The 288,358-nt window shown below is 39.6% G+C and overlaps 4 protein-coding genes across 7 annotated transcripts; 2 read left to right on the top strand and 2 right to left on the bottom strand.

Annotated features, from left to right (window-relative positions):
• Positions 1 to 94,329: 94,329 nt before the first annotated feature.
• LOC306863115 (suppressor of cytokine signaling 6-like) lies at positions 94,330 to 101,285 on the bottom strand. Its single transcript, XM_079406300.1, has 2 exons — positions 100,923 to 101,285; positions 94,330 to 99,135 (listed from the first exon to the last, which is right to left on the bottom strand). The coding sequence occupies exon 2, from the start codon at positions 99,009 to 99,011 to the stop codon at positions 97,434 to 97,436; it is 1,578 nt and encodes a 525-aa protein (XP_079262426.1). The 5' UTR covers positions 99,012 to 99,135; positions 100,923 to 101,285; the 3' UTR covers positions 94,330 to 97,433.
• A 9,463-nt stretch (positions 101,286 to 110,748) lies between these two features.
• On the top strand, positions 110,749 to 176,296 carry LOC306863353 (rotatin-like; the record flags this gene model as incomplete). Its single annotated transcript, XM_079406629.1, is given in 51 exon segments — positions 110,749 to 110,779; positions 111,909 to 112,096; positions 112,357 to 112,552; positions 112,780 to 112,857; positions 117,936 to 118,026; positions 118,132 to 118,246; positions 119,027 to 119,174; positions 119,594 to 119,759; positions 120,696 to 120,874; positions 121,004 to 121,119; positions 122,369 to 122,539; positions 122,806 to 123,018; positions 125,107 to 125,219; positions 125,337 to 125,463; positions 126,216 to 126,341; positions 126,737 to 126,853; positions 127,310 to 127,449; positions 130,220 to 130,382; positions 130,558 to 130,657; positions 131,203 to 131,291; positions 132,017 to 132,134; positions 135,382 to 135,478; positions 136,484 to 136,549; positions 136,717 to 136,908; positions 137,802 to 138,041; positions 139,439 to 139,565; positions 139,569 to 139,583; positions 141,853 to 142,025; positions 149,265 to 149,484; positions 149,683 to 149,709; positions 149,713 to 149,811; positions 151,520 to 151,630; positions 154,465 to 154,623; positions 158,642 to 158,719; positions 158,944 to 159,121; positions 159,402 to 159,499; positions 159,820 to 159,916; positions 160,015 to 160,210; positions 160,679 to 160,766; positions 162,175 to 162,325; positions 162,441 to 162,578; positions 163,179 to 163,375; positions 164,190 to 164,295; positions 164,820 to 164,917; positions 167,368 to 167,448; positions 168,649 to 168,775; positions 172,897 to 173,105; positions 173,322 to 173,598; positions 175,529 to 175,632; positions 175,874 to 175,943; positions 176,077 to 176,296. Coding segments are annotated over 51 exon segments (6,687 nt in total). The 3' UTR covers positions 176,160 to 176,296.
• LOC306863357 (docking protein 6) lies at positions 166,819 to 269,771 on the bottom strand. 4 transcript variants are annotated; one of them, XM_079406638.1, is made up of 8 exons: positions 269,532 to 269,771; positions 244,043 to 244,150; positions 224,997 to 225,111; positions 216,297 to 216,416; positions 212,950 to 213,139; positions 212,491 to 212,629; positions 205,674 to 205,782; positions 188,087 to 190,075 (listed from the first exon to the last, which is right to left on the bottom strand). In XM_079406638.1, the coding sequence occupies exons 1-8, from the start codon at positions 269,595 to 269,597 to the stop codon at positions 189,933 to 189,935; spliced, it is 990 nt and encodes a 329-aa protein (XP_079262764.1). In that variant the 5' UTR covers positions 269,598 to 269,771; the 3' UTR covers positions 188,087 to 189,932. The 4 variants fall into 4 exon arrangements, with proteins under 4 accessions (XP_079262765.1, XP_079262764.1, XP_079262767.1 ...); XM_079406640.1 differs by lacking the exon at positions 188,087 to 190,075 and adding an exon at positions 194,239 to 194,492; XM_079406639.1 differs by lacking the exons at positions 188,087 to 190,075; positions 205,674 to 205,782 and adding an exon at positions 166,819 to 167,716.
• Positions 176,581 to 188,450, top strand: LOC306863356 (CD226 antigen-like). Its single transcript, XM_079406637.1, has 6 exons — positions 176,581 to 176,732; positions 177,846 to 178,172; positions 178,332 to 178,691; positions 179,637 to 179,733; positions 183,341 to 183,395; positions 184,468 to 188,450. The coding sequence occupies exons 1-6, from the start codon at positions 176,666 to 176,668 to the stop codon at positions 184,597 to 184,599; spliced, it is 1,038 nt and encodes a 345-aa protein (XP_079262763.1). The 5' UTR covers positions 176,581 to 176,665; the 3' UTR covers positions 184,600 to 188,450.
• Positions 269,772 to 288,358: the final 18,587 nt, after the last annotated feature.

The raw sequence follows: 288,358 nt of genomic DNA, 5'->3' as shown, positions 1-288,358 counted from the left end.
AATGCAATTATCTAATCAACCAATCACATGGCAGTTGCTTCAATGCATTTAGGGGTGTGGTCCTGGTCAAGACAATCTCCTGAACTCCAAACTGAATGTCAGAATGGGAAAGAAAGGTGCTTTAAGCAATTTTGAGCGTGGCATGGTTGTTGGTGCCAGACGGGCCGGTCTGAGTATTTCACAATCTGCTCAGTTACTGGGATTTTCATGCACAACCATTTCTAGGGTTTACAAAGAATGGTGTGAAAAGGGAAAAACATCCAGTATGCGGCAGTCTGTCACGGTGCACACAGCAGGGAGGACACAGGAAACACGGAAACGAGGATGTAACTCAAAAACTAGGACATCAGAGAAAGGACAAGGCAAGGCAGACACTGACAGGAACACCGGGGAGTAACGAGTAGACCAGACAAAATGGCACAACACAGACAGGACTATAAATACACAAGTAAATTAACGAACACGGCTGGACACGAATAAACTACTAATTACATGAAACGAGAACAGGAAACAAACCAAATATGGGCACAAGAGGCAGGAACACATGACACACACACAACAGTTCTCTTACATTACTCCCCCCTCCCGAAAGGCTCGTCCCGAGCCTTAACAGTTCCATCGGGGAGGGGGGGTGGGCGCTCTGGAGGCCTCTCAGGACAGACACAGACCGGAACACAGGACAGGGACCTCCAGAGCGGAACAGACAGACGGAGAGCTGGACGAGACCAGTGGAGACACAGGAGAGCTGGACGAGACCAGCGGAGACACAGCGGAGCTGGACGAGACCAGCGGAGACCCAGGAGAGCTGGACGAGACCAGCGGAGACCCAGGAGAGCCCAGGAGGCCATGGTGGAGCCAGGGGCTCAGGTGACCATGGCGGTGCAGGGAGCACTGAAGGCCAAGGCAGATGGTCTACGGAGCCTTGGCCTCGGACCCCTCTCGGCCCGGCCCCTACAGCCGGAACCCTACTACCCCCCCCAAAAATTTCCCTGGGGATGTTGGGGGTATCAGGAGCCCTCCGGGGCTAGACACAAGTTAAAAAGACCTCGGTCACTGGTCAATACGGCGGCAGCCAGCTGCCACTACAACAACGGTGGCAGCTGGCCGGCTGACCATCCCAACGGCAGGGACCGGTGGGCTGGAGGCAGCCCCAACCGGTGTCGGGCCGAGTGACCTCGGACGGCGGGTTGGCCTTCCCCGCGAAACAGCGGGCTAGGTGAGCCGCGAACAGCGGCGTGATCTCCCGCGAACAGCGGGGTCGGTGAACCGCGGACGGTGGCGTGATACCCCGCGAACGGCGGGGTCCTTGAGCCGCGGACGGCGGCGTGATCTCCCACGAAACGGGGGGCTGGAGTCAGCGCCGATCCGGCGGGCATTGAGTCAGCGGCGATCCGGCGGGCATTGACTCAGCGGCGATCCGGCGGGCTTGACTCCCGTGAACGGCAGCCTCCTCTCCAGCGACTGGCGGGCTTGGTGATCCGCGAACGGCGGCCTCATCTCCCGCGAATAGCAGGCTGGAGTGAGCGGCCGGCATGACTTGGGGGAGCCGCGGACAGTGGGTGTGCTTTCCCCACGGACCGCGGCGTGAGACCCGCGAACGGCGGGCAAAAACACCAAACACAGGAACAAAAAAAACACTAGAAAACTGGACAAAACAAAACGCGGTGAAGGGACGACGCTTACTGTACTGGTCTGGTCTTCTGTCACGGTGCACACAGCAGGGAGGACACAGGAAACACGGAAACGAGGATGTAACTCAAAAACTAGGACATCAGAGAAAGGACAAGGCAAGGCAGACACTGACAGGAACACCGGGGAGTAACGAGTAGACCAGACAAAATGGCACAACACAGACAGGACTATAAATACACAAGTAAATTAACGAACACGGCTGGACACGAATAAACTACTAATTACATGAAACGAGAACAGGAAACAAACCAAATATGGGCACAAGAGGCAGGAACACATGACACACACACAACAGTTCTCTTACACAGTCCTGTGGGCGAAAATGCCTTGTTGATGCTAGAGGTCAGAGGAGAATGGGCTGATAGAAGAGCAACTTTGACTGAAATAACCACTCGTTACAACCGAGGTATGCAGCAAAGCATTTGTGAAGCCACAACACGCACAACCTTGAGGCGGATGGGCTACAACAGCAGAAGACCCCACCGGGTACCACTCATCTCCACTACAAATAGGAAAAAGAGGCTACAATTTGCACGAGCTCACCAAAATTGGACTGTTGAAGACTGGAAAAATGTTGCCTGGTCTGATGAGTCTCGATTTCTGTTGAGACATTCAGATGGTAGAGTCAGAATTTGGCGTAAACAGAATGAGAACATGGATCCATCATGCCTTGTTACCACTGTGCAGGCTGGTGGTGGTGGTGTAATGGTGTGGGGGATGTTTTCTTTGCACACTTCAGGCCCCTTAGTGCCAATTGGGCATCGTTTAAATACCACGGCCTACCTGAGCATTGTTTCTGACCATGTCCATCCCTTTATGACCACCATGTACCCATCCTCTGATGGCTACTTCCAGCAGGATAATGCACCATGTCACAAAGCTCGAATCATTTCAAATTGGCTTCTTGAACATGACAATGAGTTCACTGTACTAAAATGGCACCCACAGTCACCAGATCTCAACCCAATAGAGCATCTTTGGGATGTGGTGGAACGGGAGCTTCGTGCCCTGGATGTGCATCCCACAAATCTCCATCAACTGCAAGATGCTATCTTATCAATATGGGCCAACATTTCTAAAGAATGCTTTCAGCACCTTGTTGAATCAATGCCACGTAGAATTAAGGCAGTTCTGAAGGCGAAAGGGGGTCAAACACAGTATTAGTATGGTGTTCCTAATAATCCTTTAGGTGAGTGTATATATACAGTATTTTTTGGGACCTGTGATATTTTTAATAAAAAGTTAAAAAGAACAGCGTTTAGTCAAAATAGAGATTTTGTGTTACAATATAAACTATTCAAAATGTTGGGCTCAGAATTTTTTTCTTTTTTAAAGATACTTTAAAAAAAGTTTAAAGAAAGTTAAATAAGCTTTATTCAGAAAGGATGTGTTAAATGCATAAAATTGATAGTAAAGACTTCTATTGTTAGAAAATATTTCTATTTTGAATAAATGCTATTCTTTTAAACTTTTTATTAATCAAAGAATCAAAGAAAAAAGTAATAGTTTCCAAAAACATATTAAGCAGCACAACAGTTTCAACACTGATAATAAATCAGCATATTAGAATGATTTCTGAAGGATCATGGGACACTGAAGACTGGAGTAATGATGCTGAAAATCAGCTTTGAACACAGGAATAAATGCTATTTTAAAGTATAGGTATTAATATAGGAAACCAATATTAGAAATTGCAATAATATTTCACTATATCACTGTTGTTTCTGTATTTTTTAAATGAATACAGCCTTGATGAGCAAGAGACTCAAAGTCAAACACCTGATAAATAACTGATCTTGTTTTTGAGTCTATAATATAGGCCTAACATATATTATCAAAACAAACTATTTCATCTGATAGAATAGAATAGAATAGAAACTTAAGCAAAACTTAAAAAAAAGAAAAAGAAAACGTGAACATATGAATTCTTCTATAGCTGTCTAAACATATTTATGAAGTACAGTTTGTACAATACTCTTGTGTGTGACTGTACATGTTTCAGAGTTTTGTTTCCGTTCTTTGTCCATCCTCTGCTATTTCCAGCACTTAATCAAGCCACTCTTCTTTAATACATGAGGACGTTTTATTTCACATGTCATTGCGTTGTCTCTCGTGTTGAGTGCACTGCAACCATTTAAGTATTCAGTTTCTACAGCGACTCATTTGGTGCATATCGTTCTCTTTCTATGAAACCGGTTCTAACTCTGTCGTGACATCAGCTCTATAGCGGTTTGCCCGAGCATTGCTATTCTTTCCCTTTTACTGGCGGCATTCAATCAAATGGCTTCCCAACTAATTTTTGTGTACGTGAGGCACATTATTTATTTTGAGCGGCCTTGGTGGAAGAAGAGCGCAGCTTAAAGGGCACATTGCGTGGGAGCCCTGTATTTAAGGTAGCCCATCGGGCAGGGCAGTGATACATTTTGGTAGCCCGACTGGAAAACACAATAGCCCCGGGACGTCGGGCTAGTGATTTTGCGAGCCCTGTTATAGTAATACCTGTATAAAATCTAGTGATCATGAGTGATCTATCTCATAGGCTATTTCATACAGTAATGTGACTGTATTATTTTTATTTATTTATTTATTTTTGGACTGTTACAAGCAGACTAAAAGTTAAACGTGAGAGGATGCCGTTTTACAACCAATTTATTTGCTATGCTCAGTAACGTAAATTAATGCTAGACATAGCATAATTGCTTTTATATTGACTTGAATGAAATAGCCTAACCTAAAAGAATGACTTGATTGATGTGAACGCCAGCAAGCAGGTATTCCAAGAATGCTAGTGGATTAAACATCTCCGATGACGTTCATCGCCAGGGATTGATTTTATCGGGTTACAAGAAAAGGTAGGATATGGATTTAATTGCGAACTGATAGTAGGCTACTGATTTTATGATTGATCTTGCTACGGCATTCGAGTCCACACGCATCCAACTAGAAGTGACAGCCTGGAGAATAATCTGCATTACAAAAAGTACTCTCAAAAAAAAATCTTTAAAGGTTATTCACGATTACGTATTGCTGTTCAAGTAAATTTTGAACCTTTCCCGCGGCATCAGAGAGGCCAAGAGACAGTACTCCAGGAGGATAGCCCATCGTTTCAGCGACAGCAGAGACACTCTGAGCCTGTGGCAGGGGATACAGACCATCACGGACTACAAGCCCCCACCACAGACCTGTGACAGCACCATCCCCCTGCTGAATGAGCTGAATGCCTTCTTTGCTCGCTTTGAGGCACAAAACAGCACCACTGTACAGAAGACTCCACCTCCTCCCGGCGACCAGGTGATGACGCTGTCCCCAGACAGTGTGAGGAGATCCCTCAGCAGGATCAATGCACGCAAAGCTCCGGGTCCTGACAACATTCCTGGGCGTGTACTAAGAGACTGTGCAGTGGAACTCACTGATGTCTTCACAGACATTTTCAACATCTCGCTAAATCAGGCCGTTGTCCCCACATGCTTCAAAGCTACCACCATCATTCCAGTCCCGAAGAAGTCATCTCCATCCTGCGTCAATCACTACCGTCCAATAGCACTCACTCCTATTCTCATGAAGTGCTTCAAACGGCTATTCTCCACATCAAGCCTGCATGGACCCCTTCCAGTTTGCATATAGGTCTAACCGCTCGACCGATGATGCCATCGCCAGTGCCCTCCACCTAGCCCTCACACATCTGGACAAAAGAGACACATATGTCAGGATGCTGTTCATAGACTTCAGTTCAGCATTCAACACAATAATCCCTTAACAGCTCACTCACAAACTGGTCCAGCTGGGGCTCAACACCTCTCTGTGCAACTGGCTGTTGGACTTCCTGACCGGGAGACCTCAGGCAGTACGGATCGGCATTAACACATCCAGCACCATCACACTGAACACTGGGGCCCCCCCAAGGATGTGTGCTGAGCCCCCTCCTCTTCCCTCTGCTGATCCACGACTGCACACCGTCACACAACTCCAACCGTTTCATTAAGTTTATGGATGACACGACTGGTTTGCACTCTGCCATGTGCCACTTTATCTATCTCTTTCTTTATTATTCTACAATGTCCTCATTTGTATATCTGTCGGGTCTCGGGTCTGATCACCTGTTCTTTGCTGTCTCTGTGTTCAGGTGTTGTGTACGTGGCATTGTTTTGACAGCTCGCCACGTGCGCATTGTCAGCGTGATTGTTTCCCCGCCCTCCTTGTTTCTCTGCTCGTTAGCTCATCTTGTGTTCACACCAGGTTCTAGTCATCTCATTGGCTTCCCCTTTATAGCTCCCTTGTTACTCTGTCTTTTGTCAGACTGTTATGGTAGTTCCCATTGCTCTGACTGTCTTTAGTGTGTATCGCTTACCTGTCTTGTCCCGTTCAGGCTCCAGTGCTCCTAGCTGCTAGTGTGTTATCCTGCTTCTATCTGTGCGTTCAAGTTACCCGTGGACTCTCTCCGGCTTACGCCGTACCGGGGTCTCTGCCGACTCAGTTGAGGCATGCTCCAGCCGCCACTATCCACCCTTCTGTGCGGTAGAAATTCCTGATCCACGCAAGCTGTCTCCGGAAGCGCTCCTCGCTTGTTGTTATTTTCTGTTCAATAAAGCCTCTGTTGTACCCGCATCTGAATCCAGCCTATTCCCTGACATATATCTGTATAGTTGTATGTACATATGTTTAAACTGTATTTATCTGTATTTGAACGTCTACTGTCAGTGTTTTAAATGTTAACTGTATGCACCAAGGGTCTGAGAGTAACGCAATTTCAATTATCTGTATGTATGTGCCGTACATGTGGAAGAATTGACAATAAAGCAGACTTGACTTGACTTGAGTTGAGTTGTTAGGCCCAAACTCAAGACAGGCAGGGCTTACAGAGAGAGCCTGCAAGCCACCTACTCGCTTTACCGATGCTAGCGCCAGCAGCAGAGCGGTCTTGAGTGACAGTGTTTTTAAGCTTGCAGATTGTAGTGGCTCAAAGGGGGCGCCTTTGAGGGCTCTCAGGACAGTGGGCAAGTCCCATGCAGGGACTGTGAGGGGTCGGGGCGGATGGAGCCTCCTAGAACCCCTCAGGAAACGGACAACTAGGTTGTTCTGGCCCACCGGCTGTCCGGCTATAGGAGCGTGAGAGCGCTGCGATAGCTGCCACATAGACTCTAAGTATGGAAGGGGCACAGCCCTTATCCATCACTGATATGTCACATGTTGTTGGCTTCTCGCCGTAGGCTCCACACCAGGCGGAGAAAACCGACCACTTAAGGGCGTAGAGGCGTCTCGTGGACAGGGCTCTAGCCTGTGAGATGGTATTTAGGACATTCTCGGGGAGATCTATTGATTCCCATCGAGTGCCCATAGATGCAGGGCCCACAGCTCGGGCTGGGGGTGCCAGATCATTCTGTTTTCCTGAGAGAGGTCTCATCTCAGGGGAATGGGCCACGGAGCTGCTATTAGCAGCTGAGATAGCTTTGAGATCCAATGATGGTTCTTCCAGAGTGGGGCCACCAGAAGCACTTTGTGCTTGTGTTCCCTGATTCGCCTGATTACTTGAGGAATCAGAGCAATCGGGGGAAATGCATACACAAGGAGGTTGGGCCATTTGTGGGCCAACGCGTCCTCGCTCTTCGAAAAGTAAGTTTGGCAGTGAGAGTTGTCTTTGGAGGCGAAGAGGTCGAACTCTGCCCTGCCAAAGATTCGCCAGATTTCCGGAACCGTCTATGGGTGGAGCATCCACTCCTCTGAAGGGACGTTGTTCCGAGAGAGCATATCTGCTCCTTGGTTCAGTACACCGGGCACATGAGCTGCTCTCAATGAACGCAGGTTGAGATGTGCCCACATCAAGAGGCACTTTACCATCTCGAAAAGGCCTTTCGAGGTGAGACTGCCCTGGCGGTTTATGTATGACACCACTGTCATGCTGAACGGACTAGCATGTGGTGTCCCTTCAGGACTGGCAGGAAGATCTGAAGAGCTCGACATACTGCCGTCATTTTGAGGCAGTTGATGTGTGGCTGTCCTTCCGCGTTCGTCCAGGAGCCGAAGGTCAGTCTGCCATCGCACAGAGCGCCCCAACCTGTGTTGGAGGCATCTGCCGTAACAACCTTCCTTCTGTAAACCAAACCCATAGTCACGCCCTGTTCGAACCACTGTAGGTCCTTCCAGGGGGCCAGGGCTAACACACAGGCCTGGTCCACCCTGATGCGGATGTGTCCATGGGGCGGAATTATAGAGGTTATTATTAGAGGTTTCAGCCAGTACTGAAGGGGTCTCATCCTGAGAAGGCCCAACTGAAGAACTGGCGATGCGGAGACCATCAGGCCCAGCATCCTTTGAAATTATTTGAGTGGGTAGGAGGCTCCAATTCTGAAGGAAGCCGCGAGCTGTCGTATGGCCAGAACACAATCTGGTGCAACTTTCGCCGTCATGTGGACTGAGTCGAAAACTGTCCCCAGGAATGAAGTTTGTTGGCTGAGGGACAAGGAGCTCTTGGCCAAATTGATCCTGAGTCCCAGGCACTCCAAATGACTGAGGAGGAGGGACCTGTGGGCTATTAGCTCTGCCTTCGACTGTGCTAGAATGAGCCAATCATCGAGGTAATTCATGACACGGACTCCCATCTGTCTCAGAGGGGAGAGAGCCGCGTCTATGCACTTCGTAAAAGTGCAGGGAGCTAGAGCCAGCCCAAAGGGCAGGACCGTGTATTGATAAGCCACTCCCTCGAAGGCGAATCTCAAGAATCGTCTGTGACAGGGGGCTATCTGGATGTGAAGGTAAGCGTCTTTCAGATTCAGCGAAAAGAACCAGTCCTCTGGGCGAATTTGTGAGAGGATCTGCTTCAGTGTAGTCATTCTGAACGGCCGTCTCATGAGGCCACGGTTCAGATGTCTGAGATCGAGGATGGGCTGGAGGCCACCATCCTTTTTGGGGACGAGGAAATAACGGCTGTAGAAGCCTGACTCTATTTCTATAGCTTTAGCTGGCTGTTGCGCTGGAGCAGGCTTGGGGCAACTAGCGGCCGTTGTAGAGCTGGACCGATTCGGTAGGAAGTGTCGCATAGCCTGGGACGACTTCTGAGCCGCGGTGAAATGCTCTACAAAACCCTCAACGGCAGGTCCAAAAGCCCCGTAGGGGAAACCGGGGAGTCGAGGAAAGGGACCTTGTCAGCCTCCTTCATCTCGGTAAGGTTTAGCCATAAGTGGCGCTCCAACACCACTAGGTTGGCCATTGACCTTCCTATGGCCTGTGCTGTAGCCTTGGTGACCCTCAGAGCCAGGTTGGTAGCGCTGCACAGCTCTCTGAAAGCCACGGCATCAGGTGCTGACTCATCCATGGTCTGGAGGAGTTTGGCCTGAAAGACCTGGAGCACGGCCATAGAATGAAGCGCTGAGGCGGCCTGCCCGGCGGAGGAATAAGCTCGTCCAGCGAGGGCAGAAGTCGTCCTGCAGGGCTTGGAGGGGTGAGCGATCTTCGCTTTCCATCCGATAGCGGAGGGCGGGCAAAGTTGCGCAGCCACTGCCTCGTCGAGAGGGGGCATCCTCTCATAGCCCTTCTCTTCGGCACCGTCCACTGAGGAGAGAGCAGAGGAGAAGAGCCGAGTACGGAGCACGCCACGACTTCGTGAGTTCATCATGGACCTCCGGGAACAATGGAGAGCTCGCTGACGAGGGGCCGTATGGCGCCCTGGCAAGAACCATTCGTCCAGACGACTACGAGTGGGCTCCTCTGAGTGGCCGTCACCATCGTGCTGAGAGATCCTGCACAACGCGCAATGACGGCGCGGCATTTGTATCAAAACCGCAAGCTCTTTTAGATAGAAATTCACTTTTCTAGGCTCGCCGGATGGCAGCAGGGAACGAGTTGGCGTCTGTGCTGATCGCTGTAGCGGCTTCAAATCTGTAGCAGCTTCAAATCCGCAGCGAGACGTGTCAACAGCGAGCGTCTGGAGTCCTGAGACCAGCGAAGAGAAGAAGTTGTAGCTGAAGGAGAATTTATCTGTTTTCCTATAGCGAAACACCCGCTTATATAGCCAGATGCCCCGCCCCTTCTGGCAGGCTCTGGCGGGCTTTGCCACCATAGGCTGGTGCAGCACCGCTGACAAGCCATTGGTTCGTTTTTATATCACTGCACGAACCAATGGCCGTGCAGTCACACTGGTGATTGAAAAAGTCTTCAGTCCTCTGAGAAAAAGGAGTTTTTCCCATAGCGTCTAACGACGCAGTACGAGTGAAGTATCGATAGGGAACTATTCTTTACAGTGCTTTGTTATATGGAGCTGTTTGGGAGATCGCATCTTAATTAAAATGTGGTAGACTTTAATGGACAGTAAAACAAAAGCAGAATACCTATAACTCCAAGCTGTAACCGTGACTTCATTTTGATGCGCGGCTAAACAAAGTCAGAACGCCGGTAACTCACGTGGTAACTGGTGTTATACGGTGTTCTGCCTTGCTTTCTTTGGGGCTTTTCGAAGTTACGGTTGAGACGACCCATTATTTTCTCGGGAAAACAACTAAATTAACTCAAATACTTATGCACATAAAGGATGTCTTGAATGTCCCAAAAATATCAATAACTAATTTTTGACCAAAATCAAAGTTACTTTTGCCTTTGCACGGCAGAATAGGATGGATGGATGGATGGATGGATGGAAGGAAGGAAAGTGGGAAGAAAGCATAGATGGAACCAAAAACAAAGGAAAACAATAGGAGAGATAGGTAGATGGATGGATGGATGGATGGATAGATGGATGGAACAAAAAAAGAAAACATGCAAGGAAAGATGAATGAACGAACAAATGAATGAATGAATGAATGAATGAATGAATGAATGAATGAATGAATGAATGAATGAATGGAACAAAAAAGAAAACAAGGAAGTAAAGATGGATGGATGGATGGATGGATGGATGGATGGATGGAACAAAAAAAGAAAACATGCAAGGAAAGATGAATGAACGAACAAATGAATGAATGAATGGAACAAAAAAGAAAACAAGTAAGTAAAGATGGATGGATGGATGGATGGAAAAGAAAACTGGGAGGAAAGGTGTGTGGCTGGATGGATGGATGGATGGATGGATGGAACAAAAAGGTAGGGAACAAAGGATCAGTGCATGTGTGGGTGGGTGAAAGGGTGGAAAGGGAAGAAAAATGGTTGAGACAAAAACAAAGGAAGAAAGCAAGGAAAGATGGATGGATGGATGGATGGATGGAAGGAAAGAGGGAAGAAAGGATGGATGAAACAAAAAAAGAAAGGATGGATGGATGGATGGATGGATGGATGGATGGATGGATGGATGGATGGATGGATGGATGGAACAAAAAAAGAAAACATGCAAGGAAAGATGAATGAACGAACAAATGAATGAATGAATGGAACAAAAAAGAAAACAAGTAAGTAAAGATGGATGGATGGATGGATGGAAAAGAAAACTGGGAGGAAAGGTGTGTGGCTGGATGGATGGATGGATGGATGGAACAAAAAGGTAGGGAACAAAGGATCAATGCATGTGTGGGTGGGTGAAAGGGTGGAAAGGGAAGAAAAATGGTTGAGACAAAAACAAAGGAAGAAAGCAAGGAAAGATGGATGGATGGATGGATGGATGGATGGATGGAAGGAAAGAGGGAAGAAAGGATGGATGAAACAAAAAAAGAAAGGTAGGAAGGATTGATGGATGGGTGGATGAGTGGATGGATGGATGTAAGAGGGAAGAAGGGATGGATAGAACTAATGAAGGAAGAAGTGCAAGAAGAAAGGAAAGATCGATAGCTGAATGGAAAAAAAGGAGGAAAGTATGGATAAAAAACAATAGAAAAATGGAAGGAAAGATGATAAAATTGGAAAAAGAAAGCATAGATTGAAGCCAAAACAAAGGAAAACAATAGGAAAGATTTGTAGATGGATGGATGGATGGATGGATGGATGGATGGAACAAAAAAATAAAACATGGAAGGAAAGATTGATACAATTAGAAAAAGAAATGATGGAAAAAAGAATGGATAAAGAAAGGAAAGATTAATGAATGAATGGATGGAACTAAGGAACAACAACAAGTGGACAAAGAAAGAAAGAACAAACTGAATGTTTCTTCAGTCACAACAGTACTTTCTGAGAGTGATGCATCTGTCTTAAGCAGCGTTCATGACTTTCAATGACTTCATCAAAGCCCGAAGCATCTGCTGCTAGAATATTCACACACACACACACACACACACCCATTCCTGGACTGCTGTGTGGAAAATTTTATCTGTGTTTTTATCCACCAATTCCCTCGAGAAGATAACTCCACATATTAGTGATGTGTTCCCGGTACCCTCACCACTGGCATCAATAAAGCCATGTGTGCGCAGCTGCCTGTGGGTATATAGTCACTCTGAGCTGTCATGACATGCACCCCTCTGTGCACTTCACGTGTCAAAGTCCTCCAGCACCAGACACATTCCTCACTTAGCCATATCAACTAGAGTATTCCTCCTGAGCGCAAGTCACCAGCAAAAAAAATAATAATGACAGGGTTATAAAAATATGCTATTAAAGGAAAAGTTCACCAGAAAAAAGGAAACTTTTTCTGAAAATTTACTCATCCTCAGGCCAGCCAAGATGTAATTGAGTTTGTTTCTTCGTCGGAACAGATTTGATCACTTGCTCACCAATGGATCCTCTTAGTGAATGGGTGCCATCAAAATGAGAGTCAAAACAGATGATAAAAATATAAAAATATTTGTTTAGAAATATTTTGGACTATTTTTGCTTATAAACAGTGTTTGATTTGTGCATATTGTTCTCCTGATTAAGACAAGATGACTTTTTGATGGACTTGTTTATTACAAACACATAGATTTTCACTTCTCTAGACATTAAATGATGGATTTGATTCATGAGGATTATTGTGATGTTTTTATCAGCTGTTTGGACTCTCACTCTGACGGCACCCATTCACTAAGAGGATCGATCCATTGGTGAGTGAGTGATGTAATGCTAAGTTTCTCAAAATCTGTTCAGACTCATTTACATCTTGGATGGCTTGAGGGTGAGTAAATTTTTTGCAAATTTTCAATCAAATATTATTGCTAGTAACAAACAGTTTGTTCACATAACCATCAACCAAGGGAAAAAAACACAGACAAATTGCTCTTTACCCTCACAAATCATTGTGACCATTTTCTTTGTGCTGTCCAGTGAGTAAATAGTTTTCTTTTTATTTTGACATTTATACGTGCAGGCCTTCCACAAGTTAATCTCCAGTCAGTACTAGAAGCCTTCAGCACACTCATTTTTTCCACCCCCTCAGTGAACATGACCTTGTGACCTTTCTATGCTCCGGCACGCCTCGCCAACAATCTCCTTTTATTGAACTCAATACTGCCATTCTCTAGAAGCACTGGAGACAGGGAGACTAAACCAGACTAAATTGGGCATCAATATTTAATCATAACAGACTAATATCTGGTGCAATATTTTAGGATAATAAAAACATTGGTGTGATGGCAAATGGATAACTTAATAGAATGTTTTACTGGAGCAATTAACCTCAACACTTTATAATATCAAATTCTCAAAATCTACTAAGCTGTATGTTGGAGTTTCGTGTCACGAATCCTGTCCATGCACTTCAGTTTGCTCACCACCAGATGTTGTCTTCTCTTTACATTGCCTCTCACACCACACAGACTTTTACATGTCACTCCAGACTACAGTTCCCATGATCCATTGCACTGATTGCACATACACAGCTGAATCCATTCAGACACGCTTTATAAGCCTTGGACTTCCTCTTTCAGATCGCCAAGTATTGTCTAGCGTTTATCACAGTCTTTGCTGATAGCTACTTTACGGCGCCTTTCTTAGTTTCTTAATCTTAGTCTTGCCAAGCCTGTTTACCTGTGTTTTGATTTATTGCTTTTGTGTTTTTGGATTGCCCTTTCGTCTTGCCTTTTGGACTCTGTTTGCCCCTGTTTGGATTACTGCTCGTGTTCTCGGATTACCCCTATTGTCAAGCCCTTTGGATATTGCTTGCCGATCGACGACCAACGCATGCTCTCGGAATACTCTTGTGTCTTGCCTTCAACATATCTCTCTACTGATGTTTGACCCTGCCTGTGTTTGACCATGTTTTTGAATAAAAGCTTGCAAATGGATCCGTACGCTTCACGTCTCGTTGGCTCCGTTACATTTAGAGAGTAAAGAGTCATCTTCAAACAGACGAAAATGAGGGAAATTAATGAGTGCATAATTCAAATATTAATGAGTCAATGTTATTTTAAATGCACTCTCTGTTGCAGAGTTACATATTTGTGCTTTTCAATTCAGCTAAATAAAATGAGAATATGGCACTTTTTATTAAGATATGAAGGCATTATTAATTGATGTATAATCTAAGTAGATTGGAAGCAGGTCATTTATGTTTATGTTGTACAGTTTCTCAAAAAGACTTTCAGATCTAAAAGCTTACGGTTGAATTCTTGAAAGTAGGTTTGTAAACAAATATAAATTGTGCAGACATGAATTTTTATACAAAACTAAATTCTATTAATATAATATTAATAATTTCATTAATTCATTATTAAATTATATTTATTAATTAATTAAATTTTGAAATTTATTTTTACATGTATTCAATTAAATTAAATTAAATTGATAAATTGGACCAATAATGAAGAAATGTCAAATCTAAAAGATTAGAAAATGGTACACAAAATTGGGAAAGTTGCTTGAAGCTTGAAATACTGAAAAGGTTATAGCTGTCCTATAGTACTTTTTCATTTATTTTCTCTTTACCGAAATTGTATTTTCTAACAATTTGTTCTTCATTTATAAAAGAACTGCTAACTAGCCTGTTCTATGAAAATAAATATCTCACCTTCCATATCTAAGCCATTGATGAATATCAATTATCATTAAAATATAGGCGGTTGTGAAATAATTAGCATGCTGAAAGCTCGAAATGTGTAATGTTGTAAATGAAGACTCTTAACCTACTATCCAACTCTCCACCTTGTACATCTTCTACATATCCCACAATTCTCTGCAGATAAGCCATGCGGGATGTTGAAATTTTCTGACAGGCTCTTGTTTGCAAACTGATACCAACACCATCACAAGCGCAGCACCGCCACTGTTGTGACTAGCCGTGGCAAATATAACATGACATGACACTCTGGATATGATAACATGACATTCCCCTTCTGGTCCCAGTGAAATCACCTGATGTGTGGCCAGTAATGAGGGCATGCCTGTGACACACGGTGTCATGCGAAGAACTCATCAGTTGTCAGGATCTCCAATGTTTGTCAAAATCATTCATCATAATGCGCAGCAGCTTATTGCGTCTCCTCGCAGGTTCTCCGCTCCAAATTTCTGACTCAAAACGCCAGCCCAGTTATATGCACTGGATTGAAATGCAGATCGTTTAAATCACATAAGTGAGTCACATTTAAATCATATAAATAAGTGGGTTTGTGTCAGGGTTTACTTGGAAAAACATGTTGTAAAAAAATAAAAAAAATCCTTTTCTGCATGTAGCTGAGGACAAAGCACGTCAGAGTAATTTACCATCACAGAAGAGAAGACGTCAAGCTTTCATGAGTTATTCCCAGCAGCACCAAGCTTTTGAGTCTTGCATCCATTGTACTTCATATATCAAACTACATCTCAAAGAGAAAACATAATGGCTGCTACTGACAAATCTGTCATATCCGTCATTATGTTCACCAAATGTCGGAACTGCCACCACCAGCAGAGCAACTGTTTGATTTGGGAGCATTTTGGGAGAATGTTTTGAGAATATAAAGAGGGAAGTGTGGGTATCGATGCATATTTTCTGACGCAATACTGATTTGATTCTCTCAGCTATTGCTGTAAGTTCCTTTTTAGCTTGGAACATCAGAGCTCAAACTATACAGTTCATATAACAATCAACACAATCAAAAATTCTAGCTTTTCAAAAACATATTGTAAGTAGGCTATACAATTCAGTAAATAATCAGACTACACTTGTGTTGTATGAGTTTGATTCACTTAAAAAGAAAAAAATGCATAAAAGTAATTTGTTTGTGAAATAAATTACACTTGTTGATATGCAAGATTGTGATTAACTTAAAAAAGAACCTTTTGATAAAAGACATTTAATTGTGAATCTGACAGCACTTGTGTTGTATGATTTTGATTCACTTAAAAAGAACCAGGAGATACGAGTAATTTATAAGTGAATCTGACTACATGTGCTGTGTCGTATAATTATGATTCTCTTAAAAAGCACCAGTTCATAAGAGTCACTTGTTTGTAAATCAGACTACATTGTGAATCAGACTGTGTGTGTGTGTGCATGTTTATGTGGTTTATGAGGACACAAATTTGTATAATGACATGAGTATGACAGAGGTATTACAATATGAAGGTGGTTTATGAGGACACTGCCTATGTCCCCGAAATTTAAAAGACTTAAAAAAACATACTAAATGGTGGTTTTTTGAAAATCTTTTTTGAAAATGCACAAAGTCTCCTGTGAGGGCTACGTTTAAGTGTAGGGCAAGTTTGAAGGGCAGACACAGTTTGTTCAGTATAAAAACCATTACGCCTATGGAGAGTCCCCATAAACCACAAAAGCCAACGTGTGTGTGTGTGTGTGTGTGTGAATTTGACTATACTTGTTGCACTGTTTGGTTTTGATTCACTTAAAAAGAATCAGTTCGTAACAGTAACTTGTGAATTAGACTACAATTGTTGTGCAGTATAATTTTGATTCGCATAGAAATAATGAGTTCATAACAGTCATTTTTTGTGAAGTAAACTACACTTGTTGATCTGCAAGATTCTGATTTGCTTAAAAATAACTTTTTGATAAAAGACATTTAATTGTGAATCAGAAAACACTTGTTGCACTATATGATTTTGATTCATTATAACAGTTCATAAAATACATTTATTTGAGTATCGCACAATACTTGTTGCATTCTATGACTTTCTTTCACTTAAAAAGCACCAGTTCATAAGAGTCATTTGTTTGTGAATCAGAGTACACTTGTTGTGTTGTATGATTTTGATTCACTTAAAACGTGTCCGTTTGTAACAGCAACTTGTGAATTAGACTACACTTGTTGTGCAGTATAATTTTGATCCACTTAAAAATAATAAGTTCATAACAGTCATTAGATCTGGCAACAATTTGTTCTTCTGGTACATCTGGATGCACTGTATGATTTTGATTCACTCTGATAAAAAAAAAAAAAAAACTGTTCAAAAAAGACATTTGTCATTTTAACTACAATGGTAACAATGTACACACCAAAAGTGGTGTGAGAAACGCTAGAGTAAAATATTGCTCTTGGGGTTTTAGGAAATATATTTTATTAGATATCATATAGAAAATTACTGGGGGAAAAAAATCCAGTACAAATTCCTAAAACGATGAAAATTCAGACTACACTCCAAAAGCGAGGCATATTCTTTTAATTACAGCAGTGAGACATGGGTATTTCTCTCTAGGGTATGTGTGTTTTAACCGCCGGATTTGACACAGAGGAGCTAGCTTTCAGCCAAAACAGGGAAGGTCTATTTGAACCAGGATCTGTCTGCGAATTAAGGAGGAGGATGGAGGACAATGCCTGGCATGCTCTCAAACTCTCAGTGGGGACCCCACACTTGTCGGAGAGAGCTGCCGTCTCCCACTGCACCTTGACGTGGGCTGAAATATTGGTTTTCACATTAGCGGCTAATAAGGAGCAGCAGCACTAGCGATGCACCCTACTTGTGTCTTTCATGTGTCCAATTACAGACAGATCCCCCCAAAATCATATTCACCTCTTCCTGTCTTTAATTACCTCTTCATCACTCCACTTTTTCCCACATGTCAGACTCAGGCACACCAGCCCTCATTCACCATGCCTGAGATAGTGTCTTTAATAAAAAATAACAATGCTTACTACAACATCAACCCATGGATCTGTCTGGAGGCTTTTGGCTTAATGTGTGACATGCCTTTGTCAAAGCCGCACAAACATATTTAAATACAGCGGCAGGAATATGTCAAGAGACAAAAGTTATATAGATGAAATCCTGATGGTATAGATACGTACGTATTTCAAGGGAACGAACGTCGAGGTCTGACAGCCATGAAAGATGACAGTGCAGGTGATTTATGAATTATGCAGAATTTGTTAGGCCGAGAAAACCTTGTTCGTAAGCAGACACAGGAATATCAAGTAGATCTGAATATTTGAATGATCAAAAACACTCACCTCAGCGCTTCCGATTACTGTACTATGACGGCAGAATCCGGATGGCCTGCAAAATCAAATATCACATCAACACACTGTTGCACAAAGTTGGACAGTAGCTAATTAAAGGAAACTAAACTACATGTTTCACAGTAGTTTAGCTGTACAAATTCAAAATAACTTTTTTTTTAGAAACAGGCAACATTTTCCCACAAGTAATGAAAAAATATGTTGAAGCGATCAAATATGCTCTCCTAAAAGGTCTTCTCCATGCGTTAAAACGTCTGATTTATACTCTTGAATCCATTTGTTTATAGAGTTTATGTAAATTAATTCACCCAAAAATGAAAATTCTGTCATTAATTACTCACCCTCATGTCGTTCCAAATCCATAAGACCTTCATTCATCTTTGTAGCACAAATTAAGGTATTTCTGATTAACTCCGAGAGCTTTCTGACCCTGCATAGCAATGCAACTACAACATTTAAGGCCCAGAAATGTAGTAAGGACATCATTAAAATAGTCCATGTGACAGAGGTTCAACTGTAATTCTATGAAGCTACATGAATACTTTTTGTGTGCAAAGAAAACAAAAATAACTTTATTCAACAATTTCTTCTCTTCTGTGTCAGTCGACGTGTGTTTACAAGAGTACCTTTAACGCATTTTTGGGTGAACTATCCCTTTAACAGATTCAAAGTCCTCATTTCAAGCAGCAGCTAGCCTATATATTGAGTTTCAAATTAGAAAAAGAACACAATTGTTTGGTACATATGTAATTTAATGTAGAAGCACTAACTGCTTCCTTGATTGTAATTCATTTACTGTAGGTTATGAGCTTCACAAGTACGTGTGCCCATAATCTAAGCATTAGTGGTAAACGGATTTGGCTTGATGTCTGCAATGGAGGTCTCAGAGAGACAATTCTACTCAAGCTCCGATAGCCCCCTATAGACAGAAGGATAAATGAAATAAAAATTAATAAAGGAGGAGATGGGGAGGTGGTGAGATGCCGAAAGAACTAACAACGGAAGTGGTAAGAGGCTGTTTTTATACTCGGATATAAATTGGAAGATTAGATGGGCGTACTTGTCCCGAAATTACATTAATAACTTAATAACCAACCTCCCCAACAGAGGTTTATTTGCTCTATAGCCAATATAAACGTATCTGGCATGAACTGTGCTGTGCTGTGACAATGCATTCTTCAAAAAACAGCATATTTAAGGAATGTATGAAATGTATGAATAGTAAAGAACCCATCATATGTCCGTGACAAGACAGCATCTCATTGAGTTTGAAGAAACTGTCATATGAGTTATATGCTAATTTGTAAATGAATGAATATATGAATGAATGAATCCACTACTAAAAAACTAAAATGAATAAATTTAAAAAAATCTTTTTTTCAGTTTTCTATTTTTCTTACCTCATTGATATTTTTTCCTATTTTAAGCATACACTTTTTGTTGGATTTATGCTTAAGGTAAGAATTACAATTTGCAAGCGGGAAGGAAAAATAAACTTAATTCAAGTTGTACATTTCTGAAAACAATTCTTAATATCTCATGTAATTTCACTTCTCCAAAAAAATTATCTAGTATCATGGATGTTCAGCGATTTTATTTCACTGAAAAAAAAAAGGAATGTCTTAGGCTGCATAAATGGTCAAGAAAATATTTGGTTACCAACATTCTTCATAATATCTTCTTTTGTGTTCTGCAGAAAAAAAAAGAAAGCTTGGAACAACATGAGGATGAGTAAACGATTTGAGACATAGAACAAAAACAAAATAAAACAATACTGAGCTGATGAATCACATGATTTTAACTCTGCATTAACTTCTTCCTGGAAGGAGTAAACAGTGTGGCATTAAAATTCATTATATTGATCTATGAAAGCACAAACTCTTTGGAAAACGACTTTCCCCTCCTTTTCACCTGTCTGCTAATTATTGAAAACGAGATTGGCTTCTGATTAAAGCAAACAATCGTTGCAAAAACACATCGACATCCTGGTAAGCACCTGAGGTTAAGGACAGCCTGTCTTAATTCTGTCCAGGTTCTTTTATTTTTAGAAATAAAACATTAATTGAGACACTTCTCTTTATTTTCTTTCACAATGAACTGGTCATGATGCTGTCTAAATGAGCCAATTACAAGCCATTTCGTACAATGTTAAACTGAATAACAATTTTTTACGCTATTTGTATTCTATTGAGTTAAAGCAGGCTGAAATTATACTTTCGACACTGTGAATAAGGTGAGATTTATCATGCAGAAAGTTGATTCTAGGTCAGAGCAAAAAGGGCACGCACTCCTATGAACATGCCCTGCACGTACTTGGAAGTGTTTGTCAAATTATACAGAAAAAAAGAGTTTCCATCCTGCTTTATAGTGACACAATTGCTTTATGTAAAGTCAAAGGCTATCCAACAACCCTGTCTTGTTCCGGTGAAAATATCATGTCTTTCAATCACCCTATCGGCTGTAAGCTGTGATGAAGGATTGACCTTTTCCTGTTCTTTACCTTCGTTTTGCTCAGGTTTCTGCTGAAATGAAGCTGATGGTGTGATTAAGACACACACGCTCAGAATGAAGAATCCGGATAATTCTGGTAAATGGAAATTGACACGGCAGCCAAAAGTGAAGATGCTCTATTTGGTCAGAGGACAGAGCAGACAAAAGAGAGACTTTAAACATTGTAACTCTTGTATTATTTACAACCACAGTTTAAGCTGAAGTGTGTAATTTTCTGGATGCTGAATTACTTTCTTCTATCACAGTTTAATACGCAGAGACAACTATTAATAAACCATTTTGTGTGAAGATTCCCCTGCAAAGTGTAAATGTATCTTTATGGCATTATGAATACAGTGAACATTTCTGTTTGTTTAAGAATCCTGACCAGTTCAGCCTAGCAACACTGGTTCAACCAATAGTGTGAGCTTAGGCCAGGACTATCTGAATGTCCAACCAATTATAGACAGGGGAGTGTTCAGAAAACTTGTTTGAAAACAGTCACTGTTGTTTTTTACACTGTTTGTTTGTTTGTTTTGTTTTTGGTCTGGTGACTTTTCAGCTTTAAATCCTGACAGTCACGGTCTACGTTTTCATTTTAGTTATTTGTGAAAAATATATATGGTTTTTCAAGTTGTATTCTGCACACATTAAAAAAAAAATTAGCTGAAAACATACTCACCCTCAGACAATCCAATATGTAGATGAGTTTGTTTCTTCATCAGAACAGATTTGGAGTAAGTTAGCATTACATTACTTGCTCACCAATGGATCCTCTGCAGTGCATGGGTGCCGTCAGAATGAGAGTCCAAACAGCTGATAAAAACATCACAATAATCCATACTATTGCTTTCTCCAGTAAAAAAAGTTTTCACGTTTGAATCAGGAGAGAAAAATGCACAGATCATGCACTGTTTACAAGTGAAAACCGTTTAAAACAGTTTTAAATAAATATATCGGTGGATTTTGACATGAGCAGACAACTATAATCTGCTCATAACTATCTTTTTACTATAAATTATGGACTAGTAGTATTTTGTATTTTTGCCAGATGGTTTAAAGTGATTGTGATGTTTTTATTAGTTTGGACAGCACCCATTCACTGCAGAGGATCCATTAGTGAAAAAGTGATGCAATGCTGAATGAAAAAATAAAAAACTATAATCTCAAGCATACTAAAATAACACTGTACACAAGTAAATATTAGTCGGATAAACAGTGCAGCTTCTGCATAGAGGTAGAAGGATGACTGTAGCTAATGTTATTACAGTGTTACTGTTATGCTCCAGTTGCAAAAAAACCAACATCATTACATTTCCACAACTTTCCAAAAAAGGAAAAATTAAGAGGGAGATGGATAACGGCAGCCAGAACTGAGGAACCTGCCAAATGTACTCTCGTGGCAGTACATGTGTTTGTAGCCAGCACTTCAAGCCTGAGGAGTTTTATCTGAAGGAGGGAGGAAAGTGAATCACATTGAAGAAGGGATGGTTTTCATTGTTTTAAATGGAATAATTGTGAGTTTTTGTTCTGTCTTAAAGGATGTAAGAATTTAAACCTTTAATTAACAACTGAATGATTAACCTTCCGATCTAAACACCTGTATCTAAAACTGTATTCAGAAGGTGCTAAAAGGTATGTAACAATTGATATGGTTACTTTTTGTCATCACAATTTAATGTCCAAATTTCTCACAAACCATTAACATAAGACTATACCGATGCATTCATTCAGAAAACTAGCTGAAAAGCTAACAAATAAAACAAAATATTTACTTAAGTGAAGATTTGTTAGTCAAAAATGTCTCTAGGTTACGTATGTAACGTCTCAGTTACGCATGTAACCCTCGTTCCCTGAAGGAGGGAACGGAGATGTCACGTCGGATGACCGATGAAATTGGGATCTCGCCAGAGAGACCAATCCACTTCGAGTGTAACTAAACGAGCCAATGGACATTGGCATGCAATCATTGCATCCAGCTGCCACTGATCATAGCGTGAGCATAAGAGGCAGCAGGTACACCGCATTAATTCATGCATTCGCTGAGGAGCCGAGCCGGTGACCCGGCAGCTCAACGGTGGTACAGTGACTGTGGCGACGGGACGTGACATCTCCGTTCCCTCCTTCAGGGAACGAGGGTTACATTCGTAACCGAGACGTTCCCATTCAGTCGGTCACTCCGAGTCACAACGGATGACCGACGAAATTGGGATCCCTACCAAAGCGCCACAGGAGCCTGCCCCTTCCAGTGCCCTGTGTAGGCCTCCTGATCCTTCCTATAAGGAGGAAGAAGAGGTCAACTACTGTCGTTCCTTGAGCAACCCAAACAGTAGGACTTGGATAACACTGGGAAGCGTGCCCTTCCACTTGGAAGATGCACATTGCGGAGTCATCTCCTCCCAGAGGGGGTTAAGTGACATTTAGACATGTAAAGTAACCCCGTAGGGCCCTATAGCACATGGAAGTCTCTGAGATGGCTTAGGCTGCATCATTAGAGATGGCAGAACGTGGTCTGCCAGGGAAAACACGGCTCTAATAAGCATACCGTGGAATACACATATGGGATCCCGACAGGGTCTCTCATATGGGCACTAGCCTCACACCAGATTTCAAGAATTCATTGGCTGAAGGCCTGGCACCGGACGTTCCACCACGTCTGGACACCGGAGTGCTCGAGCACTCTACAGGGTTTGCCTGGTTAAGGAACTCTCTGGAGAATTAGGCGTAAGGACGCTGCAAGCAGACTCTGAGCCGGGCCTCTCAGTGCCACTACCCGTTTGAGGTGAGAACACAGGAGGAAACCGGTTCGACACGTAGGCTATAAAACCTAGTGAACGTGTTGGGAGTCGCCCAACCCGCAGCTCTACAGATGTCTGCTAGTGAGGCACCACTAGCCAGCACCCAGGACGATGTGACACCCCTAGTGGAGTGAGCACGCAACCTGAGCAGGCAGGGCACACCTTGTGCTTCATAGACCAAGGTGATGGCATCCACTATCCAGTGGGCCATCCTCTGCTTGGAGACAGCCTTCCCCTTCTGCTGTCCTCCGTAACAGACAAAGAGCTGTTCTTAGGTCCTGAAGCTGTGAGTTCTATCCACGTACTGTCGCAGTGCGCGTACAGGACAAAGCAAAGCTAGGGCTGGGTCTGCCTCCTCCAGGGGCAGTGCTTGCAAGTTCACTACCTGGTCCCTGTAGGAACCTTGGGCTCATAGCCGGGCCGGGGCCTCAGTGTTGCACTGGAGTCAGCCGGCCCAAACTCAAGGCACGATTCGTCAACCGAAAATGCCTGCAGGTCCCCCACCCTCTTGATCGAGGCCAACGCAGTCAGGAGTAGGGTTTTCATAGAGAGAAACTTCAACTCGACTGACTGCAAAGGCTCAAAGGGGGCAGTTTGTAGGGCTCTCAGCACCAATGCCAAATCCCAAGAGGTTAGGGAGGGAGGCCTAGGAGGATTTAACCTCCTGGCCCCCCTAAGAAACCTGACAACCAGATCGTGCTTCCCCACCGACCTCCCCTCTACGGGGTCGTGGTGAGCGGAAATAGCAGCAACATAAACCTTAAGGGTAGAGGGGGACAGCCTACGCTCCAACCCTTGCTGCAAAAAGGAAAGCACGGCTCTGATTGAACATCTCCGGAGGTCCTCATGGTGAGAGGAACACCATTCGATGAACACGTTCCACTTCAGAGCATAGGCCCTTCTTGAGGACGGTGCACGTGCTGAAGCGATAGTGAGTGCTACCTCCTGGGGTAGGTCACCTAGAACCCCCGGGTGCCAGAGGGTGCCCCGTCTCTGAGAAAGCAGATCCTTCCTCAGAGGAATCCGCCAGGGAGGGGCTGTCGCAAGGAGCATGAGTTCCAGGTCCTGTTGGGCCAATATGGAGCCACTAACAAGACCTGCTCCTCGTCCTCCCTGATCTTGCACAGTGTCTGTGCTAGTCGGCTCACTGGGGGGAACGCATATTTGCACAGGTCCTGGGGCCAGCTGTGTGCCAGTGCATCCGTGCCGAGCGTTGCCTCGGTTAGGCAGTAGAACCACTGGCAGTGGGTGGTTTCCAGAGATGCAAACAGGTCTACCTGAACAACTCCGAACCAACTCCAAATCAGCTGGACCGCCTGGGGATGGAGTCTCCACTCCCCTGGAAGTGCTGCTCGAGACAGCTCGTCGGCTGCCCAATTGAACACTCCTGGGATGTGGATGGCATGAAGGGACCTCAGATGCTTCTGACTCCAGAGGAGGAGGTGGCGGGTGAGCTGCGACATGCGACGGGAGCGTAAACCGCCTTGCTGGTTGATATAGCAACGGTCGCAGTGTTGTCCGTACGGACCAGAACGTCCTTTCCCTGAAGGCGCCCTCTGAGGCAGCTCAAGGCAAGGCGTACTGCCAGCAGCTCGAGGCAATTGATATGCCAACACAGTTGGGGACCCGTCCATACCCCTGACACTGCGTGCCCCTTGTACGTGGCTCCCCAGCCGGTTGCCGAGGCATCTGTGAATACCACAACATGCCTGGATACCTGCTCCAGGGGCACTCCTGCCCGAAGGAACAAGGGATCTGACCATGGGCTGAAGGTTTTGCGCCAGGCCGGTGTAATCTGAACTCTGTGAGTACCGCATTTCCATACCCACCTCGGGATTCGGCCATGGAGCCAGTGCTGAAGTGGTCTCATATGGAGCAGACCGAGTGGAACTATGGCCGCAGCTGCAGCCATATGCCCCAGAAGCCTCTGAAAGAGTTTCAGTGGGACCGCCGTCCTGCCTGATAAAGTCTTGAGGCAGTTCAGCACCAAATGAGCACGTTCCTGGGTGAGGCGTGCTGTCTGGTTGACCGAATCTAGCTCCATGCCGAGAAAAGAGATCCTCTGCATTGGCACGAGTTTGCTCTTTTCCCAATTGACCCAAAGGCACAACTGGCTGAGGTGCCTGAGCACCAGGTCCCTGTGTGCACACAACTGCTCTCGAGACTGTGCAAGTATGAGCCAGTCATCGAGATAGTTGAGTATGCGCACACCCCGTTCTCTCAGGGGAACAAGGGCCGCCTCTGCGACTTTGGTGAAGATGCGAGGCAAAAGGGACAGCCCAAAGGGCAGGACCTTGTACTGATATGCCGACCCTTGAACGCGAACCGCAGGTATGGCCTGTGTCACGGGACAATCGAGACATGAAAGTACGCGTCCTTCAGGTCGATCGCTGCAAACCAATCTAGGGGACGGACGCACCTGAAAATGCGTTTCTGTGTCAACATCTTGAAATGGCATCTTGTGAAGTGCATGGTTCAAAACTCGCAGATCCAAGATTGGTCGTAACCCACCGCTTTTCTTGGGCACAATTAAGTAAGGGCTGTAAAACCCCGACCTCATATCGGCTGGAGGGACCGGCTCTATCACGTCCTTCGCCAGCAGGACTGCGATTTCCGCACCTAAGACAGGGGCATCGACGGCCTTGACTGAAGTGAACCACATGCCCCTGAACTTGGGGGGAAGCCAGGTGAACTAAATCATGTATCCCAGTCTGATGGTCCGCAGGAGCCACCGAGACGGACTGGGGAGCGCTAGTCAGGCTCCGAGAGACCGTGCCAGCGGGTCCACCAACGTACCCGCGGAGGGGCAGCGAGGTGGAACACAGGGAACACTGGGTGTGTAGTGTAACACGCACCTGATTCCTCCTCGTGTGGGAGGAAACACAGGAACCCAGCTTGAGGCTTGTGACAGCCCGGCGTTTGACGACTTGAAGTGGGGACTCGAGTGCTACCGCCCTTACCTGGTTCCACGAATGGGCAGGAGGGGTGCTCTTGGGCAACCACCCGCTGCCTGGCGAGAGAGGAGGAGGGAAGTGATCCTGTTCACCACTCTCCTCCTCTTGAGACCCAGAGATTGAGGAAATCGCTCTTTTATTGATGTTTTGGGTACCGCTGGCCCAGCGGCAGAACAAAAATAAAATGAAACAAAAGATTATCCACCCGGCCCTCCTCCGAGGGAGGGAGTGGTGCGGTCACCATCTCCCGACGAGCAGTCTCCTCCATCTCTGGGTCACCCGTCTCAGGGCCTCTTGCACTTGCACTTGCCACCAGGTTTGGCGGGGGCCTGGACGGGCTGAGCGTCCTGCCTGCGACCGGCTCCATGACACTGCCTGGTGGAAGGCTGCTGCGGCTGCGCGGGAGCGGGGACAACCGCAGGAGGGCGCTCACAGCGACGAGCAGGCTGAGGGGCTGCAGCCGGGGTGGAAGCAGCAGGTTTCCTCCGGCGCATGATGTGTTTGATCGCCTCAGTCTGCTTCTGTGCTGCCGAGAACTGTTGAGTAAAGCTCTCAACAGCGTCGCCGAAGAGGCCGGTTTGTGACACGGGAGCATTCAGGAACTGTACCTTCTCCTGCTCCTTCATGTCAGCGAGACACAGCCAGAGATGGCGCTCCTGGACCACTAGTGTGGACATCGCACGACCCAGAGACTGTGCGGTCACCTTCATCGCTCGAAGCGCGAGGTCCGTCACAGCACGCATTTCATGTAGAACCGCCAGGTCGTGACCACCCTCGTGCAGGTCTTTCAGGGCTTTGGCCTGGTGGACCTGCAGTAACGCCATGATGTGAAGAAGGTTATCTCCACATGTCTATGGCCAGTAGGCACCGCCACGTGGCCTTGATCATGTGAAGCGGGTTTCCCCTCAGGGAGAACCCCTTGGTCTTGAGCCACCACTGTAGGGGTCTCATGTAAAGCAGGCCAATAGGTGTCACGTTGGACACATCTGACATCAGACCCAGCAGTCTCTGAAACTGCTTGACAGTGAGTGACTGGCCTTCTTTCACTCTCCTGACTGCCGTGAGGATCGACTCGATCCGAGCAGGGGACATACGTGCCTGCATCGTGGTCGAATCCCACACCACACCAAGATAAGTGGTTCTCTGTAATGGAGAAAGCACACTCTTCTTGGCATTCAGTCTTAACCCCAATACTTCCATGTGAGCGAGAACAACATCTCGGTCTTGAGCTGCCCTCCGCTCTGATTGAGCGCCAAATATGACTCACAGAGACACAGAGCGCTAGCTGAATGACAGAAAGCTGACGCCGGTTTCACCACACGTGCTTTTGTACCAACTGGTCGTGGCGTCACCTCGCCCCCGTGATGTCTCGCCCGTCCATTGGACAGATTACACTTGTATTCAGAGCCGGTTACGCTGAAGGTGTTCACCTAGCGTCTTTGGAGGCAGCTCGAGTTCCTGAAGAGGAAACTTAATGTTGGGCAAAGTTTTGACTCTAGAAACACCATCACAGTAGTGTTGTCATTAATCATGCTAAATTAATGTGAAAATACACCATCAAACTTTGTCAAAAAAATTATCTATACACTGAGACATTATTTAACTAAAGTCAGCAGTTTTTCAACAGTCAACAACTGTTGGCACAGCCTATAGAAAAGAATGCCTAGTGCAATTAAAATTCCAATAAATTATGTGTGCTCTTAAAGAACTTTCTCTTAAAGCTTTTTTTTTTGTAAACTCCAAACTTAGTTAATTCAGTGCACTTCTCTATTGACATCCATTCCAAGAAGTCTTTGCATTGACTGTCTCAAATGGTGGTGCTGATAACATTTTCCTGCCAAATGTGGCATCTACATATTACTGTCTATGATTATAACCCTGTACATATTTCTGAAGCCAAAAGTCAATAGAGTCAGAGGTTATTGCGCATTATGCATTCACAATATCCTGGTCAGCCACTCACTCTATCAATACATTCCCCCAGTATTGCTTTCTTGTTTTGTCCTTCTGCTATACTGAATTTAGATACAGTTTATCATTACATTATTTCTCTTTTTTTCTCTTTATACTTTCTTTTATTCCCATACTGCACAATCCATTGTCAACATATATTGAGTGCAAGTACTGTCTGTTCTCAATGTTTCATCAAGCTGAACTAGCTACAGCATTCAGATACTATTGCACAATGCTGGCATCAAAAAAACCCAGAACATTTTCTAATTAAAGTGCCAAGGACCTACTTGCACCTGCAAATGATTAAAATGAAACAGCCATAGTCTGCCTAATTTGCACAGTCACAGATGTATTAAGACCATCTCTCTGGACATCTGCATATTCATAACACGCCGTGACTCAAGGGAAATGATAATGTTCCTTAAATGCAGACGTTGCAAAATTTGCACAATTAACAAATGTGTGTGTAGAATCAAGGTTTAGTAATATCAGAGAGAAAGCTGGGAAACTACCCTTGTGAGCTGTGTGCTGAGATTATTTATAGATACCATGAAAGCTGTCCACTAGGGATGGGCTGCATCACTTATATTCATTTTGATCCCATATCAAGTACTGCGAAGGCCAATATCGATACCAATACTGCTATTAATGGAATAGTTAACTGAAAATGGAAATTTGTTGAAAATCTATTCAAATGCAGGCTATCCACAATGTAGATTAGTTTGTTACTTCATTGGAACAGATTTGGATGAATTTAGAATTACGTCATGGCTCACTAATGGATCCTCTGCAGTGAATGGGTGCCATCAGAACGAAAGTCTAAACAGCTGAAACAAACAGTAATCCACAAATGTCCACATAGCCCCAGTCCATCAATTGATGTCTTGTGAAGTGAACAAATACGCAGTTTGAGCAAAGCATCATGGGGGATGACATCTCTTTGAGCCCGAGATGAAATCGGGTGTTCCTCACATCGGGAACACAATCGACCGGGAGCCACTTTAACACCCTCAGCAGAAACTGAAGAAAATACAAACAAGGCATAATACAAACTCCATTAATAATAATTCAAGATAAATACGCCACTTTATTGGGAAATTAAGACTTTTGGGATTTTTTGCAGTATTGGCAGAATTTCCCAAACTGAATTACGAAGCAATTTGCAATGTCTTTGATGTGGTAAATATAAGGCCTTACTGAAAAATATACAGCCTGCGGGTAAGAGTGATCAAGGCTGCTCCACAGCACAAAACAGAGTTGGAGTTTGCTACCGGGCTTCCTTTCGCACAAAAAACTGCTTAGATCAGAGTCCAAAAGCATCTTCATCTGCGCCGATTATACCACTGTGGATAGAAAATTTGATGACTATTAAGGAGCAAAACTGGGATGCTGACGTGGTAACCTCTAAAAGAGGGACGGTGAATTGTAGGAGGAAGGCCATGGGGGTGATAGATGTTCTAATGAGGGGATATACTGCACACATTCATCTCTGGCTGCATGTCTGTCTCTCTCCTCTGGCACTTTCTGTTATGAGCTGATCAGTGAGCTTGCTTTGACTTCAGGTAGTTAAAATAAAGCACATTTTCAGAGAAAAAAGGATTGATTTGTTGATCAGAAAATCAATTTGTGCTTTTTAATACTTTTATGAATTGTTTTCTCCTTTTTTCTTCATTTTTGGGGGCCGGTGTTGTTGCGTCAGCACTGAGCATGGATGTATCAGGAGAGTTTGTGTTATTACTGTCGATCAATAGGGGCTGCTCCAATGGTGAGACACTTTGGTATGGATGACGGGGCATGGCAGTTGTTGGGAATTAAATTAGGGGGAGGAGAGAGAGAGAGGCTGGGTGATGAAGAGTATCAATCATCCTGTCTCGCATGTGAAGTTATTTGTGGTTTAGACAGAATCGGCAATAATGAAAGTTCACTTGTTTTTACACACAAAGGGTTTGTGGACAAATTTATTTATCTGGGAGAGTGTGTGCGGTTATTTAGCTTTTGCTTGTGAACAAAGGGAAACAAGGGGACATTTGAGGACTTCCACATTTCCACATAACATAATATATATTTTAAAAACTAAAACATATATATACATAAATATATACTGTATGTTATATATATATATATATATATATATATATATATATATATATATATATATATATATACATACATACATGCATACATACAGTATATAAAGCAGTAGGGTCCTATAGGCAATACAAGATAATATTTGACCAAAGGTCCCAAAAAAAGTAAAGTTTTGTTTGGACTTAAGATATTTAGTGAGAGACAGACAGATAAAGTGAGAGAGAAAACAGCCAACTTGCTGCAAAAGTCAAAAAAGCTAATGTCAAGTTTAAGTGTTCTCTTTTATGATCTCTGAGGGAGCTGTCCTTGATTCCCCACAACAAGCATTACTGGCTCTCCTCCTTAGGGTCCTACATGGCATCACCGTTTCCAGTGATAAAGACTGCAGTGTCAAGGGTTTGTTTTATGACACAGGAGAGCAGAAGCTCTGGCAGCATTTATGAGTCTTGAACAGAGCATTTCTATGGCATCTGATCAGCAAAACAGTTTCTTCAACTACGGCCACGTTTGGCCCTGTGGACTCCTTTAAACTCACTTAAAACGCAGGTGTTATACTCTCATTAGTTTACGTAATTTGTCCTCTAGCAATGTCTAGCAATAAGAGAACAATTCTGTCATTTTTGTCATTTTTCTTAAACATCAAGTACATGTTTACCACATTCAAAAATGTCAAACTGAATGACAGTTGTGTAAATACTGCTAGAAATAAATTTTACAAAATAAAAAAATAAATGCATGTTTATTTCAATTTATCGAATCGAATTTCAATACTTAAATGTTAAAATATTTGTAAAAAATTACAGTTAAATATTTATTATTTTATTTTAAAGACTACTGGGACTACATTACAAATCTATATAAGAGGCTTATGAAAACTTTTCAAGACACTTTTGCTCTGACCCTTATACACTACCATTCAAACATTTGAGGTCAGTAAGATTTTTTAAAAATGTTTTTGAACACTGATCACCAAGGCATTTATTTTATCAAAATTAAACTAATAATAAAAACACTAATAATGTAAAATATGTTTATAATTTAAAAAATCATTTCTACTTTAATATATTTTAAAATGCAATTTATTCCTCTGATGCATAAAAAAGTACAAAAGAACAGCATTTATTTGAAATATAAATATTCTGTAGTATTATAAATGTCTTTAGTGTTACTTTTGATCAGTTTATTGCATCTTTGCTGAATAAAATTATTAATATAAATTTTTCTTTTTTTAAATCTGACCCCAAATTTTTGAACAATGCGTATAAAAAGAAAATAACAGTTAGAATCTATTATTTTGATGAAAATCAAGCTCTGGGACATACACGTGCTCATACTTGAAGATCCACTCATATTTTTGACATGCACCTCCCTTTTCCAAACATGGTAATGAATGCTTCTGTTAGGCCCCGCCCCTTCTCCAGCATATTTAAAGACACCAAATCACTCTCTTTTTCTCTCTATAAGCATTACTGTTGAATTGCTGTTGAAGATAAATTATCTGTAAGTGTGCTGTGCAAGTTGCTGAGGTAAGGTTTATCCAAAATAGACTGATCCCAGGCGGCCAGATATCTCAGTTGTCCTGCTGTGGAAGTGTGGATGGAGTCCAGCTAGAAAGAAATGGATCAGTGAGATGCTGTGGGAAGAAGTGAAGCAGAGAAAGAGGAAGAGGAGGTGATGCTGGCTAAAAGCATATGAAAGGAGGGGCCATAAGTTGTGTATCCACCCTTGGGTCAAAGACAGAAGTGATGTGAACATGTGACTGACGTGTGACAACAGAAAAAGTGACAGTCTGAGAAAAGCAGCTGTTCAAAATTGGGATCTCAAAGAACAACTCAAGGAAATGCTGAACCTCTTGGATATTTGTTATTACGTAAGGTCCAAAAGTCTGAGATTTTTCATTTTTAGTTCACAAATGAAATAAGCCAAAAATAAATGTTTGACACTGATCATGTGACACTTTGTACAGACAGTCAGAACAGTTTCCATTGAAGCTCAAGGTGTTCTTTGGATCGTTCTCACATCATGCTGGAGAACATAAAGATCAAGTTTTACATTCAGGTTAAATGTTTAAATTGTACTTTAACTGAAATCAGTATGCTTAAAATTGTACACTTAAAATGTATTAAATTAGACAAACAGCAACTTTTGCAGTAACTGTCTAAGACTTTTGGGCCCTATATCTGATGACACATATGATTGCATAAGTTGTTCATGATATTTCACATACGTACAAGATGTGCTGTTTCACTCAACTAAGTCAGCCTTATACAATGAGGTTAAGTTGAATGCAAAAACTAATTGCAAAATGGAGAATTTATGTGCAGATTCTACTGATATAACTGTAGCACTTCAGCATAAAATTGCCCAAGTGAACTGTGAAGAGAAATATGATTGAGCATTATTCATAATAATGATCATTTCTAAAGAAAGGTTACTCTGTAATTATCTCACTCTGAGAAACTTTAACTTTTGCATCTACAGTACTGTTCAAATGTTTGGGGTTTGACTTCGGATTATAAAATGGTAAGAAAGAGATGGTTCTTTGTGGAACCAAAAATGGTTCTTCTATGGCATCGCTGTGAAGAACCTTTTGAAGCACCTTTATTTTTAAGAGTCAGTGTCACATGATCCTTTAGAAATCATTCTAATATGCCAATTTGGTTCCCAAGAAACATTTCTTACCATCAATGCAGAAACCAGTGCTACTGTGTGGAAATCAGGATCATTTATGAATAGAAAGGTCAAAAGAGCATTTATTTGATAAAGAAACCTTTTGTAACATTATAAATATCTTTACTGTCACTTTGAATCAATTTAATGCATCCTTGCTGAATAAAAGTTTTATTTTCTTTCAAAAGGCCCTCTAATTACTATACAATTATACAGTTACTGTACAATATATATCACAGATTTGTCTATAAACTACCATCATAACCAGGTCCTGATTTCATTTCAAAACTTCAAATCTGCAAAAGCATCGTCAGATTATCCAAAATATTTAATAAACGGATTCTGCAGCTGCTAGAGTCCATGTAGGTCTGCATATGCACATTTCTACTGGCTATACGCATAACATAATCTCCAGCTGGCATCAAAGTCTAAATAATATCAATCACCAAGTATTTCATTCAGGTGCACTCCAAGAAATACAGATGCAATTGTTTACGATACAATTCTCGAGAATTATCCCAATAAGATGCTACAGAAGAGAGGTGAAGAACTTTTCAGTCTCTGTGAAAGGGAGTGTATCAGGACAGAGCTGTGGGAGATGAGTGTAGATCACCTCTACGCCGTAAACAGAACAAATGAACCACTATCCCCGGTAATGCCACCCCGGAGAGGGGCTTAAAATGGCTTATAGAAAACTGGAGGTGGATAGAGGAGAAGAGGAATTATGGGAGTGTTTTATAAGAACTAAAAACGCTCAGTAAAAGAGATCCCATCAGCAGGATCTGTGCCATCAGCAGTCTGCGAAGTTAGAGCACTAAGTGACACCTGAACACACAGAAGATGAATGTTGCAAACAGAACACACAAGCTCAAATAATAAAACGAAAATGTGTTCTGCTACTTCATCCTCTGTGATAAATTGGCGTGTGTTTATGAAACCATCCTTACTGGAAGTAATATTAACAAACAATGCCGCATTTTCAAAGCCATCCGCCTAATAATCTGGGAGTATGCGATGACGAGCAACTTTCTTCCCAAGGGCACTTCAAAAATTGCAGTTGATAAATTAGTCTGACTGCCACATTAATACAGAAGAACAAAAAAATCGTGGCGGTGCAGGAGGAAAAATAACTTCCTTTTTTTCAGGATCTCTTGACACGCCGCCTGGTGCTTTCTGACTTCTACAGAATCAATAATTATGGAAGCTAATCGAATGGAAATAATTGGTAGCAGTGCATATTAAACAGTCCTACACAGGCTCTTGTGCGGATGGATCCAGAGCCAGTGATGCTGAGGGGCCACTCCAGGGCCAGAGGGCGAAAGGGGAGATGGGATGACGCACTTGGCAATGCTGGAGAGTGGGAGGCTCAGCTTGCGAAGTGCGCCTCGCTACACGACTTGAACACTCCTCAAAGCTGAAGAGGGGCTCGTTCTGAGTGTGTATGTTTAATGGGATATGCAAAGCTCTTACAGTCAGAGAGCATGTGAGCATCTGGGTGTGTTCTGTGTTTAATGATCATCATCAGATCAGAAATCACGATAAAGTATAGAGCTAAAGCTGATGTCCACACCCCTCATCTTAGCCATAGCATAGACAACTGTAATTTCTTTTTATGTTTGTTTCAAGGGCAAGCATTCACAATAAAAAAAGAAAAGAAAGGCAAATGTGGCCAATAATAAAAAAAGACAGAGCACAGTCTTACACAAACAAACACAAAATATCATCAGGAAATAAAGACAACAGTAAAATAATGCAATAAACACTAGCCTTCCTAAAAACCATAAAATGCAACAAAACACTTCAGTTTAACTCTATATAGCAGATAAGAACATTGTATCATATATATATATATTGTGGCGGGAGGAGCCAACGACAGACACAGTGGGCGTGGCGTCAAGCCTCGGAGAGGTTTTTATTAAACAATATATCAAAATAAAGTGTCCAGAGGGGGAAAAGTGTCCAAAATAAACAGGGATCTGGTGTCCTCGTCGTGCTGCGGGGCTGTGCAGGAGGGCAGTGTTCAGGAGGGAAGGGTCCAGGGAAGGGGCGGAGTCCGGTGGCCGCACGCGCTCCCCTCTCGGGGCCGGGAGCGAGTGGCGGCGGCGTCTCTGGCGCGGCTTCGTCCATCTTCGGAAATCCCGGCACTTCTGGGGGATTCGGCGGCCCGGCATCCTGGCCCGTCAGCCGCCTAACGGGTGCGGCAGTCCTCCTCGATGCTCCCTTCCTGGACCCACGAGGACACCAGCGTGCATGCACGGGGGAGAGACCGGTCTCCCGAGGAGAGGCGCGCTCGGCGTTTAAACGGCGGCGGTGATGAGGCTCTATTCACGTCAGGTGCGCCTCATCACACGCCGCCAGCCCTGGCTGTTTCAGCGCCCCTCCTCTCTCACACACCCACTCCCGTCGGGAGCCTGGTGAAGGGCGGCGAATACGGGACGGGGTGGTGATGATAGACAGGGGGGAGGCAGCTGACTCGTCACATTCCCCCCCCCAAGCGACATCCCCGTCCTAGGGTCGCCGCCCACGCAGGAGTGCTACCTTCCTCAACCAGGCTCCAGCGGTCGGAGTGGGCGGGGCAGGGATTCCTCTCCGGGCAACGCTCCCTCTCGCACCGCGCCGGAACCGGGACAGAGAAACCGGGTATTAGTTGTCAGCCTCAACCAGCCACAGGGTAAATGACCAATAGAAAGAACGTCACTTACCCCTTCGGTGGCTGGGAGGCTGTCCCCGTCGTTCCTCTGTCCCCGTGCGGGTTCCACAGCTTTTTTTGCGAGCGAGAGGGGATGACGTCATCAGATGTTGCCCAACTGCGCTGTCTAGGCATTCCTGCCCGCATTCTCCACCACTGTGGCGGGAGGAGCCAACGACAGACACAGTGGGCGTGGCGTCAAGCCTCGGAGAGGTTTTTTATTAAACAATATATCAAAATAAAGTGTCCAAAGGGGGAAAATTGTCCAAAATAAACAGGGATCTGGTGTCCTCGTCGTGCTGCGGGGCTGTGTAGGAGGGCAGTGTTCAGGAGGGAAGGGTCCAGGGAAGGGGCGGAGTCCGGTGGCCGCACGCGCTCCCCTCTCGGGGCCGGGAGCGAGTGGCGGCGGCGTCTCTGGCGCGGCTTCGTCCATCTGCGGAAATCCCGGCGCTTCTGGGGGATTCGGCGGCCCGGCATCCTGGCCCGTCAGCCGCCTAACGGGTGCGGCAGTCCTCCTCGACGCTCCCTTCCTGGACCCACGAGGACACCAGCGTGCATGCACGGGGGAGAGACCGGTCTCGCCCGAGGAGAGGCGCGTTCGGCATTTAACGGCGGCGGTGATGAGGCTCTATTCACGTCAGGTGCGCCTCATCACACGCCGCCAGCCCTGGCTGTTTCAGCGCCCCTCCTCTCTCACACACCCACTCCCGTCGGGAGCCTGGTGAAGGGCGGCGAATACGGGACGGGGTGGTGATGATAGACAGGGGGGAGGCAGCCGACTCGTCACAATATATATATATGTTCAAGTCTTGTTTCTAAGTCTTCTATTAACTTCACAATTTTAATTACGTTAAAATAAATACTGAAGTCTACGTCCTTGCCACAAAGTCTTGTCTCTCTCTCTCTCTCTCTCTCTCTCTCTTCTTTTTTTTTCTACCATAAAAGACCCAGACAAAGTTTCCAAAAACACTAAGACTGAATAATCATTTAAATACCATCTGTCCTTTTCCCTACAGCGGATAAACAAAGAACCGCTTAAACGTAATACGTGTTATTTTTCAGTGTTAAAATACTTATATCCCATTTTAGCTATAAGCAAGCAATTTAAGCCACCTTTTCACTACTTACAACAAATGACAACAGGCCGGTGTACCAGCGAAATATGCTACCTATCAGATTGTGCTACCAAAAATATATTTGCAATGTTTTAAGGGTAAGTGTAGGGTAGGGGTAGGTATAGGCATTTAAAAAAGCCTCAAACCACATGAATAAGATGCTGGTAGCACAATCTGATGGGTAGCATTTTTTCCAATCGATTTGTGTTACCTATCTGTTTAATCCAACCCAATCTCATGAAAGTGCTGTAAATTCCACCCATCTGGCCCAAAGAAGGTTTCCGATGGTGGATGAAGGTTTCCTGCGTGTTCGGTCTTTCCAGTGTGCAAAGTTCTTCAATTTAAGTTAAACTCTAATCTGACTCCATTTTATTATTTAATCTGACTCCATGTTATTATGACCTCATATTTAGATTGAAATACAAATTGATTGCTTGTCTATTTCTAATTTGTATTCTTCTGATATTTGATTATTCTAGTTAACCCTTGACTTTATATTTACTCGTTCATTCGGTTGCTCATGTCTTTAATAAGGATGCAACGTAATCTACTAGAGTCAATAATTACAGAGTAAAACAGAATAAGGTCAAATGTAACAATTTATTCTCAGTCAGGTAAATACTGTATGTATTATCTCAATTCCACAGCAATTCAAAGAGATCAAATCATATCAATACAAAACATAGAATTCTCAAAGATAAATCTATGAGTAAAGAATGCAAACCTGACTTTATAGAAATACATAGTGTGAGTATTCAGACATACCACACTACGGGCTTCTGGCTACAGAAATCGCCCCGATCCTTTTGCTACATTCTCCTTAAGTACCTCAGACCAAGACCAACACCCCCCGAGGTGGAGACAGGAACTAACAATTGTAATTTGCAATTTAATCAAGTCGAGTTAGCACCTTTTGGGACAGAAGGTAATTTGCATGAAAACCACTGGGAACTGACCCACCCTCTACAGTATGCAAAATATCTCTGAACTCTTAGGATCTGTATTACCTTTTAGTTTACTTCTTATAAGAATGAGACCATTGTACCAGTCGCCCTGAGACAATTCAAATGATTCCAAACATGACTGTAAATAACACTTGCATTAATGTAGAATATTACATTCTTCTATTGACCATTCTGAGTGAGTTGAGTGAAAGGAAGGGTGGGTGAGGGGAAGAGTGGATGAAAAGGAACTGATGCATATTTCAGAGAGGCGTTTTCCCGCATTTTCTCTCAGTGGGATGTGGAGACAGATGTCTGTATGTTAATGCACTGTGTGTGTGTTGTCCATCTCAGAAGTTCAAAGTGTCTGAGGTTCTGTAATTCTTACAGTGCGTATAAATAGTACACAAAATAAAAACAAAAACTTGTGATGTTGATACACAAAAATGGACTTTGGCGTGGAAAATTGAAAAAATAGAAAATGGTGTGTATTTACTACGCGATGGGTAGGATTATGGTTGTGGGGTGGATGCATATCATAGCCTATGTACACGAAAACAGCATATCATATGCACACCAACAAATTTCGTATCATATGCACACGAAACCTGCATATTATATCCGCACCAAACACGTGCGTATCATATGAACGCCAAAGTCCATTTTTGCGTATTAGTACCACGAGTTTTAGTTTTTATTTGGGGTATGCATTTTCATGAGACTGGGCTTGTTTAATGGGAGGTAGCACAATCTGAACGGGTAGCACAAATCGCCAGAACACCAGATTTGTTTTCGGATCTGAACTTTGGTTGTTATGAATAAATAATTCAGAATAATTGCGTAATATTTTACATTGTTTGCCATTTTAGTCATAGGACATACATAAGCTATTTTCCCTCCTAAACTATTGACGGTCTTTTGTCCTGTAGGAGTAGATTGTCAATTCATTCATGATAATTAATTCATAAGCACTTATTCGTTACGCTTCTTTACTGTAGACGCAAACAGAATATATCAGGTCTATCCACTTTTTCTTCGATGTGGAAGTAAGCCTATAGGCGAGACTTCCGGTTCATTAGCCGCTATAGGTAAATAAGTAGAAGAATAATAACGTGCAGTAAACGGTAAAACTGTTTGCACTACAAACCAGTGTGTTCATAATTAAGATAATACATTAAAATAATATGGTAAGACACACCAATTTTCAATATCAAGCAGCAAAATGAAATGTTTTGTACAGCTGGACATGGATGAGATCGGAAGCTAGAACCATAAAATTTACAAATGGCCGCACCCATTTTTACGGCAAGAAAAAGGTATTTAAATAGAAATACTACCTAGTCAATATGTGACTCTGGGGCCAAATGTTGGTGCTACAGTAATGTTTTTGTTGACGCCACGGACCATATTAAGGGGTGCTGGCAGATCAAGGTTTGTTCTTGGTTTGATCTGCCATAGTTCATGGGAATGTGTTTATGATTTTTTTGAATGGTAACGGGGAGGGTGGGGGGTGGTTTAATGGTAGACTCAACTGGTTTTATTTTCAAACTTAATAATTATGTTTGATACCTTGTCACAGAATGGCCCGTCTCTACCGTCATCACGATCACTTTCACCTGCACCTTGTAATTGATCACACGCACCTGCACCTCATCACCGTCATTAAGAACAACATAAAGGCACTCACCACAGTCACTGTGGTTGTCCGATCTCGTTAATCCCATGTGGACTCAACTTCTACGGACGCCGGTCGATGAGTATAACCTCTGAATACTTACCTTTTGTACTTACCTCCTGTTCTCCACCTCGTTGTCTCCCCTGTACCCAGATCGTCTGCTGCTGTGGTCAGTGTCTCCTGTGTTCCCGTTCAGATCATCGACTCTGCTCCTCACTCCTGGAAAACACGAAGACACAATCAGAATCACTACACAAGATACCACGCACGTCAACTTGAGAATCCTCACCTCTCGCACTCAGCTGCACGAATCCTCTGCACCCAAGCTGTCAATAAAAGTCACTGTGTTAACACTTACCTCTGTGTCCGGTTATCCATAACATACCTATGACTGACCTTAATATTCTGAGTTGTAATATTAATGGGCTAAATGGCCCTCACAAATTTACAGGTTTTCTGGATTTTTTGCGACGAAGAAAGATCGATATAGTGTTAGTTCAAGAATCCCATTTGAAAGAGGAAGATATACACAGTTGTAATAATACTTTTTATGAAGTGGTATCGCACTCATCTTCGGATACTAAAACCAAGGGTGTCCTCTTTTGCATCTTTTCTGTACAACCTTGATTTACCTTGGCTGTCAGATTCAGTTTCGGAATACCTGGCTGAACCGATATCTCTTCGGGAGCTGGAGTCAGCAATTCGATCTATGAACAAGGAAAAATCGCCAGGCATAGATGGCATTCCAATCTAATTGTATACTACTTTTTGTTCGGATTTAGGCCCCCTCATGTTAGATATGATAAATGTTTCAGTTACTCAAGGCTTATTTCACTCACCCATTAATATAGCTGTTAATTCTCTCTTGTTAAAAAAAGATAAAGATCCGACTTCCTGTTCTAGTTACCAGCCACTTTCTTTGATAGGGACTGATGTTAGATCTCGTCGTCTAGAGAAATTTATAAATAGGCTAGTTCATCATGACCAAACAGGATTCATTAAATCTCGCTCAGCTTCGGATAACTTACGCAGGTTATATCATTTTATTAATTCAAAGAATAGTTTGTCCTCTCCTTGCGCAGTATAATCTCTAGATGCGATGAAAGCTTTTGACCAGCTAGAATGGAACTATTTATGGGCGGTTCTTCAGCATCAGCATCTGCGTCTGGGATTGAGTTTCATAAATATGATAAAAGGTCTGTATGCCAATCCAGTCTGTATGCCCTCCTCCTCAGCCACCTATAATGCCTGGGGCTCAGGGTCAATTTCGCCAAGAGAGCGCTGTTTCCCAGCCGACAGGTGTCATTTCTGGGAACAGTTTTGGACTCAGCTCAGATGAGAGCTGTGCAAGCGCCATTCAAAAGCTTGCAGCCTCCTTCCAGAGCGGCACCGCTCGCCCCGTCAAAGCGTTTCAGAGGATGCTGGGCCTTATGGCCGCAGCATCGCTGGTGCTACAGTTGGGCCTGCTTCGCATGCGGCCCCTTCAGCGCTGGTTGAAACCACGGGTTCCGCCCCACACATGGCGACACGGTCGCCTACATATCAGGGTGAGCCAGGCCTGTGTAACAGCCCTGGCTCCCTGGAAGAGCCCACGATGGTTCAGAAAGGGTGTGACCATAGGGATGGTCTGCAGCAGGAAAGTTGTCACGACAGATGCCTCCAACATGGGTTGGGGGGCGCTGTGCGAAGGCAAACCGACCTTTGGCCTTTGGTCGAAGGCGGAGCAGAACCTCCACATCAACTGCTTAGAGATGCTAGCAGTGTGTCGAGTCTGCCAGTTTTTCCTGCCAGAGCTAAAGGGACGACATGTGCTGATCCGCCCAGACAACATGTCAGTGGTGTCCTACGCAAATCACCAGGGAGGTCTCTCCTCGAAGCGCCTCTTCCTTATGGTAGAGCGACTTCTGGAGTGGGCTCAGCTCAACTTGCGCTCGCTGAGAGCAGCACATTTGCCGGGCAGATTGAACTGAGGAGCGGATATGTTATCACGGAGCGACGTCCCCTCAGAAGAGTGGATGCTCCATCCGCAGACGGTTCGAATGATCTGGAGAATCTTTGGCAAGGCCGAAGTAGACCTTTTCGCCTCCAAAGACAACTCTCACTGCCCAGCCTATTATTCAAAGGTCAAGGACGCGTTGGCCCACAACTGGCCCAACCTCCTCCTTTATGCATTCCCTCCAATCGCTCTGATTCCTCAGGTCATCAGGCGAATCAGGGAACAACGACACAAGGTCTTGTTGGTGGCCCCCCTGTGGGAGAACCAGCCTTGGATGTCAGAGCTGACCCAGCTGCTAACCGCAGCCCACTGGCCCGTGCCCCTGAGACGAGACCTCTCTCAGGCGAACGGTTTATTGTGGCACCCTCGTCCCGAACTGTGGGCGCTTCACCTCTGGTTGCTCAACGGGAGCCTACCAGCCTCCCAGAGCGAGTGCTAAATACCATTTCTGAGGCTAGAGCCCCATCTGCCCTTAAATGGGCGGTTTTCTCCGAATGGTGTCTAAACCGCGGTGAGGACCCCCCTACATCTGAGTTGGCAGTGGTTCTGTCCTTCCTGCAGGAACTGCTGGATAAAGGACACTCTCCCTCCACACTCAGGGTGTTCGTATCGGCTATAGCGGCCTTCCACGCCCCTATCGCGGGCCAATCAGTGGGCAGGGACAATGCTATCGTCCGCTTTCTAAGGGGTGCCAAGAGGCTGAATCCGCCTCGGCCCCATACTGTCCCTATGTGGGACTTACCCACTGTGCTGAGGGCCCTGAGGGGCCCTCCTTTTGAGCCGCTCCAGTCCACGAACCTTCGGTCACTGTCGCTGAAGACTGCTCTGCTACTAGCACTAGCGTCAGTTAAGCGAGTAGGAGACCTGCATGCACTCTCTGTGAGCCCTGCCTGCCTGGAATTTGGGCCAAACGACTCCAAGGTCGTCCTAAAACCAAGGCATGGATACTTACCTAAGGTACTTTCCACTCCGTTCAGAGCTCAGGTCATCACACTCTCCGCGCTTCCTCCCTCCGTGGAGGACCGGGAGTTAATTTTGTTATGCCCGGTTAGAGCCCTACGGATCTACTTTGAGCGTTCTGCCTCCTTCAGGCGCACGGAACAGCTCTTTGTTAGCTTCGGTAACCGCGCCAAAGGGCTTCCGGTCACGAAGTAGAGACTCTCTAAGTGGATAGTGGATGCCGTTACGCTGGCTTACTCTTCCTTGGGCCTTCAATGCCCCATTGGAGTACGAGTCCATTCGACTAGAGGCATTGCCTCGTCATGGCCCTGGTCTAGCGGCGTGTCCATTACAGACATTTGTGCGGCGGCTGGGTGGGCCTCGCCGTCCACATTTGCAAGGTTTTATAAGCTGGATGTACCGGCCTTGCAGGCCAGGGCCCTATCTGCTTAGATGAGTATGACTTACGTTATGGGAACAACCCTAACGGAGAGCACTTGACTACACGGGCACTCAAGCTCTCTGATGGGTTCCTTACATATCTCAGCCCTGAAAGTGCTGAGTATGCGAGGAATACATGGAATGACCCGGGCCGAGCGTGACCTCTATGAGCTCAGCTTGCTTTAGCCCGAGTATACTACTTCCCTCTGAGCATGGAATGCTTATGGAGGTATTTTACACAGTCGTTCCTCTACCATAGCACGGCGTGATTGAATTGTGTTCCCATAGCGTCTTTAGCAAGATGCAGTACGAGTGGAGTATCGATAGGGAACGTACTCGGTTACTATCGAAACCTCGGTTCCCTGAGATACGGAACGAGTGCTGCGTACTTTGCCGTGCCAGGTAGCTGCACAACTCAGTCGTCGCTTCAGTCGAAGTAAACCTGAGGATCCTATGGCGAGACGGCCGATTATATAGCCAGATAACCCCACCCATTCTGGCGGGATCTGGCAGGCTCCATCACCATAGGTTCGAACCAATAGTCGTGCAGTTTCACTGCGTGATTGAATAAGGCTTCAGTAAAGGAGAAAAAAGGCTTTTTCCCATAGCGTCTTTAGCAAGACGCAGTACTCGTTCCGTATCTCAGGGAACCGAGGTTACGATTGTAACCGAGTACGTTTATCCGTATAGATTGATGCATCTTGTTTTTTTGACCGTTTAGGCAGTGTAAATCTCGGTTTGGTCCCATTGTAACCCACCTGCTCTCCACATGGAGGGATGTTGAAAGACGTTCACAACTAGCTACAAAATGGCATAGACATTCGCCTGTTTTCCACAATAATAACCTTTTGTCAGGTAAGTACTCCATTTCATTGTCTGCAATGGATTCATAGTAAAGTAAACACTCTAGGTGATATCTATGATGATAGTGGTTTAAAATCCTTCCAGAATCTTAAAACTAAATATAATCTGCCAGGCACCTCCTTTTTTATGTATTTGCGTATTAGATCGGCCTCACGGGCATATGGGGTGCCTTGGTACTCTCAACTGCTTGTTCACCCTGTGCGCAAACTAATCCTTCCTTCTGAGGAATCTCCCTCCTCTGCTTCAGTCATCTATCTCTTTCTTCTTGAGCATTCATGCAAGCTTTATCTATTAATACTGTTTGGGCTAAGGATCTTAATGAGGATGTGCATGTTTTATTTTCCGATCAGGTGTGGGGTATGTTTAAATTGTCTTCTAAAAACCCTAATCACCGAATGATTCATTGGAAATTGCTGCATAGGGTTTACTAGACTCCAATGAAACGTTTTTATATGAATCTGTCATCTTCTCCTAAGTGTAATCTCTGTTCCCAAGGAGTTTTAGGCACGTTTTTGCATTTTTGTTTTTGGGAGCGCCCCTCTCTCGCACCTTTTTGGACTCAGCTCTCACAGGATCATATTTGTTGGGTACTGAGATATATTTGACTTTTGGGACTTCACCTTGTCCGTCCAACAAAGTTCTTTACTCTTAGCTGCTCTCACAGAAGCAAAATAATTGCTGGTCAACCATTGGAATCCTCCTCACACAATGGACAGACGAACCTGGACTGTGTATTTGTTGGATATTATCTCGATGGAACGCTCTACTTCTCGTATACATGGATCTAACGTGAAAACTGTTAATTCATGGCATTCAGCTTTTCTTCGCAAATGGTGCAAGGTGCCCTCGTTAATTAAAAGCTATACACAAACAGCCTTCTGGGATACTATCCCTTTGTATCCTTTGAGTGCAGTGTTCTCTGCATCCCATAAAAAAATCAGATTGTTCAAATAACAACGGGTCCCCTGAAACAGAGACGGGAGACTCCTTGAAATTTTTGTTTGTGACTCGTGAGAAGCGAGAAAGAGAACAGCTTGGCAGCTTCCCTGGGGACAGACATTCATGCTATTTACAGCTGGTGGTTGTTTTTAAATACTCACATATTTAATTAGCAGACGGCACACATTTCTCACAGGCTCAAAGTCAACATTCTGGCCAGGTGTAAGGATAGGAGAGGATGAGGAAGAGGAATCATCTGTACAATAAAGAAACATGATGGTTAGCGAGTGATATTACTGTATTTGTACCAAATACCAAACTAATGCAGTAGAAGAGATTATTAGGGGTTAGTTTAAAACTGTTCAAGAATTAAAATGTTAATTAATTAACCCTTGAGCTGGGTGCAAAATGACCAGGCATTTTAAAAATTGCTAGTAAATCTCTAATGCTTTTTTTGATTCAATCTTTTTGTCAACTTGTTTTCTTTCAGTTAGCACAGGTTTTGTATTTCTTTGGATTGTTTCTGATTGATTGTAGGCCTCATTGCTTATGACCTTAAGAACCTAATTTTTTGAGTAAAAATGGTGTTATTTGTGTATAATTGTCAATATTCACGCAAAAACTGAAAAAGAAAAATAAACTCAAGGTCAAACTGCCCAGATCACAACATGTGGAATTTTTACTCGTAATTAATTGTATATACACATTTTTGAACAAAGAAAAAGGAGAGAAGTCCGCACATTGAAAATAGCTGCTCCAAATGAATTTAATAACAGCAACGTTTCGACCCTCAGGTCTTCATCAGGCTCAATACCCACATGGAATAAAATCTGATTATTCGTTTTTTTGGGGGTTTTTTGTCACATGACTTGTATTACTTGTCACATGTTTTTTTTTTTTTTGTGTGTGTGTGGACCCAATTAAGGTGATTACCTGTTGCTATTTAAAGCTGATTTTATTCCATGTGGGTATTGAGCCTGATGAAGACCTGAGGGTCGAAACGTTGCTGCTATTAAATTCATTTGGAGCAGCTATTTTCAGTGTGTGGACTTCTCTCCTTTTTCTTTGTTCAAGTTCCTCAGTTGTCCTGCACCTGAGCCCGATCTGGGTGGTTGGGATATGCACGCCTGTTTGACTTTTTTGACATATACATTTTTGCTCATAAAACCTACCAGATTGACATATTTAAATGCATTACATTATTGTGGCAGAAATGTAAACCATGAATAAATATAAACATAACAAAGAGCCTATCACTGTTTTACCATCCACAGGAATCCAATCCAAGTATGTCAATCAGTTCACAATAAACATAGAACATTTTCTGCGCTATTTTTGTTCAGACTTTATATGTGCATATCCAGACTGGCTTTCTTGACAATTGTTTTGTTTTTGTTGTTTTTTTCCAAGCCAAGAGCACCATTTTAGGATGGTGTGTCAAGGTAAAATTTAATTAGAAAAAAATCCTTGTGACGAAATTTATAAATAGGGCAAAGGGCATGATTAAATGTATTAATTTTGCGTGAAATATCACAATTGTTTTCTAATATAATTTATAATATTTCTTGTAATTAACCACATAAAAATGTACATGTTAATTCAATTTTAAGAAAATAATTTTCACATTTGTTAAAATCTTATCTTTAATGCAACATGCACTTGAAACCTCAGTGTAAGGCATTAAAGCGCAGTGTCTTTCAATATGATGTTAGAAGAGAAAAATCTCTCCCACTTCAGATCTTTCTCATCTGCATTTCAGTCGATCCCTCAAAAGAGAAAAATCTAAAAAGATTGCATCAGGTTGTCACACCTGTGACGGACAGCAGCTACGACTGAAATATATTTTATTAAGTGAGAAAACGGCTGCAGTGCAATACACGATTTAGCATAAATTTGCAACATAATGTGATAATGAGATTTACATGCCACTGCACAGACCGGGGCTAGTTGTCACACGGGAAAGTTTGGATCTCATTAACTATAAAGTTCTGAATTAAAAGTCTAATTAAACAAATGCATGACGGAAATTTTTGAGTGAACAACTGCGTGACAATTACTCCCTGGTCTCATCTATACAACAAATACTATATTCTACCACATAAAATTCAGCATCTAACTCACAGGGATGCCACCACATCTGATGTGGAAAGAAAAGCATGTAATCACTCAACATAACAATGTGAACAAATGAATTACACAAGGACTGAGTGATTACTCATGACATAGGAAGAGATAGAGGTTTAGCTGGCAACATCGCTATATGCAAGACCTCACTCCAGGGAATAAGATACGCGCATGCTAACGATATGAAACTCACAAAATGTCTGATACGGCAACATGAATCTGAGGCAACGTCAATTAACTGGATTTGCGGGTTTAACCTGTCAACAGGATGTCATAACAGCTTTTATCATTGTGCACACTGTAGAGTGTGAGAGGCATCATATTTAATCATGCTCTCCCTCGCTCTTTCCCCCTGCTTTCTTTCTCTTTCTTTTACTTTTTTTGGAGTAAAAATATGTCCCCACGCAATGCAAACTCCCCAGACACAGTGTTGTTTACTGCAGATTAACAAAGGGGAGGCAAGACGAGTTTCTGACACCAGCTCAAGTGAACAAGAAACCGTAATACCAGCAGAGTGAGAATTTTTAAGCAAAAGTTGGGCTGGGGGAACTGTTTACTTTTGTTTGCTAGTTCTCTACTTGGATTGTATATTTATATATGTTTGTATATTTATGTATGTACAGGTGCATCTCAATAAATTAGAATGTCATGGAAAAGTTAATTTATTTCAGTAATTCAACTCAAATTGTGAAACTCGTATTAAATAAATTCAATGCACACATACTGAAGTAGTTTAAGTCTTTGGTTCTTTTAATTCTTTTAAAAGATGATTTAGGCTCACATTTAACAAAAACCCACCAATCTCAACAAATTAGAATACTTCATAAGACCAATTAAAAAAACTTTTTTAGTGAATTGTTGGCCTTCTGGAAAGTATGCTCATTTACTGTATATGTACTCAATACTTGGTAGGGGCTCCTTTTGCTTTAATTACTGGCTCAATTCGGCGTGGCGTGGAGGTGATCAGTTTGTGGAACTGCTGAGGTGGTATGGAAGCCCAGGTTGCTTTGATAGCGGCCTTCAGGTCATCTGCATTGTTGGGTCTGGTGTCTCTCATCTTCCTCTTGACAATACCCCATAGATTCTCTATGGGGTTCAGATCAGGCGAGTTTGCTGGCCAATCAAGCACAGTAACACCATGGTCATTGAACCAGCTTTTGATACCTTTGGCACTGTGGGCAGGTGCCAAGTCTTGCTGGAAAATGAAATCAGCATCTCCATAAAGCTTATCAGCAGAAGGAAGCATGAAGTGCTTTAAAATTTCCTGGTAGGTGGCTGTGTTGACTGTGGACTTCAGAAAACACAGTGGACCAACACCAGCAGATGACATGGCAGCCCAAATCATCACTGACTGTGGAAACTTCACACTGGACTTCAAGCAACATGGATTCTACGCCTCTCCACTCTTCCTACAGACTCTGGGACCTTGATTTCCAAATGAAATGCAAAATTTACTTTCATCTGAAAAGAGGATTTTGGACCACTGAGCAACAGTCCAGTTCTTTTTCTCCATAGACCAGGTAAGACGCTTCTGACGTTGTCTCTGGTTCAGAAGTGGATTGGTAGCCCTTTTCCTGAAGACGTCTGAGCGTGGTGACTCTTGATGCACTGACTCCAGCTTCAGTCCACTCCTTGTTAAGCTCTCACAAGTGTTTGAATCAGCTTTGCTTGACAGTATTCTCAAGCTTGCAGTCATCCCTGTTGCTTGTGCACCTTTTCCTACCCAAATTCTTCCTTCCAGTCAACTTTGCATTTAATATGCTTTGATACAGCACTCTGTAAACAGCTACACCTTTCAGTAATGACCCTCTGTGACTTACCCTCTTTGTGGAGGGCATCAATGTTCGTCTTCTGGATCATTGCCAAGTCAGCAGTCTTCTCCATTATTGTGGTTTCAAAGAACAAGAGATACACAGAATTTATACTGTAGGGATGGTCATTAATTGAAACTCAAATGTAAATATTCTAATGTTTCTAGATATTGATTTTTGATTTTCATGAGTTGTAAGCTCTAATCATCAAAATTAAAACAAAAAAACTTTTGAAATGTTTTACTTTACATGCAATGAATCTAAAATATATGAAAGTTTCATTTTTTTAAATAAATTACAAGAAAAAAATGAACTTTTTCATGACATTCTAATTTATTGAGATGCATCTGTATGTATGTATGTATGTATGGTAGTGTGATATAAAAAAAGTTCAGTTTTTTGCCCTGGCAGTATGGCAGGAGAGCTGGATTCCTGTGGGGCTGAGTAAAAAAAAAAAAAAGGATTTGTGTAGAAATCTATAGTCAAGTCAAGTCAAGTCAATATTATTTGTATAGCGCTTTTAACAATGCAAATTGTGTCAAAGCAGCTTTACATCGGCTTGATATAAAGTTGGGTGGCTTTATATCAGCTTTACAGTATTTAGATGGGGAAATAGTTTGTCGAAATAGTGTCATTCTCCTCTGGCCAGACAAAATCAGCAGTTTAAATCTAGGCTAAAGCAGAATCAGATTGTGCAAAGGACTCATCTGGTTCCTGTGGTCTTGTCCTGATGGCCATCTTGGAGACAGGGTCTTCACTGGGGATCAGTCTCTGGGGCTCATCTAGGTGTCCTGGCTGTAGGGGTCATCTCTAGGTGCTGATCCACCATCTGATCTGGATACGGACTGGACCTGGGTGGCTACGGTGACCTCGGAATAAGAAAGAAACAGACTAATATTAGCTTAGATGCCATTCTTCTAACAATGTAACAAGTACATCAGGTGTTTTGGGAAGTGTTCCCGGTTCCGGTTGACCTAATTAATGCAGGCTAACAATCCTTTAACGGATTTGAATTATAGAAATGCGATAGTGTATTATGTGTAGGCCAGGTTAAAGAGATGGGTCTTTAATCTAGATTTAAACTGACAGAGTGTGTCTGCTTCCCGAACAGTGTTAGGTAGATTGTTCCAGAGTTTGGGCGCTAAATAGGAAAAGGATCTCCCTCCCGCAGTTGATTTTGATATTCTAAGCATTATCACATGGCCAGAGTTTTGAGATCGCAGCGGATGCGATAAGAACTCACTCAAATACTGAGGTGCCAAACCATTCAGGGCCTTATAGGTAATTAGCAAGATCTTAAAATGTGTATGATGTTTAATAGGGAGGCAGTGCAGTGTTGACAGAACCGGGCTAATGAGGTCATACTTCCTGGTTCTAGTAAGAACTCTAGCTGCTGCATTTTGAACCAGCTGGAGTTTTTATTAAACGTGCAGAGCAACCACCCAATAAAGCATTACAATAATCTAGCCTCGAGGTCATGAATGCATGAATTAATGTTTCTGCATTTGACATTGAGAGCATAGGTCGTAATTTAGATATATTTTTAAGATGGAAAAATGCAGTTTTACAAATGCTAGAAAAATGTTTTTCGAAGGACAGATTCCAGTCAAAATGTACGCCTAGGTTCCTAACAGATGATGAAGAATTTACAGAGCAGCTGTCAAGTGTTAGACAGTGATGTAGATTATTACATGCAAACGTTTTTGGTCCAATAATTAATAGGGGTACTCCGATTGATCGGCTACGGATCACTATCGACCGATAATCGGTTGGGGATGTTTGATCGGTGGTCTCTAAAAAGGCCGATCTCAAGCTGATGACGCGCCTGCTGTCACAAGTCCAGCGCGGTTGAAATAATTATAATACTGAAGGTGAGGTACAATTCATATTTATTCATTGAATAACTTATAAAGTCATTTGAAAACCTTATGTGAGACGTAATTTCACAAACAGGTGAGTGAATCACCGCGCGCGCTCTCTCTTTCTCTCTCAAAATGCGCAAACGGCTTCAAACGCGTCTGCACTGCAAGCTGCACGCTGAACAGTTGACAGGAACTGTCACTTGCACAATTGAGGCAGGGTCGCGTCGTCGCTATAGTTAATAAATTGCATATTTTTCATTCTTGCCAGTGTTTAAACTATTCACCACTCACTCTCAGCGCGCCCGCGCCCGCGCGCACACACAAACACACACACATAACGCAAGGTTCACATCTGTTTGCAGTGCGTATGCGGTACGTATTTTTTCCGTGCTCATCATAACGGATTAGAGCGTTCACACTGCACACGGCTGTGGTCCGGCGGCGGGCGGCGGTGCTTTCCAGGATCCGTGCCTGCAGCAGTGCAGAGATCATTTCCACTGCACGCGCTGAATTAAAGTAACAGCTCATTGTTTGCAGTAAATATGAACATGGATTGACACGAAAATGTAGTAATAACACCATAAATGCATATAATTAAAGTCGACTGTGTTTCACAGTCAACACATCAGGTTTTGTGGCTAGGTTTAAAGGGAAAGAGCACTTTTAGATAAACAAGGTAATAATAAATGGTACTCGTGGAGGTAGAAAAACAAAGTTCTTTATGAACCGCAGGATTGCTTGTAATAAAGATTTAAATGCAAACGGAAAGGCAGAGCAGACTGTTTCTGCCAATGGTAAGTTTGTGATAACATAAGAAAAGTAGTTTAATGCCAGGTTTCACTGACAGGGCTTAGACTAAGCCAGGATTATGCCATAGTTCAATTAGGACATTTAAGTAATTTTTATAAACTTGCTTAGAAAAAAAAAACAAATATTTATTGTGTTTAAACACGTCTATGAAAGACTGTATTACTGTACTGTGTAAAAAAAATAATCACAATGCTGAAAAAGCATTTTCAGTGACAGTGTTTGGATTTGAAAGCAAAATAATGGATAAATGTTGTGTTTGTGGTAAACAGACAGATCAGTTGCAGACTCCTGTGTGAAAGCACAGGCTTGTGCTGTGTGTCAGGCTTGTGCTGTGTGTGTAAGATATTGCACGATTTTAAAAATAAAAATGCACTGCATGATAAAACATTTAGGTGAGATAAATATATTTTTTTGAAAAATGTAAAAAATAAAAGGCCCCCTCCACCCCTCAAATTAAAACATCCCCTCTCACAAAAGTCACATAAGGGGGGAATTCATTCTCAAAAATGAAATTCAGGCCCTGAATAAATGTCTAAAAATCCTGATTGATAAAAAGATGGCTTTAAAAAGATTGGTATCGGTGATCAGATCGGCAGATACTGCTTTCTGTGATCGTCAATCGGTGATCGGCCTCAAAAATCCTGATCAGAGCACCCCTAATAATTAACACCTCTGTTTTTTCAGAATTTAGCAGTAAGATATTGCTAGTCATCCAGTTTTTGATATCAACTATACATTCTGTTAGTTTTGCAAACTGGTAAGTTTCATCAGGTCACGAAGAAGTATAGAGCTGGGTATCATCAGCATAACAGTGAAAGCTAACACCATGTTTCCTAATGATATCTCCCAAGGGTAACATGTAAAGCGTGAAAAGTAAGGGGCCAAGTACTGAGCCTTGAGGTACTCCATACTGCACTTGTGATTGGTATGATACCTCTTCATTTACTGCCACAAATTGATGACGGTCAGATAAGTACGATTTGAACCATGCCAGTGCACTTCCTCTAGTGCCAACATAATTTTCTAATCTATTTAAAAGAATGTTGTGGTCGATAGTGTCAAACGTGGCGCTAAGATCCAGTAGCACTAATAGACAGATACAACCATGATCAGATGATAAAAGCAGGTCGTTTATAACTCTAATGAGAGCAGTCTCAGTACTATGATATGGTCTAAAACCTGACTGGAAATCCTCACATATATAATTTTTCTCTAAGAAGGAACATAGTTGTGACGATACTACCTTTTCTAATATCTTTGACAGAAAAGGGAGATTCGAGATCGGTCTGTAATTAATTAATTCTTTGGGGTCAAGTTTTTTAATGATTTTTAATGGTTTTTTAATGAGAGGCTTAATAACAGCCAATTTTGAAGGTTTTTGGGACATATCCTAATGACAATGATGAGTTAATAATATTCAGAAGAGGATCTATTACTTCTTGAAGCACCTCTTTTAGGAGCTTAGATGGAACAGGGTCTAAAATACTGGTTGTTGGATTAGATGATTTAACAAGTTTATACAATTCTTCATTTCCAATAGAAGAGAATGAGTGGAATTGTTCCTCAGGGGATCTGATGCGATACTGTGGCTGACAGGTGCATGGTTACAATTTTATCTCTAATAGTTTCGATCTTGGAAGTAAAGTAGTTGATAAAGTCATCACTACTGTGCTACTGGGTAATGTCTGCACCTGCTGATGTTTTTGTTAATTTAGCTACTGTATTAAATAAATACTTGGGGTTGTGTTTGTTTTATTCTAAAAGAGACGTAAAGTAAGCAGATCTAGCAGTTGTTAATGCTTTTCTGTAGGATAGGGTACTTTCCCGCAAAGCATTATGAAATACCTCTCATTTTGTTTTTCTCCAGCTGCGCTCCATTTTCTGGGCTGCTCTCTTTAGGGCCCGAGTGTGCTCATTATACTATGGTGTTGGACTCTTTTCCTTAATCTTCCTTAAGCGTAAAGGAGCAACCGTATCTAAAGTGCTAGAAAAGTGAAAGTCAATAGTTTCTGTTACATCATCAAGTTGTTCTGAGCTATTAAGACTTTATCTGCAGCCAGCACTACCTCAGATAGAATCAGCAAAACCTCAGATAGAATCAGCAAATCAGCAAATTCTTTAATAAAGTCTGTATGGTGCCCTGGTGGCCTGTATACAGTAGCCAGTACAAACATCGCAGGGGATTTATCATTAACACTTGTTTCTTTGGATAACGTTATATGAAGCACCATTACTTCGAACGAATTATACCTGTAGCCCGACCTCTGAGAAATACTGAAAATATTGCTATAAATTGTGGCAACGCCTCCCCCTTTACTTTTTGGACGCGGTTCATGTTTATAACTGTAATCTTGGGGGGTAGACTCGTTTAAAGTAATGTAGTCATCTGGTTTTAGCCAGGTTTCTGTCAAACAAAGCACATCTAGTTTATGGTCAGTGATCATATCATTTACAAAAAGTGCTTTTGTAGAAAGGGATCTAATATTCAATAAGCCAAGCTTTATCATTTGTTTATCTGTATTATATCTGTTTTTTATTTGTTGAACATCAATTCAATTGTTACTCTTACTTTGGTTTGGATGTTTTCTGTATTTTCTAGATCGGGGAATCGACACAGTCTCTATAGTGTGATATCTAGGTGAAAGAGTCTCTATGTGCTGAGAATTAACTGACTTCTGTGACGTGAGACGGCTAGCAGACGGTCGGTTTAGCCAATCTGTCTGCTTCCTGACCTGGGCCCCAGTTAGTCAAATACAAACTCTAAGACTATGTGCCATATTTCTAGAGAGAAGAGCGGCACCACCCCAAGAGGGATGAAGACCATCTCTTTTCAACAGGTCAGGTCTGCCCCAAAAATTCTTCCAATTGTCTATGAAACCTATGTTATTCTGTCCGCACCACATTAGCGCCTACGTGAATAACAATCTTACTGAATTTACGTTTAGCATTAGCCAGCACTTTTAAATTTGCCAAGATGTCAGGCGCTCTGGCTCCCGGTAAACATTGACTATGGTGGCTGGTGTCTCTATTTTCACGTTCCATACAATAGAATCGCCAATAACTAGAGCACTTTCATCAGGTTTCTCAGTGGGTGCGTCACTGAGTGGGGAGAACTTGTTTGATATTTTAATCGGAACGGAAGAGTGGTGTTTTGACCCGCGACTAGGCCGTCTCACAGTCACCCAGTTGCCCTGCTGCACGGGCTCTACAGGAACCGAACAATGTACAGGACTCCCTGAGCTAGTCGCATCCAAAGCAGTATCTACAGCCCTCACATTCTTACTGTCCTCAACTAAAGTTTGGATGCGTGTCTCTAATTCTGAAACCTTCTCTCTCAGCCTAACTATTTCCCTGCATTTATCACATGTGAATCTCTCGTCGAAGACAGAGAGGGATAAACTGTTCATGTGGCAAACAGTCCAAACAACAATAGCAGGAGAAGAAGCCATTACTCACCATGATTTGCTTACCATTGTTGTTTGATGAACTCGTGAAAAACGGAGCGAGAAAAAAGAAAACAATAATAGGCGTGAATAGAAAAGCGAATGGAACCGCGAGTGACAAGCTAACTGGCTAACGAATGCTAACGCGCTGCACGCAGGCTGCACTCACGGTTTTAAAAAGCAAACGATCAAATTAGTTTGTTAGATAATACCAGAAATATGGTGGGAATTAAGTTATATATTATCACTTTAAACAACAGAGAGTGAAAGTAAGATAGAGATTCAACAGAAAAGCGAAGCTACACGGAGCTACAATCGCAAACCTCTCAGCAGCACGACAGACAGAAGCAATCGAGCAGCAACTGAAAGACTGAGGGGACTTAATACATTAATAAAGATTCCTGTTTTTTAGGAATGTCAGTGGGTCACTGCTTTTCAGAGAAGAATGCATCTGATATCTTGTACTCCTATGGGAACGTGTAAGAACTCATGGGGACACATGACAGAATGGGGTCGTGTTTGTAAAATAACAACCTGTAACATAACAGCATGTTTAAACTGAATTTTCTCTTACTGAAAAGTTGCTTGCTTTGGGTAAAAGTGTCTTCTAAAAGTAAACTCGTATATTTTAAAGTAGCAGTTAAATACGCTTTGGGGATATTGTATGGCTGCTGATATTTAATAGAATAGTTCACCTGAAAATGAAAATTTGTGTAAAATTTACCCTTATGCCATTCGAGATGTACATGAGTTGTAGATTCTTCATCAGAACAGATTTGGAGAAATGATTCACATGGGTAAGCAATATTATGGATAGAGGACTCATATTTTAGTTGTATGCAACAGTTTGAAGTTAAAAACATCTTAATGATGGATTTGTTTCTTACAAACATGCAGCTTTTCACTTTACAAGATGCACATGTGCATTACTTGTGGATTATTGTGATGTTTTTATCAGCTGTTTGGACTCTCATTCTAATGGCACCCATTCACTGAAGAGGTACCATTGGTGAGCAAATGGTAATGCTAAATTACTCCAAATCTGTTCTGATGAAGAAACAAATTCATCTTCATATTGGATTGTCTTAAGGTGGGTATATTTTCAGCAAATTTTTCTTTAATGTGTGCAGAATGTACAATTTAAAAAAACATATATATTTTCCACAAATAACTTAAAATGAAATTTTAGACTGTGACTGTGTCATCCATTGGTGAGCAAGTGATGTAAATGTCTTCAAATCTGTTCCAATTAAGAAACAAACTGAGATAAAGTACATTTTCTTCAAATTGTCATTTTTGTGTGAACTAATTATACTCAAAGTCCCTGCTGGTAGATGCCATAACTACACTGAATAAATACTACACTGAATAAATACATACATTCATACATAAATATGGTGGAGAAACGTCTCGGTTACGTACGTAACCCTCGTTCCCTGATGGAGGGAACGGAGACGTTATGTCGTGACGACATAGGGGATTTACTTGGAAGCCCCAATCATCTCTGACTTAAGAGAAAACGCCAATGAAATTGGCTAGTGGATTTTGCATACCTGAGCCACTCCCCGTGCATACGGGTATAAAAGGGCGACAGGTGCATCCACTCATCCGGTTTTACCCGCTGAGGAGCCGAGAACGTGTCCCTGGCAACCAGCGATGGTTCAAGATTGTGGCATGGGGACATAACGTCTCCGTTCCCTCCATCAGGGAACGAGGGTTACGTACGTAACCGAGACGTTCCCTATCTGTCGGTCACTACGAGTTATGTCGTGACAACATAGGGGTCATATGGAAAGCGCCACAACCTGAACCCCGTCACGACCTTGTGCATGCAAATGTTGACAAGCTAGTGCGTGACAGACAAATGCCATGCGAAGGTCGCAACCTTCCCATCGCCCCAGCGCAAATTCGCTAACCTTGGTGCCCGCAGGGACCACTGAGTACATTGCTGCTGGAGATAGCCAAGCCGCTGTTCCTTTCCCCAAGAAATCGGAAGGGATTTCGACCTTCTATGAAAGACTGCTTCAAGTCTTTCCTATTTGTTGTTACAGCTTGGCGGTAACGACGGGGAAGCGAGCCTTCCGGAGAAGGGCGCTACGGAGGCCACATCCTGCCCGAAGGGAGGTAACATGTGGAGACACTGATATGGACTGACCCAGGCCTGGGGCAGTACTACATACGACTGGACCCTGGGGCAGATCCTACCTAGGAGTAGGGAGGAGGGCTGCCAGCAGGGCCTGACAGAGCTCTGCCAAAGGGAAGACACGGGTTTACCGTGAGGGAAACCGTACCGTGGATGAATACACGTGTGGGATTACCCGAAGGGAATCAGGCCATACGGACACTTAGCCGAGTACAGGGGCTGACCGGAGACCCGGGCGAGCTAGCACCAGTACTGGGCCTGGCGTCAGACTGCTCCGCCCAGTCTGACTGCCGGGGGTGCTGGAGGTCTCCACCAGGGTTCGCCGTCCGGGGAACTGAACTGGAGGAGGAAAACAGGCGCTCGTATCCCCGGGTGAGGGGGAATGGCGCAGCAAGCGTGACACCGGCCAACTCTTCCCGCCACTTACCTGTTACCCAACACACGGGAAGAGACTGGCTCCACGCGGAGACTGTAAAATCTCGCGAAGGTGTTCGGTGTCGCCCAGCCCGCAGCTCTACAGCTGTCTGCCAAAGAGGCGCCGTGCGCCAACGCATAGGAGGAGGCAACACTCCGTGTGGAGTGAGCCCTCACCCCAAGGGGGCACGGCTCGCCTTGGGATTGGTACGCCAAGGCGATGGCCTCCACTATCCAGTGGGCCAACCTCTGCTTGGAGACAGCCTTCCCTTTCTGCTGACCTCCGTGGCAGACAAAGAGCTGCTCAGAGCTTCTGAAGCTCCGGGTGCGGTCCACGTATATGCGCAATGCTCTTACGGGACACAGCAACGCCAAGACTGGATCTGCCTCCTCCGAAGGCAGTGCTTGCAGGTTCACCACCTGATCACGGAAGGGCGTGGTGGGAACCTTGGGCACGTATCCCGGCCGGGGTCTCAGGACAACGTGAGAGTAGTCCGGCCCGAACACAAGGCACTCTTCGCTCACCGAAAATGCTTGGAGGTCCCCGACCCTCTTGATGGAAGTGAGCGCGGTCAGGAGCGCTGTCTTAGCCGACAGGAATTTCAGCTCGACTGAGTCCAGCGGCTCAAAGGGACCCCTCTGAAGTCCCGCCAGGACGATAGAGAGGTCCCAGGAGGGCATCAGGGGTGGCCTAGGCGGATTCAACCTCCTGGCACCCCTCAGGAACCTCACGATGAGATCATGCTTTCCCACGGACCGGCCGTCCACTGCATCGTGATGGGCCGCGATAGCAGCCACATAAACCTTCAAGGTGGAGGGTGACAGCCTACGCTCCAACCTTTCTTGCAGGAAAGAAAGCACTACTCCAATCGTGCATCTTCGGGGGTCTTCCCGGCGAGAAGAACACCAGTTCGCGAACAGACTCCACTTCAGAGCATAGGCTTGCCTTGTTGAAGGAGCTCTAGCCTGAGTGATGGTGTCTACCACGGCCTGTGGTAGACCACTTAAGTCTGCCGCGTCCCGTCCAGGAGCCACACATGGAGGTTCCACAGATCTGGACGCGGGTGCCATATGGTGCCGAGCCCCTGAGAAAGGAGTTCCTTCCCCAGAGGGATACGCCAGGGAGGGGCTGTCGCGAGGAGAATGAGTTCCGGAAACCAGGTCCGGGTGGGCCAATACGGCGCAACCAGCAGGACCTGCTCCTCGTCCTCCCTGACCTTGCACAGTGTCTGTGCGAGTAGGCTCACTGGGGGAAATGCATACTTGCGTAAAGCCCGAGGCCAGCTGTGTGCCAGTGCGTCCGTGCCGCGGGGCCCCTCGGTCAGGGAGAATATAGCTGGCAGTGGGAGGACTCGCGGGAAGCAAACAGGTCTACCTGAGCTTCCCCGAATCGACTCCAGATCAGCCGGATCGTCTCGGGATGGAGTCGCCACTCTCCGAGAAAGTGAGCTGTCGTGAGAGCGCATCGGCCGCACAATTGAGCTCCCCCGGAATGTGGACAGCGCGCAGCGACCTGAGCTGCGTGTGACTCCAGAGGAGGAGATGGCGGGCGAGCTGTGACATGCGGCGTGATCGTACACCTCCCGGCCGGTTGATGTACGACACAGCCGCAGTGTTGTCCATGCGGACCAACACATGCTTGCCTAGCAGCAGTGGCCGAAACTGCCGCAAGGCCAGATGCACTGCCAACAGCTCCAGGCAATTGATATGCCAAAGCAGTCGAGGCCCTGTCCAGAGCCCCGAGGCTGCCTGCCCGTTGCATGTAGCGCCCTAGCCCGTACTGGAGGCATCTGTTGTGACAACAACATGCCAGGACACTTGTTCTAAGGGCACCCCGGCCCGTAGAAAAGCACGGTCCGTCCAGGGGCTGAAGGAGCGGCAACACTCGCGCGTGATACTCACCCGAAGTGAACCGCGGCGCCATGCCCACCTCAGGACTCGGGAGTGCAACCAGTGCTGAAGTGGTCTCATATGAAGCAATCCGAGCGGCGTGACCGCAGCTGCGGATGCCATATGCCCCAGGAGCCTCTGAAACTGTTTCAGTGGCACCACAGTCCTGCCTCTGAAGGAACTCAGGCAGTTCAGCACTGATTGGGCGCGCTCGTCCATGAGGCGCGCCGTCCTACTCACCGAGTCTAACTCCACACCGAGAAAAGAGATTCTCTGCACAGGGGAGAGCTTGCTCCTTTCCCAGTTGACCCGAAGCCCCAACTGGCTGAGGTGCCGTAACACCAGCTCCCTGTGATCGCACAACTGCTCTCGGGACTGGGCCAGAATGAGCCAGTCGTCGAGGTAGTTGAGGACCCTGACGCCCACTTCCCGTAGCAGGGCAAGGGCGCCTTCAACGCCCTTCGTGAAGACACGGGGAGACAGGGAGAGCCCGAAGGGGAGGACCTTGTACTGCCATGCCCGACCTTCGGACGCAAACCGTAGGAACGGTCTGTGTCGCGGAAGGATCGAAACATGAAAGTAAGCATCCTTCAGGTCAATCGCTGCAAACCAATCCTGGGGATTGCACCCCAGGATTGGTCGAAGACCACCGCCTTTCTTGGGTACGATGAAGTAAGGGCTGTAAAACCCCTGCCTCATCTCGGCTGGAGGGACCGGCTCGATTGCATCCTTTGCCAGGAGGACAGCAATCTCCTCGCGCAAGACAGGAACGTTCCGAGCTACCACTGAGGTCTCGAGAACGCAGCTGAACTTGGGAGGTCGCCTGGCGAACTGAATCGCATAGCCGAGTCGAATTGTGCGCGTGAGCCACCGAGACGGGCTGGGCAGCGCAAGCCACGCTTCCAGACGCCGTGCAAGGGGCTCCAACGGCACAATCGACGTACCTGTGGTGGTGCAGCGCAGAGGAGTAGGGCTGGATAGTACAGAAGGCAGCGCGTTCTGAAGCATCCTTACCGAACTCCCTAGGTCCCAAAGGGGACTGGCTAGAGGTGCGTGGGGAGGCACTGCGTCCCCGAACCGCACTCTCTTGGCCGCTGGCAAGATGGGTCGCGGGCGAGAGTGAGGAGGCAGTGCGTCGCGCACTGTCAACCCGCGAACCTGATAACCCGGGGAAAAAGGAAATTGCTCTTCTTTTGACAAAGTGGGTACCGCTGGCTTTCTTGAGCCAGCGGCGGAACAGAATGAATGATTCTCCCCCCAACCCTCCTTCGGGGGAAGGAGCGGCGCTGATCCCGCCATCTCCTGAGATAGAGCAGCTTCCCACACCTCCGGGTTGCCCGTGTCAGGGCCGTTTTATCGCCTCCTTGGACGATATCGGGGCCAGTTGGAACACGGGGGGGGGGGGGGGGGGGGGGCGCCACGCTCCTGCAAGAGGCTCGACGCCCCAGCACAAGGCGGAGCAGCTCAAAGGGACACAGGAGGGCGCCCACGGTGACCAGCAGACTGGGGCTTGCCCTGTGGCGGAGCAAGGGGCAAGATGTGCTGGACGGCCTCGGTCTGCTGCAGTACTGCCGAGAACTGCTGGGCACAGTCCTCGACAGTGTCGCCGAACAGTCCAGCCTGGGAGACAAGAGCGTCGAGAAAGTGTACTTTGTCGACTTCGCCCCTCTCCACAGGCTGAGCCACAGACGGCACTCTTGGACCACAAGTGTGTGCACATCGCCTTCCCGAGGCACTGCGCTGTGACTTCCCTTGCCCGTAGGGCAAGGCCAGTCGCTGAGCGCAGCTCCTGCGTCAACCTCGGGTTGGTACTACCCTCGTGCATTTAATGCCTTGGCCTGTCTACTCGCAGGATAGCCGTGGCATGCAGGGCAGGGGCGGCCTGGCCCGCAGCACTATAAGCTTTGGCCGAGAACGGCCATCAGCCTATAGGCTTTGGACGGGAGGCGCGAACGACTCCCCTAAGTGGCGGCGTTTCGCGGGCACAAGTGCACCGCGACCGCTCTCTCCACCTGGGGAATGTCAGCGTCACCCTTAGCCGCCCCGCCATCGAGGGTAGCGAGGATGGAGGAGGCAGACGCGCCGCTTCTGGCCGTAAAAAGGGGCCGTCCACGACTTCATCAGCTCCTCGTGCACTTCCGGGAAGAAAGGAACCAGGGCAGGGCGTGGTCGCGAGCCACAGCCTCTGCCGAGGAGCCAATCATCTCACCGCGAGGGCTCAGGACTGAGAGGTGTGCACGCCTCCAGCCCGATCTCGCGGCGGCCCGGGAAAGCACGGCCGTCAACTCTGGGTCCGATTCGGCGGCGGCCGCGAACCCCGCAGCTGCGCCGAACCTTCATCCTCAGAGGACGATTGCCCATCCCCCGATGCCGCGATCGACATCTAATCCTCTATCGGCGCGCCGAATGAAACTGCTGGGCACGCCGTGAGACGGCACAGCAGAATCACCGGGGAGCCGCACAGAACAGCTGCTGCAGGAGGAGTGAAAGGTCCGTGGGGACTGGCCCGGCGGAAGGCTCTCACTGTAACCCTCAGATCGCCCAGAGCACTAGCCGATGGTTCTCTGCTCGTGGCAGAGAAGCCAGCGCGGGTAGTGACAGAGGGGGCCCCTCCCATCCCCGTGAGGAGAGAGAGGCGCGATCGCAGCGCTGCTATGGTTACACGCTCAATGAACGCATAAACCATCCACGAACACAGCTTCAGCGTGCTGGAGCCCCAGACACTGAAGACAACGATCGTGGCTGTTTACGGAGGACAGGAAACGACCGCAACCAAGAGGACACGGCCGGAACAGCGTCTTTAAAAAGACGTGAACCGACCATGATTTGCTCTTTTAGGAAATTTGCTCTTTCAGTTGAAGTGCCCAGGGGAATCCCTGCAGACAGGACACCGCTGTTCGCACCGTAACGCCAACCAGAACAGCTTCCAGACAGATGATGAATGGCTTTGTGGAGATCAACACGTTCATCCACTCGGCTCCGAAGCAAAAATCGGATGAGTGGATGCACCTGTCGCCCTTTTATACCCGTATGCACGGGGAGTGGCTCAGGTATGCAAAATCCACTAGCCAATTTCATTGGCGTTTTCTCTTAAGTCAGAGATGATTGGGGCTTCCAAGTAAATCCCCTATGTCGTCACGACATAACTCGTAGTGACCGACAGATAGGGAACAATTTCCACTCATTGGTACATTGGTATTAAATCTCAAAAACAATTAAGACAAGTAACACGCTGAGTCTAACATTAAATTTTAAAGTTAAAAAACTGCAATAGTATTAGTTTTTATGATCTTCATTGTATTCTATCCAGTCTCATGAAAGTGCGTATAAACAGTACGCCAAATAAAAACGAAAACTCATGGTATTGATACGCAAAAATGGACTTTGGCGTGTATATGCTACGCTGGTTAGTATTAGGGTTGTGGTGTGCGTATCATATGTATCAGATGATGAAGAATTTACAGAGCAGCTGTCAAGTGTTAGACAGTGATGTAGATTATTACATGCAAACGTTTTTGGTCCAATAATTAATAGGGGTACTCCGATTGATCGGCTACGGATCACTATCGACCGATAATCGGTTGGGGATGTTTGATCGGTGGTCTCTAAAAAGGCCGATCTCAAGCTGATGACGCGCCTGCTGTCACAAGTCCAGCGCGGTTGAAATAATTATAATACTGAAGGTGAGGTACAATTCATATTTATTCATTGAATAACTTATAAAGTCATTTGAAAACCTTATGTGAGACGTAATTTCACAAACAGGTGAGTGAATCACCGCGCGCGCTCTCTCTTTCTCTCTCAAAATGCGCAAACGGCTTCAAACGCGTCTGCACTGCAAGCTGCACGCTGAACAGTTGACAGGAACTGTCACTTGCACAATTGAGGCAGGGTCGCGTCGTCGCTATAGTTAATAAATTGCATATTTTTCATTCTTGCCAGTGTTTAAACTATTCACCACTCACTCTCAGCGCGCCCGCGCCCGCGCGCACACACAAACACACACACATAACGCAAGGTTCACATCTGTTTGCAGTGCGTATGCGGTACGTATTTTTTCCGTGCTCATCATAACGGATTAGAGCGTTCACACTGCACACGGCTGTGGTCCGGCGGCGGGCGGCGGTGCTTTCCAGGATCCGTGCCTGCAGCAGTGCAGAGATCATTTCCACTGCACGCGCTGAATTAAAGTAACAGCTCATTGTTTGCAGTAAATATGAACATGGATTGACACGAAAATGTAGTAATAACACCATAAATGCATATAATTAAAGTCGACTGTGTTTCACAGTCAACACATCAGGTTTTGTGGCTAGGTTTAAAGGGAAAGAGCACTTTTAGATAAACAAGGTAATAATAAATGGTACTCGTGGAGGTAGAAAAACAAAGTTCTTTATGAACCGCAGGATTGCTTGTAATAAAGATTTAAATGCAAACGGAAAGGCAGAGCAGACTGTTTCTGCCAATGGTAAGTTTGTGATAACATAAGAAAAGTAGTTTAATGCCAGGTTTCACTGACAGGGCTTAGACTAAGCCAGGATTATGCCATAGTTCAATTAGGACATTTAAGTAATTTTTATAAACTTGCTTAGAAAAAAAAAACAAATATTTATTGTGTTTAAACACGTCTATGAAAGACTGTATTACTGTACTGTGTAAAAAAAATAATCACAATGCTGAAAAAGCATTTTCAGTGACAGTGTTTGGATTTGAAAGCAAAATAATGGATAAATGTTGTGTTTGTGGTAAACAGACAGATCAGTTGCAGACTCCTGTGTGAAAGCACAGGCTTGTGCTGTGTGTCAGGCTTGTGCTGTGTGTGTAAGATATTGCACGATTTTAAAAATAAAAATGCACTGCATGATAAAACATTTAGGTGAGATAAATATATTTTTTTGAAAAATGTAAAAAATAAAAGGCCCCCTCCACCCCTCAAATTAAAACATCCCCTCTCACAAAAGTCACATAAGGGGGGAATTCATTCTCAAAAATGAAATTCAGGCCCTGAATAAATGTCTAAAAATCCTGATTGATAAAAAGATGGCTTTAAAAAGATTGGTATCGGTGATCAGATCGGCAGATACTGCTTTCTGTGATCGTCAATCGGTGATCGGCCTCAAAAATCCTGATCAGAGCACCCCTAATAATTAACACCTCTGTTTTTTCAGAATTTAGCAGTAAGATATTGCTAGTCATCCAGTTTTTGATATCAACTATACATTCTGTTAGTTTTGCAAACTGGTAAGTTTCATCAGGTCACGAAGAAGTATAGAGCTGGGTATCATCAGCATAACAGTGAAAGCTAACACCATGTTTCCTAATGATATCTCCCAAGGGTAACATGTAAAGCGTGAAAAGTAAGGGGCCAAGTACTGAGCCTTGAGGTACTCCATACTGCACTTGTGATTGGTATGATACCTCTTCATTTACTGCCACAAATTGATGACGGTCAGATAAGTACGATTTGAACCATGCCAGTGCACTTCCTCTAGTGCCAACATAATTTTCTAATCTATTTAAAAGAATGTTGTGGTCGATAGTGTCAAACGTGGCGCTAAGATCCAGTAGCACTAATAGACAGATACAACCATGATCAGATGATAAAAGCAGGTCGTTTATAACTCTAATGAGAGCAGTCTCAGTACTATGATATGGTCTAAAACCTGACTGGAAATCCTCACATATATAATTTTTCTCTAAGAAGGAACATAGTTGTGACGATACTACCTTTTCTAATATCTTTGACAGAAAAGGGAGATTCGAGATCGGTCTGTAATTAATTAATTCTTTGGGGTCAAGTTTTTTAATGATTTTTAATGGTTTTTTAATGAGAGGCTTAATAACAGCCAATTTTGAAGGTTTTTGGGACATATCCTAATGACAATGATGAGTTAATAATATTCAGAAGAGGATCTATTACTTCTTGAAGCACCTCTTTTAGGAGCTTAGATGGAACAGGGTCTAAAATACTGGTTGTTGGATTAGATGATTTAACAAGTTTATACAATTCTTCATTTCCAATAGAAGAGAATGAGTGGAATTGTTCCTCAGGGGATCTGATGCGATACTGTGGCTGACAGGTGCATGGTTACAATTTTATCTCTAATAGTTTCGATCTTGGAAGTAAAGTAGTTGATAAAGTCATCACTACTGTGCTACTGGGTAATGTCTGCACCTGCTGATGTTTTTGTTAATTTAGCTACTGTATTAAATAAATACTTGGGGTTGTGTTTGTTTTATTCTAAAAGAGACGTAAAGTAAGCAGATCTAGCAGTTGTTAATGCTTTTCTGTAGGATAGGGTACTTTCCCGCAAAGCATTATGAAATACCTCTCATTTTGTTTTTCTCCAGCTGCGCTCCATTTTCTGGGCTGCTCTCTTTAGGGCCCGAGTGTGCTCATTATACTATGGTGTTGGACTCTTTTCCTTAATCTTCCTTAAGCGTAAAGGAGCAACCGTATCTAAAGTGCTAGAAAAGTGAAAGTCAATAGTTTCTGTTACATCATCAAGTTGTTCTGAGCTATTAAGACTTTATCTGCAGCCAGCACTACCTCAGATAGAATCAGCAAAACCTCAGATAGAATCAGCAAATCAGCAAATTCTTTAATAAAGTCTGTATGGTGCCCTGGTGGCCTGTATACAGTAGCCAGTACAAACATCGCAGGGGATTTATCATTAACACTTGTTTCTTTGGATAACGTTATATGAAGCACCATTACTTCGAACGAATTATACCTGTAGCCCGACCTCTGAGAAATACTGAAAATATTGCTATAAATTGTGGCAACGCCTCCCCCTTTACTTTTTGGACGCGGTTCATGTTTATAACTGTAATCTTGGGGGGTAGACTCGTTTAAAGTAATGTAGTCATCTGGTTTTAGCCAGGTTTCTGTCAAACAAAGCACATCTAGTTTATGGTCAGTGATCATATCATTTACAAAAAGTGCTTTTGTAGAAAGGGATCTAATATTCAATAAGCCAAGCTTTATCATTTGTTTATCTGTATTATATCTGTTTTTTATTTGTTGAACATCAATTCAATTGTTACTCTTACTTTGGTTTGGATGTTTTCTGTATTTTCTAGATCGGGGAATCGACACAGTCTCTATAGTGTGATATCTAGGTGAAAGAGTCTCTATGTGCTGAGAATTAACTGACTTCTGTGACGTGAGACGGCTAGCAGACGGTCGGTTTAGCCAATCTGTCTGCTTCCTGACCTGGGCCCCAGTTAGTCAAATACAAACTCTAAGACTATGTGCCATATTTCTAGAGAGAAGAGCGGCACCACCCCAAGAGGGATGAAGACCATCTCTTTTCAACAGGTCAGGTCTGCCCCAAAAATTCTTCCAATTGTCTATGAAACCTATGTTATTCTGTCCGCACCACATTAGCGCCTACGTGAATAACAATCTTACTGAATTTACGTTTAGCATTAGCCAGCACTTTTAAATTTGCCAAGATGTCAGGCGCTCTGGCTCCCGGTAAACATTGACTATGGTGGCTGGTGTCTCTATTTTCACGTTCCATACAATAGAATCGCCAATAACTAGAGCACTTTCATCAGGTTTCTCAGTGGGTGCGTCACTGAGTGGGGAGAACTTGTTTGATATTTTAATCGGAACGGAAGAGTGGTGTTTTGACCCGCGACTAGGCCGTCTCACAGTCACCCAGTTGCCCTGCTGCACGGGCTCTACAGGAACCGAACAATGTACAGGACTCCCTGAGCTAGTCGCATCCAAAGCAGTATCTACAGCCCTCACATTCTTACTGTCCTCAACTAAAGTTTGGATGCGTGTCTCTAATTCTGAAACCTTCTCTCTCAGCCTAACTATTTCCCTGCATTTATCACATGTGAATCTCTCGTCGAAGACAGAGAGGGATAAACTGTTCATGTGGCAAACAGTCCAAACAACAATAGCAGGAGAAGAAGCCATTACTCACCATGATTTGCTTACCATTGTTGTTTGATGAACTCGTGAAAAACGGAGCGAGAAAAAAGAAAACAATAATAGGCGTGAATAGAAAAGCGAATGGAACCGCGAGTGACAAGCTAACTGGCTAACGAATGCTAACGCGCTGCACGCAGGCTGCACTCACGGTTTTAAAAAGCAAACGATCAAATTAGTTTGTTAGATAATACCAGAAATATGGTGGGAATTAAGTTATATATTATCACTTTAAACAACAGAGAGTGAAAGTAAGATAGAGATTCAACAGAAAAGCGAAGCTACACGGAGCTACAATCGCAAACCTCTCAGCAGCACGACAGACAGAAGCAATCGAGCAGCAACTGAAAGACTGAGGGGACTTAATACATTAATAAAGATTCCTGTTTTTTAGGAATGTCAGTGGGTCACTGCTTTTCAGAGAAGAATGCATCTGATATCTTGTACTCCTATGGGAACGTGTAAGAACTCATGGGGACACATGACAGAATGGGGTCGTGTTTGTAAAATAACAACCTGTAACATAACAGCATGTTTAAACTGAATTTTCTCTTACTGAAAAGTTGCTTGCTTTGGGTAAAAGTGTCTTCTAAAAGTAAACTCGTATATTTTAAAGTAGCAGTTAAATACGCTTTGGGGATATTGTATGGCTGCTGATATTTAATAGAATAGTTCACCTGAAAATGAAAATTTGTGTAAAATTTACCCTTATGCCATTCGAGATGTACATGAGTTGTAGATTCTTCATCAGAACAGATTTGGAGAAATGATTCACATGGGTAAGCAATATTATGGATAGAGGACTCATATTTTAGTTGTATGCAACAGTTTGAAGTTAAAAACATCTTAATGATGGATTTGTTTCTTACAAACATGCAGCTTTTCACTTTACAAGATGCACATGTGCATTACTTGTGGATTATTGTGATGTTTTTATCAGCTGTTTGGACTCTCATTCTAATGGCACCCATTCACTGAAGAGGTACCATTGGTGAGCAAATGGTAATGCTAAATTACTCCAAATCTGTTCTGATGAAGAAACAAATTCATCTTCATATTGGATTGTCTTAAGGTGGGTATATTTTCAGCAAATTTTTCTTTAATGTGTGCAGAATGTACAATTTAAAAAAACATATATATTTTCCACAAATAACTTAAAATGAAATTTTAGACTGTGACTGTGTCATCCATTGGTGAGCAAGTGATGTAAATGTCTTCAAATCTGTTCCAATTAAGAAACAAACTGAGATAAAGTACATTTTCTTCAAATTGTCATTTTTGTGTGAACTAATTATACTCAAAGTCCCTGCTGGTAGATGCCATAACTACACTGAATAAATACTACACTGAATAAATACATACATTCATACATAAATATGGTGGAGAAACGTCTCGGTTACGTACGTAACCCTCGTTCCCTGATGGAGGGAACGGAGACGTTATGTCGTGACGACATAGGGGATTTACTTGGAAGCCCCAATCATCTCTGACTTAAGAGAAAACGCCAATGAAATTGGCTAGTGGATTTTGCATACCTGAGCCACTCCCCGTGCATACGGGTATAAAAGGGCGACAGGTGCATCCACTCATCCGGTTTTACCCGCTGAGGAGCCGAGAACGTGTCCCTGGCAACCAGCGATGGTTCAAGATTGTGGCATGGGGACATAACGTCTCCGTTCCCTCCATCAGGGAACGAGGGTTACGTACGTAACCGAGACGTTCCCTATCTGTCGGTCACTACGAGTTATGTCGTGACAACATAGGGGTCATATGGAAAGCGCCACAACCTGAACCCCGTCACGACCTTGTGCATGCAAATGTTGACAAGCTAGTGCGTGACAGACAAATGCCATGCGAAGGTCGCAACCTTCCCATCGCCCCAGCGCAAATTCGCTAACCTTGGTGCCCGCAGGGACCACTGAGTACATTGCTGCTGGAGATAGCCAAGCCGCTGTTCCTTTCCCCAAGAAATCGGAAGGGATTTCGACCTTCTATGAAAGACTGCTTCAAGTCTTTCCTATTTGTTGTTACAGCTTGGCGGTAACGACGGGGAAGCGAGCCTTCCGGAGAAGGGCGCTACGGAGGCCACATCCTGCCCGAAGGGAGGTAACATGTGGAGACACTGATATGGACTGACCCAGGCCTGGGGCAGTACTACATACGACTGGACCCTGGGGCAGATCCTACCTAGGAGTAGGGAGGAGGGCTGCCAGCAGGGCCTGACAGAGCTCTGCCAAAGGGAAGACACGGGTTTACCGTGAGGGAAACCGTACCGTGGATGAATACACGTGTGGGATTACCCGAAGGGAATCAGGCCATACGGACACTTAGCCGAGTACAGGGGCTGACCGGAGACCCGGGCGAGCTAGCACCAGTACTGGGCCTGGCGTCAGACTGCTCCGCCCAGTCTGACTGCCGGGGGTGCTGGAGGTCTCCACCAGGGTTCGCCGTCCGGGGAACTGAACTGGAGGAGGAAAACAGGCGCTCGTATCCCCGGGTGAGGGGGAATGGCGCAGCAAGCGTGACACCGGCCAACTCTTCCCGCCACTTACCTGTTACCCAACACACGGGAAGAGACTGGCTCCACGCGGAGACTGTAAAATCTCGCGAAGGTGTTCGGTGTCGCCCAGCCCGCAGCTCTACAGCTGTCTGCCAAAGAGGCGCCGTGCGCCAACGCATAGGAGGAGGCAACACTCCGTGTGGAGTGAGCCCTCACCCCAAGGGGGCACGGCTCGCCTTGGGATTGGTACGCCAAGGCGATGGCCTCCACTATCCAGTGGGCCAACCTCTGCTTGGAGACAGCCTTCCCTTTCTGCTGACCTCCGTGGCAGACAAAGAGCTGCTCAGAGCTTCTGAAGCTCCGGGTGCGGTCCACGTATATGCGCAATGCTCTTACGGGACACAGCAACGCCAAGACTGGATCTGCCTCCTCCGAAGGCAGTGCTTGCAGGTTCACCACCTGATCACGGAAGGGCGTGGTGGGAACCTTGGGCACGTATCCCGGCCGGGGTCTCAGGACAACGTGAGAGTAGTCCGGCCCGAACACAAGGCACTCTTCGCTCACCGAAAATGCTTGGAGGTCCCCGACCCTCTTGATGGAAGTGAGCGCGGTCAGGAGCGCTGTCTTAGCCGACAGGAATTTCAGCTCGACTGAGTCCAGCGGCTCAAAGGGACCCCTCTGAAGTCCCGCCAGGACGATAGAGAGGTCCCAGGAGGGCATCAGGGGTGGCCTAGGCGGATTCAACCTCCTGGCACCCCTCAGGAACCTCACGATGAGATCATGCTTTCCCACGGACCGGCCGTCCACTGCATCGTGATGGGCCGCGATAGCAGCCACATAAACCTTCAAGGTGGAGGGTGACAGCCTACGCTCCAACCTTTCTTGCAGGAAAGAAAGCACTACTCCAATCGTGCATCTTCGGGGGTCTTCCCGGCGAGAAGAACACCAGTTCGCGAACAGACTCCACTTCAGAGCATAGGCTTGCCTTGTTGAAGGAGCTCTAGCCTGAGTGATGGTGTCTACCACGGCCTGTGGTAGACCACTTAAGTCTGCCGCGTCCCGTCCAGGAGCCACACATGGAGGTTCCACAGATCTGGACGCGGGTGCCATATGGTGCCGAGCCCCTGAGAAAGGAGTTCCTTCCCCAGAGGGATACGCCAGGGAGGGGCTGTCGCGAGGAGAATGAGTTCCGGAAACCAGGTCCGGGTGGGCCAATACGGCGCAACCAGCAGGACCTGCTCCTCGTCCTCCCTGACCTTGCACAGTGTCTGTGCGAGTAGGCTCACTGGGGGAAATGCATACTTGCGTAAAGCCCGAGGCCAGCTGTGTGCCAGTGCGTCCGTGCCGCGGGGCCCCTCGGTCAGGGAGAATATAGCTGGCAGTGGGAGGACTCGCGGGAAGCAAACAGGTCTACCTGAGCTTCCCCGAATCGACTCCAGATCAGCCGGATCGTCTCGGGATGGAGTCGCCACTCTCCGAGAAAGTGAGCTGTCGTGAGAGCGCATCGGCCGCACAATTGAGCTCCCCCGGAATGTGGACAGCGCGCAGCGACCTGAGCTGCGTGTGACTCCAGAGGAGGAGATGGCGGGCGAGCTGTGACATGCGGCGTGATCGTACACCTCCCGGCCGGTTGATGTACGACACAGCCGCAGTGTTGTCCATGCGGACCAACACATGCTTGCCTAGCAGCAGTGGCCGAAACTGCCGCAAGGCCAGATGCACTGCCAACAGCTCCAGGCAATTGATATGCCAAAGCAGTCGAGGCCCTGTCCAGAGCCCCGAGGCTGCCTGCCCGTTGCATGTAGCGCCCTAGCCCGTACTGGAGGCATCTGTTGTGACAACAACATGCCAGGACACTTGTTCTAAGGGCACCCCGGCCCGTAGAAAAGCACGGTCCGTCCAGGGGCTGAAGGAGCGGCAACACTCGCGCGTGATACTCACCCGAAGTGAACCGCGGCGCCATGCCCACCTCAGGACTCGGGAGTGCAACCAGTGCTGAAGTGGTCTCATATGAAGCAATCCGAGCGGCGTGACCGCAGCTGCGGATGCCATATGCCCCAGGAGCCTCTGAAACTGTTTCAGTGGCACCACAGTCCTGCCTCTGAAGGAACTCAGGCAGTTCAGCACTGATTGGGCGCGCTCGTCCATGAGGCGCGCCGTCCTACTCACCGAGTCTAACTCCACACCGAGAAAAGAGATTCTCTGCACAGGGGAGAGCTTGCTCCTTTCCCAGTTGACCCGAAGCCCCAACTGGCTGAGGTGCCGTAACACCAGCTCCCTGTGATCGCACAACTGCTCTCGGGACTGGGCCAGAATGAGCCAGTCGTCGAGGTAGTTGAGGACCCTGACGCCCACTTCCCGTAGCAGGGCAAGGGCGCCTTCAACGCCCTTCGTGAAGACACGGGGAGACAGGGAGAGCCCGAAGGGGAGGACCTTGTACTGCCATGCCCGACCTTCGGACGCAAACCGTAGGAACGGTCTGTGTCGCGGAAGGATCGAAACATGAAAGTAAGCATCCTTCAGGTCAATCGCTGCAAACCAATCCTGGGGATTGCACCCCAGGATTGGTCGAAGACCACCGCCTTTCTTGGGTACGATGAAGTAAGGGCTGTAAAACCCCTGCCTCATCTCGGCTGGAGGGACCGGCTCGATTGCATCCTTTGCCAGGAGGACAGCAATCTCCTCGCGCAAGACAGGAACGTTCCGAGCTACCACTGAGGTCTCGAGAACGCAGCTGAACTTGGGAGGTCGCCTGGCGAACTGAATCGCATAGCCGAGTCGAATTGTGCGCGTGAGCCACCGAGACGGGCTGGGCAGCGCAAGCCACGCTTCCAGACGCCGTGCAAGGGGCTCCAACGGCACAATCGACGTACCTGTGGTGGTGCAGCGCAGAGGAGTAGGGCTGGATAGTACAGAAGGCAGCGCGTTCTGAAGCATCCTTACCGAACTCCCTAGGTCCCAAAGGGGACTGGCTAGAGGTGCGTGGGGAGGCACTGCGTCCCCGAACCGCACTCTCTTGGCCGCTGGCAAGATGGGTCGCGGGCGAGAGTGAGGAGGCAGTGCGTCGCGCACTGTCAACCCGCGAACCTGATAACCCGGGGAAAAAGGAAATTGCTCTTCTTTTGACAAAGTGGGTACCGCTGGCTTTCTTGAGCCAGCGGCGGAACAGAATGAATGATTCTCCCCCCAACCCTCCTTCGGGGGAAGGAGCGGCGCTGATCCCGCCATCTCCTGAGATAGAGCAGCTTCCCACACCTCCGGGTTGCCCGTGTCAGGGCCGTTTTATCGCCTCCTTGGACGATATCGGGGCCAGTTGGAACACGGGGGGGGGGGGGGGGGGGGGGCGCCACGCTCCTGCAAGAGGCTCGACGCCCCAGCACAAGGCGGAGCAGCTCAAAGGGACACAGGAGGGCGCCCACGGTGACCAGCAGACTGGGGCTTGCCCTGTGGCGGAGCAAGGGGCAAGATGTGCTGGACGGCCTCGGTCTGCTGCAGTACTGCCGAGAACTGCTGGGCACAGTCCTCGACAGTGTCGCCGAACAGTCCAGCCTGGGAGACAAGAGCGTCGAGAAAGTGTACTTTGTCGACTTCGCCCCTCTCCACAGGCTGAGCCACAGACGGCACTCTTGGACCACAAGTGTGTGCACATCGCCTTCCCGAGGCACTGCGCTGTGACTTCCCTTGCCCGTAGGGCAAGGCCAGTCGCTGAGCGCAGCTCCTGCGTCAACCTCGGGTTGGTACTACCCTCGTGCATTTAATGCCTTGGCCTGTCTACTCGCAGGATAGCCGTGGCATGCAGGGCAGGGGCGGCCTGGCCCGCAGCACTATAAGCTTTGGCCGAGAACGGCCATCAGCCTATAGGCTTTGGACGGGAGGCGCGAACGACTCCCCTAAGTGGCGGCGTTTCGCGGGCACAAGTGCACCGCGACCGCTCTCTCCACCTGGGGAATGTCAGCGTCACCCTTAGCCGCCCCGCCATCGAGGGTAGCGAGGATGGAGGAGGCAGACGCGCCGCTTCTGGCCGTAAAAAGGGGCCGTCCACGACTTCATCAGCTCCTCGTGCACTTCCGGGAAGAAAGGAACCAGGGCAGGGCGTGGTCGCGAGCCACAGCCTCTGCCGAGGAGCCAATCATCTCACCGCGAGGGCTCAGGACTGAGAGGTGTGCACGCCTCCAGCCCGATCTCGCGGCGGCCCGGGAAAGCACGGCCGTCAACTCTGGGTCCGATTCGGCGGCGGCCGCGAACCCCGCAGCTGCGCCGAACCTTCATCCTCAGAGGACGATTGCCCATCCCCCGATGCCGCGATCGACATCTAATCCTCTATCGGCGCGCCGAATGAAACTGCTGGGCACGCCGTGAGACGGCACAGCAGAATCACCGGGGAGCCGCACAGAACAGCTGCTGCAGGAGGAGTGAAAGGTCCGTGGGGACTGGCCCGGCGGAAGGCTCTCACTGTAACCCTCAGATCGCCCAGAGCACTAGCCGATGGTTCTCTGCTCGTGGCAGAGAAGCCAGCGCGGGTAGTGACAGAGGGGGCCCCTCCCATCCCCGTGAGGAGAGAGAGGCGCGATCGCAGCGCTGCTATGGTTACACGCTCAATGAACGCATAAACCATCCACGAACACAGCTTCAGCGTGCTGGAGCCCCAGACACTGAAGACAACGATCGTGGCTGTTTACGGAGGACAGGAAACGACCGCAACCAAGAGGACACGGCCGGAACAGCGTCTTTAAAAAGACGTGAACCGACCATGATTTGCTCTTTTAGGAAATTTGCTCTTTCAGTTGAAGTGCCCAGGGGAATCCCTGCAGACAGGACACCGCTGTTCGCACCGTAACGCCAACCAGAACAGCTTCCAGACAGATGATGAATGGCTTTGTGGAGATCAACACGTTCATCCACTCGGCTCCGAAGCAAAAATCGGATGAGTGGATGCACCTGTCGCCCTTTTATACCCGTATGCACGGGGAGTGGCTCAGGTATGCAAAATCCACTAGCCAATTTCATTGGCGTTTTCTCTTAAGTCAGAGATGATTGGGGCTTCCAAGTAAATCCCCTATGTCGTCACGACATAACTCGTAGTGACCGACAGATAGGGAACAATTTCCACTCATTGGTACATTGGTATTAAATCTCAAAAACAATTAAGACAAGTAACACGCTGAGTCTAACATTAAATTTTAAAGTTAAAAAACTGCAATAGTATTAGTTTTTATGATCTTCATTGTATTCTATCCAGTCTCATGAAAGTGCGTATAAACAGTACGCCAAATAAAAACGAAAACTCATGGTATTGATACGCAAAAATGGACTTTGGCGTGTATATGCTACGCTGGTTAGTATTAGGGTTGTGGTGTGCGTATCATATGTACGCGAAAACTGTATATCATATGCATGCCAACAAATTTCGTATAATATGCACGCGACAACTGCGTATTGTATGCACGCCAAACATGTGCGTGTCATATATACGCCAAAGTCCATTTTTGCGTATCCATACCACGAGTTTTTATTTGGCGTACTATTTATACGCATTTTCATGAGACTCTTTTATTTACAACTTTACATTTTTATTTTTATTTATTTATTTATTTTACATGGGCTATACAGCACTTTCTGCATTATAAAGTACAATCTGGACAAATGCAATAGGCTGCAGGGTAGTCGTGAAGTGTCTGTGACTGTGAGCATCCTCATAGTGCCATCAGCCAATCAAAATTGTCATTTTCATGAGGCTTTCAGAGTGATTAGTTACAGCTGCCATTGAGATGAATGGGATTGCTAACGCATCACTTTCTCCAGGTAGACCTTCTTGGTTATTACAGTCAGGAAAGTTCTTAGGTACAATCGTATTAACTGCTGATATTCCCAGCATGCAATAAACCACACATATATCTCCGTCTGCACAGGGCAACCAATAAACAACACTTCAGTTCTGTTTACACGAAATACCAATACCTTTCACCATTGTGCACTACTGTATATAGGCTACTGTATGTGCTCAGTTATACAGATATACAGTTTTGAAAGCATAAAAGTACGGTCGCATTCACTATTGCTTGGTTAAGTTTTCACAGGTTAAAATCGAGTCAATCAATAATAGGTTCAATATATGCTATGCCTGTTATTTTTTTATGTTGTCTGCTTCACTGTTAAAAAAAAAAATTTTCTTCAAAGTTGTAAATAAAGGATTACTAAAGTATGTTGTTATCATGTTACTTTCTGTTTCTCTTTTAATTGTTTGTCAAATAGTTTAACCCGAAAATGAAAATTTTGCCATCATTTACATTTAGTTGTTCCAAGTTTCCTTCTTCTGATCAGAAAAAAAGGAGATATTCTGAGGGTAGCCATGAAAAAACAATACTATGGAAGTCAATGGCTACCATCAACTTTGGTTGCGAACATTCTTCAAAATATCTTCTTTTGTGTTCATACAGATTTGGAACAAGTGAAGGGTGAGTAAATGATGATAGAATTTTCATTTTTGAGTGAAATGTCCCTTTTAATAGCATAAAAAAAGTTTCAACGGCAATTTGTTTCAGTGTTCCTGTTGGATGAAGGCATCGTTTAAAGCTTCATAAATCACTTCATGATAACATTCTGGTTAAAATTCCATTAAAATATTAAAAAATAGAGATATTTTTAGCTATAAAATTGTTTTTAATTAAGTGGTGGCAAATAGCAGCAGGCAGTGCACTTCATGAACAAACGCTACATTGTTATTGAGGTGCCGTGGGCAAAGTACAGTGTAAGATAGCCCTTCACATTGGGTTATAATGTAATCAGCCATTGAACAGATCTAAATGAGTACAATACTTCAAAACTCCCTCCATTGGTATCAGTGCTTTCTGACCTGCCAAGCCACTAAGTGGAAATGAACATTAGCCTGTAGCACTTACCGAGAATAATGCAACCCTTGAATGAAAAGAAAGTGCTGCATAGAAAATGCTTGAACATTTTTTTTTTTTTTGTCAAAAACCATCCAAAGACTGAAATCAATTTTCATAATTTTTTCAAAAGCATGTTTTTGCTTAACGTGAGCATTTTTGAGAAGGTGGACGAGGCACTGGCCATTTTGCATGTGCAACTCATGACTCTATTTTACCTATCAGGTAACTTTATTCATACCATTTTCCTGCCATTCTTCAAAATATCAGCTCTTGTTGGTTCAAACTATAAAGATTTTAATTTACATTGAAACGTTTTCTTCATGAAACCACTGTTCCCTGCTTTCTAAATCCAGTTATATTCTTATAAGAAAATCATTGTTTGTTTCTTATTTCGCTACCTTTTCACTGTAACTGTAGAAATACACCCTCTATCAGCTCAATGGTGAATTATTTATTCCTCTAAACACCACCTACGCCTGCTCCAGATTTCCATTCTCTCTCCTTTTCTTTTTCTATTTCTCTTTGCATCTATTTCTCTCTCTGTCTCTTCCAGGGAGTGGTTGCAGGCGCTCATAGCGTGAGATGACAGTTCTCCTCCGTAGTGATTCATGGATCCAAATGCTGCACATATTGCATATTTTGCATTGTAAAATCAAGTTTGTCAAGCAGAAAAGAAAAAGTATGTCTGACAGGAAGTCTAAGCATTCACTCTTTCCCTTCTCCCTACAGCTTGGTTTGTTTCAGCTGAAAAAAAAATATAGAAATAAACAATTGAAGGAGGCTAAAAAAAATATGACGGTAGACTCCAGAGTAGTTAGACAAAATGCTAATTCTATGAGGCTGCATTCTTGATTCTTGCTCCAGGAAATGTTGCATTTTCTTTTATGTACTGTACCTATATATATGACCATTAAAATGGGTCTCATTTTTATTGATCTAATAAAACTTTTATTTTTAGCCATACATTGTGTTTTTTTTGAGGTCCCTATTTTCTTTTATATACTGAATAAAATCTTTGTTATACAGTATATCTTTTACATTTTTTATATATACTGTACTGTATACACACACACACACACACACACACACACACACACATATATATATATATATATATATATATATATATATATATATATAAAGAAAAGAGGGACCTAAAAAAATAAAGCCAGGGCCCCATTCTGTCATTAATTACTCACCCTCTCTTTGTTCATCTTCGGAACACATATTTTATGATGATATCCGAGAGCTTTCTGACCCACTGAGCAGACACATTAAAAGCCCAAAGGCAGTGAGGACATTAATAAAATAATCCATGTGACATCAGTGATTGAACTTTAATTTTAAAATCATTTATTTTAATTATGATTGGAATTATTTATTTACATAATTAGTTTATTTCAATGAAGTTGAAATAATGTTGAAATAATGAAATTAATTAAAATGCTAAAATAAAAGGTATTGAAAGACTAAAAGGTAAACAAAAAGCAAAAAAAATCAAGGTATAAACTGATTTGTTTTTTTTTTTCATTGTTATTAACAATGATCACTGTTTTATTGATGAACATACAGTTCTTGAAACTTCTGGAATTGTGTATTTTTATGATGGATTTTCCTATATTTCATAAATCATTCTCATAATTAAAGAAACACCCACATGTGTGGCATAAGTGACTCCTGTTTCACAGCTCATAATCACTGTCAATCAAAGCACAAAGGAACTTAAACATCAAAAGTGAGTCTAAAGACTAAGATGTCAGCTCAGCTCAGGTTTGAGTTATAGTCGATAGCAGTCAACATGTTACTTAAGAGTAATGATAGGTCTCTGTTTAGGACAAAGTTTTTTGTTTTTGTATTTTTTGAAGAACAGTGTTGCTATTGCCTCATTTTGACCCTAATTCCCCAAAATTGGTAAGGAAATGTTTTGCATGACTCATAAAGTCACTGTGGAAATTGCAGAGTAAAATGATAAAAATCAGCGATTTTCTCTCTCTCCCTTTCTCTCTCTCTCTCTCTCTCTCTCTCTCGTGCCAGAGAGATTAATGATTCAGATAAATGCTGGTAATGTAACATCAGCACACAAAAATGGTTACATACCCCCCATCATCTTGTTTCCTTTCTTCTCAAAATAAAGTTGAAGCATCAAGAGTATTTCAGAGCAGCTGACAGTTTGTGAAATAAATAAATCACATGCATTCTTTTATCTAACAGCCTCCCTGTAGATGTAATTCGACAGCTGTAGATATTTAACAGTCATCCTCAAACAGAATTATTTCAGTTCTGCACAAGCTGGCTCCCAAAGTTCATTATTATTGCATAGCTTATGGCTACTCCTCTTCATCAAGGCTGCATTACATTATGTACAAACCAAAAACAATTGTGGGAAAAGTATAATACAAGGCCAGAGACGCCAATAAAAAAAAGCAGTGTGCATAATGGATGGAAAAAGTCATTCTTCGTGCATACGTTACATAACGAGCCCCACATGTTGAGGTATTGTATATTTAAGGAAGCAGCACTTCCTAAACTCATCTATTTGTTTTAAGAGGGAAGTAAATGGACAGATCTAGGACAACCTAAGTAGAGTCTCTATGCTGCGGAATGGCGCTTCATAGCACAGTGACAGAAAAATACATAAATACACTTAAACAGCTGATCAAGGGGGAAAAAAACAGTTGAACAAGGAATCTTTTGCTTTTTTTTTTATTTTCTGTTCTGCGACAGAGTTCAGAGAGGTTTGGGACTCGGCAATCTATTACGGGTCGGGGGGAAAGATGAGAGACAAGTAATAATCGACCGTTTTGCTGCAGTTCGCTGTGGTGAAAAGACCCTGAGGTGAGATGTTTAGGAGTAAAACATTTCACACAAAACCAGTCGCATCATGTTTACGTGGGTTCATATTTTCCTAACAGCAAACTGACTGCTTTTTTCACAGGGTGATACTTTTAAAATATGGCCTGCAAAAACACATCTTACTGTAACTGTTTATTTGTCATGTTCTTTATGTTTGTTTGCAAGCAATAGCAACAATCCAGTATGACACAACACTAGCACTGGCACTTTCAGATTACTGTCACTTTTAATTAAATTAATGCAAATAATTAACATATGCATGTGTGTGTGTGTGTGTGTGTGTGTGTTTCCATGTGCATGTGTGTACACATATATTAAATGTTCAAAACAGCATTTATAATGTCTTTACCATCACTTTTCATTAAATGAATATGTATTTATAGGCTTTACATATGTCTATTTAGTTCCTCTTCAGGAACTCGAGCTGCATCAGGAGACACTTTGAGGAACGCATACAGCGTAACCGGCTCTGAATACCAATGAAATCTGTCCAACGGATGGGAGGGACGTCAAGGGCGAGGTGACGTAATGACCAGCTGGAATAAAAGCATGTGCGGTGAAACCGGCGTCAGCTTTTTGTTATTCAGTAAGCGCTCTGTGTTTCTGTCAGTCTTATTTACTGTTGTCTGTCTTTAGCTATGGCTAATAAGAACCAGTTTAAGGCTTGGAATATGGAAGAAGCGCAATACGAGCTGTGTGTTCCTCCCTGCAGATGTTTTGCAGATGTGTATGCGGGGGATACACACAGCTTGTGTGTGTTGGCGCTGAGGCGGAGCGGAGGCGGCGCTCGTGGGGTTCGCGGCGGGATCTGATGGAGGGATCGGAGACGAGTGAGTCTCTATCTCCATCCTCACCTGTCAGATCCCATGACCGCTCCTCGAGTTCGGAAGCCCGCCTCACGGTTACTTCCCCTCGGGCAGCGGCGTCTGCGTTTCTCGTGTCTTCCTCCGAGGAGGTTGACATGGGAAGCGTCGAGCATGTTGCACCCACTCTGTCACCCCAATATGAGGAGCTTGTGGAGTGGCTTGTCGAACCGCAGAGAGGGTTTTCTGCATTTTCTGTGGTTTCAGACTCGCCTCCACATCCGAGCCTGCCTTTTTTTCCCCCGACCTCGACACCTCAGTGTGGTCGTAGGGAAATCAATTCGGCCCGCCTCTTCGTCCCTTCTTGATTACTACGGTATGTGATGGGGACGAATGAGCGCGATCACAGAGCGATGCTGCGTGTGAAACAGACACTTGCGAGCTATCTGTCCCATGACTCTGTGTCGTCTCTGAAGGCAAGGGGTACGCGGCAGCAGGTCGGGTTGGCTTATGTCTGCACGCCATGGTGGTGTTGCGGGCATGCCAGGCTGACCTGCTCAAGGAGTTGGATGAGGGTGGGGGTTTCTCCCTCGCCGCTCTCTAGCTCACAGGGCTGCTGGGCGAGAGCAGCCCCTGCCACGTGCTGGCTCCTCGTATAGGCAAGGTAACAAGGGTGCGCGGTCAAGGACCTCCCAGCCAATCCTTTCCACTCACAGGAAGTTCCTGAGGTTTGCTTTCAGGGGCAAAGCTTACCAATATCGGGTACTTCCCTTCGGCCTAGCACTCTCACCCCACACTTTTACGAGCGTGTGGGCGTGCAGGCCAATAGGTATCCCGTTGGACACAGCTGCCACCAGACCCAGCAGTATCTGAAACTACTTGACAGTGAGTGACTGGCCTTCTTTCACCCTCCTGACTCTCGTGAGGATTGACTCGATCCGAGCAGGAGACATACGTGCCTGCACCGTGGTCGAATCCCCACCACCCCCAGATAAGTGGTTCTCTGTAATGTTAGCTCCGCTGAGGCTACGGGGCGTCCGCATACTCAATTACATCGACTATTGGTTGATTCTCGCTCAATCAGAGCGGAGGGCGGCTCAACATTGAGATGTTGTTCTCGCTCGCTTAAAAGTGAACACCAAGAAATGTGTGCTTTCTCCATTACAGAGAACCACTTATCTGGGGGTGGTGGGGATTCGACCACGGTGCAGGCACGTATGTCTCCTGCTCGGATCGAATCAATCCTCATGAGAGTCAGGAGGGTGAAAGAAGGCCAGTCACTCACTGTCAAGTGTTTCAGATACTGCGTCCAACGGGATACCTATTGGCCTACTGTACATGAGACCCCTACAGTGTTGGCTCAAGACCAAGGGGTTCTCCCCGAGGGGAAACCCGCTTCGCATGATCAAGGTCACGCGGCAATGCCTACGTGCCTTAGACATGTGGAGACAACCTTGGCTCTTAAAAGCCCTCAGGAGATCGTTCTGCCAACCCTGCCAGCTATGGTGCTTCAGAGTGCAGCGGTCTCCAGCGAGCGCACGTCTCAGTCTCTTCCGCCCGGTACCATAGCGGAGCTAAGATGCTCGCCACCCCTTCGGGGGTCTCTAGAGCAGCTGGTTCGGTCATTCCCTGCCGGTTCGCTGCTTCAGGGCACCAAACTAGCCGCTCTGACTACACCAGAGGCCAGTCTCGAGGGACTGGTTCCCCCTTAGTAGACTATTTTGCAGAGTGTAAGCTACTGCCAAATGTGTCTAGATGGGTTCTGCGCACTGTAGAGAGAGGCTACAGAATCCAGTTTGATTGTCGTCCGCCTCAATTCAACGGGGTGAATTCCACGTTAGTGGGCCCCGAGCAGGCTCTGGTAATGGAACAGGAGGTAGGAGGCCATCGAGGTGGTTCCTCCTCGCGAGAGAGTCCGGGTTCTACAGCCGGTACGTCATAGTTCCAAGGAGGATGGAGGATTGCGTGCTCTTTTTAGATCTGCATCAGTATCTCAGATCAAGTCTGAGGACTGGTTTGACACGTAGATCTAAAGGACGCATACTTCCATGTCTCCATCCTTCCCACTCACAGGAAGTTCCTGAGGTTTGCTTTCGGGGGCGAAGCTTACCAGTACCGGGTACTTCCCTTCGGGCAAGTCACTCACTGTCAAGCAGTTTCAGAGACTGCTGGGTCTGATGTCGGCTGCGTCCAACGTGTTACCTATTGGCCTGCTGTACATGAGACCCCTACAGTGGTGGCGCAAGACCAGGGGGTTCTCACCGAGGGGGGAACCCGCTTCGCATGATCAAGGTCACGTGGCGGTGCCTATGTGCCTTGGACATGTGGAGACAACCTTGGTTCTTGTCCCTGGGCCTGGTGTTGGGAGCTCCATGTTGCCGCGTATGCTAGCGACGGACGCATCCTTCACTGGTCGGGGAGCGGTCATGAGTGGCCGCCCTGCCCACGGTCTGTGGAGGGGTCATCATCTCGCTCGGTCAGCGAGATGCTGGCCGTGTTTCAGGCTCTGAAATACTTTCTCCCAGACCGAAGTGGTTGCCATGTGTTAGTTCGCACCGACAACACATCGGTTGTCTCTTATAGCAACCACCAAGGAGGTCTGCGGTTCGCACCCCCTGTACAGGCTGGCGCACCAGCTCCCTGCGTGGGCTATGAGGCTGAGCTCTCCTGGTTGGTCGAGCTGGCATTGCTCCCCTCAACTTTGAGAATCACCTTGAGCATGCCGCTCTCTTCTGAGCGTCTGAGTTCCCTCTCATGCTGAGAGTTAAGTGCTCCGCTCTCCAGAGCTCTGCCTTGGTAGAGCTAGCATTGCTCCCCTCACTTTAGAGGGTCGCCTATGGCCATGCTGCTTCCTCCCGGCTCTCCTGTTGGTCGAGCTGGCATTGTTCCCCTCAACTTAGAGGGTCACCTTGAGCATGCCGCTCCCTTCTGAGCGTCTGGGTTAGCATGTGGGAGCAGACACCCTGTCGAGGCAGGGGCTGTTATCCGGGGAATGGATGCTTCACACCGAGGTGGTGAAGTAGATCTGGAGAGTGTTTGGCCAGGCTCAGGTGGACCTCTTCGCCACTCAGACAGCGCAATGTCCCCTCTGGTACTCTCTACGTCATCCAAGTCCGAGGGGCTGGATGCCATGGTTCAGACGTGGCCGAGGCTTCGTCTGTACGCCTTTCCCCCGATTGATCTGCTCCCCGGAGTTCTGGAGAGAGTGCGCCGGGACGGATTCCGGCTGCTATTAGTAGCCCCGTTCTGGCCAGGCCGAGTATGGTTCATGGTCACTTCATGGTGTGGAGATCACCAGCTCGACCCAGTTAACTGCCCGGTTGGTACAGTGCTGGAGTTCCTGCAGGCTCGACTCTCCGCAAGGTTAGCCCACTCCACCTTGAAGGATATATGTGGCGGCAATCTTGGCTTACCACACCCCTCTTGGTGGACTGACAGTGGGCAGACAACCCCTAGTTACACGTTTCCTCCGTGGTGCACTGAGGCAGTCAGTTCGTGGATGCCACTCAGATGTCCTATGAGTCTTCTGATCTCCCCTCGCCATGGGAGTCAGAGCTCATTACACGAGGAGTGTGGCGGCCTCCAAGGCCTTTCTCGCAGGTGTCCCTATCCAGGACATCTGCAACGCTGCGGGATGGTCTACGCCCCTGACCTTGTCAGGTTTTATGGCCTAGACATACGAGCCAGTCCAGGTTTCCGTTCTCTCGCCCTAGCTGTGCTCCGTTGGATACACACAGGGCAGGGACTTGGAAGTCTGGTGCCGCGGGTATCTCGTTCCCCAAAGCGTCTCCTGACGCAGCTCCAGTTCCTGAAGAGGAACGTCTTAGGTTACGTATGTAACCCCAGTTCCTCGAAGGAACGAGACGCTGCGTTGCGAGGCCACACTTCCGGCATCTCTGCCAGAAGCTTGCTTCATTCTTGAAGCTGACGCCGGTTTCACCGCACGTGCTTTTATACCAGCTGGTCATTACATCACCTCGCCCGTGACGTCCCTCCGTTAGACAGATTTCATTGGTATTCAGAACCGGTTACGCTGTAGGCGTTCCCCAAAGCGTCTCTTGACGCAGCGTCTCGTTCCTTCGAGGAACAGGGGTTACATAGGTAACCTAAGACGATTTCTGCCTATGCATTTTAAAAAAAAATTGTTACAGAATCCCTGACTTAAAAGAAACCCCAAAATGAAAATCATTTACTCATCTTCAACAATGTAATTTTCACTCTTGAATTGACTTGTATTGGGAGTTCAACTCGCTGACTCCGTGATTCAGGGTTCAACATTTCACTGGAAGGACAATCAGTGAATAACTAAAATTTTGACCTTTAAAACTTTCATGGAGTTTTTCGTTAAAGCTTGAAAGCTCAGGTTTGCTACAACATAGGGGTTGAGAATTTTTTTAACTTTCCCTTTTTATATTTAACTCTGCCCTAACTTTAGAAAAAATAAATCTACTAAAATGCATTTGAAATACATTTATTTCATGCTAAAGTATACTACAAAAACATTAACATATTTATGTAATTAATAAAACTGCTCTGCAATTGTACTTTTGGTAATTTTGTACTTTTTTTGTTCAGATGTAGTGCTGAAGTCCAAATAACGATGTACTGCAAAGACGCACTTCATTGTGGAACAATTGCAAGTATACTTTAGGTACACTTTAAATATCTTGCATTCAAAGACATATTATTCAAAGATCATACAATCCTCATTAATAGTGACATTAAAATACATTGTAGGCTCCAAATAATAGTAATACTCCAAATAAAGTTTAATTATATATTTTTTTTATATCAGTAAGTCTCAAGTGATATGTCAGTAAATATGTTAATAGATTTGAACTATACTTAGTATAGAAATAAATGTATTTTAAATATATTACTTTTTTACTAGGGAGTACATTCAACATACACATGACATTGTCATTGTTAGCACCATGCTAGAGCTACAGGAAATATTTACATTCTGCAATCCTTCATCCTAGTCAGCATATTCATGTTGTTCATCATTGTATGACAAAGAACAGTCTCATGCATTTTAATTGGTGCCCTGTCTATATATAATCTCTAAGACATGCACTGAATATTATTTTTGTTCTAAAATATCCATATCAAGGGATTTTCCTTAGCTAGAAAAAAAGGAAGAGTTTAAAAACAAAGCTAGTTCCTCCTCTCCCTCTTTAGATGTATCATCCAAAGCATTCCTTTAAAAAGAAGGATTCCTTTAAAAATTCCTTTTTTCCTTTTTAAGACTCAGCCGCCCTTCCTTTAGGATTCTCAAAACAGCAAACCAAGACATGACATTTACATAGATGTCAATGATGGATGCACACAGAATCAAGCCCCTTCTAAGGGTTAAAATACATGATTTTATATTCAACATAAGCATGGCTTGAATCAAGCAAAATATCTGTCACAATAGTCCACCAACATTTGCTGTACATGAAAGCGCACTGAAAGAAAAAGAGAAAAAGCAAGCCACCTTTAGAACAGTAAACAGGCAAACGTATGGCATGCTAAACAGGGCAACACCCTGCAATGTCTGCTGGTTCAGAGCATCATTAATCAGAGCTGCATTGCTGGTGGCTTGTGTAGATTGAGAGATTTGCAGATCATGTAAACGCCGGTGGAGACAGAGCAGCAACGATGCAGAAAGGTAATATAGAGAAACACTGCCTAGAGGATTCACGCACACTTTGTGGTGTGAAGGCTTTGTTGGTTAAGTACTATGTGACATGCTGACAATGGATTGGTGGAGACACAAAACAGTTTTTGACAAACTGTGAGGGATAAGATAAACAGGCATTGCAATTAAATTGACACCTTAAATCAAAATACTTCTGGTAGTGTTGACAAATTATGCATGAAAGAGATTTTACTTAGTGCTATAATGACAAATTAGAATATAAAAAAAACTTTAAAACACACAGAAATGTTTTATGTAAGTTAGTGAAATATTATGTGAAAAAAAAAACATATTATTAGAAAGTGAAGAATACTAATGAAGTACATGATCTTAAAGGAACAGTTCACCCTATAAATGAAAATTCTGTCAACTTTGTTTTGTGTTGTTTTGGCTTGGCTTGGCAAATAATGTTTTTGGACACAGTGCATGTTAACTGCTATTAAATGAAAATGTGCTATAGTTTAAATTTATATCAAAGGCAATTGGCTGAACTTTCAAGAGCTTTTTTTTTGGTCCACTTAAGTTTGTAATTTATTTATTTATCTTTAAAGTGTGCTGCTGATGCTGACACACATTTAGGATAAACTAAAATAATGTAATTTTTACTAAAACGTGTCATGTATTTAAATATATTTGCAATTACATATTTAATGATGAAATTGATATTTATAAGAAATAAAATATATAAACTTTAAAAGTCAAATTAAATACACTACAATTAAAATGACTGCTACAGTTAGTCAGTACATCTAAATATGTGAAATGTATTTAAAAAAATATTAAAATATTATTAAAACAAAAGTAGTAAAATGTAAAAAAGTAGTAACAAAAGTAAAGTAAAACTTAATATGACATTATTAAAATGTGCCCTTTTTAAGTGTACTTAAGAAACAGTAATGAACGTGCATGCTCTTTAACTACACTTAAGTGGCCTTTTATGTCATCAATATCATATTATCTGAAAATTACAGGGTTTTTTTATATTCTTATATAATACACTTCTTTTTACACATTCTTTTTCCCTAGGGTGACTTCATTTGTGGAACACAAAAGCAAATATTTGGAAAATACTAGTTACCCTTTTTCCATGCAATTAAAAAAGGGCGCACAAAAAAGGACACAAAAACACCACAAAAGTGGACCACATTTGCTTTGTGCTCTTTGTTCCAAACCTTCTGAACAGACTGAGAAAAAAGAGAAAGTCCTTCAATTTGGAACGACACGATGGTGAGAAAATGATGACAGAACTTTCATTCACAGGTGAGCTATCCCTCTAATGCATAATTAATATTAGACATTACTACTAGCTGTTCACATTAATTAACTTTATTACCCATAATATTCTCACAGTTGCTACAATGTAAAGTGTTATTTCATAGATTGAGAGTGAGGCTTCCATCGGTGGTGTAGTGAGGAAGAAACTCTTTGGATTGGAGCAAAGGGAACACATGCCAAAGATACCTGCTCCTGAGACTCTATCAGAGACTAACCTGACAAAGGAACACCTGCTAGGATTTTATCTTTCTCTTCTAACAGCATGGCTCAGATTTTAAAGGACCAATAGTGGGGTGCTCTTCCTTGAAGTACGGCTACAGAGAGTTCTCCCCAACCTCTTCCTGATGGGCACCACCTGTTCTCTCTGCCACATGAGGATCCACGGATCGCTGGGAAAAGAAAATATTGTCACCATAACACTGCTGGAGCCTCTCTCTCTCACTCTCTTTATTTTTTGTCACCTGTTGTCCTTCAGGTACCAGATGTGACGGTTGGTGCAATAAAGGCCATATTCTGCAACTCTATTTGGCAGGGTTCCAGCTTGAATGACAATTGACTTTAGTTTATTAGTGTCTGTTTCTCATACTTAAATGGTTAGTTCACCCAAAAATGAAAATTCTGTCAGCATTACTTGAATGAAGTTCTTTCTTTTGTGGGACACAAAAAAAGGATTTATTTCATCCATACAGTAAAAGTCAGTGGGGTCTAATGTTGTTTTGGACCCCACTGACTTTCATTGCATGTCCAAAAATAGTTGAAACAAAAAAAACTCAAATCTGAATAGATGGAGACTTGTATTTAGGCTCTTTTGATAAGCAATCACCTAGCAACTACCCAGAACATCCTAGCAACCGTATAGCAACATGCTAAAATGAACTCAATTACCCAGCAAAAATGTAGAATGCAAATTCTAACTAAAATATTGTTTTGAGGCATTCAAAATGGGACTTTTTTATGTTGTAAATAAACATTATTGGAGTACATTTAACAAGAAAATACTATTTCATTATTTCTATTACAAAATTGTATGTTTCATAGTGTTACTTGCCATTTATTTGCAATTATTCATGTAATTTACTATCAAATTCAAAGTTAAAATTGTTTCTATGCCAAATGTTTTTCAGTGTGCATCTAAAATATTGTACATTTAATTGATCATGCTTATTTTTTCTATTTTTACATTTAGATTACCTTCATCTCTAATTTGGAAATAAAGCATATTATTACAGTACTGTTTTACAAAACAAATGTTATTATTTCAAAATTTCACATTTAATGTGTATTTGCCATTTCTTTGTCATTATTTATGAAATTCACTAGCGATTTCTGAGTGAAAATGATTAAAAGTAAATTTTACACATTTGTTTCACTATTGTTAAATGTAACAAGCATATATCATAATTAAAAAAAAATCCCCCCCCCCCCAAATCCATTTTAAATATAATGTTACGATGTCTAAATTCACTTCTAGCATTTAAAATCACTTATAGTTCTTAATGTTTTATCTTGAATTTATTTATAAAAATAGCATCGAATTTTAATGTGATTAATTTTTATTGATTAGTGACCAACATAAAATAATTATTCATCTAAAAAGCATCAAACACAATAAAACTGACACAGAAACTAAATTAAACATTAAACAAAAAACAAGCTGGCAGTAACCCAGAACACCCTCAATGCCACCAAAGTAAAAACTGTAAAAAGCCATTAATTGATTAATTAATTATGCTCAGTAAATAAGTCATGAGTGCAGGTTACCCATAGCTTCAGCGGTGATTAGACCTTTGGCATTGGATCACAGACTGCTCTCAAAAGTGAACCTTTAGTACCCCACAAATAAAAACATCTGGTGCCAGCAGGCACGTTGGGTCTCATCATTATGCTGCAGACCCACAAAGTTCCTTCTGCCACACCATTTTATAGCCATAGCTGTGTTCACTGGGTACTTTGAGTTGTCTTCATCATCCGCTGACAAATGGAACTTCATGCAGAGGACCAGATGGCAAGGCTAAGTCATAAATCTAAGAAATAAGACATTTGATTGATGACTTACGAGAGAAAGAAACACTCCCACTAAAAAACAAACCGAACAGCGATTTTTCTCTGATTGAAACTGACGTAACACTAGCTAATCTAGGGAGCTATTCAGATTTAATTTAGGCTTCTCAACAGCATATAGCTAATGACGTCGGTCATGAATACTCTTTAGTTAAATCAATTTTTGAACTCAGGAACTAAAGTGACCTAGCAGTATGGAGGAAATGTATTGAACAACGTGGAAGAAGTTCTTACCTAAACAATGGGTGGATAACAGACGGAGGCTTTAAAAACACAATATGATGGATCCATAACACCAATTATATCCCGAAACAGAACTGAATATTGCTGTATATCAAAACAAACCTACTCTTCTTTTCACACTGAAAGTTTGACTCACTCAGTTCAGCACATTTAAAAGGACGTGCTATTTCATGAGGGTGGCATCCTAGTGTGACAACTTATCACCACCTTACCATGAATAAAACATCTTGCACCCAGAAAAAGAAAAAAAATATCTGTCTGTTCCTTTAGAGTCTAAAGACAAGAACTGTAGTCTATATTTTTGTCATTAGGAACCCAAACAGTACAAATACACCACAAATACTGTATGTCTGACAAAAGTTGTTGGGGGGGGGGGTTCAAGTCCAAAAGCAATTGTCAACCATACATTGAGAATTAAACAAATTAAACAAATGAATAAATCTAAACATCTAAATACTGTAAATGTACATATCTCCATGAATATCTACATAAGTAGCTACATACATATCTTTCTAAATAAAAACCTACATATCTAAAACTCTACACAAGTCTAAATTAATATCTACATATCTGAAATACCTAAAAAAACAAAACAAACTTCTAAATATCTTCAGATCTAAATAACTAAACATCTAAAATCTAAATAAATACCAACATAAGTGAATAAACATCTACATATATGACCCTGGACCTAAGTGTACATTTTGTGAAATTGAGATTTATACATAATCTGAACACTGAATAAATAAGCTTTCCATTGATGTATGATTTGTTAGGATCGGACAATATTTGGCTGAGATACAACTATTTGAAAATCTGGAATCTGAGGGTGCAAAAAAATCTAAATATTGAGAAAATTGCCTTTAAAATTATCCAAAAGAAGTTCTTAGCAATGTATATTACTAATCAAAAATTAAGTTTTGATATATTTACGGTAAGAAATTTACTAAATATCTTCATGGAACATCTCTAATATCCTAATGATTTTTGGCATAAAAGAAAAATCGATAATTTTGACCCATACGGTGTATTTTGGCTATTTCTACAAATATACCCCAGTGACTTAAGACTAGTTTTGTGGTCCAGGGTCACATATGTATCTACATATGTAATAATAAACCTACATATCTAAATATCTACATTTCTAAATAAGTATCTATTATATCTACAAAAATAAAAAACAAAATAAACATCTAAATAAATATCTTCATATCTGAATAAAAATCTAAATAAATACCTAAATATCTACAGATACTTCTAAATAACTATCTATAAATATCTACATATCTAAATCTCTACACAAGTATCTACATATACACATAGCTACATATTTACTGAAATACCTAAAAACAACAAAATAAACATCTAATTAAATATCTTCATATCTGAATAAATATCTAAATACATGTTTAAATGCCAACATATCTAAATATCAACATAAATATCTACATATCTAAAATATCTAAATAAATACATGCATACAGTCGTGGTCAGAATTATTGGCACCCTTGGTAAATATGATCAAGGCTCTGAAAATAAACCTGCATTATTAATCCTTTTGATCTTTTATGTAAAAACAAATCACAAAAATCTAACCTTTCATTGAACTAAAATAATTGAAATTGGGGAAAAATCTCATTATGAAACAAATGTTTTTCTCAAATACACGTTGGACACAGTTATTGGTACTCCTAGAAATTCTTATGAGTAAAATATCTCTGAAGTATATTCCCATTCATATTTATAATTTTGAGCACGCCAGCCATTTTTCAATTATCCAGCCATGGCTTCCTGTTTCACAGGAATATAAATAGGAGGGAAAACAAAGTCCAAATTTCCTTAATCATCCATCACAATGAGAAAAACCAAAGAATATATTTCTGATGTGCAGCAAAAGATAATTGAGCTTCACAAATTAGTGAAGTGGCTTTAAGAAAAGAGCTAGAGCAGTGAAAATTCCCATTTCCACCATCAGGGCAATAATTAAAAAATTCCAATCAGCAGAAAATGTTATGAACCTGCCTGGAAGAGGACGTGTCTATATCGTCCTAATGCACGGTGAGAAGGAGAGTTTGAGTGGCTAAAGACTCTCCAAGGATCACAGCTGGAGAATTGTAGAGAAAGGTTGAGTTTCGGGGTCAGAAAACCTTTAAAAAAAATTGACATCACCACATGTCGTTCGGGAGGGTTTCAATAAAACTTCTCCTCACTCATCCAAAAACAATCTCCAGCATATTCAGTTGTCAGACATGATTGGAACTTCAAATGGGACTGGCTTCTATGGTCAGATGAAACTAAAAAATTAGCTTTTAGCAGCAAACACTCAAGATGGGTTTGGTGAACACAGGGATAAAAAGTACCCCATGTGTACAATGAAATATACTGTTGTATTTTTAATGTTGTGGGCCTATATTTCTACTGGACGTCCTGGACATCTTGTTTAGACACATGGCAACATGGATTCTATTAAATACCAACAGATAAAAAATTAACAAGTGACTGACTCTGTTAGAAATCTTATAATGGGCCATGTTTGGATCTTCCAACCGTACAATAATCCAAACACAAACCTCAAAAACAACACAAAAATGGGTCACTGAGCACAAAACCAAGCTTCTGTTATGGCCATTCCAGTCCTCTGACCTGAACCCTGTAGAAAATGAGTGAGGTGAACTGAAGAGAAGAAGCACCGTCATGGAGCTAGACTGGTAATCTAAAGCGTCTGGGGGGTGTTCCAGAAAGCAGGGTTTACTTACCATCTGCTAAACCCTGAACTCTCAGTTGATCAACCCAAACCTTGCTAACTCGAGGTATGTTGGTTCCAAAAATGAGTCCAGGAGTAAGTTCATTCAACCCAGAGTATGTTCCTGGTTCCTGGCAAGACATTCTCAATAGAGCGATGAATCGATGAGTCACTATGGAAACGGACGGCGGACGCTAACAAAAAGTGCCCATACTGCTGCTTTTTTCTTCTTCTGTTCAAAGGCCATTTGCACACTTAGTGCATATCGCCACCTAATGGGTGGTTGTGCAATCATTTTTCTTTTTTTTACATTTAATCCTTAATCCTTGACAATAAGAATTGTATTGTTTGTTTGATGCGATTTACATAAGTCATATCAGATATGTATTTTTTTTATAGAAAATGCAGATCCATGATGTGTGAGATGATAATAAACTATAACAAACATATATAATAAAACAAACATTACCTTGAGATAAAAGTGTTTTATAATGTAGGCAGATAACTATTATGCCAATACAATAAATATAATAACCATATTATAATAGATTACCTTATATTTTACTTATATTAGTGCTTTATAATTTACATATCATACAACTATATATATATATATATATATACACACAACTTATTGTAATAATATATAATATTGTGCGCTATCTGTCATGCCTACTGGAGTCTCGTTGGTAAGTCACACACACATGCACTAATAGCTCTGAAGTAAGCTAACCCTGAAACAGAACCTACTCCGGAGCAGGTTCTCTTCAGAGAGCAAGTTGCTATGGTTACTTACTTACCCTGAAAGTTACCTCTGTTTTTGGAACCGAAAGTTGAGGTTATCCGCTTACTTACCCTTAAGCATACCCGGGTATGTCACATAACCTGGGGCCTGTACCATGATGGTAGATGAACAAATTCAGAGTTATAGGATAAGTTTTGAGTTGACAAAACCAAACCACTCCAATCTGGCTTTGTTGGTACCATGAAGCTGATCATCAACTTTCTCTGTCAACTCAGGCTTGATCCCGAGTTAATGGAGCGCGTGCACATGAATGTGTGACATCAGCGGTGAACAGCCAATCACAACACAGAGCAAGTGTGATTCACTTCTCGCGAGAGAGCCAGCCAGATTCAAAACTCTTTTGTTAAAGGTTAAGAGATTAAAGAATATGATGAATTTAAACGCATTTCCACTGAAGTACTTGTCCATGAAATAGGACAAATACAGGAAATTATCTTGCTCTATCAGTGTAGTCACAAGTGAAACTTGTTAAGCTATATAGTTGATAATATATAGTGATAGAGACTAAGGTCACATGTAGCCATTTTTAAAGCGTTATCTATTGATTCTACCACTTATTTATATTAAGTATGAACTGTAAATATTAATATTCCTTTCAAATTAATGCTTTATAATAATTGTTAACTAAAAGTGCTTGTATGTAATGGAGTAATAATAATATAAATCATATTATAATTATATAAATCACATGTAAATTGTAATTATCATTAAAGCCAGACAATTTTGTTGTAAGGTACTTCATAGTGACCTCAATTTATAGGAAGAGAAACTGGGGGAGTGACTTTTTTTGTGAGAGACATGTGTCAAATCTGACTGGTCCAATTTCAGTTTGAGATCTCTAACCCAGAACATAACCTGCCCTGGAGCAGGTTAGCTGTGGAGTGTAAGTTACTGTGGCAATGAATGCAGCTAAAAGCCAAGCCACTTTCATGGTACCTAAAACCCAGGATTGGTGCAAACTAAACTGAAACTTACCTGGCTAGCCAGCTAATCCAGCTTCATGGTACAGGCCCCTGTTTTCTGGAACACCCCCCTGGAGTGATTCTGGATGAAGGAATGGTCTCTGATCTCTTGTCAGGTGTTCTCTAACCTCAGTATTAGAGAAAAACATTTATTTCATAATGATATTTCCCCCCATTTTAAATTCTTATTATCCAATGAAAGGTTAGACTTTTGTGAATTTTTTAAATAAAAGATCAAAAGGATTAACAATGCAGATTAATTTTCACAGCCTTCTTTGAACATATTTACCAAGAGTGCCAACAATTCTGTAAGTATCTAAATTCATATCTACAGATCTAAATATCTGAAATACTTAAAAAAAAAAAAAAAAAACTTCTAAACTAATATCTTCATATCTGAATAAAAATCTAAATAAATGTTTAAGTAACTGAATATCAACAAATATCATTTCTAAATAACTAAACATCTAAAATATCTAATTAAATACCTACATAAGTATCTAAATATCTACATAAACATCTAAATGCACAAATATCTAAATTAATATTTAAATATTAATTACCTAAGAATGAATGAACGAAGACAATACAGAACAAAGCTTTGAATAACGTTTTATTCATAATTTATACCAGCAGATACAAAAATGTTTTAACTGTATCCAAATGTGCAAGAAAACACTATTGGTACTTTCATTCATTCAAATGAACAACAAACAAGAACTGACTTTGGACAACTGACCATGTAAACTGGAGTGAGCAGACCCTTTTGGACAAAAAGGACTGAATTCAGAGCATTATCATCACTAACTAAAAACGTTGACTATAATTTTTGCATCTGACTTTTTCTCAAGAGTATACCAAAGTCATTGTGAATACATAGGCCTATATCTAGGTGACATTCTATCTCCCCCGTTTTATAATTAAAAAGGCAATCATAATCGTAAAGCAGCACAAATGTGAATGACACATTAAAGTAATACGTTTGTAAAATTGTACCAAGAGATATAAACAAAGAGAAACTAATCTGAACTAAATTGCATCATGTAAACATTCACCTTCATTCGCAGCACAAGGACAACAGAACATAGATCAGAAAAATAGACATTTCAGTGAAGCTTGTTAAGTGCTCAACTGTCATCGGTTCAAAATACTTCAGCAATCTGAACAAGCCACATCTAACAGCATACATACAAGGTCATGAAAATGATATTGAACATGATGAAGTCCCGGCAACTTTTTCTTTTTTAAACACATGCTCACACACACTGAACATTTTCAGTGTTTATCAAATTACGCCACACATCTGGGAATAAAATAAATGAACAAAAGAAAATTCAATGTACATTGCGGTCACTTCAGTTCACATTTATTTTTTGCATTAGTCGACTTCCACATTCTGGTAAACGCGCTTTTTCAACTAATTGAAAATCTTGTGCCTTATCGAAAACATTCCTCTTTTTGTTGCTTACTAAACCACACTCTCACACTCTCAAACACACACAATTTAGGTGATTCTGACATCCAACAACCCTTCATTTAATTGGAAAACGGCAGCCCGTTCAAATACAGCAAATAAACATGAACATCATATTCTTTACCAAAACACATAGATACAGCATAAGTTTACGGGTGTGTTAAGGAGCAATTTCCGTCTCAAACTGTTCCCTCATATGCATTGCATAAAACAAACACATTTATCACCGAATGAATTAACTCTATGGGCTATGTTTTCACTAATGAATATTAAAGATGGCAAACTGTGTTTATTTGACAGCTAACCTTCAAAGTCTCCCCAAGGTGTCTCACGAATACTTTCCGCGGCACTGTTCACCGGTTTCTGTGAACGCCTGTTGGCACTTTTTAAAAAAGGCCCTTAAAAGCCTTAGACCATGTGTGGTGCGAAACCGCAAATAGAAAGTTCTGGCTCTGATTCACACACATTCAATATGCCAGCTAAAGAGACATTTATAAGCTCCCCTGTTTGCTGATTATCCCAACATAGTCCAAAGCCAAGCAGCGCCAACTGAACCAATTTATGACATATTTATCCCAGCATCATTTAAGTAATGCACAAAAGCCACCAACTCTCACAAAAGACAAGCATCCAATTTTTCCTATCTGAAGCCTTATTAAACAAAAGAAAAGCAACAGATAGTTCTCTTTCAGATGACAGGAAAGAGGATAGGCGGTGTGGGAAAAACAAAACAGTCAACAGTGTATAAATTCTCAAATGTCTGAATGCAACATTTTTGGCTTGAAGCAGAGTTTATGAAATACTAACAGGCTGACATGCTGCTATTATGGAGAACAGAGGGTGAGGAAAGCCTTCTGTCGTTCGGCAAAGGGCAAAAAAAATCTCCCATATTTATGAATGCATAATTCCTTTGGGATACTTGCAGATTAACTGAAATTTTGCTCATGGTTCAAGTATAAACAAGTGAATATAAAACTGTACTTTTAGGTTTTGGGTAGGTTGTCACCAATTCTCTCAACCAGAGCAACAACAACGAGTGATGGCAATCATTCCAGCGCTAGAATATGAAATACTTAAAATGGTGTTTATACAAAACAAATAAGATGTTCATGAACCATAAGAAACCTTTGCTTAATGTCCATGAGCCAAAAATGATTTAGACAGAACAGAATACTGTATGAACCACACTATAAAACATAAATAAAAAACAAAACCTCTTTTGTTCACTACCTGCTCCCTTTTTTTGTATAACATCACAGATCCGTGGCATTCTGCATGTATTCTTCTATAACATTTGTTTTGGATGCGATTCACAGTCCTTTCTTTTATGGCCTTCTCATACCTGACTGAACCAAATTTGTTGTTGCACAGATCTACAAAAGTCTAATGGACGAATAAATGTTTTACTGTTAACCTCTAATAAACGTAGAACATTAATCCTAAATAAATATTTATTCTCTTACAAAAGTTGTCTGTCAAACTTTGACGCATTCGATGTGATAACTGCAATCCACCAAAATTCAGTCATCTAGCATATTCGCAAGTTTCATTAAAAGTACCGATTTGTAGAAGGAAAACTATCAAAACCTGCCAAAAACATGGCTGACATCATATTTCCAGAGAAAAACTAATTCGCTGTAAAGGTGCGATCACATTCATCATTGTTCGGAGAACTTTCATGAGTGAAAACCCAGTCGTTTCAATAGGAATCGACACGATTGGGAATTTCAAGATTTCCTCCCACAGATTTCTAGGTTGAGATTCGCCACATTGACCAACAGAAAGATGCTTGTTTGAAAGTGATTTCTATGTTAGCTGTGCTTGACTATTGAAAATAGAGTCACGAAATTTTGCCAATATGACCACACCTTTACACTACAGCAAAACTATTGATGAATGAAGCACATTAATACAACATCCAATCCTCAAATCCAAGCTTTGATAAGAGCATGAGCATTACTGCAAAACATATTCATATAAACAATGAATGTGTGTATTAGGCATGGCATCCCAATCCTAAATGGTTGCTAGACTTACCATGTTGCTCCGAAAAGACCTGCACAATGTAAAACATTGAATCTGAGCAACAACAAATTAACCGCATATATCTGTGGGAAGATCGGATAGTCAACCTACGCAACCGATCACCTGACCTCCATATATGTAAACTGTTTTAAGAACGCGCCACTCAACAAAAAGTGCAATTTACTACCATATCCCACTACAATCCGTTCAGTAGTGCTTCTCCTGCAAATAATCTTTCATTTTGTTTGGTAAAGGCAGTTTCTGAATCAAATCTATCCGCGTGTACTGTCGAATAACAAAGCGGCAAAGATATTGCAGGGAACGGACTTGCATGAACCGCGAGACGGGATTGGTCAAACGAACGGGGTATGTGGCGGACCCCGGCAGACGGGATCTGGAGTAACAGAATGCGCCATTTTCAGAGTCTTTTATAGAGTGCTCGATGAGATCTACGATGGAAGTGTGACCTTCTACGTCTGGCTGCTCGTAAAAGCTGAATCTGCCGTTCGAATGTTCGATTCTGGTGTGAAGCGTCTTTCCCTGTGACCGAAAGCTTAGGCTGAGGAGATAGCGATCGTCTGAACTGTCCCTCACCAAAAAAGAACCGTCTGGAAGGTTGATGAGCTTCTCCTCAGCCTCCCATCGAGTTATAGGTCCCCAGTACCAACCCTGCTTGGCCAGTTTTTTAAGTTCCTCCGTAAGGCTTGTTACAACCATGGGTCCACTGCTTTGGAAAGAATCGTACACCCTGCTAACACCGGGAGCGGAATTGGGGTCAAAGTTCAGGTGGTGCCTCACTCTCTCGACAACATGAGAGTCTGCACCACTGAACCCAGAGAGGGTCCTTGGAATATCGTTGTTGGAAAGAGGTGACAGGGAGGGAGAAAATAAAGGTGTGTCGGCTCTGGAGTTGGAAAGGACCATCGCCGGAGTACCAGGAAGGTGTCCGTTCACCGCCTGCTCCATGAGAATGTCCGATGGCATGAGATTGTGGTCATCCGGGCCCTGATCCACGTGCAACGAGCTAGATTCGACCTGATCGACCACTTCCATTGGAGAGGGACCATCCAAGCAGAAGGACTGGGACGAATCTGGGTACATTCCCTCATCTAAAGGCATTGTGTACTGGATGTAGTCCTGAGGTGTGAGTCCAATAGGCACGTGATCCTCAATGTTCAAATGCAAGTTGCCACTCTGAGTATCCATGTCCTTGAGAGACTCGCTCTGATCCTGGAACAGACCTTCTAATTGGATGTCATGGAACTCCTTTCTGATGCCATTGAGGGAGGGACTGGGATTGGGGGAGTGGACCATAGCTTTGACTTTCACCTCCATCTTGATGCAAGCCTCTTCAGAGACGACTGGCCGGAAAGGCCACGGAGAAGGGCTGTAATGATGGCTTCGGAGGGACGAGGATCTTAAGGGCCGCTGGGCTTTGACTTCATTAAAGCTTATCGGGACCGACGAGGAAGAGAAGGTGTCGTCATCATCTCCAGAGCCCACCGTGGTGGAGCCTCCTTTGACTTTCGCTTTCTGTTTGGTAGACAGTCTCCTCTTTAGAGTGCCCATAAGACTTTCGCTCTTCGATCGGTTCTTATGTCCCCTCTCATCCTCCCCATTAAGATCACAACCTACCAGCCCCTTGGTGTAACAGCCTCCGAAGAGAGAGTCATCCTTGGTGTACTCGGCCGCTAAAGATGGCTGCTGGAGCATGACAAAATCCCCATCTTCTTTGCCCTTTATGTTAAGTGACTTTCTGATCGTCTTCAGACTGATCTTCTTCATTCTTGTACACCCAGTCAGGTGAGGGCATGGGACGGTCCTATCTGCTGACCGAAGGATGCTAACCGCAGAGTCTGGCCATGTGACTGGGAAATGTCAATAATGTGAACGCCAAAGCCTTCATCATCTGCAAAAGGTGAGAGAAGACATCATGTAAAAAGTGAAATAATCAACAAAAAAACATGCAGAGTTCTTACTCTTTTTGATCTATCATGACTTTTCAAGTCATCCGGCCAGTATTTGGAATTTTTATAGAATATCGGCCAGTATTTGGAATTTTTTTGTGTGTGTGTGGCTGATAAGTGTCAAGAGTAGGACTTGTATTTTGACCACAGCCAAAGTGCAGACGCACAGGATTCCCATTTTCCATCTTCATTAGGTCACAAGCAAATGCTACAAGTTTAAAACAGCTGACATTCAGAAAATCTGCATTTAGATCCATAAACCTGGCAGATTTTGTCAAATCCAGCTAAAGAGTGCATTGCATCCTGTATAAAAATGTATTCGTGTCTGTGTGTGACAGATTGTTTGTGCGAATGATCCATGCTGTGCGAATTAAACATGGACAGGAGGAGTTTTACACTATGCTGAGCTATATCCAGTTTCCTGCAGTCATAAATGTCATATTCTGTGTACTGTATGAAGAATTAACATTGCCTTGTCTTTATTTGAGAAATATGATTCCTGTACCAGATTGCTGAGTGCACTGTTAGTGTCTACTTACTTTTTATTTCACATCTTTATATTTTCAGTTTCTTTCCTTCTTAAAAGACCTGCAAATTTATTTCGGGGGTTCGGTGCCTTGCTCAAGGGCACCTCAGTCGTGGTATTGAGGGTGGAGAGAGCGCTGGACATTCACTCTTCCCACCTACAATCCCTGCCGGCCCGAGACTCGAACCCGCAACCTTTGGATTACGAGGCCGACTCTCTAACTATTAGGCCACGACTTCCCTGAGAACCAAACAAAGCTACAAATACCTACATTTAACTAGATAATCATTACCTAGTTTTTAATATATCCAGTTTGCACTGCCAACTCTACAAATCACGTTTATTAATGATGCTTATATTACTTTGAAAAATATTGGATATCAAGGTTGGCTGTCAGATGAGTCCAAGTTAACATTTCAAACACGTGTAATATATTAGTGACACGGGTTTAAAATATTATATATAGGCCCGGTTTCATAGACAGGGCTTAGCCTAAACCAGGATTAGGCCATAGTTCAATTAGGACATTTAAGTACTTTTTATAAACGTGTCTTAGAAAAAACATTACTGGTGTACATCTTGAGACAAAACAAAGGCACTGATTTATTTTAAGATCAGTCAATGCAAGTTTCTTTCAGTTGAAACAGCTCAGACTTACATTTTAGTCTAGGACTAGGCTTAAGCCTTGTCTGTGAAACCGGGGGTTAATGTTACAAAACTGTCAGATCTGACATTTGATGTTTATTGTTTGAGTTGAACTTTACTATGTTCAAATCAACACAAGGTGCAATCTCGAAGGCTAACCTAGATCAGTTTACAAACACGTCCTTCACAAAATGTAAAAACAAAAAGTATTGCTTTGAATGCATTTACTTATAATCGTTTATGGTGTTCCTCAAAAACAGCAGAACTGACACAGGCCTTTATATCAACACATTTAGCTTGACTATGATACGACTGTCTCTAACTCAATAAACATTAAGCAACACAGAACTAAAAAAAAAAAAAAAAAAGAAAGGAAAGATTAATTATAATATGTTTTTAAGTTTGGCCTGTCACATCAAACTCTGTAACTTTGTCTCGCAAAATGAACAGGCCTGAAATGAGCTGACTTTGCTAACGTTAGCATGCTACAGGAAATTCATCGTGTCCGACACAAACAGAGTGTAAATATTAACGTACATACAACAAATGTCCACTTACCACTTTAAATAGGGTTTGAATCCCCCTTCCAGAAAGATGGATCTGGGTCGAACGTGTCTGTGAATCTGACGACGAGGGTTGCGTTTAGCATTAGCGTGCTAATAATAGACTGCTAGCTACTAAGCTAATAAAGTAACAGCTCCCTCGCACGAACAAGAGCTGCTTAACTACATAAACACCCACTGCTCGTGGTCTGTCATCATGTCGTGCACGTGGAGAGCCGGGGCTGTTTTGTCCTCAGCTGTATTTGCCCGTTTGATGAGAGAAACATTCATTAAAGCCCTATTTCTCTCTTCCTATTTTTAGTGCTAGCTAGCCACTTTGGCTACAGCCCGTTTCTCTCCCTCTTCCTTTGTTGACTGTTGCATTATGGGAAAAGACTCTGAAAGGATAACAAGAGGGAGGAGAACGTCTGGACTGGGATTTATTTATCTATTTATTTATTTATTTATACATACATACATAGCCTACGTGAAATAGCCTATATAAATAAGTAAATTCACAGTTGTTGGAGAGCAAAGCATGATGTATACTATATAGCATTATAATATAGGTTTGACAACTTAAGTAGAATATGTACCATATTATTTATTATATATGCAGTTAATTATTGAACTGTATCATTATGTGGGATATATTATTTATGTAATATCCTCCTGACTACCAGGATAAAACAGTTTTATGAATTTAGTATTTTGTTATGTCATTGTTTAGAGCATAAGAAAAATTGAAAAATAACATTTTTGAAAAATTATATTTTATTTCAATGTTGTGCCATGTCCTCCGTAGAGGACATCAGGACATTTCAAAGACATGAATAGACATGGAAATGCAAAAACAGTGGGATTTTTGTTTTAATCCCAAATCACTTTTCATTTTTTATACCAAACATTATATAAAGATGATTCTCAACTATGTTATGAAATATATTTTTAAAAACCATTTTTCTTTATGCAAAATGTGTGTAAAATGTATAAACTAGTTTTTCCATATACATATACAATGTATAAACTGTATCTAATTTGCATATTAATGTGTTTTTGAGGCAACATAGAATGAACAAATAAGCGCCATAATGCGAGTAATAATTTACGAGAATTTCATAATAATATGTAATATTTAATAGGAATATTGATGCAGAACAATACAGCTTGAGCACTAACCTGATAAGGAAAGTGTTAGCATTATTATATCACCAGAACAGGTTTGAACTTCAGTTAAACCACACAAACATGTATCTAACTCCCACCGCGTGCCAACTCAGCTGCGATCCAAATGCAAGTGGGGAAAAGAAATGGAAAGAAACAAACAAAAAAAGAAATTATGAACAGTTCTCACAACAATATGCTAGGCAACACTACTACAACGAGAAGTCTGATGTTACAAAAGTCCGGAGGAATTCAGCAAGCAGTTTTAACAACACAGACATTCATTTAAGTCCTGGTGTATGATGTATGAAATCATAACAGAGTTTCATAACAGAAGGTCATATTTTGACTTGAAACTCCATAACATTTTCCTGAGATGTTGATTTATTACAAACAATTTGACAATTAGTCAGATTAAAATGATAATTACAAAATATTATCATATTTCCATAAGGGTGTTACACCTGATCACTAAATTGATGTCAGCTATTTTTAAAGACCAAGGAAAGGGACTGGTCATGGTAAAACATAATAATCACATAATATGACTTGACAAGGTTTGAGACTTTGAATGCAAGAGAATATGTCATACCTTATATTAAAGTGTTTATGAAAAAGTGTGTTATCTGAAATGAAAAGTCTATTATTAATGTATTATATGAAATATGCAAGAGTAGGGTGTCAGAGCGTTTTTATTCATTCATTCATATGTTCGTTCGTTCATTCATTCATTCATTCATTGTACACATCTGCTTCAAATCTATAATCACATATGACTTTGTGTCAAACTTTCATCCGTTTTTTCCCTTTATCTATAATTTAAATTCCTGCTCATTTTTCAGTCAAATTTATTTATGCTGAATGCAAAACATTTTCATGAGTATCAGATTTTTCTTGAGTGCATTTTCACGAGTGTCAGATTTGTGTATATATGTGTGTGTGTGTGAATATACAGTAGATAGATAGATAGATAGATAGATAGATAGATAGATAGATAGATAGATAGATAGATAGATAGATAGATAGATAGATAGATAGATAGATAGATAGATAGATAGATAGATAGATAATTTATGTCCTTTAGTTGCAGTTTAACCTGATAATATTTTATTATTATTATTAAAAATTATTAAACTCTCAGATCAGCACAGTTTTGTCATGTGGGTTGAATTATTATTATTTTTTCACATCAGTATCTTTATATTCTGAAATGATAGTGGTTAATAAATATGCTTATGTTATTTTTCTAAACTAATTACATTTTTGAATATTTTGTCAGGTCGCTATCTTCTTTTTTTGCGGTGTTATTTGAGATAAAGCATGAACTTTAAAGTAATTCATCGGTGGCCTAATTAGTGTCAGTATTGTTTTAAAGTGGGTAATTGTGTTTACTGCTGTTGGGCTAATTTGAGCCTTACTCTGAGATGCTGTTTTTTTCCACCCTTAAAGTTAAACTGTCAAGTTAATAAAATGCGGTGGTGAACCTGCCGGAGCTCTTTGTGCAAAGACAGCCTCTATGCAAAGAATCTAATTACATGCCCCTATTACAGCTTATCAAACTGAACTACATTATATCCAGAGAGGAGGAGAAAACCTGATTCGAAAAGAGCACAGTCGTGCTTACAAAGGGGTTTTAGAAGACAACCCAGAATCTTTATATAAAGATAACCAGGGTTTCTTTACATTGCATGCTTTTTCTGTCTTTTAAATCAGGAGATTATAATTTGTCATCTCTCATATGATTCTTCCTATCTTATATGAAAGCTGCATGAGCCAGAAATTATTTGCACAATATGTCTGCAGCATCTCTCACATTGATTTAGTCCTTCAGCTTGACTGTTTTCGCTATGGGGGGTGGTTGTCAGAGGTCCCTCGGTGCCCACCCTAATATCTTCAACACTTGCAGTGGAGCGGAAGACGTGTATTACAGACATGTCAGACAGTGATGGTACCGGTGGGACCACTTGGGTTTTTGTTGTCTGAGATTACTTGGCTAGAGCGGCTCTTGCTCTCTGGTCGGGGGTCATTTATTGGATTGATCATGTTTACCTCTTTAGCGTATGCCCTCTTTTCCTTTCAAGTCAACAAGTGCATGCTCTGGATGCATTAGCATGCAGGAAAGGCGATCCGCAAGCTAGTCCTTCAAAACCTCTGCTCGCTTCACATGGAGAGTCCTTAAAGGGTCTGAGAGAGTTTGCATTAATTACACCTGAAACAGCTGGAGCCGCACTGAATGTAATGAGTCAGCCATATACGACTCGAGCTGAATGCAATTAATGTATGCAAAGAAAACACCAATTATATTTACTTAAGCAAGTAAAACATGGCTTGCTCTGTCTTTAAACTGAGCTTATGCTTGTTGGGTCATTTGGGTGTCAATGTGCTTTGAAGAACTCTGGATGTTGTGCAAACAGTTTGAATTAGTGTCCTTATGTGATGATGATGGCCTGGTTGTGTAATGTTAAAGTATGCGTTGTAAAAGCAGGAGGCTTGTTATGTCACTTTATGTTTTTACTTCAGCCCTTTAGATATTTTTTCAGCTTTTTTGCCACCTTTTATGGATGCCAAACTAGATGTTTGTGGTTTTAAATTAATTTAGAAATGTAAAAAAAATAAATAAATTGTGCTACACTTTATTGATGCCACACTAGAAATGTTTGAGTTTTTAAATTCATATTGTACTGGATATTATTTACGATTATTATTATGCCTCTAATTGCTATGATATAGCCATTTAGGCATTTTATTTTTATTTTATGGAGTACAAAAAAAATGTAATGTGAGTGAAACGAAGCTGTTACATAAATGCATGCTCACATAATAAAATTGCACATTGTTTTTTAATTTTTTTTTAATTTTTTTTAATTATTAATAAAAATTCTTTCCTGAATGTGTTATGCTATTAATTACAAACAAACAAACAAACAAATGAATGCACAAATAAATAAATAGCAATTAAAATATAAAATGACATATAGCTGAGGGAAACGGCTTCTCTAATGAGAAGAAAAATGTATGGGTGAGAAGTGATTTTATCGATCAGGAATTGATTGAATCATTGGACTGTTGTTGTTCGCTAATTGCTGCGATCTCATGTGAGTGACAGGTTGCTGGAGGGAAGAAGATGTTTTCCTGCCTTCGTGCCAGTGAACACGTCATCCGAGAAGAGATGTATTGCAAGTTTTATATATATATATATATATATATATATTCTGATGGCACCCATTCACTGCAGAGGATCTATTGGTAAGCAAGGGATGTATATGCCTCAGGGTGAATACATTTTCAGCAAATTTTCATTTTGGGGTTAAATAGTCTTTACTTATCTATTGTGACGTATATGCCAAAAACACAAATTTCGAAGCAGTCATGTTTATATTTGAAAACATATGTTTCTAATAAGTAGCTAGATAAGTGTGAGTGTGTGTAGTTCATGTTGTAGAACAAATGGTCAAAGTATTTTCAAGCTATGTTTACCACTGGCTTTATTTTACTCATAAATTGAAAAACCCCATTATAAAAGCCCATATATAGGAAAATCTTAAAGGAATAAGCGGTGAATTAGTCTTCAGGGTTCTGACATCACACCTGCACCGCTATATATTGATTATGTCCATCTGGAATTAACTGGATTATTGTTTGCTAATTGCTGTGATCTCATGTGAGTGACAGGATGCTGGAGGGAAGAAATAATTGTCCCACCATTGAGTCATATCATCAAAGAAGAGATGGTGTTGTGAGGGGGAGGGGAAGTTAATGCTTTTGAATAAGAAAAAAAAACAGTGATGTACAGATAAATTATTTATAACAAACCCCATAATATTCCATTAAAAAAAATGAAATGTCTAATTTCACGGTGACTTGAAAAAAGCAAAATCTGCATTTTTCCAGAGACACCCTAGAACCTGCTCAATGTCATATAGAAAGTCTAAAGAGTTTCAAAATAACCAAATAAGAAATCGGAGTGTCTACCTGGTCTTTGCGATATCAAATGTGTTTGGGTTATGTTCCATATTGGACTCTTAGTGCGGAATATTCATGATGAATCCAGGCAGGAGCATGGGTGCAAGCCAGGGCGATAGATTTGGTTCATCGGCCAAGCACTTTATCGCACAGTGGGGGAAAACGCAGAGCGATCCTCTCCGTATCGCAGGTTCACATATCAGAAAGAGACAGCCATGTGGAAAATAAAACAGGGAAATCAGTCCAAAGGTCTTCAGGTCAGGGATGTGCTGAGAGTCATATCAACCGGTCAGACCGATCAGACCGCTCAGGGAGGAGACCACAGCACTGTGGTGTTTTAGACAAATAGAGTGATTTGGACAGTGAGGCTTCGGTGTACCAGAGGAGGTGATGAATCATACAGAACCCAGGACACATTCATCCGAAGGTGCAGTCTGTTTCCTCAGGCTGGAATGCTTTGAATGACTGATCTCAGATCTAGGCTGATTACCAGCCGGGTCTATCACAGTGAGCACATGGTGAACATTTAGGTGTTTAAATCATATTTCATCCGCCACATACAGGCCTTTAGTTCTGATATAAAGACAGATGGAAGAAAGGTGAAAAACTCATCCAATGCTATCCAGAATACCTGCCCTATGAAATCAGCCCAAAATGTTAATCAATCTTTGTGGATTGTAGGCTCATCAGACTCTGCTGTAGAAAGTGTGTGCTGTTATTGATTCAAGATTGTTATTAATAAAGACACACAGATACACAAGACATCCGTTTATTTGATGATGACGATCTTGGGATATTTCTCAAGGACCACAAAATAAAATAATAAACATGTCATAACAAATATACAATGGATTTACATTCAGAGATTAAGTACCAGGAACAGTCCACCCAAAAATGAAAAGTTGCTTAAAGATTTCTGCACCTCAGGCCATTCAAGGTGTGGATGAGTTTGTTTCTTCATCAGAATACTTACATCACTTGTTCACCAATGGATCCTTTGCAGTGAATGGGTGCCGTCAAAGTCCAAACAGCAGAATTAACAATGTGTGAAGTGAAACCAATATATGACTAAGAAGCTTTAACTTCAAATACTTTCTTACTTCTGGCCAAAATAATAACACTTTCTCAAGGAAAAGAAATGTCCATGTTGTCCTCTCACACCAAAATCCATCACCATATTTAAGAAATGTTTTGGACAGTTTTTGCTTGTAAATAGTGCTTGACCTGCATATTTCTCTTCTTATTCAGACAAGAGGACTCTTTCACTGGAGAAAGCAGTATTATTAATAGAGTACTTGTTTAAAGTTAAAAATGTCTTCATGATTTTTTTACAAACGCACAGCTTTTCTCTTTATAAGATGTTAATTGATGGCCTGCAGTCATGTGTATTACTGTAGATTACTTTGATGTTTTTATCAGTTGTTTGAGCTTTCATTCTGACGGCACCCATTGACTGCAGAGGATCAGGTGATGTAGTTATAAATCCAATATAGAAACAAACTCTACATCTACAACCTATATCTTGGATGGCCAGATGGTGAGTAAATTTTCAGCTAATTTTAATTTTGTGGTGAACCGTTCCTTTAACTAATTGCAATGTTCTGTGCTCAAGAACATTCAAATGTCTTTATAATGTTTTTGTTTGTTGTTGTTGTATATAATTTGAATTGTTTATAATGTCTTAAACCTATACTTAAATCAATATCTGTTATGCTCTGCCTGTGATGCAACTGTGTATTTTAATGAAAAAATAAATATATGTACAGTATTAATTTTAATATCTATCACAGCTTTCTGAAATATCACAGCTTTGTCCTCTGTCACCTACCAAGTTGACTTAACTTAAAAAAAATTGAGGAAACCCGTTGCCTTAAAATTATCAAGTAAATAATAATAATAAAAAATAAGTTGTGAACCTGACAATTCACTTAACTTTTTAAATTATTATTTACTTGATAATTTTAAGGCAAGGGGTTTCCACAATTTTTTTTTCAAGTTAAGTCAACTTATCACTTTTTACATAAGGCATAGACTATTTTCAAGTAAAAATGTGTGCCTGCTGAGCCGTTGTCACGGTGCACACACGAGGAAGGAACACGCAGACAAGGATGTAACTCAAAATAACAGTCTTTACTGAAGACATCAAGGCAAATCAAGGCAGGGCAGGGCAGGGCAGGGCAGGGCAGGGCAGGGCAGGGCAGGGCAGGGCAGGGCAGGGCAGGCTGACACAGACAGGAACACTGGGGAGTAACGAGTAGACCAGACCCCATCTAACTGAATAGACCGGACTAATATACAAGGGATAATCATAGACAATTAGACAAACACGGCTGGACAAGAATTAACCCTTTAAAACCTAAGGGTAAAATAGGTCATTTTTACATATTTTGTTTATTTGACTGTAAAATTCTAACAGAATGTGCTATTTTCAAGTGCAAGGTGTCATTTTTTTCAGAAAACAGACGGCTTTCAAAAAAGTACAGTTTTTGACCATTAATGTCGTGTGTTGAGTTTGTAAACAGAATTTAAATAGACAAAAATAAAAAACAACAGTAAAATATTTTCTGTTTTTTATTTATAAAAAAGAGAAAAATCGTGATCGAAATAATCCAACACTTCTTACTTCAAAATTCAACTATATTACATATATACAAGTAGTTTTGGGACACTGGGTTGCACAGTTTTCATTCAGGAGGCTTTTTTGTTCATACACGCATACATTTATACATGCATGTAAATGCGTGCACATGCATACACCCATACATTTACACGCACGGACTCATTATAGCGATGCACACACTACATGTGAAAAAGTCTCACTCAGACTGCTCCCAAAGTCTCATCAAAAATCATCCCAATCGACTCCTGTGCTGTTTACTCCTCCTTCACCATGTTTTTGTTTGTTTCGTTTATTATTTTATGCAATCCAAAACTCCGCGCTCCCTATCGCTCCATTCAAATTCTCCCTCCCCGCTCTCCCGGAAATCAGCCGTCATTTGTCGACGGAGCGCAAGAAATTACCGTAATAAGCAATATATTGCCGAAAAGCGCATATAGTTTTCTGTCAGGAGCAATTTGAATTATTGTGATGGTGCAAACGGTTGAAGAGTTACGGTAACATGAATACAGCTTGGTTTAGTGTGTCGGCGACGACACAGCCGGTCTTAAAGGGTTAACTAATGATTACATTTAACAAGGACAGGAAACAAACCAAATATGGACACAAGAGGCGGGAACACATGACACACACGACAGAGGACTGACAGACGTCTATCAAAATCAACAAGAAGCCTTTTACAGTAATTATCACTTTTGAGGATCCTGTCATATGTCACCGTCCAGCGTGTGAAAATCTTAGTCAGTAAATAAATATAACCTGTAAAATCATATAAAGCTTTAGAGTCTTTGCACATCATTATTATATATCCATATACTAGCTATATAATATTTTTGAGGTTTCTAGAAAGTTGATGGGATTCGCAATGATGCATAAAAAATGTTTAGTACATTGATCATGTTTGGAAAATAAGATCAACATGCACATTCAACAAATATGTTACACTTTGGTGTCTCATGACTTTTTGATAGCATGAATAAAGGCACAAATCCACTGTGTACTGCTGTGAGAATTATTAGAAATATTACACTGTTGTCTAACATAAAATTAAGCTAGATTTAAATGGACAGTTTATCCAAAAATTAAATCATTTACTCACCTTCATGTCTTTTTAAACATCTAAGACTTCTACTTTAAACTGTGGAACACAACGAAGTTGTTCTGTTGAATGTACATTTGGTAACAGGGTTGCCAAAACTGCAAACCACATAAAAAATGAATAGAAAATACAATAGCTCATATAATATTTAGTTTGACTTCCTGAGGCTCACCATGTGAAGGTCATTTCACTGAGCATTATTTATTTGTGTTAGTATTAGTTTTATTTTACAGTGGTAGGCTAAGCAGGCCTATTTCTATATGACATGTATAGTAATTAGCATTGAAAACTTTAGTAGCTTAATAAAAACTGACCCAGTTGTAAAATAATTAAATAAATAAAAAACTTTTGCTACAGAAAAAAAACCAAGAGTAAATCTATAGCATTATTATGCTAAAAATGCACATTTTCTTACATTTTCATAAGAGTGCATTCAGTAATTCTTTTTATTATTTGTGTTAAGTAGGCTATTAGTTTTATTCTACAATGGTAGGCTACTAGAAGACTAGGCCTATTTCTAGACATGTTTAGTAATTAGTATTGAAAATATTAGTAGCCTAATAAAAACGGACACAGTTGTAAATAAAATAATTAAAAACTACAACTTAAAAAAAATAAAAAAAGAGTAAATTAATAGCATTATTATGCTAAAAAGTACTTTTTCATAAGAGTGCATTCAGATTATGCACAGAATACAATGATTGATTTATATTCTTTATATTTTGCAAAATATATGTTTGTTTTAAGCTGTTGTAAAGCCCAAACAAATCTGCACGGCCTCTCTCATATACCTCACATATATTGTAAGTCGCTTTGGATAAAAGCGTCTACAGAATGACTAAATGTAGCTATTACCGGAAGTGCCTGACAGTGGCGCGCGAGTTGAAAACAGCCCGCGACGCTGCCAGTGATGACTAGGATGTTACGTTTAACCGAAAACCGCCGTTGATCTACAGTAAATGTAATCCGTTTTGTTTTCCACCGGTGACATAAACAACTATGGAGTTATCATCACTCATAAAGAAGATCGGTAAGACGCTTTGCAAGAGTGACAGTCGGCTTTTTGAGCGTTAAACAACAAACAGCTGATAGTGAAGTAGCCTGATTAACGTTAGCTAAACAGATGTTTTGATCAGATAACTGTTATTTGGCATAACATGTAACTTATGCATAAGTACCAGTCATGCTAGTATTGTTGTTGTATCTTACAAAAAAGTATTTCTTTAGTTTATTGAAGTCATACAAAGGCTAATATAACGTTGTTGCGCCTGCGTTTTCATAGCAGCTCACTCACAAAAGGATCTGTCAACGTTTTCTTTGTTGTATTTAGTTTATTATATTGATAACAACAATCAATCTGCACGTTTTTTGTTATCTTGTGTAGCTGAACTGCAATCTGTGTTATAGTATCAGGAAAATGCATCAGCCTGCTTCGTATATGCTGCAAAAATCTATTTCTTGCTTAGTAGTTTTGTCTTGTTTTGCTGTACAAATATCTAACGTAAAACATTATTGAATCATACATTTGCTTGTATCACAAAATGACTTAAGATATTAAGTCTTGTTTTCTGAGAAATGTTTCAAAGTTTGTGTGTGAGTTTATGCTTAAAATAAGAAAAAGACAATTAAAAGCGGAAACAAGAATATTATTCTGACCCCACTGGCAGATATTATGTCCTGTTTTAAACAAAAACTCATTCAATTGATACATTTTTCAGAAAACAAGACTTAATATGTGAAGTCATTTTGCTTCTCAAGCTAATTTATCTTTATTTAAAGGGATAGTTCACCAAAAAAGAAAAGACAGTTCTGTTGTTTACTCCCTCAAGTTGTTCCAAACCTGTATGAATCAGTTGCTGAACACAAAATAAGATATTTTAAATAATTTTGGCAACTGAACCAAAGTTAACGGGAAATCAGTGGTTACCATCAACTGATTGGTTACCAACATTCTTCAAAATATCTTTCCTTCTTTTCATCATAAATAAAAGACACCTGTGGAGGGTGAGTAAGAATTTTCATTTTTGGGTGAACTATCCCTTCAAGAAAGTTTCAATATTGAAATGCATTGAAAAAATATGCTTTTGTAGTGTAGAGTGTGTAAATTGTTGCATTGCTTTAAAATACTGTATTCGTACATCATTGTTTTTCTCCATAAGGGCACTCCTTAGTGGAAATCAGAGTTCGGGCTCTTAAAAATATCAGAAGCAAACTGGATCATGGTCTCATTGCCATTCCTGGTCTGGTGCAAGAAAGGATGCTGTTTGTATTCCTTCTGGAATGGTTTAATTTTCCAGAGGTTCCATTGCAGGAGGAAGTTCTGGAGTTGATCAGCACGCTGTCCAAGGTAATTATAATGCACAGAAGGTATGTAAAATGATTTGAGTGTCTTTATATTGCCAGGCTGCATTTAGTGAGATGTTCTCAATGACAGGAAGTGATGTTTTAATGGGCCTCACTGCAGTGGCACTATTCATTACCAATCAGATCATGAAGGGAAACAAGTGCAAGTGGATGTCAGCATCCACAGAAAGAACCAGGCAGATTATTCTACTAGATGGCATGTTTTGAGTAGTATCTAATTTTGGTTTCTGTTCCATGTCAAAGCACCCAACCGGAGCCCAAATGCTACGGGAGGTAGGGGCTGTCGAATTCCTAACACAGCTCTCGCCTAATGTGGATCCTCGCCTCCGAACAGTCGTAGACGGCATCTTCGATCAGCTCTTCCACCTCCCAGAGGCCCTGCCTAGTTATCCACCCACAATCTCCTACGAGCCACACTCTGTTCCTTCGCTGCAGACAGGTATAAAAACATTATATTGATTTTATATCCGTTTGTTCTGCAGATTACTGTAGATATCGATGTCATTATAACCAATGTCAAGGTTGCCACATAGTCCTGTTTTTGAATAGCTGTCTGACAGCAGCTCCGGATTGAACATGAGTAGACTGTCTGATTCAAGGCAGAGGAGAGCATGAAAGTGCTGGGTCTGATTCGCTTTTCAACTGCAGCTGCTTTTGTGTTCTCAGAAGACGACTCGTCGGCTAGGGGATATTTCCAGTGCAGTAAACCCAAGCAGACAGATGCTCCCACCCCTAGAGTATCATGTAGGTGACATGAACATCAAATTACTTTTTGTTAACTAACTTTCATAGAGAACTTAAATCTGGAAAATTGATCACTGTGGAATGTATGTGTTAAATAATCTAATATCAACACTGATAAGAATTGTCAGGACTCGACTGCAAGTATTTTTTTTGGTAACACTTTATTTTAAGGTGTTATAATACAGAGTAATTACCTAATTAAATACTTGGTAGTAGCCGTTGTACTTGCATGAAATAAAATGTACTTATTACGTAATTAAGTTATGGAACAGCCTGTACTTAGAGTTTGTAATTATATAGATGTAATAGGCAGCTACTGTTACACACATGTAAGAGACCGAGTCTGTTACACCACTTCTAGTACAATTAAGTACAGTCTTGATGCACTTTATTTTAAGTAGCTTATGCCTGTGTAATATTATGTAACTGTAATGTAATTAGAAAGGTATTACATGTATTTAAGCTGTGTACTGGTGGGTTAAATCAAACCAAGGCACAGCTGGATAAGGTGTACAGTATAGATACACATGAAGTACACTTAAGTACAATCTTGATACACTTTATTTTAATTAGCTTATGCCTGTGTACATTTGTAATTACATTGTATAATGTCTGCAATACATGTAACAATCTTTTGGTTACATAAGTAGCGGTGTAACAGACTCGGTCTGTTACATGTGTGTAACAGTAGCTGCCTAATACATCTACATAGTTACAAACTGTAAGTACAGGCTGTTCCATAACTTAGTTACATAAGTAAATTTTGTTTCATGTAAGTACAACGGTTACTTCTAAGTACTTAACTAGGTAATTACTGTATTATTGTATTATGGACACCTTAAAATAAAGTGTTATCTTTTTTTCTTCTGGCAAGGTTAGGGCAATTGTGCAGATTTGCATGCTAATATCTTTATTTTTTATAAAAAAAAACATTTTGTTAGCATTTTAGCAAATTTTTTATGTCTGTCAAAAAGATATACATTTATATTATTTATATTAAATCTTTGTATACATAAGCATATTTTTCTCACCAGGACTGCATTTATTTGAGTTAAAAAGGTAGTGTTGTGAAATATTATTGGTATATACACTCACCTAAAGGATTATTAGGAACACCATACTAATACAGTGTTTGACCCCCTTTCGCCTTCAGAACTGCCTTAATTCTACGTGGCATTGATTCAACAAGGTGCTGAAAGCATTCTTTAGAAATGTTGGCCCATATTGTTAGGATAGCATCTTGCAGTTGATGGAGATTTGTGGGATGCACATCCAGGGCACGAAGCTCCCGTTCCACCACATCCCAAAGATGCACTATTGGGTTGAGATCTGGTGACTCTGGGGGCCATTTTAGTACAGTGAACTCATTGTCATGTTCAAGAAACCAATTTGAAATGATTCGAGCTTTGTGACATGGTGCATTATCCTGCTGGAAGTAGCCATCAGAGGATGGGTACATGGTGGTCATAAAGGGATGGACATGGTCAGAAACAATGCTCAGGTAGGTCGTGGCATTTAAACGATGCCCAATTGGCACTAAGGGGCCTAAAGTGTGCCAAGAAAACATCCCCCACACCATTACACCACCACCACCAGCCTGTACCGTGGTAACAAGGCATGATGGATCCATGTTCTCATTCTGTTTACGCCAAATTCTGACTCTACCATCTGAATGACAACAGAAATCGAGACTCATCAGACCAGGCAACATTTTTCCAGTCTTCAACCGTCCAATTTTGGTGAGCTCGTGCAAATTGTAGCCTCTTTTTCCTATTTGTAGTGGAGATGAGTGGTACCCGGTGGGGTCTTCTGCTGTTGTAGCCCATCCGCCTCAAGGTTGTGCGTGTTGTGGCTTCACAAATGCTTTGCTGCATACCTCGGTTGTAACGAGTGGTTATTTCAGTCAAAGTGGCTCTTCTATCAGCTTGAATCAGTCGGCCCATTCTCCTCTGACCTCTAGCATCAACAAGGCATTTTCGCCCACAGGACTGCCGCATACTGGATGTTTTTCCCTTTTCACACCATTCTTTGTAAACCCTAGAAATGGTTGTGCGTGAAAATCCCAGTAACTGAGCAGATTGTGAAATACTCAGACCGGCCCGTCTGGCACCAACAACCATGCCACGCTCAAAATTGCTTAAATCACCTTTCTTTCCCATTCTGACATTCAGTTTGGAGTTCAGGAGATTGTCTTGACCAGGACCACACCCCTAAATGCATTGAAGCAACTGCCATGTGATTGGTTGATTAGATAATTGCATTAATGAGAAAGTGAACAGGTGTTCCTAATAATCCTTTAGGTGAGTGTATTTCTTAAATGTTGTTTATTTAAAAAAAACATATCTTTGGTGAATCACTATAATTTGCTGAGTATTCTCATAATATTAGCATGTACTCCATGTGGCTAGATTATATGTATTTGCTAGTTTTATCCTAAAATCTCAATCCTGTTGCTTTCAGTCCTGTTTCTCATAAATCATATATACTTATACAGGTACATCTCAGAAAATTAGAATATCGTGAAAGTTTTTTAAAAAAAACTTTATAAAGAGAATTTTTTTTCTTGTAACTTATTTAAAAAAGTGAAACTTTCATATATTTTAGATTCATTACATGTAAAACATTTCAAAAGTTTTTTTGTTTTAATTTTGATGATTAGCGCTTAAAGCTCATGAAATGCAATTAAATTAAATGCAACCTTACTGAAGAAAAGTATTATCATCTTTCAAAATAAATCTTATGAAACCCCAAACTTTTAAAGTTTAAACAATAGTATATTTTTAATGAAGCTTTTAATTTTATTTACAAAAAAGGAAGAAGTTAAAGCAATTAATTTGTAATTGTCAACCATTTGAACTGATGCTTGTAATACTGTCCCAAATAATTCTTACGATTCTGTCAAAATCTAATCTGTTATCTAGTTATACAATGTTGCTGACATATTTAGGTATCTTTAAGAACTCTTGTGTTCAACATATTTCAGAAACCAAATGTTTTAGTTTGCATGCATAAAAACACATGTACATTGTACAGCAGACTTGAAGAACAGTATTTCACCCAAAAATGAAAGTTCTGTCAACATTTACTCGCACTCATGTTGTTCCTAAAATATTGACAGAATTTGCATATTAACATATCAACATATTGATGAAAATGTTGCCTTTGTTTAAAGTCTTGAGACTGACTCTTTTATTTCTTTACCCTGCAGCAGGGCTCCAAACTGCGACTAAAATGGTCGCATTTGCGACCAAAAATATTAATTTGCGAGTGAAGTTCTTGCTGAGGTCGCCACTGGCGACTATATATAATTTGCATGAAAGGACTTTTTTCCCGATTGTTTTGCGCTCACATCTTTTGTTATGTTCACGTATTAAACTTGCATAAGACGATGCGCATCAAAGTTTTACTGAAAAGAGTTTCAAACAGTCCTCCTCTCTGCCGCACACAGTCTGCTGAACGCAGTGAGAGAGACCTGAAAGGGCCTGTTTACACCTGCTCACTTCATGCATTTTCTCTGATCGGATATCTATATGATTTGTTAAAACGTTTCCCCATTTACACTTGGCCACATAAATGTGTTTTCGCAAAACGGATATAAATCCGTTCTTCAATTCCCGCTTCATATGCAAATATAACGGAGTTCACGTCAATGAAAGCAATGGATAATTGTATTAATTATCAGCTAATTTCAATATCAAGAGAGCGCGCGGCATCAGCACTGGAAAGATAGGCTAGTCTCGCTACTTTTAATGAAGAAGATTGTGTGTTGAGCGTCTGCGGCTTACTTTCAGATTCATTCAGTTTGCGCGTCTCTTGCTGAAGAAATACTCCGCTACTCATCCGCGGTGATGCGTGTTGCATTGCGCTGTCATATCTGACTATAACATGCCATATAGGCTATAAAACGCTCTCACATGTCTATTATTTTAATATTATGGGAGGAGTAAAATTACCATATGTGGTTTCAACAACCAGATGCATTTACACTTGTCCGGTCGATCTTCTTATCGAGATCTTAGTCTATATGCTGTGTTCTGTTAATGCATGGACTTCCTGTTATTTGAAGCGCACTTGCCATCCAGTAATCGCAAAAAGCTTTGTGCTGTCTTTTTAATAAACAAAGTATCAGCTTTAAAATGCTAGGAAATTCAAATGATGCGGTTTGGGTGCTCTTTAATGCGGACCACAAGCGCACACTTTGGGTAATATAAACACCAGTACCCCGCGTCCACACGGTCCGTGTATGCGTCCGGATCGCGCGAGCGGAGAGTATCGCACTTAATGCTCAGGCGCGATCTCTTTAGCACCTCAGTTAAAGCAGCAAGTGAACCCATTATATATTTCGATTTACTACTATAGTATGAAATGAACATGATCAAAAGGTAGGCAATAAGAAAGCCTATAGTACAACTTACTGAAATGTTTTATGTAAAAGCTCATTGTTTCAAACTGAGGAAATGTATAAAGCTTGTAAACATTGCATTGCAATACATTTACCTCAGAATAACCACTCAGTGTCCATAAACTCATCAGCCAGCTAGAAAAATAACTATAAAGAGGAGCGGTTTGCTATATTCATGCGCTGTTGCATATTAATATTTTTACTTATTCTGTTGTACATGATTCAACTCCTCCTATAAAATTGCATTTTACTAATGAAGAAAAACAGACTGAATGTGTGAAAGACGTGACAACATTTATAGGATGCACTGCACTCAGTTGCCAAGTGATGCTTATGGTCCATGATATTGCTACAGATTCTGTGTAACGAACAATTCTTTGTGACTGTATATTTCAAGTTGTAAAAGACATTTAATTCACACTAAAACCTTAGTCCCCCGGTCGACCTGATCATCTACAAGATGGATTAAAATGCTGATAAAGCCTAGAAAAGATAAGACATAAACACATGACAAAATGATTGAAATGTTAAAATTGGGGGGAAAAATAAAATGATAATAATAAAATAAACCACTTTTATTCTGTGGCACCTAAAAAAATAATTTGGCGCCTAAGTTTTTCTTTTATAGGAGCCAATGGCTCCTTACTCGATTTTTTTGTCTGGAACCCTGCTGCAGTCAGTACGTCTGTAAGATGCTTGAAGTTCTCTGTTTTTCCATGGCTGTCTTTGAACACAACCGATCGACATATATTGTCATCAAATGAAAGGTATTTGTACCCATGCTTAGTGTAATTTTACTACAGTTGCTATCTAATAAATATATATATATATATCTTATTGCCGAAATGACCTGACTCTTGTTCAATCTTTAGTTCCCTCAGAAGCGACAATAACAATTTAGTACGAACCACCTGCGAGCTGCTTCGTGACGTCACCATGCAAGACTTCCCTGCAGAAATATTCCTGCAAAGGCCAAGTACAGTTCAAGTAAGATTTAAATTTCATTTCTGTCAGTTGTTTTAACCCCTGATGGGAGCTTCATCAGTTGAGTGACAGTGATGAAAGTGATATTGTGGGCTCTGTAATCCGCGTTCCATTCTATAATTGAATGCCACAGAATCTGTTTGGCTGCACAATGCATTCAAGTCCAGAAAGTATTGGAATGACAGTGGCAAATCGTGTCTTATGTCTAGGACTGTACCGTGGTGATTATCTGGCAAGCTGGCACTAGCCATTTTAGTACAAGCATTTAAAACTGAGCGACAAGCATTGCTGTATTTCTGTCAAAAATGTGCTGGCAGGGACACATTTGAGATCCTCTTTCTGAGATATGTTGTCTCAATAGCCTCAATGAAAATGATTTATTATTCTGTTGCGCTAGAATAAAGCGTTTGAATTGTTTTGGAAGCATTCTCTTTTTTTCTTAATGCTCTTGATCTTTTGTTTAATTGTTTAAAAGGTGCCACTGATTCTGACTCTGGAGTGATCAGTTCAATTAGGTTTATTGAATCAACCTGATTCATTGGCATTGCTTTGGTATCACTGGAGGGGTAGTGAATTTTAAATTGGTACAAATTACACAAGCTAAAAGTCAGTATCAGGTGGCCTTTTATTTAGTGCCTAATTGAATGTAGAATCACTTCCCTTAAAACACTTGCAGCATTTAGATCAGAGCGGTTGTGCTGTAATGTTATAACAATTCTAAACTTTCAGGTTTACAAGACAACATCAACTTATGTTTTCATATATTGCTGTTTTCCCCTCTAGAGTCTGCTGTCACTTCTCGGTCTGAATGTTGATGGTGATGTCAGCTATCTGATGTTTCAGGCATTGGCCTGTCTGGAACAGCTTTGCAGGAACTTGAGGAGCCGCCTACGTTTCTACAGCGATCCAAGCTTCTGCTCAGCCAAGCAAGGTTCCAAACACCATCTATTATAACTGTTAACTTCCTCTGTGGAGGTTCACTTATATTAGCTCATCTTTTTTTAGATTTTTGTAGCATTCTAAAAGTCAGAAAGTTTTTATTTTTTTATTTTTTTTTACATGCATTGGCTTATTAACTATTAAAGGGATATTTCACCCCAAAATTAGGGTTAGATTAACTATGGCCTGTCTGTGAAACCAGGCCTATAAGTGTCATTACTGTCACTTTTGATCAATTTAATGCATCCTTGCTGAATAAAGCTATTCATTTCTTTAAAAATAAATCTTATTGACCCTAAACTTTTAAATATTTATTGTTTGGCTCCTATTCTAAATGTTATTTTAAAATTGTAAGTTTAAGAGTTTTATAAATGCTGAATTAATATCCATCTTATTATTTCACCCCTTTAGACTCTGTGTCTCAGAACTCGTCTATATCCTACCCTCAGGAGGTGAGGGCTACCCAATGCTCAGGAGTCTCATCCCCAGAGGAAATCTCCCCCAGACCCTCTGTGGTGGGCAGACCTGGTCAGCGGGTATGTGGGGATGGCCAGGACGGAGATGCTGCCTCTTCTAGGTGCTTTATTCTCTACCTTTAAAATAAAATAGAAGACAGGATTTTCCTTGTTCATTTTTTAAATAAAAAAGACATTTAATTGGTTAAACATTTCTCTTTGTACATGCCATTTGTTTTTATTATATTTTTTAAAAATATTTATTTTAATTATTAATTTTCCAGAGGTAATTTGCATATAGAAATCGTAAAGGTACAGATAGTTTTCAAAAAGTACACTACTTTGGGTCAGTAAGATTTTAAAAAATAAATTAATACTTTTATTCAGCAAGGATGCATTAAATTTACTGAAAGTGACAGTAAAGACTTTTACCTTGTTACAAAAATATGAATCAAATGAATTCAAAATAATTGCAAACAAAACTATATCATGGTTTCTACAATTTTTTTTTAGCTGCACTCTTTTCTGTGCAAAACATGTAATATAACATGTTTCTTGAGCACCAAATCAGCATATTAAAATAACTTCTGCAGGATAATGTGACGCTAAAGACTGGAGTAATGGTTACTGAAAATTTTGCTTTGCCCTCACTGGAATAAATGACATTTTTATAAATAAATTATGTATAGAGACTTAAAATGATGAAAAAAAAAACTATAAATTGTGAAGAATAAATTACATTTTAAAATATATTAAAATAAAAAAAAAGTTATTTTGCATTATAATAATATTTCACAATATTACTGTCTTTTTTGGTCAGATAAATGCAATGATAAAAAAAAATCTTAGACTTAGAATGAAAAAAACTACAAAGTGTGAAATATGGCTTTTAAAGGCTATAATTACTAAATTTAGGTGTATGTTGGAAAAGATGAGAACTAAACATGACGAAAGTATTCGTCACCGCCTTTGAAAAATCTTTTCATTTTTTTTAAATGTTGCTCAAAACCATTCTTGTCTTCAGCGATTAAGAATTCTTTTTGATTTGTGCGGTACAGCGGTAGCAGCAGTCAGAGAGGGGCTCCCCCCAGGCCAGCCCAACAGTCTCCCCTCCTGCAGCCCCACACGGAGCTCCCTCTGGAGATGGAAGCGGAGGACTCATCGGAGCTGCAGCAGTGGAGCCTAGCTAGATTCGCCGTGGCGGCCGTGGAGCACGCTCTCCCTCTCATCAGGGCAGGTGAGAGTCCTCTTAAACCCTCTTTCCTGTTTCAAACGCGGCTACAGCTGCTGCCATTCCCCTCACACGTATGCTTCCATCGCTCATCATATTCCACTTTTTTTTTTTTTCTCATCCCCGCCCTTTCAGAGAGCCTGAAGGTTTTCCAACGGGTGCTAGAGCTGCTGGCAGAGGCACAGGGGCTGCTAGGAGACAGTATAGCCCCCGAGGTGTGGGACGAGCACAGCCTGACTGCGACAGAGTTGGCAAGTGTCTTCAATAACCCTCCTCCACGGTGCAGGTCCATAGCCATGAGGCTGATGTCTGCATTAGTGCATACAAACACACACCTGTTGCTGCTCTGTCTAACCCACTCCACTTACTCTGAGGGACAGATGGTCATTGTAGAATGTTAAGCTGTCAGCGCAAATCAGTCATGGCACAACCGTTGTTTTTTAGGCCAGTTTTACCACTTAGAAGTCCCTGTTTGCTCCTGACAACTCAATACATCTGCTATTTCCATCTAAAATATTTGTATTGGTTTAGTAAAATACAGTAAGATTTTACAGCTTATGTTAAGCTATAACTCGTTTCAGTATGGCCCTATTCAATAGTGTTAGTAATGAAATGGCTCATATGAAGTAAGAATGAACTTGCTTTTAGAGCATTTATTAATCTTGCTTAATGTTAGTGCATTAAAACATTTCAGGTTGTATGAATTAACATTAATGTATTATGAATGAGCATTAATAATAAAATTTTAATACATTTTTAAGGTAACATGGATTACTGAATTCTGTTTTATTGCTGTTTATATTAGTTTATGATACCTAATTCATCAACTAATGTTAATGTAACGAGCCTCATTGATAAAATATAACTTTTTAAAATTTTATTTATTTAACCAAGATGGTCCCATTGAGATACAATATCTCTTCTATTATAGAGTCCTGGTCAATGGTAACCAATACGCAGATATGTTAACATTTAGGTATAATTCATGTTAGTTCATAATGCATAAACCAATGTTAACATATAGATATTCACAAAATGTTAACGTTCACAACCTTATTGTAAAGTTTTACCATCATCACTATATTAGTTTACTTTGTTTCATTCAGCTTATCAGTATTTAACATAAAATTACATCAATGCATTGCATCATACTCATACCAAGGATTATGTAGGTCGCATCGCACTGATTTACAAATTTGTCTCATCCAACGATGTTTCTTGCCCATAGAAATCTTTTTAAACAAACCCATTGTGCTTAGTGTGTGTGCACACCTATGAGAACGTTCCCCGCCGCATATGATTATGTATTTTTCACGGAATGCCTCTCTCCCTCATTGATCTTTAATGCACGCTCATGGCGTTTTATCTTGAACAACTGCTGTCATCTGAAAACTTTCTTTGAAATGCACAGGACTCTTGCTGCCCCCTGCTGGCAATAAAATGACATGAGATCAGTGAGTCTCTCAGTACTTATGTTTTTTTTTTTTTGTCTTGTGAAAGAGGGAGAAATTACAGGCATGTATAGAGACATTGGGAGATGTTATATGCTCCCACCATGGCATGACTTCCTCTGAACAACCAGAATCGTCTGTGATCCACCACCGAATGGTCTTCACGGGCACTGCCATTTTCACAATACGTCTCCTGCAAACCTTGTTACCTGTGGAGAAGGTGAGTGAGCATATGGCTGTGCCATTCTTAGACATTAATAAGCCGTGTCACCATCGCTGAATGGACATATGGCCGTGTCCTTCATGGTCATTATTAAAACAAATGAGAGTGTGAAACACACCAGAAGTCGCTGTGAAAGGGTCAATTGTTCAGTTAAGCTGTAGACCTAAGGACAGCATTGTAATTACAGACAAATTCATTAGTGTGTGTTTGTTTAGTGTACATATGTGTGTTTATTACCTTGTGTATGATGTCTTTACAAACAGGCTGGAGATAACCTTCCGGAAAGTACAGTGGCTGCCATTTTCCTCGTGTGTCTCGATTCATCCTTCAGTGTGGCGTACCCCCTCATCCATGAGTCAGCTGTGGCGTACCTAGAACAGGCTTGCTTTGAAAGATACAGCCTGTATCGTAGAGTATCCCGCATTTCTCACTGGATGGAGGCTTCATGCACTTTTTTAAAAGATTCACAGGCTGAGGTAATGATTGGAAACTTTCAAGATGGAATAACTTGCAGGATATCTACTAGAAGAATATGTATCTTCTAGTGGATTCAGTGAATTAAGGCATCCACTGATATTGAAATTCTGGTTGATACCGATAAGCTGATAATTATGATGTAATGTTATAGCCGATATTAAACGATGCTGTTTAAATAAAAAAATTAATTGAGCTTTGAGTCATTTTGAGGTTTCTAATATATGGTAAAATAATATATTCCTTCCAGTGGATTCATTGAATTAAAATGATTAAAATTCTAGTTGATAAGCCAATAGTTATTTTATTTTGTTATAGTTGGTATTCTACACTACTGTCTAAATAAATGAAACTAAACACAAAAAGTCATTTTGACTTTGATTTTATTTTATTTAATAGTGTTACTATTTTTTTTTTTAAAGATTAACAATACATTAAAGAAAAAAATGTAAAAGCAGAGGAAATGAGCTTGAACAATGAAACTATCCATTAATAACTGACACTGATAACATTTTGACAAACATTTCAAATCTTGTAAGGTCTACCCAGTTGGCCCAACAATGGAATTCAGTTGTGGTTTAGTTTAGTTTAGTTTTATTTATTTATATATCACTATAAAAATGCAACTAAGTTGCCCAAAGTGCTTTACAGAATAAACAATCATACCTCAATATAATGAAAATACAACCATTAAAACTAATTCATTCAAAAAAAACATCATCCATTTTAAAGTGCCAAGGACAGTAGGTGATTGTGGTTGTTTCCTTAGTTCCTTACTAAAGTTTCCTTAGTGTTCAGTCTTTTCTGTGTGCTAAATAATTTAAAGGTATAGTTCACCCAATATTTAAAATTCTGTCCTTACTTGCCCTCAGGTCGTTTCAAACCTGTAAGACCTTTGTTCATCTTCGGAACACAAATTAAGATATTTGTGATGAAATCCGTGAGCTTTCTGACCCTGCATAGACAGCAATGTGAGCAACTGACACGTTCAAGGCCCAGAAAGGTAGTAAGGACATCATTAAAATAGTCCGTGTGACATCAATGGTTCAACCTTAATTTTATGAAGCTACGAGAATACTTTTGTGCGCAAATAAAACAAAAATAATGACTATTCAGCAATTTCAGTCTTCGATGCGTGTTCTGACGTAGAACTCGGATACGCTGTACCTTTTTTGCAAGCAGAGGAAGGTACACGCATGTGTCGTTGTACTGTCATGAATGCACATCGGAGGCTGACACGGAAGAGAAGAAATTGCTGAATAAAGTCATTATTTTTGTTTTCTTTGGGCACAAAAAATTATTCTCGTAGCTTCATAAAATTAAGGTTTAACTAAATGTCACATGGACTATTTTAACAATGTCCTTACTACCTTTCTGGGCCTTGAACGTGGTAGTTGCGTTGCTGTCAATGGAGGGTCAGAAAGCTCTCAGATTTCATCAAAAATATCTTAGTTTGTGTTCCGAAGATGAACGAAGGTCTTACAGATTTGGAACGACATGAGGGTGAGTAATTAAACTTTATTCTGACTCCATTATATTATGACCTCGAATTTTGGTTGAAATGCAAATTGGTTTGTTTGTCCATTTCTCACAGCCACAAACTCACTAGTCTATTCATCATCCAGAGGTTATGACTAACACTAATTGGTCGCCCATGCTTGCCATAGTAGTTATGGCTAGTACTATAAAGTATGGCACCCCATGCTATCTAGTACCCCAATAGTATTTTTGTCTAGCCCCTCATAGTTAATGCAACTGCAAAACAACTTAACTAAAGTCAATCAGTTAATCAAAATGTAGAATTCCACCTGATATGCCCCATGCTCCATCTAACCTGAGATCGAGCATGTAACCCTGAACACTCAGCAATCTCAATAACCGATTTGGTACCGATAAATCGGGCAGCCCTAAGTTAAATTTAATCAAGAAGATAGTAATGCAACTTGAATAATGGTTTGTCTTTAGACGACTAGCTCACTTAAGTATGGTTATTTCTTCACCCTCATATCGTTCCAAACCTGTATGTTCTTATTTTCTGTATAACTATTACTTTTAAGTAGAATTGATGCAAGTGAAATGTTTCTTTACAGGGCGATAAGAATTGGCATGAGCTTTTGGAGCTCGCTGACCAAGGAATAGATGCTTTTCCGTATCATCAGCACCTACCGGTGGTGAAGGAATGCGTCCAGATTTGCTCCTATCTGTAAGTTGCTCACAATTATGGAAACTATAAAACCGCCATTGACATCTGCTGTTTTGTCTGGCACTGCGGAAGAGGTGTCGTCGTATAAAAACCTGTAAAAATCATGTCTCTTCGTAGGTGGAAATTTGCACAAGCAAGCCCGCTCCTGCAGTCGCAAAGTCAGAAGATATTTCTGAAACTTTTGTCTCATCCTCTGTCCCCGGTGAAGGCAGACACCTACTCCTGCACTCTGAGCATTTTGAAGGTACAAGATGTGCAGTGGAAATTGGGAGATAGAGCCTATTTTAAGCCACTTCCAGTAGATAAGTGACAGGAAAGTCAGGGAAAAGTTCACCTAGTTTTGGAAATGTGAAAATTCCAGCTAAACCAGCTACATTGTTGGTCAAAGTTGGACATTAACTGATCTAACATGGTTTTAAGTGCTTGACCCAGTAGTCCAGTGTTTCCTGTTCTGCAGTTCAGTTGCGAACCTCAAAGAAGAATGGCCACAATATATTCACAAACAAAGGACTCTATTATTACATTCAATAAAATTAAGTATATTTTGTTTATTTAAGATTTGTGATATTTAAATTCAGTTAAGGAGTGTTAGATTATTAACAAATATTTAATTAGAATATTACATTTACACTACAACGTAGTTTTATAGTTTGGGGCATAAACCATAAGAGACTTTCAAAAACATAAAAGAAAATTGTACCAAAAATATTATATATTGAAATATTACAAAAATCATGTTTACTATATGTTAGCTATTATCCAAAGCACTTTTTAGAGTAGTTGGCAAGCTTGACCACTTTATGACCTGGTATTTCCAGCTAGCAATAGACCTATAACATTTAATAACATAACAACATATAATGGTTGTGTTTAGTATACGTCAAATTTCTATTACATTGCCTAGCAATTCTATTACACTTCACATAGGGTGTTGGTGACACCTGAACTCTGTAAATGGTAATATCCCACCCTAACTTCCTGCTCTCATCCCTACAGGAGTGTTTAGGAGTACAGAACGTGGCCAAACCTGCCTCATCCATCTGCAGCGGAGTGCATTTCTTGCTTTATTCCCGTGTCCTGTATGAGATCAGTATGTTTGGCCTTCAAGACCAAGCAAGAGAGGTGAATTATTCATCTTCCTGTTTCCAGTGAGACCCCAAGTAATGCCTCATCCATCTGCAGCGGAGTGCATTTCTTGCTTTATTCCCTTGTCCTGTATGAGATCAGTATGTTTGGCCTTAAAGACCAAGCAATAGAGGTGAATTATTCATCTTCCTGTTTCCAGCGAGACCCCAAGTAATGCACAAAGAAGAAATATTTTGATATACCAATACACAGCTTGCTGATAAGTAATGTATCCACGCTCCATGTTTAATGAGGTCATGCTAAGCTAATGATTGACATTGGAAATGCCCTCGTTTCACTGCTGTAGGTGGCAGTTGGTAGATTTGGATGAGGTAGCTTGTTTTAAGTGCAGTATCATAGCACCATCAACTAACTTTATATGTGATCCAAAGGTGAGCGCTGCTGCCAAGGATATTCTACTCTATCTGCTGAAGGGACGATTGATGATGACAGCTGCAAGTTGGAGCAGATTTAATGAGGCACTTTACCCGGTCATTCCCATATTACAGGTGCAAACACTTTCCTTTCTCCACATCTCTCGCCATACGCACAAACAATGCACAGCCGCAATATAACCGTCAAATTGGGCTGAAAAAATAATTTCCAATGTAATATTAACGTGTTTGCGAGATGCCCGAGGCTGAATGATAATATCCATGTTATGCCGCATTCTATTTTAAACAAGGTTGTTTTGTACTTTTCAACAACCGAAGCTGTGTTTAATTTTTTTTTTAAACGTCCACTGCGGGTGGGGTGGGGTTGAAATTGAATATTCATAAATCTTGTCAAGGTCATCACATTTGATTCATTTTTAGTTGAAGCCTCTGAGTAATTGGTTTGTGCTGTCAATAAAGCAGTGATGAAATGGCATTGTGTGCTGTTTATTGTTTTTCCAAGATGGATTTAAGCTTGAGTCTATTGTCCACCATGGCTGTGGTAAAACTTGGTGCGTTTTTGTATATTAGAGTTACGCAAGCACTGAGGACGCCCTGGGAAACCGTATCCTGCTGATAAGTGAAGCATCTGCTGAAAAGGGAGATGAGGTGTGCTCACTGACTGCTAGACTGCGGGCGGCCCTCCGGCTTCTGTTCACCAAGCATCATGCGTAAGTTAAACGTGCACATCGGTTTGGATATCTAATAATTATTTATTTTTTGCTTTCTTAAAGGGGTCATCGGATGCAAAATTCACTTTTCAAGTTGTTTGAACATAAATGTGTTTTGGAAGTGTGTGTACACATCCATCCTATAATGATAAAAATCCACCCAGTGTTTTTTTTTTTTTTAAATCCTTGTTATAAAATCCCCTGTCTCAAATCAGGCTGTTCTGAGTTTCCTGTCAGAATGACGTAGTTCTGTACAGACCACTCCCGCGATAGTTGATTGACAAGACCGTCTTACCTTAGACCCGCCCTGAGTGAACTGAGAGCTGTCCGCCATTGTGTTAGCTCCGGTGCAGGGGAAGACAAGATGTCTCCGATTAAGCGATTGAAGTGTTTATTTGTTGGATATAATAATGAATATAGCAGTAGTCATTTACTCCCGACATCTAAGCCGCTGAAGGCAGAGGATTTACGTTACTTTCACTTTGAAGTGAATGCGCCGATCCTCGATCTACATAAATGCATCTATGTCCGCCCGAATCATTCGTGATCCAGCTTTATCTACAGAAGAAGTGAGTATAAGGGTTTTTTTATGAATCTTTGCAAATTGCCTTTCCTAATAATGTGCTATTAAGCCAGCTTCGCGGCTGAAGTTTAGTATGCTCCATAGATATATATACCTAGATGTCTCATTGGAACGGTCTGCAAATCTTTGAGCACATTGACTGTGTGCGTCTACAACAGCAAGTTATACGCTTGTATATATTTGAATATTCATTGATTATTATGGTGAATGCGAGATGGCTGACGTGTCAATGTATCTGGAGCAGTCGAATAGGGAATCTACGCATATCTATGGTCTGCTCGTCACTCCACAGAAGAGAGGGGCGGATTGCTACTTCAATTCTTAAAAAAAAAAAAACTGTACTTACAGATTATGTAATATTAATAATACAATAAAAGGCTACTTAAGTGTATTTAAAAAGAGTGCACTTTCAAAAACCATTGCCTGACACAATTAAGTCATGTACTCAGTGTTAATTTCGTCAATGAAGATGAAGAAAAATACTCGTTAACAAACATTTTTTCTATGACTAAGATGAGACGTTAACGGGCTAAAACTAATATCTTATGAAAAAAACTATGACGAAATTTTATGCTGCGTCTTCGTTAACAAGACGAGACAGGACTAGAATGTTATTTGAGGACTACCGGACATTCAAAATACATCTTATAGGCTAAATTAACTGGGCGCTTGCATATCTAGTCTCAGTATGGCAGCCGTAGTAGATGGATAGGCTACCAAAACGCTAACTAGCGATCTGAAACAATGGCCTCAGCACCTGAAGGGTTAGGGATTGGGTGACCAGACATCTCCTTTTTCCCGGGAGTCACAATTCGTTGTCGATTAACTTAGTGAAGGCGGCATATGCGGAATTGCGCTGATAGAAGAGCTCTCTCTCGCGCACGCTCCACTTCATCAGTTCTCAGACAGCACACGATCAGTTCTCAGTGCTCAAATACACACACAGCTGTCCAAATGTCTATCGTGTAGAGTATCTCACGTAAATACAGTCGGTTATGGCTTAAGTGAGCGTAAACAGGTGGGTGAAAACTGAATGTGTGTCAGTATTACATGCATGCCTTCCATCTTGTTAAGTAAACCTGCTGTGTCTGAAAAATGAGTTTAATTTGTATCTCTACCCAAAAATTGTAATTGTCATCATTTATTCCAGTTTTTTTCAAATTCAATCCTCGATTCAAATTTCTCATAAGCTTAATTGATTTGGTCTAAAGAGAAAATAATTAATGACTCTCTTTGTTTGAAGACTAAAAATAGCTACCAAAATAAATGTCGGTAACTGCAGTTTGACTAAAAGTAATGACTAAAAGTTGACAAAAATGCAATGACTTTTCATCGACTAAAATTATGAAAGACTCAAATGACTAAAGTGTGACTAAGACTATTAAGCATTTTCGTCTCAAGATAAAAACTAAGACTAAATCAAAAATGCCTGTCAAAATTAACACTGCATGTATTGTCAAATTAAACATTTCTCTGTACATTAAATCATTAAAATATATTTTAGTAATATTGTCATTCTTTAGAGAAGTACACTTATTTTGATGTGTTGACTAACATTTGAAATCACATGTAAGTACTTTTGTATAATTTTATTTCAATATTACATTAATTATACTAGTACATATTTAAATGTTCTAAATTGCAACTTCATTATTACAAATTTGTTATTACAAGTGTGTTTGAAATAAATACGACATGAAAGTTAGAATGATGGAATAATTAAATCAAAATCAATAGAAATTACATTATAGTATATTTTAGTTTACCGTAAATGCTTGTCAGTACATTGTGCAATACACTTTAACAATATTTTAACAATAATAGAAGTAATTATGAAATTACATATAAGAAATATACTACTTGAGTGGGTCAAAAAAGCTCTCTAAAGTTCAGCTAATTGCACTTAATGTAAATTTAAACTATAATACATTTGCAGTTAACATGCATTTAAGTGGCTGAAAATGAATACACTTGATTGTAAACTGAATGTAAAATATATTGTTTTACTGTTAAGTCCTTTTTAAAAAAATGCTTTGTTTACTACTTTTTAACAGACTGAAAAGTAATTTGTTATTCACAGACAATAATGATCAGCATTTACTTTTACTGTATAGAAAAGAGCAGCTTGGACTTAATAACTTTCTTCCTAAATGCTGTAAATACTGTGGCTCTGTTTGCAACTTTTAGCGTGAGGAATACAGCAGTCCAACATCTACTACCACACCTGACCAGCGCTGGTGGAGCTAGACCAACCTTGGACAGCTCCACACTGTCATGTTTACCAAATCTCTATGTTCTTAATAAAAGTGTGGACATAAAGTTGAGCAATTCAGACAAGTCATTTGTGAAGGTAAATCACTTTCCTCGCTCAGCTGTGTATTAACAATGCACTCTAGTGTTGTATTGAGTATTTGTTGGTGAAGAACCATTACTGGCATTGACATCATGTGAAAAAAATGCTTTATTCTTGGAGCTGTTGAAACAAGCTTCGGTTAACGCTCATTTTTTTATTAATTTTTTTACAGGTGGAGTCTGTAAATAAGTTATACAGTATTCTCACGTCAGAAACGGTAGATCTAGTTTTGCGGAGATCTGCGGCTGAACAGCTGTCTATTGTTCTGCAAGGTGAGGTATCCATACTTTTATTTTTTGAAATAAAATAAAAATAAAATACTTATTTTATGAAGTAAAATAAACATTAACTGAAGTTTTATTTCAGCTAGTTTCCAATGCAACATTTCTCATTTTTGTTTAGTTTGTTTAAATACTAACATAACTAAAACTAAATAAACATGCTTAAAAAATGAAAATGATGAAAAATGATTAAAGATGTAACTAAAAATGATAACGGAATATAAAAAAATAAAGTCTAATTTAAAATATTAACAAAATCTGTAATGGTATAAATCAATAATGCTAAATTAAAAGTGGTTCATCCAACCATCCGCATTATAACTTAATGTGTGGACTGTTGTCATTTGCATCAACTTAAACATGTTGTCTTTCCTGAGTGAGCTCCATTTTTCTTGAAACACCTCACAAACCAATTTTAAGTGTTTTGAAGCAAGTGTTTGATCTCTGAAACATAAATTGCCAAAGCAGATAACATATTTTAATGTGTGCTAGAAACAAAGCCAGTCTTGATTTATATTTCATTATGTTCTTTATAGATTCATCAATGCATGCTGTGCTGAAGGCCTTGGGTTTATCAGACAAGCTCATATCTTTCATCAAGGAGAGTGTCAACAACGATGTGGCGGTAAACCTCACATTCTCTTTTGTTTCGTTGCCTTTTATCATTAATTAATTTGGTAAACTGGTGCCTGGGCATGATGCTTCAGTTAATGGTGTCAATCAAGAGTGAGTCAGTATTAATTCACATCTATTGCATGATCTGTACATCCCTAGGCTGAAAGCTGCCAGCTTTGTCGAGTATTCCGGCCTGCTAATGGGACTAATTAGCTAAAATTATGCACCGAAATGTCTGGCAATTATACCATGAGCAGAATCCGATACGTCGCCTCCATTTGCCATGCCTAGTTAGTGCTGTTAATGTCAGTTGTGACTTTGCTTTGGCTGTTTGTTTTGACTACTTGCCTTGGCTTTGAGGCTAAGTTTTTGAGATGTTATAGTCTTACTGTGAATGTTATGACTGCGTTTGTGGTTTTGTTGACTGTGTAAACACTTCTAGACTCAATCATGATGACTTGTTATGACTTTTCCACTAGCAAGGCAGCACCAGTGGCATAACACCTTTCTAAACAACTTAGCACTTCAGTAGTTTATCGCGGCTGTGATTTTTCCCTAGGTTTAACAGAGTGTGAAAATTCTTCTGATGATTATTAAAACTTATTTAATTATCTCACTTTATTTTATTCAGTACTTCCAAGAAGCCCAGACCTTTGCAACTCATGTCATGTGCCTTATCTACGGGATGTGTTGACATTAGAAGGTTTTGAATTCAGGTTTTTATTCATTATGTAGAGCATGGATTGCTTGTTGGAGCCCAGCATATGCATGCTGAGGAAGCTGGTGTTTGCAGACCCCTCCCTGCGTCACAGTCTGGCTCAGCAGACGTCTCTTCTCATCATGCTGCTCAGAGGTACGGTCTGCAAAACATCCCTCCAACATTAATTCATTCAGTTTACCGTAGATAATTAGTCCCATGCACCATAGTTTTGCAGGAACCTTTTGTAGTGGCTAGTTCTCTTATTATTTTACATTCTTTTGGAGTTTTTGTCAGCCACTTTGGTACAATGATTGGGAAGGATTTCAATGTTCATAGTGCCAATTTTGGGTCATTCTTTCAGTCCCTCTAGCGCCACCAACAGTTCATAATTCAGTAACATGGTCACTACTGTTCAAATGTTTGACGTTGGTAAGTTAAAAAAATATATATATAAAATTAGACGTCTCTTAGACGCTCACCAAGGCTGCATTTGTTTGATAAAAAAATACAGTAATATTGTAATATTACAGTTTAAAATAGTGTTCTATTTTAATATATTTTAAAATGTAATTTATTATTATAATGGCAAAAATGAATTTTCAGCAGCCATTACTCCAGTCTACACTGTCACATGGTCCTTTAGAAATCATTCTAATGTGCTGATTTGATGCTCAAGAAACATTCACTCTTGTTCAATGCGAGTGCCGTATGCTGGAATATGAGCACTTTGAGCAGTCATTTATTCCGTCATCGTGCTGATAGCGTGCGTGTGCAGGTGAGACCTGGACAGCACACGTTGATATCGGTGTTTAAATTAAACTCATTTAAGCTTTGCAAAAAGCCAAAGGACGTGAGCTCACACGCGCAGTGAGAAGATTTGTGTGAGCTCTCATTCGAAGCGTGCAAACCTACGCCTCAGAACGCACGCAAATATTAAGCTCTCTCTGAAGTTTTGTTTGAGTGGACAAATTCACACAAAAATTGTCAAAATGCCCATCTTGGTAAGTATCCTATAGCGGACATAGACGGCTGAACGTACCATATCAGTGCATTCTCTTAAAGTGACAGCACTAAAGGGGTTATCGGATGCAAAATTCACTTTACAAGTTGTTTGAACATAAATGCGTGTTGGAAGTGTGTACACATCCATCCTATAATGAAAAAAATCCACCCAGTGTTCCCCTTTCTCAAATCAGGCTGTTCTGAGTTTCCTGTCAGAATGACGTAGTTCTGCACAGGCCGCTCCCACGATAGTTGATTGACAAGACCGTCTTACCTTAGACCCGCCCTGAGTGAGCTGAGAGCTGTCCGCCATTGTGTCCACTCCAGTGCAGGGGAAGACAAGATGTCTCTGATTGAGCAATTAAGGTGTTCTGCTGTTGGGTGCAATAATGAACATAGCAGACCCCTTTAATATTCATCATACAGCAATGACAAGGAAATCATTCATTGCTCTTGATTGAATAGCTTTTGTAACTTTAAAGATTAATCTTTAATTTACAGTAAAATATGCAATGCTATTTTTCATTAGATTAGTTTATTCAATTTCTGTACCTAAAAACTAATGTTAGCTACTGAAAAAACCTCTGAAAATCACTCTTTCTTTTATTTGTATCTTTACTCTTTTGTATTTATTTGTACTGTTGCGGGTAGTTAGATAGAATATTCTTATTTTCTTTATTTTTATTTGAGTAAGTTGAACCGTTCCACCCCTAGTTGTGGCGCTTAATATTTTTTGTAATATTTTAACATTAAAAATCTGTGAAACTGTGAGTAACCTTCTAAATGTGTTTACTGTCGCTTTTGATCAATTTAAAGCATACTTGTTGATAAAAAAAACAAAACAAATACTGTTCCCAAACCTTTTTATATAAAATGTTATGTTATTACTAATATTTTTCATTGGATTTATTGGATCATTCTGATTTTTATTTATTTATCTATTTTTTTTCCCCCATTTTTGGGAACTTCAACATTTCAACATTGGAGCTTTAAACATCTTCAGTCCCCGGTGGTGTTTTTAAAAGCTTTTGATTTACCAAATACATTGTGCTCAACACACCGACACATATGATGGCATATATAACTGAAACAGGAAGTGAGAACATGTTTAATTCATTTTCTTATTAAACTGATGCTTGGTAGATGTCATTGCCATTACATCTTACTGGTGACAGCGTTGCCTACTAATCAAACTATTTGAATCTGGAATAATTTTGGAAAATAAAGTCATGATTTTTCTTTCTATATGTTTGTGAAGGCTTGATTGCCATGTTTTCTGCAATCAATGTCTGCAATATTTTACAATATTAACTTAGACCGCTTGCACATCAAAACTCATACATGTGAGTAATTGGATATTTGAATTTCATAACCATTTCAAAACATGCAAACAACTCAATGGCCATTTTTGAAACACAACTTCATTCCCACCATGCCCTAAGGGTTTAAGCAAAGTTTGAAGTCAGCAACACATACTGATCAATAGTTATACGCAACATATCTTCTAGCCTTTCAAACAAACAAACAACTGATTACATGTTGTGACAGCACAGATCTACTGTGTCTACTAAACTCTACTGGTGTGTTTGGCAACTTAAAGGGATAGCTCACCCAAAAATGAAAATTACCCCATTATTTATTCACTCTAAAGCCATCCTCTTTTCTTTCAGATGAATACAGTCAGAGTTAGATAAAGAAATGTCCCCAGAGCTGTGTGGAGTACTTTTTATGATGGATGTTATATATTTTTTTGGCTTCAAAATCACAACCCCCATTCACTGCCACTATAAATCTTGGAAGAGCCAGGACATTTTTTAATAACTCCGACTGCATTCGTCTGAAAGAAGAAAGTAATATACACTTGGGATGGCTTGAGGGTGAGTAAATCATGGGGTAATTAGAATTTTTGGGTGAACTATCCCTTTAATTGCTGCTTGTAATTGCACACTTTGTTTTTTTTTATATATTTACTGCTGAAAATGCAGAGCTTTCCGTCCAGTTCTCTAGAACATTGCACAAATGGCAAATGGACTTTTTATGCATGCCCCACATGTCCAGACATTTCCAAGCATTTCCAAGTGAAGAGCTCCCCTGTTTGCTGTTTGTGAATGTTTGTGATCGCCTAAAGTATGGTGATGTAAAATTAGTTTTTATGGCCCAAGCCCTTTTTGTTTTGTTTTACTTTAACATCTATTATTGATGAGTTGTGTTGCTTTCCCTGTTATAGTTTTGTTTTCATGTTTTCTTTTACCTTGCTCTCAGGATGTAGCTCTTCAAGCTACACAATTAACCATTTATAATGTGTATATATACGGAACGATTCCTGCTTTGACACCTTTGTACATTTTAAATGATTGCTCTCCTGGTCATTTGACTTCTTTTGTTGCATCTTTTTAAGCTTCTCTGTTGATAAAGGAGAAGCAGGGTGATGTGAGCGAGGCTGCCGCATTGATGTGCATTCTGCTGTTTGATGAAATAGCAAGAATGGATGTTTGGTATGTTTTCTTTGTTGTACGGTCTATGTGTCTATATGTAAAATATCTGCAGCCAGTTGCATTCAACCCTGTCAGTTAACAAAACCCTAATTGATGACATGTTTATAATTACGAAGAAGTGTTTTCTTTAACTTAAAAGAATAGTTTACCCCAAAATTTAAGATTTGCTGAAAATGTACTCAACCTTAGGCCATCCAAGATGTAGATGAAGTTGCTTCTTTATCGGAACAGATTTGGAGAAATTTATCATTACATCGCTTGCACACCAATGGATCTTCTGCAGTGAATGGGTGCCGTCAGAATGAGAGTTCAAACAGCTGATTAAAACAACACAATAATTCACAAGTAACACATGACTCCAGTCCATCAATTACTGTCTTGTGAAGTGAAAAGCTGTATGTGTGTAAGAAACAAATCCATCATTAAGGTGTTTTAACTTTAAGCTGTCACTTCTTTCATCCATGATCCAAATCTGACTTATTAGTTTAGTACTGTTTAAAATGGTAAACGGTACTTGATCTGTGCATATTTCTCTCCTGATTCGGACGAGATGACTTTTTCACTAGAGAGGACTAGTATGTTAGCAGGAAGTAACAATTTGAAGTTAAAAATGTCTTGATGGATTTATTTCTTACAAGCATGCAGCTTTTCACTTCACAAGACGTAGTGATTGTGATGTTTTTATCAGCTGTTTGGACTCTCATTCTGACGGCACCCATTCACTGTAGAGGATCCTTTGGTGAGCAATTATTGATGTAATGCTAAATTTTCCAAATCTCTTCTGATGAAGAAGCAACCTCATCTACATCTTAGATGGCCTGAGAGTGAGTAAATGTAAATTTTTGTTGAACTGGTCCCTTAAATGGATACTTCACCCAAAAATTTAATTAAGTGGGGTCCATTGTTGTTTTGGACTCTAACGACTTTCATTGTATAGACAGAATCGCATAAACACCAGAATGCTTTGGCTCACACTACATTTCAACATCTTTGTTTCCTGATCAGGACTGATAAAGCTGGCTCAGACACAGGCCTGTCTTCGTTCTCACTGCCTGCTGCCATTATACGGAGGTAAATCACATACATTACGACATTCTAGCTGTGCATTAAAAGAAATGGCCGTTTAATTTCACCTTAGCCTTACTTTCAGAGGTGTCGTGGGTAAATTAAATGGTGATTTAACTATTATGTGACAGATTAATTGTGTATTAAATGTGTTATCTCATAATTTCTCACAGGTATAATCTGCCGTTTCAAGCTCCTTCACACCATGCAGTGAGTCCGTATTGTTCAGTTCTTCCTCCATACTCAGATTTGCTGAGTCTGAAGCCTGCCTGGGAAGCACTGCAGATCACCTGGAACACAGCATGGCATTCTGGGATTGATGGACTGCTTGAGCATCTGAGGGGTTTTAGGAGTGATGTACCTGAGTAAGTTGGATTTGGGTTTTCAGGGACTTTAAAAATGTAATTAATTTGTAACACTTTACAATAAGGTTTCAATTGTTAATATTAATTAAATGCTAGACTAAGAATGAACAATACTTCTACGGCATATATAAATGTCAGTGTTAATTTCAACATTTATTTTTAAAATGTAAAAGTTGCATTTGTTAACAAATGAATGCACTGTAGACTAATGTGAACAAACAGTGAACAGTTATATTTTACATTTATATTTTACTTACTAACATTAACAAAGACTAATACATGCTTTAAAATATATTGTTAGGTATTAATTAACATTATTTATTTGTTTTTAGGCACTAAAGTTTTATTGAGCATTAGAAGTTTTGGGTAGTAAATCTAGATCATCTTAAAGAGTTAAGATCGCTTGCATTGTTGAATTGTTCAGAAACTTTAGCAGTGTACAATTTATGTTTTAGGATAAGCATCATTTTAATATGCAACAGCTGTTGTTTTGTTACCAAGATTAAAATGATTACAGATCTGCTGGCCTCCTTAAAGAAATAAATGAAAAAAGGAAAATTCTGTCATTATTTACTGTCATCCCAAAGCTGTACGATGTTATTTATCTGTGGAAGGAAACTTTTATTTATTTATTTTAAAGAATCTTTATGTAACACTTGCAATATCAACAGCTCATGGTAACTGTGTAAAACACACACACAAAAAAAGTTGCCATAAGTTCCTTATGATCTTCTGAAGCCATATGACTGCTTTGTGCGAAGAATCAGACAAATGTATTTATATTCCTTTATAATCATCACCAAAGGTCATATCTAATACACGTTTGCATCCAGATATTAAAAACATTTACTTTCTGAATCCTGGAGTTCTGAATGGCTTTTTTTACTTCAAAGGTTTCATGGTGAACTGGTGCTGTCCGAATCTCAGGTGGTGGTCTTAAGAATAAGCAACTTAAGGTCCGGGTTACAGGACTGTGTTCACGCAATACGGGACGCGAGCTCCCACAGCATCGTGACCTTTGCCATGACCAGGTTGCACCTGTACCTCCTCGCAGACCGCCTTGCACTCAAATCCACCGCCCAGAGCAGCAAGATCATCCTGCAAACCCTGAGCTGGCACAACGCTGTAGAGAGGTAAGCTCTCTGTGTGTGATCTATTGATTTATTTTCCTGTATCTCCAGATTTGTGATTTGTGATCATCTGGCATGACTTTGCACAAGCTTGATGAAGTGCGCCAGCATATCACAGCACTAAACAATGAATGAGCTGACACATTCAGACACGAATCGGAACAAAGTTTTATCTTTGGCAAAATAGAGCTTAGAAATGACACTGGTGCTACAACTAATATAGTACTGTTCAAAAGTTTAGAGTCAGATATTATTATTTTTTTTTTTTTCCTGAAAGAAATTCATTCTTTTGTTCAGCAAAGATGCATTAAATTGATCAAAAGTGACAGTAAAGGCATTTATAATGTTACAAAAGACTTCTCTTTTAAATAAATGCTGATATTTTTAACTTTCTATTTATCAAAGAATCCTGAAAAAAGGTATCATGGTTTCCGCACAACTGATAATAATATTTTATGTTTCTTGAGCACCAAAACAGCATAATGTATGATTTTGAAAGGATCATGACATGTGACACTGAAGACTGGAGTAAAGGCAGCTGAAAATTAAGCTTTGCCACCACAGGAATAAATTACATTTTAAATAAATTCAAACAGAAAACAGTTCTTTTAAACTGTAATGATTTTTCACAATATTACTGTTTTACTGCCTTTTTGATCCTATAAAAATAAAATATAAAAAATAGTGCTGTCAAACAATTAATTGCGATTTAATCGCATCCAAAATAAATGTTTTTATTTGCATAATATATGTATGTGTACTGTTTATTTATTATGTAAATATAAATACACACACAAACAGTATATATTTAGAAAATATTTACATGTATATACATTTATATTTATTTATTTATTTATTTATATATATATATATATATATATATATATATATATATATATATATATATATATATATATATATATATATATATATAAACATAACATTTTTATTAAATATTTACATGCATGTGTTTGTATTTATATATACATAATATACACAGTACACACTCATTTATTATGTAAACAAAAACTTTTATTTTGGATACGATTAATCGTTTGACAGCACTAATAAGAAATCTTAGTAGTATAATGGTAGTATAAAACAATGCAGTGCAATAAATTGTGCATGTGTTTAACCAGAGAATGCACGCAGTTTAAAGTATTGTGTAATAACCATTTTAAAAATAATGTACAATTACAAAATATTTTACACGCTTGTAAGGCACATATTTTAACAAAATGATGCATATTGTAGCAATAAATCACAATTTAACTGTTTTGATGTATTTTTTTATGAAATAAATACAGCCTTGGTTGGAGACTTTTCTCAAAAACATTAAACCCCATTACCAACCCCAAACATTCGAATAATAAAGTAAACAGTTTTTATTAATCTGACAGATTTCTGATGGTATGTCCAGCCTGCTGTCAAGATGAGAGGCTGTTGGTGGACATTGTGTCATTCCTCAACACCTTCTTCAAGCAGAACCAGTCTGAACTGGACCACCAGGACCTAAAATGGCTCTTATAATTACTCCTAAACCAGGTATTCCTGAATAAACCATAGCTGTCTTGAATCTGTTATGGATGAGTGCCTGCATTTCTCCTAGATTACTTTGGAGACCTCATAAAACAATAAAGAAACTTATTGTACCTTGGTAATTAAATTAGTTTGCCCTCCTGCTTCAGATGAACACAGTGTGTTGTATTTATTAAGAAGAGCTGAAATAAATCACACTGTGGAGCAATACAAATACATTAATATCGTATTAACACTTGTAACGGAGAGCCGTTCATCAGCTGTCAATGTTTTTGTTTCTCACACTGGGGATGAATGGCTTTATTTCTTAAAAGTCTCTTCCTGCCTTACCTCTCATTAATATGTATATATGCGAACAAACCTGCCTTGACGCCCGACAGAGAACGCTGGGTTTGATGAAACGCCTGGTGGGGGAGGTGGTGAAATGCACAAAGCATCCACAGTCGCTGGAGTGTTTCTCAAACATCTGTGCTGTCTAAATGAAACGCATGCACTACAGTGCTTTTTTATTTTTATGGTGCCTGCTAAAGCAAGCACATGCTTGTTAATATTCTTTTGCACCAAATTTTAAATTGCAACCCATCCTGCATCATTAGAGTTTCGGACATGAATGATTGCTCAAATCGCGTGGCTTAATGAGGAGTACGCTATTTATTTTTTGAAAAAATCCCATAGACTTACATTAAAAGAGGGCCACCAAAATATCTAGGTAGCAGAATATCAAAGAGAATTGGAGATGGGATAAACAGCAATCACTCAAAAAACACACAGAACACCCTAGCAACTGCCTGGCAATGCCTTAGCAACCACTCCCAACAGCCTAGCAAATGAATACCAATGCACAATGAACCTTTCAGAACACCCTAGAAACCACTTTGCTTCCATAAAATACCAAAACACCCAAGCAACCATCTCAACTGCCAAACATTTTCCGGGTGACCACCAAGACCACACTAGCGACCAACCAGAACCACCGAATAACCACACATAACACTTTTGCACCTGCCTAACAACCATTTAAAACACCCTAGCAACCACTTCACAACAACAGCTGCTTTACGGCTCCATTGGATAGTGGAGACGGAGGAAACAGCTTCTTGAAGTTTTGTAGTAACACTGTCTGTATAATGTGTCGAAAACGTATCCGTGAGGAGAAAAAGAAGCGCTGGGGTAAAATCACCTCAGTTTTGGACGTATCGGGTGAGTGCAGAAAGCTGCTAGAACGCTAGCTAACATATGTAAACATTGCTGACAAGCTGCTGCGTGAGATCACATGAGGCGCTCCGTCTGGTATGATAATCTTAATAATATCTTGTAGTGTGTGATGCGACACCATATTAAAATCTTGTAGTGTGTGCATGTTTAAGATTTAAGGGAAGAAAATCTGTGAAGATTGTCCTTGTGTGTGTGCTGCATCCAGATTTCATAATCGGTTAGGATTTTAAAACACCTGTAGTGTGAGCCCGGCTTCACAGAACATCGTACAGTAGTAATTGGCTAACAACTACACCTAAAACTCATCATTTTTGTTAAATGAAATAAAATAAAGCTGAGATTAAATAAAAATATTAGATGTGAAACTTGAAATGTTGCTTTGGCAGCTAATTAAAATCATTTATGTTGAAGTACTAGAATTACAGAAACTGAACTTAAAATAAATGAAAGCTAAATAGAAATATTAAATAATAAACTGACAAAAAGTGGAAAAAAATACTCATTACACATAAAAGTAAAATTAATATATACACTGGAAATATTGAAAATTTAAATAAACACTGATTCAGAAAAATGTAAATACAATGTTTTTTATAAAATCAATTAGAACTCACTTAAGTTTAGTATAATTTGGCAGAAAATGTTTTTGAAATTATCGTTTTTGACGTTAATGTTCAAAATCTTGTGTAATATAACTTGTTTGTTTGTTTGCTGGTTTTTATCGTATCGTATTGTATTTTATTTTATTGTATTGTAAGATGCTGACATGGCATTAAATAAAAAAATACTACTATAAAATCAATTATTTAGAGATGCTTTTGATTATTAAAATTTAATTAAACCATTAAAATGGAATCCAGAAAATTAATGGGGAAAAAAACAAACCGAATTTGTTTAAAATTGTTTGAGAAATCTGTAATAAAGCTGCTGTTTTTATTGTCATTCCTATGGCAGATGAGGATGAGGTTGTTGTCATCAAATTGTGTTCAGCTGAATCTGGAGGTATCCGATAGCCGTAATTGACAGATCGCATTAAGTGCCTGTGTGTTCGTGTGTGTAGGAGTCACACACCCTGCTGAACTTGTTGCTGAGTGGTGAAGCGCAGACCCACACACGGATCCAGTCACAGGGGGAAGCAGACAAGCTCCAGGCCCACCTCAGTCACCGGCTGCAGAGAGAACTGACAAGCCTCTTCAACACTCTGCTGCTTCACATGACACACACTTCTGACAGGTAAGACACACACACACAGCGGTGGGTGACACAAACGCAGGATAATAACTCACAAATTGTGAGTCACTCTCACATACACAAAATGACTCACTTGACTCATTTAGACTCACACTTACTGACTCACTCATATTCTTTAACACATGCAGTGAGCCATCGGACTGCTCTATCTATAGAACAGACCCACACACACTGTGGCACCTGAGTCCTGTTTGAAGAATATAAAAAATTTATTTCTCACCATTTCTCTTGACTAACCGTTAGGCCATAATATACTACAATTCACAAGTTTGGGGTTGGTAAGATTTTTTAAAATGTTATTGAAAGAAAATGTTTTTTGCTTAAGTCTCTTAAGCGGAGTAAAAAGAATAATGTTGTGAAATATTATTCATATATTAATATATTTTAACAATGTGATTTATTCCTATGATGGAAAGCTAAATTTTCAGCAGCCATTACTCCAGTCTTCGGTATTACATGATCCTTCAGTAATCATTCTAATATGCTGATTTGTTGCTCAAAAATATTATCAGGTTTGACAACAGCTGCTTAATATTTTTATGGAACCTTTTTTAGGATTCTTAAATGCTGTTCTTTTAAAATTTCAGTTCAATTTGAAATCTTTTGTAACATTATAAATGTATTTCTTGTCAGTTTTGATCAATCTAATACACACTTGCTGAATAAAAATCCTGCTGACACTAAACTTCAAATGGTAGGCTTATTTACCAGGGTATTCCAGTTATTGTAGCTAAATCATGGCTTGAAATTAATTTAGGATTTTATTTATTTTTCAAATCCTAAATATAACAAAAAACACAACTACTATTCTGCCCTACAAAGGCAAAAGACCTTAACTCGCTAGAGTGTGAAACTGAGAGAAACAACTTTAAAGTTTTTTTATTTTTTTATTTGTCCAGCTAAATTAATTATAGGTAGGACACTGGAAACTTGGCAATTAGATGTTTTATTAAGGAAAATTATATACATTAAAACATTTTGAGCTCAAACTTGATTTTTACCCCTATTTTGAAGTTACTGTACTCTACCTTTGCATTGTCTGCAAAACGTGAGAAGTCACACCAAGGCAAAAGACAGTAAATTCCACATTATCAATATTTGGTTGCTGATCACCATTTACAAAATCATTACAGTACACCTGTATAAATTCTAGTGATCATGAGACTATCTCATATAGGCTATTGCATAGAGAAAATGTGACTGTATTAATTGTTTTTTTGACCGTAACAAGCGGACTAAAAGTCAAACATATGAGTGGATACCATTTTGCAACCAATTTATTTGCTATGCTCAGTAATGTTAAAGAATGCTAGACATTGCGTAATTGTTTTTATTCCATGGTCTGTCTGAATACTCGATTCTGATTGGCTGGCAGGTGTTGATTAAATTCGTTTAACTGCACAGGTAGTTCCAGGTCAGTTTAACCACCGTTCCATATTAATGCGCTGCTTTAATTGATGCACACTAACCAACACACATCACTCGCTCGCCCACACACACACGGAGCGAGAGAGAGAGACGTCGGAGATCGCAGATTGTGCTGCACACACATAAACTTGTCAACGCGTCCCCGCGATTTTTTATTACTAAAATAAAAGATAGATACTAGACCGCTACATTATATTCCCCAGCACCGAGGTGATAAAATAGCTGTTCTTGAAGTAATTGTTTGTAGAGAGAGATGTGCAGACGCAGCAAGCAGATACACACAACTGTCATCTCCCTCTCTCTCTCTCTCTCTCTCTCTCTCTCTCTCTCTCTCTGTCGACAATTAATTGAAATACATGCTATAATTCATTCAAATAAATGTGATCTTACTGCACTATTTCATCTCTGTTTCTGATTTGAAGCTGGCAGAATGCTAGTGCTAAGAAGCCATAATTGACGAAAATAACCATCATTTTTACCCTTCTGGCCAAATATTGCACTACAAAGGGCAATACAAGTTTTAACTTACCTATAACTTGGCAAATGACCATGGAATAAGCGGGACAATCAATGGCTAGCCGTTGTGCGTTTCTTTGCCTCCACGTCGTGCATTATCCCTTACTTATATTGACTTGAATGAAAATAGCCTAACCTAAAAGAACGACTTGTGGATTGATGCCAGCAAGCAGGAATAATGCTCAGAATGCTTGTGGATTAAACATATCCGGCGATGTTCGTCGCAATGGATTGATTTTATTGGGTTACAAGGTAGGATACGGGTTTAATTGCAAACTGTTACTGATTTTATGCTACATGCTACGACATTCTAGTCCACATGCGTCCAACTAGAAGCGACAGGTTTAAAGGTTATTCACAATTTGCTGCCAATTTAATGTATTTGAGAAAAACATTTATTTCATAATGAGATTTCATAATGAGAATTTACTTATTTAAAAAAAAAAAATAAAGATCAAAAAGATTAATAATGCAGGTTTATTTTCACAGCCTTGTTTACCAAGGGTACCAACAATTCTGACCGTGTGTGTGTGTGTGTATATATATATATATATATATATATATATATGTATATGTGTGTGTATGTGTATATATATAATATAATGTATATCAAGAAACTGCTTAACCCGTTTTGCTGTGAGACAGGGGGCATTGTCCTGCATGAAATTTGTTGGCTGATTGGGAAATGTTTGCAGGGCAGGAACCACATGTTGCCGCAGGAGGTTCTGATAAACATTTGCATTTACTCTGCCATGTATCTGTATAACAGACAAAACATCCCCCAAACCATGACTTTTCTTCCTCCACCTTTCACTAACTTCTTTACACACTTTGGATTCGGTCTTTCCCTGTCTTTTTGACGTGGAACATAATGTTTCCCATTAGACCCAATTCAAATAAACTTGTTTTCATCACTAAAGTGAACTTTGGACCAGTTATTTTTCCACACAACATGCTCCTCAGCAAAGGTGAGCTTAGCCTATTGGTTCTTTCTGCTGATGAGAGGCTTCGTCATTGCAAAGTGCACCTTTAGTCCGACTTCTCTTAAACATGCAGATCCTTACCCTGTTCAGCACTGAACTGGCAAGCAATTCCAGCTGCAGTGCTGAACCGATTCCCTATTGAGAGTCTCTGCATTATCATGTCCTCTCGTGCATTTGTCTTTTGTGGACGACTAGCCTTTTTGGGGGACTTAAATGAGTAATACAATAACTTTTCAATTTCAACAATAACTGTCCTTTAAAGAAAATCTAATTTAAGTTTTTTTTTATACTGTGCTTTAGAATGCAATTAATTTATGAAAGATGCTTTTAAAAACTGCCCTTCCTCTCCTGTTAGGATGTTCAAATGGGACTAAGCAGTGACCTTGAAATTTGGAAAATTGTAAGTTATTCTCTAATATTGATCTCCACTGTAAAGATTAAAAGCTATGATTAAAAATTAAAAGCTTCAACAGTCAAACCTGATCCTGAATACTTTGCAATTTGCAAGCACGCTGCATTTCTTGTGCTTGACACGTTCCTGTGTTTAATCAAGCTCTCGCACTTAAAATGTGTGGATTCAGTATAGTGAAAGCAGTGTTACCTGCAACCTCTGTCCCACAGGCTTCACAGTGAATGCAGTGCATTGAGCCTTTTTCATAGCAAACCCTCTCTTTCAGCCACTTTCTTCGAAAACTCTAAGCCTTCTTTTCCGCTGATGGATCCACATTCACCCCATGATCTCCATCACCAACTATATTACCTGTAATTTTAGGCGGCTTAGAAAAGAAAGCCTTCTCTCTTCAGCACTTTATATTTTGCATGCTAGTTAGCTCCCGGTCACATAACAGTGGAGCACAGTGAAAGGGAGTGACAATATTAACCAATCTGGAAAATCTGCATTAAAGCTAAGAATGTTTAATTGGTTATGTAATGTTGGATACAATGGTGGACCAGTCACTGTAGCAGCTCACACTGGGCATATACTGTGCAGTAATTAGTGAATGTTTTGTAGAGAAGTGATACAGGTTGCACCACAACAATTATTTGCATTTGCAAAAATTCTCCCAAATATACAGTATATTTTATCGCACAGATTAAATTCCGGGAGCATATGCGACCAAATGGTCACAAATTCAACCTTGTAAATATCTTTCATTGAAAAGTTATGTAGTACATGTCAGCAAAATACTATGTAGTAAACCTCAAACCTGTGTTACCCATATGCACACCACAGTCCAATGTGACGAAACATGTGCGCAACCCCCGCTTCACGGCCCCAAGAGGCTTGTAAGATATTTTTGAGTAAAAGAATTATATCATTCTTTGATCTGAGTCTTTTATTCTAACAGGATGATTAGTTTGGAGACCGCTGTGCATTTTAATTAAATCTTCAATTGTATTCAAGAGCCGTAGCTGCTATTGAGCTTAGTGTGCACCTGTGGTTAGTGAGGGTGCGAAAACACTCTGTCACATCTGTTTGCTCCCCAAAACACACTCATTGAAACCATTTAGTCCGTCAAGGCAGATTTGTTATTCCAAAAACACTCCTCCTTTTCTCTCTGCCGTACATGCATAAAATGTTTTACTATCCTCATTAGGAGTCTTCTCCTTCTACCTGCCATCTGGGGGGAAATACAAATCTAATGACGCTTTTGATTTAATTTTGTTATTTATGGAATAACTCTTCTGAAAACTTCTTGAGGATCTGTAAATTGGAAACTCCCACTGTTTGTTGTTGATGTGTCAAGGCCCTGTAATGCAAATATTATCTACCAAGACATTTCCCTGCATACATTTTCAATTTATGAGCAGCAATCTAACAGGTATCATTTGTTTGGGGTGCTTATGGCGCTTCTATATTATAATTGTTTGTAATCCTTAATAGAAGAAAAGTATTCTGGAAAAACAGCATGAACGTGTTCCTTAGCAAAAAACACATGGATGGAGTGGTTTGATGCTGCAAGAAGAATAGAAAGCATAAGTCATTTGAATAAATAAAAATTTAGCAAATAGATTCAATTAAATTCACACGATCAGGAATTTTATTTTCTTTATTTTTTTTTACTTTCAAATCTGTAACGTTTCGGTTACCAGCCCTTGTCTTGAAGTACTTGGTCAAAGCAAAACTAACACTACAATAAAATAAAATAAACACATGATCCTTCAGAAATCATTTTAATATGATGATTTGGTGCTCAAAAAAAGTATCTTTATAGAGAATGAGGAGTTACGTCACATTCTTTCCACTCCGCGTTGCATTTCGGGAAGGCACCGCCATATTAGCAGGATACGCTGTCCGTTTCCATGATTACTTCTCATTCTTTATACGGATAACTGCTCATTTGTTTTTGCCTTTGTTAAACAATTCATTCTTCATTGTGTCGTTTGCAGAGAAGAGAAGCTAATTTAGGCAGTGCATGATAATTAGATATTTGTTTTCCTCAGGTTTTGTAAATTAAATTCTACAAAACCTGTGGAAAACAAATATTCTAAACAAAGAATTCTCTTCTCTGCAAACGACACAATGAAGAATGAATTGTTTAACAACTTCTCAATCCGTATAAAGAATGAGAAGTAATCATGGAAACGGACAGCGTATCCTACTAATATGGCGGTGCCTTCCCGAAATGCAAATTAAATTACGTCTGCAAGATGTCTGTTAAAGATCTCTTGATCTGGAAAGCATCTGCTGTCTACAAACGTCTGACAGATGTCTTTAAGATGTCAGTTTTACATACATTCTAAATCATAAACATCTTAAAGACATCTAATAGACATCTATTTGACATCTAAAAGGAAACGTCCTATAGACGTATTGCAGATGAGCAAACACCCTAAATAATACGTCTTGCAGATGTAAATGCAGACATCAAATAGATGTCTCCGAGATGTATGTGTGCTATCAGGTCTGATTTACCGTGAAAACAGTGTCACCCGCTGGACGCTCGCTGCTGCTTCAGCCGTCATATTAAATTATCCAAATAAAAGTGTGTTCAACAAGCTGACAGAAGTCGATCCATTTCTTTGTTGGAAACTTTTAAATGAGAAAGTATAATTGTTGTCATTATAAATATTCATTTTTCCATGGCCACGGAGGAGAATCAGAGATTGTGGATCACATGCAGCGAACAGTCACAAACTCGCTGTATTTTTATATTTATGTCAACAAATGACAAGCGAAATCTAATCCCTAGGAGCTTGTGAACAGTTTTAAAGCATTTTAAAATGCTGGTTTGCTAAAAGACATGCAGGTGAGCCAGAATATTAATGCGACATGTTTAAACAAAGCGTTTTGTAAAGTAGAAAGTGTTTATGGATTAAGACAGTGATTATAATATTCATATTTTGGGCTCATCTGTTTCTCTGCACATATTTTGACTTATTAGTAAGGTGTGTACAGTGGTCTTTTATTATCATTGTTTTTATGAGAGGAAAATGCTTAATGTAAATAAACGCACTGCGGTCATATTTTGAGCTGCGTATCTGCACGCTTTACAATTTTGTCTTTATCACTGTCTTGGTACATTAAGCCACTTTAAACATTTTAGAAAGTCCCCTGTTCAAGTTCTGCTAATTCACAAGCCTAGTGAGAGTCATACTAGCAAAGAAGGTAACGTTAATAATTAAACCAACAAAATCAAATCTTTCAAAAACACACAGAAATGCGATTCTTTTATTGAGTGAGAGGCAATAGGTTTAATCAGGGACTAACAGATTTACTCTTCGCCATCTTCTCCGCGATCTGATTCCTTTGGTGTTTTTACACAGCAAAAAGGTGAAAAAACATACTGTTTTCTCTCAGAACGATGATCTGAGTTACTATTGCAATTCTCGATGAAGCATGAATGACATACAATGGTGACATTTTTCACAATCACGACAAAAATATTAAATACTGCCCTAAACTCAATAGCGGAAAGGCAGCGCTATCCTGCAAATATGGCGGATAAACAAAGCAGTTTCCCAGAACTCAACGCGGCGTTACGTCACATTCTCATTCTCTATTATCAATGTCAAGTTGTGCTGCTATTTCTGCAGAAACCATCATTTTGTTATTCAAGATTCTTTGAAATGAGCATTTATTTTAAAATAGAAACATTTTTGTAACATTATAAATGTTTTTACTGTCATCTTTGATCATTTTAAATAGTCCTTGCTAAGTTTAAGTACCACTGTATCTTATTGACCCCATACTTTTGAAGAGTATTATATATAGTGCTTCATACTAAGGTGAAGATCCCGATTATGATGACTCTGTTTCTCACTCGTTTGCATTTGTCATATTTTTTTAAAGGATGTGTGAGGTTCTGTCTGGACCTTTTGCCTCTGAACTGTCTCTGCGCCTGCTGCAGTGCCTGCGCTTGTCCGATGCTCCATGCTTTTACGGCCTGCCATCTCTAGAGCGCACTCTCAGGACCATGGCCCATGTGACCGCCCTGCCCGGCTGGAGCACACACACACCCAGCATGGAGCCAAACACACTCTGCCTCAAGTACCTCAGTGGCCTCTTGGAAGTATGCATACACACAAATGCTCAAGTGCCTCGGTTACACACTAGAATATATTTTACACAGATTATATAAACTTATCCAAACAGAACACATTAAACAAACACTTAAGCATGAATCACTTCATACCGACCAACCTGTGTTTCATTTCGCATTATAAAATTTCTAATTATGATCTTGTTCCTGTTTGACTGCTCTTCCCAGGTCATCTCTTCATTCTATGTAGATTTGTGAGGAAACTCGATGTCCTTCATGGGCAAAGGAGTGACAAAAAATGCAGTTATCTGCCTGCTTCATCTGTCACATGAGATGATGAAGGAAAGTAAAAATGAGGTGAGAAATGCCATTGCAATTGACACTGATATCACAAGGCTTTAAATCTGACACTAGGGGGTGCTAAAACTTCTTTTAAAGGGGTCCTATTATGCTTTCACTTTTTGAATTTTAGTCTGTGTGTAGTGTGTATGTTTCGGCATAAAAAAGATCTACAAAGTTACAAATCTCAAAGTCCACTCCAAAGGGAGATATTTCGTTTAAAAAAACAAAATCGCTTTTCAAAAACTACAACGAACGGCTCGTTTGGACTACAGCGTTGTTTTCCGGGTTCTGTGATATCACAAAGTGGCACATTAGATTATCATTAAAATAAATCACCCCTACGGAATTTCGAATGGTTGGGGGATGGGGAGGGGCAAGCTCGTGGCTAGAATGCTTGGTTGAGTGCATCAGACAAGACGACGACGACGAAGAAGTGCTGCTGTAGCATCAAATTTTCGCAAGTTATTACACATGCACCTGAATAATTATGTATGTAAATATGTATGTTACAATTATGAAAACGAAAAATTGCTGACCGTACAATACTGGACAATGATGTAATCTGCAGATTTTACACTTCAATTATGAGACTACAGTGTTGACCATACATTGATTTATTTGTGGCGCCCGCCACAATATCTAAACTGACCGCCACAAATAGATTTTCCAAAAGGGTTTGACTTTGTTGAATAAACATGTGCACTGCACGTTTCAAAATCGAAACCCGGTGCGGGTGTTTTTATATCACAGTATTGCTGAAGGAAACCGACTGTCTTCAGAAAATTTTGGATGGTATTTTCATTTCATCTTGCATGTAATGTCTGATAAAGCAGCGTTTGTGAGCGGAGCGCTGCTTTGTGTACAGCGTTACTGTGGACACCTCGATCTCTACCATTCCAACAGCGCTGCTGGCAGAGAATGAATTTGCATATAAATGCCGTCTCAAATAGTGTCTGTGGGAAACACTAGACTATGGTATAAATAAATTAAACTGTATAACAGTTTCACTGCAATTCATGTTATAATGTTAGAATTAAAGAACAATAAACATAATACATGGTACCGTTGCACTTATCTGCACAAAGTAAATGCAGTTATTTTTAAGAGGTTGTTGACATCTTATCTAAAACGTGATTTAGCCAAAAAAGAAAAAAACAATAACGTTACCACTCTAATATGTCTTGCAATATACATGCGTGCAAAGGTTCTGCGCGATCCTCTTGTTCAATATTCTCAGGGTCTGAATCCGGCTCAAATTGATATGGCAATATTGACGCCATCATTAACTATACCGGAGCAGACAGAGCTTGCTGCTTTGGCAAGGGGCGGGGCAGTACTGAAACGCCATCTAAGCTGTTCGCCAATCACAACGCACTGGGACAGCTAACCAATCACAACACATTTTGTTTTTCGGAAGGCGGGCCTTCATCAGACCCGGAACTAATCGAGCCGTTTGTGCCAGGCTGGGGAGAGAGGTTTTGATAATGTAAATTATGTGAAAAATAATGCGTTTTTCGAACCACCAAGCATGAGAGCATGTTGTAGTACACCCCCAAAACAAAATCAAGACTTTGTAAAAGAGCATAATAGGACCCCTTTAATCAATTTAGTGAACATGATGTTGGCCGATTAAATCGGTTTGTCACTAGAAATCTGTATAATATTAAGTTGAATGGTTCAGTACAGCAGTACTCCATATTTAGAGTGTTTGTGTGTTGTTAAGGACTGTATATCCTTGTGGTCTCTGGGCCGTGAGCAAAGTTCTGATGGGCAGAGTGCCGCCCAGCTTGGCTTGGCCTGGTTAATTCCCCTGTGGGTGGACCGAGACCCTGAGGTGAGACCTTCATGTAGAATGCCTATTATGGCTATACAGTAGGTAATTAACATTAAGTGCTGTTTTGAATACTTTTTGGAAGCTCACATGTCCTTTGGTGTGAGGTGCTAAAGTTAATCTAGAACTGTTTTAAAAAGCATTTGCTAATTATTTTATAATTATTATGAATGAAGTTTGCTTTATACATGATAATAGGAGTGTTTTTTATTAGTAATTTTGTGACCATATGACCAATTGAAATTAAATATAGAAGGCAATAGTTGATTACTGTAAAAATGGTGAAAAACAAACTAATGGTCAACAGTTGACTGTTTTGGTATAGTAAATAATTTGATATATAAAAATATATATATAAATATTTTGAATTAACCTTTAGTTTTGTATTTTAATTTTAGTTTAGGCTTTAGTAATTTATAATAAAGATTTTTGTAGTTTGAATGTTTATTTTTGAATATTATAATATTAATTAAATTAAGTATTAAAATGAATATTAATGAATTAAAATGTTATTTTTATTTCTATTTAAGTTTATATAATATAGTACTTAAACTTATTTTCAGTTAGTTGCCAAGGCAAAAATTTGATCAGTTTCATCTAATATTTATATAATTTTCAAGTTTATTTCAATTATTGAAAACATTAGTTAACAACACTGTCAGTTAAAGAACTTGACTTATTTTCCTGAACATTCATAAATGTTAACCTACAATGTTTATTTTGACAAAAGTCCATGGACATCTTATGCATTTTATATTATATATATATATATATATATATATATATATATATATATATATATATATATATATATATATATACACACACACACACATATATACATATATATATACATATACACTCACACTCACTGGCCACTTTACAGGCACATCTCCAAAAAATGTGAATATCATGAAAAAGTTTTTTTTTTTTCTTGTAACTTATTTCAAAAAGTGAAACATATTTTAGATTCATTACATGTAAAGTAAAACATTTCAAAAGTTTTTTTTTTAATTTTGATGATTAGAGCTCATGAAAGTCAAAAATCAGTATCTCAGAATATTAGAATATTTACATTTGAGTTTCAATTAATGACCATCCCTTCAGTATAAATTCAGGGTATCTATTATTCTTTGAAACCACAATAATGGGGAAGACTGCTGACTTGGCAATGATCCAGAAGACGAATATTGACGCCCTCCACAAAGAGGGTAAGTCACAGAGGGTCATTACTGAAAGGTGTGGCTGTTCACAGAGTGCTGTATCAAAGCATATTAAATGCAAAGTTGACTGGAAGGAAGAAATTGGGTAGGAAAAGGTGCACAAGCAACAGGGATGACTGCAAGCTTGAGAATACTGTCAAGCAAAGCTGATTCAAACACTTGGGAGAGCTTCACAAGGAGTGGACTGAAGCTGGAGTCAGTGCATCAAGAGTCGCCACGCTCAGACGTCTTCAGGAAAAGGGCTACCAAGCCACTTCTGAAACAGAAACATCGTCAGAAGCGTCTTACCTGGTCTGTGGAGAAAAAGAACTTGACTGTTGCTCAGTGGTCCAAAGTCCTCTTTTCAGATAAAAGTAAATTTTGCATTTCATTTGGAAATCAAGGAAGACTGGAGAGGCACAGAATTCAATGCTGCTTGAAGTTCAGTGAGAAATTCCTAAAGTCAGCAATGATTTAGGGTGCCGTGACGTCTGTTGGTGTTGGTCCATTGTGTTTTATCAAGTCCAAAGTCAATGCAGCCGTCTACCAGGAGATTTTGGAGCACTTTATGCTTCCATCTGCTGACAAGCTTTATGGAGATGCTGATTTCCTTTTCCAGCAGGACTTTAGCACCTGCCCACAGTGTCAAAACCACTTCCAAGTGTTTTGCTGACCATGATATTACTGTGCTTGATTGGCCAGCCAACATGCCTGACCTGAACCCAATATGGAATCTATGGGATATTTTCAAGAGAAAGATGAGAAACAGTCGATCCAACAATACAGACGAGCTGAAGGCTCAATAGTGCCTCAGCAGTGCCATAGGCTGATTGCTTCCATGCCATTCCTCACTGATGCTGGAGTTTGTGAAGGGAGCCCTGACCAAGTATTGAGTGCATAAATGAGATACTGGATTTTTGACGTCCATGAGCTGTAAGCTCTGATCATCAAAATTAAAACAAAACAACTTTTGAAATGTTTTACTTTACATGCAATGAATCTAAAATATATGAAAGTTCTTTGATTTATAATCTTGATTATAAATTTTGACAGTGTTTCTTAAATGAAGTACATTACTGACACTCTATCCTCCAATTTGATACTGTTAAGTGCTTTGACACAATCTGTATTGTTATAAATAAAGGTGACTTGACTTGACTTGAATTCTGTCCAAAAAGTCATTTAAAAATAACATCCCGACGTGGACTTAATTGGATCAAAAGTACAAGATCTGAAATAATTGAAATTGTTTTAGATTTTCAAAGCTCCACCAAATACTGATTCACCATGTTTTCTTAAATAAACATTCTCTGTACATTGGCACTTAATGCAATCATAGGCAATGTAAATTTATTATATGTACGTGTCCATAATTTTGATGAAAACCTTATTTAGCAATTTGTGTGCCTTGGCCTTCTATTTTGGATAGTTTTCCCAAGTACCCGTGCGTGTCCAGGCCTCCCTCAGCTCAGCAGATGCTGAGCACTGAAAATAATGGGCATGACAAACACGAATTTGTGCCAGTGCTACACGCCAAAGAGCCCATGGCAGTTAGCACTGCCAAGCACATGTGCTGGGTCTGAACACAAGTGTGTGTGTGTGTGTGTGTGTGTGTGTGAATTTGTCTGGCTCTAGGTCCGCTGTGCCAGCCTGGCTGTAGGTGCGGCTCTGAGTTCACTGGAGAGAGGGTGTGTGGCGTTGTCAGAGAGTTGCCAGAACATTTCAGGAGGTCTGTGGGCTACGGTACTCAACATCCTGCTGGAAAGACAGGAGTGCAGTATGGTGCGCCGAGAGGTGAGTCCATCAAGCTTCAACTTGAAAACGACAAAAAACTTCCAGACTGCTTCAGACTGAGAGTCTAGGAACTGCCCTCAGTTCGTTCATGGATCATCTGATGCATGCTGGACTCAGAAAATGGAAAGTGCTGGTTAAAATCATCAGCTCCAAACTGACAGTCTTATTTTTCTTTGTGGTATAATCTATTCCAGATAAACATGCCCCTAATTGACATACATATATAGTACAAGTAAAAAAAAAAAAAAAAAAAATATATATATATATATGTGTGTGTGTGTGTATGATTGTATGACCCTGGAGCACAAAACCAGTCTTAAGTCGCTGGGGTATATTTGTAGCAATAGCCAAAAATACATTGTATGGGTCAAAATTCTAGATTTTTCTTTTATGCCAAAAACCATTAAGGTATTAAAGGGGACCTATTATGCCCCTTTTTACAAGATGTAAAATAAGTCTCTGATGTCCCCAGAGCGTATATGTGAAGTTTTAGCTCAATATACCCCACAGATAAATTTGTACAGCTTGTTAAAGGAAAACGCCACAGTTTTTCCCATATTCCAATATGTTCTTCCCTCAACTTAGTTGAGTTGATACGTACCTCTCCTGTCTCAGTGCGTGCACTTAATTACTCTAGCGCAAGGCGGCACTATGCTAGCTAGCTTTTAGCTTAGCACCATTCATTCCTTAGGATCCAAACAGGGATGAATTTAGAAGCCACCAAACACTTCCATGTTTTCTCTATTTAAAGACTGATTCAATTATAGTGTCCTCGGCTCAGATTGGGGGAGATTATGGCGACTCATATGTTCATTAGTGCATCCCAAAACACAACCCTTGTAAAGCCTCTTTGGTGCTGACATTGTATATAACTCCAGTAATGGCAGACTGCAGCTTCTCACTCAGGGCTGTGTTTATGCTAATAGAACAGAGAGCGTCACAAATGGGCGGGACTTTTTCCCCTCGGTGACGTGAATATAGGGAGAATCTGAAACAGCTCGTTTTGAGAGACTGTTTATGATTGATTAGTTTTATAAAAAAATTAGTTGGTAATTTTATAGGTTGGTTGTTTTCACACACTGCGGCCACACAACTGTGTTCAAACAGCTTATAAAAGTGATTTTTGCATAATAGGTCCCCTTTAAATAAAGATAATGTTCCATGAAGATATTTTGTAAATTTCTTACCGTAAATATATCAAAACTTAATTTTTGATGAAAATATGTTTCTATCAAAATAGTGTTTCTATAAAAAAAGGGGGGGGACTACAAATAATACTGATAAGATAAAACTACTACGAATTCTACTACTAATAAGAACAATATAAAACGCACTAAGGATTATTGAGTTGCTGGGTTCATGAATATTAATCAGGTTGTCTGCGTTCGCTCTAACTGATTCGCTGAAATCAAAACAGGGAGGATAATAGGTGAGCGTCAGCCAATGAGATTTGCCGTTTGCGCATTAGTCCCACCCACTACCGGAAAAAGCTGAAGAATTCCAAAGGAACTCCGTTATTTTGACAGGAAAATACAACAAAGGATATCATTTACATGTAGCGCGTCAATTCTGTATGATATGTAAGACCGCAAACTGCGGACTTGGCAACATAGCATGCCAACTTGATGCTTCCTCTGAAGACTGCTTAGATGTGTTCGACTTGAAGCAGCACAGCTAGACGAGAGCTATAAGAGAGTGGGCATCTCCTTATGCTTTCTCTCGCCGTACTTTGATGCCGTACACCGATCGATGTTCAAGTCGAACACATCTCTTTCCTCTCGCGTGTCACGTGACAGTGTAATCGCAGCCTCTGCGGTTGAAAAATCGTGTTTTTTCATATCGCGATATTATCGAAAATGCAATTAATCGCTCAGCCCTAGTCCAGGGTCACATATATACACTCACCTAAAGGATTATTAGGAACACCTGTTCAATTTCTCATTAATGAAATTATCTAATCAACCAATCACATGGCAGTTGCTTCAATGCATTTAGGGGTGTGGTTCTGGTCAAGACAATCTCCTGAACTCCAAACTGAATGTCAGAATGGGAAAGAAAGGTGATTTAAGCAATTTTGAGCGTGGCATGGTTGTTGGTGCCAGACAGGCCGGTCTGAGTATTTCACAATCTGCTCAGTTACTGGGATTTTCACGCACAACCATTTCTAGGGTTTACAAAGAATGGTGTGAAAAGGGAAAAACATCCAGTATGCGGCAGTCCTGTGGGCGAAAATGCCTTGTTGATGCTAGAGGTCAGAGGAGAATGGGCCGACTGATTCAAGCTGATAGAAGAGCAACTTTGACTGAAATAACCACTCGTTACAACAGAAGTATGCAGCAAAGCATTTGTGAAGCCACAACACGCACAACCTTGAGGCGGATGGGCTACAACAGCAGAAGACCCCACCGGGTACCACTCATCTCCACTACAAATAGGAAAAATAGGCTACAATTTGCACGAGCTCACCAAAATTGGACGGTTGAAGACTGGAAAAATGTTGCCTGGTCTGATGAGTCTCGATTTCTGTTGAGACATTCAGATGGTAGAGTCAGAATTTGGCGTAAACAGAATGATAACATGGATCCATCATGCCTTGTTAACACACGCTTCGTGCCCTGGATGTGCATCCCACAAATCTCCATCAACTGCAAGATGCTATCCTATCAATATGGGCCAACATTTCTAAAGAATGCTTGCAGCACCTTGTTGAATCAATGCCACGTAGAATTAAGGCAGTTCTGAAGGCGAAAGGGGGTCAAACACAGTATTAGTATGGTGTTCCTAATAATCCTTTAGGTGAGTGTATTTGGTCAAAAATAATATAAAAACAGTAATATTATAAAATATTATTACAATTTAAAGAAACAGGTTTCGATTTAAATATATTACAAAATTTTATTTATTCCTGTGATGCAAAGATGAATTTCAGCAGCCATTACTACCAGTCACATGATCCTTTGGAAATCATTCTTTTCTGATTTCATTTGTTATTATGAATGTTACTTCTTAATATTTTTGGAAAACCGTGATACACTACCATACAAATGTATAACTAATAATATAAAGAATACTTTTATTCAGGAAGGTTGCATTCAATTTAATAAAATTGACGGTAATGACTTTTTATAATGTTACAGAAGACAGATATTTCTTCTAATCATTGGCTACCAATAATAATTGAGCACTAGATAAACATATTATAATGATTTCTGAAAGATTAGTGTGACACTGAAGACTGGAGTAATGGCTACTGAATATCTAGCTTATAGTCACAGAAATAAATTACATTTTAAAATATATTCTAATATAAAAAATATTATTTAAAATTGTAATGCAATGTTTCACAATGTTACAGTTTTACTGCATTTTTAATGAAAAAAAATGTGTTGCTGCAACACATGACAAATCCCTCTACAGTAAACTGATGCCTCGTTTTATTTATGAGGTACTGACACAAAGTAATAATGATTTGCAGCAGTCGCTTTATCGCATCCAGTGTAGACAGCCTTTAGCTTCTGCATCTGGTGTAGACACGGCATAAGAGACTTTTCAAAAATATAAAAAAAAAAATTATCAGAAACATTGAAATCTTAATTATTTATTCCAAACTTTTTACAGATAGTGTACAAGAAATAAAAAGTGCTTAGTAGCTTCACAAAGCAGTCAGTCGGCCGCTTCCTGTCTAAGTGGGCGTTCTAGGTTAGAATAAGTTGCAATTATGATTCGATTTTAATGTCGCAAGTCAGAATGCCTCTGCAAGTCATATTCGTTCATATCTGTGATCTAATAAATGATGTTTCATTATTAGTATAGGTTTAGCACAAAGACATATTCAGAAACAGGAAGATAAAAAGAGGTTAAACCAGCATAAACAGTCACACTTTAAAGGGAATGTATTTGCATTTCTCTCTTCAAGGAATTTGCCACTTGCTTTTCCATGAGAATTCAACCAGCATGCATTTCCATTCATTTACAAGTAGGTGGCAGTGTTGCTGACTTTTGTTCCCCTTCCCTATAGGCAGCGTTTATTTTGCAAAACCTCCTTGTGATGCCAATGCCTGCTAATGCAGAAGAGGCCAAAGAGTGTGCCTGGCAGGTATGTTTACATGAGAATAAACTTTAAGAACTGAATATCAATAATATAGCCACTCTTAAAAGCTCTGTAGACATAACATATCTGATATAAATCACCATAGAAATCACCATAGTTTTGATATATCAAAACTATGGTGATTTCTGGTTTCCTCAGTATTATATTTCCTGTATTTTCTTTTTTCTTTCTTTTTTATCTTCTATTCTACTCTTTCTTGTGTCTCCCAGAGCCCCTGTGTGCATGATGAGGATTCAGGCCTGTGTCTGGTCGGGCTTCCTGCCCTGCAGGCTCTGTTGTACCACTGCCAGTTTTTTGAGAGCGTGGGACAGATGGTGAAGAGCTGTTACACGGGCAGACATGCCTTCACCCTCAGCCCCCCTCCACCGCCAGCCAATGTCACCCAGGGTACGGCATCCACGTGCCCAGAGCACTGACAGCTATTAGTGGATGTCTGACTCGGTGGCGTCCATATGCTTACGGACATTATTAATACTGTTCTGTAGTAGAGATCATAGCCGGTGTGCTGCATATTTTAGATGATGGTGTTTACATTTATCATTCGCTTGTTATAACAGAATTTACAGTATTAGTAAGCTGTTAGAGGTAATTATTCCAGTGCATATAATTTAGTAGTACATTTTGCCATTTTGTTTGTAAATGAAGCAGTGTGTGTTTCTTTCTGTAGAGACAGATCTGAATGATTCTCTGAAGCACTGGAGAGAGATGCTTGCTCCTCTAAACCAAACTCAGGGCTCAGGATCCATGCCCACCTCCAGTACTCTGGTCAGTAGACATACATTTGTAGTTGACCAAGGTTTTCTTCTAGCGGGGTTTCTGCAGGTCTTAAAAAGTCTTAATTCACATTCCATAAATTAAGGCCTTAAAAGACCTTAAATCACAGCAGAAAGCCTTACATTCAAATTATGCCTTCCTCAGTATTTTTGTCTTGCGTTCTATTACAAATATCTAAACATCCTTATATCAAGATGGTATAATGATATTATAACGTATAAGAAACGCTTATACATAGCTGCAAGCAACATCAGATTAGCCAAAATGAGCCTGAATCATTTTCAAATTATGTCTGTGTTTGTGTTCTTTAGATTCCATCAGGTAGCTCAAGTGGGACTCATTCTCCAGTTCCAACCTCAGCTGTTCCTGGAATCCAGGACACTCCAGTCAACAGACTCACTGCTCAAGGTATGACTTGAGGAGAAAAAGGCAAGGAATTGACAGTTTGGCCTTGACGAGACTGTTTTTTAGTGATTTGAGGCTGCTGTTATTTCTTTATGCTATAGGTCAGAGTGACACGGACAGCTCAGACTCCGCCCTCACTCAAGAGTCCCACCCAGGGGGGAGGACCGAGCCTGGAGCTATAGTAACCCCTCACCTGTTGCTAGCAGTGTGTGGTTTACTGGACAACCTGCTGGCTGTGCTTCCTGAGTTTAGTCTATCTGCCCTCAAACAGAACCAAATACTTGAGAACATGGCCAGGTTAGAGAGACGTGAAGACAAACAGATGTTGTGCAAAGTTCTGCCATTTATTTCTATTTTTTAAAGCATCATACTGACATTTTATTTGTAAATTACTGAATATGTATTAAGATTTTCTAAGCTGTTAATCACAGACATGCACTACACGTGGAAGTATGACATACTGCAACCCCTATGCATGCCTCTTACCTCATTTTCACACTTGTGCATATATAAATATATTCTTTTGGTTTTCCTGACAACACTTTAACACAACCACATCCTGCCTGCCATCTGCCCACTCTTTCTAAATACCAAATTGTGGTTGTTTTGTCTCTGCTGGTTAACAGCAAGACCCAAGAAACATGTCAAAAAATGACTCAAAACATGTTTAAAGTTAGATTCTATTTATGTGTTTGTTGTATTCATCCGTTAAGACTGTGAACTCACCTGCATGACTTCCTGTTGGTTTTGTGCTGTCTGTTTCAGTGTTGTCGATGTGGCGGCCATATCTCAGTGTGTCAGTGAGTTAAGGACCCCTCTCCTGCCAGCTGCTATGGAAGATGCCAGGAACCAGGTGCATTATGGGAGTTCAGCTATCATTTTCCAACTCCACTTAAACATCAGTCTGTCATAAAGGAATGCCTGCAGAACGGCACAATAAGCTTGGCAGATTTTCGCAAAATCATTCACAAACTTCTATACATTCTTAATCACATGCTTGTTTGCTTATTAAATATTTTGGATAATTTGCTGATGATTTTAGCTGAAGGTACAGTACACATTTTACCAACAATAAATCTATTCCCTTCAAAATCTGCAAATAAATAATGTGACACATTAAATTTAAATAAAATTCAAAATGAGTCAGAAGAGTTTGCGCATGCATACAGCCGCATTACTCACCCTCATGCCATTCAAAGATATTTTTAATGAAACCTGAGAGATTTCTGTTACTCCATTGAAAGTTCAGGTTACCAAAATTTAGATCCCAAAAAGTCACAAAGCCATCAATGAATCAGGTGGTTTAATCCAAGTCTTTTGAAGAGACACTGTTGATTTATATAAACAGATTTAATATAGGCTTTCATTCACATAAAAAGCTACACAGAGCAAATCACATTTAGTAAACAGAAGCGTGTGTGTGTGCGCGTCACACACTAGAACAAAGCTCAATGGTTTGTGCTCATCACACAAGCATATTTGAGCTTCCATGTTTACCATATTTGATGTGCTCTGTGTATGTTGATCATTGTTTAGATGTAAATAAAAGCCTGAATTAAATCTGCTAATCGTAAAAAGCAATCATATCTTAAAGGGATCATTCACCCAAAAATGAAAATTCTGTCATTAATTACTCACCTTCATGGCGTTCCAAATCTGTAAAAATAACGACTTTATTCAGCAATTCTTCTCCTCGTCACCATTCACCGCCATTCATGAGAGTACTGCAATGAAGTTATTTTTGTTTTCTTTGCACACAAAACGTATTCTCGTAGCTTCATAAAATTACAGTTGAACCACTGATGTCACATGGACTATTTTAACAATGTCCTTACTACCTTTCTGGGCCTTGAACGTGTCGGTTGCGATGCAGTCTATGGAGGGGCAGAAAGGTCTCGGATTTCATCCAAAATATCTTAATTTATGTTCTGAAGATGAGCGAAGGTCTTACAGGTTTGGAACGACTTGAGGTTTAGTAATTAATGATAGAATTTAGATTTTTGGGTGAACTGACCCTTTTTTAACCCATAACCTTGCATTGACATACACACAGTCATACTTGACAAAGTGGAATACAAGGGAATCATGGTTTCTGCCTCAGTTCCACTTTCTCTAGAACACAGCCTCAGTTAGTCACCTATTTGTTGTCATTCAGGGTTATGAAACCAAAGTGCTGTATGTGTGTTTTTCGATAGGTAACTCGGCACTCGTTACTACTGACTCTGTCTTTCTCTCCCCTCACCCTCCTGTTTCTCCCTCAGGTGCTGAGTAGTGTGTATTATGTGCAAAGTTTGTGTAAGCTCCTGCAGTCAGCAGCGATACACAGTGAGGATATGCCGTTCCAGCGAGAGATCTTCAAACCCCTGCTGAACAACCTCATTTCCATCCTCACGCTGTCTGTCGCTGACTTGGGTAGTCTTCAGCAAATCTACAACCCCCTCCAAAGTCTTCCAAACAAGACCTTCAAATGAAAGAAAAGTGATTTGAAAGTGTTTTTTGATGAGTGTTTGCTTGTTTTGGTCCTCAGATGCGCAGGCCCAGGGTGCAATGCTCAACACCTGGGCGGATGTGTTGATGCTCCTGGCTACTTTGCTGCGCAGGAACCAAGCTGCGGTCGGCCCATCTGTCGGTGTGGCACTGGGGAAACACTGGCAGCGCTTTTCAGGTGACACACACACACATACCCAAACCAAAGTGTGTTACAAAGGGTGGAGACAAGCAAATGGAAAGGGAAGACAGAATGAAACAGAAGAGTACAAAGAGAAAATGGTGGCAAACATGATGAAAGCGCAAAGGGATGGTGGGCAAAGGAAGATTGAGGAGTTTAGATGGAAGAGGATGTGCTAGATAGATGTTGAGAAGGAAGGAGACAGCTGAGATGGAGACAGATGCAGTGGGAGGCCAGCTCATTATGCCTGTATGTGTGGATGGGTGTCCCTGCTGCATATGACAGACTGGGACAGAGACAGGGAGAACAATCAGCCTGCTTTAGATCTGATGGATGTGGTAGAAAATCCTAAAACAGGTGGGTGGGCAGTAGACTCGCTGACTTGCCTGCAGGTATCCAGGCTTTGGAAGCTGTTTTTAAAAGCCTGTGAGTTTGGAGATACTTTTTCGTCAGATGTTCCCTTGTGGTGAAGATTGTTTGTTGTGAAGTTTTGCATCTTTTGCATCTTCTCGTCTAAGAGTTTGAGTTTAAGAAAAGCTCGGAAAAGTAAATATTAGCATTCTTTATGTTTAGTCTTTGCTCTCTGTCTCACGACAGACACTCTCCGAGTCTGTTTGGACCAATCGGGCGCCGAGTCTTCTCTCTACAAGTCGACCCTGCACTTTCTGTGTGTGCTGTTCACAGAGGAGGCTAAGAGGAGATCAGGAGGCCACATGGAGGATCAGGCCAGCTCCTCGCTAACTGCAGTCCTTTATTCTGAGCCTTGGGAGTTCATTTGTGAAATATTACTAGAGGTAACAGATTCAGTTTTGTGGATGCATATCACACAAAAATTCTCAAAATGGCAATCTCAGATCTGATTGGTTGGCCACCTTACACATCCCTCAATTGGTTACTTCCTTCTACGTATGGGTCAGTGACAAAAAGAATGACTAAAAGTCAGATCTAAAATCTTTTCTAAAATTATGCTTATTTTTTCACACTAGTCTACACTCCATACCCCATAATGACAAAGAAAAATTCTGATTTATAACGTTAAAATTTTAACGTTTTATGGTTTTACTTTTGTAACTTTAATAAGAATAAATATACATTTTTAATTTATGTATTATTTAATTTACACAGTGAAGAATATGCTGTGTTTTTATGCATTTGTTCTACTGTAGTTTTTTGACCTATTGCTTGTAAGTAGTTTCTTATTCTTATTCAATCGCTAATTATTTACTTGTCTTTAGGTAGTTTTTTTAAGTATTAGTTTTTTGTGATATTGACACTGGTGACAAGAATTGTGAAATTTCTATGGTATCAGTAATTTCGATATCATAAAGACCTTAAAGCAAATACAACTTTATTGTGATGTATATTGTTACCATGACATAATATTACTCATATCTTAATATAAGACTTTGGTCATATTGCCCACCCCACCATACTGACTTTGATTTAATTTATTTAGTAGTATTTTAAAACTAAACTGCTTCACTTTGCTTAAATATGCTTTCTTACATTTATTTATATTTTAAGAAATAATCATTAAATTGTTGCAAAAATTATTCTGTCTATTCAGAACAAGATGAAAACATTTTGTGCTTCCTGATCAATTTACAGCAATATGAGAAGATTCCATTCCAGGACCCCTTGAAAAAGATGACGGCCAAAGCGCTCATGTCTCTGTTAGCCTGTAGCTCCAGCGCTCAGAGTTTTGCATGTAAAGGTAAAGATTGTGTCACGGATCTTTAACACAAACACACAATGAGGAGCTAACTTGTGACATACAATGTAGACATTTGCTAGAATTCACAACGTATGGCTTCCTCCCCATTCCACCCAAACCATTTATGGAAATCAAACACTATTGGATTTGATGTCACAACTGAGCACATTTGCATATGATCACCTACAGTACAACTACATATTGAATATTCAGTATCCCATAGGTAAAGCATAAACATCCTGTTTTGTTCTGAGATTGAAACAGGTTGAAGAAACCTCTTGTATAAACAAATGACTTTTTGGTGCAAATAACTTTTGAGTAAACTTCAAGAAAATTCCTAGAAGTATAGAATAAGTCCCTCTTAAAAGGTAGCAGTTAAAAAGCTGCTATTCCCTCAACTAAGAGGAAATCTCACATACAGATTAATTTTAGTCCCAGGTGATGCTATATTTGTGTCTAATGCCTGATGTCACTGTCTGATGGATGAGTACATAGACAGATACATGTCTCTTCTCCCTCTTCAGCTGGTGTGATTGACAGCTGTGTGGAACGCATGAAGCACATTTACGCAGAGCTTCACCTGGAGTCTGTGAAAACGGGCAAGAGTGCTCACAGGAGGAAGGTACGGAGGGTTCCAGCAACGTGACAGACAGCTTCAACATCAGAAACACTGACAGAAAAAATGACAAAACTGAACGATGCTCCAGTTCAGTTGATTTAACCAGTTCATTTCCTGCAGTCTGTAACTTTTTTGGGTTAAAAATGATCTTAAATCAATATTTTAGCATGTACATAACCAGCCAGTGTTCAAAACTATCACCTCACTTTAGCCCGATTCACAACGGTTATCTTATAATAAGGTTTTCTAATTTGAGTGGTACGGGTAGGTTTTCGCGGGAAATTAGAGCATGGCACTGCGTCATTACGTCACGTCTGTAAACAAATAAGTTGTCCTGGCTACTAGGCTACATCGCATGTGAGGATCCCTGTAGATGACGGGACGTTTATAGCCTTTTCTCACAGCAGCTTGAATAATTAAATGTATCATTTTGATGGCGGATTGTAATCCAGAAAGGATTGTGTTTATGAAACACATGTGAAAGAAATTAAATTATATTCCAGTTTTAAATGTGCTTCTGATAACAGAGAGCCTGGGATTACACAAGATTTCACAACCAGTTCGAAGGGAGCACAGTTTGCTTTTTGGGTTAAAATAATTTCTTAATATGAAATTATAATGGTATGACAATTAGAGACTGTACAGAAATTGAAATCTGGCTAATTCACACTATACTCATTGTCACACAATGCTGATGTTTTTAACATTAATAATTTGAGGATAAAGTATAACAATAATAATAATTTGCACGGTTAGATGTGATATGAGCTACCCGATCGTTAGATTTACTTACCATTGGTAGCACAATTTATTGTAATGCTTTTTCCCTCAGTTGGTCAGAACAAACGTGGCAGACTTGTTACTTACTTCTTCAGATGGCAATATATGGTGAAAATTCTTATTTGAGTCATATATTCCAAGACGTAGGCTAGAATCTGTGATTCCCAAGTACAGTATCCACACCGGTGCAGTGACTGACAGACTGACACACATACTCCTCAAAACATTAGATTCATCTGCGCTGGAGCCGTGCCGGAACACAACTCCACGCAAGGAAGATAATTCCGCACAGAGCTGCAATTCCAGATTTTCAAACAGAGATGGCGACAAAGAGGCAAAACTTGCGGGCTGCAGCTTTAACTTTAATAATACAACAATCATTATTACTTATATAATACAGATTATTAGTGAAATTGCTATCAATGTCAAAGATGGTCTTTTTAAAAATCTGAAAGTCATGTTTTTTTTTTTTTTTTTGTGGTTACAATCTAATAGTGCAGTTTAAAACATTTATTTGTATCTTTAATACATGCCAGTGTTCACATCTTAATTATTTGCAAACATTATTATTATTTTTTTTATACCAAAGGAAAACCTGAAGTAATATCATTTGAGGGTAACATGAGAACATGAGGTTCTTCTCTGTCGTAAAATTTCCTGTTTTAAGGTTTTCTTGTCACATCGTGACAAAAATGGCTTCCTACATGCTGGTTAATCATACTGACTTTGATTTGATTCCAATTATTAGTCATATTTAAAAACTAGTGCTGGGCAGCGATTAATCGCATCCAAAATAAAAGTTTTTGAGTACATGGTATGTGTGCGTGTAGTGTGTTATTATGTATATATAAATACACATGCATGTTTATACAGTATTTATGAAAAATGTTATGTTTATGTATTATATATGTTTATATATAATATAAATATATGCATGTAAATACATGTAAATTTATATATGTTATATGAATATAAATATATACATGTAAATATTTTCTAAATATATACTGTATATGTATATATATATATATATATATATATATATATATATATATATATATATATATTTACACATACATACATGCATACATACATACATAATAAATGTACACACACACACAAATATGTACACAAAAACTTTTATTTTGGATGTGATTAATCGTTGCCCAGCACTATTAAAATCTTAAACATATATATATATTTTTAAATGTACTTTATTACAATTAGGATTTTTTTTACATATCGATACAAAAAAATACTATTATCTTACATTTATTTGTTTTTGAAAATATGTAAACTCATCACAGTGATTGAAGAATGTTTCTGGATCAAAATCGTTTATTGGTCCTGGAATGACAAGACTGTTAACTAATTATGCAGTCGTAATTTAGGGGTAGGCCTATGATGGTTGAAATGAATGTATTTCTAGGAATGACAAAGGTTGTTGATCCAGGAACATTCAGTAAATCATGTTGTGCTACGTGCATTTGTTAGGAAACATGTAATTTTTGTTAAGACCTATTAATAAAACTTACCATGAAGTGTTACAATTATAATTAATACAGACAGGGAAATGCAGCACAAATGTATGCATATATACAAAAGACGGTATAAAAATTACCACTATCAGCATGATATCTTGTTCTAACTGCTCCATCTTTGTTCAATGTCAGCAGGTGGAGAACAGCATGAGAGAACTTAAGATGATTCTAGAGATACTGCAAAATTGCCTGTATCAACATAATGAATGCAAAGTACGTCATTTCAAATAATCTTCCCCTTGCTGATTATTTAGTTACATTCATTGTACAGTATCCGCAGACGCTCTCATAGGGGGTCTTGTGGGTGGGAAACACTGCGGGTTTGAAATCTTGCTGGCGTCATGCAGATTTTCTTGTAAGGACTGAAGGTGCAGTTTTTGTCCTCGAGCTGGGACTTGTAACCAATCAGACATCTTTGGAGAAACCTATAAATGGCTGTCCACCGATGGTCCCCAACCAACCTGACAGAGCTTGAGATGATCTAAAGAGAAGAACGGCAAAAAAAATCCCAAATGCAGATGTGCAAAGCTTGTTGCATCATACCCAAAAAGACCTGAGGCTTTAATTGTTGCCAAAGTGCTTTAACTAAGTTTTGAGTTAAGGGTATGAAGACTTGTACAATGTTAATTTTTCAGCGTTTCAGTGTTTCAAAGTTGTGATAAATCCGGATTTTGCTTTGTCATTATGCTGAGTGGGGTGTAGATTTATGTGGGGAAAAAAGTAATTTAAAGCAGTTTAACATAATAACGCAACATAACAAAATGTGGAAAAAAATGAGGGGTATGAAGACTTTCTATAGGTACTGTGTGTATGTAAAGTCATAGCAAAGATTATTCAGACCCCAGATATAATTTTTTAAATTGTTTTACTAGTGGGTGCAGGACACTATAGTCTCATTTATGTAAGTGAGGATAGCAAAATAAAGTAAACTGTGCCACATTATACCCAAAACTTCTTCATACAGTGGACTACCAGTAAAATTGCTAAAAATTTGGGACCAAAAATTTCATTTGACACTTTATCCTGACCATATTTTGTTACATACCTTTCTTTCAAAGTTATCTGACGTTATCAAGATGAATTTCTTCTGACACAGTTTAACTTTTGAGGTCTTGTCATATTTTATTACCATCTTCTAAACTATAGCGAATAAACTGTGACAATGGGACAAATGTTGAAGGTGTCCGAATAAATTTTGGTTTGACTGTATGTATGTGTACTATATATATAGTTAAAAAAAATGTAGCATTAATTTTTGTAGCATGAATTAATTTAGAAACATAATTCATTTTGAGATTTTCTAGATAATATTCAGATGTTGGCAAAGGTAATCTAAATGTAAAAAGAGGAAATATGAGCATGAACACTTAAATATGCAGTATTGACTGACACCGCCAAGTTCTGTCTCAACAGGCTGTGGCTACAGAGCTGCGTCTGGCAGCGGTGCTGATGGCACTGTGGCCCTGGTTCCTGCTCTACGATCTCACCATGACAGCAGCCCTGGAACTGCTCTGTGTCTACACGGCTAACTGCACACTGGGTCAGTCTTCTGAGTAGTGGAGGAACGAGAGCGAGAAAGGAGGAATGACAGAGTAAAAGAGGATTAGAAAGCGAGAGACGGTGCTGAGATAATGTATGAGCTTTGTGCTCACTGTAACCGTCTTATGAGTCATGTTGCGGTACAGTAAGTGCCATTGTGTACTAAATGCAAGGCTGACATGAGCCCGACAGCTACAGAAGGGATTGTGTCATAGTCAAAGCGTGCTGCCAGATTACTGGAAACTGGGATGGAGCATTTGTGTTAAGGGGGGAGGTACTTCAGGTGTAAATGATTACTTTGTCTGAATTGAGCTATTTTGCAGCATATATATATATATATATTAATCAGCCACAACATTGAAGGGATAGTTCACCCCAAAATGAAAATTCTGTCATTAATTACTCACCCTCATGTTGTTTCAAATGCGTAAGATCTTCGTTCATCTTTGGAACACAAATTAAAGGAGAACTATTATGCCCCTTTTTACAGTATACAAGTCTCCCAGTGTCCCCAGAATGTGTCTGCGAAGTTTCAACTCAAAATACTCCACAGATAATAATGTATTATATCTTTTTTAAAATGCTTGTTTTGAGTGGAAGCACTCTGTTCATGCATGTCTCTTTAAATGCAAATGAGCTGCTGTTCCCCGCCCCCCTTTTCAGAATAGGGCTGTGCCTTTACAGCTCGTTCCTCAGATACTCTGTTAAAAAAAACATCTGTTTGGTTTTAATTACCATATATTGCACTGAAATCATGCATTTTAAACCATATTAGTTTAAACTTCTGATATACGGTTTTCTGAGTGCACACATCCGAAGCACACGCACAGAAAGCGGCTGTCATTCGGCATGTGAGTACTAAACGAAGTTCTCTTTCATGTCTTATTGCGCTTAAACTGTCAGTGCACTCAAATTTATGTTAAAAACACACGAGTTACAAAAACAGTCGGTTATGTCTGTGAAGGTAAACAGCTGGGAAAGAAATTGTAAGTTTATATTAGATCTGTGTAGCAGCAGCATAATATACAGTAAATAAATCTATAAATCCTCCACTATCTTGTATCCTCTGAGGCTGGGACTCTAAATGGTGTTCTGTGCTTGTCAGTCCAGCCAAAGACAGAACAGTTAGCATGCTTTGCTCAAATTTTCGCCATGGAGTTAGAACTGGTACACCGTTGTCGCTTGCGAAAACACAATTATGCTGGAATTATACGGTAGTATTCTCGTACCTTCAAAAAATTTAGGTTGAACCACTGATTTCATTTTTCCACTATTTTAATGATATACTTACCTTTCTGGGCCTTGAACGTGTCAGTTGCATTGCTTTCTATGCAGGGTCAGAACGCTCTTGGATTTCATAAAAAATATATTAATTTGGGTTCCAAAGATAAACAAAGGTCTTACGGGTTTGGAATGACATGAGGGCGAGTAATAAATGACATTTTTATTTTTGGGTGCACTATCCCTTTAAAACCACCTGCCTAATATTCTGTAGGTCCCCCTCGCACTGCAAAAACAGCTCTGGTGCGCCGAGGCATGGACTCCACAAGACCTCTGAATGTGTCCTGTGGTATATGGCACCAAGACATAAGCAGCCGATCCTTTAAGTCTCCATGGATCTGATTTATTTGTCAAGCACATCCCATAGATGTTCAATTGGATTGAGATCTGGGCAAGCTGGAGGCCAAGGCAACACCTTGAACTCTTTGTCATGTACCTCAAACCATTCCTGAACTATTTCTGCAGTGTTTCAGGGTGCATTAGGCCGTTGTCATTAGGGAACACTGTTGCCATGAAGTCTGTGGTCTGCAACAATCTTTAAATAGGTTGTACTTATCAGAGTATTTCTGATGGCCATTTGCCCATTGCAGGTGCTTTCGCTGGTGGATAGGGGTCATTATGGCTACTCTGACCGCTCTGAAACTACAGAGCAAACGGTGATGCACTTTCTATCATGGTAATACTGGAAATATCTTGCAGTTTCCAAACATTCAAAAGTAGCAAGAGATCTATAAACATTTAAAATAATTATTTGTATTGCTTCTCAAAGTTGAAACGCAAATTTTGATCGTCTTTTCTTCCTTGCTTCTCAAATGAGAAAAATCTTAGGGTGGGATTTGATTTTCTCTATCGGGAAATTATTGGTTCGTTGTCGTTTGCGGCGACCTCCTGTGAGTGGCAGGTTGCTGAAGGGGAGGAATTATTGTCCTGCCCTCGCACCAGTGCACATGAATTAAATAAATAAATAAATACTGTGCACAGATAAATAAATAATAAACACTACAGCATTTAATAAAAAAATATCAATTTTGATTTCATGGTGTCTTGAAGTGAAATTGATCTAATTATCTAATAGGTTTTTGAAATCTAAGACATCCCTTTCTTATAAATTTTACAGAAAAAAAGTTTTTAAAAAATCAGAATGTTATGTGGAACGACTGCTTTGTGTGTGTGTGTGTGTGTGTGTGTGTGTGTGCGTGTTTGTTTGAGGGAGACAGTTACACATGAAAGCATTTGCATGTGTTTCTGTGTGTGTGGGAGAGAGAGAGAGAGTGTTGAACATGAAAAGGTCTGTTGGTAAATGTGTTTACTTGAACACAATGATTGCTCTGTGTCATATCTGAGCTCATGGAAAGTTGTGCTTTGAGACAGGATGTGGCTTCACACCTGTGAAGAGCCAGCAGCGCATGGGTGTATGTCAGTCTGTACATATATATGTGTGTGTGTGTGGGTGCGCTTTTGTTTTTGCCTATGTGTGCATTTGGGCTGTCACTATGGTTTACTAGGCTACAATAGCATATTGTCATGTGTGGTGTTTCTCAAGGTCTGTGTTAACAGCAGGTGATGTTGAAAGTTCATGAGGCTGGTTCTTCAATTATGGAATCAGCCCTCCAGCACATTTTCCTCAACATCGTATTCTGTCCTGTGTCACTTTTATTATATAATTCACTAACCTGCAACACACAACCCTCATTCTTTCATCTGGCCGATTAATATTGGATTTCTTCGGCAAGCAAAACCCTGCTGAGGTCTCTGAATAATCCAGCATCATGTTAAATGATTCACCTGCAGTCTTGCTGTTCTTCAAAATGCATCTGTCTGCTTACCTAGAAGTAAGACATTTAGTTTTGACACTTGACTAAATGCAGCATTATTAAACCAGGAGGATTTATATATATATATTTTTTTAATGGAGTTACACGCAGTGGAACAATTCTGTTTCCATTGAGTTTCCACGCTCATTGTTACACAACTGTGCAGTGATATTTTGAGACAAGATGAATAGATTACCAAAAAGAAAAGGCTTGTGTGGTTTTATATCGCTGGCAATGTTTCCAGTAGCACTTGCCGCACCATGGGGAAAAAAGAAAGAAAAAAACATTTATACGTTTGAAATCAATAAGACTTTCGTAGAAATAAAGTCACTTATGTTCACCAAGGCTGTATTCATTTGATCAAAAACACAGTAAAAACTATAATATTATGAAATAATATTTCTATTTAAAATAGCTGTTTTCTATTTTGCTATATTTTATAATGTACTTTATTCCTGTGATGCAAAGCTGAATTTTCAGCAGTCTTCAGTGTCAAATGATCCTTCAGTAATCATTCAAATATTCTGATTTGCTGCTCAAGAAATATTTATTATTATCATTGTTCAATTGTGCTGCTTAATATTTTTGTGGCAACTGTGGTAATTTTTTTTTCTTGATTCTTTAATAAATATAATTTTCTAAAGATCAGCATTTATTGAAAAAATTATATATATAAATATGACTTTTGACCCCAGACTTTTGGACTGTGGTATGTACACATATTCAGTGTATGTGTATACTGTATATACAGTATTTATTAATAATTACTACTATATTAATAATGAGTGATATGTTTGTTTAATGCTACAATAGTTTTGTTATGCAAGGTGTTTGGCCCTATTTCAGGGTTTGGGAGGTGCCCTTCACGGATAAGAAACGCTGATTAACAGTTTTGTTTCCTTAACACTGTGATTTTATCTTTCTGATTTACAGTTGCTTAGTTTCTTGTAACTCTTTGTATACGTTCTAGTTTTTTTCCATAATCAAGTTCTCTCTCTTTTGCTCTGTCTCTGTTGTTCTCTTCCAGCATGCAGTGCTTTATGTAGCAGCAGCAGTGGTAGCTCTGGCACAGTTCAGGCTGTTCTTCCTAAGACTGCGGCCTCAAATTCACTGATGCATGGGGTGATGAAACTGGTCTCCCAAGTTGCCCCTGACAACAGCAGCATCCACAGTCTGGCTTTCTCACTGCTGGCTAACCTGGCCATCTCAAGGGACTGCAAAGGGGTACTGCTGAAGGTAACTCACTGGTTATGTTTAAAGCAAAAAATAATTCAGGGGAGGAAGAAATATAACCCCTCGAGACACTTCAAGCTGTAAATGTAAAGTAAATTTATAACTAAATAATTCTGTTCTCCAGCAAGAAATCCTTTTATGACTCCTTTGGTTGCATATACGCTTTTTTGTTTCATAGAGAAGTGTTAACAAAACCACCGTTCTTGCTGTTTTCCCTAGAGTAACTTCCTGCAGCACTTCCTGTCTCTCCCCATGGCTAAGGCAGGTGGTCGAAGCAGCAGTCCGGCGGCAGAGCCTCTGTTCCTCTGGCTCAAGCTGCTTCTGAACGTGTCATTTGGGGAGGACGGACAGCAGATGATCCTCAGGCTCCGAGGGGCTTTGGAGCTGCTGGTCGGACTGGCCCAGTCCAAACACTCCAGCTCTAATCCCACCATCCTGCTCATTCTCCACAACATCTGCTTCTGCTCCGCTAACAAGCCCAAAGTCTTAGCCAATGGTATGAGCACTGGATTTACATGTTAATGGTTGACCAACATGTTCCTCTTTGAGTGGATAATGCCAATGCCAAGATCTAGGGGATAATTCACCCAAAAAAATGAATATTCTGTCATTAATTAATCATGCTCATGTCGTTCCCAAGCTATAAGGCCTCTGTTCATCTTCGGAACACAAATTAAGATATTTTTGCCCAGAAAGTTAGTGAGGACATTGTTAAAATAGTCCATTTGACATCAGTGGTTCAACCGTAATTTTATGAAGCTACGAGAATACTTTTTGTACACACAGAACGTATGCGTCGTGGTACTGTCGTGAACATTCGGTGGAGACTGTGACACGTAAAAGAAGAAATTGTTGAATAAAGTCTTTTTTTTTTCTTTGTGCACAAAGTATTCTCGTAGCTTCATAACAACGGTTGAACCACTGATGTCACATGGATTATGACCTTGACTTTTTCAGTTGCGTTGCAGTCTATGGAGGGTCAGAGAGTTCTGATTTCATCAAAAATATCTTAATTTGTGTTCCTATGATCGAAGGTCTTACAGGTTTGGAAACAACATGAGGGTGAGTAATTAATGACAGAATGTTTCACTTTTGAGTGAGCTCCCTTTCACAAAATAACCAAATTTCATTTGATTAATTGGCATGGCTAATTTATTTTTCTCCCCAAAAAAATTACTTTTTTTTTTTTTTTTGGTAGGTCTGTGATGTAGATTCTAGTCTTTTAAGATCAATTTGACACTGCAAGTGTAAAAATGATACACCACACCCAGCATTGGTGTCTAGCTACACGCAAACATCGAAATCCGGATATGTCACAACAGCCGCAATGTAGTGATAATACTTTTACACATCAAACCAATGTTTCCGCCCAATTCCTTTTAATGGAAAGTGAAGGAAATAAGATGTTTGTCTTGACATGATGTAAATATGCACATGAAGCAGCGGATACACACTACTAAGAATTTTTTTTTATTATTACTTAAAATAATTGCTATAATAATGATTTTATATACATTGTTATAAAAATATATAATTTTTGAGTGTGTGAGAGAGAGAGTTTTACTAATGTTACATATACAGTGCCTTGCAAAAGTATTCGTACCCCTTAATTTTTTTTCACGTTTTATGTTGCTGCCTTATGTTAAATTACTTTTTTTACACATCAATCTATACACACCATATTGACAAAGCAAAAACAGAATTGTCACAACTTTGTAAATGTATTAAAAATAAAAAAAACTGAAATAAGTACAATGCATAAGTATCCATACCCTTAACTAAATATTTAGCTGAAGCACCTTTACTTTTTTTTTTTTTTTTTATGTGACAAGCTTTGCTCATCAGCATTTAGCTGGCAATTATCTGCCATTTTTCTCCTCAACTCTCAAGCTCTGTCAGGTTGGATGGGGGCAAATGCACATTTTCAGGTTTCTCTAGAAATATTTGATTGGGTTCAAGCTCAGGCTGTGGCTGGGCTACTCAAGGACATTCACAGAGTTGTCTATATGCCACTCTTGCTGTGTGTTTAGGTTCATTGTCCTGTTGAAAGGTAAACCTTCTGCCCATCTGAGGTTCTGAATGCTCTGGAAAAACCTTTTATTAAGACGTGTGTGCCTTTCCCATTCAATTAAATTTGCAAGTGTAGTAACATCTACAAGCAATATGAATGCTCCTGAGCTAAATTTCAACTGTCAGAGATAAGGGTATGTGTACTTATGCAATGGAATCATTTAAGTTTTTTATTTTTAATACATTTGCTTTACCTTTATGGTGTATGGAGTGTAGATTAATGTGGGGAAAAAAGTCATTTAAAGCAGTTTAACATAAGGCAGCAACATAAAACGTGAAAAAAAGAATACTTTCACAAGGCACTGTAAATACATATACATAAATATTACATTTTATCTAAATATTATATATTTCAGATAAAGCTGTTGAGCTGCTAATCTCTTGTTTGGGCAGTAGCTCATCAGAAATACGCACCATGGGAGCTTCTGCGCTTTGGGCTCTGTTGCACAACAATCAGAAGGTAACGTCATTTATTCAATGGCATCTTGTTATTATATAATGACATTATGACAACTTGAATAATGAAATATTGTGGAAAAATATTGAATAGTACTACTAGAGTCAAGCAATAGTTCTTTGGCATCGACGTAGGATTCATGATCCTTTTTATAAACACAAATTACATGCGAGTCTGGCATCTCACACATGTATGATCTGTCTCACCCTTTATCTTCCCATCCTGCATATCTCCTCTTACAAAGGCAAAGGCCACTTTGAAGTGTCCTTCCATCAGACTGAAAGTTGAAGAGGCATACATGTCTGCCAGGAAAGGTGAGAATATATTCAGTTTGATCACTGTAGAGCCTCTCATTTTTACTCTCTGATGGTACTACAGCAGTAGATGCATTAGGAATGGATCTTTCCTGAGAATTTGTGGTAATTGTCTGTTTGTTTGTTCATACAGATGAAGAGCAGACAAGTGACAAACCCCTGAACGTCTATCTTCTGAAGTGCCTGAGAAATCTCTCACATATCTTCAGCTCCTAAGTGCCTCTCTGGTATCATGAAAGTCACCTAATAATGTGAACATTTATTTATGTTTTGTTACAATATGGTATATGTCATTGAGTTTTTGTATATTTTTTTGTTTTGTAGCTAATCAATAAATGAGCTGGTTTTACAGTAGACACCTCTTCATTCTCCAACTGTAAAAAATTATCGCATGCACTGTAAGAAAATATATTTTTGGGTGTACTATCACTTTCTGGATGAATTATATAAGGTCATGATTTTTCCTTTCCTTTGTATTCTTTTTATTTTATCATAGGGGAATTCAAAGATTGGTTTCAAGTCCGCTCTTTCAGTTTTAGGTGAACAAAAAAAAAAAACTGTGGGGTAGAATTCTTGTTTGGTGACCTTAACACCTCCTCTCTAACAGTGTTTATCTGCTGGTTGAGGATGCGATTGCAGAGTCTTGCAGCTGAACACAGAAAGTGCTGTGGTCGACCTCAGTCCTTGTCAATGCTGTATTCATTCTGTCTCAGAGGAGCAAGATGGTGGCAGTACAAAAGGATTACTGGTACTTCTTGGTACTCATGATGCAGCTCTGTTTTCTAAAAGGTAATTTTTTAGCAAAGGTAGAAACTGTTGCTTATATATTGTTCTTAATTTATGTAAATATCAAAGGATGTAAGCATGAATGGTGGTTCTTTAGCATGATAAACAGTGTTACTGTTTACATATGAATTGAATTGACGTTCAGTGCTGATACGGTGAATATAAATCAGATTTATCCTATACATTTTAAAGAAGAAATGGTCTAAAATAACTGATTTTTGATTTGTCATAATCCTTTAAAAAGGAATGAGAATATGTGGTTACATTGAAAGTAACTTTGGTTTTTACTTGTGGTTGTTGGTTGCATCATTTTTGTTAGTTTAGTTCTATAAGGATGCAAAATGCAGTTTAATAACCATTAATGTTTTATAAGGTTCTTCTGCTGCAATTTCAATAAACAATGTGCATGGTGACAGAGAAGCCACACCAGCAATTGTATTTCGGCACATACGCCTTTACTTTTACTTACGAAAAATAAATCCTGGAAATATATTTAATATTTTAAATATTTGTCATGGAATAGTAATTTTGAATTGATACAAATCAGAATGTTTTTATATCTATTTTAGCTATTATTAAATAACTTTCATCAAAGAATCCAGCAAAAAGTATCATGGTTTCCACACAAAAAGACAAAAAAAAAAACAAGCAGAACAACTGTTTTGAAGATCGATTATAAGAAATGTTTCTTGAACAGCTTGGAATCGGCATATCTGAAGGATTTAAGGATCATGTGACACTGAAGACTGGAGTAACGGATGCTAAACAATTCAGCTTTGCGTGATTTTTTTAATTGTAATATTTCACAGTATTGCAGTTTAACTGTTTTTTGTTAAAATAAATGCAGCCTTGTTTAAAAAATATATTTTTTTAATCTTACAGACCCCAATCTTTTGAACAGAGTATTTCTAAAATAATTCATAATTTTTTTTGTGTTAAAAATATTAAATTAATTTAAAAATTCAGCAATAGCAAATGCCCAGTGGAAAACATGTTGGTCAGAAGGTGTACGTGAACCCTGACGTTCTCTGCCAGCGTCTTTAGATGATTTAGTTTTTTCTTTGTGTCTGTTTTTATCTCTGTCTGATTTTCCACACTTCTGTAATGGTCTTCCAGGCTCCGTTCAGATGAAAGCCTCAAAATCAAAAGTCACGCTGCAAGAAGGAATGGTATTGGACTGCCTGTGTCCGTGGACTGGCCAGCTCATTATGGTCTCTTGGACTAAAAAGTCTCTTTCACAACCTGTAGCTATTTACCATCCTCAGTATGGCTCCAACTATGAGCCATCATATGACGGCAGAGTGTCCTTTCTGAAATCCACCGCGATGGACGGCAGCATTTCCATAATGAATGTCACTGAGGGCGACATCGGCCAGTATCATTGCTCTCTGCAGACTTATCCTCAGGGTTCATGGACCAAAGACGCATTTGTCGAAAAAGCAGGTGAATTATATTTCACCATGTCACATTTTCCAACATTACAGACAAAGACCCAACAGGTTTAAACCTGAATTGTGATTCCAAAGTATACAGTAAGAATGGCTAACTAGGTTCATACTCATATTGTATATCATATAGACTTATACTCCTTTTTTTGTCTAGCAATCACCACCAACTTCTCTATTCAACCGGACACTAAGTTGGTGGCCGCAGAGAACGACAACCTGACCATTACGTGTAACCTAGTCCACAACGGTGAGGTTTACCAAGTAAGCATTGAGAAGCTGGACGCTGAGGTGGGCGGTAGTAATATTATAGCAACATGTCAGATGCTAGAAGATGGCGTGGAGCTGAGTGAGTTCAACACTAGAGGACAACTGAACTGCAGTGATGCTATGGAGGTCAGTCTACATCTCACCAACATTGTCAAAGAAGATGGAGGACTCTACCGCTGCAACTTTAGCACAGACACCGGTGTCCGGTCCACCACAATCCTGCTGACCACTCCTGCTCCTGCTCAAGGTAGGACAAGGGTTGAACTATCTGTTTATTTACAGCAGAGGCACCCAAACTGTTCTCTACAAGGACCAAAAATCATTATGCATTGCATAATTTTTGTTGCTATTTTCCCCCTCTTGTGATCTGGCATGGTGGGCAAAATCAAAGGTCATCACGGACCAACTTTGGCCTGCAGATCCTGCTTTGGACATTCTGATTTTCATGTTCTTTTGTCCACATTTCCTCAAATAATTTGGGGGGCGAATTAATGATAATAATAATAATAATTGAATTGCCTTTTATAAAAAAACAGCAAGAACAAGTCATTGATACCAGGTGGACCCTGGGCCCTTTGTTGAGAACCGCTGTCATACTAAAATGTACTTTTACCATTTTTTTTTTTTTCAACTCAAAATATGAGATTGAAAGTCCTGAAAAACGTTAATGTCATGTAATATCATGTCATAAAGATTTTTTTATCCTCTTTTTTTCACCTTTTTGTGGCCAAAAAATCCATAGTCAGTAGTTGTAGCAATTTATGAAGCACAGAAATCACTTTCAAAACAATGCTATTTTATTTAGGTCATTGTACCTGTAATAACGGACTGAACCAGGGTAAATGTCACCGTACTTGATACATTTATTTTTATTTTTTCCTGAACCTATGACCAACAAACATGCAAAATACATCGCTTAGGCTAACATACAAGATTTATATAAGAAGCATGGAAAATCAAGAAATGAAATAATTTTATTGAGAAAAATTGCCCTATGCCATTTTGTCTTCAAGGTTCTTAATTTTGATTCTGTATCTATTTTTTTGAAGAACTTGTTAAGCCAAAATACTGAAACACTCAAGTTACACCACTGTCCTGCTGCAGCTCAGATCATAAATGTTTTTTCCTTACATTTGGATAATTAAATATTTGATTTAGCTGAAGTTTAATGCCTGTTTATCCCTTATTTCAGATTTTATGGGTCTTCATCACATGCTGTATGTGTATATTGGAGGAGGGCTGGTTGGTGTCGCTATTCTGATGATTTTATCACTGACGTGGCTGAACAGGTGTGTCATATTTAGGGTTGGGTACCGAACTCGGTACTTTTAAGGGTATCGACCGAATTGCGTCGGTACTACCGAGTACCGATTCACATTAAATCATTCGGTACCATATTTTGGTATCTGAGAACGCATTTGGGCGCATACGAGAGAGAGAGACCCTGTGACATGATGTCACCCCTTGAACTCTTTAAAACACAACACACAGGGTAAACCGAAATGTTCTGAAGTGTGTTTACATTTGTAGGGTCAACCGCGGACAGAAACTGAATTTACTCTATAGAGAATGGGAATCTACGTCACGCCGCGTTTGATTCCGTCATGTTTTAGGTCACGCTCAGGAGCGCAGTGTAAACACACGCAAATCACCACAGAAAAAAGCCGACCATTTACTATTAATATTTTTTGAAAACCATCTTACATACTCTTAGAATGAAATGGACTAATATGTAAATCTCTTTAAATAATAAAAAAAAAAAAAAAAAGTTTGTCTGAGAGGCTGCAAATATTCATTATTCGGTCTCCTTCACTACAGTGGTACTGATATAGGCTAACTGCTAAAACACTTTGGTTAGAGCAGAAAAACCATGCCTATTTTTGAATATATAGCTAGATCTTAGTGGATCGTTTAGCATTGTTATACATCACAATTGCCCAGTAATCTGCTCAGAGTAAAGAATTGAGCCATTATAGAGGTAACAGAACTTACTGTAAACTGCTTTGAATCGATGTGTATTGTGGATGCTATGCAAATAATGAACCAAGTCTGTTAGAGATGCCGAACAATGATGCAAGCGATCAAATAAATGAATGAATGAAACGTAATCCTTACAAACAAGTGGCCGAAATCAAAGAGCTGCCACAGGTAATATTTCCATATATGATTTTGTTTTATTTGTAGTGTGAGGGCTTACAGTTGAATGCAAATCACTGTATTACATCTACAGAGATCAATTATTAAGCCATATCTTATTTGAGTTATTTGAGTATTTTCATCCGAGTTCCGTAGTGAATCTAAACATTTCATAGGCTATTATTTTATGTTTATGTGATTCAAATTAAGATTGCGTTGGAATGATTAATGCTTACTGTATCAACATAGCGTTAATCAAAAGCAGAGGTATTTCATGCGGACATCGATAAGGGTTATGGCATCTATTAATGTCTGCAGGAAATAGCTGCTTTTTCAGCTTTCTAAGGCTGAAAAAATCTCATTTTTCACACCGGCCGTGCAAAGGGCTATAAATGATGTAAAGTGAGCTTTAACCATTCCAACGCGATCTTAAGTAAAAAAATATATATATATAGAAACATTAAATAATATCAACGTCTATATTCACTATATTATCCAGTCTCCGCGGTAGCCCCCGTGACCTAAATTCCCAGAATGCATTGCCGCTGTGAAAACACATTCCCAGACTCTATAGCGCGGAATGCAACGGAATTCATAAATTTTTGGATTAATAGAAGAAGGTCTGTCACTTAATTCGAATCACAATATGAACTTGTGTATGCGGATATTAAAACGCAAAAAGATGGTTTAAATATTAATCCTGCATGTTCCGATAGTTGAACTTCTTTCAATGGAAAGTAGCTAAAGCCAGGTTGAAAAGTCGCTAAATTATGTCATACGCTAATTAGCATATTCATGACGTCATCACGTCATAATGCCTTTTACATATGTTGGTCTCTGTGCTCACATACTGTATTTTAATGCAGCCAAATTCTCAATAACACTGTTTTCATTTATATATTTTACTGTTTCTGTTGTCAGACAACAGAATAAATATGAAATAGTGACATAAACGCGGCCCTTTAAGACTAACTAGCTCTCCCTTCCAAACCGTTAATGTGCACAAAAATCCTGATTTATAATTGAGTCGTCGTCTGATCAAATCAAATAATACACACAAGATAAGACAAAGACAATTCCTGTGCTGTGATTTTGGCTATATTTGCTTGTAAAATTAGAGAAGCAACATAATATCTATTTTAACTGAACACTCCTCTCGCTGAACAGAGTAGATGCAGAGAAAGAGGTGCTTTGCGCAGTACCTAAGATCACAGAGCTCGCTAAGGTTTGTCCAAAAAGTCGTTAGATTTGTCGCTAGTCGCTTTTTTGGAAAAAAGTCGCTAAGTTGGCAACACTGCAATCATATCATACTGTACACACAGAAACTTCCCGGCAACCTGTCAAAATAAAAGTGTGGTTTAACATAGAACAGAAATATATTACTCTTGTATTTCTTTTGTATAGAATAATGTACTACTTTATATATTCAATTTACTGACAAATTTAAATAAAACAATTAAATAATAAAAATAATTACAACCACATTAACCACTTAATTGTAGAAAAAATACAATTATTATTAAAACTTTTTTAAAGGAATATTCACACAATTTTTCTACAATGTATTCATTTTGACAATTTTGTTTGCCAAAAACTAAAAGGGTTTCATTTTCATTTGATTAAAAATAAATAATGGTTTCATGCCTTCATTTGATTATCAGAAAAAATCAAAATAATTTCTAGAAGAAGAAAAAAAATTGTAGGGCCTTATTGTTCAAAATGTTGAAATTGAGAGTTTTCGACTTAATTTTTCAATGAAATAAATGTTTTTGTTATTAGACAGAGAGTAAAGTACCGTTGGGTACCGATACCAGTACCGTATCGGTTCAAATGAGAACGGTAGCCAACCCTAGTCATATTACTGTATTATTCATTCATAAATGCCCAGCAGATTTTTACAGTGGCCCAGTAGTGCACAACACATGAAAACGAAATTAGCACAACACAATGGAAAAAAGCCACAACAGCGAAATTAGCACAACACAATGGAAACCAGGCGCAACACAACAAAATCAGCACAACAAAACGGAAACAAGTCACAATACAACTGAAACAAGCCGCAACACAACAAAAGTAGCACAACACAAGAGAAACAAGCCACAACAGCGAAATTAGCATAACACAATGGAAACAAGCCGCAACTCAACAAAATTAGCACAATGAAACAGAAACAAGCCGCAACACACAGAAATAAGCACAACACAACTAAATTAGTCCTATGCGTTGAGTTGTGGTGATTTTGCGGTGTTTTGGTAATTTTGTAGTGTTGTGGAGATTCCGTTGTGTTGTGCAGTACTGGGCCACCGTAGTTTTTACACTTGAGGTTCAAATCAGTTGAGTACTCAAGTAAGGATGTCTTGTTGTTATAGGACGTGCTTGTCCAGATATTAACAGCAAAACCCATTGTTTCCAGATTTTATGTGGAAATCGTGAGGGCTAACAACTAAAAACAGACTTGTGTTCTGTGCTTCTTGTGACTGAATTTGGATTGACGGTTGAAGGACAATGCATTTCCCATAGCTTTCATTAGATATGAAGTTATAAGCATCTGGTTTGTCTGTTAAAAGGTCTCTCAGATAATTGGCTGTGAAATCCCATCCCATCCAACACACTTACTAAGTTTTATACTGAGTGTGCCGTTTGTTATTTTGCAGCGAAGCGAGGTTATCTCTATACTGCAGTGTTTGCTTTCCTGCTCCTTAATAAAATGTCTGTCATCTAGAGTAAACCATCACTCAATTTCTAAACTGGTTTTCACAGGATGAAAAGAAAGAGAGAGGAGTACGGAATCAAACTGCACCCTGCCAAAAGACAGGTAAATATGTCAATCAGTTTGCTCCGCACAGCTGATTTGTTGCTGTATGAATTGTTCATGACCATATTACACCACAAAATTGAGTTACATTTTTATTTATTTTTTGGCGCACTGTGACTTACTGTGGTTGCATTACTCCTCCAAAATTGTAGTGTGGTTAAAAACCCTCTTTTTAATCATATAATAATGCAGTAATGAATAATCTGGTTCATACTGAAGTTATATTTATTAAAATCAACAAATGCAATTCAGAGCAGCAAATGCTGCAGTAAATACTTATTTACAACAATTATACAGTTGAAAACAATTATATGTTTTTAACATTTACATTAGTATTTTAACAGTATTATATCATTCTAATAATATTTTCATTATTTTTATTTTGTATGTGTTATTTTGATATATAATGTATACATTTAGATTGTATTCTTATAATATTTTACTATAATATTATTAATCATATTTTATACATACGTATAAATAAAATATAATAACCAGTTTAATAGTATAATAACCTGTCTTTAGCTTTAATTTACTGTTATTTCAGTTTTAGTAATTTATTCTAACTTATTTTATTTTAATTACAATTTTTCATCTAATATTTTTTTTTTATTCATTCATTCTTTCATTTATTTATTTATTTATTTATTTTTTTCATTTAAGGTTTTAGTTTTAGTTGATAACACTGAAAACAACCTGGACATATTTCATGAAATTCACTCTGCTGTATAATATATATAAACATTCAGCCATATTTCATTGTTGGGATTAACACAATGTATCATTAATAATAATGTTGTACATATGTCTGCTTCAAAAATGCAAAGCCAATATAGCGCTCATATCCACTTCCAATCGCTCTCTCCTGAATCCATTTTTACTTTACACAATATAGTTTAGATAAATTCTGCATTTGATATTTTCCATTATAATGTTTATTATATTGTATTGAACAGTGGTGTCATGTCTTTGCTTAACTGCTACTAAAGTCCCTTAACACTACTGTTGTGCAGTAGGTCTAATGCTAATTTTTCATTCATAACTCACTCTGAATGCTTTCTTTCTGTGGCAGCGTAACACATATGACCATGGCTGTGTCTATGACAGGATGAAAAAGGGGACCAGAAGTGGGACAAGAGATAAAGATATATATGTTAACTTTCACATAGTGAGAGCTCATGAAAAACACAAACAAAAGAGATGAGATATACTACCCTTCTACAGAGCTAAAACCTAAAAATTGGAACTAGTTGAAAATTAGCTGTAGCCGAACAGCAGAAATCATAAAACACAAACCAAACGCCAGTGCCAAGAAATGCTTTTGCAACTGAATACTAATGGATGGATCGGAGGAGAAATTCCTAATGCAGAAGAATAATGGAGCCATGCATATAATTTGTCATTTGATGAACCACTACCACCATCATCGTCATCTTCATCATTACATTAACCATTCGAGCCTGACCCTGAACCCACATTACATGACATGTCTTTGCATAATGGTACTGGATGTTGGCTGCTCATGACCACATTGGGGAAAATGTCCTCTCTGCTCCTCAGTGAAGTCGGTTTGACAGATAATCTTCTTAAGAAGCTTTCTGGACTGTATCAAAGCCAGATATAAGCCAAGCACGGTCACTGGGAGCAGACGCCGAAGCAACACTTTACTTTGAGTGACTCTAATTATCAAATGATTGGACCTCAGAGAGCTTTTGAGTGGATGAATCTTCTCAAAATCACATCCTTGTCTCGTGTCTCAGTTTGAGTCCGAATGCTTTCTCTCCGCAGAAATGGAAGTACCAGCCTCACGAATGAAAATGAAAAGGAGGATGGCTCCATTACTTAGGTGAACTGACAATGCTCAGCTTACAGGTGGAATATTATTTGTTTGTGATACGACTTTAAATGATTAAACTCATTCAAGAGTTCAGATGTGATGTTTGAGCACAGAGCACTTAACATGTACAGGAATAAAATGAATCACATTTTGATGCATCTACAAATCAAAAATTTGGCTTGATAGGATTTGGCCTCATGACACTGTATTATGCCTTTATGATGTTGTTGATGTATGTTCTTTAAGACTCATATAAAGAAATTAACATTTAATGTTGACTTTTTGCTTTTCTTTTTTATATACTCATGTAAGTAACATGAACAACTCTTAAAGGAAAAAATACATTACATCTAAAGTTTGGGATCAAAGTACATTAAATATACATTAAGTACATTACATTTAAGATTTATATTTCAAATTAATGTGGTTATTTTAAACTTTCTTAAGGGGAAAGTTCACCCAAAAATCAAAATTCTGTCATTATTTACTCACCCTCATGTCGTTCCAAAGCGTAAGACCTTCGTTCATCTTCGGAACACAAATTAAGATATTTTTGATGCATTCCGAGAGCTCTCTGACCCTGCATAGACAGCAAGGATCCTTCCACGAGTAAGACTCAGAAACATAGCAAGGAGATCGTTAAAATAATCCATGTGACATCAGTGGTTCAACCGTAATTTTACGACGCTATGAGAATACTTTTTGTGTGCAAAGAAAACAAAAATACCGACTTTATTCAACAATTCGTCTCCTCCGTGTCACCCAATAGCGCCATTTTGGAGAGTATCACATACGTAAACAAGATTTGCTGTTCTGTGTCAGCAGCACTGTGCACGGATACACTTTTTTATGTTGTTTACGCTTTGATCTGAACATAACTTATCTGCGTACATACGTTGCATACGTTGTTTAAAGGGATACTTCACCCCAAAATGCAAATTTTGTCATTGATCACTTACCCCCATGTCGTTCCAAACCCGTAAAAGCTTCGTTCGTCTTCGGAACACAATTTAAGAGATTTTGGATGAAAACCGGGAGGTTTGTGACTGTCCCATTGACTGCATAGTAAATTACACTGTCAAGGTCCATAAAAGTGTGAAAAGCATCGTCAGAATAGTACAGAAAGAAAATCTAAATAACGACATTTATTCAACAGTTAGTCTCTTCTCTGTCTCTCTGTGTCAGTGTAACGCCATTCTGTATTTTTGATCAAATAACTGCTGCCTTACTACGCATTATATACAGGTCCTTCTCAAAAAATTAGCATATTGTGATAAAGTTCATTATTTTCTGTAATGTACTGATAAACATTAGACTTTCATATATTTTAGATTCATTACACACAACTGAAGTAGTTCAAGCCTTTTATTGTTTTAATATTGATGATTTTGGCATACAGCTCATGAAAACCCAAAATTCCTATCTCAAAAAATTAGCATATCATGAAAAGGTTCTCTAAACGAGCTATTAACCTAATCATCTGAATCAACTAATTAACTCTAAACACCTGCAAAAGATTCCTGAGGCTTTTAAAAACTCCCAGCCTGGTTCATTACTCAAAACCGCAATCATGGGTAAGACTGCCGACCTGACTGCTGTCCAGAAGGCCATCATTGACACCCTCAAGCAAGAGGGTAAGACACAGAAAGACATTTCTGAACGAATAGGCTGTTCCCAGAGTGCTGTATCAAGGCACCTCAGTGGGAAGGAAAAAGTGTGGCAGAAAACGCAGCACAACGAGAAGAGGTGACCGGACCCTGAGGAAGATTGTGGAGAAGGACCGATTCCAGACCTTGGGGGACCTGCGGAAGCAGTGGACTGAGTCTGGAGTAGAAACATCCAGAGCCACCGTGTACAGGCGTGTGCAGGAAATGGGCTACAGGTGCCGCATTCCCCAGGTCAAGCCACTTTTGAACCAGAAACAGCGGCAGAAGCGCCTGACCTGGGCTACAGAGAAGCAGCACTGGACTGTTGCTCAGTGGTCCAAAGTACTTTTTTCGGATGAAAGCAAATTTTGCATGTCATTCGGAAATCAAGGTGCCAGAGTCTGGAGGAAGACTGGGGAGAGGGAAATGCCAAAATGCCTGAAGTCCAGTGTCAAGTACCCACAGTCAGTGATGCTGGTGTTGGTCCACTGTGTTTTATCAAGGGCAGGGTCAATGCAGCTAGCTATCAGGAGATTTTGGAGCACTTCATGCTTCCATCTGCTGAAAAGCTTTATGGAGATGAAGATTTCATTTTTCAGCACGACCTGGCACCTGCTCACAGTGCCAAAACCACTGGTAAATGGTTTACTGACCATGGTATTACTGTGCTCAATTGGCCTGCCAACTCTCCTGACCTGAACCCCATAGAGAATCTGTGGGATATTGTGAAGAGAAAGTTGAGAGACGCAAGACCCAACACTCTGGATGAGCTTAAGGCCGCTATCGAAGCATCCTGGGCCTTCATAACACCTTAGCAGTGCCACAGGCTGATTGCCTCCATGCCACGCCGCATTGAAGCAGTCATTTCTGCAAAAGGATTCCCGACCAAGTATTGAGTGCATAACTGAACATAATGGCCATTTTTTTATTGGTCGGATGAAATATGCTAATTTTTTGAGATAGGAATTTTGGGTTTTCATGAGCTGTATGCCAAAATCATCAATATTAAAACAATAAAAGGCTTGAACTACTTCAGTTGTGTTGTAATGAATCTAAAATATATGAAAGTCTAATGTTTATCAGTACATTACAGAAAATAATTAACTTTATCACAATATGCTAATTTTTTGAGAAGGACCTGTACATACATATTCATTTTTGGTGAATTATTTCTTTGTCACAGATGCATATACTGTATTCAGCAGTTTCTATAAAGTCCATTCAGTTTATTTTACTCAGTAAACATTGACATATATCCACACAGGACAAAATTCTACTTAATGCCATAAAATAAAACATGGATTAAAAAAAAACAACATAACAGTTACAAATAAGCGTACACACACACAAACTGAAACCTATGTAAATGCTTTAACACAACCCGAAAGACATTATACAAGAAATGATTCCTGAAAAAGCCCAAAGGGAATTCCCATGTAATTTTTCCATGTAATGTAATGGCAAAATTTGGAATATTATGGATTAAAACACAGTGTTTGACCAAATATCCCTTAGAAATCTCCTCAGAAAAGGGCATTCCCTTTTTAAAAGACATTTTAAATGAACAATGCACATTGCAAAAAAAAAAAAAAAACAGAGGTTAATTCACATTCAAGTTCTACTAAACGCTGACTAGAATGAATTCGGAGTAAATAATTACATGTGGAAAAGGGGGGGGGGGGGGATTTTTCCCTGTGCTTCTCAAACCTTTAGCTCCACATCCAGAGTCATGACATGATCATTTGTGTTGTTATTCTGGCTGAAACAGGTTTTCTAGCACAATTAGACAAAACATCAACAGTCAGGTATTTTATGGTCGAGTAAATCTGAATTGATTGTCGCACTGAATGCATTATTGTTTCTGTGCACACTTCTATCATCCACTATCTTTGCAAGACCATTTGAACCTTTGAAACCCATTCAGTAGAGTTCTTGGGAAAGAATGTTCCTGTGCAGGGAGAGAATAGACATTTTGTTCTGCTTTTAGACAAATGCAGTGTCAACGTATAAACGTAATTCAGTTATAAACATGTTGGATGGCTAGCAGAATGCTAATTTAATCAGCGTTCTGGCCAGAGTCTCAGTCTAGCAGAGTCTGAAGGCACTTCTTCTGCTGTGTGAGAAGATTCAGATTAACCGAACCTCTCGTCCAGTGTGTAGACACATTTCAGAAATTAATTTCACATAAAATAAGGGGGAAAAGATTAAATGGAATAGTTCGTCCAAAAATGTAAAAAATAATTTTTCATAATCCAAACCTGGGATGTGTTTCCCAAAGCAACTATAGTGGCAAGTTCCATCATTACCAATAGAGTTCAATGGAACTTGCAAACATAGTCTGAATGATTAATTTACTACGAGGGCTAACTGTTTTTGTGAACTAGATCAACTGATTGATTGTATGGATTCAGAATTGAGTATTGTGGACACTTTTATGATAAATTACAATGCTTTTGATGGAAACGTGCATCCAGCAGTCTTCAAAATGTCTTCTATTGTGTTCCACAGAAGAAAGCAAGTCATACCAGTTTGGAAAGTGAACAGAATTGACATTTTTGGGTGAACTATACCTTTAAAAGTATACAATTTCCCCATTTCCCACATTGCACGCATCTACAGACATGGCTGCACATATTTGAAACCCAAAGCAAATGACAAAAGTGCAAAACAAGCTCTAATTTAAAAGTGCAGGGTGCTAAAACACAAACAGATTATTTGTTTGACAGAATCTATTCTGATTGGCATTACAACGACAGACAAAAATGCAAGAACCTTGTGGTGTTAAGCGCTACAGCGCATTCATATTTACAGTAGGCTAAATCTGAAAAATAACTGCAGAAAGTCCATTTGTCTTAAACTACACAAGGACAAAGTTTGTGGTACAACTTTTTGGCATTTTGACGTACAAAAAGAGGCTCCTAGAGTCATACACACTGTTCTACAAATAATTATTAAGTCATACATATACATACATATATAGAGAGAGTTCATACTGTACATGTGTCTATTATGAGCTTCCCAAAGCTTTGGAATGTCCGTGAGTCGTGGCTTTCGTCAAGCCGTGACCGTGCAGTCCCTGTCGCAGCCGCTAGAGGCCGCTGTCGCTCGCTCCTGGCTCCGTTCCTCCTCCGTCTGCTCAGAAAGGAAGCTTTGAAACGTCTGCGCTCGCGGAATGAGCGTCATCGTCAAGCTCGTCCCTTGAAAGAGCCAAAGATATAACATAACGCGTGTTATCGACACGATACCGATTCCAAAAGACATTCGAGTAAAGATAATAAGAAGTGTACAGCAAAACACATCTCTGCGCATCGATTAACTTGCGCTTCTGAATGCAGCATTGATCGCATTAGTGCATTAATACCACATCGTTCCTCAAACAAGACGGAAAAAAAGATCTTGGCAACTCTCCACCTATCAGTGTTTGGCAGGAGAGGAAGATGGCTTTTTTTTGTGTGATCAATTATGGATGAGGAGGAGTAGAATATCCAGAAGCACACAAAACTTGTTTCTTAACAATCCCAAGCCCATATATAGAGCACTGCCTCAAACAAATACAAGCTCAATAACACAGACTTTATTTAGAATCCAGAGCCGCTTCTGAGAAACGTACAGGTATTGCAGACTGTAACTTGTTACAGGTGGGTGGGTTAGTTTGGATGAACTGTTTCTTTCTTTCTTTTTGAAAAACCAATGTATTTTTGAGCATGCTGAATCCTGCGCCAGCTCTCTGCCCCCAATTCGCATACTATCTGTCCTAATAATAATTAGTGCGTCCCAAATCATAGTGTTTTGAGAATAGTAGGCTATGCCAAAAGAGCATACTATTTCCAGTACATTTATGCTTCTCAGATATACCTATCGTTTCATTTATTAATAATATAGAATACTTTTTATATAGTAGTAAATGCATGTTATAGATCTTATCTTATCTTGCTTGATGCATGAGAGTTTCATTGAGTTATAGGCTACAGGGGTGGATTAAACAATTTTATTCAGAGGCCTAAACTGAGCAATAATATGCAGATATAGGAGGGTGAACCAACTCTGGTAAAGCTAAAAGCAGCCAAATAACTACACACATCAAAAACTCGTCTTTTTAGGCAAGTACCAGACATAATAAAATGTTTAATGGAACTTAATTTGTATTTAACATGATTACAATTTAATTAAAACATTAAAAATTGATAATTATATAATGTTTCCTTTCCACAGTTATTCAAGCGGCTAATAAAAAAAAAAAAAAAAAAAAATATATATATATATATATATATATATATATATATATAATTAAAGTGTCGTCATTAACTTTTATCTATGGCGAGTTTAAGCACTCTAAAAAAACAACAACAAAAAAAAAAAACAGAAACTATCGTTATAATCACTGAGGCGGGCTACACTGTGAAATCATTATCTTACTTTGTATGAACATCCGCGCTTCTGATGACAGAATTTGCAAGAGTCCGGAATTCATTCAGCGAACTCACGTGCACTCAACAAAACTGATGGGTTTCAGCGCTGACTCATCTGAACGCCTGTGCCACTGCTGAGGCACTATTGAGCCTTCAGCTCGTCTGGATTGTTGGATCGACTGGTTCTCATCTTTCTCTTGAAAATATCCCATAGATTCCATATGGGGTTCAGGTCAGGCATGTTGGCTGGCCAATCAAGCACAGTAATATCATGGTCATCAAAGCACTTGGAAGTGGTTTTGGCACTGTGGGCAGGTGCTAAAGTCCTGCTGGAAAAGCAAATCAGTATCTCCATAAAGCTTGTCAGCAGATGGAAGCATAAAGTGCTCCAAAATCTCCTGGTAGATGGCTACATTGACTCTGGACTTGATAAAACACAATGGACCAACATCAGCAGACGTCACGGCACCATAAATCATCACTGACTGTGGAAACTTCAAACTGGACTTCTAAGCAGCTTAGATTCTGTGCCTCTCCACTCTTCTTCCAGACATTGATTTCCAAATTAAATGCAAAATTTTAATTTATCTGAAAAGAGGACTTTGGACCACTGAGCAACAGTCCAGTTCTTCTTCTCCACAGCCCAGGTAAGATGCTTCTGACATTGTCTCTGTTTCAGAAGTGGCTTGGTAGCCCTTTTGCTGAAGACGTCTGAGCGTGGAGACTCTTGATGCACTGACTCCAGCTTCAGTCCACTCCTTGTGAAGCTCTCCCAAGTGTTTGAATCAGCTTTGATTGACAGTATTCTCAAGCTTGCGGTCATCCCTGTTGCTTGTGCACCTTTTCCTACCCAATTTCTTCCTTTCAGTCAACTTTGCATTTAATATGCTTTGATTCAGCACTCAGCACTGTGATACTACACACACAATTTTTTTAGATGTACCTGTATATGGCTAAAAGATGCACTCTAAAAAATGCTGGGTTAAATACAACCCAGCGCTGGGTAAAATATGGATGAACCCAGTGATTGGGTTGTTTAGACCCACCGGTTGGGTTACTGCCCAGAAGGTTGGGTTAAACATTTAACCCAATGTTTCATTGAAAACAACCGAGCATGTGTTCTGTCCAATATTTACCCAGCACTGGGTTGCATTTAACCCAGCATTTTAGAGTGTAGCTTCTATTTAAATCAATGAGATCTTTATAAGCAGACTACTTACATAAAATGCATATAAATATCAGTTGTCACTCTATATCTCCCAATGTCTTAAATGCTTTGTTGTATGATCAAATTTTTATCATTTTATTTATTATTAATAATTTACATTTTTATTCCAGTTGACTCCAACAACCCACCCAACATATCTGTTGTGCTGAGACGTATGGCTCAATATGGAAGCAAATATCTGCTGCTACTTCCATTTTATCGCAATTTTAAATGTACGGTATGGACTTAAAAGTGGTACTGTGTCCCAATAGTTAACGCGACAACATCTACTTTCCAACCACTAGAGAACATTCCTGTATACATATTCAGTGTGTAATATAAGCAGTCATTCACATTATGCTTTGTGCAAATTCACAGTGCAAACAAAGATGTATGAGAGTGGCATAAGTTTCATTTTTATACATGTACTATTTTTACTATTGCTAGAACATTTTGTTTGTTTATAACTTACTGGAATGCAGTACTGACTACTAAGAGTTTGTTAATATACAAAGCAGATATTCAGCAGATATGCTAATTTACGTGCTGATACAGATATCTGAGTTATTCAGGTATTGATTTTATGTATATTCTATTTAATTTCTGAGACCTTGACCTTACTTGTCCACACATAAGGCTTTGCTTAGCAGTCAATAAAACATCACCGACATGACTTGAGCCTAAAGTGTCTGCATCTTTAATTGTGTGAACTAGTAAAGATCAAATAGAGTTTCTTGTGCTTTCCTGAAAACTCCAGGCAGGTGTGTTGGAGGAGGGTTGAATGTGGCAGAACTGAGCGCTCCTGCTACATGATTCAGGCGGCACAGAAGGTGTCCTCTCATCCAGATGTCACACTTTTGATGCAAGCGGATTTGTGGGAGCCTGTATGAACCCAAGGGCAGTCGGCGCGCCACTTGTCCTGCATGCTTGGTAAACATGTTATGCCTCTGTGGCCCCAGCGACCTGCCATCGGACACCATCCACATGTGTGTTTCCATCACCTTAGGAAATTGCAGTCAGGGGACCGTGCCACAGATGATCTGAGCTGGCAGTGAGCTTTGCAGGATGGAGGAAATGAAGCAACGGCCAGATAAACAGCACTTGGATGATAACACACACACACACACACACACACACACACACTCACAATATTTGCAATGTCTGGCCTACAAGCTGTATCACTTTCTTATAGCAAAGGCAAAACAGTGTACCTGCGCAACCAGGAAACTGTCTTTATCAAATACTGAGTCAAACTATAATGGAAAAACCAGACGACGTGACTATAGTCTACATTATAAATACATTATTCATTTCAACAGACATTCAGCAACAGGACAAGAAAAAACATTGTGTGAACACAAATTCTGTATTATTGTTTATAGATTATTATAATTAGAGATTATATAAATAATAAATTAATTAATATAAATGTAATTAATATAAAAATGATTATAAAAAAGCAGTTAAAATAATATCTTAGTATCTGATTTGTCCAATGAATATGTCTTATTCTTTACATTTTCTTCCCTTGTATGATCTTAAAAAAATATAGAGTTCTATATGTCTTATGTTTAATTTGTACAAAAATTACTACAATTAAAATAAAAATAAATAAAAACGACATGAACAAAACAATAACTAATTATAAATATTCATAAATACTATAATAGTATGCAAATAATACTAAAAACACTGCAAAGACATCTTGTGAAACATCAAACACTAAATGAGGAAGTAAAAAGACAACCTTCTCTTATCTTTATGTCATTATAGGAGTAACATGCACAGAAAATATGTATCGATTTATTGTCAAACACTGGCATCGTTACATTTATTCTAACTAATAACATCGACAGAAGTGCCGCTGTGTTGGACTCCCCAATTTTGACTGCAAACAGCCAGTTGGCCAACACCATCAGTTCCCACCGCAGGGGCTCCAACTAACAACGACCAGAGAAGAAAACAAGTGGCAACCTCTCGATTCTTCTTCATTAGTTCCTATGAAATGACAGAAGCCAAACAAGCTTTTCGTACCTCACTTGAAACAAGCCAGTCTTTAAAAAAAAAATAGAAATAAATAAAGTCATTATACTGCAGATCTGTTGCTCAAAGTTCTGGCCCGGTTTCAGTCGGGTAGGACAAAACAAGGAATTATCTGGCGGGATGGTAAACAAGCATATTTGTTGTGTGCAAGACAGCTCCTGCTGTGCCGGGGATCTGGGTTACACCACAGCTGTCTCTCACACACACACACACACACAAATGTGTACATACACTCACACAAGAGGCATTATGCTGTTAAACTTAGTTACAACATATAAACAAACTCACATATGAATTAAATATTTATGAGCAGTGGTAATGGCTGCCGACTGCTTACGTGGATCTTTCTTTGAGTTGTTAGTTACAGCATGTAACTGATCTAACATTACAAATTGAATACGATATTATTCAGTACAATATATAATCAACACAATTTTGTAATTTTTTATTTAAAGGAAAGTTCACCCAAAAATTAAAATTACCCCATGATTTACTCACCCTCAAGCCATCCTAGTTGTATATGACTTTCTGCTTTCAGATGAATACAATCGGAGTTATATTTAAAAATGTCCTGTCTCTTCCAAGCTTTATCATGGCAGTGAATGGGTGTCGAGATTTGAAGCCCAAAAAAGCACATCCATCCATCATAAAAAGTACTCCACACAGCTCTATGGGGTTAATAAAGGCCTCCTGAAGTGAATCAATGTATTTGTGTAAAAAAAAAAAATCCATATTTAAAACTTTATAAACCATAATCTGTAATAGTATATAACTATAACCATGCACCTAGGATGGCTTGAGGGTGAGTAAATCATGGGGTAATTTTCATTTTTGGGTGAACTATCCCTTTAATAAAGCCATTTAGTAGTATTTATTTATTGCCATTTAATTACAGTGGATTACAAAAAACTGATCAAATAAAAATACTACTAGCTACTAGCTAATAACTAGGGATGTCCCAAGCCGATCTCAAGGATGAACTAAACAGGGCAAATTAGCTCGAGAGCACAATTATAAAACGGCGCCAACGGGCGTGAACATTTCTGCGGGTGATTAACTGGCAATGTGCAAATTAAAGAACACAGACGCAACATCTAATTTTCATAATGACGAGGGCTGCACGATAAATCGCATGTGATTGTCATGCACATCTCGTCAGTAAAGCCGGTTCTGTGATTAGTAGTAAATCTCCATCACGTGCTTTCAGATGGAGCAGCATTTAGTACACAGAGCCGTAGATCCCTGACAAGCTACACAATATCGCGTTCATAATCGCAGATGAATTGCATTCTATTATGAACGCGATATTCCGTAGCTTGTCAGTGAACTACGGCTCTGTGTATTAAATGCCGCTCCATCTGAAAGCATGTGATGGAGATTTATTACTAATCACAGAACCGGCTTTACTGACGAGATGCGCATTACAATTGCATGTGATTTATCAAGCAGCCCTAATTTTGACCAACGCAATCTTTCAAGCGCAGCGTAAATTAGTGCAATGATATTCGGATTCTAATATGTTCTTCTGGCATTCCAAATAAATTAATACGTGTGGAAAAAATCCTCTCCCTTCTACCACATGCTCTCTGTTCTCTACGGTGCCTCTTACTAGTAACAACAAATGCAGCCATTTCAAACGCAAAATAGTTTAAGACATTTTGGGAGGGGGCATTAAATAATGGTGCAAATACCAGTAAGTTGATGTGCGCAAACGTTAATAAATTGCGTTGCGTGATTCATTTTAATACTCTCTTCCCATAAGTTTTGCATCTGAAAGGGAAGCTGTCATGTCAGTGTCGTGCAGTGGGTGACGGTATGTGGTATTGCCAATCTCCATTAAAAGAAAAAGATGCTCAAATGTGCATGCTCGGCTGCCATTAAAACCCCAAATAATAAGAAAAGAGCGTGTGTGACATGCGAGGACCAGCGAGGTCTGTTCTAGCGCGCCACACGTTTGAGCTTCTGTGTTCAGTGTATTTGATGCGCATTTTTGTACTGATCTCTCATCCATTTATCATGTACTTTTGTCTGCCGTCAGACAATCTGAGACATCATAACATGTAGCTATGGGTTACGTCTTACTTCGGATTTGGCGTTCTGACACCGCAAGCTTCCTAGCCATATGTTGCAATTATTGTGCTTATTGTACAATGTCTACCATTATAAAATGTTTACATCTATCAAAGTCTTCATATAGTGTGTGCATAAAGAGTATCTTGTAATTATATATGATAATTTATTATATTATACATATATTACTTTTACTCTCTGCACAACTATGTATACATTGGATTGATTTTAATAACTTGAATGTACTTGAATTGTGCACCAGACACTAAGAATATATAAGTATCGGATTGGGACTCAGTATCGGGATATTTGACTCGGATTGGATTGGGGGCACAAAAAACCTGATTGGCACATCCTTACTAATAATTAAAATAATACAATCACACACAAACACATACATACATGCATAAAGCTAATGTCTCTAAAGAAAAGTACAAAATATAATTTTCTATTTCAACTAAAAAATGGTGGACATTTCTCAGATAAATGGTCAAATGAATGAAATTGATTTGACTGGGAAAAACATTTCTTGTTTACTACACACTTCTATGCATCAGTAAATGCATCACATTTTCCTGCTCTGAAAGTTAATTTACATTAAGCCCAATCTGCTCACACATAACCTGCCATCACCAGACAGCCACTCACTGCAAAGTGATTACAAACCTAAAGGCCAAAGTAAATGAGCCAAACTAATGAATGCAGAGGAAAGGGTTTTAAGCAAAAGCCTCCCTTTTCAAAAGTCTAAAATTGGTAGTTGACAAATGTCCATGAATTTTCCCCTTGCATCATCCAGATTTCAGGCTACACGTTTGACATAGTTTAGATTTACATATTTAAGATGTAATTCATATATTAATTTAAATAGATGTGTGATGCAACAAATGCGTTGTTACAATATATTTAGTTGAATCTAACTAATATGAGGTCATAAAATACCAGTTATATACTGACTTATTTTTTAAACTTGAATTTGAATGCCTGGGGTGGCCTTACACTTTTAATTGCAAACCTTTATAGCCTGTTTAGATTAAATATTAGTCTATCTGTGGCTAATATAATATCAGCACAGGAATGAGTAACACTATTTAACGAATACAAAGCTGTAAGAGTAACAACAATAACACTTCTCTGCAAAAGTAGCCCTGCTCATGTTTTTGCTGAAGGAAACACACACAGTACAATCTTTGACAGGGAACAGAAGAGTCCAAATCAGTAGAAGCTTAAGGTGCAGTTGGTCAAAAGGACAAACATGGGACCAATCAGGCTTATCAAACCACTCCAGAGCATTCCCAAGACCCAAAACGGCAGCGTGTGAGAGTGTATATATAATAAGAAAATCTCTCTCCTTCCTCCTTGTCTGAATCTTCCAGAAAAGCCTCTTTATACCATCACTGCTAGGTTGGAGCTGCTGGGAACGTGCTGTCTGGCAACGAGGCACACAGATTGAGTCTGTTGTGTATTGATTTCAGATTACAGAGGTGGTGAGGTTTGCTAAGATGGGCATTTTTGAGTCTGTATATGGACTGGACTGGCTCAGCATGAATTCAGACCACCATGTGTTTAGTGCAGGTGTTCATACAGTGGCATAAAATGCTTAGACTAGTCTTACAAGTTAGTCATCTGATTTTTTACTTTAAGACTGGTCATAACATTTTAAAATTGGTTACATAAAAACATAGATTGGTCTAATTTGAATACAAAAAAATATATATATCATTAGCTCTTGCTAACTACTAGTTGCTCAAACAACTAGTCTTAAAAGGCCCTGTCCCAAATGGAACACTTCATGTGCACTTGCGGTCTTATGGACTAACAATGTCCGTTAAGTCCACGAGACCGTAGTGTGTACCATTCGTCATTTTAGAGTTCAGAAGTGTGCTCTCGAGCACCCCCTTTGCGGCCGCTATGTGCCCTCGATACGCACGTCAGCCGAGCCCGCACCAAGGTGAGCTCCGCAGCAGACTTCTACCCGACAGTCAAAGCGGCATTGCTGTTATGTTCTCTCAAACGTGTTGTTTGATAAGACGTTGAGTTAGTGTTCAGTGATGCATCGAGTTTGATTGTGCTGAAAGCATTTTGTCATGCCTGACCAATGTAGGTGTTCGTTTACTGGGGTCTGGGACGGGGAGTGAGAAAAGTAAAGTGAGACAATAAGTTGATGCTACTTGCTGTGTCCGTGTGATTCTTGTCAAACACAACAATTACATCACGAAAGTGACCGTGAGGGTTTAGGGTGCCATTTGGGACAGGGCCACAAAGGCAAAGTTTATGCAGCTAGCCCCTGGAGAAAGTGTGGAACTGAATTAACGTGTGTGTGTGTGTGTGTGTGTGTGTGTGTGTGTGTGCGCGTGTGTGCGCGTGTGTGTGTGTGTGTGTGTGTGTGTGTGTGTGTGTGCGCGTGTGCATGTTTATGTGGTTTATGAGGACACAAATTTGTATAATGACATGGGTATGACAGAGGTATTACAATATGAAGGTGGTTTATGAGGACACTGCCTATATCCCCGTAATTCAAAAGGCTTGAAAAACATACTAAATGGTGTTTTTTTTGAAAATCTAAAAATGCACAAAGTCTCCTGTGAGGGCTAAGTTTAGGTGTAGGGTTGGTGTAGGGCAATAGCACACACAGTTTGTTCAGTATAAAAAGCATTACGCCTATGGAGAGTCCCCATAAACCACAAAAACCAACGTGTGTGTGTGTGTGTGTGTGTCATACAAAGTGTGAGCTCTCTGCTCACAGTTCACTGTTAGAGTAATTATGCTAGATATAATTATTACACAAGGGGAACTTTCTATAGTGGTGTAATTGAGAGCTTTACAGTATTGCAGTGTGTTAAATCACACAGCACAAGAAAAAACCTGACAATAAAAACACTTTAAAATGGAAGCCTGTTTCCACCACTGAAAAATAAATAAATAATAAATATTGTGACTTTTTATCTCACATTTGACTTTTTTTCTAGCAATTCTGAGAAAAAAAAGTCAGAATTGTAAGTTTATATCTAGCAATTGTGATTTTTTTTTTTCTCCGAATAGTGAGTTTATATCTCGCAATTCTGACTTTATAACACGCAATTGCGACTTAAGTCAAAATTGTAAGATATAACCTCTGAGAACTTATCAGTCTTTTTCCCCCCCTCAAAATTGGACCTTATAAATAGCAACTGCAAGTTTATATCTCAGAGGAAAAAAGTCAGAATTACAAGATACAAACTCAAATTTGCCAGAAAAAAGGGTTCTCGTAATTCTGACTTTATTTCTCACAATTGTGAGTTTATATCTCTTTATATATTTCCTATTCTGAGGAAAAAAGTAAGAAACACCTCTAGGTACTAACTAAATAATTTAATAAATCAGACCAGCATAGACACTCCATGTTTACTCCTAAACGGTATGTAGGGCCTTATGAAATCTGTTTTGTTTTTTTATTTTTTACATTTTTAAATTGTAAATGTGTTGTGTTTTTTCAGAAATTAGTTTTTCCTCTATTTTGAATTATTTTTTATGATTTAATAAATTGTATTACCAAAAAACAGTGGCTATTAAATTAATGCATAAAACTTTATATTTTAAAATGTAATAAAATGAAAACATAACAATTCCTTTTAAATGCACAATACCTTTTAAATTAACAATACCTACATTCTACTGTAGAATAGTAATATATCTGTCATCATTTATTTTAGTTTGGTGGGTTGTAGAGAAGACCTAGAGTTTGCGTGTGTATCTGATGATAGTTTCTCAAATGCAACTGTGAAATTATGATCAAATGATCTCTCAGGGCAGCTCTGGAGATGAAGATTTGTGTTCATGTTCTCATATTGCGAGACAGCAGACACCATAACACCGCAACTATTACGCGTGTTGAGTATGTGTATGTATATACGGCGCCACTCATTCAAACATGCAGATTCACATTTAAATAGCAGTCTTAATAGCATACTTAATATGATGGTTCATATATCAATATGAGAAAAAAACACATTCTTTAAATATCTTACTAATGGATCAAATATTAATAATCATATGTTGTTTCAAATTTTTATTTAAAAGGAGATGCATGTGAGAAAAGATTAACAATTTATATAAAATTTGTTATTTGGGGGTGAACTAATCTTTTAAAAGATTAGTTAATGAAGATTTTACTAGTTATAAATTACATTAAACAGACTACTTTTCAAATGTTTGGCGTCAGTATGTTTTTTTAAAACAGGAATATTGTGAAATAGTATTACAATTTTACAATTTGTTTTCTTTTTAATTATACTGTAATTCAAAATGTTTTTATTCCTGTGATGCAAAGCTGCATTTTTCCATCATTTTTCCAGTCTTCAGCATCAAATGATTCCATATAAATCATACCTAAATGCTAAATATGGTGCTCAATAAATATTTATTATTATCAATGCTGGTTTCTTTTGCAACATTATAAATGCTTCACTTAAATTTAATGCATCCTTGCTAAATAAAAGTATACATTTCTTAAAAAAAAATATATATATATATTATTTGCTACTTAATGACTTAATTCTTTATTATTGAAAACTTTTATTTACATTTTATATTTTACTGAAACATTTGACTTATTAAAAATATTTAAATGTACACAAACTAATTAGCAGTTAAATGAATGTACTGAACATTACATACTGTCTGTTAATGATAAGCTGTCACCAATTCATCTTTGCTCACTGATTTATTAATGTAATATCCTTTCTTCAAATGTGAATTATTAGATCTATGAACTGTATATTATCGCACATAGCAGTGTGGTGGGTTGTTCATATGTGTGCTGATTGATTAAAAAAGCATCTTCTGCTGTATATGCCATCTTACGCAGGTGGCAAAGTCCTCTATTCAGCACAATTCGTAAGGAGTGTGCTGTTGCACAGCAGAGGTCTTTGTAATATTTTCCATTTTCCTCTCACGGAAGGCGTGCACTCTCATGGACTCTTCAACCTAAACACCGTCCTTCAATATGGTGATGCACTCAATTTATTCATTGAAAAAAAAGCAGCATTCTGCTGAATTTGTATTTCTGAGGGAAGCTGACGAGGAGGGGGAACATTCACTATATCAGGCTAACATCTCAACAATGGGAATGCCACAATGATGAATGATACAGAGGTTTTAAGGCCGGCTGCCTCAGAGGCAGATACATCAGCAGCTGGAACTGCCTCAAAACATTTTTTCACTGATTAGGGACGCAAATATTGTGTCATTATAGCCAATAATCTTTTTGTGCTCTCACACTGATGCATTCATACAGGTACATCTCAAAAAATTAGTAACTTGGAAAAAGTTATTTTTTTCTTGTAACATTTCAAAATGTGAAACTTTCATATATTTTAGATTCATTACACAAAGTAAAACATTTCAAACGTTTTTTTGTTTTAATTTTGATGATTAGAGCTTACAGCTCATGAAAGTCAAAAATCAGTATCTCAAAATATTCTAATATTTACATTTGAGTTTCAATTAATGACCATCCCTACAGTATAAATTCAGTGTATCTCTTGTTCTTTGAAACCACAATAATGGGGAAGACTGCTGACTTGGCAATGATCCAGAAGACGAACATTGATGCCCTCCACAAAGAGGGTAAGTCACAGAGGGTCATTACTGAAAGGTGTAGCTGTTTACAGAGTGCTGTATCAAAGCATATTAAATGCAAAGTTGACTGGAAAGAAGAATTTGGGTAGGAAAAGGTGCACAAGCAACAGGGATGACTGCAAGCTTGAGAATACTGTCAATCAAAGCTGATTCAAGACGTCTCAGGAAAAGGGCTACCAAGCCACTTCTGAACCAGAAATAATGTCAGAAGAGTCTTACCTGGGCTGTGGAGAAAAAGAACTGGACTGTTGCTCAGCGGTCCAAAGTCCTCTTTTCAGATGAAAGTCAATTTTGCATTTCATTTGGAAATCAAGGTCCCAGAGTCTGGAGGAAGAGTGGAGAGGCACAGAATCCATGTTGCTTGAAGTCCAGTTTGAAATTTCCACAGTCAGTGATGATTTGGGCTGTCATGTCATCTGCTGGTGTTGGTCCACTGTGTTTTCTGAAGTCCACAGTCAACACAGCCATCTACCAGGAAATTTTAGAGCACTTCATGCTTCCTTCTGCTGACAAGCTTTATGGAGATGCTGATTTCATTTTCCAGCAGGACTTTGCACCTGCCCACACTGCCAAAGGTACCAAAAGCTGGTTCAATGACCATGATGTTACTGTGCTTGATTGGCCAGCAAACACGCCTGACCTGAACCCCACAGAGAATCTATGGGGTATTGTCAAGAGGAAGATGAGAGACACCAGACCCAACAATGCAGATGACCTGAAGGCCGCTATCAAAGCAACCTGGGCTTCCATTACACCTGAGCAGTGCCACAGGCTGATTGCCTCCATGCCACGCCGCATTGATGCAGTAATTCATGCAAAAGGAGGCCCAACCAATTATTGAGTGCATAGAAATGAACATACTTTTCAGAAGCCTGACATTTCTGTTTAAAATATCATTTTTTTATTGATCTCATGTAATATTGTAATTTTCTGAGACACTGAATTTTGGGTTTTCATTATCTGTAAGCCATAATCATCAAAACTTCAAGAAATAAAGGCTTGAAATATTTCACTCTATGTGTAATGAATCTATATAATATATGGGTTTCACTTTCTGAAATGAGTGACAAAAAATATTGACCTTTTTCACGATTCAAATTTTTTGAGATGTACCTGTTTGTCCAAATTTCCTTGTGAAATTGCGTAACAGTAAAAGCATAGGTTATTCACATATGACAAAGGACGGTTTTGACAGCTTGACACCAAACCCATGTGGTGTCCAGTTATCTCTAACCAGGCAGATTAACTCGTCTCTCTCCCAGCAGATGGACATCTCATTTCCCTAATGCTATGTGTCTCCGGACCACATGGACCGCTCAGTTAACACACACTTTCAATCCAACACTCAAAAGCATTAGCTAAAAATCCATGAGAAATGAACAAAAAAAAAAAAAAAAAAAAATGGCACACAAATAGCAAGTAAATGCAATATGTATCTTTGTAACATGGATATGCCATTTAAATGTGCATCAAGTGAGGGGTTTATATAAGCAACATTTAAAAAATTCTCATTATTTACTGAATTAAAAATAAATCTGTATATGGGTAGTTGACGCATCAATATGTCCTATGGTGTGACAGCAAAACTGTAAAAAAAATAACCTCTAACACTGAAGATAAACCTCTCTCATGCTATGTGTAACTAAGAATGAAGATATATTTTCTCATGTTATTTGTATTTTAAGTTTTTTGTTCTATGTCACACCATAGGACACAGTCCAATTTTTATTTGTTAACCCATATATTGTAGAATGACCAAGCGGTTCTTTTCCATACATTGAAAGTGAATGGTGATCACAGCCGTCAAGATTCAAGGTTATTAGTGAATCTCAATTTTAATTTGTTCTGTTCCTCACACAAAGCTATTGTATAGCTTCAGAAGACTTTGAAAATAGTGCATGAGTCGAACTAAATATAGTTAGGAAAATCTCTCTACTACTTCCACTGTAAAGAAAAGAGCAGCTTGAATATTCTGCTGAAATTCTCTTATCCACTATTCTGTTCTTCTGGTCTGTTCTTCACACAAAGTTATTTCAGAGCTTCTGAAGACTCAAAATAGTGAATGAGTCGAACAAACTACTTTTATAATAACTGTATGGTGCTTTTTAGGGGCTTTCACACTGGACAAACCTTTTCATTGTTCCTAGTACTATTGGCGCAAGTACCTGCTTTTTCGAGTATTTACACAGCAGGAACTAGGAATGGTTTTAGTTTTAGGAACTCCATTTGAAGGAGCTAAATTATAGCTCCTACTTCAGAGCAGAGTCTAAAAGAGTTCTATAGGAACTATCAGTGACGTAAATGTACGCTGATTGGCCAAACGCATACAAAACACCGGCTACCCGGCATTTTTAAAAAGCCATGTAAAAATATTTACTCCATGAACTTGGAAAACGATGATAACGGCATTTAGCTACCTGTTGTCTGCAGCGTTGTGTTCTTTTCTCAGCCTTGATGATATACAACCATGCAAGTTGTCATAGGAGATTTAGTAAAATTTTCATAATCTTTCAAATCGCATATTATAATATTCCATCTCCGTTATCACAAAACCCACAACACACAACAAAAACAGCTCACAGCGTTCTCCATTCACAGATTATTGACCTTTGTAAATGCAGTGAATGAAGATGTTGCAGTCGGTTGCTTCAGAGTTAGCGCTGCCGGTGCGAATGCAACCAGTAAAACGGCCCAAGGGGGAAACTGGTTCTCTAGGAACCACCATGCTGACTATTTCCTAGAACTGCGTGGTGAGAAAGCCCCTATTGTTCTGAAAGCTCCTGGTTCACATTCACTTTCACTTGAAGGAAAAGAGCAGCTTAAACACTCTGCTAAACGTCTCTTATTATGTTCCATGGAAGAAAGAATGTCAAACTGGTTTGGAACAATAGTAAGTAAATGAAATGTTCTGTAATCATCTTGCATTTATGAATGTATTTGTTGGAGAAACATCAAAAATATTTTAATAAGCATAAATACAGTAAGGTTCTGCTGACACAATTGTTTCAATTAGATGAATACAAACTCATCAGCTACTTTATGCAAATCCGCTCCCTATGCGGAACACAGCTTTACTGATATTTCAAGATCACTATGGAAACCTTCCATGCTTAATTTACGTTCACTTTAATTTACATAGTGAATTGAATCCACCAGCTAAACTAATTCAGTACCACATTCAAACCGTCATACAAAACAATTTTCACTCAAGGACTCCAGAAAGACCAGCAGGATGTAAAAAAGCATGGTTTATGCATGTGTTGCTACATTAATGCTTTGCTCAAACCCCGAATTGATTTATTTTTCCCAAGCGGAAGGGCCAGTGTTGCTCACCGATTTATAAATGTACCCAGTGGAGCTTCAGATGAAATCGTCACCCTCATAAGTACGACAGACATATAAAGATGGTGTTTTCACTGAGCTGTGGAGTGGGAAGGAGCTCTGTCTTACCTTGGTAATTGCAGATGTCTCCCACGCTGTTCTGACGCATGATGTGGTGCCAGTAAGCGCTTCGCGGGAGAGATATCGACTTTGTTAATGTGCTCTCGTTTGAAAGAGTCTGTGAGGCAGAGCAGAAAATCATTGGGTTACATTGGTTATATTTCCAGTCAAATCACTCGGAAAGGACTTACGCTGAGAAGATTTCAAAGACCGAGACTTGCCGGTAAACAGCAGACCTCCATAAGTTTTGATCATTACAGATGACAGGTGGAGTGTGATGTCATTACAGCCTTTTAAAAAGAGCATTTATCACAGCATTTTAAGAGAATTTCGTAAATCCAAACCAATAAAGACTTAGCAGGACTCTTGATCAAGATTTCAGAGCGAGCAGCATTTTTGGCAGGGGTCCTGGATGGTGAGATCTGAGCGGAGGGCCATATGGTCAAGTCTCATCAGCCGCCACTGAAGGCCTTAGAGATGACAGCACAGATTCACTGCCAGCGAGGCAGCGGCGCAGTTTAAATAGCACAGGAAAGACCATCCGCACCAGGCAACTGAACGATACATCAGCCTCGCTAGCTTCAGGGGGGTACGGAGAAATAACCAAAATGTGCTTTCAATGACATGTTGATAGTCAAAATGGCAGGATAACATGTTAAGGCATTAGTGTTCAGAAGCTTTGAACACTGAAAAACTCCTGAGGCTGTTATTAATGTCGTTATCTTGCAACTAAGATGTCTCTCAAATCCATTTACATTTACATTTTATTCAAAGCGACTTCAATTGCATTGAAGCTATGAGTTTTATCAGTATGTGCATTCTTGGGATTCAAACTCTTGACCTTGATGCTGCTAACGTCATGCTCTACCAGTTGAGCTACAGGAACACATAAGTGCAGCATTTTTAAAGGTACTCGACCAATAGTGCAGTTCAGGATTAGTTGACAGCAGCTGCTTTTCAAAAATGCCAGTGTTCTGTGACCTGGATTTATGAAACATCACATAATGTGCACTGTGCAAGCAAGGAAGCGGGAAAGCCTACTTAGAAAACTGGCAGAATCTTAACAGGGAAGCTGCAGTCCTGATATTCAATTACTGTATACTTTTTTTTTTTTTTTTCCAGACAGTTTATCAGTAATCACTCTTGTAGGGCTACATAAAGTGATTTCCCAGCATTTTTTGAACACTGACCAGTTGAAAATGTGATATGTACAACAATTTAATAATAAGAATTTAATATTGTGGTATATATTAGACACAATATTGTCTGATTTTGCTAAATTGTGCAAGTGAAAATATTACTTATAAAGCCACAGAAGAACTGTTGTGCATCTCCTAATAAAACACAATATAGGTGTTGGACTTGAAGCAGCACTGCACAGACCATTCTGTGTGTTACATGATCAAAGCACCGCGAGAGCGATTGGACAGCATTTTTTTTATTTTTGTTTTGATGAAAAATAAGTCTTGGTGTTTTGCTTTTTTTTTTGTTTTGTTAAAGCAGTGTTGCTGTTGTAAAGTTATACAGCTACAGTTGTGTTGCTGGGTTTTAAAGCAGGTTTGATTTTTTTTCTTCCGGTTCACTCTATATTTACAATTTCACTGTCCACTCTCTTCAAATGTGTATGAATGGCTACACATAGATGTGTGCACACATTGTCAGAGCTGTGTGAGATCACTACCATCCTGCTTTTGTGGGAGTGGGTAGGGGTGTTAAATATAATTTTTTTCAGTAGAAGCTGTTCATTCCAAAAGCTCTTTATTCCAAAGATAGTACAAGCTAGTCAGTGTATTCAGTAGGTGTAATGCATTGTAAGCTGCTTCAGAGGTGTTGCAAGTATTACATACAACAGTTGTTGACCAAGATGGCGCCGATGATGGCAGCTATTGTGCGTTGCTCTTCAGTGTTTGTACTGTTTTTGTTTGTTTTTCCTGTTTTTTGTTTTTCAAATACGATCAGTTTTACCAGGGATGACCTGCTGAACATTCGGCAGAACACACCACAAAATCTTTTACCGGATTTTGATTTTTCGGACGTTTTGCTGGACATTGTAGTTGGTGGAGCCGTAGCTCTGGTCAAACGCTACAGGAGGCACAGAAGGGGGAAGCGAGCCGGAGCGCTCGTGAAGCTTCGTCAGTGCGGATTTCGAATGGCGTTGCCTAGCATCCATCTGGCGAATCTCCGCTCTCTACCCAACAAAACAGACGAACTCCTTCTGCTCTCCCGGACAAACAAGGATTTTTCTAACTCTGCTGCTCTGTGTTTCACGGAAACCTTGCTTAATGGTGACATACCGGACAGCGTGCTACATCTGCCTAATTACCAGCTGATGAGAGCAGATCGGGATGCAGAATCAACGGGGAAATCGCGCGGCGGCGGGACGTGCTTTTACATCAATGAGAGGTGGTGTACAGATGTAACTGTGTTAAAGAAGATGTGCTGTTCAGATCTAGAAACGCTCTTCATTAACTGCAAACTGTTCTACTCGGCGCGGGAGTTCTGCTCGTTCATTCTCGTGAGTGTCTACATTCCACCGCAAGCGCACGTGAGCACAGCTTTACAGAAACTCGCTGATATGATCACAGAGAGTGAGCAACAACACCCGGACTCTGTTTTAATCATTCTCGGGGACTTTAATAAAGCAAATCTCTCCTGTGAACTGCCAAAATACAGACAGCACATCACATGTCCCACCAGAGACAGTAATATATTGGATCACTGTTACACAACAATAAAGGATGCATGTCACTCGGTTCCATGAGCAGCTTTAGGACTCTCTGATCACTGTTTGGTTCATCTTATACCGTCCTACAGGCAGAAACTTAAATCTGCAAAGCCTGTATTAAGATCTGTTAAAAGATGGACTAACGAAACAGAGTGGGATCTACAAGCCTGTTTCGACCTCACTGATTGGACTTTTTTGAAGCTGCTGCAAATGATCTGGACGAGCTCACAGAGACTGCAACATCTTATATCAGTTTCTGTGAGGATATGTGCATTCCTAACAGGACTCATCTAATCTACAACAATGACAAACCATGGTTCACTGCAAAACTCAGACAGCTCCGTCAGGCCAAAGAAGATGCTTACAGAAAGGGTGATAAAGTCTTGTACAAACAGGCCAAATACACACTGGAAAAGGAGATCAGAGTGGCAAAGAGGAATTACTCTGACAAGCTAAGAAAAAAATTATCTTCCAGTGATCCTGCTTCAGCGTGGATAGGAATGAAGGATATCACCAGTTACAAGACACCATCCCCCAGCACTCTGGAGAATCAACACCTGGCAGACGACTTGAACGAGTTCTATTGTCGTTTTGAAAAATCACCCCACACCTGCCCTGAACACCTCTCCACACAACCATTAACATGTCCAGCAACCCCTCTCTCCCCCACACCTACAATTCAGGTCTTCAGGAAGAACAAAAGAAGGAAAGCACCAGGCCCAGACGGTGTGTCACCAGCCTGCCTAAAAATCTGTGCTGACCAGCTGGCCCCCATCTTCACACAGATCTCGCACAGATCACTGGAGCTGTGTGAAGTCCCCTCATGCTTCAAACGCTCCACCATCATCCCCGTCCCAAAGAAACCCAAAATTACAGGACTTAATGACTGCAGACCTGTGGCCCTAACGTCTGTAGCCATGAAATCATTTGAAAGACTGGTTTTGGCTTATCTGAAGGACATCACTGGACCCCCTGCAGTTTGGCTACAGAGCAAACAGGCCTGTGGATGATGCTGTCAACATGGGACTGCACTTCATCCTGCAGCATCTGGACAGACCAGGGACTTATGGGAGGATCCTGTTTGTGGACTTCAGCTCCGCTTTTAACACCATAAAACCCTGTGGAAACCCTTCAAAATAAACTAACCCAGCTCTCTGTCCCCACCTCTGTCTGCCAGTGGATCAACAGCTTCCTGACAGACAGACAGCAGCTAGTAAAGCTTGGTAAATACACATCCAGCACTCGTACCATCAGCACTGGAGCTCCTCAGGGCTGTGTTCTCTCCCCACTGCTCTTCTCCCTCTACACCAACGACTGCACATCTAAAGACCCCACTGTCAAGCTCCTGAAGTTTGCAGACGACACCACACTGATCGGCCTCATCCAGGACGGTGACGAGTCTGCTTACAGACAGGAGGTTAAGGAGCTGGCTGTCTGGTGCAGTCTTAACAACCTGGAGCTTAACACGCTCAAAACTGTGGAGATGATAGTGGCCTTCAGGAGAAACCCCCCCTGCTCTCCCCCCACTCACCATCATGAACAGCACTGTGACTGCAGTGGAGTCATTCAGATTCCTGGGCACCACCATCTCCCAGGACCTGAAGTGGGATACTCACATAGACTCCATTGTCAGAAAGGCCCAGCAGAGGTTGTACTTTCTTCGCCCGCTCAGGAAGTTCAACCTGCCACAGGAGCTGCTGAAACAGTTCTACTCCGCCATCATTGAATCCATCCTCTGAATTTCTATAACTGTCTGGTTCAGCTCAGCTACCAAATCTGACCTCAGAAGACTACGGAGGGTAGTCCGGACTGCTGAGCGAATCATTGGTACAACCCTCCCCACTCTCCAAGAACTGTACTTATCCAGAGTGAGCAAAAGGGCTGGTAAAATCACTCTGGACCCCTCACACCCAGCACACTCCCTCTTTGAACTGTTACCGTCTGGTCGACGCTACAGAGCTCTGTGCATCAGAACGACCAGACACAGGAACAGTTTCTTCCCTCAGGCAATCCATCTCATGAACACTCAACAATAAACGTGGAACACACAACTATAATACACTATCCATTCACCACACTCACTTATATTATTTTTTATTTTCTCATTTCTAATTTGCACATACTTGACCTGTACATACTAGTTGTCTATATTATATATTGCGTTTTTGCTGCTTTGTACATTGCCTATTTGGTTATTTGTTGTTATTCTTTTATTATCTGTGTCCTGTCCTGTTGCTGTCTTTCTGTTGCACTGTGGAGCTTCTGTCACTACAACAAATTCCTTGTATGTGTAAACATACTTGGCCAATAAAGTTCATTCTCATTCTCAATAATAAAACATTGCATTGACATAAAAAAGGAACTTTACTTTTGTTACTTAAGGTATTTTAAAAGCAAGTACTTCTATACTTTTACTTAAGTAAAAATCTGTCTTTACAACTTTTACTTGTAATAGAGTAATATTTGACCAGTAGTATCTGTACTTTCACTCAAGTAATGGAGTTGAGTACTTTGTCTGCCTCTGCATAAATGTCATGCAATGTCATAGTTTAGCCGTCAATTAAGTCGTGAAGTTACCAAAAAGGCAATTAAAGCTGCCTTAAAACTGTGTATATATGTATATATTTGTTATATATGAGTCACTTTTAAGAACGCGTGTCAGACCTGCTCGTTTAGAAGTAATAGCAGCCACACAACTTAATAACCCAGCTGCTGTGATTTCTGTTAATCAAAGAACAAAAGAAAAAGGAGGAAATCAAGAACTTTTGTAGCTTTGTAACTTTAAGGATTCATCTATATTTAATCTAGAACTACTTAATTTCAGAAAAATGTGTGATTAATTAATATTAATAGACTGACAGCACTAGTAATAATTTCATTAAAAAATGCTGCAAACCTACTGTATTTAGCATATGTCAATCATTGAAATTATCACATATACAATACCATTCAAAAGTATGGGGTCAGTAAACTTTCAATGTTTTTTTCAAAGTCACTCACCAAGGCTGCATTTGTTTGATCAAAAACAGTAATATTGTGAAATATATTTTCTATTTGAATCAATTTTAAAATGTAATTTATTCCTGTGACGAAAAGCTGAATTTTCAGGATCATTACGCTATAGTGTCACATGCTGATCAATATGCCGATTTGGTACTCAAGAAACATTTCTTTTTATTACCAATGTTGAAAACAGTTGTGCTGATTAATATTTTAGGGGAAACCTTAATAAATTAATATAATACTTTTTTTGGATATATACAATGTTAAAAAGGACAGTATTTATTTAATCTTACTGATCCCCAAATTTTGCATAATAGACTTTTTTGAGACCTAAACCTTGCTTATGATTTTTTTTTGTTTTATTTAAGGTGATTAAAATGAATAGTTCAAGGATCGAAGTGATTATTATTATTGTTATTATGGTTTTAGCAATTTAAGTAGATTAAAAATCATAAATTAATAAAGATTTGTATCACCTTACAAAACATTTACAATTTTTATGGAAAATCTACTTTGAATCACTAAAGAAAAATGAATTTTAAATTCACTAAAATAGAATGTAATGTCATTCATTCTATAACATTATATAGATAAATAAAATAACAATAAATTGATCCCCTCAAGTTTTGGTGTTTTTATAGGGGTTCCAGGAACCACCCTCCATTTTGAACACGGCAATGGAGACTCATTTGTGAAATATGCTTGTACTAACATTACGGAATAATACATAGAGTGCCTTATGCGCAAAACTGGAATATCGCATAAAACATTTGCGAACAAGCACCGTTTCCATCCAACGAGTCAAAGAGAACAAAATCGTCACTTCCTGATAAACCTGCATTATAAATCACTAAGAAACATAGGAGAATATAATAATTTTCATATATAACAAATTATTTGCACCTCAGAGCGAGCAGACGAAACACAATGAATGCGGTCATTGCTTTCGGAGGTGGATGCTGCTGTCGTGGTGAGGTGGACGCAGTCGTGTAAGACATTTCTGGGAGGCAATTAGTGCCTTGTTAAAAATGCTAAATAAGAAATGCCTTTCTCCCCACTGCACCCTGTAGAATTATGGGACATGTACTTTTACTATACCTGTGAGCTCTTCTCCATCTCCATCATCATACGTTCATGTTGCTCAGCGATGGACAGTGTGGCAGAGTGAACTCTCTGATAGATCATCTCGCCTTCTCTGGTCTGGAACGTGAACAAACCCTCCCCTGTATCACACATCCTGTAAGAGTACAACACACATGCACACACACACACACACACACACACACACACACACACACACACACACACATACATCCGTTAAGCAATTATAGCTTCAGTTAGTTTTCAGTACACAAGTTCTTGTCGTAATAGGCTGAACAGTAAGAGTAGGCTTTAAGGGCAGCCTACAAGGGAAATCATATGTTAAATGTTGAGCACCTTCATGAATCAGCGAATCAATATCCAGAGCAGCAGAATCAGGACTATTGGATTTAGGATGAAAACATCTTGTCAGAAAAAAGCCCTCCCAACTAGAATCGAATGTGACAATTCACACACCTTCCAGACTCAAATGTGAACCAGGTCGAGTCTCTGCCGTATCTCCTCAGGGAGTTGAGCGGCCACATGACCAGCTTGACTCTGGCATTATGGATGTCCCAAAGGTAGATGTTCTCGTGGGTGATCTGCATTGTGCACTCTCCGTAGATGTCCAGGTTTGGGGTCGGCATCAAGTAAACATTAAATCTTTCTGGAATAAAAAAATAAAAGTCATAAGTATTATAGCCAACTAAAACTAATAGAAAATTCTTCATTTGGAAAAAAAATTATAATTATATATCATCATTTCTCATTTTAATTTAAATTAGATTATTAAAAAAAAAAAAACTAAAACTGGACTAAAAGCTAATAAAACTACATAGAAATGTATAAAAATACTAAAATTACAAAAACACAACCAAAGTACTAAAACTTTCAAATTTAAAATGAAAATGGAAAATATAAAGATAAAAAACTGATTCAAAATATTAATCAAATTATAATAGTATCTCAACAATACTAAAGAAAGCATTGCAGATTGTTTTTTGTTTTTTTTACATTTTAAAATAAAATAAAATAAAAACATACTTGAAACCATTGTATACATCACAATTAAAAACGTAATTTGATCTCTTTAGATGCAGAAAGCTTTGAACAATGAAAAACTCTTGAGGATGTGAGTGTGTTTAGAATTGTAATAAAATAAAATCAAATTTGATGGAAATTTATTCTGAGATACAATATAAAAATATTTCATTTCAGCTATTAATTAAAATAGTAATGATATAACATTAAATTAATTAATTAATTAAAATGTTAATTATATAATATTATATTATATTATATATAATGCATTAAATATTTATTGAAATTGAGTAGATAGTTTTGTCCACTGGCAAACTGATTCGATCACTAAAAGTAGCTTTTATATATACGATTGGAGACATGAAGCTGAAGGGGTCAGAGTATATAAAAGTATATATTGCAAAAGTTAATATATTTTTATTCTGATGTCTTTTTCTTCAGAATAACAAGCACAGTTGAAGTGCACCCAATAAAATTAATTATTTTAAGAAAGCAAGACTTAAAGCATTCAGTTTTGTCATCCTGCTTTCTAAATGAAGTAAATAACTCAAAAAGGCTCAGCAACAATAGCAGCTTACACTGACAGAAATGACCAATGTATTATGTTAAAGAAAACTCATAACAGGGTAGTTTCTTTAACAGATATGAAAAGGTTGCAGACTGCTGTTTGATTGACATTTATTTGAATAAGAATTAAATTTGCTTAAAAAAGAGCAACTACCGTGGCGGTAGAGTCCATTTGGCTGTCATATTTACAGACGTCTCAAACAGCTTTTATTTGGGCAGCTGAAAGATTCTGCTCTGCCTAAAGATGACAGAGAATTAAAGGGTACGGCTGGGAATCTCGAGCACATCTCCACAGAGCCATCTAGCATGATTATTATTTTTCCGACGGACTATTTTCTCTTCTTGCTGATGTGGCTCTTGTAGTGCACAAAGGTCAACAGATTGTTGCCATAGAGCCGCAGTTGAGCCTAACACGACTGGAGTAACCACACCATCACAATTAGCTCCAAAAAGACAAGGGTGCACTTCATAATCCAAATTAATAGTGCCTAATTATACCTAATGCTTCAAAATAAGCTATGTGTCTCTCCGGAGGAAGAGGCAATGTAATGTGGGGGCTATTTTAGGGATTGTGAAAATTAACTCTGATTTAATTATCGCAGCCTGCCGTTAGAGGGGTCTAATTGAAGCGCAAATGGCAAACTCTCTGCTCGTTATTCCTCAACTGTCGAACAGCAGAGAAATTATAATTTTGCTGACCTCCAGCTGATATAATCATATACACATTGCGCTCTCGTTATGAAAACAAATCAATATTTGCCTGTCATCTGATTGAAAAAAATTTGATGATCACTCTATACGGTGTCTGCCGCTGCTTAATGCTTGAATGCTTCGGCAGCACTTGGAGATTAACTGGTATTGATTTTCTGAATTATGTTTAAAAAACCACTCACATAAACACAGACACAACTTGGGCCATCGCAGACTGAAACAGTCTGATCTTGGAGGAGATGCAGTTGCCTTAAAGCAACGGTTCTCAACTTGTGGGTCAGGACTGTTTTTATAGTCACAGAAAACAGTACATTTCATTTAAAATCTCTCTGGAATAAAAAGTCATAAACACTGCAGACTGGGGGTTTGTTGGAATAGAATAGAATAGAATAGAATAGAATAGAATAGAATAGAATAGAATAGAATAGAATAGAATAGAATAATGTACACAATTAAAACCATTAAATTACAATTAAAATAGAATTCAAATGGAATTCTTAATTTGACATCAGTTTTAACTATTTGCATAACAACATACTAATAATGTGACAAGATAATATATAATATACTTTACTGATAAACTATAATATATTTAAATTCTATAATGCTTCAAGATACTTTTTATAGTCTTTATTTAGTATAATTATATATGATTATATATTAATATATTATATAGTTTTTTATATTTAATATAAATTGAAAAATAAATATTTGTATATTTAATGATTACAAATAATGAAAATAACACTTTATAAATGTCCATACACTAAATATTATATATTTATATATAATGAAAAAATAATGTATTTTTTATATATTATTTAAAAAAACTAACTATCCATATAAGCATTTATTTTTAGAAATGAAGATAAAACATTCCTCATATCTTTTTTGTTGTAGAGCAAATGCTCATTTTGCTGTATTTTGATGCAAATTCACCTGTCACTTGGTAGAAACTAGCCAACGAAGGCAGACGGCAACACCAAATGCAAATGAATACTATTAATATTAATAATTTAATGTTGTTTTTCATTTTCGTTGTTGTTTATTGTACAGTGAACAATCCTGGTACTGTTTTGGGTTGTCACCTGGTGTGAAGATTCCTGAAGTGAAACTCTTTTAGACCCAGTGCTTTAATTTAACCGTTTGGCCACACGTTGCTTCATTAATTCCAGAAAGAAACGGATTGCATTCGCTAAAGATTCTCACTCATTCTCTTAAGCGTTTTCTCGCAGAGGTGCCACACGCATTCATCCTGCTTTTCTTCTGCGCCATAATCTCATCCATCTCTATGACAAGCTTCATTATGGGCTGATGCTCTGATGCACGGCGGGTACCCATTAGCGCTTAGTAAAGAACCTTGGCCTGAGCAGATCATTTATAAACATGAGAACAGACCTGGAGGGACTGTGTTTAACAAACACATTTGGACCCTGTAATAGAACCATTTAGGGAGTACAAGAGGAAAAATCACGCAAAAAGCCGGGCTCTAATTGGATACTGACCGTTCTGTTCCCTCTGCACCCCTGCTGCTAACAAGTCCGGTTCTCCCAGGCTGATGTCATTAAGTCTGCAGCCCAGACACTCCAAACACAATAACTTCCACCACTCCTCGGCCTCCAGCTCTGTGGACACACACATCCATAGCATCATTTTTACATGCAAACATACAGGAGCAGCTGCTGAAGAGATGGGAGGAAAACACATTTACAAATTCAGCACTTTAATGCACAGAAACAAGCAATTTGTGAACGCTATGTTGATGAACGTTATTTTTTCTAGTCATCGACCACCTCAGCCTTTCTGAGAATATGTTGAATGCTTTCTGCTTTAAAACTAAGCAGCAAGTAGTCAGACACAAAGGGGTGCAGTGATGGACAGACAGACATATAGAAGTGACAGACAGACAGGCAGATAGACAGTCAAGTTCATAGGTTTGGACACAGTGTCTAAAAATACTCGCCAAGTGCTAAATGTGAGTAAATCCTGGCTGTCAACTAAAGAAAACAGAATTACTGACCATTGTTACAATGGTGCAACAATGGAGGAAAGAAAGCCAAACAGGTTTGCAACAGCTTGAGGGGAAACGGGTGACAGTAGTTTCATTTCTATGTGAACTTTACTATTTATTACACTCACACTATATAGGGTAAGATGGGGGGGGGGGGGGGGGGGGGGGGCAATGCCCTGCTTATAAGAACAATGTGCATTTATTTTTAAATTTTAACCTATTTAGATATAAGCTTAGCATGTGCAGGATGATGATGCATTATTATATGAAATAAATAGAAACATTTGCAGAACCAGGTCATTAAATCAAAATGTAAAATTATTCAAAGCAGCAAATACTAAATCAATAATACGATATAAAAATTTTATTTTTGACAATTTAGTTGAGTAATTGAAGAACCGAAGACACACAAAGCAGAATCCAAAAGAGATTGATCTGAAATTTAAATGTATTATTTTTTATTATTTTACATAGGCATATGAATTTACATATTTAATTGCCCATATTTTAATTTAAGATATACCACTTCAACACTACGAATTCAAAATAAATGACTTCACTCAATTAGCCTATAGGTTTTAATGAAAAGTGAAGATGTCTGTAAAGTAATGAATGGAATTACTGAATAATAGCCCTATGAATTGCAATAAGTATGAAAATTAAACATAATAACACTAGTAACAACATGCCGCTTGGGGCCTTCTGTGCCAGTTCTGAGGGTCATCTTACCCCAGTGGGTCTAATTTTTTATTTTCACCTCAGAATAAATATCATTTTAATTATAATTACTCCACAAATATGAAAACATGAATGTGTCCACAAACCCCTCATTAACAAATAGATACAAAAAACTTTAATATTCAACAATACAATTTCATAGATCACTATTTGTTTTATTTATTTGTTAGTTTTTATTATTTTTGTTTGTTTGCTTTTGTTCTTTGTTTTGTTTGTTTGCTTGCTTTTGTTCTTTTTGTTTGTTAGTTTTTGTTTTTTTGTTTGTTTGCTTTTGTTCTTTGTTTTGTTTGTTTGCTTGCTTTTGTTCTTTGTTTTGTTTGTTTGTTTGCTTTTGTTCTTTGTTTTGTTTGTCTGTTTGTTTGCTTTTGTTCTGTTTTGTTTTGTTTGTTGCGTTGCATGTTTTTTTTGTTTTGTTTCGTTTCCAGAGACACACAATTAGACCAATTAACCTCAAAACTATTTTGACTGACTAAATCTTACAAATGTTGATGAAATTATATTCATCACATCATATATTCATTAAATGTATAGGATGAGATTCTGTGCCTATGTGCCACAAACACAGACTTTATTTTAAATATTAATATAAATAAATAATATAAATATTAATTATAATACATATAATTGTATTTCGTACATATAGTACATATGATCCGATGTGATATTTTACATACAGTTATTGTTATTTATTTACAGTTTCATAAATATAAATAATTCAGAGTTTAATAGGCAGTAATTAAAAGTATTTAGGGTGGCACACTTTCTCAGTTGGCAGGTGTTGCAATAGTTATTCTGGCCCCTGCATGCACACAAAAGAACAACACAAATAGCATTCTGTAGGAGTTGAGCTTTTTTTTATTTTGGCACACCATTCTTACTCTATTCTTCAAAAGCTCCGGGCTAATCTACTGAAGAGCATCATTCTAATGAGTGAACCTCACAAATCAACATCCCCTCTGAAACACCTAATGCAGTTTAGCACAATGACACAAAGGAAAGGGAGCACAAATTATGACTACGCAAACTATATGCCAAAATGAGCTCGGTCTACCCCGCTTCTGCATGTGACATGGATTTGAGAGCTCAACATTATGAGATTAGATTTGTCTAATTACGAGCCAAGTAGTTGTTAGCAGATTCGTGACCTCGTCAAGTTTGCGTTTTCAGCTGAGCTTGTTTGAATAACAATGGCTGTCTGTTTGATGTTGCCCTAAGTATATTTCAGCTGTAGTAATTGAAGCTTATAATTAATACTGTATAGCTGTTGACATTTTAATTTTGCCTGCTTGAGGAATGTGAGCAGGCACCATTCAAAATATTCAATTCAATGTCCCAAATGAATTTTTTTAAATAGTACAATAGACTCATAATACTGTGTAAATCATGCACACAGATCCAATAGCTGAAAAAAAATATGAAAATAAAAAATAATGCCTTGAGTTCTCCTTATCAAACTTATTAAACTCAAATCATTGTGTACATTTCCCCATTTTTCTATATAAGCTTTTTGCTGGATTTTTTTCTTTTTCTTTTTTTTTTGGATGGCCTCTCTCCTGAGACGGTGACCTTTAAGTGTGTCTAAATTCACACACACTTTTGGGCCCACTGAGTGGAAAATTGGATAAACAAATACTTCATCAGCATGGCAAACTCTCAAGTGCTCAGGCAGCTATGTGCACAAACACAAAGATGCCCGGTGGAATCACAGCACAACATCTTCACATGGTTAATGGTTCACTCAGAGCACAGGAAATGAGAAGAACTACATGATAAATAGTTAGAAGCAAGAAAATGGGTCAGGATGGATGAAATAAATTAGGGCTGCAACAACAAATCGGTAATGGAAATAATCGACAATGAATTTCATTATTGATTAGTAGGGTCTGTGGGCCCTGCTTGGAGGACCACATCAGTGACGCCACTTTAAAGAATAGTGAAAAATGCATTTACATGTAAGGGAAAAAAACTAATTTAATTACAGTTTACTGCTTTATTCTTCAAAGGCAAGCATTTTCATTTGGCAAAGCAGAGCTTCCTAAAAGCAAGCAAGCTCAAGTACTTCATAGGGCTTTTATTTGGATCAAAGCAATATTCATTTAAACAACAAATTTAGGTTTTAAATGAACATTTACATTTATGCATTTGCCAGACGTTTTTATCAAAAAAAATTATATTGCAAGGAATATTTTTTTTTTTTTTTTTTTTTTCAGTTTATGCATTGCCTGCACATCAAATTCATGACCTTGCTGAATTTTTATATTATGAAAATCTACCATTCAAAAGTTTGGGTCAGTAAGATTTTTTATGTTTTTGAAAAAAAGTCTCTCACCATGGCAGCATTTATTTTATCAAAACCACAGTAAAATACAAAATACAATAAAAAACATTGCCAAATATTATTACAATTTAAAATAACAGTTTTAAATGATAAAATATATAATTTATTATCGTGACAGGAAAGCAGAATTTTCAGCAGCCATTACTCAAGAAACATTTATTATTATTATCAATGTTGAAAACATTTGGGCTTCATAATTTTTTTTGTGGAAACAGTGATAATTTTTTTTTTTCAAGATTCTTTGATGAATAGAAAGTTCAAAAGAACAGTATTTATTGGAAATAAAAAAAAAGTGTAAGATTTCAGTAATAATATTATAGTTACCATCCATAAAACAGCTTAGTTACTTTTGATGCCTCAACCCCGCTGACTTAAAATCCAACAATCAAATAATTCCAACATTTATTTTCATAGTTTTCACAAATCGCACATGCATGTGATGTCCCCAGTGCAGCAGGAAAGCTTGGAATATGGAAAAGCTTACATGGCATTATATTTATTTTGTCGGAAAAAAAGATGATCTGAACACTGTTGTGTAAGTTGTGGCTGTACTTTACTCTGGCATTACCCACATCCCTCTGATCAGCATGTGGTACATTATCTTACTATAATTAAACATCTTTTTGGAAAATTAAACCGTTTTTTACAGACTTATGTGATTTGATCAAATACATAATGAAATATAATCGTATATGGGTAACGGAGAAATTACGATTCGCTTCAAGTTACACATGGCAATTAATGAGATTAATACAACACTTCTACTTGAATGTCACGAACAATCACTATTGAGTGTTTGTAATAACTTCTGACTGTGATCCAATGTGGATTTTGATCAAATGATGAGGCAGAAATATGTTGTTAGTTACATTCTAGAAGAATTTTAAGTGGAAGATACACAGTTACATCTTCTGTGGGGCGTGAAGAAAAAGTAATGTAACTAGTAGTGTAACTAATTACTGTTGTCAGAAAGTAATAAGTAAAGTAGCAATATTACTTCTGAAAGGAGTAACTAGTAATGAGTAATATATTACATTCTTTGAGTAACTAGCCCAACACTGATCCTTGCTGAATAAAATAATTAATTGATTTAAAACAAATTGTACCTCAAACTTTTGAACAGCATATTATTTTTATATTATTTTAGGGATGATAATTTTTGGTGCAAAATGTTAAAGTGTTATTATTAGATATTAATTATTAAACTGAATCTACAAATGGCTTGAAGCATTCACTGTAAAACATAACCATGAAATTAACAAAAAGTAAAAGACTGTAAAAATGCTACACTTAAAACTTTTTAAATGGTTAATGGTAAGTTCCCCAACTATATACAGTGAAAAACTACTGGACATTACAAGTCATTTTACGGTAGTATAATGTTTTTGGAAGTGGAAAAAGAACGTATAATTTACAGTGAATAACCGTAAATTGACATTCCCAGAATTCTCCTGCATTACATTTCAAATTTGATGTTTTTTGTTGTTGTTTTTGTTGAAATAACTCTTTTGTAACTTATTTTTCTTATCAGTTTTGTACATTAGGGTTGCATGTTACATCTAATGTTGTTAAATTAATGTTTATTGCATTATTTCAGTTCCAGTTACCATGATGGCATTTAGTGTTTGTGTGAATAACACTTTGCACCTCCGATATGTGTTAATATTTAAAAGCTGCTTGTGATGGGCTTTGATTCCAGATTTCAGTACTTCAATAGGTTGGTATATCAGTTAATGAAATTACGGTATTTAAATGTTAATTTAAGTTAAATGGTAAAACCTAAAATGTTGCTACCATATTCTTTACGGTAAAACTCTGGCAACCACAGCTGCCGTTTTTACTATAAAATTTTACAGTGTTTAACAAAATGTTAAATCTTAGATAAATAATTTAAATTAGCTATAAGTCGCAACCCTCACGATTATTGTAATAGTGAGGGAGAAAGCGAGAGAGAAGAAAAGGGTCAGAGCAGTACAGGCGTAACCCGACAGACTCAGAGGGAGGTGAGGAAGTGGAAGTGAAGGATCAAGGGAGGTCGAGTTCCTACATGTGGCGGACATGTGAGGGACACAAGCTCCATATGGCCGGAGTTTGTGAGAAAGGGGAAGTTCGATAGGGGGCAGCTCGTGGACATGTACCTGTGCCAAAATTAAAAGAGCCACAAGCAGAGTTTACACACACACACACACACATTCACCCTAGGTCCACACTGACTCAAAGTCAATCCAGCACAGAACAGTCTTTGAATGTGTCACAGATACTGCTGAAGACTTCTTCACCTAAACAGCCTCAAGGCATGTATACTTTTTAAACCCTCAGTGTATGGCCATATCTCGCACAGCTCTTGATTTATGCCCTATGCCCGCTCTACCCATTTCCCATTAATATCCTGCCTCTGAAGGGAGTGAAGGAGAGCTGGGGGTGGGGAGGTTATTGTGGTAAATGGATTCAGGAGAACATTCCTCGCCTCCCCCTGGCAGTGCGGAAGACCCCAGAGGTGCTAATGATATCCCAGCGGGTCCACCGTCCCGCTCCCCCCGTTCACATCCACTCCACTGCCTCTCCTTCCCGTCTCCTCCATCTCTTCCCCTTTCCTCCCTCTCTGTCCTCTAGTTTCCTACCTGGGAATTTAGCCTGACAGAAAATTTGAAGGCGAAGGACAAATTCAGTGCTTCTTATGGTCAAAAGAGCTTTAATAATGTGTTTGTGACCATTTTTGCACACATTATTGTGGGTGGACATCACTAAAAATTAATAAACCTGCTGTTATTGGACTTGTGTTAGCAGCCAATTCACTAAAGTAATTATGAAAGTGAGGTAATGGTGCAAATACATCCACAAAATCCTGCTGTATGTTGTAGACTGTGCAGGATGTAGATACTCTAATAAACCTTTTTATTATCATAACTATAATAGGGGAAAGTCTCACCTATAAGGCGCATTGATATCTAATGATTTTGCCATCTTGTGCAAATTATTATGCATTGTCTTGAGATTACACTCTTAAATATACAGGTTCTTTATTGGCATCTATGGTTCCATGAAAAAGCTTAAATATCAATACAACCTTTTATTTACACTAAAGGTTTTTTAAAGAGTAAAAAGGCTTGTTTAGATTAGTTTAGGTTATATATTTTTTTGTTTGCTTGATTGTTTGTTTGTTCACTGACATGTTCTTTGTGAATCCAAAACGGTTCTTCTATGAAAACAGTATCCAATCCTGCTCCTCAAGGGCCAATGTCCTGCAGATTTAAACTCCGGTCAGCTCCAAAACACTTGCCTGGTAGTTTCTAGTGAGTCTGAAGACTTTGATTAGCTAGTTCAGGTGTGTTTAATTGGGGTTGGAGCTAAACTCTTCAAGACAGTGCCTGCGTCCCAATGTGGATACTATCCATCCTAAATTCTATGTAATAGTAGTAATTTTCAATATTTAGGGCAGATAGGGTGGATAGTATGCACATTGGGATGCAGGAAGTGGCTCTCCAGGAACAGGTTTGGATACCCCTGTTCTGTGAAAAACCCCTTTTGGAAACTTTATTTTTGAGAGTGTAGTCTGACATAATTTTTTATTGCCTTATCCCTGCAATCGAGACACTTGAATTGCCTCTTTAAAAGTAGAAATGCTGCTCATCTACACTGAACGATGATTGTATGCCTGGTTACGTTCAATTCCATAACCTGGTAAATAATACTTCTATCACAGTAATTTTGTATACAATATGTGTCTCTTTTTCAATATAATTCCATTCAACGGTGCTGAGTTTTGCAAATTCAGCTCACTATAAATTATAAATATATTTAAATAAGGCTGTTTACATAAAATAGAGATGTTTTATGCTGATGTGAATGACTTATAAAACTCATGATTCAGCATTTTATCTGTGCAGTCAGTGCCAGGTTAAACTAGATACAGGTTCTAGATCTGAAATATTATGCACAAAAGCAGATGAAGGATATTTATCTATTTACAATTATTCATTCATATATATCCATGTGTGTTTTTAATAGCATAAAAGCTACACAAAATCTGGGGTCTGATAAGAATTCTTTATATTTTTTAAATAAAACTCGTGCCCACCAAGGTTGCATTTATTTGATAAAAAATACAGTGAAAACTAATATTGTGAAATTTGTATTACAATTTATTAATATAATAACTATTTTCTATTTTAATATATTTTCTTCAGTGACACATGATACTACAGATACCATAATATGCTGATTTGGTGTTCAGGAAAAAGTTATTATTATATTAAGTGGAAAGCAGTTGTGCTGCTTAATGTTTTTGTGGAAATTGTGATACATTCTTTGATGAATATGACATGCATTTATTTGAACAAGAAATACTTCTGTCCTTACACTTTTGACCAGTTCAAGTCCAATTAGTTCATCGGTTCTTGCTCCATATAGAAGTATTTCTTTCAAAGAAAATTCTGACCCCAAAACCTTTGAATGGTAGAATGGTACACATTTTTAAACTTAATCAGGGTTAATCATGCTTAATTTGGTCCAGTAAAATGACAAATGTAGTAAATCCCAAAACTGAATATTAATGCTCACCTAAAACTGCAACTGTTTCGCAACCAAGTTAGTGCTTATTCATGTTTGTTTTCTGAGTGTAGTTTTTTTTTCCTGCAAAAACGCTTTGATCAGTTTTGACATTGCCATCTTTCCACTACAAGATTCACAGTGTGAGAGGAAAGAAAACACATGGGAACAGACGCCTTCTGCTGCCAAGCTAATGGTGAGTAAAGTATCTCATTCATATTTCAAACGTGTGTTTGTGTGTTAAGCCTTTCTCTTGTTGTTTTGTTTTCTAACTGCTGATCCGCCTGTTGCCTTTGGCTGTATTCATTCTCTATGACACAATTTAAAAAAATATATATTCTCTGCATCCCAATGGGCTTTTCTAACACTTACTAGCCTTAATAACCTGAACTCTTTGCAGCGCCTTCTTTAGGTTCAAGGTATAAAAGGAATAAATCAAAGAATAAACTAATCTTCCTGATATGTGAAAATCAATACTTGCACATCTTGAAATATAGAATAAATTAAGCCATTTTGGATACAATCCAGCACTACAACAAAGACTTTCTCAGAGTTGGAGACAGTGCTTACCTGACTCACAGGCAAATGTCTTTGACGTCTCATCGCAGAAAATAATTGCCACTGCGTGTTTCTTGGTCTCTCGTGGCATTCGAGTAATGTTCTTAATGTTGTGGAGCTCAGTTATCTGCAGAAGAAGACGACAAAATTAACAAACTCAAGAGTAGGAGGAAACGAAGAAAGGAGGATGACACTGAGGTAATGTAGTTACTGTTATCTGAAAATGAAATGATTTGAAATTACAGCAGTGTCTGGCTTTAGGGAGAAATGGAGATGAGAGTTAACGCTGACTGTCTCTCTTGTCACACTAATGACAAACACCAAAGAACAGTTGGGCACTGGAAACTTAAAATAAATCTTAAAACTCATATTTTGTGTACATTTTGGTATGTTTTTACACTGATAATTATACATTTTTCTTTACCCAGTTTTACTTGCAAATCATTTCATCCAGTACGGGATAATAGGATAATTAGGGATATGACTAAGCTGTCACTGTACTGCAATTAGAATGTATGAACGTTGATATTGTTTTGTGATCACATGCGCTTTAATAAATTAAGCTAGAAGGGACGTGAATTTAAACAAGATACTTTCATCCATGATTCAAAATGTTTCCACAGCCGTGACATTACCTCAGAGAAAAGCAACCTGCTTACTGACAGTACAAAAATAAAAGACTTTTCAGGTACAATTCACTTCATCTTCTAGAGTCACACAATGTTGCACAAAGTTTACCAACACTTCTTCGAGCTCTGTTAAAATAGTTCAAATGCAGTCGAGACGAGAGATACTAAACCTCACCTCTCAGTCTTGCCGATGGCATTTCTTGGTTTGAGATGTATGAATTGCCTGTGGCAACAGGGAGGAGGTGTTTGCCTTTGAGGGTACATTCACACTTGGTTCACTATCCTGGTCCGAACCAGAGTTCGATTGCTCCCCACTCCCCCTGCCCCCGCTGGACTGCGTTTATATTTTATTTGGGTCCGAACCGCGGTTCGTTTGCATCATCAAGCCAGCATCTGTTTACCCCGTTGCTTAGTAACGATGGCGCAGGAGAAGGTGGCAAAATGCATAAGATTGCTTTCTGCACTTATATATTTACGTTTTTGAACCGTTCGTTTTGTTTACAAAGCTTCAGTGCATAAAGCATTTAAAAGTCTGTCTTACGAATGTACTGCAAATATTCTAAAGAAGGCTGAAGGCGAACAGAAAAGAGACTTACAGCTCGCAGCACGTGAGTCACACTCCTCAGGAAAGTGAGTGAAACGCACATACAAACACACATTTTTAACAAATAATGCGTCATTAATATATAGCGGTTCACTTCCGTGATTTGGTACGATTGAGTCCACATCAGCAGCGAACCGTACCAGAGTTCACTTGAACCGAACCCCAGACCACCCTTTTTAAGCGGACTCGCAGGTGCGCACCCGAGGTCGGATGACAGCGTTCACATCATCCAAACAAACCGAACTCTGACATCAATTGAACCCGGGTGTGCACCAAAAGTGCTAGTGTGAAAGCGCCCTGAATGTGTTTGTGTTGTGCAGAGGGTGGGTTCAAGGATTATGAATCTGATGAAGGCTTTGCTCAAGGCTTTGAAAGAACTTCTCAAGCTCGGGTGTGTCGTAGTGAATGAATGACGCACTGATGGGTGTGAGGAAGCATCTTCTGAAAACATCTCAACTGTCAGCAATGTGCTAGTCTCACATAGCCAGACCTTTGACTAGACATCAAACAGTCTGGTCCATACCGCAGTTCATTCTGGCCAGGAAGTCAGTCCATGGGCATGACATCTGAAGCTGAGACTAGTCTAAAAGAACATTTAAGAAGCAGTGCTTTTATTAAGTAAAACTATTAAAAAAAGAGTTTTCAGTAATTGAAACAAAGCTTAAATAAAATACAAATATTAGATGAAAAGCTTAAACAAACTAACAAACTTATGAATTTCAGGCAAAATTTAAATTTTTTTTGAAGTACTGTTCTTAAATTGCAAAAACTAAAACTGAAATAAAAATAAAGCTAAATGTAAATACAAAAATACAAAAAAATGACAAAAGCACATAGAAGTACTAAAACTTAGGCCCTGTCCACACACACATGCGTATTTTCAAAACCGCAGTTTTTTTCTTCGCGGTTTGGCCATTCGTCCACATGCAAACGCAGCACCAGGTCACTGAAACTGAACATTTTTGAAAACTCCTGCCAGGGCGAAGATTTTCAAAAACTCCAGTTGCAGTGTAATCGTGTAGACAGCGAAACCAGAGATTTTGGCTTGTGACGTCAGTATGCGCTGTTATCTCCACCTACAGGAAACTTTTTCAGGCTTCTGATTGGCAAACATGGCTTTATGGTTGAGATTCTCTCACCACCTGTTGGTTTGGCATACTCTTGACAATGCTTCATAGCATGCTTTTGCGTTTTCATGTGGAGATTTTTTTTTTAAACGAAAGAAGGAAAATCTCTGTTTATAAAAATACCCATGAATGTGTGGACATGGCCTAAAACAAAATGTAAAATGAAAACTGAAAATACACTGCTCAAAAACAATTAAAGAACACTTAATTGTTTTTAAAAGGAACACTTTTTAATCAGAGTATAGCATCAAGTCAATTAAACTCCTAGGATATTGATCTGGTCAGTTAAGTAGCAGAGGGGGTTGTTAATCAGTTTCAGCTGCTTTGGTGTTAATGAATTTAACAACAGGTGCACTAGATGGGTAACAATGAGATGACCTCCCAAAACAGGAATGGTTTTACAGGTTGAGGCCACTGACATTTTTTTCCCCAACTCATCTTTTCTGACTGTTTTTCCACTAGTTTTGCATTTGGTTGGGTCAGTGTCACTACTAGTAGCACGAGGCGATACCTGGACCCTACAGAGGTTGCACAGGCAGCCCAAGGCCCAATCCCATTTCTACACCTTATGCCGAGTTCGCACTGCATGATTTTCAAAGTCATCGGATCACCGTTGTTTTCACACTGCACGACTATCTGGGGTAGCATTAAGCCGCTGCTGTGTTCACATTGCACGATGGCTCAGTGACAGGAGGTTACACACTGCATGACTTTACAATAGGAAGAATCGCCGACAACTCTGTCTGGTCCGCAAACTACAGCCAAACGCACATGAGAAGTGATAAGGAAATAACGCAAGATCACGCTGATATTATGATCTATAAGTCCTCCCCGAACACACAATAATTAACAAAGATGACTTAACAACATACTCCTGCTGGGAAAATTGTATATACACAAATCTAAGTACTTGAAAGTGAAACCAACTTTTGTGCATTCTATAATGAGTTTATTTCTTATAGCCTATAAAAGCCCTCAAAGTGATTAAAGAGAAAAATGCAATAAATGCTTTGTACTTTATAGAAGAATATTATTTACAGAAAAAATCCTAGCCCCCTTTTATGTTTAATTTTTATATATATAATATACATTTATAGATTAGATGATAGATAGATTAGATGATAGATAGATAGATAGATAGATAGATAGATAGATAGATAGATAGATAGATAGATAGATAGATAGATAGATAGATTGATAGATAGATAGATAGATATCTTCATGTAGTCTACCTGTTCTGTACATTCTAATGCAAAAATGTAGGCATGTTGTTTGTACATGGGAATTTGCTTATATATCAGAACTAATTTGACACAGCAAGATTTTAGCTGACAGGTCCAAATATTTAGCATGCCAAACTTTTTGCGATTCTTTCAGATCGCATCTTTGATAATTCACACTGTGTGATTGTCACTGACGTGAATGAGCACCTATTTGCCTCCGATTTCGGGCATTTGTCTGCGATTTCGCAAAACCTGTCGGCGAGTGAAAATCGGAGATAAAATTGTGCAGCGTGAACTTGGCATTAGCCCTTCCCCTTTCCGATTTCCTATTGATTGGAGGGGTAGGGGTAAGGGGAAGGGCCAAATAGCCCTTCAAATGAAGATTTTTCGGGACCACACTTCAAACAAAGGGGTATGAATTATCGCAGCATAAACTGGCTACAGCGGCAACATGGCTGCCCGAGCGAACAAAAAGACATAAATGTAAGCATTATTGGCATTAATAAAGATTTTAATGAAAAGTAATAATTTGTTTTATGTTACATTCAATCGTGTGTTCATATTTACAGTCATGTTATTCAAAGAAATGTTTGCAAAAAAAAAAAAAACCTAAAATTTGCTATCATATTATGCACGACTGCACGACAGTGCCACAACATATTTTCATGTCTGATCAGGGCGATAACCACCATAGACATAGTGGAAATATTAGTCTGTTTCTTTCTTATTCCGAGGTCACCGTAGCCATCCAGATCCAGACTATATCCAGATCAGATGGTGGATCAGCACCTAGAGATGACCTCTACAGCCACGACACCTAGATGAGCCCCAGAGACTGATCCCCAGTGAAAACCCTGTCTCCAAGACGGCCATCGAGACAAGACCACAGGAACCAGATGAGTCCTTTGCACAATCTGATTCTGCTTTAGCCTAGATTTAAACTGCTGATTTTGTCTGCTGTTCTGCTGACACTATTTAGATAAACTATTTCCTCGTCTAAATACTGTAAAGCTGATATAAAGCCACCCAGCTTTATATCAAGCCGATGTAAAGCTGCTTTGACACAATTTGCATTGTTAAAAGCGCTATACAAATAATACTGGCCTCAGATTGTCCAGGAGCTCAGTGATGCCCTGGTCCAGATCTGGGAGGAAATACCCCAGGACACCATCCATTGTCTCTTTAGGAGCATGCCCCAACGCTGTCAGGCATGCATACAAGCACATGGGGGCCATACAAGTACCATTTTAAGTTGCTGCAATGAAATTTCAGCAAAATGGACTGGCCTGCTGCATCATTTTTTCACTTTAATTTCTGGGGCGTTCTTGAATTCAGCCCTCTGAAGTTAGATCATTTTAATTTCCATCAAACGATGTGGTATCATTTCGTTCCTAACACATTACCCAGTCCATATCAGTATAGAGTAAAGATCTGATGTGTTTTCAAAGTGTTCCTTTAATTTTTTGAGCAGTGTATTAAAAAACTGTTCACAATATTAATAAATACTGTAATAGTAATAAATACTGTAATAGTAAATAATACTAAAATAACACTGTTAGGTAAAGTGATGCTATTAAGCTGACCCTAATCCTCAAGTTCTCATGATTTCTTATTGATATTGAACATTAAATTGAAGATGAATTGCACACCTAAACACTACTTTGTTAAAACTTTGTTAAAAAATTTTTGTCTACAAATGCTGTGCAGTGTGCACTAGCTGCAGATATTCATAATATCCATTTAAAAAAGCAAAGAAACAAACAGAATATTGTTTTAAATCATATCAGTTTGCATTTTATTTATTTATTCTCTCTGTTATTTGGCAGTGGCTGTCAAACAGTAATGCTTGATCACAAATAATTCAAAAACTGAAGATTATGTTGCTGCAAATAAAAGTTAAATGACAGCAACAACTATAAACTACTGTGAAAAAGTTTTTGTTAATTTTTAACGTTTTTATAAGATTTATTTTAAATCTTAACGCATAACAAGACAAACAGGCCTAGATGGTACATAGTCACTGTCTTACAAGCTGGGGTGGTGATGGCGCAGTGGATAAGACACATGCCTTTGGTGTGAGAGACCCGGGTTCGAATCCACTGTGAGACACCAATGTGTCCCTGAGCAAGACACTTAACCCCCTAGTTGCTCCAGAGGCATGCGACCTCTGACATATATAGCAATTGTAAGTCGCTTTGGATAAAAGCGTCAGCTAAATGAATAAATGTAAATGTAAAAAAGCTTCCAGTTTAATGCGAAGGTCAGACTGATCAAATATTATTTAATAAAATACCTGTCAGTTGATTAAAAAAATTAATTACATTACTTCCATGATAAACTTATCACATTGAGCACATATGGTATCAAAATAGTATAAGATGGTGAATGTTAACAATTCTATTTGAATTCATATTGGAATATGAACGAGTTGGGACTTCAACTATGTAGAGTATACATCCAGCTCATGTATAATGTGAAAATCAGCCCACTCATTGGAACTAAAAATCAAAACTTCATAAGCAAAAAAATCTGAACAAGTGCAGAGACATCAGAGCACACAGACAGTTGCACCTCCAGCAGAGTATATGTAATACAGTCTGCCTGTTACAGCATCTTCATCACACATACTGATAAGCCGGGATGTTGCTTTGTACCACATTCACTCATCTCCTCATGTCTAATAAGTAATCTTATTAGAAGGCTTGTTAGAGCTGATAAAGGCACGTTCCCACAATGCAGCGACATCAAACCACGGTGTCACGACCCTAATCTACAGCCGCATCTGTGCTCATTATTCTAGAATGTTCTGCAATTTCAGCGCGTAAGATCATCAGCCATCGGCCTGATAATGAGCCCTAATTGGAATATTTTCAAAGGGATTAAGGACAGGAAAGGGAAGTAATGCCTGAAATTATTCACAATGAAAGAGGGTCTGGTTCCTGGTCGGAAACCTGAAGCAATTGCAAAATGCCCTTTAATGGATTTTAATTCAGAATTAGATGCTATAAACCTAATTCTGATATTGCAAGATTTACTTACTGCTGTGTGTGTGCACTTGGATGGGTTAAATGCAGAGCACAAATGTGGTTTCCTATCCTGTTTTTCTTTCAATATATATATATATATATATATATATATATATATATATATATATATATATAAATAACGCTTGGAGGGTTTGGCATGGTAATGTACATGGCAATGTTAATGTGTTTGGTCTAGGCTGAATAGATCTGCAACACTGCTGCTGTGGCAGAGCAAGTACCGATACTTGCTGCTGCCAATACATCCACAACATTCTGCTGTGAGCATGTAAGAAATGCTGCTGCTGTAAACGCCGATACCACAAAGCATGTGATAAGTGCCATGTTCAGACAAAGAAACACAGACAACAGAACAACAAACAGTAGAATGGAGTTATTAGAGATTAAGGATGTCTACGAAGTATATGTATGCAATGAATATAATGTTAAACAGTATTTAGTATTAACTCCTGTGTAGCTGATGGGCGCAAGCTGATAAGCAAAGCACGCTGAGTGGATTGAGCGCACGGCGGCGCAGATGCGCGAGCTTGTCGAGTGAATATGCCTCTCTCACAGACATCACTGGAAAGTTTGTAGTTCAGTCGGATGGGTCAAAAACAAGTAAAACAATGCACAAGTTGCTTAACAGTAGGGAGGGAGGGAGAGAGCACGCATTTCTTTTCTGTGATCTTTATTGATGTTCTCTCACTTAGCACGCTTCATTTGGATTAAAACTAAATTGTTAATATGAGACAATTTGTAGGGGCATTTACTAATAAACATCATTTATTTTCAACCTTAAGCATACACAACTTTGAAATGAGCTAGGCTGTACTGTACTTGTCCCTCTCATTCTGCACCAGTACAAATACGTGCGAGCGCTGCGCGTTTTGCTTGCTTCATGAGTGTTTCTGCATTATATGAGTGGCTCTGGAATATAAATCGCAGCACATTTCAGATGAAAAAAACGTGACTTCTATTTCTGAAAATATCACAGTTAAAAGATTTATAACGAGTGGTTCCCTGCATTACTACAGTAAAACGTGCGATTACAGTACTAAGCTGCTGCAATGGAGCAGCTCTAATGCTATTAAATTTAAGATTTAATAGCATTAGAAAAAAAAAATGAACAGTGAAAGTAACAAAAACTTGTAAAATACATTTTAATGGGCATAATTAACTGTGAAAACTGAAGGATATACAGTCAAAACAAAAATTATTCAGAGACCAGATATAATTATTTTTTTTATTTTTTTTACTAGTGGGTGCAGGACACTATAGTTAATTTATGTAAGTGGGGATAGCAAAATAAAGTAAACTGTGACATACCCAAAAATTCTTCATACAGTGGACTACCAGTAAAATTTATACAAATTTGGGACCAAAAATTATTCAGACCGAGTCTGGGAAAAAATTGAAGTTATGGTTTGCATGAACCTGGTTGACAGCATGCCCAGGAGACTACAGGCTGTCATTAAGGGGTGGCCCGGCAAAGTATTGATAGTTGTGTAAATATTGTCATACTAACAGCTGTATGAATAATTTTTGGTTGATTGTAATCCATCACATAGCTTTCGATCAAAGTTATCTGACATTATAAAGTTGAATTTGTTCTGACACAGTTTAACTCTGAGTTCTTGTCATATTTTATTACCATTTTCTAAACTATAGCGAATAAACGATAATGTGAGAGATGTTGAAGGTGTCTGAATAAATTTTGGTTTGACTGTATCTATTTGATAAATGAAGTTAACCTACTAACATTATATATACTATTTTGGTTTCTGTACCCAAATATTTAAAAATTGTACAAATGCAATGAAAATATTGGTATCGGTACTCTGTATTGGGAAGAACCAAAAATGAAAGTATCGGTATTGGGCTAGTACTGAAAAAAGTGGTATCCCTAGTTTGAAGTTAGAGTCAGCACAGTAAATTTAGAGAAAAATTTATTTAAAGTTTTCTGAAGGTTCCAAAGCAAAATCACAAAGCAACGTTGCATCTTTTCCCCCAGTTCTTTTCTTAATAATAATTACTATATTAATAAATCACAATATAGCAAATTTTATCATCTTCGTTATTATAAATAAGATCTAATGCAAAAAAGCAGTAGATCAAATATAAGAAAGAAACAAATAATGCATTACCTTTTCCATTTTACATCTAAACAGCAAAGAAAAACAATCAAAATATAAAAATCCCTTTAGTGTGTTCATTACAAATAGACTGATTATTAAAACTACAATAGTAGTTCAATTAAGAACAGCGAGTGATTCCCTCTTTTCTTTTATTATTTGATTAACATTAATGAGAAAGACGGCCTATATATTACTGTAATGCATGGATCTGATATAATATTACGCATCCAATGTTTTCCCCCAACAGTTCCCCAAACATTCATTTAAGACATAACAGATTATGTTTGATTATATTATAATTCCATGCATGCGTGTACATTTATCAAGATTTTTCACTTTTTTGCCTGTAGCTGAAAATTAGCCCATGCACATTCTGAATCATTTTGCCAGGACGGGTCACATATGAAATAACCGCCATATACCTGTCTAGCATACATGAATCACCCTTTAGCAGATCTATACAGGTGGAGCTGGGGAAGGTAGAGGGTTTCTGAAGCATGCTGCAACTGCTAAAGCAAGCACTAGCCAAGTTTTTGAATGTTGAGCAGCGCTCATTGGAACCAATCAGCTGTGCCATGCGATGATGTCATTATGCCAGATTGAGTTAGACCTATAGGACTGCACCATCTAAAATTTCATGACAGAACTTTGGATATATATGAAGAGTTGTTTTTTCCCCCGATATATATTCTTGAATCTGACTGGCTGAGAGCCTTTTCCAGCTGTGCGATATTCCAGTAGTATCAGCACTCTAATCGTTTCACCGTTTGTATCACTTTACTTGTTGTCGGATGTACATGTATACTGGCAGCTTTTGTCTCCGTGAGCGTCAATGGCGGAAGAGCCAACCCATTATAATTTTACAATATTATTATTGTTATTGTGTCACGGAATGTAGTTTTAGATATTTTTAGCTGAGAATGTAGTTGTTTAGACCTCAAATATGTGATTTATATATAAAGATAGTGCCTATTTGACAATTTGTTTAGACATTTTTAGAGATGTGAGCTCCAGGACAACAGCACTCATGTACCTGATAAGAGCTTTATCTCAGCAAGTCCTTTGGGAATTTTCTGCTGGCTCTTATGCAGAAGGTGTTACACAAGGTATAATTAATTTTTGTTATATTACTGTAAATGGGAAATCTTTGGTCTTATTAATCTATTACTTGTTCCAGAGCAAATCGATTTGGCTTTAGGGCAAAGTTAAGTTTCATATATTTTTATTTTTATGTAATTAAATCCTGTACTAACTAGAGTGCTGGTTTTCCACTTTTGACTGCATTGTTTGCTTGTGTTTATTTCCTATTGTAAAAACGTATTATAGATTTATAATGGCTATTGTTGTTCTTTTATATATTAATTGTTCAATAAATAATATTTAAAATAACTAATATGCTGTATTTGATATTGAGAAAGGGTTTGTTAGTGGTTATAATTTTATCTTCAGAGAAAGTTACATTATCACGACTGTCTTTATGAGTGAGTTGCAAGGACGTTTATATTGAAAGGGACTGAAACATGGCCTTATAAGATGCAACCATGGGGATGCAACCGACAAATGCATTGACTTGCGCTGTCTTGGGCAATCCCCTTGAGTGTTAAAAGGACAAAAACAAAGATATCGCTTTCATTAGTGGACATTCAAACTGATTTTGTGATTATGGATATAAGATCAACCTGAAGAATGAATGCTGGTATCGGATGCAGGTAATAGACTCACTCAGGCAATCTGTCTCATAATACTCTACTTTACATAATAAAATGAGCTTTTAATGAAGCATTGGTAACAGAGGCGTGGGCTCAGCTGTTAAACTCTCAAACAGAGATTTGAATCTGTGGTGTAAGAAAGGGTTTTTAAAGGCCCTCCGTTCTTGTCTCATTTTTATTTAAACACTTGTGCTATCAAACTGTTGTATAAATGCAATATCACACTCATAGCCATGAGATATGGCTGTATATCAGCACGCTGTGATTACCGACGGCCAAATCACAGCCATATTGCACAGCTACTATATATATACACAGTCATGGCCAAAAATATTTGGCACCCTTGGTAAATATGATCAAAGGCGGCTGTGAAAATTAATCTGCATTGTTAATCCTTTTGATCTTTTATTTAAAAACAATTTTAAAAACAAACAATCCTTTCATTGGATAATAACAATTTAAAATGGGGGGAAATATCATTATGAAATAATTGTTTTTCTCTAATACACATTGGCCACAATCAACGGCATTTTGGCCATGACTGTGTATGTATGCATGCATGTATGCATGTATATATATATATATATCAGTCATTCTTGAGAACTGGGACAAAACGGGGTGCAAAATTGAAAAAAATAAAACTTTGTACTCAGACAAAGGAAACTACATTTATGTATCTTATATGTACTAAGCTACTGAGCTATGCTTTGATGCAACCTCCCAACTTTTCTCTTTTTTTAAACAAAATGTGCTTTTTTTTTTACCTTGGACTGTGTAATATAATTTCAACTTTATCTTTAACAGCATTCAAGATGTTCCCTTTCAGTCGCTCACGTTCGACGTAACGTCGACGTGACGACGTAATTGGGATCACTTCAGAGAGCCCTATCCACTTCGAGTATCTACAGAACAAGCCAATGAACGTTGGCGTGCGTGAACGCGTCACGCGCCCCCGCCCCGCCACGCGGGTATAAACAGGAAGCGGGCGCACGCACACATTGCTTTTCGCTTCGGAGCCGAGCTTTTGCTTTCACTTCCGAACTCTACAAGATTGCCTTGAGAACAAAAAGAGGACTCTCCTGTGTTGGTGTGACGGCGCGATCAGCGGTGGCCGCGAGCATTGCAGCTCACAACTGCTGTTTTCACAGCACTATTGTTCTGTGTCTGTGTGTGTGTGTGTCGGCTCGGTGGGCGTTCCCCGTGTGTTCATTCACACCGCGGCTACCCCTGGGTGCCTCAGCACTGAGAGAGTTATTTTTCTGTTTTCACTAAAAGAGCAACACAAGCGTGACGCTGCGTCTTTTTCAAGATGTCATTCCGCTTGTGTGTTTCTGGATGCAGTCGTTCCCTGGCGCCAGCAGATGGCCACAGTAGTTGCCTCTCGTGTTTGGGCATTCAACACGCTGAGGCGGCTTTTGTGGATAGTTCGTGTTCCCATTGCGGGAATATGACTATCTCAGCGCTTAGATCGAGACTCGCTTACCTCAAGGGAGGTGCAGTCCCCTCGCCTATGCCCCGATCTAGTGTTTATTCTGCCCCGCAGTATAGACCTACTTCGGTGCATGACCAGGGTGATCTGAGGATTACCGTGAGGGCTTCCCCGTCGAGTCAACCTCCGCGGGCCCCTCATGCCTCACAAGCGCTGCTGCCATTGGAGTCCCTTAGCGAGCGTCTTGGTCCTTCTCCGGAACGACCGGCCGTTTCCTTTGGGGCTCCTCCTGACGACCAGATGTCGATCGCAGCATCGGAGGGGGAGCTTCAGTCCTCTGGAGATGATGACTCGGCTGCGTTACCCCCCTCGGGGCGTGTGGCGTCCGAGCCGGATCCAGAATGGGCGGCTATGCTTTCCCGGGCCACCGAGAAGGTTGGGCTTGTGTGGAACCCTCCACCACGTCCCGAACCTTCTTGGTTGGACGATTGGTTTCTCGGGGCGGGCCGTGCTGGTTCTCAGTACGCCGCCCCGGTACCTTTCTTTCCGGAGGTGCATAAGGAGCTCTCTAGGACGTGGAAGGCACCGTATAGTGCCTGAAGCCGTTCTAGTGGCTCCTCCCCCCTCGCCACCCTCGACGGCGGGGCAGCTGAGGGGTATGTGGATATCCCTCCAGTGGAGTGGGCCGTCGCGATGCAACTGTGTCCGGCGTCCGCTTCCTCTTGGCGGGGTAATCCGCGCCTCCCGTCCAGGGCCTGTAGGTTCTCGTCCGGTCTAACGGCGAGGGCTTACAAGGCCTGTGGACAGGCTGCTTCCGCCCTCCATGCCATGGCGCTCTTGCAGGTTCACCAGGCCCAGGCGCTCATGAACATGAACGAGGGTGGTCCTGACCCAGAGCTCCTTCGGGAGCTCCGTGTGGCAACCGACCTCGCCCTCCGGGCGACGAAGGAAACTGCACGTTCAGTAGGGCAGGCGATGTCCACCTTGGTGGTCCAGGAGCGCCACCTTTGGCTCAACCTGGCGGATATGAGGGACGCCGATAAATATCGGTTCCTGGATGCCCCTCTTTCCCAGGTTGGGTTGTTCGGCGACGCGGTCGAGAGCTTTGCCCAGCAGTTCTCGGCCGCACAGAAGCAGACGGAGGCCATCCGGCACATCCTGCCCCGGCGGACCGCTGCTGCTTCCACCCGTCCGCCGGCCGCAGATCCTCCGTCTACTCGTCGCCGAGGTCGGCCTTCTGCGGCGTCCTCCGCTCCCGCTAAGCCCCAGCAGCAGCAACCATCCAGGCCTCAGCGCGGAGCAAGCCGTAGGAAGCCGACCCCGCCCGTCCAGGCCGCTGCCAAACCAGGAGGCAAGCGACGGTGCAAACGACCCTGAGACGGGCGGCCCAGAGGTGGATCAAGTTGCTCTTCAGGAGATGGCGAAGGCGCCACTCCTTCCCCCGGTGGAGGGCCGGGTGGAGAATCTTTTGTTTCCTTTTCCTTTTGTTCCGCCACTGACCCACGGGTCAGTGGTACCCACATTTTCAAAGAAAGAGCAATTTCTGAAACCTCTGGGCCCCAAGAGGGCGCGCTTGGCAGTCAACGACGCCACCATGCCTTGTCACTCCCGAGCCCCTCTTCCATCGCCAGCGGGCAGCAGTGGCTGTGTCCTGGATGCACTGACACCTCCGCACACTCTCTCTGCCCTTCGACGGAAACAGGTATGTGCTGCACCACACACTCAGACCCCACTTCGGGCCGCTGTGCCGTCCGAGTCGGGTCCCTGCATTCCGCCGCGCTGCCCCACCCCGGGTACGTCTGTGGTGCCCTTGGTCCCGCTTGCTCGGTCTCTGGGAGCGTGGTTAGCGCTTCCCAGCCCGTCTCGCTGGCTCATCCGTACCATCAGACTCGGCTATGCGTTCAGTTCGCCCGGCGCCCCCCTGCTTTCAGGGGCATTCTGTTCACCCGTGTTCTGGCAGACAGTGCCCCTGTGCTCAGGGGAGAGATCGCAGTCCTACTGGCGAAAGACGCGATCGAGCCGGTCCCTCCAGCCGATATGAAGACCGGCTTCTACAGCCCGTACTTCATTGTACCCAGGAAAGGTGGTGGGTTACGGCCAATCTTGGACCTGCGCGTCCTGAACCGGTCCCTTCACAGGCTACCGTTCAAGATGCTTATGCAGAAACGCATTTTCAAATGCATCCGTCCCCAGGATTGGTTGCAGCGATCGACCCCCTTCGGGCTGGCCCTGTCGCCCCGCGTCTTCACGAAAGTCGCGGAGGCGGCCATTGCTCCCATGTGCGAGCGGGGTGTTCGCATTCTCAACTACCTCGACGACTGGCTTATTCTAGCCCAGTCGAGAGAGCAGTTGTGCGAATACAGGGACATGGTGCTTAGCCACCTCAGCCACATAGGGCTTCGGGTCAACTGGGAAAAGAGCAAACTCACCCCCGGGCAGAGGTTCTCTTTTCTCGGTATGGAGTTGGACTCGGTCAACATGACAGTGCGCCTCACCGAGGCCCGTGTCCAGTCAGTGTTGAGCTGCGTGAGCACGCTCAGACGCAGAACAGCGGCACCACTGAAACTCTTTCAGAGGCTCCTGGGGCATATGGCATCTGTAGCCGCGGTTATGCCGCTCGGATTGCTTCATATGAGGCCGCTCCAACACTGGCTCCACGATCGAGTCCCGAGGTGGGCGTGGCAGAGCGGCTCGTGCCGGGTTCAAGTGACTCCGCACTGTCGCCAAACTCTCAGCTTGTGGTCGGACCCTTCGTTCCTGCGGGTAGGTTCCCCTGGAACAAGTGTCCAGGCACTCTGTGGTCTCCACGGATGCCTCTGCCACCGGCTGGGGGACCACGTTCGACGGGCATGCAGCTTCAGGTCTGTGGACGGGACCTCAACTGCATTGGCACTTCAACTGCCTCGAGTTGTTAGCAGTACGTCTTGCGCTGAGCCGCTTCAACCGCTGCTACTAGGCAAGCACGTACTAGTCCGTTTGGACAGCACTGCGACCGTTGCGTACATCAACCGCCAAGGTGGTCTACGCTCCCGCCGCATGTCACAACTCGCCCGCCATCTCCTCCTCTGGAGTCAGAAGCATCTGAGGTCGCTTCGTGCCGTTTTTATTCCGGGCCTGCTCAACCGTGCAGCCGACGAGCTCTCACGGCAGCAGGTGCTACCGGGAGAATGGCGACTCCATCCCCAGGTGGTCCAGCTGATGTTCAGGCGCTTCGGGACCGCACAGGTAGATCTGTTTGCCACCCCGGACACGTCTCATTGCCAGTTGTTCTATTCTCTGACCGAGGGGACCCTCGGCACGGATGCTCTGGCACACAGCTGGCCCCGGGGCCTACGCAAGTATGCGTTCCCCCCAGTGAGCCTTCTTGCACAGGCCTTGTGCAAAGTCAGGGAGGACGAGGAGCAGGTCTTGCTAGTTGCGCCGTATTGGCCCAACCGGACCTGGTTCCCGGAACTAGTGCTCCTCGCGACAGCCCCTCCCTGGCCCATTCCTCTGAGATGCTCTCTCAGAGACGGGGCACCCTGCACCCGCGCCCAGACCTCTGGAAACTCCATGTCTGGCCCCTGGACGGGACGCGGAGGTTCTAGGTGACCTACCCCCTGCGGTAGTTGACACCATCACTTCCGCTAGAGCCCCCTCTACGAGGCGCCTCTATGCGTTGAAGTGGAACCTGTTCGTTGACTGGTGCTCCTCTCACGAGGAGAACCCCCGATCTTGCTCGATCAGAGCCGTGCTTTCCTTCCTGCAAGATGGGCTGGAGCGAAGGCTGTCTCCCTCCACCCTTAAAGTGTATGTTGCCGCTATTGCTGCACATCACGATGCGGTTGATGGTAAGTCTTTTGGGAAGCACGACCTGATCGTCAGGTTCCTGAGGGGAGCGAGGAGACTGAATCCTCCTCGCCCACTCTCTATACCCTCTTGGGATTTGTCTCTGGTCCTTTCGGCACTTCAGAGACCACCCTTTGAGCCTCTGCAGTCAGCTGAGTTAAAAATTCTGTCCTGTAAGACAGTACTCCTGGTTGCATTGGCCTCTATCAAGAGGGTAGGGGACCTGCATGCATTTTCGGTCGACGAATCGTGCCTAGAGTTCGGCCTGGATAACTCTCACGTCATCCTGAGACCCCGGCCCGGATACGTGCCCAAGGTTCCCACCACTCCCTTCCGGGACCAGGTAGTGAACCTGCAAGCGCTGCCTTCGGAGGAGGCAGACCCAGCCCTGGCTTTTCTCTTTCCCGTTCGCGCTCTGCGTCTGTACGTGGAAAGAACGCAAAGCCTCAGGACCTCAGATCAGCTCTTCATCTGTTACGGAGGCCAGCAGAAGGGGAAGGCTGTCTACAAGCAGGGGATGGCCCACTGGGTAGTGGATGCCATCGCCTTGGCTTACGAAGTCCAAGGCGTGCCCTGCCCGCCTGGGTTGAAAGCCCACTCCACTAGGGGTGTCGCTTCTTCCTGGGCGCTGGCACACGGCGCCTCGCTGACAGACATCTGTAGAGCTGCGGGCTGGGCGACACCTAACACGTTCGCTAGGTTTTATAGCTTACGTGTTGAGCGGGTCTTCCTGTGTGCTCGCTTCTTCTAGCCGGTAACACCGAAGCTCCCGCTTAGTGTCGGCTTGCTGCGCCACTCCCTTCCTAGGAATGGATACGTGCGCTTTTTACTCCAGTCGAGTTCCCCACTTGGCGAACCCTGTGAGTTCCTCCGCACCCCCTCGGCAGTCGGACGTTGCGGAGCGTCCGACGCCAGGCCTAGTGCTCGTATGCTTGTGTAACTTGTGCTAGGCTGGGTTCCATATGTGCGCTCCCTGCGGCGATCCCATATGTGTATTCTTCCACGACCAGCTCCCTGTGGTGAGCCCGTGTCTTCCCTTGGCAGAGTCTGCTCTGCCGTCACTGTCTGGTGTGTCTCCCCCTTCGGGTGGAGCCACCCCAGTGACATTCCATATGTTGCACTGCCCCCTCGGTCAGTCCATATGTGTATTCTCCACACGTTACCTCCCTTCGGGCAGGATGTGGCTCCGCAGCGTCCTTTCCCCTGGGAAGGGACGCTTTCCCAGTGTTATTAAGAGTTCACTGTGTGGGGTGTAATGGAACAGCAGTTGAACCCCCTCTACGCAGGTCTTCCGCCCCAGCAGTTGGGGGGCTGAGAGTCCTGCGTAGGGCGCTGGATGTGGCAGCAACCGTGGCGTTTTCCATGGGATCCCAATTACGTCGTCACGTCGACGTTACGTCGAACGTGAGCGACTGAAAGGGAACGTCTCGGTTACTGATGTAACCCTCGTTCCCTGAAGGAGGGAACGGGAGACGTAACGTCCCGTCGCCACTGTTGCTGACCATCGCTGCATGGCCGTCACAAATCTCGGCTCCTCAGCGAAAAACAATGTGTGCGTGCGCCCGCTTCCTGTTTATACCCGCGCGGCGGGGCGGGGGCGCGTGACGCGTTCACGCACGCCAACGTTCATTGGCTTGTTCTGTAGATACTCGAAGTGGATAGGGCTCTCTGAAGTGATCCCAATTACGTCGTCACGTCGACGTTACGTCTCCCGTTCCCTCCTTCAGGGAACGAGGGTTACATCAGTAACCGAGACGTTTTTAACATTTCAAAACACATTCTCATGTTAGCAAACAGATTACACTTTCACATACGACCAACAATTCCACAACAAATATAAAATATCATAATGAAATATTATCAAAATAGTCATCTGACGGAGGTGACCGAACTGACGGAGTTGACGCATCTGACGGTGGTGACGAAAACCTGAATTTGTAGTATTTTTAACTATCAAATACATTGAATCAAACAATTACTGTGTTAAAACAACCACAACAGGCAGTGAGCATGTTATTGTTTATAAAGCTTTTATTCAAGAGTCACATTTAAGTATTTTGATATATTATTGGAACACAAAATCTTGATGTGGTGACATCTGACGGTGTTGACACATTTGGCATTTCTTTCACAAAACAAACGGAGTTCATGTAGTAGCCATTTTATTTTTTCTGTTGATACTAGATGCTAATGGAACCTGCTTCAGGAGAATAAAATGATCTAAATATTTCAAATAATTTCCTCAGAAATGACGTCACCCGCCTATGACGTCTCGCCCATCCATTGGACAGATTACACTCTGGTTCAGAGCGCGGTCACGCTGAAGGCGTTTCCCTAGCGCTTTCGACGCAGCGTCTCGTTCCCTTCAGGGAACCAGGGTTACCCAAGATGTTATATATAGTTAAAGCACTAAGACTTTTTAAGGGAATTAAATACTGCTTTATGATGCATTAAAACGATCAAAAAGAAAAAATATGTAACAAAATATTTAAATTTATAAATAAAAACGATGTTCCTTTGAAATGAATGTATATTAATATATATTAATGTATTATGATTTCCACAAAATTATTAAGCAAGAAATGTTTCTTGAGCATCAAATCATCATATTACAATGTTCTGAAGGAAAATCATCTAAAACTGAAGACTGGAGTAATGGCTGCTGAAAATTCCGCTTTTTTTCTTAAAAAAAGGACGCTACAGTTTTAATCTATAATTTATTTCTAAAAATCAATCTATAATAAATCTATAATTTTTGTACTCCATGTGTCAACCACCTGGGGAACTCCCAAACCCCTGCAAGCAATTTCAGCGCGGGTGAGATAGAGCTACTCTATGCTGATAAGACCATCTGATCAAATCCTTTATCGCAGTGACTTTCATTGGAGCGATGCCAATGTCAGATACAAGCCTCTGACCAACAATCCACAGAGAGCACATCATATTAGCATCTGCCACAACACAAATAAACAGACATGCTCACGTTTACACCTTTAACCTGAGCTACTATCAGCTCCAAAAGTATCACACAGCGCTCGCTCCAGAAAACCTACGACCCCTGGTAACTAAATAATTAGACTCAGAGTTTCTTTCACGGCATGAACCCTTGAGCCAGAGCTCACACTGTCAGAGGAACTTCTCATGAGGGGCACTGTGCAAATAAATTACGCATTTAATGAATAGAGCTATCCTTGAGCCTAGAATGAACCGAGGATGCATGTTAAACAGAATGGACCCTATGTGCCTTAATTTTACTAATTTGTAAGAATGATCAAAAGGAAGTTATTAATCAGGATAAATTGAATAAAACATGGAAAAATTTAAATAAAGCATGGAAATCTCAATTACCTTGTGAAAGCTTCTGAAGTAAGCAGCTTTTTCATCTGGATATTTCTCTAACCGCCGTGGTCCTTTACTGGACGCCTTCTTGAATACAAGCCAGCATCTTCTGAAGATCTGTTACAGACAGAAACATAGTTATTACTGAAATTTGCAACATTTCGGACACAAAATAATCATCAAAAACTCTGGATGTAAAAAAAAAGATCTTTATATAATGTAATATATATTTATAAATCTTAAATTAAATAAGGAATGTATATAAACATATAATGAAAAAGTAGAAGTTAACTTTAAAAGAAAAGAAAATGAAGACAATTCCACAAAAATTATACCAGGCATTATTGACAACATCTACCAGCTTGCATACAATATTGAAAACATTTCCATAAAAAGGATTTTTAGACAATAAAACACTCCATATACTTGATATATATACTTTCTTATGTAACAGAATGTTGAGCCATGAAACACACGAAAGAACCTCTAAATCTCAGTGCCACTCTCATTTTAATGTCCATTTGTCTGAGTTTGCCCCCTGCGTACTATTTAAAGAAATAAAGGCCTAAAATTCTGTCAGAAACATTCCTCCCAGCAACGTCTGGGACTTTCACAGATTAAACACTCACATTCCCCTGACAGCCTTTCAAGGTCAACGGAAAAGAGAGAGTGTGAGAGAATGTGCACAATCTCTACTAAAAAAAAAAAAATCCACAAACACACACACACACACACACTTATTTCAATCCATTTCCCCTGACACTTGTGTATATTATCTCACACTGCCCAACAACAGACTCAGTTCTCTCCCCAAAATGCATGGAGAAAAATCATAGCTTTGCCCAATCAATAACCCAGCAGTTCCATAATTAACAAATGAGGTTTGAATGGCCTTTTCTCAGCGGGACCATCCACATCTGTTCAATATCTCTGATTTATTTGCATAATAAAACATCATGTGTTATAGAATGGAGGACGACTCTTCTAATGTAGCTGAACATTTTACGATGGATATTTACTGAGGCTTAAGAGTCCACCTGGATCAGTGCCACCGTTTATTATCTTAATATAGAACTTTAATGGTACCTCGATTCTGGTTTTCAAAAAGACATTCTGAGCACCTACATTCTGTGTTGGGCTGAGGAGCGAAATGCCATCCAAGCACACTTAAAAACATATGACCCAGCATGCTTTTAAGGTTTGGAGGATTAATTTACAGAAGGGATCCTCCATATCCTGCTGCAGGCAGCCAGAGTATTCCTGTCGGGATTCATATTCATGGGCAAGATTAATTTGTTTACTCCACTGATGTAGTGCGTGGAAAAAGAACAATGCTTAATTTGGCACTCAACATAACTGATCTGGGCGAATTCCTGTACGCACGCCTGGTGCTCCTGATACCTGCTATGTGTGTCGAGCCAGAAGGTTACACGCAAAATAGCTCCATTTCATCCACATTGTTGCAAATGGGAAAATCAGGAATAATGAAACACTGCACACATGCCGTCTGTTATCAAATGTGGTTATGAAGATGATTTGAGATTTGCAAGCCTTTGCTGCATGGACTTTTGGGATGCCAGACTGTTGTGATAGACAAGGCTGCTTATTCAAACATGCGCCCTCTGACATGTATAAGGCAATTCAATACTTTTCATTTTTATTTATGTTTTGGTACAGCGTAAGCCATCTATAATCTCATCTTTTTATTGATTTTGGTCGAGGAATTCAATTTTATTTAGGTCAAGCAGAGCCGGCAAGAAGAAACCATTTCAAATAAATCGTTTCGACAGTATGACATACAGCTGCCTCTTGACCTTCTACTAAAGAAGCAAACTTTCTCACACTAACATTTAGTTTTTATGAAAGACTTTTAGCTGAACCCTAGGTAAAAAGGTCTAAGAATAGTAAAGAAATATATCAGTCTTTCTACTTCAAATTCAGAGTGTTACTTGCCATTTATTCGTAATTATTTGTGAAACTGACTAGCAAATTCTAAGTGAAAATTGCTTGGAACTAAATCCTACCCTTTTTTCAGTGTAAATGCACTGGCTGTTAGGTTAACTACCCTAACCATTTTACTTGAACTGATTGCACTTGAACACTTGAACTAAGTGTTTTTGTACCAAAAAAATGGTGTAGGATTTACAAGTCAAGTCACCTTTATTTAAATAGCACTTTTAACTATACAGATTGTGTCAAAGCACTTAACAGTATCAAATTGGGGGATAGAGTGTCAGTAATGTATAAAAATAAGATTAAACACTCAATTTTCAGTTAAGGCATTTCATTATTGAGTTCAGAGATGTCATTGTCTAGATCAGTTTAGTTTAAATAGTATCTGATAAATCAAATTGACGATAATCACTAGAAATTAAGTGCTTTACGTTTTACTCAGAAATTGCAAAATTTCATAAATAATAAAAAGAAACGACAAGTAACAATGAATTAAACATAAGCAGAAAGACTTATATAATATTTTCTTGTAAAAAAAAAAACATTTACAATTTAATTTCTGTTTTTTACAGTGTAGCTTTTTTTGTTTCTATTTATATTTATAAAACCTCTCAGACCAACGTCATAATTGCATTACTTGAAACTTAACTATGAACTTTGTTATGTCTCCTGAGTAATAAAACGTTCCTCTGTATCAAGGTTTTGACCATGTAGCCAATGCTACAATATATTTTATTGTGTACTTCCCTATCTTTCGGTTTCACAACAATATGAAAAAAAGTCAAACAAACTATTCAGAACAGGAACTTCTAAGGCATTGAATAGAAGATTTCCCACGCTTGGCTCACAAAGCCTGAACACAGCCAGAGTGTTTGCAAACTGAACTAGTCCTAGATCTCATTCTCTCATTCTCAAAGGCATTTTAGATCAAAAAATCAGATGTAGGTAGTTTGTTTTGTCACATTGCAAGTATTTCTGAAATCATGCCAGTGAAGCTGGTGCCAATTTTTCTTTAAGTTCATCCGAACACCATTCAGTAGAATTGACTGGCATTTTTTCCTAAAATGCTGCTGATTTTCTATTTACAATCTAAATAGGCACCCACTGATTATTTTTTAAAGGTTGACACGGGTAAGTAAATGCAACTTGAGTGTGTAATAGCTTTATATAAATGCTAATTCTGACCATGGCATTTAGTTCTTTTCATGGTATTATCCCCAAATAAACACACTACTCTTACCCAATTTTCACTTTATGCAACCATGGCCAAAGTCATCAAGCCTAACTATGACTGACATAAATGAATTTGCAATCAGCCTCCCTCTTTCTCCATCACTTAGTGCAGCTCAATCGACAGCAGGAGCTACAGGCGGACAGTATCTCTGTGAGCTCTCTGATTGCATACTGAAAATTCAAAGGCTGATTAATGAACAAACCTTCCGTCTCTGGAGTGGATTGTTTAATTATGAATCAGGACACAATGTACTCTACAAACAGTCAAAATTATACGTACACACACAAGGACTCTTCAGTGGAAACAAAGCCAGGTAAATTTAGCCACTTCATTAAGAACCAGACGTAAATAGTGTTTACAAAAATTCTGCAGTTTGATCAGGATTGATTCGTGCCATATATAACGTCTAATAGAGCACTTTAATCCCAGTAGATAATTTTAGAGGATTCTCTGAGGAAAAACACTGCTAAAATTGCTAGCAGGCTGAAACAAGCCAAAAGCGTTGTTATGACTGAATTGCCTACATCCCATGGCATCCGCTAGAACACAACTCTCTCAAGTACATGCATACGACAGTTAGTGGAAGCTAGAGATTAGGGTTTATAAAGTTTTAAATATGGATATTGTTTTTACACAAACACATCGATTTACTTCAGAAGGCCTTAAATAACCCCAGGAGCCACATGGAGAACTTATGATGAATGGACGTTATCGGAATCGGCCGATAAAGGCTTAAAATCTAAACATCGGCAGGTTTGAAAAAATTATGTCGATATGCCTTGAAGATATAACTTGAAAACTAATAATTTTAACATTTTCGGCATATCGGCAAAAATCAATTTTGAATGCAACTTTTTCAAAGTGTAGCTGTTCTGTGCACAAAAGGGTTTAAGAAGCACAGCTATTATGCATGTGTCAAGTGTAAATGTAACCATCAAAATATAAAAAGGGATATGAATCAAGAGAAATCAATTATGAGGCCCGAAACCACTGAATGTTACCATGACCCTGTAAGCATGTAGGAATGTCTGTGTTTATGATATTGGCTTATCAAAAGACAATGCAGCTCAGTCAGAGAGATGGCTGACCTTTTCATGTGCCAGTAAGATGATGTGAGCCACCTTGGAGGCTCCACTGTCTGACGTTTCACCTCTCTAATAAAATCTGTGTCTGCTGTGATGCACAAACCACCAGCTGCTAGCGGAGAAGGTTATCTGATTACTTATAAGTCACTGCAATCATACTCACTCTACACCGAGAGAGGGCAGAGACGGAGAGAATCAACACTATACCGTAACTTGCATTTTTAGATCATAGATGGTTCTGAACTGTAAGCTCAAACAGAACTGAACAAACAGAATACACAGACTAAATACACTGCACATTACTGCATGACTTGAAAACTAATTATAATAATCAGTTTCCAATGCAAATATTTGTAGAAAACTCCTTTCAGAGAAGTCTAGATGAAGAAAAACAAAATTCAGCGACAGTAGGTCTACAAAAAGTGAAATGGGGCTCTAAGATAACTTATATGCTCAATTAGTCTGAATTTATTTCATAAAAAAAAACTGAAAAAAAACCTAATATTGTGAAATTTTATTACGATTTAAAACGACCATTTTCTATTTGAATACATTTTAAAATGTGATTTATTTGTGTGATGCGAAGCTGAATTTTAATAAAAAGCCATTACTCCAGTCTTCAGAATCATTCTAATATGCTGATTTGCTGCTCAAGAAACATTTCTAATTATTAATTAGTAATTGTAATTGTGCTGCTTTATATTTTTATGGAAACGGTAATTTTTCAAAAGAAAAGCATTTATTTGGAATAGAAATATTTTGTAAAATTATGAATGTCTCACTGTTGATCAATTTAATGTCCTTGCTGAATAAAAGTATTATTTTCTTTAAAGCAAGCAACTGACCCCAATTTTTACCAGCAGTGTATTATTTTATTCATTTTAATGAGTTTCATGAAGCATAAATTACCTTCTGTAACACCAACTTATAGACAATAAACACTGCCACTTTATTAATAACTACAAAGCTCACAATCCCATCTGCATAAACCACATACGTTAGGTTGATATGCTAAGAATTGTAACTCAAACATCGTATAGAAAATGAATTTGGTGCAAATTCAAGTCACCTAAAATATAGGTCATCTGCAAAGGCACAAGAATCAGGAACACACATTAAAGCTATAAGAGAATCACTAAAAACATACACACACACACACACACACACACACACACACAAAGCAATTTCTGCTGATTTTGAGAAACCATGAAGAATGAATCTGCAAGACTGATGAGCAAGTGATGTTGTTTGGGAATATCCTGACACTGTGAGTACCAGTTTCCAAACAAGAAAATGGGCTCCTCTCGACATGATTGCCAAGCTGTTTTGGGACAGAGCTGTAGAGGATGCTATGATTTGATTTATTATCTGGACGGACGGTTGCTAAGGCCATCATTACTGCAATCACATCCAAACTTCTGTTTGCATTCTGATAAAGCTTTTGTCTGAGTTTTACAACATATGAGATATCAGGGCTTTACATTAACGCTTTTCTGGGACAAGTCTTATTATGACTATATATATATATATATATATATATGTCATAATAAGGGCAAAATGTTTCCAGTGTGTCATGACATGAGATACACTGTATGTGGATCTGATCCCATTCGATATGAGTTTGCGGATCACTTCACTTTATTAGAGAATCTTTCAAAATGTTTTATATTCCAGTGTCATTTTAGAATTGTTAATATACTATTATAGTATTTATTAATTTTTGTATTAGCTTTTATATTTTCAGTTTTAATTTTAAGTTTAGTAATTTTGTGCTTTTTTGTTTTTTTATAGTTCTATTTAGTGCTATTTTTTTTTCATACGGAATGATATGAGGGTGAGTATGACAGAATTTAGATTTGTGGGTGAACTATCCCATTAAAGCTGGTAAACCCTCAGTTTTACTTTGCCTGTAAAACAAGTATGAGGAAAAGTATGATGTCGGTGCCTGGTTTAGATTCCACTCCCACTGCAGGCTGATGTGTCTCAGGTGTAGGCATCATTTAATTTATTTATTTGCTTCGTGACAACAACTGCTTCAAGGAAAGTGAAACTTCTACCCAGTTAATCACAGATTACACTATGTGGGGCATTCTGAAAGTGAAACACACCGTTGCCCCGGCAGCAAGTAATCACAGTGTAGCGCCAGCTCATTTCCCATGCACGGACGCTCTTTAATAAAATATCCATGGGCTCCCACCCAAGTCCAGAAATGTAATATGGAGTTAATGACATACGCCAAAGTGACACACACCAGTAGCGTGCGATCAAGTTGTGAAATGAGGAGGCAAAGTCCCCTCTATGGCCTTTTTTTTTTTAGTCCAATGTAAATTCCAGCTTAAAGACATTTACCTTACACTATTAACAAGCAAATATAATATATTAAAAGTCCAACCAAAGTTTTTGAAGAAGAAGAAGAAGAAGAAGAAGAAGAAGAAGAAGAAGAAGAAGAAGAAGAAGAAGAAGAAGAAGAAGAAGAAGAAGAAGAAGAAGAAGAAGAAGATTATTATTATTATTATTATTACTACTTTCTATTACCTTTTCTGAATTTAGTTTTTGAACAGCATTGCCTTCCCTACCTCCTATAGGAGAAAACACTGCTGACACACACACACAGATCCACACACTTTCACGTATCAAAGAGATGCACATACACACAACCCAACAAGGTCAAGCTGTGTCAGCATAGGGCTAATCCGAAGCCTAGCCTTTCAAAGATCTGCATGGATGATAACACTGCCAGCAAGAACCAGTGTCCAGCATAGCGCAGGAGGGGTAGAGAGAGACATTCTTGGCTTATAGCATTAGCATAACATTCTATTTACTTATTCCTCTTGCACAAATTCGGTCCAGCAGAGCACCCATGCCGTTTTCCCTGTTACTGCGGCCAACAGATCTGAGAGCTGCGGGAGGAAATGGAATTCAGGTGACATTCAGCAGGTGCTGATGACTCACAAACATTTGGGTTATCAGAGCCGCCACATCCCCGTTCGGTATCAGGAAAAGAAAGTTAGGTAATACAGTTCATATATTCTCTCTATAGGGCTAATTATACTGTAGAATGACGCTGTTGTTATTAACGTCAAGGTATCTTCTTTAACGTCAGTTGCTTAATTTAACGTCTGAATAATTAACACTTCTCATTTCATGCGTTCTAACACTTAAGGCAACGTTTCATTCAGGTGCAAGGAGAAAGAGAAGGGGAGAGAGAAAACTCCACATGGAGCATGTAGGTCACTCTAACCTTTCGAGAAGAACATTAGTTAAAATGTCAGATTTGAAGCAGGTCTAACCGCCTGCCTGAGCTCTGCACATACTACTAGTACATTACCAAAATAGCTGCAAAATAATGTTGAAACAATATGTAGGTCAAGTTTCCTCATCTTAAAGTGAAGCAGTGGCAGCGGGGATTATTCGGTTACTAAAAACCTCCATATGCAAACGTAAAATCTACAGTAATTAAATATTAAGATTAGAAGTTTTTCAGCTCATTTTTCAAGTTTAAGTACCAGACCTTTTGGTTTTATTCACAAAATACTAATAATGTTTAATTACAGCAAACAATTTTTAGTCCCTTGCTCTCTAGGGCTGCATTTATTTTGTCAAAGAATACTGTGAAATATGTTTACAATTTAAATGAACTGTTGTGCTCTGCTTAATATTTTTTGTGGAAATCATTGATACATTTTTCGGGATTTTTTTAATGAATAGAAAGTTCTAAAGAACAGCATTGATTTTAAATAGAAATCTTTTGTAACATTATAAATTTCTTTTTTGATCAGTTTAATGCATCTTTGCTGAATGAAAGTGGATAAAAAAAGAAAGAAAATCTTACTGACCTCAAACTTTTGAATTGTAGTGTACATCCAACAGTAAATAACAGCAAAAGTCCCACAATGATTCTTTAAATGTACATGTTGTGTTATTAATGTCTTTCAAAAGCCATTTGAGCTACTTTCTTCCAAAAAGAAGAAAGTTTGAATATCATATGTTTTCTATGCAGTTACATTGGGAACTGTAGCTTTCAGGTTCAAAACAAAACGATGCAAACTTCATATTTTGTCCTTTTTATGGCCCATAGCAATACAAGGACAGACAGACCAAATTCAAGTTATTATTCACTTATAATCTTCCACTTCATTCAGTCTGGATTTTGTAAAAGAATCATTCAGAAAGATTCAGATCATTCTTTGGGAACTGTGAAGATCTGAGTGATTTGTTCATGAAATGGCCAGTGCTGTTTCTCTCATTAATGTGTCAAGCAGAGTTAGAGTGGATTAAAAGATAAATACTTTTTTTCTTGTCAGTCCAAAGATTCAATGCCACAAACCTCTTAAACGTTCCAGTCACTAGATCTTTCTCAGAAGCATAGAAATCTGGGAACTTGTGAACACCACTCTGCTTTCATTTCCTTTGTGCTTCTGAAACTGAATAGAAGTCAGCCAATCAGACTGCAACTGCCGACTACAGGCAGTTCTAGTTATTTTTGTGCACAAGATGCATCAGACGGTCTGTGAACAGTCTGTGGGTGTGCCGTCTGAGACTATAAGCCGAATAACAACCATACTCTCATCCCATCTCTCTAATGGGCGATTTCATTTTTTTTAATCATGTACGGTTGCTTGCCTATGGAATTTTTTTCTTTTATCCACTGCTTCCATTATGGGGCTCTCATACAGTAGAAAAGCTATGCAATCCACAAAACTGCCTAGGGACAAATACAGCCCAGGAAACACTATGTTTTGCACAGAACTGTCAATCTGGATGCTCTTTATGCCGCAATAAAATATAAACAAGTGAATAATCAAGCAAACAAACATGCCACCTCGATTCAAGAGTTTTTTTAGAGATGCACATTCCACGCATGAATAACCGGAGGATGGGACACACACAGGATTTCGCCAGTTCCAGTGAACACTGTTGGTTGAATTGTCAATTATCAAGTGGAAGCTACAGCAAACCACCCAGAAACCATCTAGAAAAGGTCATCTGTCAAAGCCCTCCAACCGAACCAGAAGGAGGTTTGTGAGAGATGCCACAGAGAGGCCAACAATCACTTTGAAGGAGCTAAAGAGTTCAGTAGCTTAGGAGGAAGTGAAGGTGCAGCCGTCAACCATATCAAGCACTCTGCATAGCACTGGGAGGGCGGAAACAAATGGAGCCATTTCTCCAAAAGAAATTAAATGCATGGAAGCATGTCTAAACTTTGACAGAATGCATAATAATGAACCACATGCAATGTCTGCAAAGATTTAGTTAGAAAAATATTAATGTTGGATTTGGATCACAATGGTCAAACATTGGTTCTCTTACATTTATATATTTTTGTTTTGATATTTTATGTGGCTGAAAATTAATTTGTATGTTAACAGTGTGATGTCAATTCATTTGTATGAAAAAATACATTATATATAAAATGCAAATGTTTTGCGAGACATTAAAGCGAACATTAAAGCTCTACAAATGATACAAAAAATATTGTCAAACGTTTCTACTTAACTACATTTTCATTCATTCAAACAATAACAATGTAAGTTTAGTTACTTGAAAAACAGCAATTTTTACCCTCTTGTTAAAAAATAGAATGTAGCGATTTAGGTTACATCCACACAAAGCCAGAGCTTTCCCTATCCAATCTTTTTGTTCCCGTCGTCTCAAGAAATATCTGCGTACATACGAAACTGACACAAAACGATGTCGTTTACATGCCAGAACAGTATGTGGTGCTGTAACTGTAAACTGCCACAGAGACACACTAAAAACGGAGAAGAAGATTTGGACTATGCGCATAAACTTTGTGCGCGGTATTCAAACGAGCATGGAACAATACATTTATTAATCTGTGTTAATGTTAGTTAATAAAAAGACAATCGTTCAGTGTTTGTTCATGTTGTTGTTGCTGTTGCGTGATGTAGCGGTGTCTGGCTAGGGTCGAGGCATGGGGTGATGACATCATCGTCTCACAAAATATACGGATTGGCTGTACACACGAAAACGCAAAGGTGTCATTTTCAGATTTATCTACTCTAGGGCCCTGTTTAAGAAAAAAAATTGCGGTTTCACTCCCCTAAAACGCCAGATCCGTCTGGACGAAATGCCTATATGATACAAAAATTTTGTGTATACAGCTATACGCACCTCCGTGTGGACGGGGCCTTAGTATTGAAGCTTTTTTATTAATAAACAAGTTCTGCTACTGAAACCTTTGGGACTGTATCATTTTTTACCAGGTCTGGAAATTCTCAATTGATATTGCCAGGTTTTCCCCCCAGTCCTTAAAGGGATAGTTCACCCAAAAATGGAAATTACCCCATGTTTTATTTACTCTCAAACCATCGAAGGTGTATATGACTTTCTTCTTTCAGATGAATAACATCGGAGTTATATTTAAAAATGTCCTGGCTTTTCAAAGCTTTATAATGGCAGTGAATGGGTGTCGAGATTTTAAAGCCCAAAAAAGTGCATCTATCCATCATATACAGTACTCCACACAGCTCTAGAATGCCACTCTTTCATGAATGTGCGTACGACAGTTAACGGAAGCTAGAGGTTACGGTTTATAAAGTTTTAAATATTAATATTTTTCTTACACAAACGCATCACTTCACTTCATAAGGCCTTTATAAACCCCACTTTTTATGATGGATGGATGCACTTTTTTGGGGTTCAAAATCTCAAACCCCATTCACTGCCATTATAAAGCTTGGAAGAGCTACGACTGTATTGGGTGAATTATCCCTTTAAGACCAATTATTCAGTCAACTAGTCATTCAGACAAACCACTAGTCAGTTATATTGTTTTCCACATCCCGAACTGGAACAGAATTGATTTTGTCAAGAATATTTTCTTACATAAAAATTCTATACACAAGTCATATTTAGCCAGTGTTTTGATTGTAATTCAATAGAATGAGGGTTTGTAATACAGCAAAATAAGACAATTGGTTTACGGTCCTTGTATTTTCAAAGGCTCTGTAAGTTATTCAGAAGCAAAGCTCTATCTTATTTAGACACATGGTTGAGAAACTCAAGGATGCTTTGATTTTCTGTCACTTTAACTTGTTTACCTTCACGCCACCGTGACAACCATCTCCCACATGACAACACGATCAGTGGAGAATAATGAAGTGGAGTTTGGGGACACTGTTGGTTTGCTATTTTTGGACTAATCGCCAAGGCTAAGCACGTGCACCCAAGCACCTGCATTGGTAAACAACAGGGATTAATGCAGGGATATTGTTTGAAGACGAGATCAAGAAATCACTGAGGTCATTTCAGAAACTCAGGTGCATATATATTAATTCATCTAAGAGTATGAAACCTATGTGACACAGATTAACGGAGACCTGAAGCACTTAAATGCACCACTGCACACAGAAAATAGCTATTCTGTGTCATTACATGCTTATTTTTATACTCGCTTTTCTCTGAAAGAATTAAGTTGATCTATGATTCAGGATAACCCATGCATAACAGCGCGGATTCAAAAGGAAATCAAAGCAAAGACTCTACAGAAACAGTGGATGACTAAAAGAGATCATTCACTGCAATCATTCAATTGTCATGAATAGAGGACTGCGGTCAGAAATTTGAAGTAAAAAGGTCACGCAGACCTGAAAGGAAGCTTTTATCAAGAAGAACAGCAGTAGCCTACAAATTCACAATCTTATATGAATCTCCATTACTGGGAATATGTTTCATCATATTCATGACATATAATTTTGATCCAGGCAATGTTCCCATAAATTACATGTTGTCTTTACTGTCCAGGCCATTTGTCTTCCCTGCATCTCCTACCATTGCCAATAAATTTCTCTGGAAAAATGTTTTTGCCAAAATGAAAATTGTGCCTAATAAAAGGCAGAATCCATTCTACTGTGCAATAAAATGCTTTATATTCATCAAAAACTGGATCATTTTTGGCTCGGCAGCCATCTCTTTGCTCATTATAGTCTATTGCACTCATATGCGGGCGACCGCTATTTCTCAACATAATGCCTACGGTCGCTCATATATGTGCAAGGGACTGTTCATCATTCTGGCAGATATGACAAAGCAGAATGGGCAACCATTAAGTAAACACTGAATTTGATGGTACGGAGCGGGCAGCAAATCTCCAAAATAAGCCTTTGTGGGATCTGAAAAAAATAATCACAAACCCCATTTCTGCTTGTAAATAACACATTTTACATGGTCGGACAACACTTCACAGATGATTTGGACTTCTGCTAAGCCTTAGAGAAAATTCAAACCGAAGACCGACAGCATTATGGATTCGTGGATAGCTGTTTGCATAACTTACTGCAGGGATCAGGTGCTTAGTGAGTGGCTCTCCAATTAAAACAGAGCATGAAAACTCCCACGTACACACTCAGTCAGCTAAACTACACTTCGCTGAACTGAGTTTTGCACTTGGAGCAAGATACAAACAGTATCAGCCTTCTGCAGTTAATGATGAAGGGTTTTTTTTATTTTGTTGGGTACAAAATCGAATAAAGATGATATGACAATGTTGACAATTAAACTACAAATTAAAACATATGGTTAACAAAAATATTAAGGATTCAAGGATTCAAGGAACTTTTATTGTCATACCAACTCACATTTCCATGTTATGGTACGAAATTAGAACTCAGGACAAATTACAAAAAAGAACACTGCATGATATTAATGCACTTTTTAGAAAAAAAGGAAAAAAATGTAGAAAGAGCTAGTTTGTCAAAATAAAAATATGAAATAAAATTAGAAAATGTCAAAAATAACCCACAACAATTAAAAAAAATTATACTGTGTATATATATATATATATATATATATATATATTCCCATTTGTTTTAACTGATAGATTTGATTGATAGACAATTGAGATTTTAAAGATATTTTGACCACTGAACTGAATTGTCACCTTAATAAATTTTGCATAAAAACAATTTTCACTTAGAAATTGCCAGTAAATTTCACAGATAATTACAGTATATAAAACAAAATGGTAGTAGTAAATGTAGTGAAACTGAAATAGTATTTTCTTGTAAAACATACACAAATTATCTTTGTTGTATTAACATTTACAAAAAAAAAAATTTACAGTGTACATTTTACACCGTTTAATTGAATTGGTGAGTGAACAATTCAATGACTCACTCACTTGTTCCATTCCTGAATGAATCGGTATTTTTGAATAAATTGGCTGATTGAATGATTCAGTGACTCTCATAACGACAGTCACTTGCTGCCAACTGCAGGCATAACAATGTAACCTGTAGAAAAAGTCTCAGAAAGAACTGAAAATTAAACAAAGCTTTGCAAATCATGCAGGCGTTCCTCTCAACGGTATCGTAAAATTGCTTTTTAACACGGTGTACATTGTGGTCTGCAATTATTTCTCTTTTTTTCTTTCTTTCTTTCGTTCATTTTGAACCAGATACTCATGCAGTCATGTGGTTCTCAGGTGAGGAAAGCTTTGGACGTCATAAATCACATTAGTTTTTTTGACAAAAACAAATCAATCTCCCATACAATGTTGCCATTTTTGACATAAGGTTTGGAGATTTAGCATCAAACTTAAATTAAAGAATGAAAAATCATAATTCTTATAAAAAAAATAATGAATATGACATGACAATATAAAATCATTTTAGTCACGACTAAATAAACTGCAAGAAAAAAACACAACAACACTGCCCTTCTGCATTTTATCTTGTAAAACAGAGACATATTTAAATAAACTTTGAAACAGTCCAGAGGCACATAGTGTCCTTATAATGGGGGTCATAACTGTGCATAACTGTACATGGTCTATGAAATTATTCGAAAAAGAATAAAGTCTAGCTTTACTATGGATAGTGGTTTATCTGTTGGTACAAAGTAGCATGAAAAACACATTTTCGCTTCTGGCAGAGAAAAGCAGATAGTATGTCCACATAGCAAATTCTCAGAGGCCTGAAGCATCAAGAACTTTCTCAGCTTGAGAGAGAGGGAGAAAAAAAAAGGAAACTGAGATGTTCTGTGGGAAAGAAAAAGTGATAGAAGAGTGAAATAAAATTGCTGTGGAAAACAAAACCCCAAAAGTGTGTTCAATGGGCCATGCTAGGCTGACTGGGGCTGAGCTGACCAGACTGGGTACTGTTGCTTTAGCCCAAAGCACATGCTGTACTGTGCTCAGAGACACTAGACAGCAAAATGACTAGATATGAGCAAGACCCAGGAGACACAGACATGATTAATGTGTGCCAAATGATTAGAAGAAACAGCGGCTGAGTAAATGGACCTACAATACATTCATTCAGAGGTGAAAATTTTCCATACAAATTGAAAGAGTCTCTGAAGACTGGAACCAGACAACTTTGTTTCACAGGGTATCTCATTAAGTAAGACTTGGCTATTTCATCACCTCTTCTCTGAAATGTTTTCTGAGAATATATGATATAGCACTCAGATTAGGACAAACATGATAGGACTGGTAAATTGTGATAGTGAAAGCTAGTTGAGTAGGGAACAATAATAAAAATAGAAAGACACAAAGTTATCTTAACTTATCTTAGCTTTTTAGCTTAAAGTGTTCAAGTGTATTCTAAATTCAAAAGAGAAGGTCAACCCTAATCCTAACCCTAACCCACACACACACATTTAAAGACTTCAAATAAGATACAATAAAAAATATTATTAGTATTAGTATTAAGCAATATAAAGTCTGAGAAAACGTGTGATTCCAAAATCTACTTTAAACCGGGAAATTAACAATATTTTATGGTTTTGAATTTTTTCAACATTTTAAACAATTTAATTTGTTCAAAATAAGAAGATTCTTATTTAAGATGCTGCATTAATCAAATAAGTAAGCAAAACAGCAGTTTTACATTTTTATAATTAAAAACCTTTTAAACCGAGAACTTTCCCTACACTGAAAAAGAATAGTTTAAGATTTACTCTGAAGCAATTTTCATTCAATTTAATTTAAAATTTAAGAAATTTAATTTAAACCTTCAAAAACTAAAGTAAATTACCAAATGTAATTTAAGGGGCAAGAAAACAGATTTATAAATTCTAATATTACATAAATTTCAGGTGTAGGCAAAGCATATATTTTAAAATATATTTTGGAAAATATACTGAGATATACAAAATTACTATCTATCCATCCATCCATCCATCATATATATATATATATATATATATATATATATATATATATATATATATATATATATATATATATATATAGTATATGCAGAATTATGAGTAACTAAAATGTATCAAAAATATATTTATGCAAACATTATTAATGCATTTATGCAAAATTATATTTATTTTCAAACGATATATCTGAAAATACTTTATGGCTTGTGTATCAAACAATTTATGGCTTGTTTTGATAAGTCAATGATTTGTCACGATTATAGAGTTTTTCATTGAATACTGATATAAATTTCAATATGTTCCTCAAATAAAGCTACTATATATAACTTCACTACTTTAATAATACTTTTATGATGGGGTTTTTTGTCATTTTGGAGCTTGACATCCTTAGTTCTTATTCACTGTCATTATACTGAAAAAATGTCCAGGATATTCTACAAAAATTAATCTTTTGAGTTCTACAAAATAAAGAAAGGGCTTAAAATGACATGAGGGCGAGTAAATATTAACAGAATATTTGGGTTAACTCTTCCTTTAGAACATAAAAAGGTGACAAGCAAGGTGTCTAGCAGTCTGCACTCAGCTTCAGAAGTTGTGGAAGGCTGAAATCAAAGATGAGGAGCTCTTTTCAGATTCAACATGTGCAATTGGACTTTTCAGTCTGATGACCGGCTAAATGGCAGCACTCAAACAACCTCGAATGAAAGACTTTTGTCTGTCATCAGCAGGAGACGGTAAAGCTTTCTCTCGCGTTTGCCCTCTTGCTCTGTCAAGATTATTTAACTTCTAGACAGTATGAAGTATGTAAATAACTTTAGTGATACAAAACGCTTCCAAAGCCTGATAAAATGAGTGAACGGAAACATAACATACATAAACAGCTGAGACTCACTTAACACTGAAGAATCTACACAATCAGTTATGTCGCACACATCCGTGACAGCTAATAGTAATGTTTGCTCCTGATCAAAACAAAAGTGTGTTTTGTAATTAAAAACAGCAGGGATCGATTATGTGAAATGTTGGAGTGAAGACTGAGGAGATTTATCTGCGAGAAAAATGGCACAATAGTGCAGCATTATTCACTCTGAATAACATTTGCAGCTTCTGCTGCTGTGGGGGGCAATTCATCAGCCCTAATAAGAGCCTCCAATCTGTCTTCCGCTCTTTGTTTAAATCAATTTGATGAAAGCTGGATAAACACTATTAGCATGAACATGAAAACAGAGAATCCGTATGAATACGATACAGTAACATGAAACGTAGCTGTGTGCACACAAGAGACACTATAGAATGAATTATCCAAAACTACTGTCAGAAAATCATCATTCACACATCAATGCTCACAAAAGAGTGGGTGTGCACATTAGGTTTAGCACATAGCTGAAATAATATATTTGCAAAATGTAGGTTTGAATGTACAAATTATAGTATTTTTTTTTTGTTTATAAGTGCCGCAACACATTTTTTCTAAGCTTGATATGAAGAGTTCAGATGCAAAAGCCTCTAAATGCCGTCTGAAATTTTCCTCTAAATTGAACATTTCTATCAGGCCCCTATATTTCTGTTCAGTTATTTCACTTTAATTGCATCGAAAAGGACCTATACTTTCCCATTAGAGTAAAATGTCTGAACTTAAACATAGCAGCCTGATAAAAATGATTCTCTCTTCATATGCAGTCATGGCCAGAAATATCGGCACCCTTGGTAAATATGATCAAAGAAGGCTGTGAAAATTAATCTGCATTGTTAATCCTTTTGATCTTTTATTTAAAAAATTCACAAAAATCTAACCTTTCATTGGATAATAAGAATTTATGAAATAAATGTTTTTCTCAAATACACGTTGGACACAATTATTGGCACCCCTAGAAATTCTTATGAGTAAAATATCTCTGAAGTATATTCCCATTCATATTCACAATTTTGAGCACTCCAGGGTGATTATGAACATGAAATTATCCAGCCACGGCTTCCTGTTTCACAGAAATATAAATAGGAGGGAAAACAAAGCCCAAGTTCCCTTAATCATCCATCACAATGAGAAAAAAACAAATAATATATTTCTGATGTGCAGCAAAAGATAATTGAGCTTCACAAATTAGTGAAGTGGCTTTAAGAAAAGAGCTAGAGCAGTGAAAATTCCCATTTCCACCATCAGGGCAATAATTAAGAATTTCCAATCAACATAAAATGTTACAAAACTGCCTGGAAGAGGACGTGTCTATATCGTCTTAATGCACGGTGAGAAGGAGAGTTTGAGTGGCTAAAGACTCTCCAAGGACCACAGCTGGAGAATTGTAGAGAAAGGTTGAGTCTTGGGGTCAGAAAACATACATCACCACATGTTGTTTGGGAGGGTTTCAAGAAAAATTATCCTAGCTCATCCAAAAACAAACTCCAGCATATTCAGTTATCAGACACGACTGGAACTTCAAATGGGACTGGCTTCTATGGTCAGATGAAACTAAAAAATGAGCTTTTAGCAGCAAACACTCAAGATGGGTTTGGTGAACACAGGGATAAAAAGTACCCCATGTGTACAATGAAATATACTGCTGTATGTTTGATGTTGTGGGCCTATATTTCTGCTGGAGGTTCTGGACATCTTGTTCAGACGCATGGCATCATGGATTCTATCAAATACCAACAGATAAAAAATCAATAAGTGACTGATTCTGTTAGAAATCTTATAATGGGCCATGTTTGGATCTTCCAACCGTACAATAATCCAAACACAAACCTCAAAAACAACACAAAAATGGGTCACTGAGCACAAAACTGAGCTTCTGCTATGGCCATTCCAGTCCTCTGACCTGAACCCTGTAGAAAATGAGTGAGGTGAACTGAAGACAAGAAGCACCGTCATGGAGCTGTGAATCTAAAGGATCTGGAGTGATTCTGGATGAAGGAATGGTCTCTGATCTCTTGTCAGGTGTTCTCTAACCTCATCAGGCATTATAGGAGAACATTTTGAGCTGTTAAACTGGCAAATGGCGGTTTCAAAATGTATTGAATAAAAGGGTGCTGTTAATTGTGGCCAATGTGTATTAGAGAAAAACATTTATTTCATAATGATATTTCCCCCCATTTTAAATTCTTATTATCCAATGAAAGGTTAGATATTTGTGATTTTTTTTTTTAAATAAAAGATCAAAAGGATTAACAATGCAGATTAATTTTCACAGCCTTCTTTGATCATATTTACCAAGGGTGCCGATATTTTTTCATATACAGTCATGGGCAAAATACAGTTTTCTAAATTGAATTTGGACACTTTCTGTAGGGTCCAAAAGTCTGAGAAAACCTGTGATTCCAAAATCTAATTTAAACCTGAAAATAAACACTATTTTAGGGTTTTGAACATTTTAAAACATTTTAAACACTTAAGAAGATTCTTATTTAAGATTCTGCATTTTTTTCTAGGTCACTAATCAATTAAGTAAATTTGTGACACTGATGTGACATTTACAGCAGTTTTTAAATTTTTAAAACATTATGTTTATAATTTAAAAAAAAAATTAAGCAGAGAATTTTCCCTAAATCAAAGTAAATTTGTGATAAATGTGATATTTACAACAGTTTATAATTTTTAGAGAATGAATTATTCTTTATAATTTCAATTATTTAATTAAAAAAATATTTACTCAGAAATTGCTAGTGACATTAAAGTGACAACAAACACATTTTAGGATTTTTTATATTTTAAACAATTAAAAAAAAGTATATTCTGCATTATTTTAGGTGACTAATCAAACAAGTAACTTTGTCACACCCATGTGACATTTACAGCAGTTTTGATTTTTTTTTTACATTTTTTGAATAATTAAATTTTAAATAGGCCGCTTTTAAGCAGAGGATTTTCCCTACAATAATAAAAAAAAATGTGTAAGATTTACTTTGAAGCAATTAAGAAGTAGTTAATATTCTACATTATTTCCAGGTCACTAATCAAACAAGTAAATTTGTAACGATGCGACATTTACAGCAGTTTTTAAAAAAAATGTAAGAAATTATTTTGAATAATTTACATTAAAAAAAAAATAAAAAAAAACTTTTAGGGTTTACTCTGAAACATTTTTTACACAGAAATCGGTAGTAAATTTACCTAAAAATAAACACAATTTTAGGATTTTTAACATTTTAAAACATTTAAAACAATTAAAAAAAATATTCTGCATTATTTTTAGGTCACTAATCAAATAAGTAAATGTGTGACACATTTACAGCAGTTTTTATTTTTTTAAATAAATTATTTAAATACAGGTCCTTCTCAAAAAATTAGCATATTGTGATAAAGTTCATTATTTTCTGTAATGTACTGATAAACATTAGACTTTCATATATTTTAGATTCATTACAACACAACTGAAGTAGTTCAAGCCTTTTATTGTTTTAATATTGATGATTTTGGAATACAGCTCATGAAAACCCAAAATTCCTATCTCAAAAAATTAGCATATTTCATCCGACCAATAAAAGAAAAGTATTTTTAATACAAAAAAAGTCAACCTTCAAATAATTATGTTCAGTTATGCACTCAATACTTGGTCGGGAATCCTTTTGCAGAAATGACTGCTTCAATGCGGCGTGGCATGGAGGCAATCAGCCTGTGGCACTGCTGAGGTGTTATGGAGGCCCAGGATGCTTCGATAGCGGCCTTAAGCTCATCCAGAGTGTTGGGTCTTGCGTCTCTCAACTTTCTCTTCACAATATCCCACAGATTCTCTATGGGGTTCAGGTCAGGAGAGTTGGCAGGCCAATTGAGCACAGTAATACCATGGTCAGTAAACCATTTACCAGTGGTTTTGGCACTGTGAGCAGGTGCCAGGTCGTGCTGAAAAATGAAATCTTCATCTCCATAAAGCTTTTCAGCAGATGGAAGCATGAAGTGCTCCAAAATCTCCTGATAGCTAGCTGCATTGACCCTGCCCTTGATAAAACACAGTGGACCAACACCAGCATCACTGACTGTGGGTACTTGACACTGGACTTCAGGCATTTTGGCATTTTGGCATTTCCCTCTCCCCAGTCTTCCTCCAGACTCTGGCACCTTGATTTCCGAATGACATGCAAAATTTGCTTTCATCTGAAAAAAGTACTTTGGACCACTGAGCAACAGTCCAGTGCTGCTTCTCTGTAGCCCAGGTCAGGCGCTTCTGCCGCTGTTTCTGGTTCAAAAGTGGCTTGACCTGGGGAATGCGGCACCTGTAGCCCATTTCCTGCACACGCCTGTACACGGTGGCTCTGGATGTTTCTACTCCAGACTCAGTCCACTGCTTCCGCAGGTCCCCCAAGGTCTGGAATCGGTCCTTCTCCACAAATCCTCCTCAGGGTCCGGTCACCTCTTCTCGTTGTGCTGCGTTTTCTGCCACACTTTTTCCTTCCCACAGACTTCCCACTGAGGTGCCTTGATACAGCACTCTGGGAACAGCCTATTCGTTCAGAAATTTCTTTCTGTGTCTTACCCTCTTGCTTGAGGGTGTCAATGATGGCCTTCTGGACAGCAGTCAGGTCGGCAGTCTTACCCATGATTGCGGTTTTGAGTAATGAACCAGGCTGGGAGTTTTTAAAAGCCTCAGGAATCTTTTGCAGGTGTTTAGAGTTAATTAGTTGATTCAGATGATTAGGTTAATAGCTCGTTTAGAGAACCTTTTCATGATATGCTAATTTTTTGAGATAGGAATTTTGGGTTTTCATGAGCTGTATGCCAAAATCATCAATATTAAAACAATAAAAGGCTTGAACTACTTCAGTTGTGTTGTAATGAATCTAAAATATATGAAAGTCTAATGTTTATCAGTACATTACAGAAAATAACGAACTTTATCACAATATGCTAATTTTTTGAGAAGGACCTGTATAGCTTAAAATAATTCCTTTTTCAGCTGAAAAAAAATATCTGAAAAAATATCACTGAAAAACTATTTTTACTCATAAATTGCTAGTACATTTCAAAAACAATTACAAAGAAATTGCTAATAACACACTAAATTAAACTATAATTCTGCAGTACAAATACTGAAATAGTATTTTCTTATTTACTCACAAGTATAGTGTATATCAAATGGCAATTTGGCAGCTGTTTGACATGGCATATCTTAACATGGAATGAGACTATGTATACCTATCATATGGGCTTTAATGCTAGATACTTTCATTGTCCAAAACCTCGTGTTAGGATGATCTCTGTCAAACATTAATCTCTGGCATCACTACACTGCCTGTACATAGAGACATATGACAAAACACAGTTCTCATATATGGGTCAAGTACTGGCTTGCAACAACAGCTTAAATAAGATTACAGTTCCGCTGGAAGTGTTTAGAGGAAAGGCCGTTTTAAGTCGACCGCTCCAGGGTAAGCCTGGTTGATTCTCTATGGATTCACAATGCATTATAAGGCTGTTTGTAAGTGTCCTAAACAGTGACTGTCTGGGACAACAAAGACAAGATAAACAGATGACAAGTGAAATTTTGGATAGATTTTACATAGAAAAGACCCTGACTATATGTAAAGTAATCCCATCCACTCTCTACTGGTCAAGACAGAAACTAAACTGACTGAGATCATGCAAATAGCTGCAAAAGTCACTGTCCCAAAATATGGTACAGTGTGATCATTCGTAAACCATTATAACCACAAATCATATGTTTTTGTTGTGAGAACAATTAGGCATATTTATTGAACTATTATATACACATCACAAAATTACATGAAAACTAGCTTTATACATATCAAACATTTGTGTCTCTCATTTAAGATTAAGTGATTTTTGCCAGTCCCACCTAAGAGGATTTTTGGTTTTGAAATAAATGAATGCTTTTATTCAGCAACGATGCTTTAAATTGGTCAAAAGGGACAGTAAATAAATGTATAATGGTATAAGTTTTCTATTTTAACTGAATGCTGTTCTTTTGAACTTTCTATACATCAAAGAATCCTGAAAAAAAAAATATGTCAAAGTTTCCATAAAAATATAAAGTAGCAGAGCTGTTTTCAACATTGATAAAAAGATAAGTGTTTCTTGAGCACCCAATCAGCTTATTACAATGATTTTTGAAGGATCATGTGACACTGAAGAAATTCAGGTTTGCATCACAAGAAATGACATGTTATAAATACATTAAAACAGATTTTAAATAGTAATAATATTATTTCACAATATAACGTTTTGTTTTGTTTTGTTTTGTTGTTTTGTGATCAAATAAATGGAGCCTTGGTGAGCATAAGAGACTTCTTTCAAAACCATTAAAACATCATACCAACCCTAAACCTTTTAATTTTTGTGTATATTAATTCATTAAAAATGTCAAATAATTAAATAAATAAATACATTTTAATTGTCACAGTCAAGAATTAAAATCATCCGTATTTCAAGCATTCAACACGGTTGCCCATGTCATTACATGAAAAAATGATCAAATAAATATTTGATCCCAGACTATAGCTCGCCCCTACTGAGTGAAAGCTTAATTTAGACGAATAAAATAAATAGAAATTTACACAGCTCATTTAATATTGACCCTCTTTGGTTGTACGATCAACATTTTATGGAGGTTAAGCATCTGCTTTCACTGACCATTTATTTAACAAAAAGAAGAGAGGGAAAAAAAACTATATTTCCCACTCTTTTTGTGGAAACTGTCAAAAATGACTTAATTTGTATTAGCACTTTTTCCCTATTTAGTTTTCCATTTGCATTACATGTCTAGGTCTCAGAAGATTGAGAACGAGAGGAGAGGGAAAAAGAGAGGAACAAAGAGAGACATCAGAGGGAAACCCTAAGCTGATCCTGCTGTTCAAAACATGATACTTGCACTAAAAAAAAAGACTGAGCCAGCACTGATGAGACAAGTAGTCCTTCCCAATAAAGCAGTCTTCAAAGCAGCAGCTGCCTGTTTCATCAGCATAGTTTATCAGATGAACAGATTACACTCAAAATGTTACAAATGGCTGATAAAAACCAGTAATAGAGGCTTTTTAAAAACAGTAAAAAGTTTAAACATCAAATTTCTGCCATTTTTGCTCAGACAGTTATCACTAATATTTATATAATATCTAATCTAAAGGTTCGGTTTTATTTATACACAGATATGTGTCGAATGGGAAAATGCCATGTAGAAGGTGTAGAAGTCCGTGGGTTCAAAGGGCATTACGTCTATGTGAGAAGGTCAGTTAATGTCAGGTGCATTGAACTGTAAATTCACATTACAGGGTTTTACACTGATTTTAAAGCAACTTAACTAACATGCTTTCACATGTTTTCTTTTTTTCACATTCATTCTGTTCAATTGATGGCAAATGCGACCATGAAGATACCACACATAATGGAAAAATAATGAGAGTGGTTTTATTTCCTCAAAGTACTGTTAGATGATAATTCTACGCTCTCCATTCAAGAACAAATACAGTAGATGTGGTATCACTGTGCAGTTTTCTTTATCTGTGTTTCAATAAGATGTGACCACTACTGTATATTTACAGACTAGTGTATATCTGAAATACAGCTGATAAGTTTATCTAACCAATAAAAATCAACACAATATGAAGCTGCACTTCAAATAATGCATTTAGTGAGCTCACACTATGGAAGCAATACCTGTGGAAATACACTTTATCTCATATCCAATGTCAAGGGGTGAAACAAACCATTATGGTCAAACACTCCTAAGATATTGTGTATTGATTAGAACTTTTAGTTATATGTTGTTTTATTGCTAAAAACAAAAAAGGCTTGAATTTAAGACAAATATGACATCAAGTTTGACAAAAATTTTGTTATAGGACATTTCTGAAAACACTGACAAAAAGTCTGTTTATTATTAGTTAATTTGTAAATTACATTAATGCAATATATATATATATATATATATATATATATATATATATATATATATAGCATTAATGTAATATGTAAAACAAATAAATTATTATGTATATACAAAATAAACTTGTTTTTGTTCTTTTAATTTACTTTGAAATAAATCAAAATTAATCCATTTATAGAAAAAATATATATATATAATAATGTATAATGTAGTAGCAGAATAAACTGTTATAAATACTGAACCATTTTGTCTATGCAAAATAAATAAGAAAAAAGTACAAATGAAGAAATGTATACATTTCTATATTTATTTACTTTATATATTCATATACTAAATAAAAATGAGTACTTTCTACATATTTTGATTCATTTTTATTTATTTCAAAGTAAATTAAAAGAACAAAAACAAGTTTATGTTGTATATACATAAAGATTTATTTGTTTTGCTTATTGTGTATAATGTGTAAAGTTAAAATTAATATTGGATTGGAATGTATTTTGCACTGCTACAGTTAGGGGCGTTTCACCAAAACAAATTTCATAACTATTTTGGCCAATAAACTTCAATAAATACCCTGTAAAACTCTCATCAAACCTCCCACCATGCTATAAAACTATAATCGGCATGCCATACGACTGTGTATGAATGTATTAATCTTTCCTGTTTGGATGAATTTACCTGCTGTATCACACAGCCCTGATGACCTACAGAACTCGCTCTATTCACAGCTGCAGATTCAGGAGGACAATAAACAGATGATGCTGCATCTGGAGACTTTACTAATGTGTCTTCTCATAATAGGCAAAGAAACTACTGAAGACAGCAGATTCTTGATTAACTTTTAAAATGTAATAAACTTAATCTTCTTAACAGACATAAACGTCTGTTACAACTTTAATAATAAAACATAGGCTATTTAAACAAATGCATAAATAATATTGCCTAAAGCAAATATACCTACTCTGTTTATGGTAAAAACTCATTTTAAACAACGCACATTTGCTCAAATCACAAGCAATAAGCCAAAGCAATTATTATCGTTATTGTTTATTAATTACCTACCTGTTCGGATGGATTACATCAGAGCAGGATTTAAGCTTATACTGTTGAAAAATAAATAACTGGTCATTAAGAAAAAACTAAAAGTAGCATGAGTTGCTCGTGCACGTTGATAGCGTGTTCTTGATCAAGCCCTTTTAAATAGAGATGCCCTAAAATGACTGAGCACACAGTAACGTCCAGAAGATACTGACTATACTCACCGCCAGTTTCTTACTCCGAATCCTCACGTAGCCCTGCTTCACTATATCGTTGAAGTTTGAAGCCATCCTAACAGCCTCTCTGTCCTCGTCCCCGTCTCGGCTGGGAGTCCCCTCAGAAGTCAGTGCGACATTCAGTCCTCAAGCAGCCTGCCTCAGTGCCAGTGCCGCCGCCGCCACCGCTGCTGCTGCTGCTGCTGCTGCTCGGTTAACCGGCGAGAACCGCTCATTCCACCCGAGAGTGGGGAGACAGCGTGCGCGTCAGATGATTTAATTCAGCGAAGAGAGCAGCTTCCTGGAATGCACCATGAGAGGACTGTCAGAGGGGTGGATGTAGACAACTTTTCACTTGCTTAAAATGGAATCAATTATCAAAGAATTAATTAATTTATTTATTTAATTATGAATGAATGAATGAATGAATGAATGAATGATATTGTGGGTTTATGTTTTTGGGAATATTTCATTTCACACAGGCACAGGAAATTTCCTTTAGATGTGGATATCAAAAATTAACAGCTGTATGCCTAATATAGGACTAATAATAATGTAATATGATAATAATAATAATACATAAAATAAAAAATAAATAAAATAAAAACTCCCTACCAATTATGACGAAGATCCTTCTTCCTTGTAAAATCCTTGTAAAAAAAAAAAAAATCTGTATATACTGTGTGTTTGTATGTGTGTGTGTGTGTGTGTGTGTGTGTGTACTTATACTTTGGTTTTTGTGTATTTAATTGTTAGTCTTCGTGTTTTTATTTTAATGTAAATGTGTGGTAAGTTCACAAGAATTTATTTTTGTTATTTATTTATTATGTATATATTATAATATGATATAAATATGATATTTCTTTATTAATTAGGAATAAAAGAATAATTACATTTCTTTATTCTTTATTATTAGGTTTTGGGAATATATTTCATTTTAATATTCTTTTTTTAACAGCTGTATATCCTAAGTAATAAACTACAAAACAAAGTTAAATGTGCTAACATTTTATTGTAAAGTAATTATATAGTATATTCATTCATTCATTCATTCATTTAGCATGTATTACAAGATTGTGATTTGGGGGAATATCGGTCTTAAAACTAATGTCATGATAAATGCTTAATGGCTCTAAAAACAGGTCTTATTTTTTGTAAACAAATTTTTAAATATGAAATATGACAGGTTGTGTGCGATTGCATGGTTTAATTAATTCCAACATGTTCCAAACATAGCATGCCTTAAGTAATCTGACAAGTTAACCTCCAAAAACATAAGACTCGTACTGTTTTACATCTAACAGATAAATGTGCTGTGATATCTTCAATCCATAAGACTTCATTTTCATTCATTAGCAAAACACAGTTTTGCTTTCATATGAGAATTATCCATCTACAATAAAAGGGTTCAGATAACTAGTGGATGGGAGATTTGTTTTGTTGATTGGATCCTTGGGATTAAAAGATCAAAGCAGATCAAAAGCAAATGAGAAAAAAAAGAAAAAAGAGGTCTGGGATGTTATATTCATACATTAGATGTAGAGTGTGCTGTAGCTTCACTGACACAAATGCTGAAAATGCCTGCAAAAGCCTCCTCCTCTAATCCTGCTTTATGGAGACGCCCTTTTGCTTGTGGAAAAAAGCCAAACCCCATTAGATACAGCTGATGACACAGTTACACGTGTAAGACGGTTTTCTGCATCTCTCATGACAATAAAAGATGTTATATGGATGAAGATCTCATACAAAAAAAAGTCAGATAGTAAAATGGATCAAGCGTAAAATCCATATGGATGATATAACTAAAATGATATATAAATATAAATATTTATTAGTCTGTCTCTCTCTCATACATCAATTTCACCACCACAAGAAAAAAAAAGGTAAAAAAAAAAAAGGAAGAAGGTCATTGGGAACTATAGGTAATTTGAAAGCTGTCATTTCTCATTTGTTTATTTTGTTCTGAGGCACAACATTATGCAGTTGTTTCTCAGTTATTTTTCCATTTCTCCTGGCTATATGAAAATGACATTAAAATACATTAAAACATTTCAATTAAAACAAACTCGGTCAGAGAATATGCTGCAAATTTCTGTTACTCGGTCTTTGATAACACATTTTATTCAAGACAATAAGTGTAATAAATAAATAAATAAATAATAAAATATTCATGGGTCAATAACATGACCCTAATTTCTTACCTATTAAATTATAAAACAATGTTTTATGAATGCCTAATGATTTAATAAAAAAAATAATAAGTATTTCATGCATATACAATGACTTGAAAACACCTTTTGATGAACATGCTTAACATTTCTGAATCAAAGTCATTTTAATATTTTTGGGGTCAGCAATGTCAAGGTGGACATACTATATTACCTAAAATGTGTGTTATTTAAAAAAACAAAACAAACAAAAAAACATGAAAAATGTGAAAATTGAAAATAACGATTAAGATGTGTACAATGACTTGGATCCAAAATAAGGAAAGCATGTTACTTTCTTCTTGATTGTTACACCATTTGACAATTTATTTATATTAATTGTATTTATTTTTTTCTGATATTGTGGTATATTGATTTAGATGTGGATATCAGAAATTACCAGCTGTATTCTCTAGAAAAAAGTAATAAACTAACAAACAAACAAAAATAAATTTGCCAACATAATGTATTACCTACTAAATGTCTTATTATTGAGAATTAATATTAAAATATGGTATGTACAACAACACGGATCAACATGTAAGGAAAGTATGTAGTACTTTGTACTTGATAGTTATACCATTTCACATTCGACAAATTAAATAAAAAAAAAATCTAATTAATTCAGAACTTTTATTGAAAATCAACCAATGTGAATAAAGATATTACTTTAAAATGCATTAATGCATGCATTTGAAAAGATTTATATTATATTGATATTAACAAAGCAACAATACCTTGCCATCATGTGTCTACTGCTGTCTGTTGAGAAAGATGATCATTTTGCATTCAACTCTCACAAAAAACAATTATGCTTTTCTGCAACAGACATGCAACCTCAGATGAAGTACCTTTCACAGCAACTTTATTTGCAAGCCCTCCACTTACTGTAATGCATAAAAAATGAAATCTTCACTGTCCGTCCTGAGGAATCTAGTGTCATATTTATGATTTATTCATAACTGCTGAATGGGCTTCTTTGACCTTCAGTTTTGAGGTAACAGACTTTAGCAGCCCAGCTGCCTTTGAAGTAATTTAGCTGTGCTGATGACATATGTAACTCACCAATAAATGAAAGCTCTTCGAAACCTAACCCTCCATGCATGAGGAGTCTGAGAGCTGTTACTGAAGGTGACAATAAAGGCTTTCTGTTGAAGATGGAGCAAAGTCTTCCACTGGAATAAACATCACACATTTCACTGTGTAGTGTGTTAAGTGTGAACTCCAAACTATTAATCACAGCCTGGCTGTGCTATAATGGGATTTATTATCAAAATATGTGTGCCTTGTCACACTTTAACTGCTGTCTAACTGTCACACTCATTCACACATGCACACAACTACACACTCGGCATGTGAAATGTCACAAGACTCACTGCCACTGCATGTTTGATCATTTGATAACTCAGCTCAAAGCACATTCTAAACAGATGGCTATTTTCATTCACAATTTTTTCCTTGTTTTTAACAAAATTTCTTGCTTCCATATTTTGTTGTGAACAATCAAGATTCAATTATTTATTTGAAAATACAAAATAATATATTGTGTAAATATATTACAATATATTGAATACATAAGCAATAAATTAATTACCTACTGCTTTTGGCTGTTGGTAGCTACATTAATTGGGCAGACATTCTTAAATCAAAATATCATAAATCACAGAAAAAGAAGAAAAAAACTTTGCTTGTTGTCCTCTAGAAACATGACAGAGATGTCAAACACCTGCACTGTCAGCTGTCACAGCAGCTATTGTCCATTAGATGGCAATGTTACATTTGATGCACGTAAGAAACCTGAGGGTCCAGTTAGTGCATGTCAGTGCTTGTCACATGGTCACTGAGCTGAACTCAGGCCAGTATTTCAGTCCTTTGCTTGAATCACCTGACTATTTATGCCTGAGTGAATTTCATATATAACTTGGACGCTAACTTTATATGTTTTATAGGCCTATACAAATGTTGACTGGCACAGAATTCTCAAATGTAGGCTAATTAGTAAGGGGCAGTTGTGGCCTAATGGATAGAGAGTTGGACTTGTAACCTGAAGGTCGTGGGTTTGAGTCTCAGGTCCGGCAGGAATTGTAGGTGGGGAAGTGAATGTCCAACACTCTCTCCACCCTCAATACCATGACTGAGGTGAGACCCTTGAGCAAGGCACCGAACCCCCAACTGCTCCCCGGGCGCAGCAGCATAAATGGCTGCTCACTGCTCCGGGTGTATGTTCACTACTGTGTGTACACTTGGATGGGTTAAATGCAGAGCACAAATTCTGAGTATGGGTCACCATACTTGGCCACACACCACTTCCCTTTCCCTAATTTTAAAAGATTGTTTATTCCTTTTTTCGTGAACTGTTTTTCCTGATGCTCGGTAGGCTAGCCTAAAACTAAAACAAAAAGGTGATTTTTGAAATTAATGGAATAAATAGGCTATTAATAAATGTTTTCTAGTGTGCGTACGCACTTATATTGGCACTAACCCTCATTCTTTATATTGTTGATGAAACTAGATTATTCTGGAGACAATCACCAATATATCAAATAATTTACATAAAACACAACTTTTTGTGCATCCTATTCCTTACCTCTCTCGGTCTGTTCTCTCGCGTTCTCACCGGAGAGCATGCGCAGCAAGATCTCAGCCTCACGAAAATTAACCATGATTATAGTAAAAAGTGTAGTAACTATGTTTTTGTGTGTGTGTGTGTGTGTGTGTGTGTTGATTATCATTTTTATAACAAGTTTCACTACATATGCCATGGTTCAATTATGGTTAGTGTAGCAAAACCATGGTTAATTTGTAGTTGCCATGGTTTAACCGTAGTAACCATTGCTGTAGTAAAACCATGGTAAATTTCCGTAAGGGCAGGTTATACTTACTTATGTATTTTGTAGTTGTTGTTTTAATTGGATAAACAAATCAGTTGTTTAAAAAAACAAATAGTGTGATTTATTTGGCTCCATCTGTTTTGTGTGTGTATGAAATCCAGTGAAACAATGATTACATCTGTTCCCTTTGCACAGAAATGTTTGACCTTGAAACACAAATCCAAACTCTATAAAGACAACACTACACAGGGAGCAGTGAAATTGAGTGTTCAGAGAATACAGCACACAGAGTGGCATGTCATTTCAATAAAACAACCTTCTCCAGGGACACAATTTGTTTGCTTTCTTGAGGTCATAAATATTTATATGCAATTAACAATACTCTGCCTAATGAATTGTTTGAAGATTGGAATCAATTATGAATTAAAATAGTAAGACTTCAAAATTGGTCATCAAAATAAGTCATGCAAGAACACCATCAGGGTATTAATGCTGCAATGCCTGTGCTAATTATAAAAACACTCATCGGCATCTATCCCACAAGTTCTGCTGTTCTCAGTTTTGACGTCATCGCAGGCAAACGGCTTGCAGGTGGTGTGATGTGGAGAACTGCTAGGTCTCAGTGGTTTTCTTAATGTTTTTTCTGCTGTTCTTTGTTAAGGTTGTTGTTGGGCTGTTTTGTTCTGCTGGGCCTGTGGAGAGTTTGGTCCTTATGGGCCTCAGACAAGCATCAAGAATTCATTGGTTGTCTGCATCCTCTGCTCGCCTCAAATTTACCAAACAATCACGGTGCACTGTGTATCAGCCAAGGATGGGGCACTTATGACGTCAATTCTTGCCAGACAGAGTGGTTGATTACTCATATTTTGACTTCAGATCTTCATTTTGTTTAGACTAGAAGATGTCAGGACTTCTCTTCCGTTAGTATTTTTTAATGTTTTAAATTGGTTTTTTTAAACATGACCCTAAGGTCATAGTGATGTATGAAACTGAGACTAATCAAATAAACTATAAAACTCTTTTAATATATTCTGGTTTGCTGAAAGAATGGCTGTCGCAATAGCAAGATTTTCAGTGATTAATGACTTGAGTTTAATTCCTCACACAAAACTATTGCATGAATTCATTTGACTTGGAATAGGCCTCGAATAGTTGTATGAACCAGTTTTCTGATTTAATGGTGTTTTTCTATTCTTTTTGAATGCTTCAATCCTCATTCATTTTAATCTCATGCATGAAAAAGAGCAACTTCAATTCTAAATTTCTCCTTTTGTGTTTCACAGTCAAAAATGGATTTGGAAGGACATGAGGGTGAGATGATTTTCATTTATGACCATCAATTAATCTTTGTTTTGAACAATTTTGAAAATCTCAAATTATATAATCTGAAATATATATATATATATATATATACAGTTGAAGTCAAAACTTTACATACACCTTTCAGAGTCTGCAAAATGTTAATTATTTTACCAAAATAAGGGATCATACAAAATGCATGTTATTGTTTATTTAGTACTGACCTGAATTAGATATTTCACATAAAATATGTTTACATGTAGTCCACAAGAGAAAATAATAGTTGAATTGATAAAAATGACCCCGTTCAAAAGTTTACATACACTTGATTCTTAATACTGTGTTGTTACCTGAACGATCCAAACCTGTGTTTTTTTTGTTTAGTGATAGTTGTTCATGAGTCCCTTGTTTGTCCTGAACAGTTAAACTGCCTGCTGTTCTTCAGAAAAATCCTTCAGGTCCCACAAATTCTTTGGTTTTCCAGCATTTTTGTGTATTTGAACCCTTTCCAACAATGACTGTATGATTTTGAGATTCATCTTTCCACACTGAGGACAACTGAGGGAATCATATGCAACTATTACAGAAAGTTCAAACGCTCACTGATGCTCCAGAAGGAAAAACCATGCATTAAGGGCACGTGAAAACTTTTTGAATTTGAAGATCAAGGTAAATTTAACTTAATTTGTCTTCTGGAAAACATGTAAGTATCTTCTGTAGCGTCTGAAGGGCAGTACTAAATGAAAAAATATGATATTTAGGCAAAACAAGAAAAATGTACTCATCTTCATTCTGTTCAAAAGTTTTCTCTTAATGCATGGCTTTGGCTTTTCCTCCTGGAGCATCAGCGAGCGTTGCTTTCTGTAATAGTTGCAAATGAGTCCCTCAGTTGTCCTCAGTGTGAAAAGATGGATCTCAAAATCACACAGCCATTGTTGGAAAGGGTTCAAATTTGAATCAAATTAATGTGTTCTTGGGCAACATTTAATGGAAAAATGAAGAGTAATAATGGAGTAATAACTTTTTCTCAACATTCTTAACGTTTTCTTAAGAATATCTATATATCTGCTATATTTCATAGGACTAATGATTTATAATTTTGTTTCCTATTGAATTGTTGTGTCTCCACAAAATGTTTAATTAATATACTGTATGTCCTGGTGTTCTGTACAGAAGATTTATATCAAACTGATGTCCTCTTTTGTGACATATTCTGATATGTAACGTTTTCCTGAGATGTTTATTTAACTGTGTCCTGTATGCTGCTGTAACGGATGTCAACCATGTAAACTGATATATTTTGATAAATTAGAAAAAACGACCCAGGTTACGTATGTAACCCAGGTTCCCTGAAGGGAACGAGAGCTGCGTCCGAAGACGCTATGGGAACGCCATTAGCGTGACCGACGCTCTGAATATTATCTACAACCAGTCTAATGGATGGGCGAGGCGTCACGGGCGGGGTGACGTCACGACCAGGAAGTATATAAGCACGTGCGGAAGTGTGGCTCGGGACGCAGTTCTCTTTCCCTTCAGGGAACCTGGGTTACATACGTAACCTGGGTCGTTCCCTTCCAGGAACGTCGAGCTGCGTCCGAAGACGCTATGGGAACGCCATACCAACGCTGCCAGACTGACAAGTCCCTGCCTGGTGTCAGGCTGAGAGGACGGAAGAGTCTGGAGTGGCTCTGATGTCAAGATTATAGAACCTGGCAAATGTCAGGGGCGTGGACCATCCCGCAGCGTTGCAGATGTCTTGGACTGAGACACCTGCCCAGAAGGCCTTGGAGGCCGCCACACCTCGCGTTTAGTGCGCTCTGACTCCCGACAGCGGGGGACGCTCAGAGGCCTTGTACGCCAGATTGATGGCATCCACTATCCACCTACTAAGAGTGGGCTTCGTAACAGGAAGACCCCTCTTAGGCGGACCAAAGCACTCGAGCAGTTGGTCCGACGCACGGAACACAGCTAGGATATCTAGCTGGTTGATATGCCACGTCAGGTGACGACCACTCCACAGACCGCGGGCAGGGTGTCCACTCATGACCGCACCCCAACCGGTGAGGGAAGCGTCCGTCGCTAGCGAGACGCGGCGACAAGGAGCTCCCAGCACCGGGCCCTGAGACAAGAACCAAGGTTTCCTCCACATGTCTAAGGCACGGACAACGGCGTGACACTTTGACAGCGTGGAGCGAGTTTTCCCTCAAGAAAACCCCCTTGGTCTTGAGCCACCACAGTAGGGGCCTCATGTACAGCAGGCCAGAAGGTATCACGCTGGACGCAGCTGCCATGAGCCCGAGCAGTCTCTGAAACTGCTTGACAGTGAATGGCTGGCCCTCTCGCACTCTCTGACTGTCGTGAGGATCGACTCGTCGAAACCCACACCACGCCTAGATAAGTGGTTCTCTGAGCCGGAGAAAGCACACTTTTCCTGGCGTTTAGTCTTAACCCCAAGTCTTTCATGTGGGCGAGAGCGACATCTGAATGCCGAATCGCCAAGCGCTCCGATCGAGCGAGCGGGGTGAGAGTGCTAGGCCGAAGGGAAGAACCCGATACTGGTACGCTTTGCCCCCGAAAGCGAACCTCAGGAACTTCCTGTGAGCAGGAAGGATGGACACATGAAAATAGGCGTCCTTGAGGTCTATCGTAACAAACCAGTCCACGGACCTGATTTGAGACACGATCTGATTGACCGTCAACATCTTGAACTTCAGCGATCTGACTGAGCGGTTCAAGAGACGCAAATCCAGTATGGACCTCAGCCCCCCATCCTTCTTTGGAACAATGAAGTACCGGCTGTAGAAGCCGGTGTGGACTTCGTGAGGTGGAACCAACTCGATGGCTTCCTTTCTCAGCAAAGTACCGACTTCCTGTTCCAAGACCAGAGCCTGCTCGGGGCGGACCGTAGTCACGCAAACCCCGTTGAACCGCGGAGGTGGCCCATCGAACTGGATGAAATAGCCAGCCTCTACCGTTCGCAGGACCCAAAGAGACACATTCGGCAGCCGCTGCCAAGCTGCCAAACGATCTACTAAGGGAATCAGTCTCTCGAGACAGACCTCAGGTGTCAGAGAAGCGGCCAGACCGCTGCCTCGCTGCGGCGTACCGGCAGGAGACACATGATCTGGTGGCTGAGGCGAGTTTCTCAGGCCCGCTGAAATCACAGGCGGAAGAACCTGAGAGTACCACTCGCTGGGACCTGCTGTGCCCTGGAACTGCAGGGTTGACAGACAAATCCCCGGAGGGCACCGAGGGGAGACGGTCACCGTGTGCCGCGGTGTAAGCCGCTCCACCCCAGTAGGGGTCGCCCTCCACGATCCTGGGGCTCGCCCGTCAGGCCCTCTGAAGGACCAGACCCTGCAAGGCAGGACCCAAAGAGACACATTGGCAGTTGCTTTCACGCTGCCAAATGGTCTCCTAAGGGAATCAGTCTCTCGAGACTGACCTCCGGTGTAATAGAAGCGGCCAGACAGCTCCCTCGGTGCGGCGCACCGGAAGGAAAAGCGCGATCTGGCAGCTAGTATGCGGAGGAGGCTGCCCGCCCAGCAGCCACCTCCCACTGGGGCGAAGGAGGCGGCGAAACCTCGTGAACGCTTGTCACATCAACCTCCTAGGAGGAAGAAAGATGCAGCGTCGAGCCCTCGTCTCGGGGGAAGAGACTGCTTCCAAACCGAGAGACGGGGCGAGCCAGATCTGGCGGATATGGGAGGAGATGTCCGTCTCGCTCTCACCAGCCAGATCAGCCTGCGAGCCTCACGAGCGCAGCCGCCGCTCTGCCTCGGCAGGTTTTTTTTTTTCGCGGCAGCCGCTCGTAATGCGGGTAGCCGGCTCCCTCGAGAGCCGATTTCGCGTGCTCCGCCCCCAGCGAAGCCTCGTGAACGCTCGTCACATCAACCTCCTCGGAGGAAGAGACGAAGCGTTGAGATCTACGAGCCCCACGAGTGCAGCCGCCGCTCTGCCTCGGCAGAAGCGGGACCGAAACCGCACGGAGAGCTCGAGAGCGAACGAGGCGGCGAAACCTCGCCAATGCTCGTCACGTCAACCTCCTCGGAGGAAGAGAGACGAAGCGTTGAGCCCTCGTCTCAGGGGGGAAGAGTACCGCTTCCAAACCGAGAGACGGGGCGTCAGATCTGGCGGATACGGGAGGAGGGACATGCCCGTCTGACTCTCGCCAGCCAGATCAGCCTTTTTTTTTTTTTTTTCTTTGCGAGCCCCGCGAGCGCAGCCTCAGCAGAGCGGGACCGGCTTTATTTGTGCTTGTGCAAACACTGGAGCTTACAAAGCTCATCGACATCTTTCACATCCAAGGAAGACAAGCGGGGCGTCGAGCCCTCTCTCTGGGGAAGAGAACCGCTTCCAAGCACAGAGAGCGGGCGCTGGATCTGATGATCCATATGCGAGCCCCACGAGTGCAGCCACCGCTTTGCCTCGGCAAAACGGGACCGACACCGCGTGGAGAGCTCGCTTTTCTTTACTGGGGCGACAGAGGCGGCGAAACCTCCTAAACGCTCGTCACATCAACCTCCTCAGAGGAAGAGAGACGAAGCGTCGAGCCCTCGTCTCCGGGGGAAGAGACCGCTTCCGCACCGAGAGACGGGGCGCCAGATAGGGACATGCCCGTCTCACTCTCGCCAGCCAGATCAGCCTGCGAGCCCCAAGAGTGCAGCCGCCGCTCTGCCTCGGCAAAAACGGGACCAGCACCCAGGCAGACCACGCAACAATTGTGTGTGTCCCCACTCGTAATGTAGCGAGGGCAGGGACTAACACACAACCTGAAACGCGATCTGAAATCGCCCACTGTCTCAGCCTTAGATTTAGGCATCTCCTTATTTTTTTTGGACAGACAACACTAAATAAGACTCACAAGACAGAAATCAGACTGACAACACACAGAGCGCTTGCTGAATGACAAAAAGCTGACGCCGGCTCCGCCGCACGTGCTTATATACTTCCTGGTCGTGACGTCACCCCGCCCGTGACGCCTCGCCCATCCATTAGACTGGTTGTAGATAATATTCAGAGCGTCGGTCACGCTAATGGCGTTCCCATAGCGTCTTCGGACGCAGCTCGACGTTCCTGGAAGGGAACTGATATGTTTAAAATATTAGATAATTTTGGAAAATATTTTATAAATTAAAGAAGTTGCTTTTGGCAAGTAACTAGCTGAAATAAATGTTAAGTACTAAAATTACAAAAACTAACACTGAAAAAATTTAATGTAAAAAGAAAGATAAGAATATTTGTATATTATAACATTATATATTTATGTCATATTTAATTATATTTATGATATATATACACATCATTTATATATGGATATAATATATAATACTGGTATATTACAATAAAATACACTATAAAATTCTAAAATAATAATATGAAAAAGTAACATTAAAAATGGTGATCAGCATGCACTGATTTGTGACTGCGTGTTTTGAGTTTGAGCTCCATCAAATTGATTCTTTATCGTCTATTTTCTATCTTAAAAACAATTTTATACACTATAATTTTCGTTTCTATAACGTGTGAATATATCCCCTATAGCATTCTAAAACAAAACCAATCAGAGCGCCTTATCACTAGTTTTATTGTGATTTCTTGAGTCTGCTATTAGCTTATAGCCCATTAGCATCGGCAGCGTAGCTGCCGCTAATCTCGCTTAGATTACTAATACTCTATTCACACACATTACCATCGTTTCACTGTTACTTGCTTAAATGGTAGATTTGTGTCTACCTTTGAGTGCAGGTGAGGACACATTCGAGCTGCATTCGGTGCAGCTGGAGCTGGAGGCCGTGGAGAAGCAGATCCGCGACCTGGTGGAGAAGCAGGCCCAGCTGAGAGAGCGGAGAGCCGTGCTGGAAACATCCCGGGCTGACGCTCACAAGTCCGGGGTAAGTATACAGCACGCTGCTAACACTCCCACCACCTCTACTCCGTGTGTTTCTCTGCACAGGCTCTGTGCACCCAGGACGCGATCTTCCCAGATGTCCTTCACTCCGGTGCTGGGACGCTGGTCGTTCCGGATGGAACTCCTCAAGCAAGACAGGATCAAGAACATCATCTCGGGGTACCCATTATCTCTCTTCTGGGCCGTAGCCCTCCCAGTCTACAAGATAATCAAGTTGACCACCATGACGCCGGGAGTCCAAGATCTCTTTGACTTGGTAGATGGCGCCATCTTCCAGGATCAATGGGAGAGGGGGTTCCTCCGTCGGGCCAGGCTCTGTGGGGGGAGAAACAGGAGAGTGGTAAGGTTTTAACAGTGAGACGTGAAACGTGGGGTGAATCCTGTACTGAGGGGGGAGCTGGAGCTGGCTATGGGGAAGGGACCAACAAATCCGGGACTTAACTTCTTGCAGGGTAGGTGCATCCGGATGTCTCTAGTTGACAGCCAGACCTTCTGTCCAGTTTGGTACAGGGGAGTTTCGGATCTTCTAAGGTCGGCTGTCATTTTGTGCTTACGCACTGCTCGCTGGAGATGGTGGTGAGCAGCGTCCCAGACCCTCTCGCTCTCTCGGAACCAGTAATCCACTGATGGTACATCCGCTGGTTCCCCAGATCAAGGGAACATGGGTGGCTGGTAACCGAGTACGCACTGGAACCCAGGCATACCGGTGGCTGGTTGGCGCAGTGAATTCTGGGCGTACTCGGCCCAGCCAATGAACTGGTTCCAAGAGTCCTGGTGGCCATGGCAGAAGGTTCGAAGGAATCAAGCTACCTCCTGAATCTTCCTTTTCGGTCTGCCCGTTCGTCTGAGGATGGTATCTGGAAGGCTTTCCATACTCTTGATATGAATTGGGGTCCACGGTCAGAGACAATATCCTCAGGAATCCCAAAGTATCGGAAGATGTGGTTGAACATTAACTCGGTAGTCTCCATAGCTGTGGGCAAACCTTTGAGAGGAAGCAGACGACATGACTTAGAAAATCGATCAACCACCACTAGAATGCATGTGTTACCATCGGAGGGAGGTAGGTCCGTAACAAAGTCAACTCCTAGGTGTGACCAGGGCCGATTGGGAATGGGCAGAGGAAGTAGCTTGCCTGCTGGTAAGTGGCGTGGACTCTTGGACATGGCACAGTCTACACATCCTTGAACGAACCTTCTAACATCTCCGGCCATATTGGGCCACCAGAAGCGATCTCTCAGCAGCGAGAGGGTGTTGTTGGCCCCTGGGTGGCCAGTGCCCAGAGATGAGTGCACGGATTGAATGAGTTGTGTGCGTTGAGCCCTGGGAACATATTGGGTAAATGGTGTTTTCCCAGGACCCATGCTACTCTTAGTGAGGCTTCCGTTGCCCGCTCCTGTTGTGTGGCTGATCTAACTATTACACTGCTAGTAGCTTCATAGGATGATTTCAGCTGGTTTATTTTTGTGGTCCTTAACTGTGTTTTGATGGTAATTTTGTTCAAAATGTGCATGCTTGGTTTCATAATGGTGTTTCACATTACCACTTTTGATAATTGCTACCGTGTCGCTGCAGATTAAACACATTTGTTTTGTGCTTCCCACGGGGAGCACAAATGCATATTTTTCTGTCCACTCACTTTTAAACTCGCGGTTTTCAAAATCAACTTTTCTTTTCTTATCAATGGGCAGCTTTGAGCACTCCATTTTCACTTTTGGTCAGCAAAAAAAAAAAAAAAGTCAGTTACCGATATTTGCACTGCTCCGCACTGCTCGTAAACGATGAGACTGCCTGTTCACCTGCCAGGCCCAGAGCACTTGACCGGTGGATAAATCTGCCTGCCTCGAGTGAGTGAGTGTATGACGTTGCTATAGCGATGCTGTTACAGCTGCTGTGATCGGACATACACTCACCTAAAGGATTGTTAGGAACACCATACTAATACAGTGTTTGACCCCCTTTCGCCTTCAGAACTGCCTTAATTCTATGTGGCATTGATTCAACAAGGTGCTGAAAGCATTCTTTAGAAATGTTGGCCCATATTGATAGGATAGCATCTTGCAGTTGATGTAGATTTGTGGGATGCACATCCAGGGCACGAAGCTCCCGTTCCACCACATCCCAAAGATGCTCTATTGGGTTGAGATCTGGTGACTGTGGGGGCCATTTTAGTACAGTGAACTCATTGTCATGTTCAAGAAACCAATTTGAAATGATTTGAGCTTTGTGACATGGTGCATTATCCTGCTGGAAGTAGCCATCAGAGGGTAGGTATATGGTGGTCATAAAGGGATGGACATGGTCAGAAACAATGCTCAGGTAGGCCGTGGCATTTAAACGATGCCCAATTGGCACTAAGGGGCCTAAAGTGTGCCAAGAAAACATCCCCCACACCAATACACCACCACAACCAGCCTGCACAGTGGTAACAAGGCATGATGGATCCATGTTCTCATTCTGTTTACGCCAAATTCTGACTCTACCATCTGAATGTCTCAACAGAAATCGAGACCAGGCAACATTTTTCCAGTCTTCAACCGTCCAATTTTGGTGAGCTCGTGCAAATTGTAGCCTCTTTTTCCTATTTGTAGTGGAGATGAGTGGTACCCGGTGGGGTCCTCTGCTGTTGTAGCCCATCCGCCTCAAAGTTGTGCGTGTTGTGGCTTCACAAATGCTTTGCTGCATACCTCGGTTGTAACGAGTGGTTATTTCAGTCAAAGTTGCTCTTCTATCAGCTTGAATCAGTCGGCCCATTCTCCTCTGACCTCTAACATCAACAAGGCATTTTCGCCCACAGGACTGCCGCATACTGGATGTTTTTCCCTTTTCACACCATTCTTTGTAAACCCTAGAAATGGTTGAGCGTGAAAATCCCAGTAACTGAGCAGATTGTGAAATACTCAGACCGGCCCGTCTGGCACCAACAACCATGCCACGCTCAAAATTGCTTAAATCACCTTTCTTTCCCATTCTGACATTCAGTTTGGAGTTCAGGAGATTGTCTTGACCAGGACCACACCCCTAAATGCATTGAAGCAACTGCCATGTGATTGGTTGATTAGATAATTGCATTAATGAGAAATTGAACAGGTGTTCCTAATAATCCTTTAGGTGAGTGTAGATGAAGCAGCCAAACCGAGTAGAAGCCTCAAATATATACAGTATAGCATGGAGTCACAATTGCACACTGCACTGAAAACTCATTTGGATTATGATTAAAATAGCATGTTGGATTTGGTGTCTGTCCAGATTTGACCGTGTCTGGGTCCGGATACGGACCGGAGTCCGTCTATTGAGTATCCCTGCTATAGACCATGACATAATCATAGATCGATTACAAAACTATACTGGTATTCAAGGGCAGGCTTTAAGATGGTTTAGATTCTACCTGTCCGATCGCTACCACTTTGTTCATTTAAATGGGAGTCATCTCAATTATCACCAGTAAAGTATGGAGTACCACAAGGATCTGTCCTAGGTCGTCTTCTATTTTCAATATACATGTTGCCCCTTGGTAATATTATTAGAAAATACGGGGTTAGTTTTCATTGTTATGCTGATGATACTCAACTATATATCTCAACAATACCAGATGAAACTTCTAAACTATCTAAGCTAATAGATTGTGTAAAAAACATAAAAGATTGGATGACCAATAATTTCCTCCTATTAAATTCAGATAAGACAGAGATATTACTTATTGGACCAAAAAACAGTACACAGAATCTCTTGGATTACAATTTGCAACTAGACGGATGTACTGTTACGTCCTCTAAAGTAAAAAATCTGGGTGTTATATTAGACAGCAAATTGTCCTTTGAAAAACATATTTCCCATGTTACAAAAACAGCATTCTTCCATCTTAGAAACATTGCCAAGCTTCGAAACATGCTACCTGTTTCTGATGCAGAAAAGCTAGTTTATGCATTCATGACCTCTAGACTGGACTATTGTAATGCACTGCTAGGTGGTTGTCCTGCATCTTCAATAAACAAGCTACAGATAGTCCAAAATGCAGCGGCTAGAGTTCTTACCAGGTCAAGAAAATATGATCATATTACCCCAATTTTACAGTCTCTGCACTGGCTACCTATTAAGTTCCCTATCATTTACTAAATATTATTACTTGCCTATAAGACCCTAAATGGTTTAGCTCCTGTGTACCTAACTTGTCTTCTACCACGCTACAATCCAACCCGCTCCCTAAGGTCGCAAAACTCTGGACTTTTGGTAGTACCTAGGATGGCAAAGTCCACTAAAGGAGGTAGAGCTTTTTCACATTTGGCTCCCAAACTCTGCAATAGCCTTCCTGATAACGTTCGGTGTTCAGATACACTTTCTCTGTTTAAATCTAGATTAAAGACACATCTCTTTAGCCAAGTATTCACATAATGCATCTTATAATCTAACTGCAGTTATATCTGATCAAATGTACATTATTATTATTTAGCTTGGGTTGAACAAATAATTTTTGCTTAGATGGAACAGCAGCTACACTAATTATGTCTCTATTTGTTTCTCTGTTTCTGTCACGGGATTAACATCCCATGGTAACTAGGAATTACAGAAGCTTCAGTCTGGATCCAACCCTTAAATGATCTGAGATGACCGAACACCTGAGAAAAGATGATGCCAACCCCTCAGAGGACCTCAGAGGATGCCAAAGCTCAGACAACATACAGAATTACCAAATTTTGCCATAAATTAAATATATTAAGGTTCTGCAATGTATAAATATATTGTGAAAACTTAATTTCCTGTAGAGCTGCTTTGCAACGATTTGTATCGTAAAAAGCACTATACAAATAAACTTGAACTTGAACTAAAGATGAAAGCTACTTAGAAATCTTAAAGAAAATTAACAATATTTGTTTATAATAATCTTATATATTCTATAACATTTTAGTATATAACATACATCTGAAGAATATTGATACAACACACAACAAAATAATAATAAATTAATGTGTGTGGATGCATGCATGCATTTATATACCATGCTCAAAAAACATAAATACTACATTCGTTAAAAATAATAAATAAATAAATAAATTATTACACACTGGGGATTTCTGAAACTAATAAATATATCTTACCAGATCCCGAATTTTCTTCAGAAACTAATCTTTTGGATTCACTCATTATCAGCTTGATTCCTTCTATATTTGGGGAGACAAAAAATCTTCATCGTCCTATTTGACCTAGATTTCTTCTTACAGGAATGCTAAAGTAGACAGCGCAGTAATATCTGAGCCATTTCCTGTATTTAAAGGTATTTCCTCATTTCACTAATATGGTGTTGTTTCAGTAAACTAAAACAGTACACAATCTCATTAAAGAAGACTTTTTCAAGATTTTCATCATAAATCTTTCCTTAAATTTCAATATGAATGCACTAATACTAGCAGCTTTCCAGAAGCTGGGAATCTCTGGAGAAGATCTCAGAAATTGGATGTTCTTGTTGTATTAAGAAACCTTCGACATATGGTACACACCTGAAGCAAACTTTTTTATGGTTTTCCTGACGTCCAGTAAGAGAATGCAACATTGGTTTTATTGTAACTCAAATGAGCGAATGTTTTTCTTGGACTTGTATTGATGGAGTTTTGGCATGGCATGTATGTATAGTACAATGAATGGCAGCAATTACACTTTTTTCTAGGTGCAAAAATTCTTGTTTATATGAAGATTACAATAGCAATCTTGTTATTTTAACCAGTTACAGTACATTTGACTAAAATGTAATCCAAAAGCTATCCATGTTTAAAGGAAAAGTTCCACTCGGCACAAAATTCCTGCATTACTGTGGAAACAAGAACAGCTTTATTTACTCAATACCGCTTGTGCTGAAGCACATGTTCCTGATCCATCTGACATCTCATCTGCCATAACGATTGTTCATTACTGTCTATCAGCCTCCTGTAATGTTCAGATTGCTCTCTTTTGTGCTGTTTTTCTGTCATTTTTCTGTGAAATTTGCACTGGGAACAGACTTGTCATTTTTATATGAAAAATGGGAAGGTGGCTGTGCTTAGAGTGAGACATTATTAGTCCTGTTAATGTGTCAGAAGTAATAAATCAAATCACTCATTCACGTGCACATCACGATCACGTTAATCTAAAACGTGCAGAAACAAGCAGGAGTTTGTGTTTCAGTAGCCCAGATATTAATTTAATATTATTTGCAATTACTGTTTTTTATTTATATAAGGTTTCTGTCTAAAGAACTTAAATAGCTCCAATTGTAAGACTCATTTGGCAAGCCCGAAAGAGTCTAAAAAGCTCCTTCCACTCAAAATATATTCAATTTGTGTGTCATATTTTTAGCGTTTCCCTTCATCCGTACGTTTACTTCTGATGCCAAGGAAAAGGTGGGCGTAGAAAGGCAGACATTACTTCTGGTCACCATAATATTTCAATTCATCACCAGCAACCTTGTGGTTGCCAGACTGAACCGTTTTCAAAGGTTTAGGAAAATGCAGCATGTAAATAGAAAAACGAATGAGTAAGATTGTTGAAGATGTTCCAAAGGACTGAATGAGAAAAGTGTAGCATTTTCTTGCCAGGCTGTGAATATATATGCTGCTT

This window comes from Barbus barbus (genome assembly GCF_936440315.1).
Source record: "Barbus barbus genome assembly, chromosome: 44".
Lineage (NCBI taxonomy): Eukaryota > Metazoa > Chordata > Actinopteri > Cypriniformes > Cyprinidae > Barbus > Barbus barbus.
This window is presented reverse-complemented; position numbering and strand designations above follow the sequence as displayed.

Coding starts and splice junctions, on each gene's coding strand:
- LOC306863115 (XM_079406300.1), bottom strand. CDS start 99,011: ATGAAGAAGATCAGTCTGAAGACGATCAGAAAGTCACTTAACATAAAG.
- LOC306863356 (XM_079406637.1), top strand. CDS start 176,666: ATGGTGGCAGTACAAAAGGATTACTGGTACTTCTTGGTACTCATGATG. Junction 178,173..178,331: donor CGCATTTGTCGAAAAAGCAG/GTGAATTATATT, acceptor TTTTTTGTCTAG/CAATCACCACCAACTTCTCT. Junction 179,734..183,340: donor TCACTGACGTGGCTGAACAG/GTGTGTCATATT, acceptor TGGTTTTCACAG/GATGAAAAGAAAGAGAGAGG.
- LOC306863357 (XM_079406638.1), bottom strand. CDS start 269,597: ATGGCTTCAAACTTCAACGATATAGTGAAGCAGGGCTACGTGAGGATT. Junction 244,151..269,531: donor TTCGGAGTAAGAAACTGGCG/GTGAGTATAGTC, acceptor TGTCTGTAACAG/ATCTTCAGAAGATGCTGGCT. Junction 205,783..212,490: donor AGATGGAGAAGAGCTCACAG/GTATAGTAAAAG, acceptor TCTGCCTCACAG/ACTCTTTCAAACGAGAGCAC.